General features: G+C 45.4%; 1 protein-coding gene across 2 annotated transcripts; it reads left to right on the top strand.

The window, feature by feature from the left end:
- Positions 1-59,628: 59,628 nt before the first annotated feature.
- Positions 59,629-224,192, top strand: adamtsl5 (ADAMTS like 5). Of its 2 annotated transcripts, XR_004416204.1 has the most exons (14): positions 59,629-60,264; positions 60,585-60,657; positions 146,815-146,969; positions 153,609-153,669; positions 153,811-153,919; positions 158,782-158,909; positions 163,485-163,608; positions 169,749-169,832; positions 186,848-187,011; positions 190,921-191,146; positions 193,025-193,123; positions 200,491-200,562; positions 207,619-208,325; positions 224,182-224,192. XR_004416204.1 is itself a non-coding variant. In XM_033046489.1 (13 exons), exons 1-13 carry the CDS (start codon positions 60,242-60,244, stop codon positions 207,924-207,926), a joined length of 1,626 nt encoding a protein of 541 aa, XP_032902380.1. In that variant the 5' UTR covers positions 59,629-60,241; the 3' UTR covers positions 207,927-208,957. The 2 variants fall into 2 exon arrangements, 1 of the variants encoding a protein (XP_032902380.1); XM_033046489.1 differs by lacking the exon at positions 224,182-224,192 and having other exon boundaries at positions 207,619-208,957.
- The last annotated feature ends 64,166 nt before the right edge of the window (positions 224,193-288,358 follow it).

Here is a 288,358-nt window from a genome sequence, read left to right as displayed (position 1 = left end):
TTCTAGCGAGTACAAACCGAGTCTATCCAGTCTTTCTTCATATGAAATTCCTGACATCCCAGGAAATTCAATAAAGGAATTCAATGGACTTGGGACAGGACAGGACAATAGTGTCTTTGACCACCAGAGCTGCTAAACAGTGCAGCAGGCTTGTAAAGAAAAATGGTCGCTTCCTACACTAATTTCTAATGTTCTTATGTTACCCAGTAAACCGGGGGACAATTTGAAAATGTTGCTCTCAAAATGGACATAAGAAGACCAGTGGCTTTTTTAATCTCCTGCGAACCGAAATCTATTTTGTACAAGCAATAACAAGGAACTGCAGATGCTGGTTTATACCATAGAAGGACACAAAGTGCTGGATTAATTTAGCAGGGGTCAGGCAACATCTCTGGACAACATGGATAGGTGACTTTTCTATGGTCCTTCCTCTTCATTATCCAAATGAAATTTGTCTGAATTAGAAATAAATTACTAAAGAATTAGTTAAACAAAATTACCATATTCGCATCTATAAACCTCATTGGAAATAATTCCTGTCAGACAGTCACCTAAATAAATTCACATATGATTTACTTAATGGGCTAATGGGAATAAGGAAGAAGGGTTTCGTTTATTTTAGGTTAGAGACACAGCGCGGAAACAGGTCCTTCGGCCCACCGAGTCTGCAATGACAAGCGACCCCCGCACACTAACATTATCCTACACACTGGGGACAATTTACAATTTTTACCAAAGCCAATTAACCTACAAACCTCTACATCTTTGGAGTGTGGGAGGAAGCCGGAGTGCCTGGGGATAACCCACGCTGTCACAGGGAGAACGTACTATCTCCATACAAACAATACCCGTAGTCAGGATCAAACCAGGGTCTCTGGTGCTGTGGCAGCAACTCTACCGCTGTGCCATTAACATAAATACATAGAAACATAGAAAATAGGTGCAGGAGTAGGCCATTCGGCCCTTCGAACCTGCACCGCCATTCAATATGATCATGGCTGAACATCCAACTCAGTATCCTGTACCTGCTTTCTCTCCATACCCCCTGATCCCTTTAGCCACAAGGGCCACATCTAACTCCCTCTTAAATATAGCCAATGAACTGGCCTCAACTACATTCTGTGGCAGAGAATTCCTGAGATTCACCACTCTCTGTGTGAAAAATGATTTTCTCATCTCGGTCCTAAAAGATTTCCCCTTTATCCTTAAACTGTGACCCCTTGTTCTGGACTTCCCCAACATCAGGAACAATCTTCCTGCATCTAGCCTGTCCAACCCTTTAAGAATTTTGTAAGTTTCTATAAGATCCCCCCTCAATCTTCTAAATTCTGGCGAGTACAAGCCGAGTCTATCCAGTCTTTCTTCATATGAAAGTCCTGACATCCCAGGAATCAGTCCGGTGAACCTTCTCTGTACTCCCTCTATGGCAAGAATGTCCTTCCTCAGATTAGGAGACCAAAACTGTACGCGATACTCCAGGTACTGCCCAACCTGAAAAATCGCCTATCCATGTTCTCCAGTAATGCTGCCTGACCCGCAGAGTTACTCCAGCACTTTGTATCTCCCTAATTTGTCCTTGTTTGAAAGTTCTACTTGCATTCATGAATTGAAATGGGATGAGAAAGACTCAATGTAGAGCAACACATGGATTCATCATCAGCGTGGTTCACTTTTCCACATGGAGTCCTCACTCGCCTTTCCCAATTCCCTCCAGTATGCACCTGACTTTCCGTGTGTCCAGATGTACAGGGATGGATAACTCAATCATGGAATGAGCAATTGCTGGGGAATTTTTTGTGACAGGATATAAATAGAAAAATTCAGAATGACACGATCTCCGACCAGCTGCCCGCATCCGATTCTCTACACCTGTCCCTGGTTTGTTCTGTACATCCCTCGAGTGGAATTTGAGCTGGAAATGCTGCAGAATTGTTTGTAAATGATTGTCCCACTGGCTACAATTTAGTTATAATTTAACCATATGTGAATCTGCTAAGATGATTGTCTCACGGGAATTATTTCCAAAGAGGTGTATGGATGTGATTCTATGGTATTTCTGTTAAACTTCAAATTCTTTGGTAATTTCTTACTTGTTCTAGCCAATTTTCATTGGGATAATAAGGAAATATAGTCGGTTTAAATATTGGAACAAAATAACTGCTACAGTGAATTAGGCAGTATTAAGAAAACTGCTAGTGACTAGTAACCTTTAAATAACTAGATAATTATAAATAATTATATATAACTATAGATAATGGGAGAGTGGCGGCGCAGTGGTAGAGTTGCTGCCTTACAGCGCCAGAGACCCTGGTTCGATCCTGACTATGGGTGCTGTCTGTACGGAGATTGTACGCTCTCCCCGTGACTGCGTGGGCTTTCTCCGGGTGCTCCGGTTTCCTTCTATACTCCGGACGACACAACGCTGATTGGACTGATCCAGGATTGGGAGGAATCGGCCTACAGACAGGAAGTGTCACAGCTGGCGTCCTGGTACCGTAGCAACAACCTGGAGCTCAATGCTCTTAAGACAGTGGAATTGATTGTAGACTTCAGGAGAGCTCCCCCTCCCCTCACCCCACTCACCATCAACAACACCACAGTCACATCTGTGGAGTCTTTTAAGTTCCTGGGAACTATCATCTCTAAGGACCTTAAGTGGGGGGCTACCATCGACTCCACAGTCAAAAAGGCACAACGGAGGATGTACTTCCTATGGCAGCTGACGAAGCACAATCTGCCACAGGCAATGATGGTCCAATTCTACACGGCCATCGTAGAGTCTGTCCTCACCTTCTCCATCATGGTCTGGTTTGGCTCAGCCACCAAGCACAACACCTGGAGGCTGCAGCGAATCGTCCGATCAGCAGAGAAGGTTATTGGCTGCAACCTTCCCTCCATTGACGAACTGTACACTGCAAGGGCCAGGAAGCGAGCGGGCAAGATCATCTCTGACTCCTCTCACCCTGGCCACAAACTCTTTGTATCACTTCCCTCTGGCAGGCGACTCCGGACTGTCAAAGCTGCCACACCCAGACATAAAAACAGTTTTTATCCACGAGTATTTGCTCTACTCAACAGCCAAAAATCTGTAGCCTCCCTTTGACCCGTTATTTTGTTGGTTCACATGTTTGATCAATGGTGTTTTATCATTAATGCTTTATTATTTTTAATGTTTGGTGTTTTCTGAGTCATTCATAACTGTCACTGTATATCATGTTGTTACTTGTGGGCGGAGCACCAAGGCAAATTCCTTGTATGTGAATACTTGGCCAATAAACTTACTTACTTACTTACTTACTAAGACTTACAGGTTAGTAGGGTTAATTGGCTTTGGTAAAAATTGTAAATTGTCCCTAGTGTGTAGGATAGTGTTAATGTACGGGGATCGCTGGTCGGCACGGACTCTGTGGGCCGAAGGGTCTTTCTGCGCTATATCTCTAAACTAAACCAAATTGTGGGAAGTAGGAGAAGATGCAATGATATTTGATTGATTGTCTGGATGGAAACAGGTTCTTTGGTTCACCGAATCCACGCTGATCATCGATCACCCGCTCACGCTAGTTCTATGCTATCCCACATTCGCATCCCCTCCTTTCACACGAGGAACAATTCACGGAGGCCAATTAACCTCCAAACCCGCAGGTCTTTGTGATGTGGGAGGAAACCAGGTCCTCTGGATGACACCCACGTGGTCACAGGGAGAACGTTCAAACCCCACGTAGACAGCACCCGAGGTCAGGATCGAACCCGGGTCTCCAGCGTTGTAAGGCAGCAGCTCTTCCAGCTGTGCCACTCTGCTGGTAGCAAACTGATATGAGGTCAACTAGAGTGGATCTGAGACCAGCGCGGCCTGTCGACTTCGGAAGCCGCGGCCTCTGGTAAGGAAGCGGCCGTTCCAGGCATCCCAAGCCGCTGAAAGGGTTCTACCGACGCCGGAGCACCATCACCCGGCGAGAAGGGCCTGACACATCGGGCCCCGTAGCGGCGACTGCGGAGGCCTCAATAGGCCCGACTATGGGTGGACAATGGGATGGGGACTGGACTTTGTGCCTTCCCTCACAGTGGGAACCATTGTGGGGGGATGTTTTTTTGTTTTATGTTAAACAAAATTATAATGTTATGATGTATTCTTATTAATGTGCTGCAATGGCAACTCGAATATCACTACAACAGTTGGTGTTTGTGACAATAAATGAACCTTTGAACCTTTGAAATAGAAAGATCAAATTCGGGATAAACATTTACTACAGGTGCATAAATGCTCGATCAATGTACGACATACGCTTATCCAATTCAAAACATTACATAGACTATACTATTCAAAAACTAAATTAAATAAAATCTTTCCTAATGTTTCACCAATCTGTGATAAATGTCTGTGTCAAGAAGCTACCATAGCGCACTCTTTTGTTTTTTGTACAAAAATCCAAAAATTCTGGCATTGAATATTTGATATTTTTTCAAAATTAATTAAAATAAAACTGGTACCAAAACCAGAATGGATCATTTTTGGGATATCGGAAGGTATCCCTGAATTAAACGTGTATCAGAAGAATTTACTCAATTACGGGCTAATAATGGGAAAAAAGCTCATACTTAAATTCTGGAAAAATGCGCCCACACCAACAATAAAAATGTGGATATCAAATATGTTTGAAACATTACATCTGGAAGAGATGAGATTCCTCTTAGCAGATAAAGCAAACCAATTCCAAAAGACGTGGTCTACGTTTATGGACCTATTACAAGCATGAGGTGCAATAGTAATTTAAAAAATAAATAAATAAATAAATGGTATCAGGACCTGGCATTGGGAGATAAAACAACAAAAACAGACTTGGTTGGTAGTCTTTCTGCGGAGTTTAATGTTATAATAGAGCGATTGTCCTTACTTTCTTTTTCTTTCTTTTCTAGGGTCTACTTTCTTACTTTACTTCCTTCTCTAACTTCTTTTCTAAGGGGCTTTCTTTTCCCAACACTCTCCTGCACTTCACAACTCTTGCGCACCTTCTTTACTTTCCTTACTTCTATCTTTTTCTTAAAGCTTTAAAAAAAAAATAAAAAATGAAGCGGTACAAAAAATGTATTAAGATATATGTGTTGTGTGTTATTGTAATTTACCGTACTTCTAATAAAAAAAAAAAAAAAAATTAAAAAAAAAAGAAAGATCAAATTCTGTGCTGTAAAATTCTACTGCTCTCTCTCTGCTTTGGAAACAAAAGTACCAAATGGCTGGATTACACTCTTTTGCTCTCCTTCCAATTTCACATTTAAAAAAAACATTAAATATGCTCCCCGTCCAAGATTCTGAACTAGGCCGGCACATTAAATAGTAACCAGATTACAATGTGACAAAAGATAAAGTACTGTGCGGAACAGTTCAAAAATGCCAGACTACAGAACAGCAAAGTGTCATCAGTATCTACATTAGGTTCTAGTATCCAAGATAAACAGCTGCAGTAAATTCCAATGTCTGCCTGTTCAGACATCCAGCATCTGGTTCACAAGGTGATGGTTCTGCACTCCCTTTGCACTCACCAGTGCCGAGATTTCCCAACTCACTCTCCGCTCTCGCTGGGGCCCCGGCTGCGTTGCTCCTACTCCACTCACAGAGACCCATTTTTCCCTGCTCCCTTTCTCTTCACTAATGCCTCAGTCCCCATGTTCATTTTCCACTCCCCAGGGCCCTGGTTCACAAGTTGACAAGGTAATTGGAGCAGAGTTAGTCCATGCGGCCCATCGAGTCTACTCCAATAAACCTGCCCTGTCCATCTCACGATAAACCTTGCTCCTCTCAATTTAAAGTTATGCCCTCTTGTCTTTGACATTCCCACCCTGGGGAAAAACCTTCTGACTGTATCTCTAAAGTAAAGTGTAAACCCTATCTAAGCCTATCATCATTTTTATCATACTCCTATTGGGAAGCTCATAAGTCATAGGATCAGGTAGCCCATTCAGCCCATCAAGTCTACTCCGTCATTATATTAGTCTACTTCAATAAAACCTGTCCCATCCACCTCCCATTTAACTTTAACCCTCTCAACTTAAAGCTGTGCCCTCTAGTTCTTGAAGCCTCTAGTCCTCTAGTCCTAGTCCATCGACTCTGTCATTCAATCATGGCTGATCTATCTTTCCCTCTCAACCCCATTCTTCTGCCTTATCCCCATAACCCTTGACACCCGTACTAATCAAGGAACGACAGACACAGAGACTGCAGATGCAGGAAAACAAGCTGCTGCCTCAGTGGGCCAGGCAGCATCCGTGAAGGGAAATGGACAGATGATGTTTCGGTGCGGGACCCTTCTTGAGACTGAAGGTCCCGACCTGAACCATTGTCTGCTCATCTCCCTCCACAGATGCCGTCTGGCCCATTGCGTTCCTCCAGCAAGGCGTTATGACGGATGCCTAACATTTGCACAAGTGTTACTGAACACACATATTCGGACTTACTAAAACTGCTTAAGAGAATCAAAGGTACACAAAATTGCTGGGGAAACTCAGCGGGTGCAGCAGCATCTATGGAGCGAAGGAAATAGGCGACGTTTCGGGCCCGAAACCCTTCTTCAGAGAATCAATACTGGCCGTCACCACAGAAGAACTCCACTGCTCTTCTGCCACTATATTGTTTGCATGATCTCAGAATTTAAACCTGGCTTTAATTTCATCTTTAATCAAAGATGAATTGCCTTTTGCAAAGCTGCACTCTCTCAGCACTGCACAAAATGACAAGCTAGTTGTTTTTCGAAGGAGGAAGGGGCTTAAAGGAAGGGAGATACAAAATGCTGGAGTAACTTAGCAGTTGAGGAGAAAGAGCTCTACATCGTGGTGGACCCGGACGGAACACCTTGAAGAAGACAGCAATGGCAACACGGCCGATGCTGACACTGTTTAGCCTGGAGGCACAGCATGGAAACATGCCATCAATCATCCATTCACACTAGGTACACAAAAATGCTGGAGAAACTCAGCGGGTGCAGCAGCATCTATGGAGCGAAGGAAATAGGCAACGTTTCGGGCCGATTTTCCAGCATCTGCAGTTCCTTCTTAAACACATCCATTCACACTAGTTCTATATTATACCACTTTCTCATCCACTCCCTACGTACTAGGAGAAATTTACAAGAGGCCAATTAACCTGCGTCCTGCAATGAAGCCTGTGTACAACCTCGAACTTGTTGAGAATTATGTATAGTCTTTCCACTGACTGGATAGCAGGCAACAAAAAAGCTTTTCACTACATTTTACACGTGACATTAACAAACTAAACTAAACTAAAGATGACTACAACCCCGCATGAAACCGAAGCAACCGGAGGAAACCCACGCAGTCACAGGGAGGTTGTGCAAACTCCACACGGACAGCACCTGGGGTCAGGATTCATAGAAACATAGATATAGAAAATAGGTGCAGGAGCAGGCCATTCGGCCCTTCAAGCCTGCACCGCCATTCAATATGATCATGGCTGATCATCCAACTCAGTATCCCATACCTGCCTTCTCTCCATACCCCCCTGATCCCTTTAGCCACAAGGGCCACATCTAACTCCCTCTTAAATATAGCAAATGAACTGGCCTCAACTACCTTCTGTGGCAGAGAATTCCAGAGATTCACCACTCTCTGTGTAAAAAATGATTTTCTCATCTCGGTCCTAAAAGACTTCCCTCTTATCCTTAAACTGTGACCCCTTGTTCTGGACTTCCCCAACATCAGGAATAATCTTCCTGCATCTAGCCTGTCCAACCCCTTAAGAATTTTGTACGTTTCTATAAGATTCCCCCTCAATCTTCTAAATTCTAGCGAGTACAAGCCCATTCTTTCTTCATATGAAAGTCCTGCCATCCCAGGAATCAGTCTGGTGAACCTTCTCTGTACTCCCTCTATGGCAAGAATGTCTTTCCTCAGATTAGGAGACCAAAACTTTACGCAATACTCCAGGTGTGGTCTCACCAAGACCCTGTACAACTGCAGTAGAACCTCCCTGCTCTTATAGGCATGCAAGATTCAACTGGGGTCTCCAATGCTGTGAGGCAGTGTCTCTACCAGCTGTACAACCCTCTCTGCCACCCCAGGCATAGGTACCCACTCAAGTTTAAACCATGGGTCTGCAATGGAGCTGGATCAAATAAAAAGAGTCAGTGACCTCTCTTGCCTTTAATATCACTGGCAAATTGAACATTGTTGTGATATATTGAAGGGCTTCTAACCATATTTAATCATAGTGATATCATGGATTACTGGGAGACTCAGGGAAGTGCTAAAACATATGTAATTCTTTTTTATTTCACTTCACCATGCACATATTTCACTCATGTACAAAAATTACACACATTACAAGAATTATTGTTCACTATCTGCTGTCAGAATATATTATTAACATGTTTTTAATGCAATCATTTCAAGTCATAAATAAACAGCAAGTTGCCTCGACATGACTTGAAACCTTGTTGCATGTAAGTAGTGATTTTCTTTCTTTAAAATTCAACGAATCTTATTATAATCTAATGGATTATTTGGCCCAGCTGTCCATAGAAATCTTTCTTTTTCTAACAAGTTCAAAGACTTCCCTGTGAAAGGATTTTAATTAAAGGGTCCATTTCACAGCTGAGTACACCTTTTTTCATTTTATGACAGTACAGTAAACAGACTCTTTATTTTCTGAAGTCAAACAACTGAGGTCCATTGTAGCAATTGATCAAGGTGCCAGGACCATGTGCGGACGTGGTGCCGACGGGCGAGAAGCCGAAGCAAAGAAGTGGAAGCCAAATAACCGAATGGAAACAAAGCCGAAACGCCAACTTACCGAAAGGATGGGACGCCTAAATGAAAACTAACCGAAAGGGCAGGGCGCCTAAAAGCCAACTAACCGAAAGGCTGTGTTGCCTAAAAGCAAACTCACCGAATGGCCGTTCTGCCGAAACGCCATCTACCCGAAAGCCGGCGTTGCCTGCAAGCCGAGTACCGCTCAACAGAAAAGTCAAATAACGGATATGACGTTGCCGGGGGGCGGGACTTGGCAGCAATTGGTCCAGAACCCCGCGGCCATCACATCACTGTGGAGGGATGTACATTGTCCCACACGTCCGCTCCACCCAACCCACAGCCCGCGGAGGGTGGCCTTGGAAGTGTTGGGGCTGTCTCGAGGGATGCGCATCTTCGGCCGCTTACAACTTGGTGCTTGGGTTCAGATTGCCAAGTAACCTATGGCTTGGGTGGGAAAATGAACCCCACGCTCCCGCCTCCCCCTTCTCTCTTCACTCTTCTCTCTCTCTCCCAAGGGGGAGAGCAGAGAGCTCAAAGAGAGAGAGAAAAGAGAGAAAGAGAGAAAGGGGAGAGGGTGAGCTCCCGGAGAGAGAGAAAAAAGCGAGAGAGAAAAAGAGAGAGAGAGGAGAAAGGAGAGAAAAGGGGAGAGAGAAAAAGGAGAGAGAAAAGAAGAGAAAGAGGAGAGAGAAAGAAAAAGGAGAGAAAAAAGAGAGAGAAAAGGAGAGGGGAGAGAAAGGGGAGAGAGAGAAAAGAGAGCAGAAAAGAGAGAGATAAAAGAAGAGAGAACTCGAGAGGGAAGAGAGAAAAGGGGAAGGAACGTTAGAGAAGACATCAGAACGCGCTGGAACCAGAGCTGAGGGGCAATTTGGGTAAATCGAACACTAAAACCACAGGATCTCTAACGTCTCTCGAGATTCTCTTTCTCTCCCCTCTTCACCCTCTCCCCCTCTCTCCCCTCTCTCCTCTTTCTCCCCTTCTCTCTTTCTCTCCCTGCTTCTCTCTCTCCCTTCTCTGTCTCACCCCCCCTCCCCCCTCTCTCTCTCTCTCCCCCCTCTCTCTCCCTTCTCTCTTTCTCTCCCCCCTCTCTCTCTCCCTTCGGCCCACCAGGGAATGTGTTCCCCCCCATGTTTTAAAAGCAATTTACTAAGCCCCGAGCCATCTGTCCCCGCGGCCGGGGTGGGGGTGAATCACCCGGTTTGGGTGTCAGGGTCCGGGGGTCGGAGGAGGGGGAGGGATTACCCTGGTGTGGGGGTTGGGGTCCGATGGCGGTGCATCGCGGTCAGTGACTCTGGGTGGGCAGAGGGACCAGCCTGTCCCACACCTCCGCTCCACCCGACCCACAGCCCATCACATTGTGGCCACACAAGGGAGACAAGGCGGAGGGTGGCCGTGGGAGAGTGGGGGCTGTCCCGAGGGATGCGCACATTTGGCCGCTTACAACTTCATGCTTGGGTCCAGATTGCCCAGTCACCTATGGCTTGTATGGGGAAATGAACCCCACCCTCCTGCCGGTGGTGACGGAGGAGAGAGAGAAGCGGGAGAGAAAGAGAGAAGGGAGAGAGTGGGGGGAGAGAGGGGAGGGGGAGAGAGAGAGGAGGAGGAGTGGGAGAGAGAGGGGCGGGGGAGAGAGAGGGGAGGAGAGAGAGAAGGAGAGAGAGAGAGAAAGAAGAGAGAGGGGGCAGAGAGAGGAGGAGAGAGGGGGGAGAGAGAGAAGAGGGGAGAGAAAGAGAGAAGGGGGAGAGAGAAGGAAGAGAGATGGGGGAGAGAGAGAGGAGGAGGAGAGAGAGAAGAGGGAAGAGAAAGAGAGAAGGGGAGAGAGAGAAGGGAGAGAGAGGGGTGAGAGAGGGGAGGGGGAGAGAGAGGAGGAGGAGAGAGAGAGAGGAGAGAGAGAGGAGAGAGGGGGGGAGAGAGAAGAGGGAAGAGAAAGAGAGAAGGGGAGAGAGAGAAGGGAGAGAGAGGGGTGAGAGAGGGGAGGGGGAGAGAGAGCGGGGTGAGAGAGGGGAGGGGGAGAGAGAGGAGGAGGAGAGAGAGAGAGGGGAGAGAGAGAAGAGGGAAGAGAAAGAGAGAAGGGGCGAGAGAGAAGGGAGAGAGAGGGGTGAGAGAGGGGAGGGGGAGAGCGAGAAGGGGAGGGAGAGAGAGAAGGGAGAGAGGGGGAGAGAGAGAGAAGAGGGAAGAGAGAAGGGGGAGACGAGAGCATGGGGGTAATTTTTCCACACAAGCCATTGGTGACTGGGCAATCTGAACCCAAGCACCAAGTTGTAAGCGGCCGAAGATGCGCATCCCTCGGGACAGCCCACACCCTCCCACGGCCACCCTCCGCGGGCTGTGGGTCGGGTGGAGCGAAGGTACGGGACAATGTTCATCCCTCCACAGTGATGAGATGGACGCGGGGGTCTGGACCAATCGTTGACAAGTCCCGCCCCCCGGCAATGTCATGTCCATTATTTGACTTTTCTGTTGAGCGGCAGTCGTCCCGTTGGCCTGTAGGTGACGCCGCCTTTCGGATAGGTGACGTTTCGGCAGAGCGGCCATTCGGTTAGTTGGCTTTTAGGCTTCGTTTCCATTCGGTTATTTGGCTTCCACTTCTTTGCTTCGGCTTCTCGCACGTCGGCGCCACGTCCGGGTACCGTGTCGAGAATGGCCACTTACTCCTCCCATCTGCTAATCTAACCCGCCCTCAACTGTATCCACCTATCACTCGCCAGGCTTTGTCCTGCAACTCCCCCTCTCCCCCTTCCCCCCCATTCTTTTATCTCCTCCGGGGATAATGTGGAAATATGAGGAAAAATAGGATTAGTGGTGGCCGTTTGATGATCAGACTCAATGAGTCAAAGGGCTTCTGTGTATCTCTACAATGACCAAAAATGTATCAGGAGCCATCTGGAAAGGAGTGATGCTGGTATTGTCTCTTGCTGGCTATCATCATTGCCTGGCACTTGTGTGACACTAATCTTACTTAATTTACTTTTAAATTCAAGAGAACACAGGCCAAATCTACTCAATCTCACCTCATCTTGTAAACTCTCCATCCCTTGAAACAACCAGGTCACCCTGACCCATGCACTCCTCTTTGGCATATATCCTTTTTTTTTAAAGTAAATCATTTTTAGTTGGAAGACCAAACCTGTACACAGTACTCCAGGTATGGCATCACCAAGGCCCCACATCACTGCATCTACAGATCGGTTTTTGATATTTAGCAGGAATTTCTTCATGGCGTGTGGGTGAAATTGGGAAGTCCAGCATTTATTTCCCTTTCCTAATCATTCAAGGGAAGCTGGTGATGACCTGTCTTTTTGAGTCTCTGCAGTTCTTCCACTGATAGTACACTCACTGTTTAGTTTAGTTCATCCTAGTTTAGAGATATTGCATGAAGACAGTCCCTTCAGCCTACCTTGTCCATTGAGCATACTGGACTAGTCCTATTTGCCTCCATTTGGCCCAGAGCCCTTTAAACCCTCCTATCCCTATATTCGTCTTTCAATTTTATCCAGCTATATTTTCCACTGACATCTCATTTCAGATATGGATTACCCTCTGAGTGAAAAGGTTGCCCCCCGAGGTCCAACTTAATCTCTCCTCTGTCACCTTCCTCGTCGCCGTGGCTATCCCTCGAGGTCGAGGATGATGGTCTACGTTCCGTTGATGCTCACAGAACGAAGACGCCTGTGCGTGTGTTTGTTTAACGTATGCTTGATGTTGCACTCCAAGAAGCGCGCGGTCCTTCACAAAACAATCAACTAATTCCAATGGCAAGGGAACCAAGATGATTGGAGCTGACAGATCTGTTGCAACCTTCACAGCCGTTGAGTTCAGGATGACTTTGTCCGCCCTGTCTGCCGTTGAGGTCTCGTAGGTTGGATCATTCTTAGTCTGGACCCTCATCCTCGACCTTACCGCCATGGGTGGCCCTACCAGAAGCTGGTGCTTCCGACAGCATCGCTCTCTGAATCATGGGGTCACGCAAGCCCCTTCACCACGACAAGGTCAACGATCTAAAGAGGTCTCTCACCTTAAGCCTATGTCCTCTAGTTTTAGATTCCTGTACCCTTGGAGATAGACCAGGAGCCTTTATCCATTCAAGACCTTGTACACATCAATAAGGTCCACTTTTAGCCTCCTTTGCTCTGAAGAAAAAAGTGCCTATCCAACCTCTGCCTATCCAACCTCTCTCCATAACTCAAGCCCAGGCAACAATATGGTCAATCTCTTCAGCACCTTTCCAGCTTAATGAAATCCTTCCTATACCTGACTGACCAGAACTGCACATAGTGGCATTGAGTCATAGAGAAATACAGCATGGAAACAGGCCCTTCGGCCCAACTTGCCCATGTCAATCAACATGCCCCATGCACACTAGTCACATCTGCACACATTTGGCCCATTTGAAACCTATCCTACCCCATGTACCTGCCCAAATGTCTCTTAAACATTACGATCGAACCTGCCCCAACCATATCTTCCGGCATCTCGTTCCATGTACCAATCACCCTTTGTGTAAAAAGTCACCCAGAGCTCCAAGTGTAATCTGTACAACTGCATCATGGTATCCCAAATTTATTACTCAATATCCTTCCCACTAAAGGCAATTATGCCAAATGCCTTCATCGGGAAAGGTGAATTCTAATTCAGGACAACGTGAGGCTTGAAGGACAGCTTACAGAGAGTTGTGGTCTGGGCTGTAAGTTTGATAGATATGAGGAAAGAACATTAGTGCTGTTTCCTCTTCTCACAGATACTGCTTTACCTGCTGAGTGTTTCAAACATTTCCACTTTGTATCACCATAAAGATGACAGATTTGTGAGATTTCCCATGATGACAGATTTATGCATTAACCACACTCTAACTAAATAAATATCAAGTTCCCACTGGACACACTTACATCTCCTCAGTCAATCTTCACACAACTTATAGCAACATGTGAGAATGTTATTTGCCCTGTTGCTTTAGACTTACTGCGCAGAAACAGGCCATTCAGCCCACCGAGTCCACGCTGACCAGCGATCTGACTGTCGAGTCCACGCTGAGCAGCGATTTGAACCCTATGACTGTCCTATACACACTAGGGACAATTTACTATTTTACCGAAGCCAATTAACCAACAAACCTGTATGTCTTTGGAGTGTAGGAGGAAACCGGAACGCCCGGAGAAAACCGACACAGTCACAGGGAGAACGTACAAACTCTGTACAGTCTGCAATCGTACTCAGTATCGAACCGGGGTCTCTGGCACTGTCAGGTGAAATACTCAGCAGGTAAAACAGTATCTGTGAGAAGAGGAAACAGCACTAACGTTCTTTCCTCATATCTATCAAACTTACAGCCCAGACCACAACTCTCTGTAAGCTGTCCTTCAAGCCTCACGTTGTCCTGAATTAGAATTCATCTTTGTTTTGTGAAAGAAGGATAAAGGTATAATTTTCCTATACATAACTACTATATCTTTCAACTGGTTAAATTCAAGCAGCAAGTTGTTGTGGTGAATTTATACTTACCCTTAAAGCTTAATGGAGGCCCTGCAGCAGCATTGAGGCTCGAATGGATCGGGCGCTGCTCCAAGAGATCGCTGCATCTACCACCAGCGCTACATGGGGCGGCACAGTGGTGTAATGGTAGAGTTGCTGCCTTACAGCGCCAGACACCCGGGTTCGATCCTGACTACGGGTGCTGTCTGTACGGAGTTTGTGTGTTCTCCCTGAGACCGCGTGGTTTTTATTCCGAGTTCTCCGGTTTCCTCCCGCTCTCCAAAGATGTATAGGTTTGTAGGTTAATTGGCTTTGGTAAAATTGTAAATTGTCTCGTATGTGTAGGACAGTGTTAGTGTATGGGGTGATCACTGGTCGGCCCGGACTCGGTGGGCCGAAGGGCCTGTTTCCGTACTGATCTCTAAAGTCGCCCCAGCAGCTATGATTGTTTCTGACGTTATTTAGAAATCTTCCAGTTAGTAGGAGCACTATATATCTCCTTACAACTGAGCTTGAATTCAATGTTTCCCTCACATGAGTGATCCTATTCAAACCAGTTTAATATTAAACTTTGCATTAATCTTTGTTATTTACGCACCCAACTCCTCATGTTACACACAGCCACTGGAACACAAGGAAAGCCTAACTTGGGGGGCAAATTATTGTAATTGATAGCACTGGAGTGTGCAACCATTGTCCCTCCAGGTGAATCTCCCACCAGTATGAGATAAATCCTGCTATTGGTAAAGATGCATGAGGCTCCATGTTCTTGTAAATGTTGTATTCTCTCGATCATGAGAAAGATTTACAGCTTACCAATTATATAGTTAGGCTAATATATTTTAAAGTGACTGTTGGCCATTAATTCAATTTCCTTTAGTAAAAGTAATTTTCAAAGTCTAACTTGGCAGCACACACACAGAAGGTCACTGGTTCTGGCCAATCTCTGTTCACATGACGTTGGCAGCTGTACAAATCGCTTCATTACCCCCGAACTGGAAGGCAAAGTACTCACCGCAGTGACTTGTGATGGAATCTACATCAGACCTGAGTTGAAGTCGGGGTTACGTTCAACTATGTTGCCTTCCATGTTCATCCCAGCTGAGGAAATCGTTGTCGAGCTTCAAGCATTGGAATAATCACTTGTTTGGGGTGATAAAGGCGGGTTAGCACTCACTGACGCATATCCTAATGCCAGGCAGTATCTTTGCCAGCAATAACATCAACGAGTGTTTCTATCGTGCTTTGAAACTGTATTCTATTGCCCTACAAGAGTAGTATCAAACGATAGACATTTGGATGGGTACGTGGATAGGAAAGGTTGAGAGGGATATAGGTTAAACGCTGGCAAGTGGGACCAGTGTAGATGGGGCATCTTGGTTAACATAGACAAGTCTTTCTCCTAGGGTAGGTGAATCAAGAACTAGAGGGCATAGGTTTAGGTTGAGAGGGGAAAGATTTAATACAAACCTGAGGGGCAACTGTTTCCACACAGAGGGTGGTGGGTATGTGGAACAAGCTGCCAGGTAGTTGAAGAAGGTACTATAATAACATTTAAAAGTCATTTGGTCAGATACATGGATGGGGAAGGTTTCGAGGGATGTGGGCCAAACGCGGGTAAGTGGGACCAGCATAGATGAGGCATCTTGGTTGCCATGCATGTCCCTCTTCTTGGGTAGATGAATCAAGAACTAGAGGGCATAGGTTTAGGGTGAGAGGGGAAAGATTTAAATAGAACCTGAGGAGCAACGTTTTCCACATCGTGGAACAAGCTGCCGGAGGAGGTAGATGAGACAGATACTAAAACAACACTTAGAAGGTATTTGGACAGATACATGGATCGGAAAGGTTTAAAAGGATATAGGCCAAACTGAGAGCAGGTGGGAATAGTGTAGATGAGGCATTTTGGTCGGCACGGACAAGTTGAGCTGAAGGGCCTGGTTCTGTGTTGTATGACTGTGACTATGACTAACTCCAAGAGAAATAGTATGATGATGAAAAGCTTTGTCTTAGATCCAAGCAAAATCATATTGGAGAAACGAGAGGCAGGTGAAAATGAAAAGAAGAAATAGAATAAACATTGTCACTCACTCACTATCAAAGACAACCTTCCTTCATTAATTCATTAAATGGAATGAATACTTCAAATTATTAATATTAGTATCATGAAGTTCTTCACATCAGTGTTGGTTGACACAGAGAGCGGATGAAAAAGAAGGGGAAAGACTTTAAATAATGTACAAAACAAGTGATCGAAATAATTTATGGTGAATGACCCTGTGGAGAGGCCTGCCTTTGCAAATAATTATCCTTGATCTGGTGATTTAACACAAATCCCTAATGTCCTGTTTAACTTAACGGGACCAAAACAGTTATCCAGTTAAAAAATTCCACCCTCCTTCCAAGTATTTTCATTTATCATTGTGCCTTGTCAGATCAGTCACTTCATTTCTTTCTTTCCTCGTAATCTCCCACACACTTGCTTCTCTCCCTCTTAAATAGTTCCCATACTAGGAATTGCTGAAAGCTCATTCCCCTTGTTACTGCTGCCTCCTCCGTTCATATATTACTCTCACCTCTCATTCTAGGAAATAGGGAGACAACATTGGCAGTGAAAAAAGAACTTATTTCATTATCTATATTTCCACTTTTGTAAAACCAAGAGAAGAATATTAAATTCGAGCCACAGAGACGGTCCATTTAGTTTCAGAGTTAAACCCCTGTCCCACGGTACGAGATCTTTCCAAGAGTTCTCCCGAGTTTGCCCTGATTCGAACTCGGAGATTTACGGTAATGGCCACTCGTCGGTACTCGGGGCTCTCGTGGACATTTTTCATCATGTTGAAAAATCTTCACGAGTCTTCCCGTGCTTACCTGCTGTTAGCGAGTCTTCCCAAGTACCTGCTGTTAGCGCTAAGAGACGTCCCCGAGCTCCGACGTACCCGCTATGTTCATTCTCTGTGCTTACCACGAGTTTGATTTTTTTTAAACTCAGGAGAGCTCTTGGAATGAACTCGTACCGTGGGACAGGGCTAATACTGCATGGAGACATGCCCCACGACCAGCCGCACATGAGTTCCATCCTACACACTAGGGACAATTTGCAGAAGCCAATTAACCTACAAACCTGCATATCTTTGGAATGTAGGAGGAAACCAGAGCACCAGGAGAAAATCATACAGTCACAGGGCGAACATGCAAACTCCGCACAGACAGCACCCGTGGTCAGGATCGAACCCAGATCCCTGACACTATAATGCAGCAGCTCTACCACTGCGCCACTAATTTGGGGGAGCTAATGTGTGTGTTCCCCATGTTCTTCCTCCCATCCCATTTCATTTAACTCTATCTGTTTAACTTTTTGTTCTTTGCTCATTCATGGACTTATCCTTATGTCCTCCAGCAGATTCTACATCTATATTATTCACTGGATAAAGAGGTTGTTCCTGAATTCCCCCTTGTGTTTATTTGCTACTCTGCAATGTTTATGTCCCATAGTTTAATCTTCCGTTCAAGAGGAAACATCTCCTCTCAATCTATCTTAACAGCAATGTTAAGAATCTCCCCCCACCACCACCAAACGTTATCCCATCTTGTAGGAGGGTGTGGGGAGAATGGGGAAGAGCTATAGGTCATAGACCTATAGAGTCATACAGCATGGAAACAGGCCCTTCAGCTCAACCTGCCATGCTGACCAAAATGCCCCATCTATACTAGTTCCGCCTGCCCATGTTTGTTGGTGTTGTGTGCGTAGATAGCAGAGATTAATCTAAAAACATTTCCTATCCATGTAACTGCCCAAATAGCTTCTAAGACAAGAAGTCGAAAGACATAGAAATGAAGGATAAATAAGGTTTAGAGACACAAACAACTGCAATACTGGAATTTTGAGTAAAATAAAACTCAGCAGGTCAGGCAGCATCAGTGGTGGGATATGCAACATTTTGGATTGGGATTCTTCTTCAGACTCCAGATAAGTAATTTGAATAAGTGAACCTTGATAGTTAATATACCAACCATGACAATTTCATAACCAATTTCTCCCAATATTTGTTTACAAGTTGGCATTAATTTTCAGTGAAGCATTTCCCACATATAACAAATGCTCTTATTAACCTTATATTGCCTGGAATTGGGTTTTACAAGCAAGTCCTCAATTTCATGGTAGAAATCCCACTTCTGAATCAGAGGATTTCAGTATCCAAGTAAGTGAATCAAGGCTTTTCAGATCAATTTCCCTCCTGGGATAAATAAAGTTCTATCGTATCATACCGTCAATCTGACACTGAGTTTTGAGTTGATCACCACAATATAACTAGATCTAATGAATAAATCTAACTTAGTACCAGACAATGACCTGTAAAGTCCAATTAAAACAATGTGGATGGCTCAATTGCAATCATATGTAGTCTTTCCACGCAACAAAAGCTTTTCACTGTACCTCGGTACACGTGACAATAAACTACACTATCCATGCTGACTCATCTCATGAGTCAACACAAATCATTGAGCCAGTCCATTTAGTAATTGTCATCCACTTAATTGATACAAGAAGTGAAACAAGACTGAAAGGACCATAAGTTCGTAAGTTTGTAGAAGCAGAATTAGGCCATTTGGCCCATCAAGTCTACTCCGCCATTCAATCATGGCTGATCTGTCATTCCCTCTCAACCCCATTCTCCTGCAGTCCCCCCATAATCCTTGAGACCCGTACTAATCAAGAATCTGTCAATCTCCTCCTTAAAAATATCCATTGACGGCCTCCACAGCCTTCTGTGGCAATGAATGTGGCTGTAGGTTCTCCAAGTCTCAGAAGCATACAAAATATGTCATCACTGCTCCCGGTAGACTATGAGCTTTGTGCCGGTCTGAAGAAGGGTCTCAATCAGAAACGTCACCTATCCGTGTTCTCCAGAGATGCTGCCTGACCCGCTGAGTTACGCCAGTCCTTTTTGTCCTTTTGTGCTGGCTTTGAGATTATCTTTCAACTTTCTTGTCCCTAGACAGATGAAAACTATATTGAAAGTGATGTTGAATTTCCACATGGATATCTACCATTGCTGAGAGATGGTTTCAGAGATAGGGGAGGTGGTCCATGTTTTCCAGCACCTTGTTGTGGACCTCCATGGTTGTTCAGCAGGGACATACTGGTAAAGACCAAGCGTAGGCTTGGCGATCGCTGCGCCCAACACCTCCGCTCGGTTCACAATAACCAACCTGATCTCCCGGTGGCTCAGCACTTCATAGAAACATAGAAACATAGAAAATAGGTGCAGGAGTAGGCCATTCGGCCCTTCGATCCTGCACCGCCATTCAATATGATCATGGCTGATTATCCAACTCAGTATCCTGTACCTGCCCTCTCTCCATACCCCCTGATCCCTTTAGCCACAAGGACCACAATTAACTCCCTCTTAAATATAGCCAATGAACTGGCCTCAACTACCTTCTGTGGCAGAGAATTCCAGAGATGCACCACTCTCTGTGTGAAAAATGTTTTCCTCATCTCGGTCCTAAAAGATTTCCCCCTTACCCTTAAACTGTGACCCCCTTGTTCTGGACTTCAACTCCCCCTCCCATTCCGAATCCGACCTTTCTGTCCTGGGCCTCCTCCATGGCCAGTGTGAGGCCCACCATAAATTGGAGAAGCAGCACCTCTTATTTTGCTTGGGCAGTTTACACCCCAGCGGTATGAACATTGACTTCTCCAATTTCAGGTAGTCCCTGCTTTCTCCTCCCCTTCCCAGCTCTCCCTCAGCCCACTGTCTCCACCTCATCCTTTCTTCTTCTTCCCCCCCCCCCCTCACATCAGTCTGAAGAAGGGTCTCGACCCAAAACGTCGCCTATTTCCTTCGCTCCATAGATGCTGCCTCACCCGCTGAGTTTATCCAGCTTTTTTGTCTACCTTTTATTTTCTTGATGTTCGTGTGAAACCCATTGTCTTGCATGTTTCACTGGGTGAGTCTGTGATAACTTGGATCTCAACCTCTGAACTTGTGCATAAATTATCATTGTCTGCAGGCTGCATCTGAATGCCGAAGGTTAATGTAACTTAGCTTTCATAGTGGGGCTAACGTACCTTATTTCCCACTTGTCCAGTGGATTAGCTCGTCTCTAGCAGGAAGCCTTTTGGAGGGGAGGTGCGGTGAACCTGCAATGACATTGTTAGTGTTACAACGTCTCAAAGGCACAGAGACAATCGTAAAGCACATTTGGCAAAACACAAAGTGCTGGAGGAACTGAGCAGATCAGGCAGCATCTGTGGGAGGAATGGACGGGTGAAATCTCGGATTGAGGCCCTTCTTCAGAGTCTGTCCGAAACGTTGTCTGTCCATTCGCACAACAGATGCAGCCTGACCTGTTGCGTTCCTCCTGCACTTTGTCTTTCGCTCAAGCTTCCAACAACTGCAGTCTCTTGCGTCTCCATTAAAGCCCATAACACTTATTCACCTTCATCAAAAATCAGGTTTTGTTGTGGCACAGTGGCACAGAGGTAGAGATGCTGCCTTACAGTGCCAGAGATCTGATTATGGGTGCAGTCTGTACGGAGTTTGCACGTTCTCCCTGTGATTGCGTGGGTTTTCTTCGGGTGCTCCGGTTTCCTCCCACACTACAAAGATGTGCAGGTTTGTAGGTTAATTGGCTTTGGTAAAAATTGTAAATTGTCTCTAGTGTGTGTAGGATAGTGCTAGTGTATGGGGATCACTGGTCGGCATGGACTCGGTGGGCCAAAGGGCCTGTTTCCACGCTGTATATCTAGTCTAGTGTACGGGTGGTCATTCGTCAGCGTGGAATCGGTGGACTGAAGGGTCTGCATCTTTCTCCTTTCTCTCTCCTCTCTACTGTGATTCCCTTCTTGCAACTTACCCCTTTATTGACCTCTCTTCAGAACCTTCTCCTTCTCCTAATCACTTGCCCCTTTCTACTCCCATGCCTTCTTGTCCTTCCACAGTTGGAGTTACCACAATGGGCCAAATGACCTAGTTCTGCTCCTCTGTCCGATGGTGTTATGGTGCATCTTCCCTCACTGTTCCCTCAGCCAATCTCTTCATTAAATCCTATCCTCTGCTTATTGCCCTGAATGCCACATTCTGTTTTGCCTCTGCGTGCAATCCACTGAGGGAGTTAATATTAAACAAATCAATATTAAATTTAATTTAGCAACAAGGAACCATAGATGATGGTTTACAAAAGAAGACAAAGAGAGTTGGAGTAGCTCAATAGGTGATGCAGCACCACAGGAGAACATGGAAAGGTGATGTTTTGGGTTGGGACCCTCCTTTAATGCAATGAAATTAAGTTGATTGATTAAGTGAAAGGTATAGCATGGAAATGGGTCCTTTGGCCCACTGAGTCCATATTGACCATTGATAACCTGTTCACACTAGTTCTCTGTATTCCCACTTTCACATTTACTCCACGCACATTAGGGGCAGATTACAGCAGCCAATTAACCTACAAACCCACGCATCTTTGGGATGTGGTAGGAAACGGTGCTGGTTCGAAGGGCCGAATGGCCTACTCCTGTACCTATTGTCTAATGTCTATTGTCTATTGAAACCGGAGCACCCATAGGAAACCCACGTGCTCACAAGGAGAACGTGCAAACTCCACACAGACAGCACCCGAGGACAGGATCAAACCCGAGGTCTCGGGCATTTTGGTTGTACATTGCTTTGTCTGTGCTGAATTATTTCTCTGTATTAGAAAACAAATTTACATCTTATCTCAGTAACATTGTTATAATATAAACTTGAATCATATATACACCAAGCACTGACCTTTATTTAATATTTCTTCCAATCTGCCTTCAATTAAATAATAGTTGGAACCATTTTCAAAATGTACTGTAGAATGTGTCAGGTATAAATAGCTGACCTAGTTAACTAGACTGATTTTACAATAGGGTAAAATCAGTGATAGAATCCAATTCTAATCATATATATATATATATATATATATATATATATATATATATATATATATTCAATTTGTCTTTTTAATTGAAGATTTTTCAAAATACATATGCAATATGTTGTGTGCTGCAATATAAATTTAAGGCTCAATCCTTGCCAAGTATGTTCAATTTAACAAGATGATGCATATCTCTTTGATGGACACAGGGCCCCAATCACAAGTACAGTCCTGTTCAGTATCACATTCTAGTGATTCAGAAATGAATCAGACATTCCTCAGGCAAAGGTACAGGGCAGCATTTCTGTAGGTTTTTGTCAGCATTCCCTTGGCAGCATGTCAGATGTTCACTGCTGCCATGATAACGCTTTTGAGTGTCTGACAAGTTAACATGTTTGGGTTTTTTTCCTTCTGTCAAACCTTGGGTAAAAGCCGCAGATCAGAAGGGTGGCACGGTGGCGCAGCGGTAGAGTTGCTGCCTCACAGCGCCAGAGACTCGGGTTCAATCCTGACTACAGGTGCTGTCTGTATGGAGTTTGTACATTCTCCCTGTGACCGCGTGGGTTTTCTCCGGGTGCTCCGGTTTCCTCCCACATTCCAAAGACGTGCAGAACTTGTAGGTTATCTGACTTCTGTAAATTGCTGCTTGTGTACATGATAGAAATTGAATACCGTTTATCATGGGTTGGCTCGGACACAGTGTGCTGAAAGGCCCGTTTACAGACTGTAACTCTAAACTAAGGACTGTAGAACACTAGCCTCCTCTCCCCTCTCCCATCGGGTAAACAGTAAAGAAGTGTGAAAACGCACACCTCCAGATTCAGGGACTGTTTCTTCCCAGCAGTTATCAGGCAACTGAATCATTCTACCACAACCCGAGAGCAATCCTGAACTACTATCTACATCATTGGTGACCCTCGGACTACCTTTGACTGGTTTTACCCTGCACTAAACATTATTCCCTTATCATGTATCTGTACACTGTAAATGAATTGATTGCAATCATGTATTGCCTTTCCGCTGACAACAAAAGCTTTTCACTGTACCTCGGTACACGTGACAATAAACTAAAGTGAAACTGAGATTGGGTGTTAGCGAACAGGGCGGTTGCTGGTCGGCGTGGACTCAGTGAGCTGAAGGGCCTGTTTCCATGCTGTATCTCTAAAGTAAAGATTGTAAAACACACGTGGCAGCAAGGAAAGGAGGGAGATTCGCCACCAACAAGGCCCATCACCAATACCGCTCATCCATGCCCACAAAGAATCTAACTGTACTGGGTACCTGTATAATAAAGACACATTGAAATTTAAGTCTACTGTATGATGTTAGCCGATTTAGGACAGCACAGTGGCGCAAAGGTAGATTTGTTGCCTTACAGTGCCAGTGACCCAGGTTAAATCCTGACTGTGGGTCTGTAAGTAGGTTTTCTCCAGGTACTCCGGTTTTCTCCCACACTCAAAAGATGTGCAGGTCTGCAGGTTAATTGGCTTCGATAAAAAATTGTAAATTGTTCCTAGTGTGTAGGATAGAGCTAATGTACGGTGTGACCGTTGGTTGGCATGGACTCATTGGGTCAAAGGGTCTGTTTCCTCATTGTACTATATCTCTAAGATCTAACAATAATGTTTGTTGCTCCAGAATCGGCCTCTTCAGCTATCTCAAGACCCACGGACCCACCAACAGGACAATTATATCACCTCTGGATGATTGCTGATAATTTTCAAAAACCCACTGCAGTTACCTGCCTAGGGTCTCCCAAACCCATGTCTTCTACCACCAAGAAGGTCAAGGGAGCGGGTACATAGGAATATCTGGAGATCCTCCTCAAAGTCACACATTGTTGCTGGGCTTAAAGCCTTGAACTTCTTAGCAGCACAGTGGGAGTGAGTGCGTTCATCACAGGGAACTGCAGCGATTCAGGACTGCCATCTTCTCAAGAGCAAACATGGACGGGTAATAAATATTGGCCTTGATCCCAGATTTGTAAAAAAATAGCAAAAACTGATCTGGGAGAGATGAAAATCAAACTTCGGCTTGGTGGAAAATACTGGGAAACTTATTTCCACCTCTTGTAAGTCACTTTTGCTTGGATTTTCCTACGTGCCTATATATCATGTTCATAAGTTCATAAGTTATTGCAGCAGAATTAAGCCATTCGGCCCATCCAATCTACTCCGCCATTCAATCATGGCTGATCCATCTTTCCCTCTCAACCCCATTCTCCTGCCTTCTCCACATAACCCCTGACACCCTTTATGCCCCTGTCCTACTTATCCGACCATCCGTTGCAGGTGGTTGCCGGAGGTTGCAGGTAGTGGAAGCAGGTAGGGAGACTGACAAAAACCTCCGGGAACCTCTGGGAACCGCATGGAAACCTTGGGTGGGGCGCAAAGTCGCCAGAGGTTTCCGTTCAGGTTTCCTAAGTAGGACAGGGGCATTACTAATCAAGAATCTGTCAATCTCCGCCTTATCAGGTCAGGTCAGAGTTCCCCCCGCCACGGGTACCATGTAACCCCATGCTACCTGTTCCATGGTCGGATAGCCAACGACTAAACCGTCTCCCCTACCTGGTTAGCCAGGTGAGGAGGGGGCTGTGGACCCCCAGCAGGACCAAAAACAAGACCTGTCAAAGGGCGGATGAGCTTCTAGCGAGCCAACGGCCATTAGTGGAAGTTGCGATCACTGTCGTTCCTAGCATTGTAAGGAATGATGATAAAGCACACACACCAGAATCCTATACTTCCAGCAGCAGAAGTCCGCAGGATTTGGAAGACAGAGATGTGTGGTGCATCCGTCACCGTTCCCGTTGGAAACCAGCCCCACAGCGTCGCTAATGTTTTCAACGATGATGAAAAATCATCGCCTTAAAAATATCCATTGACTTGGCTTCCACAGTTAACTGTGTTCAGTGGTTCAATGGTTCTTTATAATCACATGTACCGAGGCATAAAATGCTAGATTAACTCAGCAGGTCAGGCATCTTGCCTGGAGAACATGGATAGGTGATGTTTCAGGTCTGGATCCTTCTTCAGACTGATTGTGGTGGGGGAAGAGAGCTCCAAGAGTGAAGGGGCAGGACAAAGCACGGCAGGTAATAGGTAATGCCTGACCCACTGAGTTAGTCCAGCACTTTGTGTCTTCTGTCAGAGATGGTCTATGGACATGCACTCTGCATCTACAGAAAATGACTGGGTCCAGTTTAGGCCAACATCAATAAAGGAACATTATATTGTCTCAGCCGTCTTCATCTTTCAGAAGGCCTTTGGAACCGTAAAAGGGCACATTCAGAAAGATGTCACATAATTATAACCTGCTGTGCTCTTGTCAACATATTTTGTTTTTATTTTGCCTAGTTCTCCACGAATAACTGGGCATGTGAAAAGAAAATCTTTTTCAAAATCAAAAAACTCCAAGTCGATGCCAACCTAATCTAGTTTGAGCTGTATTGTTCCCCTGGGTGTCTGAGCTTGCTGTTTAGTCCCAGCCCGAGCCTCCCACATGTCATCAGCATTCTCTGTAAATTTAGACTTTAAACTTCAGACTTTAGAGATACAGCGCGGAACCAGGCCCTTCGGCCCTGCCGACCAGTGATCGTCCTGTACACTAATACTGTCCTATACTCTGGGGACAATTTACAGTTTTACTGAAGCCAATTAACCTACAAAACCCTGCACGTCTTTGGAGTGTGAGAGCAAACGGAGAAACCCCACACAGTCACGGGGAGAACGTGCAAACTCCGTACAGACAGCACCCGTAGTCAGGATCGAACCAGAGTCTCTGGTACTAAGGAAGCAACTCTACCACTGTACTACTATGCCTCCCTATGTGCCGTCATATGCACAAGGACAGAGCAGTCCGGGTGCAATAAGAATCCCGCTTGCAGCAGCATCACAGGCCAACTGGGGAAACTCCATGAAGCAGCAAATCCACAGGTGGGCCACTGGGCCACTGGGCCACTGGGCCGCCCTGGGACTTAATTGTTGCAAAATAAAGTTGTACATTCTGGAAAATTCTTGAACTTCTGGAGGAAGGTCAGTGCTCGGAAGTTATCCCGGCTTCCACAAACAGGCCCGTCAAAGAGTCTTGGTGCAGATGGGAGGGCAAGGTCGTGAGAAAATGTCTATTCTCCAGCAAGGTCAAAGGACTGCGATCGCCCGCCCCCACTCCTTCCTCAGTCCATTTGTTCCAGGGAGGAAGTCACAGCTGGCTAGGTCTCAGGGCAGATAGAGACAAAATGCCGGAGTCAACTCAGCGGGTCAGTAACTCTGGAGAGAAGGAGTGGGTGACGTTTTGGGTCGAAAACCTTCTCCTGACTGGGAGTCATGGAAAAGGGAAACTAGGGATGCGGAAAGGTACAAAGAGCATGGAGGTGTGTAAAGGACATATCAAAGCAGATGATGATCAAGAAAATGTGCAATGGCTCATTGTTGGCTAAGGAGAAAGTGACAATGAAGCAGCTGTGGGAAAGGTGATAACGAGGCAAACCATCTCCTTGTGCGTGCATCGCTGTGACGCTTTGAAGGAAATGCAATGGGTTGTGGTCGTGAGGGATGAAGGGAGCAGGGTCCTGTGCGAGCTGGTATCCTGACACAAAAAATGACTAAAGTTGATTATATATTAGGTAGTCAAGCCCTTAAACAGTTAATGAGTTTATAGGATAGCGAGACCCACAGCAAGGAATGATATGTGTACCAGACAGACACAAAGTGGTGCAGCGGTAGAGTTCGATCTACCAGAGACCCGGGTTCAATCCTGACTACGGGTGCTGTCTGTATGGAGTTGATACATTCTACCTGTGACCACGTGGGTTTTCTCAGAGTGCTCCCCTTTCCTCTCACATTCCATAGATGTGCAGGTTTGTAGGTTGATTGGGGTTTTTTTTAACTGTAAATTGTCCCAAGTGTGTAGGATGGTGCTAATGTATGGGATGATCACAGGTCGGCACGGACACGGTGGGCCGAAGGGCCTGTTTCCACCCTTGAACTCTAAAGCTAAAGTATCTCTGGAGAACGTGGGTAGATTACGTTTCAGGTCAGGATCCTTCTCTATCTTTTTGTCCACAAAAAGAGCATCGGTTCTAACAAAAGGCCCCCAAATCTGAAACGTTAACTCTTTGGTGTTCCACAGATGCTGCTTGACCTGCTGAATATTTCCAGCATTGTTTTGTGTTTATTTCAGATAACCAGGAGTAGTCTCGATAATGTTATAGCGATGACTAAATAAACTCAAATAACTCTTGTAAAAGAAAAATACCCCAACAAACTATGTCATGCAATCTATGGTGGGAGAATGGAGAGTGTAGTCTGTTGCTGCTGAACAGTGTTTGCGATCATGTAAACACAATTCTTGTTTGTTTATACAGTTGATAATGATCGAGATCTGATGTTAAACTAATTGGCAGCCTTGTTTGTGGATGCCAAGATGATTTCTGACTCTGTGCTCTCTCCAGACGCTCCACAATATTCCAGAGGATGTCTATATGCTGCAGTCTTTTTGTTTGTCAAAACACTGGACACTGATGAACCTTTTAGTAAATAAATCTCTCTTCAAGCTCTTTTGGTCCACATAGTCTATTAAAACTGGGGAGGAATTACTATTACAGCATGGTTTGGGAACAGCTCCATCCAAGACCGCAAGAAATCGCAGAGAATTGTGGACGCAGCCCAGACCATCGAACAAACCGACCTCCCTTCCATTGACCCCATCTACACTTCACGCTGCCTCGGCAAGGCCATCAACATAATCAAGAACCGGTCTCACCCCGGTCACTCCCTCTTCTCCATCTCCCATCAGGCAAGAGGTACAGATGTGTGAGAACACATACCTCCAGATTCAGAGACAGTTTCTTCCCAGCTGTTTTCAAGCAACAAAGCCATCAGATCAACAACTAGAGAGCAGTCCTGAGCTGCCATCTACGTCAATGAAGATCCTCAGACTATCTTTAATCGGACTTTACTGGATGTTATCTTGCACTAAACGTTATTCCCTTTATCATGTTTCTGTACACTGTAGATGGCTCGATTGTAATTATGTATCGTCTATCTGCCGACTGGTTAGCACACAACAGAAGCTTTTCACTGTACCTCGGTACACGTGACAATAAACTAAAACTAAACTAAACTAAACTATGAGGGATATATTAAACTCGCCAGGCCTGCCATTTCAATCCACTGTTTTACATAGAAGCAGAGAATATTTGATTTCCAATGCTGAGCATTTGCAAATGTGAGTCACGTAACCAATCCAACTCTTTGTTCGTTATTATCTAGAGGGACAGAGCATTCCACCAGCTATGAGCAATTATCTCCTGAATTTGGGCAACTTTCCAGGTACATTTACAAAGCATCTTGCCCGTGGGTGTTGAATGAAAGATGAATGTTACTTAGTCCATCCACAAGATAAGACACGGAATGTTCTTATGCTGACCTTTCTGTCCTGGGCCTCCTCCATTGCCAGATGCAAACTGGAGGAACAGCACCTCATATTCTGCTTGGGTAAATTACAACGCAACAGTATGAACATTGAGTTCTCCAACTTTCAAGAGTCAAGTCAAGAGTCAAGAGAGTTTATTGTCATGTGTCCCAGATAGGACAATGAAATTCTTGCTTGCTGCAGCACAACAGAATATTGTAGGCATAAATACAGATCAGATCAGTGTGTCTATATACCACAGAATGTATATGTACACACATAAATAAACAGATAAAGGGCAATAGGCTGTTATAATTCAGAGTTTGTTTGAAGTTGTGTTTAATAGTCTGGTGGTTGTGGGGAAGAAGCTGTTCCTGAACCTGGATGTTGCAGATTTCAGGCTCCTGTACCTGATGGCAGCGGAGAGATGAGTGTGTGGCCAGGATGGTGTGGGTCCTTGATAATGCTGGCAGCCTTTTTGAGGCAGAGACTGCGATAGATCCCCTCGATGGTAGGGAGGTCAGAGCCGATGATGGACTGGGCAGTGTTTACAACTTTTTGCAGCCTTTTTCGTTCCTGGATGCTCAGGTTGCCGTACCAAGCCACGATGCAACCGGTCAGCATGCTCTCTACTGTGCACCTGCAGAAGTTCGAGAGAGTCCTCCTTGACATACCGACTCTCCGTAATCTTCTCAGGAAGTAGAGGTGCTGATGTGCTTCTTTTATGATTGCATCAGTGTTCTGGGATCAGGAGAGATCTTTGGAAATATGCACACCCAGGAATTTGAAGTTCTTGACCCTTTCCACCATTGGCCCATTGATATAAACGGGACTGTGGATCCCCATCCTACCCCTTCCAAAGTCCACAATCAGTTCACAATTGGTTTTGCTGGTGTTGAGGGCCAGGTTATTGTGCTGGCACCATTTGGTCAATCGGTCGATCTCACTTCTATACTCTAACTCGTCCCCATCAGTGATACGTCCCACAACAGTGGTGTCGTCAGCGAACTTGATGATGGAGTTCGCACTATGTCGGCTACGCAATCATGAGTATAGAGTGAGTATAGCAGGGGGCTGTGCACGCAGCCTTGAGGTGCTCCTGTGCTGATTGTTATCGAGAATGACACATTTCCACCAATACTATGGTCTGTGAATGAGGAAGTCGAGAATCCAATTGCAGAGGGATGCGCAGAGACCCAGATCTGAGAGCTTGGTAACCAGCTTGGAGGGGATGATGGTATTAAATGTCGAGCTGTAGTCAATGAACAACTGCATGACATATGAGTTTTTGTTGTCCAAGTGGTCCAGAGCGGAGTGAAGAGCTAGTGAGATCGCATCCACCGTTGATCTGTTGTGGCGGTAAGCGAACTGCAGTGGGTCCAGGTTTTTGTCGAGGTATGAGTTGATTTGTGCCATGATCAGCCTCTCAAAGCACTTCATCACCACAGACGTTAGTGCCACTGGTCGATAGTCATTGAGGCACGTCACCTTACTCTTCTTGGGCCCCCCTCCCCTTTCCTTAATCCCTTTCCTTAATTACACCCCCCCCCCCCCCTTTCCTTAATCCATAAAGGGATACGAGCCAAATACAGGCAGGTGGGACTAGAGCAGATAGGGTATGGTGGTCGGCATGGGCATGTTGAGCCAAAGAGCTTGTTTTCTTGGCCATTGCCAAGATGTGCTGTGTGTTAGTTCATTTCAGTTGCAAATGGTAAACCGTGTTTAGTTTAATTTAGAAATACAACGCGAAAGCAGGCCCACCGAGTCCACCCGACCAGCGATCCCCACATATTAACACTATCCTACACGCACTAGAGACGATTTACATTTATACCAAGTAAATTAACCTACAAACCTGTACGTCTTTGGAGTGTGGGAAGAAGCCAAAGATCTCGGAGAAAACCCACGCGGTCACGTGGAGAACGTACAAACTCCGTACAGACAGCACCCTTGGTCGGGATCGAACCAGGGTGTTTACCGTTTCATCACCGTGCCACCCCTCAATTCATTGACCTGACTGGGTCAGACTTGACTCCATGTTCTTTCTTAATTAAACATCTGGCCAGCTGTGCAGGCTCTTCGGGAAGATGGGCTCTTGGACAAGCAACAGGAAGATATTGGCAGAGCTTCAACACATCAAAACTTAAGTGCCTCCCAGAGGAAAATAGAGAAGATTGAAAGAAAATAGGGATTGCGTCATTCCCACAGTGGAATGAAACTCCCACATTTAGTGAAAACAATATCAAATCATATGGACAAGTCACGTTATCTGCAAAAACATGATTAGCGCGGCAATTATCTGACCCTTTCAATTCACTGACAGATTCATTAAAATTTTAAATAAACAATGTAAAAGAGTATTATTTTTAGGATCCCTGTATTTGCCATTAGATATAAAAATAATGCTGTGGCTTATGATATTAATATAAAATGTAAGGGTCTCATAAGTAGGCATAATTTAACAGCATGCTTTTTTGTTGATGTTCTTTATATTTCATTACCAGAATTACGTAGGGAGCCGTGGGTGTGGAAGAAGAATGAAAATCAGTCTTCCTACAAGTGGGATGAGGAGCCAGGTTGAACAATGGCCTTGATAAGGTAGACAGTCAGAACCTTTGTCCCAGGGTGGGAATATCCAACACTGGAGGGCATGGCTATAAAGTGAGAGAGGGGAAATTTATACGAGACTAGACCAAGTGCAGACCCATTGGGTCTGTTTCCCCAACGCGTGTTTGCGGGGGGGGTGGGGGTGTGCGGCGTCACACTAACCACCTGGGTCTATTGGGTCTGTTCCTCCAAAGCACGGTTGCGGGGTGGGAATCTGGCTGGGGCTGGTGCAAAGGCATATGTAAATGGATCCATCCCGATTGGACATATGTGAGCATTGGGCATTGTGACATCACACGATGGAAACGAATCAAAAGGCAGACAGGCAGCTGGACGGACGGACGGCGGACGCCGGACGCCGGCAGGCACACAGTTTTAATATATAATAGATAGATAGATGTGCGGGGCAATTTTTATTTTACATAGAGAGTGGTGAGGTGCCTGGAACGCATTGCCAGGGATGGTGGTGGAGGCAGATGCGATAGGGGCATTTCAGAGGCTTTTAGATAGGTACAAGAATGTGCAGGGTGTTGCGAGATATGGATCACATGCAGGCAGAGGAGATCAGTTTAGCTTGGCATGATGTTCAACACAGACATAGTGGGCCGAAGGTCCCGTTCCTCGACTGTTCCCTGTTCCATGTTCTAATGATGGTATAAGACGTGAGCTATAGGGAGAGGTTGTGTAGGCTAGCACTTTATTCGGAGTGCTGGAGGATGACTTTATAATCTTGTAGAGGTTTTTCAAGTGATGAAAGGAATAGATAAGATGAATACACAGAGTCTTCTTCCCAGGGTACACGAGTCAACAACTAGGTTTGAGGTTAGAGGGGAGAGATTTGATAGAAACCAGAAGGGCGACTTTTTCCGCACAGAGGGTGACGGGTATATGGGTAGAACTGCCAGAGGAACACGGCGGCAGGGCGGCGCAATGGCAGAGTTGCTTAAGGGCTGTCCCACTTGGGCGTCATTACGCAACATCATTTACACGTGGCGCGCACGTGATGCGTGCATGGTGCGTGGTGACATAGCCAGGATTTTGGGATGTACAAAATCTTCGCACGCCACCTGCGTGACGCGCAAATGACGCCCAAGTGGGACAAGCCATTTACTTACAGGGTCAGAGACCCGAGGTAGATCCTGACGATGGGTGCTGCCTGTACGGATGTTGGACGTTCTCCCCGTGACCGCATGGGTTTTCTCCAAGATCTACCACACTCCAAAATCGTACAGGTTTGTAGGTTACTGTAATTGGCTTGGTCTACATGTAAATTGCCCCTAGGGTGTGTATGATAGTGTTAGTGTATGGGGGTCGCTGGTCGGCGCAGACTCGGTGGACGGAAGGGCCTGTTTCCATGCTGTATCTCTAAATTAAACTAAACTAAACTAAAATAGCTATGACAAGTGCAGTAACATAATTTAGAAGTAATTTGGATAGGTACGTGGATGAGAAAGGTTGAGAGGGATATGGACAAAACACAGGCAAATAGGACAGGCTTAGATGGGGCGACACAAAATGCTGGAGTAACTCAGCGGGTGAGGCAGCATTGAACCCGGCTCTCTGGCGCTGAGAGGTAGCAGCTCTACCAGCTGCGCCACTGTGCCGCTCTGCGCCACTGGTATGGACATCATCTTTTGCCTCTTCAAAAGGGGACAGTTTTTAATTACTGTTCCTCGTTGTTGGAACAGGCTGAGGTTTAACGTAAGGTTATTTGATTGTCATCATGTGTACCCTTTAGGCTGACGGGATAGCACACAACAAAAAAGCTTTTCACTGTACCTCGGTACACATGACAATAATAAACTAAACTAAATAAATTAAATAAACAAGGGCGGCTTTGTGGTGCAGTGGTAGAGTAGCTGCTTTACAGCGCCAGAGATCTTGGTTTGATCCTGACTACGGGTCCTGTCTGCACGGAGTTCGTATGTTCTCCCTATGATCGCGTGGGATTTTTTCTGGGTGCTCTGGTTGCACGCCACCCCCTCCCCCTCAACAATTTGTAGGTTAATTGGCTTTGGTAAGTTGTAAAATTGCCCCTAGTATGTAGGGTAGTGTTAGTGTATGGGGTGATCGCTGATCGGCGAGGACTCTGTAGGCAAAGGGCCACTTTCCTCGCTGTATTCCTAACGTCTAAAGTAAAGACTGAAGTCTAAACTATAAGGTTACTTTTAGTGAAACCTCATTGTGACATCAAATATCTTCCAGGTAGGTAAGGCGTTGAGATTGTTCTAAGTCTCAGTGATAGATGGGTTCAGTATAGTAGTGAGACCTTATTGACCTTGGTTTTCACTCTGAAAGCCTATAAACACTGATTTGTTGGGTTCGATGACATGAAGATGGATAGTTCTCTTTTATTTTTTGCCCAAATGAATGATCATACCAAGACTTAGCACATGAGCAGTAAAAATGCCAAGTGAGATATGCCAGACAAAACCTATTAATCCTTCCGCCTGGTTATAAAATACTACTCACTTGTGATTATGTATTTCAAAAAAATTATTTTAACTATGCTGTCTGGAGTATGAGGAAAAATAAACTTTTTTATGTTTATTAACATAATGGTGCCACACCATGGGGGAGGCATGGTGGCGCAGCGGTAGTGTTGCTGTCTTACAGCGCTTGCAGCAACAGAGACCCAGGTTCAATCCCGACTACGGGCGCTGTACGGAGTTTGTGCGTTCGCCCCGTGACCATGTGAGTTTTCTCAGAGATCTTCGGTTTCCTCCCACATTCTAAATACGTACAGGTTTGTAGATTAATTGGCTTGGTATAAATGTGAATTGTCTCTAGTGTGTGTGTAAGTAGTGTTAATGTGAGGGAATTGCTGGCCGGTGCGGACTCGGTGTTTCTGCACTGTATCTCGAAACTAAACTAAATCTATTTTAATAAAAAAATTAATCTTCTGCCTCAAACATTCTATTGAAAAGGGGATGAAGATTCAGTGTTAAAGGGCGTGCAAAATTAAAATCGGAGCACAGTCACAATTAAGAGCTGGGAAAATGTCTATCCTGTGGCACAGTAGTGCTGGTCTTTAAATACTAAATAATTGACCCTCAGAGATGCACAGTGTGGGTTTTACTTTGGTTCAAGTTTTGTACATTGGTTTGGCACTGTTCATAAGTTCATCATAGGAGCAGAATTGGGTCATTCGGCCCATTGAATCTACTCCACCTGTCGATTATAGCTGATCTAATGTTCCTTCCAAACCCCATTCTCCTGCCTTCTCCCCATCACCCCTGACAACCTTCCTAATCAAGAATCTGTCAAACACCGCCTTAAAAGTACCCACTGGCTTGTCCTCCACAGCCGTCTGTGGCAATGAATTCCACAGATTCACCACCCTCTGGCTAAAGTGATTCCTCCTCATTTCCTTTCTAAAGATACGTCCTTTTATTCTGAGGCTGTGCCCTCTGGTCCTAGATTCTCCCACCAGTGGAAACATCCTCTCCACGTCCATGACATCCAGGCCTGTGGCACAAGTACGGCGTTAAGTTTGGAGCATTCTTTTCTACAAGGGTGATTGATAATATTACAAGTTCTAAAGCATGTTCTATATTGCTAAAGTAATTGGGGGTTTTTGGTGCCTGAATTCATTTGCATCGTCATGTCTGAGATATGGAGTTGGAGGTTCAAGCCTCATGTCAGGAGCTGAGCACAAGGTCCAGGCTGGCAATTCAGTGCAGCATTCAATGAGGTGCAGCAGAGGGCCGTTTGGTAGGGTGTTTATCTGAGGCTCTGTCTGATGGCTCAGGTCACAATCAAAAGTGCTAAAGGTTATGGAGAAGATAGACACGAAATGTTGGAGTAACTCAGCAGGACAGGCAACATCTCTGTAGGGAAAGAATGGGTGACGTTTCGGGTCGAGACCCTTCTTCAGACTGGTTAGGGATAAGGGAATTGGCGAACTGAGCGAAGGTGTTCAGCGAAACGATCGCCCAGTCTACATTTGTGTATGAGAGTCCACATCTTGCACAACAGATACAGTAGATGAGGTTGGAGGAGGTGCAAGTGAACCTCTGCCTAACCTAAAAGGACTGTCGGGGTCCGTGGACAAAGTTGAGGGAGGAGGTATAGGGACAGGTGTTGCATATAGGAGGGGGCAGGAGAATGGTGTTGAGATGGAAAAATAGATCAGCCATGATTGAATGGTGGCACAGACGCGATTAGCCAAAATAGCCTAATTCTGATCCTATATCTGATGATCTTATAAGCTTATGATTTCACCACCTTGTATCATTCCTGTACCATCTCACAGGAAGATCAGCTTTACCTTTAGACCTCAAGTAGTCAACAATACAAGATCCTTATTCAGAACAATCTGCAGACTGAACAAAGGTACACAAAATTGCTGGGGAAACTCAGCGGGTGCAGCAGCATCTATGGAGCGAAGGAAATAGGCGACGTTTCGGGCCGAAACCCTTCTTCAGACTGAACAAGTTTAGTTTAGTTTAGTTTAGAGATACAGCACAGAAACAGGCCCTTCGGCCTACCGTGTCCGCACCGACCAGCGATCCCCGCACATTAACATTATCCTACACACACTAGAGACAATGTACATTTATACCAAGCCAATTAACCTACAAACCTACACGTCTTTGGAGCGTGGGAGGAAACCGAAGATCTCGGAGAAAATCTACACAGGTCACGGGGAGAACGTACAAACTTTGTACAGACAAGCACCAAGTCGGGATCGAACCTGAGTCTCTGGCACTGTAAGATCTGTAAGGGATGTAAGGCAGCAACTCTACCGCTGCTCCACCGTGCCGCCCGCCAGTTCTTTGTCATGATTCAATTTGTGTTGAATAAATCGATGGGTTCTTCACGGGCTATGCGTTCTCACTACATTGAGGATATGAGTGCACGGAAATCGTTCCAGAGAGTCAGGCTGAAAGTGAGAGCACACCAGCGCTTTTATGAGACGTAGCAAGTGCCATTTTCAATCACATACATATGGCCTTCATCAAAGCGCCTTCACCCCAGAGTCTTGAACACGATAATTACATGACTGTCGATGTACTCTTGATTTCCCCAAAGATTGCTCTGCACCATTGCACAAAGGAAATTAAAAGATAAACTCGGATAGCACAAACTTCCTCTGGTTTATATTGGAAGGGAAGACTTACAGTAAGAAAGTATAAAATATGAAACCAAAGCGTGCAGCTCTCATACATAATCCCCAAATGTAATTGAAGGTTAATATTGAGATAAATATCAGGCATTGGATGCTAAGTATGTACCTCTGCCATCAAAGAGCCTCGGAACTGTGCGGCCCTGACCGTCTTTGGAGCGTATTTAGTGCTAGACAGGTGTAGGTCAACCTATTTGATGTTTGTGATCGGGTTGATTGCAGGAGGCGGGACATGAAGGTTGCAATACACAGATCAACGGGGCTGAGAACACACCGAAGATCATCAGATTGTACTGAACAGCAGTCTCGACACCTATCTCTAAGATCTGGCATTCTGTTTGTCTCCCGTAATGTGTGCCACTCACACCTGACAGAGTGTTGACTCCGATGAGTCCTTTATGAGCATTGGGGCCGGTTTTTGATGCTTGAGCCGTTTGGAGTTGATAGTGCTAGGAGCCTGTGTTGGAGAAATAAATCTGGATTCACAAGCTCTACAGCAGGTAACAATCAGCGACAAACTACAGTGTGCATGGGGTGCATATTGCCCACGGGCCTAATGGATCCTAGCAAGTATCGAAGTCATGGACAAAGACAGAAGGACAATTAGGCTGCAAACACTGTTTCCAGCACGGAGATCACCCGAAACCCTTCTTCAGACTGAACAAGTTTAGTTTAGTTTAGTTTAGAGATACAGCACAGAAACAGGCCCTTCGGCCTACCGTGTCCGCACCGACCAGCGATCCCCGCACATTAACATTATCCTACACACACTAGAGACAATGTACATTTATACCAAGCCAATTAACCTACAAACCTACACGTCTTTGGAGCGTGGGAGGAAACCGAAGATCTCGGAGAAAATCTACACAGGTCACGGGGAGAACGTACAAACTTTGTACAGACAAGCACCAAGTCGGGATCGAACCTGAGTCTCTGGCACTGTAAGATCTGTAAGGGATGTAAGGCAGCAACTCTACCGCTGCTCCACCGTGCCGCCCGCCAGTTCTTTGTCATGATTCAATTTGTGTTGAATAAATCGATGGGTTCTTCACGGGCTATGCGTTCTCACTACATTGAGGATATGAGTGCACGGAAATCGTTCCAGAGAGTCAGGCTGAAAGTGAGAGCACACCAGCGCTTTTATGAGACGTAGCAAGTGCCATTTTCAATCACATACATATGGCCTTCATCAAAAGCGCCTTCACCCCAGAGTCTTGAACACATAATTACATGACTGTCGATGTACTCTTGATTTCCCCAAAGATTGCTCTGCACCATTGCACAAAGGAAATTAAAAGATAAACTCGGATAGCACAAACTTCCTCTGGTTTATATTGGAAGGGAAGAAAAGTATAAAAATATGAAACCAAAGCGTGCAGCTCTCATACATAATCCCCAAATGTAATTGAAGGTTAATATTGAGATAATAGTTCAAGTTCAAGTTCAAGTGAGTTTATTGTCATGTGTCCCTGTATAGGACAATGAAATTCTTGCTTTGCTTAAGCACACAGAAAATAGTAGGCATTTACTACAAAACAGATAAATGTGTCCATATACCATGATATAAATATATACACACATGAATAAATAAACTGATAGTGCAAATAACAGAAAGTGGTTGGTAATAGTCAGAGTTTTGTCCGAGCCAGGTTTAATAGCCTGATGGCTGAGGGGAAGTAACTATTCCTGAACCTGGTTGTTGCAGTCTTCAGGCTCCTGTACCTTCTACCTGAAGGTAGCAGGGAGATGAGTGTGTGGCCAGGATGGTGTGGGTCTTTGATGATACTGCCAGCCTTTTTGAGGCAGCGACTGCGATAAATCCCCTCGATGGAAGGAAGGTCAGTGCCGATGATGGACTGGGCAGTGTTTACTACTTTTTGTAGTCTTTTCCTTTCCAGGGCGCTCAAGTTGCCGAACCAAGCCACGATGCAACCGGTCAGCATGCTCTCGACTGTGCACCTGTAGAAGTTAGAGAGAGTCTTCCTTGACAATCCGACTCTCCGTAATCTTCTCAGGAAGTAGAGGCGCTGATGTGCTTTTTTGATGATTGCATTAGTGTTCTCGGACCAGGAAAGTATAATCAGGGCATTTGGAATGTAATGCTAAATTCTGCCACTATAAATATACTATACACTATAACTATACACTATATTATACACTATATATTATACACTATATATAACTATACACTATAACAATACACTATAAGAGTTTCACCCTGAGAAATAGGTTCTGAATGTCTACCTTATCTATGCATCACATAATACTATCAGGACTCCTTTCCAGCATTCCAGAAAAAAACATCTGTCCAACCTCTATTTTTCGCTAATACCCTCAAATCCTCATCATCCTGGTAAAATCTTTCCTACACCCCTCTCCAGAGCCTCCACATCCTTTCTGTAATGCAACAAACAGAACTGCATGCTATACGCCAAATGCTGCCTGACCACACTGTAGGTGCCAAAGCTGCAAAGGAGATGCAGAGAAATGGAGGGATTGCTATCCATCTACTACCTACCTACAACATACCTCCTACCTACCTATTTTTTCATATGTAGGCATATATTATAAATCTTCTTCTTCGTGCTCATGGCGTGCACAGCCTAAAGTTGTAGGTCAACTTGTTCTATTTGATCTATTTGTTTGTGCACGTCGGGTTGATTGCATTAGTCGAAACAGTGCAGACCACGTGAAGGTTGCAATCTCCCACCCCTATGTTATAAATGACGTGGGTCACCTCTAATTACCCCTTAATAGAAGAGTCAACCACATCACCATAGGTCCATAATCTCCTACCGGCTGAACCAGAAAGGAGAGCAGATTTGTTCACCTGAAGATCATCAGATTTATTTTACCGGAAATCCTGCAATTTTATGCTCATCGTTTAGATTTTGGCTTCAGAGATTCAGCAATTTTAGAGAAACACTGAGTTCACACTAGACATCGATCACCCATTCACCCTAGTTCTATGTTTTCACACTTTTGCATTCACTCCCTGCACACTAAAGCCAATTAATTTACAATCCTGAATGTCTTTGGGATGTGGGAAGAAATTCGAGAACTCAGGAAAAACACGTAAACTCCACACAGACAGCACCCAAGGTCTGGATCGAACTGAATCTCTGTAGCTGTGAGGCAGCAGCTCGACCAGATCCACCATTGTGCTACCTTTTAATTTTCTTTTAATTCCTTGTTGTTGATTGAATTTGAACCATACAACAGTTGGATGTGAATTCCAAGTCTTTCAAGTTTTTGGCCCAACCCACTCATTTAATCACAATATTGTTATCTGTTATTCAGACTGAAGAATGTTTCCACAAAACAAATCAAACAGATAACAGTTATCTGGGACTAGAGCAGTTTATTGCTCTTCATAAGTTTACGCACTGAATTTTTGGATGAGATCAAGAGAAATTATATGTGAAAATTCCTGTCAACAAATTGTCGATGTCGGTAGGAGATAGGTACGCAGGTAGGAAGGTAGAAACAAAGAACTGCAGATGCTGGTTTATACCAAAGATAGACACAAAGTGCTGGAGTAACTCAGCGGGTCAGACAGCATCTCTGGAGAAAAAGGATGGGTGACGTTTTGTCTTGGGACAGGTAGGTAGGTAGGGAGGTAGGGAGGGAGGGAGGGAGGGAGGGAGGGAGGGAGGGAGGGAGGGAGGGAGGTAAGTGATGACCTGTAGGAACAAAGAACTACAGATGCTGGTTTATACCTAAGATAGACAAAAAGTGGGGAGTAACTCAGCGGGTCAGGCGGAATCTCTGGAAAAATAGGATAGGTCACATTTTGGGTTGGGACACTTTTCCAAGCTAGGTAGCTCGGTATAATTTAAAAAATATTTTTTTAAATATTTTTTACCTTTCTTTCATGAGGACGTTTTATTTCAGAAGCTGACAGGAAATAAATCAGAAGGGTGATGAAAAGATAATAGTCTAACATGGAATTTAATAACAAAAAAACACGTCGAGTCTCCCCCTCGTATTTGAAGCCACACTAGTTTACTGACTCTGGGGAAGGCTCGGAAGAGACCAGAGGTTACAAGTCTTCAGTGTCGTCCTGCTGGGTGTGTTCTGATACAGCTGCCGTATGGCTGGGAATCTAGAAACGGATGAGGGTGGGAATGGGAATAAATCTGCAATCTAGGAATTTGATTGCGTTGTGGCTGTTTACAAGGCACCCAAGCACATATGATGGACCCGCTACCTTGCTAAAGCTTCTTGGACCCTTGCCCGAAGCAAGCATTAAATCCCATCCCGACTCAAGAGAAGATAGACACAAAATGCTGGAGTAACTCAGTGGGTCAGCAAGCATTTCTGGAAAAAAGGAACAGGTTACGGTTTGGGTTGAGACCTATGTTCGAACTTTGATTGAAGAAGGGTCTCGACCCGAAACGTTACCTATTCCTTTTCTCCAGAATGCTGCCTGACCTGCTGAGTTACTCCAGTATCTGCAGTTCCTTCCTACCCATCTCAAAAACATTTCTATTTAGAATTGCCGCACGGGGTTTGAGCAAGGCGAATGGCATAAGTCTATTTTATCGTTCGGGATGTCAGAACAAGAACTACTTTAGTTTAAAATTGAAATTGAATGAAGAGTTGCTAGTTTGTAGTATCAAAACTATATTCTATTCATGCAGGCAGGGGAGATCAGTTTAACATAGCATCTGGTTCAGCATGAACATTGAGGGCCGAAGGGCCTGTTCCTATGCCGAAACAGATGCCATAGAAGCTGGGGATGATCATGCCATCCATCAGGAGAAGGATTCCCAGTGAAATAGAGGAACACAGAAATAAATGTCAAGTCCTCACATGATTTGTCGTGGTGGTTTAAAGAACACAGGAAAAACTGATATAGGAAACACAAACAGTTGGAGCATCTCAGCTGGTCAAGCAGCATCTGTGGAGGAAGAGGGATGGTCAAGGTGTCAGGATGAGACCCTGTATCAGGAGAAAAACTGATCTCTCGTCCTCTCTCCCTTGCTCCCACTCTCCATCTCTCCTCTCTCTCTCTCTTTCTGTCACTCACGGACTGACCCACTCACTCACTGACACCCACCCACTCCTCTGTCTCTCGCTCACACTCACACTAACACTCACTCACACTCACAATTACATACACACAATTTCTCTCAACACACGCAATTACTCCACCATCATCAACCCTCTCCTACCCATCTATCGCCCTCACTCCACAACCTACTTGTTTCAATAACTCACCAACCCGCACACTGATGTTAAAAGACCAATTGCAGACAAATGCCAATTTTGGGGAAGAAAGGGCAATCTGATGGCCTGGCAATTGCTGCCTTGTGATGCCTCACCCAATGTTTGCTAATGTCATGTATTTCAAGTCCACCTTTAACCCTCTGAGCTTGTGAAAGATGCTTTTCAAAGGAAAAGGATTGCGTCATTAGATTCAAACTTAGGAGTGGCACAGTGGTGCAGTGGTAGAGTTGCTGCCTCGCAACGCCAGAGACCCTGGTTCCATCCTGCCTACAGGTGCTGTCTGTACAGAGTTTGTACGCTCTCCCAGTGACCTTGTGGGTTTTCTCCGGGTGCTCCGGTTTCCCCCCACACTCCAAAGACGTGCAGCTTTGTAAGTTAATTGGCCCCAGTAAAATTGTAAATTGTCCCGAATTTGTTGGATAGTATTATCCTGCAGGGCAGGTTCGATGGGCCAAATGGCCTCCTCCAGCACCTATTTTCTATGTTTCTAGTGTATGGGGTGATTGCTGGTCGGCACAGATTCGATGGGCCAAAGGCCCTTGTTTCCGCACTGTATTTCTTAAGTCTAACGTCTATATGGTTGTGAAATCATTTGATAAATGCCATAAATGCCACATTATTGACTGAGAAAGACTCCAAAGCGCCGTTAATTATCAACTTGGGGATTTTATCCCCTGTTTTGTTTATTATTCTTACAATATTTATAATGGTGACCTCCAAGGAAGAGACTCCAATGAGAGGCTTGTGGCTATTACAAGATGGCGGCGCACACAGTCGCAGCGGCTCGAAGCTCTCCCTTTCGGTGCTTTTTTTGTGTGTTTTTGTTTGTATGTCTGTTTGACAATGTTACGTTTTGTCGTGCGAATCTCACCTTCAGCCGACAGGATCTGATTATCGGATTACAGTGTAAACAGGCAGTTAAGTGTGTTTTTCTGCATTCACGCAACATACCGGAGAAGATAGCCAGGACACCGGGCTCTCCGTGGATTGTTGTCGGCCCCAGCAAACGCCGGAGACGGAGGAGGCACAGGAAGCAAAAGCGTGGTCGCCGGTCCGGGCTACTAGCTAGGCTAAGGCAACAACCACATAAACCACCGCTACCCAGCATCATTCTCACCAACGCCAGATCTATCACCAACAAAATGGACGAACTAAGGCTACAGGTCGCCGCAAACAAATTCATTGCGGACAGTTGCATTCTGCTAATAACAGAGACGTGGCTACACGCACTTGTACCAGACGGAGCCATTGAGCTAGCAGGCCGCACAGCATTTCGCTGGGATAGAAACAAAGACTCCGGTAAGAGCAAAGGAGGGGGGTTATGCATCTACCTTCACAACAACTGGTGCACAAATACCACAATCATAGACAGACACTGTTCTGCTGATTTGGAATACCTGATAGTTAGATGCAGGCCTTTCTACCTTCCACGTGAGTTTACCGTGGTCATAGTTACAGCTGTGTATATCCCACCGGATGCTAATGCTAGCATAGCCCTAGGCTACCTCCATAGCGCTATCAGCAAACAAGAGAACACCTACCCCAAAGCAGCCCATATCATAGCTGGTGATTTCAATCACGCAGACTTAAAATCAGTTCTCCCCAAGTTTGAACAACACATCAAATGTGCAACCAGGGGAAAAAATACATTAGACAAGACCTACTCAAACATCAAGAAGGGGTTTAGAGCCACACCACTACCACACTTACGCCAGTCGGATCACCTATCCATTCACTTAGCACCAGCATACACCTCCCTCAGGAGAAAAGCTCAACCCACCACCAGGGCTGTTAAAACTTGGCCTGAAGGAGCTTCCTCACAGCTACAGGACTGCTTTGAAAGGACAAACTGGGACATTTTTGGAAATCAGGACTTGGAGGAGTACACATCCACGATACTCTTTTACATCCAGAACTGTGTTGACAATGTCACCGTCGACAAACTCATCCGGGTGTACCCCAACCAGAAGCCGTGGATGACAAAAGAGGTCCAAACTCTCCTCAAGGACCTCAACACCGCCTTCAGGTCTGGCGACAGAGCCCTGTACAGCGCTGCTAGAGCCAACCTGAAGAAAGGCATCAGGGATGCCAAAGCGGCCCACAAGAGGAAGATAGAGGACCACTTTAACAACAACAATCCACGGCGGGTGTGGCAGGGCATCCAGCACATCACCAACTACAAGCCCAGCAACAGCACGACGGCCGATGGCCTCACTGGCAGAGGAGCTGAACTGCTTCTTTGCTCGCTTCGAGGCAGAACCAGAAGAGCTCGTCACCATTCTCCCACCAGCCCCTAACAACAACAACTACACCCTCACTGTGCAGGAGCATGAAGTGAGGCGGGTGCTCAGGGCGGTGAACCCGAGGAAGGCTGCCGGCCCAGATGGCGTGACAGGAAGGGTTCTGAAGGAATGTGCAGACCAGCTCTCCGAGGTCGTCACGAAAATCTTCAACCTGTCCCTGTCCAAATCCATCATCCCACCGTGCCTGAAGTCTGCCACAATCATCCCACTACCAAAAAAGCCTGTTATCAGCGGCCGTAACGACTACCGAACGGTCGCTCTCACACCAGTCATCATGAAGTGTTTCGAGAGGCTGGACCAGCAGCACATCAAAGCCAGCCTCCCGCCCACCTTCGATCCACACCAGTTTGCCTACAGAGCAAATAGGTCCACTGAGGATGCCATCGCCACTGCTCTTCACACTGCACTGACCCACCTCGAACACCAGGGGAGCTATGTGAGGATGCTTTTCATTGACTTTAGCTCCGCCTTCAATACCATCATCCCCAGCAGACTGGTCACCAAACTCATGGATTTAGGACTCTCCCAACCCATCTGCCTCTGGATCAAGGGCTTTCTGCCTAACCGCCCCCAGACCGTCAGACTGGGCCATCACCTCTCCACCCCATCACACTCAGCACCGGCTCCCCACAGGGCTGTGTGTTGAGCCCCCTCCTCTACGCCCTCTACACCCACGATTGTTCCCCCGCCCACTCCACCAACACCATCGTCAAGTTTGCGGACGACACGACTGTGGTTGGACGTATCTCAGGAGGAGATGAGACAGCCTACAGGGAGGAAGTCCAAAGACTGGCAGCGTGGTGTTCAGACAACAACCTCATCCTAAACACCACAAAAACAAAGGAAATTATCATAGACTTCCGTAAGAACAGTGCAGCCCCCAAACCCCTATTCATCAATGGGGACTGTGTGGAAAGGGTCTCAGACTTCAGATTCCTGGGCACACAAATTATGGAGGATCTCTCCTGGACTACAAACACCACCACAGCAGTCAAGGAGGCCCAGCAGCGACTCTACTTTCTGAGGATCCTCAGGAAAAACAACCTGGAGGAGAAGCTGCTGGTGTCCTTCTACCGCTGCTCCATCGAGAGTGTGCTGGCGTACTGTATAACCACATGGTATGCCAGCTGCTCTGCAGCGGACAGGAGAGCCCTTCAAAGGGTCATCAACACCGCACAAAAAATCACTGGCTGCCCACTGCCTTCCCTGAAGGACATCTTCAGCTCTCGCTGCCTTGGCAGGGCAGCCAACATCCTGAAGGACCCTTCCCACCCTGGACACAACCTGTTCCACCTGCTGCCCTCTGGCAGACGGTACAGGTCTTTCAAAACTCACACAAACAGACTAAGAGACAGCTTCTACCCCATAGCCATACGTGAACTTAACAATGCAAAATAAGAAATAACACTCACATTCAACTGAATGGTTCTACCTCAGCTGCTATTGTTATTTATCTGTAATTTTTTTTTATATGTATATATTTTTACCTTTTCTTATATATTTAAAATTGCTCTTGTGAATCGCACCGTGGGATTGCCTTTCAAATTTCGTTATACCATGTGCAATGACAATAAAGAGATTCATTCATTCATTCATTCATTCGATGAATCCCTCCTATTTTAGCTGAGATATTGAGACATAAAGAGACCCCCTTTATGTACAAGATTGTACGCAGGAAGAGATGAGGGACCATTAATCAAAAGTGATAGCTTGTGTCGGGAAGCATGGCATGACATTGATCACATCCACTTGTTGAAAATACATAATAATTCTGCAGCTGTAACCTCTTCAGTTCTTCCCCACTGTGTATTTTTAAATGTTTAAGAAGGAACTGCAGATGCTGGAAAAATCAAAGGTAGACTATCTGAAGGAGGGTCTCGACCCGAAATGTCAGCTATTCCTTCACTCCATAGATGCCGCCTCACCCTCTGAGTTTCTCCAGCATATTTATCTACCTTTGTGTATTTTTTAAATAGTCATTTGGTCAATTTGTGCAAAGGCTTTATATGAACCTCGTTTATATTTCAATGAAGGACTTCTTTTCATTGAACATGACAGGAGACAATTGGTTTGGGGTGTTTGGTATAGTCCTATCCATTGCATGCCATTCTGGTCAACAGCGTTATGATCTACAGCGCCTTGATCTAACTCAGTGACCCGGGTTTGATCCTGACTATGGGGGCTGTGTGTACGGAGTTTGTATGTTCTCCCTGTGACCGCGTGGGATTTCCTGGATTCAATCCAGGATGCAGGAGCTATGGCAAGAGTGTTTATTGAAATCCTTAACAACAGCAATGTAATCACCACATATGGCACCGACATATATTCACTTATTTATGTATCTATATACAAATATACACTCTGTTTTGCTTCTGAGAAAAACATGAGTGACCACTTTTCACAAATGTACACAATCTTCCACAGGTTTAGTCTGTTGACTCACTTCCACGGTGGGTTGGAGCTCCTCAAATGTATACTTGTCTTACATGTTATAAGAAGATAGACACAAAATGCTGGAGTGACTGAGCGGGTTGTAATGTTCCCAGCAATGAGGAATCCACAGCCTCTTGCTTTGACTCACTACTTCTCCCTGTTTCTTGGACAGTAACTGACTGTGTTTTAAGGTCAGGAATAGGTTCACCATCATACATTACTTCAATGTTTACAGATATGTCCTTGATACAATGAATTGATTTATAGGGACATTTCTGACGTGATTTCTGAAGCAAGTTAAGTACCGTGTCGGACGACAGGCATGGATTGCTTCACTGCGTCTCGTGGCCAAGTCTCGGACTTGCCGAGTGGCCTGATGGCTCGAACTCTCTCCGAAAATTAAAATTGTTTTCTCTTCCGCAAAGCATCCCCTACTCCCTCAAATCCTACTTCTGCTCTCCCCACTAAAGCAGGTGTACCAGGTTTACATGAACACTCTCCTGGGCTTAACTCCACTGGGTCCTAGTGCCAGTCTGCCCAGCCTTGCTAACCTCAGTGGCTGTTCCACTGACTCTCCCCCATCCCCCTCCAACTATGTCACCCCCGCTCTTCCCCACTCTCTCCGCCGACAATGTTACCTTCACAGTTTTAGTAAAATACTAGACTAAGTGGGACCCTTTGGGTCCCAGCATCACACGGGAGGACTGGTCCCTCATTGCAATATTCCACCTCTCCACCAATTCCAATATTGGTGGCCAGCAGGGGGGTGGGGGGGCTTTCTGGAGCTCTAGTATGGGTGTTGTGGGATGAAGGGACTGGTTTCCAGAGGGCTAGTATGGACCGAATGGTTAGTATGTGGGCCGAATGGATTATTGGGTTGGCAGCTCACTCACTCACGGCTGGTGGGCTGGCTCACGGCTATTCCTTGAAATTCGATTTCAAGCATGGTGCAAGGCCACCAAATTCAAATGCAGTTTCTTACCACTTCAAGCAGGGTGCAAGGCCACTAAAGACAGCAAGACGTGACCTCCCTCCTCCATCTTTCAGAGACCGAGTCATGCCCACACTTCTGGGTTTTATAGTCCCTCCCCCCTCAAGGGGCGTGGCCTTCATGGTGTGATTGACAGTAGAGAGAATCTCAACATTTTTTAAACACTAATAACTCTTTTATTTTTCATCGATGGGAAAAATCCTCAGCACCTGATGAGCGGAGGGGGACTCTGAGTAAGATGGCCAAAAATCAGAGCCATAAGTGGCAGCGTTTTTCTAAAATCAATATACAGAACAACAGGAAGTGGTCAAGATCAGACTTTTAGTAATATAGATGCAATAACCTGTATTAAAACATGGGGTCAATGGTTACTTACACTGGTTCGATATTAACCAATAGGTAATTCATTGTGAAGTTGGAAACTTGCTTCTTCAAGGCTTCTTCTTAAGCTGTACATCTTTACTGGCCTTTTAAATAATACGGATCGATAGATTCTCAAACCTATTACATTGCATAAAATTCTCAAGTAAATGCATTGACCGAGATTCGATGCTGGTCTATAGACACACTGAACTTTATGTCCCGTTCTGTATTATGTTTACATATTCTGTTGTGCTGCAGCAAGTAAGAATTTCATTGTCCTATCTGGGACACATGACAATAAAACTCTCTTGACTTGACTCTTTACCCTTGACGGTAGACAAAAGTGGTGGAGAAACTCAGCAAGTGCAGCAGCATCTATGGAGCGAAGGAAATAGGCAACGTTTCGGGCCGAAACCCGAAAAGAGTTTCGGCCCGAAACGTTGCCTATTTCCTTCGCTCCATAGATGCTGCTGCACCCGCTGAGTTTCTCCACCACTTTTGTCTACCTTCGATTTTCCAGCATCTGCAGTTCCTTCTTAAACATCTTTACTCTTGACCACGGGAGCTGTCTGTACGGAATTTGTACGTTCTCCCCGTGACCGCACGGGTTTTTTCCGGGTGCTCTGGTTTCCTCCCACACTCCAAAGACATACAGGTTTGTAGGTTAATTGTTTTTTGTTAAAGATTGTAAATTGTCCCTAGTGTGTAGGATAGTGTTAGTGTACGGGGATCGCTTGGCAGCGTGGATATGGTGGGCCGAAGGGCCTGTTTCCAAACTGTATCTCTCTACTAAAGTAAACTAAACTGGACTATATATATCTAACACTATATGCTGATTTAGAGATACAGCACATAAATTCACACTGACCATGGATCACCCATTGATGCTATGTCCATTTCATCCCACTTTCTCATCCGCTCCCTACAAATGAAGGGGAAATTTACCAGAGGCAAAAACACGAACATCCTTGGGATGTGGGAGCGAACTAGAGCATCCAGTGTAAGCAGGGAGAATTGTGCGAACAGCAGACAGACCCAAGGTCGGGATTGAACCCGCGTTTCTGGTGCCTCGACCGGATGCACCACTGTGCCGCCCTTACACGGTGCACTCTGCTTATTTTTCCCCTTGCATGACCGTTTGTGCGTGCACGGTTTGATTGCGCTGATGTATGGTACGGTTTTGTTCAGCAAGCACTGTTGCCACATACAGGTGACAACAACAAACCAATACCAATACTAGTCTCACCTCAGTACAATCTGAGAGCAGGTTAATAAGTTCAAGAAAATGATTTTTTTTCCCCCTTCCATCAGGACTTTTGTAATGGCTTTGTATTGTGGTTACAATTCTTCAGATGCAAGCAACTTGTATACACTGACACAGTTTCCTCCAGCTCTTTATTAATGTTCAGCCCATACAAAAAGCTCCGGGCAATGGCCTTCACACTGTGTTCAGCATTTAGTTGGGTTGCAGTCTTTTTTTTCCGTGAGAACACTTGGAATGACTACTTGGCATCGCTATTTTAAACATCCTTGGGTGGTTGATAATTCAAACCTGCAGTTGTAGCATGGCTATAAACCTTTATCGCTGCCCTTGTCCATCCTCTCAAGAACTGTTTTAGTTTGCGTCCTGCTGAGTTGCTTCAGCAATCCCAGTGCTAGTTGCTAGGAAATAATCAGCAATCCATGGTATGAAAATCAAACAATCATTGCAGGCGAAGAAGTAGAAGCAAGGAACTGCAGATGCTGGTTTACAAAAAGAGGGGCACAAAAGTGCCGGAGTAACTCAGCAGGTCAGGCAGCATCTCTGGCGAACATGGTTTTGAGTTTAGTTTATTGAGTTTAGTTCATTGTCACGTGTACCGAGGCATGGTGACGAACTTGTGCTGCATGCTAACCAGTCCGTGGAAAGACAATACATGATTACAATTGAGGCATCCACATGGTACAGATGCTGTACATGATAAGGGGAATAACGTTGAGCGCAAGGTAAAACTAGTAAAGTCCAATCAAAAGATAGACCAAGGGTCTTCAATGAGGGTGATAGTATTTCAGGACTTCTCTCTAGTTGTTGGGGGACAGGTGACGTTTGGGGTCAGGACCCTTCTTCAGACCATTATTGTGGCAACCCAGACACAGTATCAGCTTAAGCATCAACGCTTTTACCCAATCACTTTCCAAACTTGTTAAACAATCTTTTTGTCACTGGTTTCTTAGCTTTATCCGTTGAAGCTACAGGTGGGCGGCACAGTAGAGCAGCTGGTAGAACTGCTGCATCACAGCGCCAGAGACATGGGTTCAATCCCAACCTCGGGTGCTGTCCGCGTGGAGTTTGCACGTTCTTCCTGTGACCACGTGGGTTTCCTCCATTTAGGTAACTCAAGGTACTGGGCCTCATGGCAAGCCATACCTTGTGTAATTCCAGAATGTCGAAAACTGTCTTGAAAATGCCTGTGGGTGATTTTGTTCCTTCCTAAAGTTAGAGAGCAATTTTCCGCCATGCTGATCAATATCTCTATTGGCTTTCCATCATTCAGAAATGTAACTGTTTCCCTCGGTTATTTCCCAGCACTGTCTTCACTGACTATTACGCTGAAGCAAGAGACTGAGCCTTACACTTGACATCAACAAAATCAGGGTCTTCTGAACCCCCCCCCCCCCCCCCCCCCCCCCCACCACCATGTGTGGAAATGAATGGAAAGTGTAGACCACTTCCTGCAACTTGAGAGCCTGCTCGCCACAAAATATTAAACCAATGGGGCGGCACGGTGGTGCAGCAGTATAATTGCTGCCTGACAGCGCCAGAGATCTTGGTTCAATCCTGACTACGGGTGCTGTCTGTGCGGAGTTTGCACGTTCCCACACTGACCGCGTGGGCTTTCTCCGGGTGCTCCAGTTTTTATCCACAGTCCAAAGACGTGCAGGTTTGTAGGCTAATTGGCTTGGTTCATTTGTAAATTGTCCCTCTTGTGCAGGATGGGGTTAGTGTACGGGGCGATCGCTGATCGGTCTGAGCCCGGTGGGTGAAGGGCCCGTTTCTGCACTGTGTATCTAAAGTCTGCGGTGGAATTCGCCATTCGCCAAAGCGTACCAGCACAGTCTTTGGCCAACTGAAGTTTAGAGTGTTTGAGGAACAAGAAGACAAAGGCCATGGTCTACTGAGCAACAGTGTTCTCTGCTCTCTTGTACATGTCATAGAGTCATACAGCAGGGAAACAGGCTCTTCAGCCCCACTTGCCCTCACCGACCAACATGTCCCATCTACACTAGTCCCACCTGCCTGCGTTTGGCACATATACCTCTAAACTTGTCCTATCCATGTACCGGTCAAAATGTTTCTTAAATATTGCAACAGTACCTGCCTCAACTTCCTCGTTCCATACACTCACCACCCTTTGTGTGAAAAAGTTACCCCTCACGTTACCAATAAATCTTTCCCACCTCACCTTAAACTGATATCCTCTGGTTTTTGATACCCCTACTCTGTGCAAGACACAGAGTATTTGCACAGAGTAGGGGTATCAAAAACCAATCTACTTCTCTCATGTTTTTGTACACCTCTAGAAGATCACCCCTCATCCTCCTGCACTGCAGGAATAGAGTCCTGGTCTAGTCAACCTCGCCTTATAGCTCTGTCCCTCGAGTCCTGGCAACATCCTGGTAAATCTTCTCTGAACCCTTTCCAGCTTGACAACATCTTTCCTGTAACATGGTGACCGCATCTGAACACAATATTCTAAATGTGGCCTCACCAACCTCTTATATAACTGCAACATGACCTCCCAAATTCCATTCCAAAGTGGACCAATTTTGAGTAGACCTTCCCCTTACCGAGACTGTCCAGGTCTAATCTAATCGCCGCCACTCTCTGTCAAGACCAGGTTTCAGAATCTGGATCACAACTGTTATTGTGGGGCTAAATCGATGCTGGATTCACTCCAAAGTTGTTAGTGTGCTGGTTTCCTGAATGAGAATTTCCCAGAACAGGATTCTTAGTTGCCAGAAGAGACCTAATTGGGAAAAAATTCTATTGTCATTATTGTTACATTATTTTAGATGAACAAATAAATTCCAAAATAGAACCAATTTCACAATAATATCACTTTCAACATGTTTCGCAAACGGCATGGAATTATTTATTTTTATGTTTATTCAGATGAAATTGTGAGGATGGAATTCACTGCTTCCGTGAATTTTCTCCTTGTCTCACTTGTTTTTTTTTACTTCAGCTTTCTCCCTTTCCTCTTTTGAAACACCAGCTTTGAGATTCCGAACACATATCACATGCCCTAACATAACAGCGGCACAGTGGCGCAGCGGTAGATTTGCTGCCTCATTGCGCCAGAGTCCCAGGTTTCCCAGCTTGGACTAGAACTAGTGTGAAAGGGTGATAAGATGGCCAGTTTGGACTCGGTGAGCCGAAGGGCCGGTTTCCATGCTGTTCTTTCAATCAAACACTCCGCATTGATTCTTCTACCAAGCACCTACAGCAGGTAATTCACAGTAACTGATTACCCTGTCTGTAGAAGGGTCTTGAACTGAAACGTCACCTATTCCTTCGTTACATAGATGCTGCCTCACCCGCTGAGTTTCTCCAGCATTTTTGTCTACCTTCGATTTTTCCAGCATCTGCAGTTCTTTCTTAAACATTCTGCCAATCAGCATGTGTTTTGGGACATGGGAGTAAAACAGTGCACTCCCGAAATCCACGCCAGAAATCAGAGGGGGAACTTATACACAGCATCAGAGGTTCAGGATGAAAACCAGATGACTGGAGTAATGAGGCAGCAGTGATTATTGTTGGTCATGGAAAGACGCAGAGTGCTGGAGTAACTCAGTGAGTCTGGCAACATCCTTGGAGAACATGGATAGGTGACGGTTTGGGTTGGGACCCTTCTTCAGACTGATTTCAAGGGTGAGAGGATGAGTGGAGGATCAGAGCAAAGCCTGACAGGTCAAAACTGAACACAGGCCAGGGGGCAGGGGGAGGGGTTAATAGGCAGATGGTTGGACAAAGGCCAGAGATGAACACACACAAGGTGTGAGATAAAAGGGATTAGAGAGTGGCGAATGTGAAGCTGGAGGATTGATGAGGTGTAACGGTGGAGGGGATGGGATAGGTGCAAGGTCTGCTAGGGCTCCAGGGAGGTGCTAGGGGGAGAAATGATGGGCTAGGGAGGAACAAGGGAAGGGGGGGGGGGTGATTTCCAGAGGCTAAAGTGGGATAATTCAATATTCATACCGTTGGGTTGTTAGCTACCCAAGCGGAATACGAGATGCTGTTTCTCCATTTTGCGTGTGGCATCACTCTGACAATAGAGGAGGCCCAGGACAGAAAGGTTATTATGGAAATGGGAACGGGGAGTTAAATTTTAAAGTTATGGTTTAATAGGTTAAACTATTTAAACTCCCCTTCCTGAAATGTCATCTATCCATGTTCTCCAGGGATGCTGCCTGACCCGCCGAGTTATTCCAGCACTTTGTGTCTTTCCTTGGAAAACCTGCCTCCATAGCTCCTCACAGAAACAAGGAACAGGAGATGCTGGTTATTGCACAAAAGGACGCAAAGTGCTGGAGTATTTCACCAGGGCAAGCAGCATCTCTGGAGAACATGAATAGGAATGAGACCCTTCTTCAGACTGGGTGTTTCTTTCTTGAAACAGTTCCTTGTTTCCACTTATTTGCTCATGTTTAGACTGTGTGCAATTTGGGAAACAAAGAGTATAAGATGCATAACCAGACGAGAATGAGTTCACCGGCCAGCTATCTGTAGCTGGAAAAGATTTGTTTAACTATGAAAAATGCAGTTAAAAATAGAAAATGATCTAGAGAGTCTCTGGCGCACAAAAACAATGAAGAAGCTAAAATTGGTCCTGGACTGGTGCAGAGATAATTATCTCAGTCGGGTTCAGTAAAGAGAGGTGTTTCAAGTAGCTATGTAGTTGGGGCGAGGAACAAAAATGGCCCCTGATTAGCTCTATACTGTCCCCTGCTGGAAAGGCATGTAGGTGCTCATTGCCCAAGCAGATAAACAGGCTCAGATATATCTTCCCCAACCTCCACGGGCCCTGTATGCACTCAATGCATAGGCTCACCCGTAAAGAACCGCACAGTCAAATCAATGCAATACAGCAGCCAGCTGTGGGAACATATTCAACAGAAAGATAAATATTTGTAATACAAACAACTTAAGTAGTTTGAAGAAGGTAGAAACAAGGACTCCAGATGCTGGTTTCCAAAAAACGACACCAAGTGCTAGAGTAACTCTGCGGGTCAGGCAGCATATCTCGAGAACATGGACAGGTGATGTTTCGGTCAGCTTCTTTCTTCAGCCTCTGAGTCTAAAGAAGACTGGAGAATTCTGAAGAAAGGTCTCGACCCAAAACGTCACCGATCCATGTCAGAGATGCTGCCTGACCCACTGAGTTACTCCAGCTCTTAGTGTCCTAGTTTGAAGAAAGGTCTCGACCCTAAACGTTGCCTTTCCATTCCCTCTACAGATTCTGCCTGAACCACTGAGTTACTCGAGCACTTTGTGTTTTGCTCAAATAGTTTTAGATCAGGGGAGTCAGTGTTTGGGCATTTGTCCAATTAGTAGTCATAGGGTCATACAGCGTGGAAACAGGTCCTTTGGCCCAACTTGCCCATGCCGGCCAGCATGCCCCATATACACCAATCCCATCTGCCTGCGTTTGGCCCATATCTCTCCAAATCAATCCTTTATATGTACCTGTCCAAATTGTTTTTAAACGTTCTTGGTTCCTGGTTCCTGGTCCTCCAAAATATTCCAAATGGAATTTAAACTGGAGGTGACGGAGAGTGGACTTAGGCAAAGAAAGGATTATTGGAGAAGAAGAGCTACCTTAAATTTAGTTGTGTTTGGTTGAGTAACTATGGTAGGGTGAAGACTATGCCATGCTTTAATTGTGCAGGAAAAGAATGAATGTGCGGGGGAAGTTGTGATACTAACTAGCTCAACCACTTCCTCTAGCAGCAGCTCGTTCCATATACCTACCACCCTGTGTGTAAAAAACCTGCTCCTTAGGTTCCTATTAAATCTTCCCCCCTTCACCTTAAATCTATGTCCTCTGGTTCTTCAGTCCCCTACTAATGGTAATAGACGGTGCATTTACCCTATCTAATCCTTTCATGATCTTGTACACCTCACCCCTCATCCTCCTGTTCTTCAAGAAATAGAGTCCGAGCCTGCCCAACCTCTCCCTATATCTCAGGCCCACGATTCTTCACAACATCCCCGTAAATCTCCGCACCCTTTCCAGCTTAATAATATCATTCCTATAACACGGTGATGAAAACCGAACACCATACTCCAAACGTGGCCTTACCAACTTGTGAGTATAATCAGGGTTAAAACAAAAATCTAATTTAGGATCGCCTAATTCTGATCATAAATGTTGTGCGGAAGCAAACAAAAAATGATGACGAAGAAGATTAATTTTTTCCTGAGTGAACAAGGGGAATGGAGACACAAGGAAATCACAGAGTGCTGGAGTAACTCAGCAGGTCAAACAGCATCTGTGGAGGGAATGGACAGACGATGTTTCGGGTCACCCTTCTTCAGTTTACTTTAATTTAGAGATAGTTTGGAGATACAGCACAGAAACTGGCCCTTCGACCCACCGAGTCCGCGCTGACCAGCGATCCCCATACACTAGCACTATCCTACACAATTTCCAATTTTTCCTAAACCCAATTTACCTACAAACGTGTATGTCTATGGAGGACACCGTAGCATCCGGGGAAAACCCATGCGGTCACGGAGAGAATGTACAAACTCCGTACAGACCGTTGTCAGGATCGAACCTCTGGCGCTGTAATGCCCCTGTCCCACTTAGGAAACCTGAACGGAAACCTCTGGAGACTTTGCGCCCCACCCAAGGTTTCCGTGCGGTTCCCGGAGGTTGCAGGTCGTTGCCGGAGGTTGCAGGTAGTGGAAGCAGGTAGGGAGATTGACAAAAACCTCCGGGGACCTCCGGGAACCGCACGGAAACCTTGGGTGGGGCGCAAAGTCTCCAGAGGTTTCCGTTCAGGTTTCCTATGTGGGACAGGGGCATTAGGCAGCAACTCAACTGCTGTGCCATCGTGCCACAAAATTCAGACTGATTGTAGTGGGAGAAAACTGGAAAAGAGAGGTTGGGGAGAGACAAAGCCTGGTAAGTGATAGGTGGATACAAGAGGCAGATGGGTGGAGTAATTGACAAAAGCTAGAGGAGATAAAGAGACAAAAGGGGTGTGACAATGGCTCACTCTGCCCCAGCACATTGTGCTGTAGATACACAGCCTCTGATCTCCCTGAATGTCACGATTATATGGTCAATTAATGCAGTGTCTTCCCCGTCCTTTCCTTTCTCCCACCACCAGTAAACGTGTGTCTGTCCCATTCTCATCATCCTACCCTCCTGTCTCCCAGGCTTCTGAACCACATTGCCCCAGAAATAAATATCTCGGTTACAAATGTCACCTGGACCACCAGGAAGGTTGGACACAGACCCTCATGTCCATCGCATCAATCAAACACGTAATGTGGTCTAGACTCCAGACATAATCAAATGGACACTCTGCATAAACATTAACAGCAGTTACCAGAATGAGCGTAGCGTTCACATAGAAAGTGTAATGTAGGTTGTGTGCTTCATAGAAACATGTCATTAAGTATCGGGGGGGCATTGTATAAAGTTTAAATCCCAGCTTCCATTAATTTGTATACAAATCCCTCGATATACTAATAACAAATAGATCATGGAGCCCTGAGTTAGGATTCACTCATTCACAAAGCTGCAGTTCTAAACACAGGGTTTTTTTTTCCATTGTGTGAGTATCTTTCAAAGCAACCAGTGAAGAAATAATGTAAATGCAAATATCAGGACATTGCCTGGGCCTCAGGCTAACTGGGATTTAATGAGTCAACACTGACCATTTTTGTTTGCAATATACTCCTTATCTAGGTTTAACTCAGCTGTGACAATTATGCAACCTGCCATCACACAGGGCATTTCCCCATCAAAATATACTCCTGGCCTAGTACAGAGAAACATCTGAAGAAAGGTGGCACAGTGGCGTTGCGGTAGAGTTGCTGCCTTACAGCGCCAGAGACCCCTGGTTTGACCCTGATTAGGGGCGCTGTCTATACAGTGTTTGTGCCCTCTCCCCGTGACCACGTGGCTTTTCTCTGAGATCTTCGGTTTCCTCCCACACTCCAAAGGTGTACAGATTTGTAGGTTAACTGGCTTTGTATTAAAAAAATGCAAGTGTCCCTCGTGTGTGTGTGTGTGTGTGTGTATATATTAGGATAGAGTTAATGTGCGGGGATCGCTGGATTCAGTGGGGCGAACGGCCTGTTTCCGCGCTGTATCTCTAAATGAAACTAAATTAAAAATGTCTCAATCTGAACCGTTACCTTTTAGCGGTCTGAGAAACGACTACTGAAGTTTTCAACAAAACTTTATTCGTAAGCTCAAGTTGCAGCATACAGGTTTATCAGACACGTCTGCCCACATCGGTGGTCAGCGCTGAACTTACGCGCACAAGGGAAAAAACGCGCGAAAACACCAGCCCCTCCCGAGTCACGTGACCGCGGCTTCCGAACGCCGGGTCCGATATCTGCGTGTGCTAGCAGGCGCAGCTACAACCTATTCCTTTTCTCCAGAGATGCTGCCTGATAGAGTCTTTACAGGAAACAGGTTGGGAAGAAGTGTAGTCTATAGCAGGGTCTTCCCTATTCATACTGATTGAATTGGCTGCTTGAAAGACACAGCGTGGAAGCAGGTCCTTCAGCCCACCGAGTCCACACCGACCATCGATCATCCATTCACATTAGTTTTATGCTATTCTATTTTTGCATTAATTCCCTACTCACTAGTGGTCATTTACAGAGACCAATTAACTGACAAACCTGGACGTATATTTGGGATGCGAGAGGAAACTAGATCGCCCGGGGGAAACAGACACTGTCACAGGGAGAACACAGACAGCATCTGACTTCATGATCGAGAGATGTAGGGAGGAACTGCAGATGCTGGTTTAAACCAAAGTTAGACACAAAAAGCTGGAGTAACTCAGCGGGACAGGCAGCATCTCTGGAGGGAAGGAATGGGTGATGTTTCGGGTCGACTGTGAGGCAGTGAATCTATCAGCTGTGTCATTGTTCTACCAGAGCTTTAGATGTATGATCATATATCCCTGTTATATAGTAATACCCAAACATATCTTTAAAATCTCTTATTTTTCCAACAGGTCCTCTTGATCCTCAGAGATCCTCTATTTAGCATGGTCAGATCCCCTTACTGATATACAGAGACTCGACACCCATGCCTATAGATTCTCATTGTGATGCACAACGAACTTTGGGGCAGCTAGGAGTTGCTACCTTATAGCACCAGAGACCCGGGTTCGATCGTGACTACAGGTGCAGTCTGTATACAGTTTGTACGTTCTCTCCGTGACCATGTGGGTTTTCTCCAGGTGCTCCAGTTTCCCCCCACACTCCAAAGACATAGAGGTGTGTGGGTTTAATGGTTTTGGAAAAAAATTATAATTTGCCCCTTGTGCCTAGGATAGGGCCCGTGTACCAGGATCGCTGGTCGGCGTGGACAAGATGGGCCGAAGGGCCTGTTTCCATGTTGTATCTGTAAATTAAACTAAACTCCTCCCTCTGTCTCACACACAGATCTCTGTATTTATGTATCAGTCTGAGGAAAGTGGCCATTCCGTATCGTCACCTGTCCATTACCTCCACAGATGCTGCCTGACCCACTAAGTTCCTCCAGCATTTTGTGTTTTGCTCACGATTCCAGCATCTGCAGTTTCTTGTGTCTCCGTAGTTGTACCTGGGAACCCCCAAGCATACGGTTGCAGTTTCACAGACTTGCAAACCCCCAGGTATATGCCAACTGCATCCCTGCACCACCACCTGCACTCTGAGTGAATTTAACATCCATACGTTCATAAGTTATAAGAGCAAAATTAGGCCATTTGGCCCATCAAGTCTACTCTGCCATTCAATCATGACTGATCTATATTTCCCTCTCAACCCCTTTCTCCTGCCTTCTCCCCATAACCCCTGACACCCTTACGAATCAGGAAACTGGCAATCTCTGCCTGAAAAATATCTGTTCACTTGGCCTCCGCTGTCTGTGGCAATGAATTCCACAGATTCACCTGCCTCTGACTAAAGAAATTCCTCCTCAGCTCTTTCCTAAAGTTATGTCCTTTTATTCTGAGGTTATGACCTCTGGTGGTAGACTCTCCCACTAGTGGAAACATCCTCTCCACATCCACTCTATCCAGGCCAATATTGTTCTGACGTTCCACACAATAAAAGCAGGGATTTGCTGGTCTTTGCTTTAATTCACCTTGTCAAGTTTAACATTTTCACTCTTCAGGTTATCTGTCCTACTATCTCAATAAGTATTACACAGTTTAGTTTAGTTTAGAAATACAGCAAGGAAACAGGTTCTTTGGCTCACCTATTCAGTGCCGACCAGCGATACCCGCACATTAATCCTATTCCTATACATGGGGCAATTTACAGAAGCCAATTAACCTACAAGCCTACACATCTTTGGGATGTGGGGGGGAAACCCGAGCACCCAGAGGAAACCCATGCAGTCACAGGGAGAACGTGCAAACTCCACTCAGACAGCAACCGAGGTCAGAATCGAACAAGGCCTCTGGCGCTGTAAGGCAGCAGCTCTACCAACTGTGTCACTCACAACTGGCAATTGAGGCAGGTACCATAACAGCATTTCAAAGAGATTTGGACAGCTTATAAGGACAGGAAAGGTTTAGAGGGATATGGGCCAAACGTGGGTAGAATAGCTTAGATTGGGGGATGTTGGTTGGCAAGATCGAGTTGGGCCCAAGGGGTCTGTTTCTATGCTGTTTGACTCTAAAACAATGCATTTCACATTGGTGATCCCAACGCGATCCTGTCCCTTTAAACAGAAACACGCCCCGCTCATGAATATGTATCTCCGTGCTCCGAGCCTGCCTTTGCTATTTTACAAGCACAGATGAACACATGAGACACCCGGGAAAAAAAAGCTTCTCACTCCTTGGGGTTTCTAGCGGCTGGAAACTTTAAAACTTTGCACCATTCCTGAAGATCTGAGCACAGAGATCTGTTGGAATTCCCCAGTTAGTGGACCGAGTCAGGGCCACTTACCTAAGTTAGTTAGAGGGATCTAGTCCAAGTGACTTGTAAAACACGTGTTTGCATTTCAAAGGACAGGAAGATTTATGAGAAGGTTGGAGCTTGAAGGATTTTTGATGATTGTGAAACTGCGGTGATTTTTTTTTTAGAAGAAGTTGTTGGAGAGAGACGTATAATCGCAGGGAGGTGGGAGTGAGTGCATTGAAGAAGCGCGTTGAATTACGCAAAAGCATTCAAACCAGAAAGACAAGACTGAGACCTGGCTGTGCGGAGCGCAAGTGAATATTGCAAAATCCTTTGCTGGGTCCTCATTGCTCGGGGCAGCTGGCTTTTGGAAAAGACTCCGACACCTTTGCAAGTTTGGGAGCTGTCAGTGTTGCAGCCTGCTGGCACTGGAGGTTGAAATGGAAATGAAACGACGAGATGACAGTCCAAGATAAGTCCTCAATCTGACTTCATCAGCGATGGGATCAAGTCTGTATTCCTGGTATGTTCACTTTGTTTGAACTGTTCTGCTTTACGCCAAGTTAGAAACGGGTCTAGCGTTTCAAAGTTTTTTAAAGTCTCTCTCTTTTTTTTAATGCACGTGATCTTTCGTGTTATTATTTACTACAACATAACACAATCGGTGTTAACATGATTAATCCCCATTATTTAATTGGTTGCAATCAAATAATTAACACGATTTATTTTTGGTCTGTGGTGTCTTGGGGGAAAGCTGTTAATTATGCAGTAATTTCCCTTCTAAATGTGTTTCTTCCTCTCTCTCTCTCCCCCTTATCGCCTCCAACAATTGAACCCCCTCAGGAGAAGGCGCTGTTGGAAGTTGTGGCTGCTAGTTAGCTTGTTCTTGGGATGTGGCGCGCTGTGCGGGGCTCAGGTGAGTAAAACCAAGAACATTACGACTAATCTTTGGACAGAATGTTTTAAGGACCGACTCTTCACGGATGGTTTTACTTTAAAAGTGGGTTGCATTTTGTTTTTACTCCCGCTCCATGAAGTGAATGAGATTAAGTGGCATCTGTCAAATGTTTTGTTGGCTGCCCCTCGCAAGGATGGCTATTGGTCCCTAAGTTTCTCTGTGCTATATAATTTGTTGCTGAGAAGTTTCTGAAGAGAAAAAAAGCGATCTGCTGTCACTGGGTTGGACTTGTTAGACACCAGCCCCCCATGTGCTTGTACTGTGTTGGGACCACCCTCTGCATTGGGACCACCATCTTCTCAGGTCCCTTGGAAATAGGGAGTGACTTGCTTCCACCCTGGATGTGTGGGTTCTGAGGCCGGTGTGGGAAATGCGTAGGAAGGAACTACAGATGTTGGTTTACATCAAAGATCAACACAAAATGCTGGAATAACACAGCGGGCCAGGCAGCATCTCTGGGGAGAAGGAATGGGTGACGTTTCGGGTCGAGACCCTTCTTTAGACGATGTATGATCTTCCACAAGAGGTAGGGAGAGGTGGGCATCTGGATGTGATACTCAGAAAACCCAGAACTGAGGTTGTGAAGTATTCTGTCACTTCTGTCACTAGGGCTTCTCTGTGTTCCCAAGGGCCTCAATGCCATCCTTTATGCACTTCTGGTGGTGAATTTGTGGAATTCATCGCCACAGGTGGCAGTGGAGGCCATGTCATCGGGTTTTCTGAATATTTGCAGACGTCTTATAAGCTAAGGGATCGAAGTAGCTCCAATCTTCCAGCCTGCCCCATTGCGACCCATGGACTTTTTGAAACTGCACTCTCTCTGGGGCTGTAACTGTAGCTCTATGTTATCCATTCTGATCATTTTTCTCTTTGCATTACTGGTTGTACTTGTGTATGGTTTATTTGTACTGGTGCACAGTATGATTTGACTGGATAGCTCGTGAAACAGAGTCCTTCATTTCATTACATAACAATATTAAACTAAAAGGAATACCAAAGAAGGTAAAGTGGCATTTCAGAGAGTGGAAGGAGAGGGTGGAGGCACAGTCACTGGATATTTATTTGGAATGAATGATTTTTCCATTGGTTTACAAAGGGCTCCTTAGGAATATTCTAACCTGCCAACCTAGGATGGCAAACAAGCTTGGCGCCACAGCCGTTGGCGTACAAACACCAAACCCTCTCCAAATTCCTAGGAAGCTGATCCTTCTTGCACCTTCTAAGATTCTTTTAATTTGAATCATAAAATTTCAAGTCAGATGAACAATTGCTGCCAAATGCTTAAGTTAGAAGAGGTTTCGCTGTGCAATCATGCAGCTACATTTGTAAGAAGGAACTGCAGATGCTGGTTTAAACAGAAGAAAGACACAAAAAGCTGGAGTAACTCAGCGGGACAGGCAGCATCCCTGGAGAGAAGGAATGGGTGACGTTTCGGGGTCGAGAAGAAGGGTCTTGACCCTAAACATCACCTATTCCTTCTCTTCAGAGATGCTGCTTTCTTCAGCTACATTTGTAATGTTATTTCAGAGAACGTCCTTTAAGACGCCACTTGCAACACACGAGTGTAGAGGGTGGGGCAGAAAGCATGGGCCTTGAAATCATCATTCATGAAGAATGGATCAACTGGGCTTGTATTCAGTGGAATTTTGAAGGATGAGAGGGTATGTTATAGAAACGTATAAATTTCTTAAAGGGTTGAACAGGCTAGATGCAGGAAAAAAGTTGCCCATGTTGGGGGGAGTCCAGAACCATGGGGGGGGGGGGGGGGGATCACAGTTTAAGAATAAGGGGTAGGCCATTTAGGACTGAGATGAGGAAAAACTTTTTCAGCCAGAGAGTTGTGAATCTGTGGAATTCTCTGCCATAGAAGGCAGTGGAGGCCAATTCACGGGATGTTTTCAAGAGAGAGTTAGAAAAAGCTCTTAGGGCTAACGGAATCAAGGGATATGAGGAGAAAGCAGGATTGGGGTACTAATTCTGGAAGATCAGCCAAGGTCATCTTGAATGGTGGGGCTGGCTCGAAGGGCCAAAGGGCCTCCTCCTGCACCTATTTTCTATGTTTCATCCTACCACAACCAGAGAGCAGTCCTGAGGGCAGCGCAGTGGTGCAGTGGGTAGAGTTGCTGCCATACAGCACTTGCAGCGCCGGAGACCCGGGTTCAATCCCGATTATGTACGGACTATGTACTATGTCTGTAGGGAGTATGTACGTTCCCCCGTGACCGCGTGGGTTTTCTCCGAAATCTTCGTTTTTCGCCCTTCATAGATGTACAGGTTTTGAAGGTTAATTGACTTGGTGTAAGTGTAAACTGTCTCTAGAGTGTGTAGGATAGTGTTAATGTGCAGGGATCGCTGGTCGGTGTGGACTCGGTGGGCCAATGTGCTTGTTTCCGTGCTGTATCTCTAAACTAAACTTAATTACTTTCTAAGGTACACAAAAATGCTGGAGAAACTCAGCGGGTGCAGCAGCATCTATGGAGCGAAAGAAATAGGCAACGTTTCGGCCCGAAACGTTGCCTATTTCCTTCGCTCCATAGATGCTGCTGCACCTGCTGAGTTTCTCCAGCATTTTTGTGTACCTTCGATTTTCCAGCATCTGCAGTTCCGTCTTAAATAAATTACTATCTATCTCATTGGTGACCCTCAGAATCTTCTTGATCAGACTTTGCTGTTTATAACTTGCACAAAACATCATTCCCTTATCATGTATCGGTACACTGTAAATGGCCTGATTGTAATCATGTGTTGTCTTTCTGCTGACTGGATAGCACGCAACAAAAGCTTTTCACTGTACCTCGATACACGTGACAATAAACTAAACTAACTAAGAATACAGTGGGATTTAGATTAGTTACTGACATGACTGGAGATATGACAGATGAGACGGCCTATCTCAATCTCATTGGGACTTCCACACCGATCAGGGGTAGAATTTGCCCCCTGCGGCCGGAGCCCTGGAACTCTGGCTGGAGCCGGCTGATCCGTTCCCATGGCCGACTTACCACGGCCGACTTTGCAGGTCGATATCACGGCTCCACAGCTGCCTAGGTGGACCGTCCCGTTACCATTGGACCGCCATTTTTATAACCACTCTTATATTAAAGGGAGATCTGGAGGAGGAATGTAGAAACAAGGAACTGCAGATTCTGGTTTACACAAAAGGACATGGAGTTGGAATAAGGCAACAGCACGGGCAGCACCTCCAGAGAACATGGATAAATAACATTTTGAGTCGGGACTTCTTCAGTCTGAAGAAGGGTCCCAACCCAAAGTGTCATCTGTCCACATTGTCCAGAGATGCTGCCTGACCCACTGAGTTACTCCAGCACTCTGTGTTGGAAACATTGAGGTCTCCCAACATTTTGGCCCCCCAAGGGTTAAAGAACATTCTCCTAAACCCTTTCTATCACTGTCCCTTGCAGATGTCTTTACACAATCCAACTATTGGACATCCTGATGACAGATATAATGCCAACATAACCCCAAAATTAGATTTGGACCCCCCCCCCTCATCTTAGTTTATTCTTTCATTGTTGGTACAAACGACTCTTGACTCTATGATCTGCTGGTCCCATACCTTTGTTATATCTAGACCCCTTTATTCCAATGGTCTCCTGACCAGTTTTCATATGATGTATGATGGAACTGCAGATGCTGGTTTAAACCGAAGATAGACACAAAATGCTGGAGTAACTCAGCAGGACAGGCTGCATCTCAAGGAATGGGAGACATTTCGGGTTGAGACCTTTCATCAGAGTCTGAAGATGGGTCTCGACCCGAAACATCACCCATTCCTTCTATCCAGAGATGCTGCCTGTCCTGCTGAGTTACTCCAGCATTTTGTGTCTCTCTTCAGTTTTCATGTGATCTCTATATGAATATGAGATGTCCATCGTGTGAGCTCTCCATAAGGTACATGGAGAGGTTAAGTTTAGAGGTATATGGGCCAAACACAGGCAGGTGGGACTAGTATCAAAGGGACATGTTGGGCTGAAGGGCCTGTTTCCACGCTATATCACTCAAATATGAGATCATGGAGATATGATCTGATATTCTCCTTGAATATGAGATTATCCAAAACTCTGCCACTCATATTGTCGTGCTAGGTTTCATGCACAAATCAACTCCTTTGTTGGCAACCTTCAATAGACCATCAATAAACAAAAATGAATATTCTTTTCTCTATTTTCAAATCTCTCCATGATTTCCTACTTTCCGTCTCTGCATTCTTCCTTGACTTTGTAAACGAAACTTCAAACTGTCTTAATTGCAGTAATGATTTCAGGCTTCTGTTTTGTTTTGCACCACTGTGGGAGAGTCTAGAATCAGAGGGCATAGCCTCAGAATAAAAGGACATACCTTTAGTTTAGTTTAGAGATACAGCGCAGAAACAGGCCCCTCGGCCCACCGAGTCCGCACCGACCATCGATCACCGCACACTAACACTATCGTACACACACTAGGGACAATTTACACTTATACCAAGCCAATTAATCTACAAACCTGTACGTCGTTGGAGTGTGTGAGGAAACCGAAGATCTCGGGGAGAACGTACAAACTCCGTACAGACAGCATCCGTTATCGGGATCGAACGCAAGCGTTGTAAGGCAGCAACTCTACCACTGCGCCACCGTGCCACACAAGATAGATGTAGATATAATTGCTCCTCCATTGCGGGTAGGCCTTCAGTTGCTTAGCTCGAAACTCTGTGAATACATACCTAAACCTTTCTATCTTTCCTTCTCTGTGTGCCTTTTTTAAAGTACAACTCTTTTTACTAAGCATTTGACTGGTGTGTTCAGTGTTTGTCGGTATGTAGCTCGCCATCAAGTTTTGATCAAAAGTGTTGCGTATATTTAAAAAAATTGAGTTGTTTTGGATAATTCAGAACAGCTGAGTTCCATTCATCAGGGCCTGTGACAATTTAATCCCCAGTGCATGCAGAGATAAGCAGGCACTAAAAAGATAGCAGTCAGCTACGGGAGTGTTAATTGGATTGTAGAGAGTTTTTGCAATTGGATTGTGTCCAATAAATTAGTGGATGGAAAATCTTCCCTTTCTAGCTACTCTTACTGGAAATGTACTGGCATCAATATCAAATTAGGATCAGACCTTGGGCTTGTTGGGCTCTCATTTAAATTGACTTTCGACAGCCATGGTCACAGGCTCACAGTGAATCATGTCACCTTTGTGGGAGTCTCCGTCACTCTGAATTAAAATACACTCCCACGTTCTGCTCTTTGCTCAATCCCTGCCTGCAATTAGTGGTTTCTTGGCTGCCCTGTGCTCGTCCATCATTTGAAGTGTTGCTTTAACCTGCTTGGAAAAGGGTGAGGAGAACACAGTGGTGCAGGTGGTAGAGCTACTGCCTCACAGCGCCAGAGACCTAGGTTCGATCCTGACCTCGGGTGCTGTCCTTGTGGAGATTTTGCATGCTCCCTGTGACCACGTGGGTTCGCTCCGGGTGCTCCGGTTTCCTCCCGCATCCCAAAGACGTGCGGGATTGTAGATGAATTGTCCTCTGTAAAATGGCCCCAAGTGTGTAGGGAGTGGATGGGAAAGTGTGCGCACATTAGAACTGGTGTTAACGGGTGATCGATGGTCGGTGTGGACTGAAGGTTTCTAATCTTTCAATCAATACGGGGTCCTGTAGGGGGCAATTATTGCAGCCTCTCTGTGAAACTGACATTTTCAAAGCAAGGAATGATTTTTCACAACGAACCAATTTAGATCAGACACTGCACAGAAAGTCTGGAGACACAAAGAACAACAGATGCTGGAATCTTGCATAGAACGTAAAGAGCTAGAGTAACTCAGCAGGTCTTGAAGCAGGGTCCCAAACCAAAATGTTGCCTATCCGTGTTCTCCAGGCACCTGGAGTGTTAATTGGATACTGCCTGAGCTGCTGAGTTACTCTAGCACATTGTGTTCTATGTAACACACTGATTATAGTGTAAACATACATTGCAACATCATCTAGGAGAATGGTCCAGTAAATGTCAGTGCTTGCAGTATTTCATAAATGTTTTATGAACTGATTCATAGGCCATGAAACTAGTTAAATAATAACACTCACATTCACTTTTGCCTGCCTTTACTTCAATGCATAAAACCCATATAGCATCATCTTAATTCACCAACCCACACGGTCATGGGGAGAACGTACAAGCTCCGTACAGACAGCACCCGGAGTCAGGATCGAACCCGTGTCTCTTGATGCTGTACTGCAGCAAATCTACCGGTATGCCGCTGTGCTGCCCCTTTAAAAATGTAATAGGAAGCTGAGGGGCAACTTTTTCACACAGTGGGCGTATGGACCGAGCTGACAGAGGAGGTAGTTGGGGCAGGTTAACAACGTTAAAAAGACGTTTGAACATGTTTGTGGATAGGTAAGGTTGAGAGGGATATGGGCCAAACACGGGCATGTGGGACGAGTGTACATGGGGCTCCTTGGTTAGGATGGGCAAGTTGGGCCAAAGGACCTGTTTCCATGCTGTATGTCTCTATAACTCCGTAAATTGCCCTTTGTGTGTTGATAATGCGTGCAAAAGTGGAAACATAGGAATAGTGTGAACAGTTGATAGATCACGTAAAGCAGGTGATCAATGGATCACGGTGACGCAGCGGTAGAGTTGCTGCCTTACAGCAAATACAGCGCCAGAGACCCGGGTTCGATCCTGACTACGGGTGCTGTCTGTACGGAGTTTGTACGTTCTCCCCGTGATCCGCATGGGTTTTCTCCAAGATCTTCGGTTTCCTCCCACACTCCAAAGACGTACAGGTTTGTAGGTTAATTGGCTTGGTAAATGTAAAAAAACATTGTCCCTAGTGGGTGTAGGCTGGTGTTAATGTGCGGGGATCACAGGTCGGCGCGGACCCGTTTCGCCTGTTTCCACGCTGTATCTCTAAACTAAAGAGTCGGCCGAAGGGCCTGTTTCCATGCAGTATCTAAACTAAACCGAGGGATGTGAGGAGTTTGTTCAGTGACTGGAGTTATTCCACCATTCAATAAGATCACAGCAGATCTCTGCGCCAACTCCACACATTGTCCTTATCTCTCCCTAACCATTAATATCTTTGAGTAATATAAAGCTCTCAGCCATTTGTCATTTATTGAAAAAAGTTCTAAATTTTAATCGCATCAACTTATAGAAGTATTTTTAAAACCTCGCCTGTTCCAACCCCTGGCTCGGAAGTTGGGATTGCTCCTTAGACCTCAATTTTCCCAGGGTGGAAGTATCAAGGATCAGAGAGCAAGCTTTAAGGTGAGAGCGGCAAAGTTTAAAGGAGACGTGCGGGGACATTTTCTTAAGCAGAGGGTGTGGATGCCTGAAACGTGCTGCCAATGGTGGTGGAGGCGGCGGCAGACACTATAGTGGCTTTTAAGCAGAATTTAGATTGGCACGAGGCATTGCAGTGGATGGAGGGATATGGACCAGGCAGATGAGAATAATTTATCTTGACATTATGTTTGGGAGCGTGTACGTTCTAACCGTGACCGCGTGGGTTTCCCCATCTGCTCCGGTTTCCTCCCACATTCCAAAGACGTACAGGTTTGTAGGTGAATTGGCTTTGGTAAAGATTATAGATTGTCCCTAGTGTGGGATAGTGCAAGTGTATGGGGATCGCTGGTCAGCGTGGACTTGACGAGCCAGCGGACCTGTCTCCGCACTGTATCTCTAAACTAAACAGACTATGTGGGCCACAGGGCCTATTTCTATGCTGTACTTGTCTAGACTCCTGAACCAGTGAAACTGTCATAGTTATTCTCAATCTATCATGACCACATCTCCTTAATAGTTTGAAACTTCAATCAAATCGCCCCATAAATTCTCAGAAATAGATGCCTATTTTTAAATTCTGGTGTGCGTTCTTTTCGTGAATTTCTTTGCGGCTGTTTTAGAACAAGGAAAAGTTCTTTCTTTTGACAAGTTTCAGGCCACATTCATCGTTGTTAAAAATAAAGTCAAGCCCCCTTGTGCTCTGATCAAACTGTTGGTCACAACCCCCAATCTGTAGTGCAACATGGAATACCGGCATAATGTGTCTATTTTTCTTTTTTGTTCATTTTGTAGACCTGTGACCTACACGTGAGATGTGTCAATTTCTAACGATTAATGCCAATTTAAGTCTTGGGCTTGTCACTGATCGTAGTTTAGTTTATTGTCATGTCCTGAGGTACAGACAGTGAAACACTTTTTGTTGTGTGCTAACCAGCCATAAGACATAGGAGCAGCATTAGGCCCATTGAGTCTGCTCTGCTATTCGATCATGGCTGATCTATTTCTCCCTGGTTTTGTTTATTATTGCCACATATACCCAGGTACAGTGAATAACTTTTGTTGCGTGCTAACCAGTCAACGGAAAGGCAATACATGATTACAATCAAGCCATCCACAGTACAGATACATGATAAAGGGAATAACATGAATCACGTTTAGTGCAAGATAAAGTCAGTAAAGTCCGATTAAAGATAGAAATTGTCCGATGCTCTCCAATGAGGTAGATAGTAGTTCAGAACTGCTCTCTAGTTGTTGGTAGGATGGTTCAGTTGCCTGATAACAGCTGGAAAGAAACTGTCCCTGAATCTGGAGGTGTGCGTTTTCACACTTCTATACCTTTTGCCCAATGGGAGAGTGGAGAAGAGGGAGTGACCAGGGTGAGATTTGTCATGGATCATGCTGGAGGCCTTGCCAAGGTAGCGTGAGGAGAATGGAAGTGAGGTTAGTTTGTGTGACGGTCTGGGCTGCACCAACAATTCTGTGCAATTTTTTGCGGTCTTGGATGAAGCTGTTCAAAAACCATGCTGTGATGCATCCCGATAAAATGTTTTCTAAGGTGCATCTGTAGAAGTTGGTGAGAATTGTTGGGGACATGCAAATCTCCTAAGCCTTCTAAGGAAGTGGAGTCATTGGGGTGCTCAACCCCATTCTCCTTACTTCTCCCCATAACCTTTCATGCCCTGACTAATCAAGTGCCTGTCAATGTCCACTTTAAAAATACCCAATGACTTGGCCTCCTCAGCCGTCTGTAGCAATGAATTCCACAGATTCACCAACGATCATGTCTACCACCTGGTGGCGCCGTAATGGCTGCCTCGCCAGCAGTCTGTCTTGTCCCTTCTCTGTGTTTATTATTTTTAGCATGTCTTGAATGTTTGTTTTAATGTCTCTTGGTATATTTTATGTAGGGGGGGGGGGGGGATCGGGGGAAACCTTTTTCAGTCACTTATCTCAACGGAGATGCGATTTTACTCCGTGTCGCATCTCCCCGCTCCTTTGCGGCTTACAACGTGGAGTGGTGCGGCCTTTCCTGGAGACCGGCCGGGAGCTTCAAGCCCCGGGTGCGGCGCAGACTTACCATCGCTGAGCCTGGGATCTTTAGCCGAGGATCGCCAGTGTTGGAGCTCCGACCGCGGGGCCTGTGGACTTTAACACCGTGAAGCCGCGGTCTCCGGTAAGAAGCGGCCGACTCGGGAACTCCATGCCGCGGAGTGTTCCGATCCATCCCAATGCCAGAGTTTCCATCATCCCGACGAGAGGGCTTGAACAGCGGACCATCGGCAATGGTCCCGTTCAAAAGCCCCGTCCACGGGTGAACAAAGGAGGAAGATGACTGAACTTTATTGCTTTCCATCACAGTGGGGAATGTTGATTCCACTGTGGTGGATGTTTATGTTAAATTTTATTTTATGTGCTGTGTGTATTTTTGCTTTTTACTTAGTGTGGCTGTATGGTAACTCAAATTTCACTGTACTTTTATTGGTACATGTGACAATTAAATTGAATCTTGAATCTTGTTAATCCACCAAAGTTTTACTCTACACAACAATATTAATTTTTCAGAAACGAGGAACTACAGATGCTGGTTTACACAAAAAGACACAAAGTGCCGGAATAACCCGGCAGGTTAGGCAGTGTCTCTGGAGAACACGGATAGGTAACGTTTTGAGTCCAGATTCCTCTTCAGTCTGAGGAAGACTCCCAGCCCAAAAACATCACCCATCCACGTACTCCAGAGATGCTGCTTGACCCATTGAGTTATTCCAGCACTTTTCGTCCTTGTGTGGTAGGATTGCTTCTGGGATTGAGCGTTGAGTGGCTGACACAAACGTCCGATCTGACTCTTCTTCAGAATTTTAAATATGTATAAATCCCATTAAGAAAGCAAGGGCATCACCTCAGTGTTAATGTGCCAAATGTCTTATGTGAGTAGATGAGAGTGCCTCTTTACATTTTATTAGGCCGTTTGGCTGAACATACATAATGACTTCATATTCTTATGTGACAAGCGGCAAGGAAAGTGCTGTCGAGGGTAATAAATTAAAACATCTCGAGATTCTCTGCAGGAATAACCCTTCGTTTAGATAAACACTCAGGTGCATGTTGGCTCGGGTAGAAGAGAATTTTTCCAAGGGAACTCCCCCTTTCTGCTGTTAATTGTTGCCGTGGAGCACTTGATGTCGGAGATTTGCCATTTGCCCATTGAAAGAAATTAATCCTTTGACTCATTTCCTTAGGTTATTTACTGTAACAAGTTCAGTGCTTGGTGAACTGTTTTGTTTGCATTGCTTCGGGCTTCCAGATAGCTGTTTGAAGTGGAATAAACTCACAATTACTCTGGAGGGGGGGGAAGAAAAGAAATGTGAGTGATCGGTCTTTGGAGCAGGTTTCTGGGGGACAGTTAACATTGATTCCTTCAACAGCAAATTAAGAGGGATTTAATTCTGGAAAGGGTATTTTGGGAAGTACAATGAGCTGGATTCTGTACTTCAGAACCGCCATCCTCTCATCGTTTCCAGGCGCACATTCACCAGTTAGACATGTGGGACTCTCATTGGGATTGAGTGTGACTAACCCGTCAATAATCGGGCTCTGTGAGTAATGTCTCAGTACTCAGACCAGATCTGAGCCACAGATCAAGCAACAGGAGGCCCAGCTAATGGGGCCGCACAGTGGCGCAGCGGTAAAGTTGCCACCTTACAGCGCTAGAGACCCGGGTTCAATCCTGACCACGGGCGGTGTGTGTACAGAGTTTGTACATTCTCCCCGTGACCATGTGGGTTTTCTTCGGATGCTCCGGTTTCCTCAAACACTCCAAAGATGTACAGGTTTGTAGTTTATATGGCTTCGGTAAAAATTGTAAATTGTCCCTAGTGTGGGATAGCGCTAGTGTACAGGGATCGCTGGTCGGCGCGAACTCAGTGGGCCTATAAATCTGTTTCCACGCTGTATCTCTAAACTAAACTACGCTAGGCCACACTGAGGAACCCTTCCCTCTGTTAGGAGAGAAAAACTCGGCTTGAGCATTGCCTGATCTCAAAGCCGACATCCGGTGACATTGTCACATATGCAACCACACCGTGAAATTCATTTGGCATATATTATACATGTGGGCGCTGCCATATCTGGCACCACTATTCAAAGTCCAAAGTCCAGTTGGCCCGTTCGATGTACTGGAACAGTTACTTTAGTTCCTTTGGGCCTGAGCAATCAGTCAGAGATCACGTTAGCAAAGGTTGGGAAACATCAGCTACTGGTGACATGAGAGGTAATCATAAGGTCATAAGGAATAGTAGTATTAGGCCATTCAGCCCATCAAGTCCACTCCGCCATTCAATCATGGCTGATCTATCTCTCCCTCCTAACCCTATTCTCCTGCCTTCTCCCCATAACCGCTGAGACCTCTACTAATCAAGAATTTATCTATCTCTGCCTTAAAAATATCCACTAACTTGGCCTCCACAGCCTTCTGTGGCAAAGAATTCCACAGATTCACCACCCTCTGACTAAAGAAATTCCTCCTCATCTCCTTCCTAAAAGAACATCCTTTAATTCTGATGCTATGACCTCTAGTCCTAGACTCTCCCACTAGTGGAAACAGTCTCTCCACATCCACTCTATCCAAGCCTTTCACTATTCTGTATGTTTCAATGAGGTCCCCCCACATTCTTCTAAACTCCAGCGAGTACAGGCCCAGTGCTGACAAATGCTCATCATACGTTAACCTGCTCTACAGCACAGGTAGCAATCTTCCTGTCTCTTTCCCTCACCCACCCTTTCTGACATCTTTGCAATTGGCAGCATTTTCTTTTCTGGTGATCCACTCGGGTAGGTCGTGGTCAAAGTTCACCAACCCTGGACTGAGCAGATAACTTTATAAGACCGAAGAAGGGTCCCTAACCGAAAAGTCACCTGTCCCTTTTCTCCAGAGATGTTGCCTGACCTGCTGAGTTCCTCCTCATTTTGTGTCTATCTTCAGAATAAACCAGCATTTGCAGTTCCTTCCCATACAGAAATCATGGATGTAGCTTGGTCCATCACATGGACCAGACTTCCCATCATTCACTCCATCTACACTTCACACTCCCTCAGGAAAGCAACCAACGTAACCAAAGACCTTTCTCATCCCGGTCATTCCTTCTTAATGTTTCAGTTCGGAACCTTTCTTCAGACGCTCCAGCATTTGTGCCTACTTCCACAATGTATGCTCTTAAGTTGTCCCATCACAGCATTCTCAAGCTGCTAAGGGATCATGTTTGTTCATAGGCGATAGGAGCAGAATTAGGCCATTTGGCCCATCAAGTCTACTTCACCATTCAATCATGGCTGATCTATCTCTCCCTCCTAACCCCATTCTCCTGCCTTCTCCCCATAACCCCTGACACCCGTACTAATCAAGTTCTCCCCAATACAATTTATATTTTGTCTTCCTCTTTCTCCATCCACTTTCCTGAGTGTAATTATGATCATATTAAATGGAAAGGCAGGCTTGATGGTCCAGGTGACACTGTCTTGCTCCTACAGTGTGTACTCTTGTGAGTTAGATCTTAAGGGGCCAAACAGGCTTTATTTTCAAAGAATAAAAGGCTAGATAGAGTGGACATGGAAAGGATGTTTTCAGTAATGGGAGAGTCTATGACCTGAGGGCAGAGCCTCAGAATAAAAGGATGTTCCTTTAGAATGGAGATGAGGAGGAATTTATTTGGCCAGAGGGTGGTGAATCTGTGGAATTTGTTGCAACAGACGGCTGTGGAGGACAACTTTGGGTATTTTAAAGGTGGAGATTGATAAGATCTTTATCAGTAACGCCATCAAAGGTTACAGGTGGCAGGCAGGAGAATGGGGTTGAGAGGGAAAAATAGATCAGCCATGACTGAATGGCAGAGTTGATGGGCGAATGGCCTAATTCTGCTCCTTTGTCTTATTTGGTCAAAGATTGAATGAACGGGAGCCCTTGCTGTTCATGGGGCTTCAACAATATTTTCTAAAACCTCATGAGAAATAAATGATAATCTAGGCTCCACCGGGGCTGAAACTGCTGTTTGGCATATTGAGATGACATTACTAAGCACCCAGGGTTTTGAAGATTACTGCTCAAACATTTACTATATTAAGGTGCTGCACTCTCAAGCTGGCTATAATCTAATAATTAATTTAAATATACAAGCTTACTGAGGCTTAAGCAGCAGAGGGCTAAAGATATTATTCAGATTCATTGTGCAAACACAAAAGTGATTAATAAAAAGAAGGTTTCATTACCTTTGCCATACCTTTTAAATCCCCATATTTAAAGGGACTGCGTTCTATTAACTCTGTAAAAATGTATTTGCTTTCTGTATAGCTAATTATTATGATGTAGATTTTAACTGGCTAAAAGAATGGTGGAAGTGAATTCAATACCAACTTTCAGTAGGAAATTGGATGAAGGAGAAATTGTGAGGGTTTTGAGGAAAGAAGTGGGATTGGGTTCAATTGAATGGCTCTTTTCGGTCACAGGTTTGATAAGACGATGCACACATGGGCGGTGTATTGATGCAGAGGTAAAGCTGCTGCCTTACAGCTCCAGGGACACAGGTTCGATCCTAACTACGGGTGCTGACTGTACGGAGTTTGCATGTTCTCCCTTGGAACGCTTGGGTTTTCTCCGGTTACCTTCCACCCTCCAAAGATGTACAGGTTTGTAGGTTAATTGGCTTTGGTAAAATTGCAAATTGTCCCTAGTCTGTAGGATAATGTTAGCGTACGGGATAATCGCAGATCAGCGCGGACATGGTGGGCCAAAGGGCCGGTTTCCACGCTGCATCTCTAAAGACAAGGTGAATATCCTTAGTATACTATAATAGTGACTCAACGATTTACATACATGCCTCTGAATGAAAAAAAAATTGTGGGTTCAAATGTCCCCTGCAGTTTATGCACCAAGATTTCAGCAGATAATCCATGGCTGAAATGGAGAGGGTGAAAAGTAAAAAAAACTCAGCCGGTCAGGCAGCATTTGTGGAATAAGAAACGTCAATGTTCCAGGTCCCTTTTGCAAGTTTTGAGAGGTTTTTTCAAGTAAACCAAAGACGATGGTGATAATTTTAACGCTGAGTAGTTCTGCGGAACTCTTTGTTGAGATGGTGGGAAACTCAACGCAGAGTTTACAGGGCCAGATCGTGCAAGTGAGATTAACAATGTGTTCAATGGAGATGGCATTGTCATTGAAACATGTTGGTTTTATCATTGTCTCTCCATGGACATGCAGCTAGAACAGTCTTTCAATGAAAATATTTTTAGTGATAAAATAACTTATTATAAAATTCATACCCGGGTGAAAAGAAAATACTGATATTAATCCTAATTCCATCAAATTAACCACAATTTTTTAAATTCTAAATGGTAAAGCACCCTCTTTAATATCTTTGATATTGTTAAGGCTTAGTGGTTAGAAGTTTTATGAGCTCATTTTTTAAGCCACTTGGGAGTACATCCATCCATGAGCTCACAAATGTTGGAAGCATTGACCAACGCTTCTCTGCACGCCCTCTCAGATGATTCCATCATTATGTTCATAAATTGTAGGAGAAGAATGAGGCCATTCGGCCCATCAACTCTACTCCGCCGTTAAATCGTGGCTGATCTATCTTTCCCCCTCAACCCCCATTTTCTCGCCTTCTTCTCCGCATAACCTTTGACACCCTTGCTAATTAAGAACCTATCAATCTCCACCATGAAAATGTCCATTGACTTGGCCTCCACAGTCGGCTGAATGAATTCCACTGATTCACCACCCTCTGACGAAAGAAGTTCCTCCTCATCTCCTGGGGTAACACCAATGGGTGTTCTGATCACCCCTTCTCCTTCTTGCCCAGGCTTGGCACTCGCCTCCACCTCTAGCTCAAATTTTTTTTCCAAGTTAAAATGTGGATCTTCGGACCCCCCTACAGTTAGTCATCACCAGCCTTGCAGCAATCTGATGTGTAGAATTGAAGTTTATTGTTATTTAGTCACAAACTTAATAGTTTCCAGTGTTCATTTGTCCTCTTCTTTCCAACAGTCTGAGATTCTCTGAGGTTTCCCAATTTTAAATGTAATACAATTGACAGTTCAATAACTATGGTGTTGGAATGTTAGTTTTAAATTTGTTTATTTTATTAGAAGTTAATACAATACAAAACAATACAGTGGCACCTAATTTTAGGTGCCAACTATGTCATACCGTAATCCATTCTATGTACAACCTCTAGTTTTATGTTATGAGAAGGAAGTAAGCAAGACAAGAAAAAGAAAACAATAGAAAGGGGAAAGAGTGGAAAAATAGATGGTAGAGAGTAGAAAAATGTGAAGTTAATGTGAATTATGGGTTAATAATTGGAAAGAAATTGATACTTACATTTTGGAAAAATACAGCCATACCAACTGTTAAAATGTGGATTAGGAATATGATGGACATAGCACGCCTTGAAGAAATGAGACTCCGACTAATAGATAAATATGACCAATTCTTAAGGAGTTGGTCTCCTTTCATCGACTTTTTGGAATCATGTGATGCAGCGGTACCATAAGGATTGCTGATTTCAGTTCATGACGTAGATAGATCTACATCTCCGAATATAGATTTGAAAAATTCTCTTTTAAGGGGCCTTCTCTTCTATTTCTACTTTCCACCTTTTCTTTTTTCTTTTTTCTTTTATTTTTTTCTATTTCTTTTTTTATATGTTAGTTAAGGGCCTGTCCCACTGTGGCGACCTTTTCGGCAACTGCTGGCACCTGTGATAGGTCGCCGAAATTTTCAACATGTTGAAAATTCAGCGGCGACCAGAAAGACGCTACGACCCTTTGGAGACCTCTCACGCCATAGGAGACCTCTCACGACCATGGTCGTGAGAGGTCTCCTATGGTGGTGAGAGGTCTCCAAAGAGTCGTAGCGCCTTTCTGGTCGCCGGGTGCCGGCAGTCGCCTGTAAAGGTCGCGTAAGTGGGACAGGCCCTTTACATTACAATTGCACAAGAAGTTGGTGAGGTTGAACTTGGAGTAATGTGTTTAGTTTTGGTCACCCTGCTGTGGGAAAGATGCTTTTAAGCTGGAAAGAGTGCAGAGAAGGTTTACGAAGATGTCGCTAAGCCGTGAGGGTCTAAGCTATAGGGGGAGGTTTTGGCTGGGACTTTATTCCTTGAAGAGCAGGAGTATGAAGGGTGATGAAATAGAGGTGTTTTAAATCATAATGGGCATAGATGGGGTGAACGCAGAGTATTTTTCTGAGGTAGGTGAATCAAGAACTAGAGGGATAGGATCAAGGTGAGAGGGGGAAGATTTAATAAGAAACTGAAGGGCGACATTTTCCACACAGAGAGTGGTGGGGATATAGTATGAGCAGTCAGTGGAAGTAGTTGAAGCAGATACAAAAAACAACAACGGCGGCACAGATTAGATTAGATTAGATTAGATTTCCTTTATTGTCCATTCAGACTTTCGGTCTGAACAAATGTCGTTGCCTGCAGCCATACATGTAATAATAACAACACACAATAAACACAAATTAACATCCACCACAGTGAGTTCACCAAACACCTCCTCACTGGATGGAGGCAAAAGTCTTAGAGTTACTGTCTCTTCCCTCCTCTTCTCCCTCTGCGCCGAAGCGAACCCCACAGGGCGATTGGTATCAGTCCCGCGGTTCAAGCTCCGCGGCCGGGGGGGTAGGTCGAAGCTGCCGCCCCTCCAGTCCAGCGGACGCAGCTGTTGCAACGGGAGCTCCGGAAACAGGAACCAGCCGTGACCTGCGAGCTCCGCGCATTGTCATCCACTGGCCCGCGCCGAGCCCCGGATTCCAGGTCGCCGCCGCCAGAAACGCCGCCTCAAGCCGCCGGAGCACCGTCTTCGCCCCGCACCGGGCCGCCCACACGGCAGCGTCTCAGCCCTTCACCGGGCTGCCCCCGCGGGGGAGCGCCTTCCAGCCGGGAGCCGGTACGCCCTCACCGGAGCGCCTTCCCAGCCGGTAGCCAGGCCACCCACAACGGCACGTCTCAGCCCCGCACCGGGCGCCCCCCAGGGAGCGCCTTCCAGCCGGGACCCAGGCAGCTCACACGGGAGCGCCTTCCAGTCCGTGCCGCCAGCAAGGGAGTGTCCTCAGCCCGCGCCGTCCGCCCTCACCGGAGCGCCGAGTCGTGCCGCTGCCCGGACGTCGCCACAGCTCGAAGACGGCCAGCCTCGCGTTGGTGCCAGTCCCTTGGCTGGATCTACCTCCGGAAACCCATACGAGGGTCGGTCGGCAGGTTGGAGGCCGCCAGCTCCGCCATTAGGCCCTCAGCGTGAGGACGGGGAAGAGAAGTGGATACGACAAATTCGGCATTCCACCCCTAGGGAGAGAGACAGAAAGCCCTTGTTTCACCCCCCCCCACACACCATAACACCACCTAATAACCAAAAAATTTTACTAAACTAGACAAAAAAAACAACACAAAAAGTAAAAACAGACAGAACTGCAGGCGAGCCCAGCCGTATCACAGTGCCGCCACTTCCGCAGTGCCACAGTGGCACAGCAGTAGAGTTACTGCCTTACAGCGCCAGAGACCAGAGTTCGATCCCGACTACAGGTGCTGTATGTACGGAGTTTGTACGTTCTCCCTGTGACCTTGTTGGTTTTCTCCGGGTGCTCCGATTTCCTCCCACACTCCAAAGACGTGCAGGTTGATTGGCTTCAGTAAAAATTGTAAATTGTCCCGAGTGTGTAGGATAGTGTTAGGGTATGGGGTGATCGCTGGTCGAGGCGAACTCGGTGGGCCGAAGCGCCTGTTTCTGCACTGTATCTCTAACATCTAAAGTCTGAGGTAAACATTTATAAGACTTGTGGACAAGTGCGTGGAGAACCAAGGTTTAGAGGGGTGCGGGCCAGGTGGGCAAATGGGCCTAGCTTGAAATGAGTCATCTTTGGACAAAGTGGATGAATTGAGCTGAAGAACCTGTTTCTGTGCTGTACGACTACAACTTTCAAAGTAACACTTCAGATGACCATCTACAGAACTTTGACATTTGCTTTAAATCATGCCTCATATAAAATACAATTTACGATTCAAACATCAGTGGTGAATTATGTTCTCAGTACCTGAAAACCTTTTACCATTAGTTGGAATTGTCTGAGAGCACCACCCTATTTTCGTTCAATTTAATGTCCTTTCTGGTGCTGGAGCAACGAGTTCACATTGTTAATGGCAGTGGGTGGCGCTTTAAGGAGTTTCTTGATAAGCAGAAAGAGAGAGAGAGAGAGCCCTTGGTGTGGGACAGGTGCCAGTAATGAAATGGGAAAAATATGTTTGCCTCAAAGGCTGACAGCAAAATGCAGATGGGCGTTTTCACTTTTGCATATTTATTTTAATCAGGATCATAGCAGCTCACTAACCAAAAATTGATTTGAGGCAGCCTGACTTCAGTGAAGCTAATTCTTTTTTGTTGTTGTTTTTTTTTTTAAACTCCTACCGTGAAGTGGAAGCTTGACAAAAATAATTTATACCAACCAATTCTGCCAGACTAAATCAGTTGATAAATTCGCAATGACGGTCTGTTGATAGTGGAAACTCTGGTTTAATTTACCGTGATGTTCTAATTTGGTGAGGTAAATTAGAGCTAAATAAGGAAGAGAATTATGGAATTGAATTCCCGCTGAATAGGAAGGAAAAACTGTTCTGGCAGATGAAACCCCCAACACCCCTCCCTGATCATGGTTCCTGATTTGGGATCATATACAATCTCTATAGTTCTCTTTAATTCTCCTTCCCATTCCAACACGGACCTTTCTGTCCTCCGTCTCCTCCATTGTTAGGATGAGGCTAAACGCTAATTGGAGGCACAGAATCTCATATTTTGCTTGGTATCTTACAGCCCAGTGGTATGAATATTGATTTCTCTCACTTCAGGTAGCCCACCGGCATTCTCTCTCTCTCTCTCTCTCTCTATCCCACCCCCACCCAAGTCGCACCAGCTTCTCATTTTCACCCTACAAACAACTAACAATGTCCTGTTTCCTTTATCATTGTTACTTTTTTGCATATCTCTCATTCATTGTTCTTTATCTCTCCACATCACCGTCCATATCTCTCATTTCCCTTATCCCTAACCAGTCTGAAGAAGGGTCTCGACACGAAACGTCACCCAACCCTTCTCTCCAGAGATGCTGCCTGTCCCGCTGAGTTACTCCAGCTTTTGGTGTCTATCGTCTAGAAGCTCTGTCGCATCCTTTGCTTTTATGCTGAGGAAGATAAGATGGAGGACTAAGTCAGATGAGCCCTCGAGTCTGCTCCATCAGTCATGGAGAATGACTGTTCTTTCAGCACTATCTCCACATCGCTTGGTATTCAGATTCCCATCGAGCTCTGTTCCGGATTCATTTGATGACTGAACCTCCAACTACATCGGGGGTAGAGAATCTCAAAAATTCACCCCCCTCTGAGTGAATAGATTTGTTCTAAAACTGAGCCTTTTCCTTGGTTCCTCAGCTGCGAGAAACATCCTATTCAGCCCTTCAAACCTTGAACTAATTTTGTAAATTTCAATAAGGAAGAACATTAAGCCACTCTCTGTACTTCTAAGTAATAAGTAACACAGCAACATCTTGCAGCGCGAGTCTACTGTGCCATCTTCATCTCCAGAGCGTATATGTGACCTCCTTCCATTACGACAACCAACTGTCTTACTCCTTGTGACAGGACGGGTCTCACCCCGGTCACTCCCTCTTCTCCCCTCTCCCATCAGGCACAAGGTACAGAAGTGTGAAAACGCACACCTCCAGATTCAGGGACAGTTTCTGCCCAGCTGTTATCAGGCAAGTGAATCATCTTGTCAACAACTAGCGAGCAGTCCTTAGCTACTATCCTCCTCATTGGAGACCCTCAGGCTATCTTTAATTGAACTTTACTGGACTATATCTTGCACTAAACGTCATTCCCTTCATCATGTATCTGTACATTGTGGACAACTCGATTGTATCGTCTTTCTGCTGGCTGGTTAGCACGCAACAAAAGCTTTTCTCTGTACTACTGTACACAATACAAACTAAGCTAAACTAAGAAGAAATAGTTTCATTGAATTTGGAGAAGTTCCACTGTTGCTTCTTCACATTTTAGAGATTAAGTGATTCAACTTGTCTAGAAATTGATGTTGAGGGCAGTACAGGGAAAGGAAGCAAGCGATTTAATGTACACTATGAAGAAACAAGGGCTTGCAGATGCTGATTAACATAAAAAAGGAGACAAGCAGTGCGGTGGCACAGTTGCTGCCTTACAACACTTGCAGCGCTAGAGACCCGGGTTCGATCCCGACTACGGGTGCTGTCTGTACGGAGTTTGTACGTTCCCCCCGTGACCACATGGGTTTTTTCCGAGATCTTCGGTTTCCTCCCATATTCCGAAGACATGCAGGTTTGTGGGTTAATTGGCTTGGGTTTGTATACTTGGTATAAGTGTAAATTGTCCCTAGTGTAGGTAGGCTTGTGTTAATGTGCAGGGATCGCTAGTCGCCGTGGACTCGGTGAGCCAAAGGGGCTTGTTTCCACGCTGTATCTCTAAACTAAGCTAAAAAAAGTGTTGGAGTAACTCAGCGGATAAGACAGCATCCCGGGAGAATATAGATAAGTGATATTTTCAATCCAGACCCAAAGCTTCACCTATCCATGTTCTCCAGGGATGCTGCCTGACCCACTGAGTTACTCCAGCACTTTGTGCGTGTGTTTTTTTATTAAACACACATTAGGGTCAGATTGCCACTTGTTGATATGAAACACCTCCCTATCACAGATTGTTCGTGTTGTTATCTTGTACGTAGTCATGGTTTTGGCAGAGCAGGGTCAGACTTGGTTTGGGAATCGGAAAACTCCAGATGCGGGGAATGTGAAATATAAATAGAAAATGCTGGAAACATTTAGGCAGCGAGTGTGGAAAGGGTAACAATTAATGTTTCATGCCCACAGCCTTCATTAGCACCAGGAATTATCCATATGTGCGTGTGTGTACGCAAACTTTCTTTTTGTTATTATATTGTTTACAGAGTACTGTGTTGATATATTCTGTTGTGCTGCTGGCAAGTAAGAATGTCATTGTTCTGTTTGGGATATATGGCAATAAAACACTCTTGACTCTCTCTTGAAAGAGAGAAAACAAATTAGTTTTTGTTCGCAGTTAAGCTTATAGGACTTGATATTACAATCCCTACTATAATTGCCACCCTCTTACTATCTTGAGTGGGGGTCGGGGTAAAGACTTCATTGGGGTCATCAGGTGGGCACCCTCCAGGTGTTTCTTTGATAGGCCCACCACACCTCCAGAGGACTCAGCAGCAACACCTGGCGTCCCCTCCGTTTTACCCCTCTTGCTGGTCATTTTGCAGCCCAGTTGGAGTGAGCAAGAAGATGGGAGAGGGATGGCCAGAACAAAGGGAGCATCTCTGATAGACTGAAGTCAGGTGGCTTAATGCTACAGTTTTTTAAAATCAGATTTAAACTCTTTGTCTTTGTGGAAGTGAAATAAACTGCAGATGACAGAATTTCGGGTAAACTACGAAGTGCTGGAGGAACTCAGTGGGCTGACAGCGTCTGTGGAGGGAATGGACAGACAGCATTTTGGGTCGGGACCCTTCAGACTTCAGTCTGAAGAAGGGTCCAGACCCAAAATATCACCTGTCCATTCTGTCCATAAAGGCTACCTGACCTGTTGATTTCCACCAGCGCTTTGTGGCTCTTTGTCTCAAATGTATTGCTAATAGTTCCTTTTCGGACACATATGATTTCATTTATTTATAGATATTGTTTATGACACTTTATAAATATTCTTTGTTTTTTGTTTTTTATTCTGTTCGAAATAAAGAATAAAATAAAATTAAAATAAAATAAAATAGTAAGGTTGTGGGATTTGCCAGACTATAAGACGTGTGATTAAATCTGGCTACATTTGTGAGAAGCATACTTCCACGTGAACATGGTACACGGCATTAGGTATATACAGGGAGCAAATTTGCACCTATTCAACTTCCTGTCTACAATATATTTGGGAACGATTTTGCAGGAGAAAAACAGATAATCCTAGAAGTTAGACACAAAATGCTGGAGTAACTTAGTGGATGAGGCAGCATCTCTGGACAGAAGGAATGGGCGATGTTTCGGATCGAGACCCTTCCACAGTACTCAGCAAATCAGATTTGAATACATCCTTGATTTTCTACAGTATAGATTTCCAGCATCTAGCAATACATAATTTTGTAGGAATTTAGTTTTAACATGTTTCTTTGGACTAGACTATAAGATTTGTTGCCAGGACCTGGGGGCTTGAGCTATGGGGAGAGGTTGGGCAGGCTAGAACTTTATTCTTTGGAGTGCAGGAGAATGAGGGGTGGCCTTCTAGAGGTGCATAAGATCACGAGGGGAATAGACAGCATCTTTTAGTCAGAGTACGGGATTCAAGAACCAGAGAACATAGATTTAAGGTGAAAGGGGAAAAACCGGACTTTGCTGGACTTTATTTTGCACTAAACGTTAAGCCTTTTATCCCCTACCTGTACACTGTGGATGGCGAGATTGTAATCATGCATAGTCTTTCTGCTGACTGGTGAGCACGCAACAAAAAAGCTTTTCACTGTACCTCAGTGCTCTTGACAATAAAGAACCTGAGGGGCAATTTCTTCACGCAGAGGGTAGTGGGTAAACGGAACAAGCATCCAGAGGGGGTCATTGAGGCCAGTACTATCACAACATATCTAATAAATCTGGATAGGTACATGGATAAGAAAGATTTAGAGGGATATGGGCCAAACGCATGCAGGTGGCACTAGTGAAGATGCAGCATCTTGGTCAGCCTGGGCAAGTTGGGCCGAAGGGCCTGTTTCTGTGCCGTTTGACTCTATTTACAACTTCAAACTGAGGAGATTGCACAGTAGGGCTAATTTTTAGAAATACAGACCCAATTAGCAAATGCCAAAGTCAAGTGGCCCTTTTGTTCTTGCCTCCTTGCATTCACATACAATGATAACAATCACGTGGTATTATGGTTCTTTAAAGTGTTCAGCACATTGGGATTATATCACTGATGTTCATTTGTTTAAATATTATTTGTGTTGCATTTTGTACAATTGTACAAAGCAAGAATTTCATTGTCCTATACAGGGACACATGACAATAAACTCACTTGAACTTGAACTTGAACTTTTCACAGGTTATTTGTAGAAGTGAGAAATAATGTTGTTGCCTTTATTTGCAGCCTATGCATCTTATAGTCTCAAATGAGTGGTGGAAATCATGCCTTCCCTGACCTTCCTTACATGCACTTCATGTGCAGAGAAGATTTACAGGGATGTTGCCAGGATTCGAAGACCTGAGCTACAGGAAGAAGTTGAGCAGGCTGGGATTCAACCCTTTGCCCAGAGTTGGGGAATCAAGAACCAGAGGGAATAGGTTTAAGGTGAGGGAGGGAGAGATTTAATAGGAACTTGAGGGGTAACCTTTTTACACAAAGGGCGGTGTGTATTTGGAATGAGTTGCCAGAAGAAGTAGTTGAGGCAGGTACTATCATGGTATTTAAGAGACATTTGGATGGGTACATAAGTGGATAGGCTAGGTTTAGAGGGTTATGGGCCAAACACAGGAAAGTGGGAGTAGTGTAGATGCAGCATATTGGTCAATGTAGGCAAGTTGGGCCAACGAGCCTGTTTCTATGCTATATGACTATGACTGACTTTTACTGGTCAGCATTACCTTGCATCATACTCACCATGAGTTTAGGTGTAAGTTTATTTTTGTCATGGGTACCGAGGTACAGTGAAAAGCTTGGTTTTGCATGCTATCCAATCAAATCAGATAATACTATATATATATAGTATTATAGTATATAGTATATAGTATATATATATATATATATGCAATCAAGCTGAAGTACAATGTAGAACAAAGGAAAAGATTCAGAGTGCAGAAAATAGTTTCTCAGCATCGTAGAGTAATAAATCTGGAGACTAATTCCAAAGCCCACAGTGGAATAGGTTGTAGAATCGGACTGTACCCAAGCCAATGGCACATAGGTTGTAAAATTGGGCTTTGCTCTACTGATGTGTGATATACTGTGATAACGATACAATGAATGGTTAAAATCTATAAATTGAGCTCATTATTTGTGGGGGATGAGAGTAATTTCAAGTACAGTAAACCCTCGTTAAGAAGGACCTCTGTATAATGGGTTTTGGTTATAGCGGATGGCCCTGCCGGCCTTCACCGCCAGGCTGGGCTGTAGACACCATTTCCGGTCGCACCTCGCATCCCAGCTGCTTCCAGGCTGGCCCCACTGCCACCACCGCCGGCCCACAGGGCTTCCTTGGCCACTTCCAAGCCCAGCCTGCCGCCATCTCCGCCACCGCTCACCGTTCCCTGCACTCCAGCCGTGATCAATGACTCTGCCGATCCGCCTCTCTCCCCCGGCAACCTGCAGGCCGTGGCCCTCGACTCACCTGGATTCCAGGCCCACTTCCAGACTGAGAGTCTAAAGAATTGTCATGGTTTTTGTGTGAGATGTTGAACCTATTGGGGTTGAAGGAGTGGCGGGATGCTGTAAGAAACAGTAAGGCCCATTGTTCAGATAAGTGTAGTGCGGTTAAACATGGGAATCGGGAAGCTGCTCTGCTCCTGCACAAGTGCTGTTGTCACCACATTACCCAAAATACTGCATTTGCACTCATCCAAAGCTGTGAATATAAGGGACTCGTGTGATAAACACGAGCCGGGACATTTCAGGGCTTGTCCATGCAGGTGAAACTGAATTTTTTGAACAGTGATAAATCTTAATTGCTATCAAACAATTTCTTGGAAAATTAATTCAACAGATTCTGGATGGCAATATGTTTTTTACATTTTTTCTTTTTTGCCTTTTTCTCGCTAATTCCATTATTTTTTTGCTCCCTCTCTCCATCCGTGTCACTTTTTGTACACGATTCAAGACTGAATTCAATACCTGGGTCTAGGAATTTATGGTGTAGGAAGGAACTGCAGTTGCTGGTGTGAATGCGATCAAGCCCTCCACCAGTACCAGTAAAGGGTGCAACATTTTAGTGCAAAGATGTAACATCGAAGACTGATGTTAAAACAAGAAGTAACTGATGGAGCAGCACGAACGCCCAAGCCACAAACTAGATAAGACTGGACTCCATTATGTAACACAGAAACACGCTTCTACTCTCTAGGATGCTCGGTGGCTAAGGAAACACAAATGAATTTAGCAAATGTGATACTGAAATAAATGCTGGACGCCATTTGAAGTGGCCATGTGTGAGAGGAAGCCTGTGTGTGCAAGAGGATTACACACCCACAGGACCACAAGAAACAGCACAATCCTCGTGAAGAGTGCATTGAGTTTTACACCCAGTTCATTCACACAATGTACACACATGTTAATCCAAACAACAGAATCTCTCACCCTTTAACTTTTTTTTTAAAACCTTGTCTTTGTTTAATAGGGCTGAACATGTGTAGTGAGGTTAGGAACTTATTGTATTCACCTCCTAATTTTAATGTCCATGGATCAGAATAGGCGTGACATGCATTGGCAGCAATGTCCATTCCATAAGCTAGGATATTGTCCCATTCACCTCTACCCTATTGCCGACATTGGACTTTGTCTATGGAACTGGTGCTCTATAATGCTGAGAACTACTGTATATGGTCCAGTGGGTGGACTGCCAAGGGGGAGGGGGAGAGGGGGAGAACAAAGGGACAATAAAGTATTCATTCATTCATTCAGTTTCCAAGCTGTATCTCTATATTAGGGTGGCACGGTGGCACAGCAGTAGAGTTGCTGCCTTGCAGTGCTTTCAGTGCCAGAGATCCGGGTTCGATCCAGACTATGGGTGCTTGTCTGTACGGAGTTTGTACGTTCTCCCCGTGACCTGCATGGGTTTTCTTCGAGATCTTTGGTTTCCTCCCATACTCCAAAGACGCACAGGTGAGAGATTCTGTTGTAACCTATATCTCACCCTTCACGTCTCATGAGGAGAGTTACAAAGACCTCCCCGGACCTTGTGTCAACCATGCTGCGGGTATGAGTCGAGGGCAAACTCTTCCGAATTAGGTCGATTAGGTCGCCGCAGTGGGACAGCCCCTTTACCTGTGTTCACCTATTCCTTGTCACATTTTGACCTGCCCCTCCTTTCCTTCCGCCTTCTTTTCCCTTCTACAATCGGTCTGACCATGGGTGGAAATCGCATTTAAAACATGGGGGGGGACACAATGAGGCCTAACATCTAGGACAAGGGTCAGCAGCCTACGGATCCTGCCCATAACCCAAAATCATCCGGCCCGCGGGAGTATTTTTTTCAATTAGTTTTCGCGACCTGCGCACTACAGTCCCGGGGCGTGCAGGCGACCTGGGCGCTACGGCCAGACCGGGGCATGCAGGCAATCTGGGACTGGCTGTAGAGCCCAGGTCACAAAACATGGGGGGGGGGGGATTGTCCCCCACCTCTCAAAACATGGGGGGGGGGGGGGACATGTTCTCCCCCTCCCCCCGTCCCATCCCATCCCCAGGATTTCTGCCCAGTGGTCTGAGTAAGGATCCCGACCCAAAACATCACCTATCTATGTTCTCCAGGGATACTGCCTAACCCACTGAGTTACTCCAGCATTTGTGTGTGTTTTTTAATGAGGACTGTTTTGCCCAATCAACCTGCCTCAGTGTTTAATCTTCACCTGAGTAAATAACATTCCTCCACCTCCATTCTCTTTATCCCCATCTGAACTGCTTGCTTAATCTGATCTAACCTAATCTTGTATATTGACATTGTTCTGCCTTTGCCATTGGTCTCGAGGTGATTTTCGTGGCTTGACTTCCCTCTGTTTGAAGAAGACTTTCCTGTAATTCCAGATTTCTTGCATTTAACCCCATTAATGTCCCTTTGCTGTAGACTCCATAATTAGTGGAAATAGTCTTTGATATTCTATAATTTCAGGATTTATTGTATTTCTCTTTATATTAATGCATAGTCCTAGCCTAAAAAGTCCCTTTTTTTGGTCTGTCTTTACAATGACAGTGTCGAAAGTATTCAAATTAAAATAGTTTACCTTCTCTAAAATCCCAATTTTGTCCTGTCGTGTGGAGTCCAAAAGCCCTGAAAGTCCACGTGCAAATGCTGGTTTTCAAAAAAAGGACATAATGCTCTGGGGTAAGTCAATGGACCAGGCAGCAACTCTGAAAAACATGGATATCTCTAGAGAACATGGATATATAGGTTTAAGAAAGAACTGCAGATGCTGGTAAAATCAAAGGTAAACACAAAATGCTGGAGAAACTCAGCGGGTGAGGCAGCATCTATGGAGAGAAGGAATTGGCGACATTTCGGGTCGAGACCCTTCTTCAGACTGATGTCAGAGGAGGGGGTTGGACAAAGAAAGAATGTAGGCGGAGACAGTGGGAGAATGAAGAGAGAGAGCAAGAACTACCTGAAGTTAGAGAAGTCAATGTTCATACCGCTGGGGTGTGAACTACCCAAGTGAAATATGAGGTGCTGTTCCTCCAATTTGTGCTGGGCCACACTCTGACAATGGAGGAGCCCCAGGACAGAAAGTGCAGATTGGGAATTGGAGGGGGAGTTGATATATATATAGGTTTGCTGTTGTCTCTCAATATTCTATACCACTTGGGGTTATATGGTGAAATGTACTGGTTCCTTATCAATGGACATACTGAGGTGCCACCTATAACATCATGTGAACCCATCAATATCTGCATCTATTCAACTATGAGTGTGCTCTTGGACAGAAAATGTATTGCGAGAGAGTGTTAAGTGCCACATAAAATGAGGAGGAAGCATTTATTAATACAGTGTAGAAACAACATGTATTGAATGAGCACATGACAAAGCATGGTTTTTCTCTCAATGTGTTGATGTTCAAGGAACTAATGGCATATATAGAACTGTTCTTAGTAGTAGTTTTTGATTGAAAGTTACAGCATAGAAAGAGGCCCTTCGGCCCACCAAGTCCATGCCAACCACCTGTTCACACTAGTTCGATGCCATCCCACTTTCCCATCCACTCTCTACACACTCAAGCCAATTTTACAGGAGCCAAAGTCTACAAACCCACACGCCTTTGGGATGTGGGAGGAAACAAGAGCACCTGGTGAAATCCATGTGATCACAGGGAGAACGTGCAAACTCCACACAGACAGCACCCGAGATCAGGATCAAACCTTGGCTTCTGGTGCTGTGAGGCAGCCGCAGTACCTGCTGCCCTTGTTAACAATTAGATACATGATTGGAAAATCAAAAAATATTGGCATACAAGACAAAAACACTTTAATTATTTAATTTAAAACCAGTAGATGCAACTTTTAACATGCATTCCCTCCCACATTATGTTCTCACATCACTGGAGTCTGTAATAAATGTATTGCACTGGAATGCCTCCCATTTTAGAAACCAGCAGACATATCTAACATGAGATCAGTTCTAGTTTTCGGACTGGTATGTTCCAGAAACTTGTTTCCAAATCTTTCAGCAATAAACATGTTTTCTCAAAAGACAATGCTCCTGCTGTTCCATCTAAATGAGATGACCTGGGCTCAAATTGAGCCTGATACAACAGTCTAAATAACGCAAAGTGCTTGCATGGCTGTTAATTCCCATCTGCAGCTGCAGTTAAACGAGAGTGATCCCAGCCAAAATTATGACCAATGTGTTGTACTACATGGAAATATCATTGTAACATCACTGTAACCTAGCTACACAACCGCTGTGCTGGAGTGAAAAACAAAACTACTGGAAGAACTCAGCGGGTCAGTGGAGGAAAATGGTCAGACTGAAGTAAGGCCCCGACCTGTCTTTTCCGTCCATTTCCTCAACAGATGCTGCCTGATTCGCAGAGTTTAGTTTCGTGGAGAGATTCAGTGCAGAGACAGGCCCTTCGGCCCACCAAGTCCGCACACTATCCTACACACACACACACACACACACACACACACACACACACACACACACACCCACACACCACACACCACACACCACACACCACACACACACACCACACACACACACACACCACACACACACACACACACACACACACACACACACACACACTAAGGACAATTTGCAATTTTACCAGGCTGATTAGCCTACCAACCTGTGCATCTTTGGAGTGTGAGAGGAAACGGGAGCACCCGGAGAAACCCCAAGCAGGTCACGCGCAAACTCCGTACAGACAGCAAATGTGGTCAGGATGAAACCCGGGTCTCTTGCGCTGTAAGGCAGCAACTCTACCGCTGCACCACCATTTCTCCAGCACTTGGATTTTCACTCAAGCCTCCAGCATCTGCAGACCCCAGAGTCAATGCGTTATAGTGCCCCCAGTGGCAATGAGAAGAGGTGTAGAATGGATGTGGGTGTTGGATAGGAACATGGGTGCCAGGGAGCACACTTATTCCATTGTGCCTGTCCCATCATCCAATTCACCCACAGCTGACGTAGCTTAATTCTGTGAATCCCTGCCAGCAGCTCGTCAGTCCTTTCGCCTTTTTTGTTATTTTTAGTGCATCTAAATGTATGTTTTAATGTTTCCCAGTATGTCTTGTGTGGGGATTGGTGGGAGGGGGTGAATAGGGAGACACCGTTTTTCAGTCACTTACCTGGAAGGAGATGTGTCTTTTCTACGTGTCACATCTTCGCCCCCCTACCAACTGGATTAGCGCGGCCTTTCCGACCGGAGACCGGCCCAGAGCTTCAGCAGCAGGCGCAGCGCGGATTTACCATCGCGGAGCCTGGGATCCTTGTCGAGGATCGTCAGTGTTGGATCTCTGACCGCGGGGCCTGCCGACTTAAACACCGTGGAGGCCTGGGGTCTTTTGCCGAGGATCGCCAGTGTTGGAGCTCCGCCCAGCTTGACCTGTGGACTTCGGAAGCCGTGGTAAGAAGCAGCCGATTCGGAAGCCGCAGAGTGTGTTCTGATCCATCCCGGCGCCGGAGTTACGATCATCCTGGCGAGAGGGCCTGTACATTGTGCCGTCCATAACAGCGACTGCGGAGGGTTCTAGGCCCCGAACAAAGAGGAAGAGTGACTGAAATTTATTGCCTTCCATCACAGTGAGAAACATTCATTCTGCTGTGGTGGATGTTTATGTTAAATTCAATTGTGTGTTGTGTTCTTTTTATTCGTATGGCTGTATGGGAACTCAAATTTCACTGTACCAATTGGTGCCTGTGACGATAAATGTGAACTTGAGCTTAAACTTGCACCTTAACACCTCCAAGAAGTGTAGTCCAGCCACTCTGTCACCAGCCTGACATCTACTTGTGTCGTCTCAAAGTATCCATTATTGATCATTCAACTTGTTAGGAATAAATATCAGCAGTAATTAGTCCTGGACCAACCACACCGAAGCTATGTTCAAGGAAGCACACCAACCCCTCTACTTATTTAGGAAGTTCGGCATGTGCCAAACAACCTTCCGCAACTTCTACAGATGCGCCATAGAAAGCACCGAAGCATGGTTTGGGAACAGCCACTGCCAGGGTTGCAAGAAATTGCAGAGGATTGTGGACGAAGCCCAGACCATCACACAAACCAACCTCCCTTCCGTTGACTCCAGCTACACTTCACGCTGCATGGGCTAGGCTGGCAGCACAATCAAGGCCCAGCCTCACCCCAGTCGCTCTTCTCTCCTCTCCTGTCAGGCAAGAGGTGCTAACGTTTGAAAACGCACACCACCAGATTCAGGGACAGTTTCTTCCCATCTGTTATATCAGGCAACTCTCACAAGCTAGAGAGTGGTCCAGACCTCCCATCTACCTCAATGGAGACATTTGAACTATCTTTAATAAGATGTTATTGGACTTGGACTTTATCCTGCATCAGTACTCTGTGGAAGGCTTAATTGTAATCACGTATAGGCTTTTTGCTAACTTGGTAGCACGCAACAAGAAGCTTTTCACGGTACCTCGATCCATGTGACAATAACAAACTAAACCAGACAATAATAAACTGAACTAGAATTGCTTAGACGCAAAAAGCTGGAGTAACTCAGCGGGACAGGCAGCATCTCTGGAGGGAAGGAATGGGTGACGTTTTGAGTCCCTTCTTCAGACCAGAAACACTCGACCTGAAACGCCACCCATTGCTTCTTCATCTTGCATATGGCGTGCACAGCCTAAAGTTGTAGGACAACTTGTTCTATTTGATCTGATTTGATTTTCATTGCATTCGTCGAAACAGGGCGGACCACGTGAAGGTTGCAATCTCCCACCCCACCCATTGCTTCTCTCCAGAGATGCTGCCTGTCCCGCTGAGTTACTCCTGCATTTTGTATCTATCTTCAGTGTAAACCAGCATCTGCAGTTCCTTCCTATACATAGGTATACATATACATGTATACATATACTGTATACATATATACAGTCCTTCAGTCTGAAGAAGGGTTTCGGCCCGAAACGTTGCCTATTTCCTTCGCTGGATGCTGCTGCACCCGCTGAGTTTCTCCAGCACTTTTGTCTACCTTCCTATACATAAATTGTTGCGTGCATATTGTCTGTCGCATCCCTAACAAACTGGGCTGGCTTCAATTACATTTATTGTTAGATTTTTTTTACAGTGGTAACAGGAGATTTGTTTTCCTTCTCCTCTTTAGCTCGATGGGTGTTTGGAGCCTAAACTCACTTGAGCTTCGACCTCAACCCTCCACCTGCATTGAGGCCGAGACTAAACCCAATCTCCAACTGCTCACCCCTGCTGAGTACACATGTTACTGTTGGTTCTGGCTATCATCATTCTGTTAGCAAAAGATTAATACTGTACTCTGTCCATACCACCTGGCTCGGAGATAAGAGACTTTGTTTATTATTTAAAACATTTTTATTTGATACATATGTCTGGCAGATTAAATTTGATTGAACTGCACAGCTTGCTCAAGAAGAGACAAATTTACACAACAAAAATACACCATCCCTTACAGGGGACTGCAAAGTTTGTGCCACCTCCAACATCTTGGGTCATCCGAGTTGCAGGATCTGCGGAGATTTGGCCATCGTGACCACTATGGTGACTTGTTTGCGAGAGGGGCAGACCTGGCAGAGTTTCAGAGATGGTAGAGAGGGAGGTAAAGGAAATGGAGGAGATGTATTACTAATCGGGGAGAATGTCAAAGTGGCACTTAGGGAGGGCATACTGAAAGATTTCTTCATTGGGGCCATTGGACTCGGAATCATCCAGCGTGGAAACAGGCCCTTCAGCCCAACTTGCCCACACCGATCAACATGTCCACCTACACTGGTCCCACCTGCCTGTGTTTGGCCCATATCATATCTATGTACCTGTCCAAATGTTTTTTAGAATGTTATGATAGTACCTGCCTCAGCTACCTCCTCTGGCAGCTCATTCCATATATTTACCATCCATTGTATAAAAAAGTGTTGCCACTCAGGTTTCCATTAAATTTACCCCCCTCCCCACCAAACCATAAATCTCTGTCCACTGTTTTTTGATTCCTCCACTCTGGGTCGAGCTCAACAATAAGAAAGATACAATCACTCTGAAGGGATTCTACTCCTAGTAGCCAGCGGGAGAGAGGAACAGATATGGACCCAAAAAGCTGGAGTAACTCAGCGGGTCAGGCAGCATGTCCGGAGAGAAGGAATGGGGGTGTTTTGGGTCGAGACCCTTCTTCCTCCAAGGATAGGTAGGAAGAGGTGTCCGAGAGTTGGCGCCTGGCCTCAGTGCGGTAGAGGTCAGCGTGCCAGACTACCACGACACCTCCCTTGTCGGTGTGTTTGATTACAATGTCAGGGTTGCTGCAGAGTGAGCTCAGGATTGTACGTTCAGAGGGGGTGAGGTTAGAGTAGGGAAGGTGAGTGGAAAAGTTGAGACTGTTTATGTCACGCCAGCAATTAGAAATAAAGAGGTCCAGCGAGGGTAGAAGGCCGTTAGAGGGGGTCCAAGAGGAGGGGGACCGGTGGAGACATGAGAAAGGGCCATCACTGAGTGGTGAGAACTCCTTCCCATAGAAAAAGGCACAGAGGCGAAAAGCTCTACGTCGTGGTGTGGCCGGAACTCGTTGAGGTGCGGGTGGAGGGGAACGAAGGTGAGGCCTCTGTTGATGACAGAAGTGGAGGCCAGGTGAGTGGAGAGTAAACAGATATGCAGTCAGAGTATGGAAAGATAAATCAACTGGGTTGGCTTAGTGGGTGACTTAGACTTCCCCAATATTGACAGGAACTGACAGTTCAAGAGCTCTTCGGGCTAGTGCAATCAAGGGATATGGGGAGAAGGCAGGAACGGGGTACTGATCGTGGATGATCAGCCATGGTCACATTGAATGACGGTGCTGGCTCGAAGGGCCAAATAGCCTACTCATGCACCTATTGTCTATGTATCTGTTAGGAACATTGAACTCAACCAGCAAAGTGGCACAGAGGTAGAGTTTAGTTTAGTTTAGAGATACAGCGCGGAAACAGACCCTTCGGCCCTCTGAGTCCGCACCGACCAGCGATCCCCGCACATTAACACTATCCTACACACACTCGGGACAATTTACATTTATACCAAAGCCAATTGACCTGTAAACCTGTACGTGGAAGTGCGAGGAGAAACCAAAGATCTCGGAGAAAACCCACACTGGTCTCGGGGAGAACGTACAAACTCCATACGGACAGCACCCATAGTCAGTATCGAACCCGGGTCTCTGGCACTGTAAGGCAGCAACTTCACCGCTACCCCACCGTGCCGCCAGCTGCTGCCTTACAGTGCCAGAGTCCCATGTTCGATCCTGACTGTGAGCGCTGTCTATATGAAGTTGATATGACCTCCCGGTGACCTCATGGGTTTCCTCCAGGTGCTCCGTTTTCCTCCCACATTCCATGGTCTAACGTCTCATCTGAAAGCAGGACTGCAAGGAAAGGAATTACTAAATGAAAATTGTCCATAGTGGTTGCAAACTGAATTTCAGTGCAATCGATTATATGTAATATCTAATCCAGCAGCCACTTTTTTACTTGACATTTACAGTGGAACACTAGTATTGATTCCTATTCCTTTGGCTTCCTAGGCTTTCATTCTTATAATTGTATGTAAAATGAGGTTTATTTACTAATTCAATTTGTAGGGGTTTATTTAAGATGCATGCTATTAACTGCCTATTAGCCTCTTGTTAACAAAGCTTTTTCTGTTCTTTGAAACACGTACTTTTAAACTTGGGTACCTCAATCCAAACTGAAAGATTTAAATCTTTAGTCATCAGTCAATTTTTTCATTTAGTTTAGTTTAGAGACATGGCATGGATACAGGACCTTCGGCCACCGAGTCTGTGCCAATCAGTGATCATCGTAATGCTAACATTATCCTACACACTAGCGATAATTTTCAAAACCAAATTAGCCTACAAACCTGTACATCCTTGTAGTGTGGAGGAAACTGAAGTACCCGGGGAAAACTCGCGCGGTTACTGGGGGAACGTACAAACTCCGTACGGCCAGCACCCGTAGTCGGGATCGAACTGGGTCTCTGATGCTGTAAGGCAGCAACTCTACCCCTGTGCCAATGTACCGTCCTGTGTTATACAGTTATCACACAGAGTTTTATGGAAGGGCAACAATTTCTTACCGGAGCACCCGGAGATAACCCACGCTGTCACAGGGAGAACGTGCAAACTCTGTACAGACAGCACCCGTAGTCAGGATCAAATCTGGCACTAGAAGGCATCAACTCTACCACAGCACCACTGTGCCGCCGTTAAATGATTGAGATTTTTGAGAAAGTAATGAACTTGATTGATGAGGATAGGGCAGTGGATGTTGTCTACAAGGACTTTAGTGAGGCATTGATAGCTCAGATGGTTGTAAGATTAGATGGGATCACAGAGAATGGGCAGGATGAGAATCTGGAGGCATTTAAAAACATTGTCAGGAATTTGGAAATCAAATACTGGGAATTCCAGGGAGTTAGAACATGCGCCTCACATCAATGGCAGGGAAACTATTGGAGATGATTTTTCGGGATAGGATTTACGAGTGTTTGGATGAGGGACTAATTGGGGGCAGTCAGCGTAGCTTAGTGTTTGGGAATGATGTCAAGTTTAGGGAGAACAGAAATGCAGTCAATGGATGACAAATAGATCCCGGAAAAGTATATCTGAGCAAGCTGTTAATCCTGTACGGAGAAAAAGAAATGGGAAATGAATGACAAAGAAATAGGAGGCACAGTGGCCCAATGGTAGAGTTGCTGCCTTACAGCGCCAGGGACCCGGGTTCGATCCTGACGACGGGCGCTTGTCTGTACGGAGTTTGTACATTCTCCCAGTGACCTGCGTGGGCTTTCTTCGTGAGTGTTCAGGTTTCCTTACACACTCCAAAGATTAACCTACTTAATCGGCTTGGTATAATTGTAAATTGTCCCTAGTGTGTGTAGATTAGCGTTAGTGTGCGGGTTTCTCTGGTCAACACGGTCTCGGTAGGCCGAAGGGCTGTATCTCTAAAAACTAAACTAAACTAAAAAGAGAAGGCTCTGCTGAATTTTGGCTCAAGGTTGAAGGATTCTTGCTAAATTGCTTCATTTGGCAGAATCCACAAACAAACATTGTTTCTGTCAACTACCAACAATAGTCATACTGTACTGACATTCAGTAAGATGAAATGCTCAGTTTGTATTTGTGTAATTGTAGCCACATGTGAGGTAATTTCTGCTCCTAGGTGTGTGATACGAAAGGATAACTTTTCATACGACATATTTGTTTCCACGATGGAAAGATTTGAAAGCCTGTCTTTATGCAGTGTGTCAGTTTTTTTATAACAATCAATTAGAAAGAAGAGCATCTTGGTTTGCTGGTTCCAATCACTTCAGCTTTACTTTTAGACGCTAAAATGTTACTTTTAACTTTGATGGGGCTGTCCCACTTGGGCGACCTAATCCGCGAGTCCTGGCGAGTTCGCCCTCGACTCATACTCGCAGCATGGTCGACACGAGGTCGTAGGAGGTCTTTGTAACTCTCCTTCATGCTCGAGAGTACTCGAGGCCTCAGCTAGGTCGCGGCATACTTTTCAACATGTTGAAAAATGCCCTCGAGTAAAAAAAGGTTGCCATGGAAAAAATCGATACTTTTTTTACTCGTAGGTTTAGTCGTAATAGGTCATAGAAGGTCGGCATGTTAGTCGTAGGTAATCGAGGGTAGTCGAAGGTAGTCGAGGGTAGACATAGATAGTCTTCATCATAGTCGAAGGGAGATCGAAGGAGATCGTCTTCACTCTCCACTAATCGGTGTCTAATTTTCCCGAAGTTAGTCATTGCTAGTCGATATTAGTCTTCAACATAGTCGAAGGAGGTCTTCAACATGACATTTTTTCAAACTATCCTAAACTCTTCTAAACTCGCCAATTAGGTTGCCCAAGTGGGACAGCCCCTTTAGTGTGTTAAAACTCATAGTTTAACTACCTTTAGTTAGCAAGGTCAACACCCAGTCAGTGCAAGATCAAAAAAAATCCAGGCAGCAATATATGACCATGTTTTATGTACCATGTTTTCCTATTTGTGAGTTGGTCATAGCAAGTCCATTACAGTTATTAAAACACTATGTGTAAAGATAAGATTCTAGATATTACATTAAAATTGGTTGTTGCATTTATTTCCCTCCTGTTAATTAGTTCCCATGACAGTAGTGAAACTGTAGTGTGGGAGGAGACAACAAAGAATGGTTATTGTTTTTAGCCTTCATCGCATTATCACTCTATTTGTGATTGTTTACAATTCTCTTTGCTGTTAAAGTTGACTTTATTCGCTTCCTGACCATCTAGATATGTTTAGATTTTAGAGATACAGGGTGAAAAGCAGGCCATTCGGCCCACCGAGTCCGCACCGATCACCCCATTCACTAACGCTGTCCTACGCATTAGGGACAATTAACAATTTACAGAAGTCAATTAACCTATAAACCTGGGCATCTTTGGTATGTGGGATGAAACTGGAGCACCTGGACAAAACCCACGTGGTCAAAGGGACAACATACAAACTCCGCACCGACAGCACCCGTAGTCAGGATTGAAACGTTTCTTTCTCCTTGTGTCACTGTTCTCTATACTGTCTATCTCTCCTTCCACGTGTCTTTTTGCTCTCTACGTCATGGCTGCCTAAACCGCCTGCGTCAAAGTATTTCATTCCAATGCAAACTCTCCCTGTCTGCACGTGGATCCCTTTCATAGTTCTGTTCCACACAGTCTCCTCCTAAACTGTTGTCAAAACTGCATGGCAACACAGTGGCACAGCAGTTGAATTGCTGCCTTGCAGCGCCAGAGACCCGGGTTCAATCCTGACTAGGGGTGCTGTGTTTGGAGTTTGTACGTTCTCCCTGTGACCCTGTAGGTTTTATCCAGGTGCTCCAGGTTTCTTCCCATACTCCAAAGACATGCCGGTTTGTAGGTTAATTGGCTGTAAATTGTCCCTAGTGTGTAGGATAGTGATAGTGTACAGGGTCTATTTCCAAGCAGTATCTCTAAAGTCTACAGCCCTCTTAGCCTTGACTCTCTCTTATTCTCTCTCTCTCAATAAAAGTTAACATTGGTGTCTTGGTAAAAATAATTTCCTAGCCAAGGACTATTGCTATTAAAGGGTTATAAAATCCACTTTGGTACATACTTGCTATTTCTGATGAAATTACTTTGGTGATCAATTAAAATGGAAGAGATTCTGATGAAAGGTGAAACTGAATGGTTATGACAAGTTCCTTCAAGCTCTGTTGAAAAGTTGGGATCGTCACCAAACATGGTGAGGGGAGAAAGATTTAATAGAAATCTGTGGGATGTTATTTTACCCAATGGGTGGTAGGTGTATGGAATGAGCTGCCAGAGGAGGTAATTGAAACAGGTACTATCGATGCATTTAAGAAATATTAAGAGAGGTACATGGATAGGACAGGTTTAGAAGGATATTGGTCAAATGCAGGCAAGTGGGACTAGTATAGATGGGACATGTTGGCCGATGTGGGCAAGTTGGGCTGAAGGGCCTGTTTCCACACTGTAACCCTGTCCCACTTAGGACACCTAAACAGCAACCTATGGTGACCTTGCCCGCCACCCAAAACAAAATCAAGGTCGAGGTGACCTGCAACCTCCTACCATCTCCCATGCATATGTTGAAAACCTTCCTCGACTATGAAGAAAACCGGCTTCGACTAGACCTGCGACTAAAACATTTTTTTAAACGGCAACCTATTTTTACTCGAGGCCGGTTTTAAACATGATGAAAAAATAGCAGCAACCTGAAGCCTCGACCACACAGAAACCACTTTCGACCATTAGGGAGAGTGACCAAAACCTCCGGTGACCTCATGGAAACCTTGGGTGGCAGGCAAGGTCACCAGAGGTTGCTGTTTAGGTCTCCTAAGTGGGACAGGGTCTTTAGACTCTATGATTCTAGAACACGATGTGCTGGAGTAACTCAGCGGGTCAGGCTGCATCTCTGGAGGGAATGAAAAGGCAACGTTTCGGGTCGGGACCCTTATTCAGAATGGGGGGGGAGCGGGGGGAGTCAAGTGAAGAGGGTCTTCAATGGCTAATGGTGGACAAAGGCTAGCAATGAAAAGGCAACAAGAGTGATCTTTTACATGGACCATTGAGTTTTTTTTAATATGAACTGCAGTAAAACTGTGAAAATCCAGTATCCTATATAATTAGATGATGCCTTGCTGGCAAATTTCCCAAACAATTGGATAATATTCTATTAATACTACAATGCACTTTTAAGTCACAGTTTTATGCGATTACACAGCAGTATAATAAACCATTTAGCGAGACCATTGGTTTTAAAAGGAACATAGAGAATGAGATACCAATGAGTTTAAAGAGACCGCAGGAAATAATAATAATAATAATACATTTTATTTTCGGGCGCCTTTCAAATCTCAAGGACACCTTACAAAGATTAACAGAAGAGAAAAAAACATATAGTCGGAGAAAAATAAATAATAAGGACATCATCAATACACAAATTAAAGATAGAAATCGCTCCAAAGACACAAAATCAAAAAATCAAAAAAACACAATGTGAAGAGAGAGCAGCGGCAGCTAAAGCGCTCCAGCGTCCACTCTCCCTTCCGACAGCCATCTTGGATACAGACTAACAAAGTAACTTACACACAAACATCATCCCCCCACAGTGGTTACCACTGTGGGGGAAGTCACAATGTCCAGTCCCCAACCCCAGTTCTCCCAGAAGTCAGGCCTATTGAGGCCACCGCTGTTGCCTCTACGGAGGCCCGATGTTCCTGGCCGTTCTGGCCAGGTGCTGTTGCCCCGGCGTCGGGAGAGTCCTCACTGCGGCTGGGCCACCTGGAACGGCCACTTCCTAGCAAGGGATTGTCGGCTTCCGAAGCCGACAAGGACGCACCGGGTTGGAGCTCCCAGGCTCCCGATGTTAATGTCGGCACTGCCCGCTCCGCTCCGCTCCGCAGACCCGCAGCCCGGAGGTGATGATCACGGCGGTCCAGCTCACCAGAGCTCCAGCGCATCGATCCAGCGCGGCGACCCAGGTAAGGCATCGCCCGCTCCGCGATAGCGCTCCAGCGCTGTGCCGCCACCGAAGCCGAGGTGCTGGGCGGTCCCTGCCAGGAAACGGCGCTCCACGCCCGCTGGTAGGCCACGAGGACGGGTCAACGGGCAGCCCGGAGAAAAAGCTGCCTCACCGACCAGGTAGGGACCTAGAAGTAAGATTACCTCCTTCCCCCCACATTAAGAAGTCCATTTCTCCGAACAAACGAAGAACAAGACTAACTAAAAATTGAAAAAAAAATGAATTAAACGGACGGCTGCTGGTTAGCAGCCGTTCCCCAAGATGGCTCCTCCTCGAGAGAATTTGGGACTCTAGTGAATTTAAAAGGAACACATTGTTATGAGTTAAAAATGAGTGTGGGAAATTGGGCTGGGTGTGGTTAAAGGGAGCATGGGAATTGAAGCACTAGTGAATTTAAACAAATCCTCAGAGAGTTACAAGGGAACCTTGGAGAGAGGATCCCAATGAGTTTGAAGGGAGTATGGAAACAAGGACAGCGAGTTTCAAAGGAGTGAAACCGAGCTCTGGCAGTTTAAAGGGAAACTGGGAAACAGCGCTCTGGTGAGCCAGATGTTGAACCAACAGGTTCATATACAATTCAATTGAGGCTTTTTGGAATTTTTTCTATTTGTCGTAGGAATTTTCAAGTAGCAGATTTTTTTTTGTGCAATCAAGAAGTCAAATTCTGGTAGGACATGTGGAGTAAATGGCCAGAACTTGTTGGACATTAATGATCAAAGAGATCCTGGGGTGCAGGTCCTTTGCTTAGATACAAAGTGCTGGAGTAACTCAGCGGGTCAGGCAGCATCTCTAGAAAAAAGGGATGGGTGATATTTCGGGTCGGGACCCTTCTCCAGACTCCTTTGCTTTGCTTGTTGAAAGTGATGGTATGGGTGGATGGGGTTCCGTAGGAACAGAATTAGGCCATTCAGTCCATTAAGTCTACTCTGCCATTCACCATGGCTAATCTCTCTTCCCCTCTTACCCCCATTCTCCTGCCTTCTCCCCATAACCCCTTACACCCGTACTCATAAGGTCATAAGGAGTAGTGTGTGAAGTTTTGGTCTCCTAATTTGAGGAAGGGCATTATTGCTATTGAGGGAGTGCAGTGTAGGATCACCAGAACCAGGGGTCACAGTTTAAGAATAAGCGGTAGGCCATTTAGGTCTGAGATGAGGAAAAACTTTTTCACCCAGAGAGTTGTGAATCTGTGGAATTCTCTGCCCCAGAAGGCAGTGGAGGCCAATTCACTGGATGTTTTCAAGAGAGTTACATTTAGTTCTTAGGGCTAAAGAAATCAAGGGATATGGGGAAAAAGCAGGAACGGGGTACTGATTTTGGATGATTAGCCATGATCATATTGAATGGCGGTGCTGGCTCGAAGGACCAAATGGCCTACTCCTGTACCATTTTTGTATGTGAGAGTAGTAGAATTAGGCCATTTGGCCCATCAAGTCTACTCCGCCATTCAATCATGGCTGATCTATCTCTCCCACCTAACCCCATTCTCCTGCCTTCTCCCCATAACCTCTGACACCTGTACTAATCAAGAATTTATCATGCCTTAAAAATATCCATTGACTTGGCCTCCACAACCTTCTGTGGCAATGAATGACACTGATATACCACCCTCTGACTAAGGATATTCCTCCTCATCTCCTTTCAAAAGGAGCACCCTCTGGTCCTGGACTCTCCCACTAGTGGAAACATCCTCCCTGCATCCACTTTATCCAGGCCTTGCACTGTCCTCATTCGGTCCATCAAGTTTACCCCGCCATTCAATCATGGCTGATCTATCTCTCCTTCCCAACCCAATTTCCGTGCCTTCTCCCCAGAACCTCTGACTCCTGTACTAATCAAGAACCTATCGACCTCTGCCATAAATATACCCACTGACTTGGCCTCCACAGTCTTCTGTGGCAAAGAATTCCACCGATTCACCACCCTCTGACTAAATAAATGTCTTCTTATCTCCTTCCTAAAAGAACTTCCTTTAATTCTGAGGCTATGACCTCTAGTTCTAGACTCTCCCACTAATGGAAACATCTCCACATCCACTCTTTGCAAGTCTTTCACTATTCTGCATGTTTCAATGAGGTCCCCCCTCAAATTTTCTAAACTCCAGCGAGTACAGGCCCAGTGCCGACAAACGCTCATCACAGATTAACCTACTCATTCCTGGGATCATTCTTGCAAACCTCCTCTGGACCCTCTCCAGAGCCAGTACATCCTTCCTCAGATATGGTGCCCAAAATTGCTCACAATATGCCAAATGCGGCCTTGCCAGCACCTTATGGAGCCTCAAAATTACATCCCAGTCAGCAATTCAAACAAATATTCACACTCAGCTTAGTGCTCCTTCCTCCCAATTGATTTATGATTCATATTTCTGCCTGAACTTATTTGCACAATCAACAAAGCAAAAAATATTTCATGAATCAGTGCAATTAGGCATAAGGGATCATTTACTTTGCAATCAAGATTATTCTTGATTTTATTTAATGTAGTGAAGCTTTATTACTGCCTTATTACTATTGACAGTATTTTAGCTTTTTAGTTTAGTTTGGAGATACAGTGCAGAAACAGGCCCTTCGGCCCACCGAGTTTGTGCCGACCAGTGATTCCCGTATACTAGCTCTATCCTACACACTAAGGACACGCAGCCTTTAGACTGTAGAATTTAGACGTTGGAGATACAGCGTGCAACAGGCACTTCAGCCCATTGAGTCCACACCGACCAGGGATCTCCCGATATACTAACACAATCTTACACACTAGTAACAATGTACAAGTTACAGAAGTCAGTTAACCTACAAACCCGCATGTCTTTGGAATGTGGGAGGAAACTGGAGCACCCAGGGAAAACCCACGCGGTCACGGGGAGAACGTGCAAACTCCGTACGGACAGCACCCGTGGTTGGGATCGAACCCGGGTCTCTGGCGCTGTAAGGCAGCAACTCTACCGCTGCGTCACCGTGCCAGCAGTAGTTGATCCAAAAAAAATTAAAATTACCAATCAGTTGTCTAATAACTGAGAAAAATATGACTCTAATTAACTAAGAGTGACTCAAACAAAACTATGCACAATAGTGTACGGACTACATTTTGGCAATATTTCATGAATTATTTAATCAAATAAAATTGAACAATGTGGAACTCCTTTGACCTTTGTTCCAGTTACACATTCAAATTGGAGAAACTGCAGTATTTATTTGCCTCTGGTTATTTTTTGCAAAGTCGAATCTATTGCATTGCAACTAACCCAATCCTGAATAAAACAAAGCTTTTCAAATAGCTCCATATGTCAGCACCCAGGCTGGTGACCGGGGCAGACCCAACATCGCAGGCGATTATCCTTCTGCGAGCCTAATTATGTTGTCAGAGCTGGAGATGAGAGGGGCAGTCCATTGTATGGGCTGCACTGCGGTGGGCTAAATAAAGAGTGCTCAGACTTAAGGGCCTGTCCCACTTTCACGGCCTAATTCACGACCTCTGCCGAGTTTGCCCTTGACTCATACTCGCAGCATGGTCGTCACGAGGTCGTAGGTAGGTCCTAGCAGGTCGTGATGCTAGTCGTGGGTACTCGTGGCATCAAGTAGGTCAGGGCGTTTTTTCAACATGATGAAAAATGTCCACGAGTTAAAAAGGTCATGAATTAGGTCATGAAAGTGGGACAGGTCCTTTACTAGGTGGCAAATTGTGCTGTGATCCAGTCAGGTTTTCACATAACAAGATGGAATCACGTTTAATTCATCACAGTCCGAAGTATGGGTTCCACTGACAGATTTGAGCGCGTCAGAAATTCACCTTGATGACTTGGCTCTTCTGATGTAAACTCAACTCATTCTGAAATGTTATTCTCTCCTGAATAGCGTTCTATATCCCGGGTACTTGAACCTGTCTTAGCGGTTTTGTATTTTGTTTAGAAGTGCTTCCAATGTGTCAGTCGGGCTTCAGATTACTTCCTTCCTTAGTTTCTAATGGTTATGTGATGACAGTGGACCTCTTTTCACACAACAATGAAAAGGAAACAGGTTTTAGTGAGGATGTGAGTCAGAGTTCAGTTCCTGTACCACTGACTGATTAATACAGATTGCGTGTACATTTGCATCAAACATCAACATTGTGTTTTGATCTAATCCTTACATAAGGAATATACTCGTGTGGAAACAGGTGTCGCAGTAAAGTTTAGTTTAGAGATACGGCACGGACACAGGCTCTTTGTCCCACCGAGTATCCATCGACCAGCGATCTCCGCACACTCGCGCTATCTTGCACACACCAGGGACAATTTACGATTATACCAAGCCAATTAACCTACAAACCTGTATGTCTTTGGAGTGTGGGAGAAAAGCGGAGATCCCGGGGATAACCCATGCAGATCACGGGGAGAATATACAAACTCTGCACAGACAGTGCCCATAGTCAGGATCAAACCCGGGGCTCTGGCGCTGTAAGGCAGCAACTCTAACACAGTGCCACTGTGCTGCCCTGTTGCAAAGAGAAATTTGTTCCGAAGTCTCTCTGAGGGGATATTTCAGCCGTTGGAGATTATCCTATTCTTTCACTTGTGTAATTTAATTGTTTCCAACCGACTGTGACCACATCCTCCACAGATGCTGGGAGCTGAACGCACACTTGCCCAATTAGTCAACATTGTCAGCAATCCATGTTCTCATTTGAGTTTCCGACTTCTAAATTGCCTTATCCCTTGTTGAAGGGAACAGTCAAGGGAGAGCGTGCTTAGTTGTAGTTTGAGCTGTCAGAAGAATGTGACTCTCAGCGGCGCAGCTGATAAAGCTGCTGCCTCTCGGCGCCAGAGTCCTGGGTTCGATCCTGACATCAGGTGCTGTTTGTGTGAAGTCTGCATATTCGCCTTGTGATTGTGTGGGTTTCCTCCCACATCCCAAAGATATTCATTGGTGTGTAGAAAGGAACTGATTTGTACCAAACATAGACACAAAATACTGGAGTAACTCATTGGGTCAGACAACATCTCTAGAGAAGAAGGATGTGTGAAGTTTCGGGTCAGGTTCCCTTCTTCAGACTGAAAGTAGAGGGAGGGAACTGGAGGCAAGGAAAGGCCAGAACAAAGCAGGGCCGGCAACAGATGACCAAGGAACGGAGGAGTTCACATTGGTCCATTGTTGGCTGGGGAAGAGGTGAGAACAAAGGGATACAAGGGCGCGAACAGTGGAACTAGTCGGCCAACTGGGATGAGGGATGGGGAGAGAGAGGGAATACAAGGAATATTTGAAATTAGGGAGATCGACGTTCGTACCGCTGGGTTGTAAACGGCCCAAGCAAAACATGAGGCGCTGTTCCTCCAATTTGCGTGTGACCTCATTCTGACAGTGGAAGAGGCCCAGGACAGAAAGGTCAGGATGGGAAGGGGAGTTAAATGTTTTGTAAATTGCCCCTAGTGTGCAGGAAGTGGATGAGGAAGTGGGATAACATTGAACTTGTATGAACAGGTGATCAATGGTCAGCATGGACTCGGTGGGCACAAAGGCCTGTTTACATGCTGTATCAATCAAGAGCCTTCTGGAAGATCTCACTGCGCTAACTTCCTGATTAGGATGACTTTGTCATCAGACCTCTTGTCTATTTGTGCTGCACCCCAGTAAACATCATGTTTAAGCATCAAGCCCATCTTCCTACAAGAGAGGACGTGGTTTTAAGTAAATGGCCAACATAAGAGGCCGGCATGGTGGCGTGGCAGTAGAGCTACTGCCTTACAGTGCCAAAGGCCTGGGTTCGATCCTGACTACGGGTGCTGTCCGTACGGAGTTTGTACGTTCTCCCCGTGACCTACGTGGGTTTTCTCCGAGATTTTCGGTTTCCTCTCACACTCCAAAGACGTACAGGTTTGTAGGTTAAATGGCTTGGTATAAATGTAAAAATATTATCCCTAGTGTGCGTAAGATGTTGTTAGTGTGCAGGGATCGCTGGTCGGCACGGACTCGGTAGGCCGAAGAGCTTGTTTCCACGCTGTATCTCTAAACTAAACTAAAAACCCATTCATGCTGAACCCTGCACCTTGCTACAATTTTCCCTTGTGTTTTTAGGAATGTAACACTTTGGTTACTCCAGTGAAAAAATGCACAAGGGAAATGAGATCATTTGTGTTCCTGAAAAACATAATTTGAATACTTTTGCTTGCTAGTTCAAAAATGTTATAGAGTCACAAGGGACTGTATTTGCTGGAACCTTAAGCACAAAACAATCTGCTGGTGGAACGCAGCGGGTCAGGCAGCAGCTGTGGAGAGAAAGGAGTTGTCACACTTCAGGTCAAAACCGTGATTCAGAAAAAATATTAGAAATAGGTTAAAATGCTGTTTTACTCATTGTCAAAATCTTTCAGTTATAACATTTTTACAGCAGTGAAGAAGGACATGCAAGTCATTTAAAAAAGGGACAAAGTGCTGGAGTAACTCAGCAGGTCAGGCAGCATCTCTGGAGAATATGGATAGGTGATGTTTTGGATAGGGTCCTTTCTTCAGACAATCTGTAGACCGCTAAGGAACTCAAATCATCGCCTACCCAAGTTTCCAGAGATGCTGCCTGATCCGCTGAGTTACTCCAAGACATTATGTATCTTTTTTTTGCAAACCAGCATCTGCAGTTCTTTGTTTCTACATGTAACTCACTGACAGGATTCCACAGTGGTGCTGCGGTAGAGTTGCTGCCTTACAGTGCAGGGACCTGGGTTCAATCCTGACTACGGGTGCTGTCTGTACAGAGTTTGGACAATCTTTCTGTGACGGCGTGGGTTTTCTCCGGGTGATCCGGTTTCCTCCCACATCCCAAAGACATGCGGGTTTGTGGGTTAATTGGCCTCTGTAAATTGCACCAAGTGTGTAAGATGCACAACTTGGATAACGTACAACTAGTGTGAACGGGTAAATGGGTCGGCGTGGACTCGATGGGAGTCCAGAACCAGGGGTCACAGTTTAAGAATAAGGGGTAGGTCATTTAGGACTGAGATGAGCAAAAGCTTTTTCCCTCAGAGAGTTGTGAATCTGTGGAATTCTCTACCACAGAAGGCAGTAGAGGCCAATTCACTGGATATTTTCAAGAGAGCGTTAGATTTAGCTCTTGTGGCTAAAGGAATTCAGGAATATGGGAAAAAAGCAGAAATTGGGTACTGATTTTAGATGATCAACCATGATCATATCGAATGGCGGTGCTGGCTCGAAGGGCCGAATGGCCTACTCCTGCACCTATTTAATCTAGATACTAATGGAGTTGATTCACATTAATTTTAGTTTTGTGTTTGTTTACTGATGCTAAAATGTGAGCTTAGCAGCATTTGTTCCACCAGTTGTGTGTGTGCACAGAAGTGAATTTAAACCACAGCTGATTATCATATGCATTTAATGCCGTCGACCAAAGAAGCTACTTTCCAAATCCCGTCGTTCTCTGTGCATCTGGCTCCAGATGGCTTTGAATTGGCTGCTGCAGTTCAGTACAGAGGAGATGCTGTTTTATTATTTGTGCTGCTTTTCCCATCAAAATATCCCACAGCTCAAGCTAAGGACTCATGGTTCTCTCCCAGGTCAACATCACCCAAGAAACACTGGAGGGCACAGTGGTAGAGTCACTGCCTTACAGCGCCGGAGACCCAGGTTCGATCCTGACTATGGGTGCTGTCTGTACGCAGTTTGTATGTTCGCCCTGTGACCATGTGGGTTTCTCCGGGTGCTCCGATTTCCTCCCACATCCCAAAGACGTGCAGGTTTGCAGGTTAATTGGCACTGTAAATTGTCCCGAGTGTGTCAGATAGAAGAACTAGTGTATGGGTGGTCATTGGTCAGCTGGACTCCATGGGCCAAAAGGGCTTGTTTCCAATGGAAACTTTCCATGCTGTATCTCTGAACTAAACTATCTCTGAACAGTTACCTGGGAGAACAACATCTCCAAACTAAATCATCCAAGAGACTATCATTGGTACACTATTGAGCACTGTTCTGCTGTAAAACATAGAAAATAGGTGCACGAGGAGGCCATTCAGCCCCTTAAGCCAGCACCGCCATTCAATATGATCATGGCTGATCATCCAAAATCAGTACCCCGTTCCGGCTTTCTCCCCATATCCCTTGATTCCGTTAGCCCTAAGAGCAAAATCTAACTCTGGTGCGGGTTGGTAGGGAACCTCTGCCCTGCAAGTGCTGAATGCAAGGCCCGTCCTCTCATTTACATCAGTGAATGGACCAGTTTAACGAAAACCACTTGAGCCCGTGACTCGCATCCTCAAGAATTCTAGTTGAGTCTCCACTGCCAGAAAGCGACTCAACTCGAGGGCAATAAAGGCTGACTTTAATGAGTAACGTTTCCAACCTGTGAATGACTAAATTACCATGAAAGAACAACATACTTTATGGAAACAAGGAACTGCAGATGCGGATTTACAAAAGAAGACACCAGGTGCTGGGGTAAATCAGTGGGCCAGGCAGCATCTCTGGAGATGTCGCCTGGATAATTTTTGTACTGTAATTTCAATCTGACTTCTGATGAGTTTGGTGGGCGTAAAAATGTGGATTGTTACTTTTTATCTGGCACTCCTACTAAGAAAAAAAACTATTCTAATCAAAGATTGCCACAATATGCTGGAGTAACTCAGCGGGACAGACAGCATCTCTGGGGAGAAGGAAAGGGTGACATTTCGGGTCAAGGCCCTTCTTCAGACCGAGAGTCAGGGGAGAGGGAAACTAGAGATGTGGATGGGTACACAGACAATGTAAGATGTGAAAAGGACAGATCAAAGCAGCCGATGATCAAGGGAATGTGGAAAGGTTCGTTCCAGTTCAGTTTTGTTTATTGTCACCTGAACCGAGGTACTGTGAAAAGCTTTTGTAGCGTGCTATCCAGTCAGCGGAAAGACAATACTCGATTACAATCAAGCCGTCCACAGTGTACAGATACATGATAAGGGAATAACATTTAATGCAAGGTAAGGCCAGTAAAGCCTGATCAAAGATAACCCTAATGGACAAAGATTGTCCATTTCTCTTGTTGAACTACTCAAACTGTTATGGTTCCAACTAGAATGGTTGATGGAATTTAATAGAGAGTCTTAATATGTCTAACAAAGAGTGGTGGATGTATGGAACAAGCTGCCAGAGGAGGTAGTTGAAGCACGGACTCTCAACGTTTATGAAACAGTTAGACAGGTACATGCATAGGACAGGTTTGGAGGGACATGGGCCAAGCGCGGGCAGGTGGAACTAGTGCAGCTGGGACATGTTGGCCAGTGTGGGCAAGTAGGGCCGAAGGGCCTGTTTCCACTGTCACTTTATGACTATGTGTTGTTTATCGGAATCCCACAGTGGTGACAATACCCTGCATGTTTGAGATGGCAGTCACTTTCCCACCTTCTATGTTATATTTGTGTATGAATTTGGTCACTGTGTTGGAATAATTTAGACTGAAAAAATACACCTCTCTTTCCATTGTAACAATCTATCGTAAAGAAACTGAATTTAACAGCAACTGCACGTCTCTGGAGTGCCACAAACTATTTATATTATAGTCCATTCCAAGAATATTATCATTCAATAAATAGTGCTCCATTTTGGACGAGTACAGTCTATTTATTATATATTAACAAATCTTTCAATATTCATGAACTTGACTTTTTATTAAAAGAGGCCCTAACGCAAATAACAGAATATCCCTTTAATTACCAATAGATTATAACATTTGCCTTATTTACCAACCAATCATTTTCTGCCTCGGCTCCAAAATAAGTATCCAGCATTCAACTTTTAACAATATCCAGTTGTGGTATTTTTGACATATGTTTTGTTTTAAGGTTAACATGCTGATAGGGGAAGAATTCTGGACTGAACTACAACTTATTCTAAGAATTGTAAAAAGCAGATAGGCCATTCATTTGTTGGAATATCTCGGGTCTCCTTTTGAGAGTTTAGAGATACGGCGTGGAAGCAGGATATTCGGCCCACCGAGTCCACGCCGACCAACAATTACCAGTTCTACCCTAGACATTAGGGACAATTTACAGAAGCCAATTAACCTACAAACCTGCACGTCTTTGGAATGTGGGAAGAAACCAGAGAACCAAGTACCGGAGAAAACCCACGCAGTCACAGGGAGAAATTGCAACCTCTGAACAGACAGCACCCATAGTCAGGTTCGAACCCAAGTCTTGGCATTGTAAGTTCATAAGTAATAGGAGCATCATTCGGACCATCAAGTCTACTCCATCATTCAATGATGGCTGATCTATCTCTCCCTCCTAACCCCATTCTCCTGCCTTCTCACCATAACCTCTGACACCCATACTAATCAAGAATCTATCTATCTCTGCCTTAAAAAATATCCATTGACTTAAAATTTTACAGATTCGCCACCCTCTGACTAAAATTCCTCCTTACTGCTTTCCTAAAGGAGCATCCTTTAATTCTGAGGCTACGGCCTCTGTTCCTAGCCTCTCACATTAGTGGAAACATCCGCTCCACATCCACTCTATCCAGGCCTTTCGGTAAGTTTCAATGACGTCGCCCCTCTAAGCACCAGCAATCAGAGGCTCAGTGCCGTCAAACGCTCGTCATATGTTAACCCACTCATTCTTGGGATCATTTTCATAAACCTCCTCTGGACCCTCTCTAGAGCCGACACATCCTTCCTCAGATATGGGGCCCGAAATTGCTCACAATTCTCCAAACGCGGCCTGACCAGCGCCTTATAGACCCTCAGCATTGCATTCTTGTCTTTGTATTCTAGTCCTCTCGAAATAGTTTTCTTTCCTTACTACCGATTCGACTTGCAAATTAAATTTTTGGGTACAATATTCAGCAATCTGAGCAATCTTGTTAAAGGAATATGGCATTTAGAGTCACAGAGCTATACAGTAAAGCACCAGGCCCTATGATCTACTTTACCTATGCCAATTGACACACTTAGTCAATACCATTTGGCTACAATTGACCCATAGCTCTCGAAACTCCTTCCCATCCATATATCTATCTGGTAGCAACAAAGACCTGTAGATGCTGATTAATACACAAAGGGGCACAAAGTGCAGAAGTAACTCAGTAGATCAGGTAGCATCTCTGAAGAACATGGATAGGTGACGTTTCAGCTCGAGACCCTCTTCGGAGCAAATTTCTGACCAAATATCCATCCAAACCAAACCTTCTTCAGGCCAAATATGAATGAATGAATGAATGAATGAATGAATGAATGAATGAATGAATGAATGATACTTTATTTGACAAGTGACAAGTTACGGTGATATTTTTGGTTTTGCATCACCACATAAAGGGCACCAAAAAAGTTTCAAATATTCTATTTTAACATCTATCCAAATGTCTTTGTTATATAATTGAGTTATTATTTTCTCTGTCCCAGTCTCACCCTGAGTTGTCTTTGCTCAATCACTTACACTCTACCAGTGGAGCTGGAGATAGGGCCATTTTATCTTTTAATTAGCACAATACAATCTTTAAGGCTCAACCTTGAGTTCAACAGTTTCAGGCAATCAGAATTCCTTGCCATTCTATTTGGGATTTCCACTGTTTACAATACTTTTGTTTGTTGATTTCGCATGATGAGTTTGCTCCTCCCATTCACACCTCCACCACCTCAACCCCATGGCACCCATTACATGATTACTATCGTCAAACTTTGTTCATTTTCTTACTTCTCTCTTAGAACAAGGAGTAAGCCATTTAGAACGGAGACGAGGAAACACTTTTTCTCACAGAGAGTGGTGAGTGTGGAATTCTCTGCCTCAGAGGGCGGTGGAGGCAGATTCTTTGGATGCTTTCAAGAGAGAGCTAGATAGGGCTCTTAAAAATAGCAGAGTCAGGGGATATGGGGAGAAGGCAGGAACGGGGTATGCCTTGACCTTTACAATAGTAAACTTCATCCTCTCCATTGTTAAACACAAGGTGTTGGAATAACTCAGCGGGTCAGGAAGCATCTGTGAAGGGAAAGAGCAGATGATGTTTCGGGTCAGGACCCTTATTCAGACTCCACAGATCCAATCCCTGCACAGATATTGCCTGCCCTGCTGAATTACTCCAGCGCTTGCACAAGTTTTACTCTAGATTCCAGCATCTGCAGTTCCTTGTGCCTCCATTTTAATACTCTCCATTGTACCGTTCTCAAGTGCAGTCACTATTAAGCAGAATTATTTGTTCACCCTCACGTTGCACTTACCCTTTGAGCACAATTCGTCCATTACAATATCTCTCCGAAAGTTCCTAATTTGTCCTTGGGGCATCTTGAGGCTATAATAGGCACAATTTAAACATACTTCTGGGGTAGGAGTATACAAGTGACAACCCAAACAGCCTTTGGAAATCAGTCAGATCCTAAAGAGCCTGTCCCACTTACGCGACTTTTTCGGCGACTGCCGGCACCTGTCATAGGTCGTTGCAGGTCGCCGAAAATTTAGTAGACGTATAGAGTCTCTTGCCCAGAGTACCCGAATCGAGAACCTGAGGACATAGGTTTAGGTGAAGGGGAAAGGATTTATTAGGAATCTGAGGGGTAACTTTTTCACACAAAGGGTGGTGGATGTATGAACAAGCTGCCAGAGGAGGTAGTTGAAGCAGGAACTATCCCAACATTTAAGAAACAGTTCGACAGGTACATGGAGAGGACAGGTTTGGAGGGATATGGACCAAATGCAGGCAAGTGGGACTAGTGTAGCTGGGACATGTTGGGCAGTGTGGGCAAGTTGGGCCAAAGGGCCTGTTTCCACACTGTGTCACTCTGACTCTATGAGGAGGAATTTCTTTAGTCAGAGGGTGGTCAATCTGTGGAATTCATTTGCCACAGACGGCTGTGGAGGCTAAGTAAATGGATATTTTTAAGGTGGAGATTGATAGATTCTTGATTAGTACAAGTGTCAGGGGTTATGGGAAGATGATATGGGAATGGATTGAAAGGGAAAGGTATGTCAGCCTTGTTTGAATGACGGAAAAGACTTGATTGCCGAATGGCCTGATTCTGATCCTACTCCTTATCAACATGAACTAACTCTGTCTGACTGCTCATTTCAACCATTAAATGTAACCTACCAGCTATGAGGGATATTTAATGAGCAGGCTTCAGGAATGAATTGGGCCACAGTTATCAGGCGTTCAAGAATCTAGCATTGCAAGAGAAATAATGTCAGAGATTAGAACTTGTGAAGACTAGAGACATAGGGAGGGAGTATTCACGAAGGAATTTGGAAACAAGTGTGGGATGTTTAAAACAGGAACAATGTAAGATCAGTAGTCATGGGAGTGAGAGCACCAGAGTGTTAGGAGATAAGGAAGAGAGACTTTTATCAGCTCATGACTAAGGAGGACAGTGATGGGAGGGTGTTGAGAAGTACATTGAAATGGTCGAGACCAGATGAAAGTGTAGCAGGAAATTATCCTCACAAACATTGACAAGGGTGGTGGGTGTATGGAACAAGCCGCCAGAGGAGATAGTTGAAGCAGGTACTATTGCAACGTTTAAGAAACATTTTGACAGGTAGGTCTAGAGGGGTATGGGCCAAAAGCAGGCAGGTGAGACTGGTGTTGATGGGGCATGTTGGTCGGTGTGGGCAAGTTGTGCCGAAGGGTCTGTTTCCTCGCTGTGACTATCTACATCATTGTCTGATTAAATTGAATGCCATGCAAACAAAAGCTTTTCACTGCAACTTGATACACATGACAATAATAAACCTGAACCAAAATACAGGGAAAACTTTTGTATGCGGGCTACCACAAATCAAAACATAATATTCAATCTAATCAAATCATGCTATACATGAGTACTCTCAAGCCACACACAAGTACATCAGGTAATGCACAGAGAGAGAAAAAACTGAGTTCAGACTATAGTGTTACAGCATTATTGTGTTACAGTTACAAAGAAAAGTGTAAGGTCTCTAATGAGGTAGATTGGAAGATCGAGTTTACACCTTAACATTAATCGGACTTTACTGGACTTTATCTTGCGCTAAACGTTATTCCCTTTATCCTGTATCTGTACACTGTGAGATGGTTTGATTGTAATCATGTACAGCTTTTCTGGTTACTGAATAGCACACAACAAAAAAGCTCTTCAATGTACCTCAGTACACATGACCAAAAGGTTAAGCTAGACCTAACTAGTTTATGGAAGACCATTCAGTAGTCTGATAACAGGGGGGATGAAGCTCTTCCCGAACCTATTTGTACCTGCTTTCAAGCATTAGATTTCAACATTGGTTTATAATGTCTTATTGAAGTCCAATTACACCAAATGGGTTTTTCTTTAGTTTAATTTAGTTTTGTTTTGAGATACAATGCAGAAACAAGCCCTTCAGCCCAACGGGTCCACGCCGACTAGCCATTCCCACACACTAACACTATCCCACAGTGGGGACAAATTATAATTTTCACTGAAGCCAAATCACCCACAAATCTGCACGTTTTTAGAGTGTGGGTGGAAGCCCGAGCACCCGGGAAAACCCCACGCGGTCACTGGGAGAACTTACAAACTCCACACAGACAGCACCCGTAATCAAGATTGAACCCAGGTATCTGGCCCTGTAAGGCAGCAACTCTACCGCTGCACCACCGTGCTGGTTCTATTTACACACAGTCTCTCAACAATTATTCAGAAGCACAAAACTGAGGAAACGGACAAGGACGTGTGTGATTGTCTCTAATTCTTCTTAACAATGGGTTTCTGCTCTTGGCTCAGATTTGTTGCCTTGTGTATTTTTAAAAGGGCAATCGCTATAAGATATTAACTGGATCAATTGTTGAATGTAACATACTTGAGGAATAATGCTTCATTCTAAGCATTACATTTTTTTTTTAGTTTAGTTTGGAGATGCAGCGTGGAAATAGGCCCATTGGCCTATCGTGTTGGAGCCGACCAGTGATCCCTACGTTAACGTTCTATCCCTTCACACTAGGAACAATTTACAGACACCAATTAACCAACAAACCTGCACATCTTTGGGATGTGGGAGGAAACTGGAGCACCAGGAGAAAACCCATGCGGTCACAGGCAGAGAACGTGTAAACTGCACCGACAGTACCCGAGGTCAGGATCGAACCTGGGTCTCTGGCGCTGTGACGAAGCAGCTCCACCACTGCGCCACTGTATAACCACCCCTTAGTAAAGCAATTGCATCAAATGTTCTCTTTACCCACTTTTCTGCAGAAAAACATAATTTTAATATGGTAAACACAAAATTCTGGAGTAACTAGGCAGGTCAGGCAGCATCTCTAGAGAGAAGGAAAAGGTGACGTTTCAGGTTGGGACCCTTCTTCAGACTGAGAGGGGTTAGGAAAAGGTACAGAACATATCAGAGCCGGCACAGATGGCAATAAAGGCCAACAAAGATGTGGATTGAGTGTAGTGGTTCGGACACAGTTGCACAGCCTCTGATAATCTGTGTGGGGGATGTCAGGGTAAACTGCAGCTTCCTGCATCAGAACAGGTGGATCGATCCCCCTGCCATTTCCCGCTGCCAGGGCACCCATTGTCCAGTTGTACCTGTGGTTTCACACACCTATTGTGCAGAGCAACAATCAGCCTCTTCATCTTCCCGCTCCACTAGCCCTTGGCACAATGCGGCCATTGCTCATGAATGCAAACAATGAAGAAAATAGAACCTCAATTCATCATGTGGGATGGTTGAATACAGTACAAATTGATGTTCTTCTTGGTTGTGGGGGGGGACGCTATTTGCATTCATGCCTTTACTATTCATCTGCTTCCTGGCCCACAGACAACCATGAACGTACGCATGTATACAAATTTGTTTCTGGCTCTCTACAAATTGGACATGTTATTTCACTCTCTCCATCCCTCTCCCACCACAGTCACTATCAATGTCTGAAGAAGGATCTCGACCCGAAACGTCACCTATTCCTTCGCTCCATAGATGCTGCCTCACCCGCTGAGTTTCTCCAGCATTTTCATCTACCTTCGATTTTTCCAGCATCTGCAGTTCCTTCTTAAACATCAATGTCATCCTGGTCAGTTCCATTGTCTGGAACTCATTTTCACCTAGCCCACAGTGAACAATGGCCAGTTTCCTTTATCGTAGTCACTTTCTTGCATGTCTTTCATTCATTTGTTCCATATCTCTCTCCATCACCGCATATATATCTCTCGTTTCCCTTTCCCCTGACTCTCAGTCTGAGGAAGGGTCTCAACCCGAAACACCACCCATTCCTTTTCTCCAGAGATGCCGCCTGACCCGCTGGGTTACTCCAGCATTTTGTGTCTATCTTCACATTGCTTCTGTCTCTATCTGCACAGGCTAAGACTGTAGTACTGAACACCTTGCGAGGCAATTTGTATTTAGTGACTGGATTCATGCTCCAAATCCAGGTCCAGATCTCATGCTGCTGAGAATACATTCCTCCAAAACAGTGATGAGTTCTGTTCCCATGGCACTTATTATCAACACTGCAAGGCTGTTTATAAAACTTTTATCCTGGAATTAAAAACCACGGGAATCATTTACATTCTTATTGAAAGTGCTCTCGTTAGACTGACTTCCATCAAAAAAAAAAGGGAGTTTCTTGTTCCTTCAGGCTATCATTGAATTCACTACTAACCACAACTTTGAAAGTAAAAATATTAAGCCACGATTCACTGTTGATCTATCATGGTCGTTTGTTGCCATTTGTTATGCTCTCTATGATCACATTTCCTGTTTGCCACAGCCTCCGTGACTGCTTTTCTCACAATTTAGTTGAGTTTAGTTTATTGTCACGTGTACCGAGGTACAGTGAAGAACTTTTGTTGCGTGCTATCCAGTCAGCAGAAAGACAGCACGTGATTACAATCGATCCATTTACAGTGTATAGATGGAAACATGATAAGGGAATAGCGTTTGGTGCAAGGTAAAGTCAGCAAAGTCTGATCAGGGATAGTCCAAGGGTGACCAATGAGGCAGATAGTAGCTCTCTGGTTGTGCTAGGATGATTCAGTTGCCTGATAACATCTCTGTTATAATTACCGTCAGATAAATTATTCAGTCTAATCACTCCTTTCTGCAACTTTTCCCGTTGAATGTCACCCAATGATCTTCAATTCAATGAATCAATTGTCACGTGTACCTAGGTACAGGAAAAGTCTTTATTTTTGCATGCAATCCTGTAAAATCATACAGCAGACTGCACATAGGCTGCCACAAAACGTTGCCATGATCCCTGTAGGTCCCCCCTTTATTCCCGACGGCCCTCCTCGATCTCGGAGGTTCGGGCACCAGTACTCTCTCGACGGCCCCCCCTCACTCTCGGCAGCCCGGGCCCCCCTACTCTCTCAGTCGGCTCCAGGAGCTTTCTGCCGCATCACTCCCCGCATGTTAACTCTCTCTAAGAAGGTCTAAAGGGGCGGCAAGGTGGCGCAGAGGTAGAGTTTCTGCCTTACAGTACCAGAGACCCTGGTTTGTTGTATCTGCTGTGTAGGACATAGAACTCGTGTGGATTCGTGATTGATGGTCGGCATGGACTCGGAGGGCCGAAGGGCCTGTTTCCACACGGTATCGCTAAATAAGTAAGTGTCTGAACATACAGAATAGTGAAAGGCTTGGATAGAGTGGATGTGGTGAGGATGCTTTCACTAGTGGGAGAGTCCAGGACCAGAGGTCATAGCCTCAGATTTAAAGGATGTTCTTTTAGAAAGGAGATGAGGAGAAATATCTTTACTCCGAGGGTGGAGAATCTGGGGAATTCTTAGCACTCGAAGGCTGTGGAGGCCAAGTCAGTGGATTTTTTAAGAAGATAGATAGATTCTTGATTAGTACAGGTGTCAGAGATTATGGGGAGAAGGTAGGAGAATGGGATTAGGAGGGAGAGATAGATCAGCCATGATTGAATGGCGGAGTAGACTTGATGGGCTGAATGGCCTAATTCTACTCCTATCACTTCTGACCTTATGACATCAGCCACTCACTGTGCAATTCCTGTATCTCCTCTGTCAGTCCATATGCAATCACTCCACGATATCCATCGAGTTTCTGAATTGAATTGAATTCTTTATTGTCACATGCGATAAGTCACAGTGAAATTCTTCGCTTGCTTACCAAAGGTATGCAAATAGTCACCACATAAATGGCGCTGTCACAAAGTACAACCCGCGCCAGGTCCCCCTTTCTTCTCTCCCCGCCCGCACATGGGTCCCCTTTGTTCTTCCCCCTCCCCGTCACGGCGGTCCCCCCACGTTGGGACCTCCTTTATTCCTTCCCTCGGCAGCGGCGTCCTCACTTCCACGTGGTCCGTCCTCGCCGTCGGTCAGCGCCCTCATCGACGACCACACCACTATAGCTGCCGGGTCCTCTCCAGACGCCTCTGTGGCGCTGACCCAGCCCCAGATGCGGGCACCGCAGACCCAGGCGCAGGCTCCACTAACTGCGGGCTACGACCCGCGAGGCTCCGGCCTCGACTTCTCTGCGGCCCGCCAGGAGGCGTCTGCATTACCTCTCATGGTTTCTCCTTCCTGGTATTCACTCCCTGATCAGTTTCTCTTACTCATCCTACACTCTGTGGTCAGTTTCTCTCATCATCCATCATTCTCCATCAGTGTCTGCTTCCTCGCTATCATTCCCTGATTAGCATCTCTCATGTCTTTCCTTTCTTCTGCACTCACTATCTTGTCCATTGCTCCCTGTACAATTTCTACATGTTGTAAGCTGCTCTCTGGTTGACCTCTCTGCCATGTCTGTCCATTTTGCCTCTCATTCTTTGAGCAGTAGCTCCATTTCTGTGGGATTACATAGGTCTAGTGTAAACGAGTAGTCGATGGTTGATGTGCACTAAGTGGGCCAAAGGGTTTGTTTGCATGTTTTATCTCTATACTGAAGCATATACAGTGGCTTGCAAAAGTTTTCATACCCCTTGAACTTTTCCACATTTTGTCACGTTACAACCACAAATGTAAATGTATTTTATTGGGATTTTATGTGATAGACCAACACAAAGCGGTGCATAATTGTGAAGTGGAAGGAAAATGACACATGGTTTTCAAATTTTTTTACAAATAAAAAACTGAAAAGTGTGGCGTGCAAAAGTATTCAGCCCCCCTGAGTCAATACTTTGTAGAACCACCTTTCGCTGCAATTACAGCTGCAAGTCTTTTGGGGTATGTCTCTACCAGCTTTGCACATCTAGAGACTGACATTTTTGCCCATTCTTCTTTGCAAAATAGCTCAAGCTCAGTCCAGATTGGATGGAGAGCGTCTGTGAACAGCAATTTTCAAGTCTTGCCAGAGATTCTCAATTGGATTTAGGTCTGGACTTTGACTGGGCCATTCTAACACATGAATATGCTTTGATCTAAACCATTCCATTGTAGCTCTGGCTGTATGTTTAGGGTCGTTGTCCTGCTGGAAGGTGAACCTCCGCCCCAGTCTCAAGTCTTTTGCAGACTCTAACAGGTTTTCTTCCAAGATTGCCCTGTATTTGGCTCCATCCATCTTCCCATCAACTCTGACCAGCTTCCCTGTCCCTGCTGAAGAAAAGCATCCCCACAGCATGATGCTGCCACCACCATGTTTCACAGTGGGGATGGTGTGTTCAGGGTGATGTGCAGTGTTAGTTTTCCGCCACACATAGCGATTTGCATTTAGGCCAAAAACTTGTGACCAGAGTACCTTCCTCCACATGTTTGCTGTGTCCCCCACATGGCTTGTGGCAAACTGCAAACGGAACTTTTTATGGCTTTTTTTCAACAATGGCTTTCTTCTTGCCACTCTTCCATAAAGGCCCGATTTGTGGAGTGCACGACTAATAGTTGTCCTGTGGACAGATTCTCCCGCCTGAGCTGTGGATCTCTGCAGCTCCTCCAGAGTTACCATGGGCCTCTTGGCTGCTTTTCTGATCAATGCTCTCCTTGCCCGGCCTGTCAGTTTAGGTGGACGGCCATGTCTTGGTAGGTTTACAGTTGTGCCATACTCTTTCCATTTTCGGATGATGGATTGAACAGTGCTCCGTGAGATGTTCAAAGCTTGGGATATTTTTATATAACCTAACCCTGCTTTAAACTTCTCCACAACTTTATCCCTGACCTGTACGGTGTGTTCCTTGGGCTTCATGATGCTGTTTGTTCACTAATGTTCTCTAACAAACCTCTGAGGCCTTCACAGAACAGCTGTATTTATTCTGAGATTAGATTACACACAAGTGGACTCTATTTACTAATTAGGTGACTTCTGAAGGCAATTGGTTGCACTGGATTTTATTTAGGGGTATCAGAGTAAAGGGGGCTGAATACTTTTGCACGCCACACTTTTCAGTTTTTTATTTGTAAAAAAATTTGAAAACCATGTATCATTTTACTTCGGAGTCACGTGAGTGACTACGTGAAGAACCCCGCCAGGACGCATGCGTGTCATATCGCTACACGCATTGCAACGAGTCACAGCAGGGGGAACGATGTTCCCCTAGCGGCAAAATTTGAAAGCCGGGAACAGCAGGTAAGAAGTCTCTGCGTTCCAGAATTTGAAAGTCGGGAACAGCAGGTAAGAGACTCTGCGTTCCTTCCACTTACCTTTTAGGTGGAGACATGGACCGGATCCACGAAGGCTGCGGGAAAGCTGGCGGGGGAGAACCGCGGAGTTGCGGGCAGCCGGCAGCAGCAGCAAACGGCACGCTAATCTCCCGTAATGGGAACAGCTGTGCCCGACTTTCGCTCCCGACTTCGCTCCCGCGCCGGCCCCGGCCGGTCGGGAGAGGTAAGCATAAACAGAGTCGTTGACTCCGAGGAGTCCGACTCTGAATAGCCGCGAGCGGCCAGTGCCCGTGCGCACTGGGGGCCGGTTGGAGCGGCTTTAGGAGCAGCCGCGAGCGGCCAGTGCCCGTGCGCACGGGAGCCGGTTGGAGCGGCTGGGAGCGGGGAACAAAGCAGCCGCGAGCGACCAGTGCCCGTGTGCATGGGGGTCGGTTGGAGCGGCTGCAGGAGAAACAAAGCAGCCGCGAGCGGCCAGTGCCCGAGAGCACGGGAGCAGGTTGAGGCGGCTGCAGGATGGGTCAACAGCAGCCGGGAGTGGCCTATGCCCGAGAGCATAAGAGCCAGTTGGAACGGCTGCTGGAGGAAATACCCCAAAGTGGCAGGAGATGGAGGCTAGCCACAGTGGGCAGGTAGTAAGCCCCACAGCAGTACCTCGTGTAGGGCTGCACAGAGTTTCTCACTCATCAGAGGGGAACACCGAGGGTCAATCCTGGGCTGACTGCAGGAGCTGGAGCAGGAGCGGCTTCAGGAGCAGCCGTGACGGCCAGTGCCCGTGAGCATTGGAGCCGGATGGAGTGGCTGCAGGAACTGGAGCAGGAGTAGCGGCTTCAGGAGCAGCCGCGATGGCCAGTGACCATGTGCATTGGAGCCGGTTGGGCGCCCGAGAGCATCGGGGCCAGCTGGAGCGGCTGTTGGAGCAGGTAAGTGGCAGGCTCCATGAGATGGAGACTAGTCACAGAGGGGCAGCTAGTAAGTCCTACAGCAGTACCTCTTGTAGGGCTGCACAGTGTCCTCCCTCATCAGAGGGGAGTATAGGGGGTCAATTCTGGGTTACACTTGAACAGGGGAGCAGAACATACCCCTAGTACACATAGGGTGCAGAAAACCTATTGGAAGACACTTACCATCAGGGAATTGCAAACCCTGAATGTTCCCAGTATCAACCAGTGTAATTGAAAACATGGTAAGACAGGAAATTGAAACGAAAGAAAGTTCTAAGCCCTAACAGCGGGATGGGATCGGCCGCACTATAAACAAAAAGACACTAGATCACCAGGATGCACTGGCCTTATATGCAAACCTGGAACCTCCCAACCTCCAATATTAAAATTTGGAGGCATCTTATCTTAACAGGTAAAGAACTTCACATAGAGGGAAACTCTGGGGCACATTAAGGAACGTCTTAAAAACTACTTCCTGGGAAATGCGCTAACCCTCATCACAGACACCGGCACCTCAACGACCACGGAGGATGCCGAAATAGTAACAAACCTACTAATAGTAACCATGGAGGAAGGTGGGTTTGGCTCCATACGAGGTTGGTGGGAGATAACAGATCTATCTGGATGCATAGAATTATTACTACCGACACTTAAATTTCAGAAGTATAGGGGTATACCTTAGAATTATTCATTACATTATCCTCCAGTTCAGCATGTACCGAACTGAATGTTCATCCTTACAGGAAAAGAAACAAACTAAGCGCATACTGAACTACAGTGCCCAAATAAAATAGGAGTGATGGAGGACATCCAACACGAATCACAGGAATTCGTGTCCAAAAAATCCTTATCATAATATAGATGGTGGTTGCCACATCATCATAGATTTGACTAATTTGTATACTTTCGTACTTTATATTCATTACTAGATGGGAACCTTTGTTGCAACTAAGGTATTGATCCAAGGGTACTACATGGCAAGCATCGTATTAATATATGCTTGCTATATAGTACTCATTGGAGGTGCCCACAGATGTATTTAACACAACAGATCATCTGCGGTTCACCGTTAACACAGTTCACATGGCAGTACTTTGCCGTAAGAAAGGGTACAGCCTTAATGGAGGCTTGCAGGGAACAAAACCATCCATCAGACTGGTAGTAGAATAATTGGCATTAGGGGCTGTGTGCCAGCCACATAAATCGGACCTTTACATAATCAAATTACTGAGCGCAAACATGCGTCACTCATAAATTTATGGGGGGGGTCAGTCTGACAGACCAATGAAGCAACCAATAGAGGCCACTATGGTACAAAAATGGTGGAAACATAACATTAGGCATTGTTCCAAACCAAACATTAACAGTTACCCGTCTATGGAACCACTTACTGATGGGCCTTAGATTGGGATGCTACTAATTCCATCTCCAGCTGTGGGGGAGATGGTATGCACAGGAGGCATCATTACTAACGTTGGGCATAAATACCTGGGGAAGTGAGCGCATGCCATGGCTTTAAGTCATATTGTTCTGGGTTATATCACCAGTATGTTAGACTACAAATTGACTACACCACCAGGGTAGCATATGTCAACCATATCGGTAGAAACATATCGACATCATGTGACTATCTGGCCAACACTATTTGGGAATAGCGTATCCAGATAGATATTTGGATATCAGCTACCAACTTACCAGGGAAACTGAATTTAGTGGCAGACAACAGGTCACGGTAAGTCTAGAAACACTGTATGGATGTTGGATAAAATATGTATTGCTGGAACAGCACGGTATGGAACACCAGATAACGACCTATTCACATCCATGCTCTTACCAGTTATCAAATTATGTTCTTGGGAGCCACAACCTGGGGCAGAGGTTCAGATGTATCTTCGCTGCTTGGGGGATCCTTTATGCATCCCTCCCTCTGCCTCATCAGTCGGGTATTTAGGAAGAAACTATAGACTCCACGTCTCGTATTTTGATAATACCTGATTGCCCTACTCAACCATGGGTCCTGGTGATATCAACATGGGTTAGAACCATACATCACCATCTATCATAGATCTAACTTACTGGTTCTTCCCGCAACAAGGGGAGTTACCCATGTCACTATTATATATAAACCTATGTATTTTTAGAGTTGAAAGCACCTCTTCTACACCTGGGACTGACGGACCGTATGCGGAATTATTTCAGCGGGTCACAGACAGCCCATCTAAACGTCAGTACTTGGTATCATCAAGAAATGGGAAGTACTGTCACAACAATAATCATCACCCACAGATCTATGAACATCCCGTCTGTTCTGGAATTCCTGGCAAGCCTCCATTACGATGAGAGGCTCAGTCAAAGTGCCATCAACTGCGCCAGAAGTGCTCTGGCAACATACCTGTCGTAGGTACAGAGCGGCATTCTGTTGGGACACACCCTGGTAACCAAACTCATGAGGGGCATTTTAAAATTAATCCCCAAGAACCAGGTACTCCCAAATTTGGGATGTGAGCATTGTACTGACCATGTTAAGAAACTGGTCTCCAGCTATAGCTCTGTCCCTACGGGAACTGACTATGAAAAACAGTCATGCTGATGGCCCTGGTCACGGCACAAAGGGTCCAGTCACTACAGAAAATAAGGTTGGACAACATGATTAATTCATCTGTAATTTAATTTTCACATCAATGCAATAGTCATACAGAACAGACAGGGGTCAGCAGGCCTAAAAAACAGAATTCAGGGCCTACCCTACAGATGGTCGTTTCTGTATTATAACACACTTACTATCATACATGAAGTATACTAAGATCATCAGAGGGAAGAAATGTCACTTTAATCAGCTACTAACAGCCACTCAAAACAGTGACAGTCCAGACCATCTCTAGATGGCTAAAACAAGTCCTAAATAAGGCTGGAGTGGACTAGCGTTTTAAATCTCACTCCACCAGGGCTGCAGCTACATTGGCAGCTATGAAGTTGGACGTACCAATGGACCAAATCCTCAAGACAGCAGGATGGTCAACGGAAGAAACTTTCCAACGACTTTATAACAAACCAGTCATTGAACCTGGAACATTTGCAGAAACAACTTTAAGTTCTGTATATAATTTACCCCATAAATAGGGGCAATAATTGGTGTTAATATTTTTACCGTTGAGTTTCAATATTGTATTGATGTCTAATGATGTTAACTCTATTCTCCCCAAAATCAAAGCAGATGTGATGCATGGACTCGTTCCACGGCATGAAATCATAGAGCTTTAAAATCTTCACGTAGTCACTCACGTGACTCCGAAGTAAAATAGTAAGATTAAACGAGAACTTACCAGTTTGAAGTTTGATCTTTATTTTATGAGGAGTAACGTTGAGGGAATACGTGCCCTCCGCTCCCACCCTTGATCATATCTTGAACTGGTATCTCTTCTCTAATCTTACTATGTTTAGTCATTACAGTTATCTGTGATTTCACACCGCTGCTTTGAAGAATGACACGCATGCGTCCTGGCAGGGTTCTTCACATATTCCCTCTATGTTACTCCTCATAAAATAAAGATCAAACTTCAAACTGGTAAGTTCTCGTTTAATCTTACTATTTTCCTTCCACTTCACAATTATGCGCCACTTTGTGTTGGTCTATCACATAAAATCCCAATAAAATACATTTACGTTTGTGGTTGTAACGTGACAAAATGTGGAAAAGTTCAAGGGGTATGAATACTTTTGCAAGCCACTGTATATAAAGTTGCTAGTCACAAAGTCTAGGACCTACAGAGGTGGTTAAATGTTATAGGAGTAAAGTCAAGAAACACATCAGAAATAAAAGTGTAAATTTGGATTATCCTTGCATACACGTAAATATCAGTCTCAGAGGGGAGTCAGTCTCAGACTACCTCGTGACAGAAGGGGGAGGAGTTGTACAGTTTGATAGCCACAGGGAAGAAGGATCTCCTGTGGCTTTCTGTCCTGCATCTTGATGGAACCAGTCTGTTGCTGAAGGTACTTCTGAGATTGACCAGTGAGTCATGGAGGGGGTTAAGCTGTATTGTCCAGGATGCTCATATAAAACAAATGAATGAAAGATATGCAAAAAAGTAATGATGATAAAGGAAACGGGCCATTGTTGGCTGTAGGTAGACAAAAATGCTGGAGAAACTCAGCAGGTGAGGCAGCATCTATGGAGCGAAGGAAATAGGCAACGTTTCGGTTTGAGACCCTTCTGTAGGCTATGTGTTAATGAGTTATACAGACAATGACATTCGCCAGATTGATTGATTGAAAGATAAAGTGTGGAAACAGGCCCAGGTGACAGAGCAGTCTGGAAGCGTGAAATAGTGTTTTCCTAGTCCCTCTACGCAAGAGACAGCAACCTCACAACATAGGACTGGGATACAATACAATACAATACAATTCAATTTATTTGTCATTTGGACCCCTTGTGGTCCAAACGAAATGTCGTTTCTGCAGCCATACATTACAAAACAAAAAGACCCGAGACACAACGCAGTTTACACAAACATCCATCACATCGCTGTGATGGAAGGCAAAAAAACTTATCTCTCCACTGCACTCTCCCCCCCGATGTCAGAGTCAGAGTCAAAGTCAAAGCCCCCGGCTGGCGATGGCGATTGTCCCGTGGCCATTAAAGCCACGCCGGGTGATGCAAGGTCGCGCACCGGGTCTTGGTGTTAGAGCCTCGGCGGGCGCTCGCAAAGTCCCGCGGCCATTCCAAGCCGCGCGGGGCGATGATGTAAGGCCCCGCTCAGGTGCTCTTCAACCCCGCAACTCGGGCGGGAGAAGTCGCCGTTGCGGAAGCCCCGAAAAGCGGTCTCCCAGCAGGGACCCGCGGGCTCCCGGTGCCGCCGTCCGCCAAACCCGCAGTTGCAGCCTCCGAATCTCCGGAGGTTAGGGTGGCAGCAGCGTCCACCACAGCTCCACCCGCTCCGGACTCGGCCAGCCCCGTGACGGTGAGTAGTCGGCAGCTCCGCAGCTGGAACCCCAGGTCGTTCCTGTTGGAGGCCGCTCCACGTTGCAGCCCCAACGACAACGGAGACCCGACAAAGAAAAGGTCGGGTCTCCCGTGCAAGGGAAAGATTTTAAAGTTACCCCCCTCCCCCCCACCCCCCCCCACCCCCCCCCCCCCCCCCACACACATACCCCGACAAAAATAATAATAAAAACTACATAGAAACAAGACAAAAATAATAAAAACACAGACGGACTGCAGAGGCCGCTGCTGACGAGAGTCGCGCCGCCCACCGAAAGGTCAGACATTTGCCAGATTGTGAATAGGATTTATTTCCCCGAGGAAAAAAAAAGTTGGATTTTTCTTTGACATTCTTCCGGAATATGTTTCCTGGTCATGGAGGCCAGTTTTATTTTTAAAGTGGGTGATTAATTAACGTCCATAAACTAATTTCAAACTAGGTCACAATTGGTAGCATTGCAACTTCTGAATTAGTTTTGGGGTCAAATTCCACTCCAGAAACTGGAGCACAAATGTTTTGGCTGATACTTCCGTGCAGTTCTGAGCAGCCACACTGTGGGACAGGGATCATGGAAGTTAGTCAATTATTGCAAACTGCCCCGTCTTAAAAGTGAACCGTAATGCCCCATCCCTTTAAAGGGATTACGCTTTCTATGTAAGAAAAATGTGTATGCGGGCAATGGGAAATATCAGGGGGAAATGCAGGAAGTACTTAAAATAAGAAAGAGACAGAGTTAACATTTTGTCAACGGCCACGATGTTGCCTTTTAAGTGTTTCTAATGATTAATTCTGATTTCACACAGACCAGACTCCATCTACTCTCCACGCTGCTATGGGAAAGAAGCTGACATAATCAAGGAGCGTTCTCACCCCGATCATTCCCTCTTCTCCCCTCTCCCGTCAAACAGAAAACACAAATGCTAGAAAGCAAACACCAGTGGACTCACGAACAGCTCCTTTCCCTCTGTTGTCAGACTTCTGAACAGTCTAGTTTAGTTTAGTTTAATTAGGTTTAGTTTAGTTCAGAGATACAGCGCCGAAACAGGCCCTTCGACCCACCGAGTCCACACCCGCCAAAGATCACTCATGCCCTTGTCCCACTTAGGAAACCTGAACGGAAACCTTTGCAGACTTTGCGCCCCACCCAAGGTTTCCGTGCGGTTCCCGGAGGTTTTTGTCAGTCTCCCTACCTGCTTCCACTACCTGCAACCTCCGGCAAACACCTGCAACATGATCTTCCAACCCACCTTATTCCAGCAATGGACTTTATCTCAGGAACTGCAAAGCTATAGCAATGGTAAACTGTGTTCTGCGCTGGTATGTTTCTCTTTGCACTACCTGTTGTACTTATCTTTGACTTGATTGTATCCATGTACAGTATTATTTCAGTATTTTATTGGACAGCATGCACACAAAAGATATTTGCTGTACCTTGGTACGTGTGACAGTAAACCAATATTACACCATACCATAATATTTTTTTTCGCTCAGAGACTGGTTGCTTACGTGTAGAGAAGTGAGGGAGGGAACTCGAGGTATCCATGGATGTTCCTGCACCCCTCAAAGCCCTTGAGGACTGAAGGAGAGACAAGAGGAGAGGGCCCTGACCATTTCTACTGCTGTAAATTTAACACAGAGTGAGACTGGAAGAGAATGAATGTAAAACCGATAGCATGACTCAGATCAAGTCAATTTAATGACAGTAAATAACAGACCACTACATAGTGCTGCCATACCTCATGTGGCAGGAGCTTCAGGTTGCAGGGATGGAGAGAGCGAGCAGCACGAAGGCAGTGTGTGTACCGGGCCAGTCCCCTGCTCAACGCGGGTGGGACCAGGTGATCAGCCCCCCCCCCCCCCCCCACCGGCCTGTGAATTCCCGCTTGTTTAACCCCGCCAGCTCTACAACGCTGCGTTTCTTCCCTCCCTGCCTCGGGTTCAACTTTACCCCTCCTCACTCAGTTATAGCGGACAGTCGGCAATAACAGACACCAGCTGGAGTTTCGAAGAATGAGGGGGGACCTCATTGAAATGTACAGAATAGTGAAAGCCTTGGATAGAGTGGTTGTGGAGAGGATGTTTCCACTGGTGGGAGAGTCTAGGACTAGAGGTCATAGCCTCAGAATTAAAGGACGTTCTTTTAGGAAGGAGATGAGGAGGAATTTCATTAGTCAGAGGGTGGTGAATCTGAGGAATTTGTTGCCACAGAAGGCTGTGGAGGCTAAGTCAGTGGATATTTTTAAGGCAGAGATAGATAGATTTCTGATTAGTACAGGTGTCAGAGGTTATGGGGAGAAGGCAGGAGAATGTGGGTTAGGAGGGAGAGATAGATCAGCCATGATTGAATGACGGAGTATAATTGATGGGCCAAATGGCCTAATTCTACTATCCCTTTTGACCAGTCCCCCCTCCATGGTCCGTTCATGCGAGGTTTTACAGTACAGTGCTTTTGTTTCAGATGTAGGAGTTTAGTTTGGTTTATTGTCAGGTGTACCGATGTACAGTGAAAAGCTTTTGTTGCGTGCTAACCAGTCAGTGGAAAGACAATACATGATTACAATCCACAGTGTACAGACACATGATAAAGGGAATAACGTCAATAACATGCAGTGCAAGATAAAGCCAGTAAAATCCGATCAAAGATGAATAGAATAGAATAGAATAGAATAGAATAGAATAGCCTTTTATTGTCATCCAGACCGAAGTCTGAACGAAATTTAAGCAGTCATACATATAATATAATACAATACAATAAAAAACAACAATAAACACATATTAACATCCACCACAGTGAGTCCACCCAACATCTCCTCACTGTGATGGAGGCAAAAGTCTTAGGGCTGCAGTCTCTTCCCTCCTCTTCTCCTTCTGCGCTGAGGCGATGCCCCCCGGGCGATGTTAAAACCTGTCCTCGCGGCTCAAACACCGCGGCCCGGGGTAGTCGAAGCTGCCGCTCACCAGACCTGCTGACGCAGCCGCTGGCCCGCGGCCGAACCCCCGGTCTCAGGCCACCGCCACCAGAACTGCCGTCCCAGCCCCCGGAGCATCGTTCCAGCCCCGAGCCGGATCGCCCTCACGTGAGTACTGCCACCGTCTCAGCCTCGCGTCAGGCCGCCGCTCCTCCCTCGCGCCAGGCCGCCCCGACCGGGCACCGCTCCTCCCTCAGGCTGGGCCGCCCCGACCGGGCACCGCTCCTCCCTCAGGCTGGGCCGCCCCGACCGGGCGCCGCTCCTCCCTCAGGCTGGGCCGCCCCGACCGGGCACCGCTCCTCCCTCAGGCTGGGCCGCCCCGACCGGGCACCGCTCCTCCCTCAGGCTGGGCCGCCCCGACCGGGCGCCGCTCCCCCCTCAGGCTGGGAACGCCGTACCTCCCCGAGCTCGGCTACTCCGACAGGAGCACCGTTCCTTCCTCGGGCCGGCCGTCACAGCCCCTCACGAAAGCCCTGTTCCAGCCCCGAGCCGGGCCGTCCTCACGGGAGCGAGCTCAGTGCGAGTCCTGGCGGGCTCTGCCTCCTGAGCCTCGAGGTCGCCAGCTCCGCCATTAGGCCTCAGCGCAGACGGAGGCAGAGAAGGGGAATACGACATAAAAGTCGCATTCCCCCGCAGGGAGAGACAGCAAGCCCCGTTTCAACCCCCCCCCCCCAAAACACAAACTAAAAACCAAAAACTAGACTAACCAAAACAAAAATAAACAACCAAAAAACACAAAACAAACAGGACTGCCGGAGAGCCGCTGCAGCCAGAGCCGCGCCGCCACTAGGAGATGTGCAAAGGTCTCCAATGAGGTCGATAGTAGTTCAGGACTGCTCCCAAGTTGTTGGTAGGGCTGATAACAGCTGGGAAGAAACATTTTATTTTCGATAAGTACATTCTCTTTTCCAGCACAGCTAATAGTAATGACCATTTCTATGTTGTTTTGTGTCACTCTGGAATATCTGACTTGGCATTTACTGTTGTGTGTCACTTTTGCATCCCTGAGGCAGATTCTATAACAAGAACATGAACTGGTGTCCTTAACCCCAATAACATTCCTTCTGATGCACTGCAGGTGACCTTGGGCCCGTTATTGACGGTATTTAAGACATAAGATGGCAGACGTTTACAGTACAGGAGTCTGGAGAGTGTGTCTGGAGAGAGCAGATAGATGAGAACTTAATCTACAGCGGTAATGTTGCTGCCTTACAGAGTCAGAGACCCGGGTTCGATCCTGACTACGGGTGCTGTCTGTGCGGTGTTTGTACGTTCTCTCCATGACTTGCGTGAGTTTTGTCTGGGATCTCCGGTTTCCTCCCACACTCCACAGACCTACAGGTGTGTAGGTTAATTAACTTCAGTTAAATTGTAAATTGTCCCTGGCGTGTGTAGGACAGTGCTGGTGTATGGGGATCGGTGGTCGGCGCAGACTCAGTGGGCCGAAGGGCCTGTTGCCCTGCTGTATCTCTAAAACTAAAACCAAATAAAACTAAATCCTGAATCACCTGATTAACAGACTCCCTCACTTAGAGTCATAGAGTGATACAGTGTGGAAACAGGCCCACACCGGCCAACATGTCCCAGCTACACTAGTCCCACCTGCCTGCGCTTGGTCCATATCCCTCCAAGCTTGTCCTATTCATGTACCCATCTAACTGTTTCTTAAACATGGGGATAGTCCCAGCCTCAACTACCTCCTCTGGCAGCTTGTTCCATACACCCACCACCCTTTGTGTGAAAAAGCTACCCCTCAGATTCCTATTAAATCTTTATCCCTTCACACATGTTCAGGAGCCCACAACTCTGCCCCAATCAATCTCTTGATATATCTGTCCACCAAGCCCTGCCGAAGGCACTGAAGCCATCCATTTTAACTCCCCTCCCCATTCCCATACCAGCCTTGCTATCCTTGACCTTCTTCATTACCAGAATTGAGGCCGCAAGCAAACCGAAGAACAGCACCTCATATTCCGTTTTGGAAGCTTGCAGCTCAATGGTATAAACATTGAATTCCCTTCATATAATAAAACCCTGCCTCCATCTCTTTATCCCCTCCCTTCCCACCCCCTCACCTTCACGTGTACTCCCTCCATCCCACCACCCCTGTCTAGATTATAGTTTAGAGATACAGTGTGGAAACAGGTCCACTGGGTCCGCGCCGACCAGCGATCCCCGTACACTAACACTATCCTACACACTAGGGACAATTTTACAATTTTACCAGAACCAATTAACCTACAAACCTGTATGTTGTTGGTATGTGTGAGTAAACTGGAGCACCCGGGGGAAATCCACGCAGGTCACGGGGAGAACGTATAAACTCCATACTGATAGCACACGTAGTTAGGACCAAACCTGGGTCTCTGGCGCTGTAAAGCAGCAACTATACTGCTGTGCCACCGTGCCACCTAACTGTCACTCTGCTCCTTTCCCCTCCGCAATTCACATCTCCCATCCTCGTTCCACATTTCCCTTTTTTCTTCGCTCCCACCAAAGTACCGGGTTCGATCCTGACAGCGGGTACTTTCTGTACGGAGTTTGTACGGTCTCCCTGTGACCACGTGCTCCGGTTTCCTCCCACACTCCAAAGACGTACAGGTTTGTAGGTTAATTGGCTTCGGTAAAATTGTAAATTGTCCCGAGTGTGTCGGAAGTGCTAGTGATTCAGATTCAGATTCAAACTTTATTGTCATTGTGCAGTGTACAGTACAGAGACAACGAAATGCAGTTAGCATCTCATCAGAAGAGCAAACACAGAATAATGAGCAGTAAATATATATATACGTACATACAGTCGTAGTAGCGATCACGGGGTGATCAGTGGTCAGCGCGGACTCTGTGGGCCAAAGAGCCTGTTTCCGCGCTGTATCTTGAAAGTCTGAAGCCTAAAGTTTTGATTGTTACTCCACCCACCGCGCCAACCCTTCCCTATAGTTAAAACACTCAGCCATTTTGCCTTACTGTCTTCAATCCAAAATACAAGAGCCCTTTCCTGTCCAGAAGTCCAAGTTAATTGTGCAACTAGAATTTATGGATACATTTATTTTAAAGAGGGTCAGAGGGAAAGATAAGCGGAAGCAATGTTCTCCACTTAAAATACATCTGGGAACAATGTTATGATTAAGATGCTGGATAAACAGCGTGACATTTTTTGTTGAAGTCTCACCATGGCCAAATCGGAGCGCCAGATCTGAAGTCATCTGATTAATTTTACGCGCAAGCAAGATTACAATGCATGCAACTGTCCTAACCAGCCTCGATAACTAGCAAGCAACCAGCTCAAGGAGCTTTGGCTGTGGCTCGGTACACTTTAGCCTCTGATACATAAGTCAGTGGGCTTGGTCATGTCCGATGCTATGTGATCTCTGCTCTGTAGAACCCGACACCTTCCATAGAACAGACATCGCAACAACCCAAGGTACTATTCTCGATAAAAATGGAAAAGGTCACTCAGTATCCTGTTTATCCTTTAACTAATATTGCCTAATCTCCCGGTTGCTAAACATTTTAACTCCCCCTCACACTACTACACTGACCTTTGTCCTGGGCCTCCTCCGTCCTGGGCCTCCTCCTCTGTCCTGGGCCTCCTCTGTCCTGGGCCTCCTCTGTCCTGGGCGTCCTCTGTCCTGGGCCTCCTCCTCTGTCCTGGGCCTCCTCCTCTGTCCTGGGCCTCCTCTGTCCTGGGCCTCCTCTGTCCTGGGCCTCCTCCTCTGTCCTGGGCCTCCTCTGTCCTGGGCCTCCTCTGTCCTGGACCTCCTCTGTCCTGGGCCTCCTCCTCTGTCCTGGGCCTCCTCTGTCCTGGGCCTCCTCTGTCCTGGGCCTCCTCCTCTGTCCTGGGCCTTCTCTGTCCTGGACCTCCTCTGTCCTGGGCCTCCTCTGTCCTGGGCCTCCTCTGTCCTGGGCCTCCTCCTCTGTCCTGGGCCTCCTCTGTCCTGGGCCTCCTCCTCTGTCCTGGGCCTCCTCTGCCCTCCTCTGTCCTGGGCCTCCTCCATTGTCAGAGTGAGGCCCAGCGCAAATTGGAGGAACAGCACCTCGTATTTGACAGGCAGCTTACACCCCAGCAGTATGAATATTTACCTCTAACTTCAAGTAACCCTTGTTTTCCCTCTCACTCCATCCCTCCCCTTCCCAGTTCACCGACCTGTCGGACTGTCCCCTTCATTACATTGTATCTGTGTTTGCCTCGTTGTCACCTTCTCCTAGCTAACAATGGTCTGTTCTACATTCTCCTTGATCTTCATCTCTTTTGATCTCTTACACTTCCTTAAATCTGTAACTCCCTCTACCCTGACGCTCAGTCTGAAGAAGGGTCTCGACCCGATATGTCACCCATTCATTCTCTCCAGATTCTCTCGCAATTTGTGTCTATCTTCTTTGTTCATTTAAAATTGGATAGATAGAAAATTGGCTTCATGGAAGGAAGCTGATGGTGATGGTGGAAGGTTGCTTTTTGGACTGGGGAGGCCTGCGACCAGTGGTGTGCCTCAGGGTTCGGTGCTGGGCCCATTGCTGTTTGTCATCTATATCAATGATTTGGATTAGAACATACATGACGAAGATTAGCAAGTCTGCAGATGATACAAAAGTGGGTGATTTTGCAGATAGTGAGGATGGTTGTCAAAAATTGCAGCAGGATCTTGATCGATTGGGCTGGTGGGCTGAGGAATAGGTGATGGAGTTTAATACATAGGAATGTGAAGAGTTGTATTTTGGTAAAATTAACATGGGCTGGATTTGTATAGTCAATGGTCGGGCTCTGGGGAGTGTAATAGAGCTAGGGATCTGTGCAGGTACATAGTTTGTTAAAATTGGCACCACAGGTAGATAAGGTAGTCAACATTTTATGCACATTGGCTTTCATCAGTGAGAGTATTGAGTATGGAAGTTGGGAGGTCATGTTGCAGTTGTATAAGATGTCGGTGAGGCCACATTTAGAGTATTGTGTTCAGTTCTGGGCATCATGTTGTGGGCTACATGTTGTCAAGCTGAAAAGGGTGCAGAGAAGATTTTCAAGAATGTTGCCAGGACTCGAGGGCTTGAGCTATAGGGAGAGGTTAATTAGGCTAGAACTCTATTCCTTGGAGAGCAGATGAGGGGTGATCTTATAGAGGTGTACAAAATTTATGAGAGGAATAGATTGGGTAGAGGCACTGTGTCTCGTGCCCAGTGTAGGGAAATCGAGAACCAGAGGACATAGGTTTAAGGTGGAGGGGGGCAGATTTATTAGGAATCTGAGGGGCAACTTTTTCACATGAAGGGTGGTGGGTGTGTGGAACGAGCTGCCGGAGGAGTTAGTTGAGGCAGGTACTATCGCAATATTCGAGAAACATTTGGGCAGGTACATGGATGGGAAAGGTTTAGAGAGATATGGGTCAAACGCAGGCAGGTAGGACTCATGTTGGTCGGTGTAGGCAAGTTGGGCTGAAGGGCCTATTTCCATGCTATATCGCTCTATGGCTCTGTGAAATCTCTCCCTGTAGCTGAAAGATTCTATTTCAAGCAGCATTCTGGTAAACCTTCTCTGCGCTCTCTCCAAAGCTTCCACATTTCCCCTGTAAAATAAAGAAGCCAAGATTAAGACAAAAGAACGATGTCACCTATATAGACACAAAAAGCTGGAGCAACTCAGCGGGACAGGCAGCATCCCTGGCGAGAAGGAATGGGCGACGTTTCGGGTCGAGACCCTTCTTCAGACTGAGAGTTGAGAGCTTTTTCCCTGACTCTGAAGCAAGCATTCAATCCCATCTCAACTCAAAAGATGATAAACACAAAATGCTGGAGTAACTCAGAAGGTCAGGCAGCATCTCTGGAGAAAAGGAATTGGTTACGTTTCGGGTTGAGAGCCTTCTTCAAACTGACGAACGGTCTCGACCTGAAACGTCAATCAATCCTTCTCTCCAGAGATGCTGCCTGTCCCGGCTGAGTTTCTCCAGCATTTTGTGTCTATCTTCAACTTCTCAGGATGTGGGAAACTTTGGAGATGCTGCATACAATTCCCACCTGGTGCTGAGAAGATGGCGTGTGGGCCTTTAAACTGTATACAGTTGAACATTAAGGGTTAATTTGAATCTCACAATCTGCCAGTTCCAATAGCGGTGGCCCAAATATAAAGGTAACTTTGTATAGGAAGGAACTGCAGATGCTGGTTTAAACCGAACATAGATGGAGTAACTCAGCGGGAGAGGCAGTATCCCTTGAGAAAAGGAATGGGTGACGTTTTAGGTCGAGAGCCTCTTCAGACTGATCTATAAGTTGGAATGGTTTGAATTAGTCATGCTGTAATCCCCCAATTTACCTGCCCTACTGATACCAGAATGCTACCCAAATTAGTGGGCATTAGCTACGAGGAGAAGCTGGGATTGTTTTCTATGACGTTCGGAGATTGAGGAGGAGACCTGATATGTAAGTATGTAAAATTATGCGAGGTACTGATAGGGTGGACAGTCAGAACCTTTTTCCCCAGGGCTGAAAAGTCAAAGATTAGAGGGCTCAGCTTTAAGGTGAGAGGGGCAATGTTTAAAGGAGGTGAGTGGGGCATGTTTTTTTTTACACTGGCAGGGATGGGGGTAGAAGCAAATACAATAGTGACAGTTTAAGTGGCTTTTATATAAGCTCACAGATATGTAGGGAATAGAAGATATAAATTATAAGCAGGTTGATGAGATTTGTTTGTCTTAGCATCAAGTTCGACTCAGACATCGTGGGCCAAAGGGTCTGTTCCTATGCTGTACATTTGTACGTTCTATGTACTGCTTCCGTACCAAATAATTGGGTTTCTTATGTCTTTATCACAGTTCAGGATTCCCTTTGTTTAATTTCGTTTATTGTCATGTGTACCGAGGTACAATGAAAAACATTTTTGGTACATACTATCCAGTCAGCAGAAAGACATTATATATTTACAATCAAGCAGTCCACCGTGTAAAGGTACAGGATAAAGAGAATAACGTTTACTGCAAGTCCAGTCCAGTCCGATTAAAGATTGTCACAGGGTCTCCAATGAGTTAGATGCTAAGTCAGGACCGCTCTCCAGTTTGTGATAGATTGGTTCAATAGCCTGACAACAGCTGGGAAGAAACCAAAGATCCTATAGACCACTTCTGCTAAATGCAATGGGCTGACGTGTAGTACGCAACGGAGCGGAACGTGGGCCTTTTTTACATCCATTTCAGTAACCCGACCCGACCCGACCCGACTAGCAGTGTAATCAACGTTGCGGGGGAACAGTTTGTGTTAATAAATGATCATTCTGAAAATGAGGAGAAGATTTTTCACAAATAACCTTTATTTTTACGAGGATGTTTCTGTAACCAGCTTCCGTCTCCGCATTAATATCCTATGGGATCTTTGGTGCGGAGACGGAAGCCGGTTATGGAAATGGGGCCGAAAATTACCCATGAATCTGCCCATGACCGTACTACGTCTTTTTTGTCGAGTGATCTATCTTGCTTCCTATAGGATCTTTGGGAGAAACTGTCCCTGAATCTGGAGGTGTGCGTTTTCACACTTCTGCACCTCTTGCCTGGTGGGAGAGGGGAAGAGGGAGTGTCCGGGGTGAGACTGATCCTTGATTATGCTGATGGCCTTGCTGAGGCAGCGTGAAGGTTGCCTGACCTTGTGCCTGACGTTGAAGTACGGCTCGTCCTGCCTGCTTGTATTTTCCCAGTAAAAAGCAAAGATACCAGAGGAGTAGTATCTTTGGTAAAAAACAGCTTTACTCTGAAGTCAGCAGCTGACCACAAGTTCTGATGCAGAATATAAACAAGCGGCCCCATGGGGATAGTGGTGGAACAGTCAAAAACCTACAAAGCAAAGGCTGTCAGAGAAAAGAGGAATTTGCTTCAGGCCAAACACTGTAGGTTTCTTTGATGGAAAGTAAAAAGTTACAATCCTTCTGCCTTGGCACTTAGAAGTGGAAACCAGGGCTTGTTCCGGCATAGGTACTGTCATTGGCGGACCGGGTCTAAAAATATTGGTTGCCAGGATACAAAGGGGGCCCACTTCATCAGGGGCCCACTTGATACAGGGGGCCCACTTCACCAGGGGCCCACTTGCCATCGGGCAAGTTGACACCCTGGCAAGTCCGCCACTGGGTATTGCCCCCCAGTTCATCAGTGAATGATAGACACAAAATGCTGGAAAAACTCTGCGGGTCAGGCAGCATCTCTGGAGAAAAGGAATAGGTGGCGTTTTGGGTCGAGAGCCTTCTTCAGACTACGAGTGAGAGGGGGGGGGGAGGGGAACTAGAGGTATGATAAGGTACAGAACAAATCAGAGCCGGCACAATTCATCATTGGATGAATTGCCCGCGGATGCTTGACTGAGTGAGGTGGCTACGAAGAGACAGGAGAATAATGGATCTGGACGTACTATTCATGCCAACTAGGCCAGTTCATCAAATGTCAAGTGAAACGTGTTCTGAACTCTTCCCCCACATGTACTTCACTGTGCTTCTTGCAGTAGATAACCACCTCCTTCATCTTGCTGACATTTATGGAGAGGTTATTGTCCTTACTCCATATCACATAGTTCTCTATCTCCTTCCTGTACTCCACCTTGTCATTGGTCCTGATTTGGCCCATACAGTTGTGTGTATGGGGGATATAGTAGGGGATTGAGCACGCACCCTTGCGGGGCACTGATGTTGAGAATTATTGTGGTGTTGTCACCTATCTTACTGATTGTGGTTGGTGGGTTAGAAAGTCAGTAGAGTGACAGAGAGGAGGAGTTGATTCCTTGGACCAGCAGTACGGATACAAGTTTGGATGGAATTATGGTGTTGAAGGCAGAGCTATAGTCAGTAAATAGGAGTCTCATGTAGGAGTCCTTGTTGTCTAGGTGTTCCAGAGATGAGTCTAGGGCCAAGGAGATGGCATTTGCTGTGGACCTGTTGCCATGGTAAGCAAACCGCTGTGGCTGAGAGGCTGGTGCTAATGTGTGCCTTCACTTGAAGCACTCACTTAGAATTGGATCGGAAGCAGAACCTTCCATGGTAGAGGTGTGTTCAAACCAAGGGACATGGGGGAAGATAGACACAAAATGCTGGAGTAACTCAGCGGGACAGGCAGCATCTCTGAATAGAAGGAATGGGTGACGTTTCAGGTCGAGACCCTTCAAGGTCAGTTTATTGTCACGTGTAACAATTAAGGTACAGTGAAATTCGAATTACCATACAGCCATACTAAAAAAAGCAACAAGACACACAGCTACATAAAAGTTAATGTAAACATCCACCACAGTGGATTCCCCACATTCTTCACTGTGATGGAAGGCAATAAACCCCAATCTTCTTCCTCTTTATTCTCCCACGGTCGGGGCAGTCGAACCATCCGCAGTCGGGGCGATCGCAGCTCCGGCGGTCGAAGCCCCCACGTCAAATGTAGAGCCTGAAGAAGGGTCTCAACCCAAAACATCGCCCATTCCTTCTCTCCAGAGATGCTGCCTGTCCCACTGAGTTACTCCAGCATTTTGCATCTATCTGCGGGCGGTGTAAACCAGTATCTGCAGTTCTTTCCTAGACATGGAGGAAGATTCACGCGAAAATGGCTTTGTGCATCTGTAAGGATTTGGAATAGCGTTGATGTTGGGTGAGGGTGTGGGAGGGAATGCAAGGATCTGGATGGAGGGACCTTTGAGTCTGTGGTTATTTATTCAAATGGATAGAGTGCCAGAACTTGCGGATGTAGGTGGCTCTTAATGAATAAGAGAAGAGGTAATAATATCCATTAAAAGCATTCTATTACTTGTCCAACAAAATATCGTTATTACTTAATAAAGTGAGATATAGTAACATAGCACTTATGTTACCCGAAGGATAATTCCACACTATGGATTGATCCAGAGACATGTTCAAACCTCATCACAACAGCTGCTACATTGAGATTCAATTCTGTAGATAAATCTGGAATAAAGACTTAATCACTAAATTATGACTGGATTGTTGTGACTGGGAAGCCAATCTGGGGAAGGTAATCTAGATACAATCAGTTCAAGAGGTACAGAAGTTTGTAAACACATACCTCCAGGTTCAGGGACAGTTACTTCCCAGCTGTTATCAGGCAACTGAAGTTAAAGAGCGGTCCTGTCCTCCCATCTACCTCATTGGAGACCTTCGAACAATCTTTAATCAGACTTTACTGGACTTTATCTTGCACTAAACGTTATTCCCGCTATCCTGTATCTGTACTGTGAACAGCTCGATTTTAATCATGTGTAGTCTTTTCGTTGAGTGGATAGTGTGCAACATAAAGTTGTTCACAGTACACAACATAGTAATAAAATGCACTAATCCGGTCTGAAGAAGGGTCTCGATCGGAAACGACACCTATTTATTTTCTCCATGAATGCTGCCTGTCCCGCTGAGTTAACGGCATGTCCCACTTGGCGATTTTTTGGGGACTATTTACAGAGGGCAATTAACCTAAAAACCTACACGGCTTTAGAACGCGGGAGGAAACAGGAAATTCACAAAAATCAACATGCAAACTCCACACAGGCAGCAGCTGAAGAAGGGTCTCGACCCGAAATGTCACCCATTTCTTCTCTCCAGAGATGCTGCCTGTCCCGCTGAGTTAGGGGCCTGTCCCACTTGGCGATTTTTTCGCCGACTGCGGCATCATTGACTGACATCATGTCAGCGAAAAATACGCGACGTGACGACGAATGATGCGGCGGTGAAACGGCGTGATGACAGGTGACGACGTGTGATGACGTATGACGCGGTGTTTTTTCAAGTGTCGCAACCACTTTTTTGCCGTTGCTGGATTTTGGAATGTTCAAAATCTTTGGCACGCTGGCATAATTGGGTTTCTGGTGCTGTGAGGGGGCAGCAGCTCTACCAGCTGTGCCACCATGACACCCTATTTTGACGTTAAAGGTTTGTTCTTTTTGCGACCTAGTTTTCTTGGAGGTCAGGTTAAAACTAAACCGGAGTTTAAAGCAGCACCATGTTCCTACTGGAGATGGACAGTCTGTCTCTTGGGAATCATTCTACAAATTTAGCACATCTGTTTGTGTGCCTGCAGGGCTGGTTCACTTTAAACCCAGAGCTCGCAACATTGGGAAGAACTTGGTGAGAGATTTACAGCCACTGACCTGATAATTGAGATCACTCATGCCAAAAAATCATAAACAGACCCAAAGCCATCCAATAGCTTCTGGCCTTTCACTATGCCCTACTTCTGCCCCATTCCCAATGCCCCTCCCCCTACCCCACAACTCCCTGCCCCACCCCTCCCCCCCGCTCCCCAAAAATACAAAAGCATCCCATTTTCATCTTTTCGTCCACTTAGCAGAAGTCCTTCACTCCAACAATTGTTCTGGGAAGTCTCCAAGGCATTCCCATCACTCCTAAGGGAAGATGCCCAGAACTGGACACAATACTCCAGTTCTGGCCAAACAGATGTTTTATAGTTTGTTCATCGTCACTTCCTTACTCTTGTATTCTCTGCATTGAATTATAAAACACATTATACTGTTTTAACTTTCTCAAAGTATACCGTGTCACGTGCAGTGATTTATGCATCTGCACCCTCTCGATATCTTATTCCTTTACCACCTTGAAATTGTGGACTCTTGTTTATATCATCTGGCCTCATTCTTCCTCCACTTCATATTTTTCTATGTTAAGTTTTGCCAATAGGCCTAGCCTGGCTGTATTTTTGAGGCCAATAAGATTAGTTTAGAGATACTGTATGGAAACAATTCTTTGGCCCACCAAGCCCACGCCGACCGTCAATCACCAGTTAACACTGGTTCTATGTGACACTACTTTCTCATCCACTCCCTACACACTAGGAGCAATTTTATAAGAGGCAGATTATAGAGGATGTTTTATAGAGGATATTTTTAAGGCAGAGATTGACAAATTCTTGATTAATAAGGGTTGCAGAGATTATGGGGAGAAGGCAGGAGAACGGGGAAGAGAGGGAATGATAGATCAGCCATGATTAAATGGCATAGAAGGGCCGAATGGACTAATTCTGCTCCTAAAACTTGTGAACAAATTAGTCTACAAGCCTGCATGCTTTTGAGATGTGGGAGGAAGCCGGAGCACCCAGAAGAAACCCACACGGTCACAGGGAGAACGTGCAAACTCCACAGCGAGGGGATGGAGTTTGCCGTGGAATTATTCTTGATGGCCTTTATTATGCGGAACGTTGTTAAATGACTTACGGAGGTCGAAATACTTTGCATCAACTACATTACCCCCATCGATGCACTCTATTAGAAACACAGCGTGGAAACAGGCCCGTCAGCCCACGGAGTCCACACTGACCAGCTGACCATACACTAGTTCTATCCTACACACTAGGGACAATTTACAGAGGCCAATTAACCAACAGACCTGCACGTCTTTGGAGGGTGGTAGGAAACCAGAGCTCCTGGAGAAAACCCACGCAGTCACAGGGAGAACGTACAAATTTCATATAGACAGCATCTGTAGTCAGCATCGAACATGGGTCTCTGGCATCGTGAGGCAGCAACTTTACCGCACTGCCCGGTGCCATAAAAACTATCGAACTATGTTTAGATTTCGTATATTTTTTGTTTAGTTAGCTTATTGCAACATGTACTGAGGTACAGTGAAAAGCGTTTGTTGCGTGCTAACCAGTCAGCGGAAAGACAATACATGATTACTATTAAGCCATCTGCAGTGTACAGATACGTGGTAAAGGGAATAATGTGTGCAAAGGTTAGCACAAGGTAAAGTCCAGTCATAGATAGTCTCAGGGTCTCCAATGAGGTAGATAGTAGCTCAGGACTGCTCTCTAGTTATTGGTAGGATGGTTCAGTTACCTGACAACAGCTGGGCAGAAACTGTCCCTGAATCTGGAGGAGTGCATTTTCACACACGGATATAGTGTATCTATATCATTTAGTTTAGTTTAGTTTAGAGATAGAGTGCGGAAACAGGCCCTTCAGCCCAATCCTACTTTGCTGGCCATTGATCCCTGCACACTTACACTATCCTACATACACTAGGGACGATTTACAATGACACCAAGCCAATTAGCCTACAAACCTGTTTGTCTTTGGAGTGTGGGACGCAAATGGAGCACCCAGAGAAAATCCACGCAGTCACGGGGAGAACAAACAAACTCTGTACAGACAACACCTGTAGTCCAGGTCGAACCCTGGTCTCTGGCGCTATCAGGCAGCCACTATGCCGCCTCGGATGGGAGAGTGGAGAAGAGGGAGTATCTGACTTAACTCACACTTAATGGAATTTCAATGAGGGCGTTAGAACCGCGGTGGGTGTTGGGAGAAGCATGCCTCCTAAATTATCCGTGCATTCCGTACATGTAGGAAACTGTGAAGCTCGGGGTGTGGTTCTGACCTGCCGCAGAGGTGTAGTAACTAGACTGAGTCAATTTTATCTCCAGCTGTTTGACACGCTTGACTCTGTTCCCAGCCAGAAACATCCTGAATGTGCATCTTAAATTTGGAATGAGTTATAGTCATCGAGTCTATAACAGGAATAGGCCCTTCAGCCCAACTTGCCCTCACCAACCAAAATGTCCCATCTACACGAGTCCCACTTGCCTGCGTTTGGCCCATATCCCCCTGTCCTAACTATGTACCTGTCTAACTGCTTAAATGTTGGGATAGACCCAGCCTCAACTATCTCCTCTGGCAGCTTGTTCCATACACCCACCACCCTTTGTGTGAAAAGGTTACCCCTCAGATTCCTATTTGAAATAATTTGAAATAATTTAATTGCCACACAACCAAGGTCGGTGGTATTTGGGTAAATTTTTTATTGTGGTTGTGTTCTTTATTATTGTACCGCTGCTGGCAACCCAAATACCACCGACCTTGGTTGTGTGGCAATTAAATTATTTCAAATTTCAAATTATTTCAAATTAAAACTTTTCCCCTTCACCTAAAACTTATGTCCTCTGGTCCTCGATTCCCCCACTCTGGGCAAGAGACTGTGCATCTACCCGATCTATTCCTCTCACGATTTTATACACCTCTATAAGACCAACCCTCTCCCTGTCGCTCAGACCCTCGAGTCCTGGCAACATTCTTGTAAATGTTCTCTGCACCTCTTCCAGCTTGACAACATCTTTCCAATAACGTGCCCAAAACTGAACACAATACTCTAAATGCGGAGGTAGACAAAAATGCTGGAGAAACTCAGCGGGTGCAGCAGCATCTATGGAGCGAAGGAAATAGGCAATGTTTAGGGCCGAAACCCTTCTTCAGATGCGGTCTCAGCTGTGTTTTATATATCTGCAACAGGACCTCCTAACTTCTATACTCAAGTTGGGTCAATAAAAGTGTGCGAAAAAAGTTGGGACCCTTCTTCAGGCAGATTGTATTGGGGGGGGGAGAAAGCTAGGATGGATGGGAGGCAGGTTTCATCAACGTCTTATACAGCTGTAACAAGACTTCCCAACACCTCCACCTCAGTGCCCTGACTGCGCCGAAAGCCAAATTTGGACACAAAGTGCCTGAGTAACTCAGTGGGTCAGGCAGCATCTCTGGAGAACATGGATGGGTGACGTTTCAGGTCAAGACCTTCTTCAGACTTCCCTGCCCTGTCTGCCTGTGTCACTACTTTCAGGGACTCCCAGAGAGGTAGGGTGGTACAGTGGCGCAGCAGTAGAGTTGCTGCCTTACAAGGCCAGAGACCTGGGTTCGATCCTGACCTCGGGTGCTGTCTGTACAAAGTTTGGACGTTCTCCCCGTAATCGTGTGGGTTTTCTTCGGGTGCTCCGGGTTCCTCCCACATTCCAAAAACTTACAGGTTCGAAGGTTGATTGGCCTCTGTAAAATTGTTCCTAATGTGTAGGATCGAACTAATGAGAATGGGTGATTGCCAGACAACGTAGACCTGGCGGGCCGAAGGGCCTGTTTCCTCATTGTATCTCTCAACAAAACTAAACTAAGTTGCTCCTGAGACCTGGATCCAATGGTGAAAATCAGTGCTGTTCGTGTGGATATTCCAGTTGCGAGGGAAACATACACTGGTTTCCCCCAGGTGCTCTGGTTCCACTCATATCTCAAAGGTGTTAGTTGGTTGGTTACTTGGCCACTGAAAAGAGGCATAGACATTCAGAACCTTTTTCCCAGGGTTGAAATGTCAAAGGGCAATATCTTTGAGGCAAGGGGTGCAAAGTTTAAAGGAGGTGCGCGGGGCAAGTTTTTTTACACAGAGGGTGGCAGGTGCCTGGAATTGACTGCCAGGGGTGGGTGGTGGAGGCAGACGCGATACTGGTGTTTAAGAGCCGTTTATATGGGCACATAGATATGCTGGGACTGGAGGGATATGTATCATGTGAAAGCTGATGCGATTTGTTTATCTTGGCATTATGTTCAGCACAGACATTGTCGGCCGAATGGCCTGTTCCTGTGCTGTACTGTGTTCTGTGAGTTGTAAGACCTGGGAGGAGTTAATGAAATTATTGGGAGAATAAAATGGATTAGCATGGGACTGATGGTTGGTATAGACCTGTTGGAATGAGGGGCCTGATCTATGCTGTATGATGCCTATGTTGGATGAAACTCGCATAGTTCTGAGCTCTGGGGGTGCATATTGAACACTTGCTGACACATTTTACAAAGAATGCATTTGAGAAGATAATTGCAACTGGTGTGAATCTGATACAGGACACAAAGCACTGGAGTAACTCAGCGGGTCACGTAACCTCTGTGGAGAACATGAACAGGTGAAGTTTTGTGTCAGTCTGAAGAAGGTCTTGACCCAAAACAGCATCTATCCACATTCTCCAGAGATGTTGTCTGACCCATTGGGTTACTCCAGCACTTTGTGTTCTTTTTTTTGCAGTTCCTTGTTTCTGTGTGAATCTGACATACTTCGATTTCCTCCCGTTCTCTTTGTATGCAGTCGGCACTTGTGTCATATTTTATTGATGACTGGTGTTAAAACCTTGTTATCAGTACATTACATCTTAAACTGCAATGTGGCATGTTAAAGATCTATTTCATATGACTTAATGGTAAAGTATATCTTAAGGGAATGCCATGATGTTCGGATAGCTCATTTCAATGTAAATTCAAATTGAACGTGTAAGATGCTGGTTCCATTATCCTGGGTCAGCCTAGAAATCTCTTAAAGGCGTATAGTTACAGCATCACAACATGAGGTCTCAGGAAAGGGAAAAGGTAAAACAGGTATCTGTAGGAATGAACTGCAGATGCTATTTTACACTGACGATAGGCACAAAAAGCTGGAGTAACTCAGCAGCATCTTTTGTTTAGTTTAGTTTAGAGATACAGTGCACAAACAGGCCCTTCGGCCCAGCGATCCCCACCACCAGCGATCCCCGCACACTTACACTATCCTACACGCACGAGGGCCAATTTACATTGATACCAAGCTAATTAACCCGCAAACCTGTACGTCTTTGGATTGTGGGAGGAAACCGGAGCACCAGGAGAAAACCCGCCCAGGTCACAGGGAGAACATGCAAACTCTGTACAGATAATCACCCGTAGTCAGGATCGAACCTGGGTCTCTGGTGCTGTAAGGCAGCAACTCTACCGCTGCACCACCTTGCCATCCCAGCATCTCTGGAGAAAAAGGATAGGTGACGTTTTGGGCCGTGACCCTTCGAACAGCTATCCTAGTTTATCTAAGCTGTTACAATGAGTCCAACTCCAATACTACTGACACAAGAGATAATATTTCCATGATATAGAAACAAGAAAGAGCAGATACTGGTTTATACCAACTATAGACACAAAATGCTGGAGTAACTTAGCCTTTCAGACAGCATCTCTGGAGGAAAAGGACAGGTCCTTTCAGGGCTTGAGGAAAGGTTCTGATCTGAAACGTCACCTATTCATTTCCTCCACATATGCTGCCTGCCCTGCTGAGTTACTCCAGCACTTTGTGCTCTACTCAAGATTTGCAGCATCTGCAGTTCCTGGGATGCATTGCTCAGCTCAGGAGTTTTAATTCATGCTTCTTTCTACAAGTAGGCTGGCAATCCGAAGCTAAGGAGGTCTCAGTGGTTAAGCAGACCGCGACAGCGGCGGCAGGCGTGGATCGGTGAATGGTCGGCATGGGGGAGTTGGAGTGTCTGTTCCGGCTCGTGTGGAGGCGGAGCTTCCTTCCGGATGAGACGATGCCTCAGGTAGGTGGCTGGCCAGGACCTTCACCTGCATTGTCCACAGATCTTGCCTCAGCATCAGAACTCAACAACACTGGCGTCTCACACATTGCGAAAGATGCACAAACGCCCCACTGGACAACGAACTAACTACTGGAGCATTCACAGAGGAGCAGCTCACTTTATTGACCTCTGGTGGTTAACATCACCTACTGCAACCATGGAAACGTGGGCACGGACAATTTTAATCGATGCATTGGAGTATTTTTACAAGGAGGTATCATTTCAGTGAAGGTCTCAATTAAATAGGCACATTTTTACTAAAGCAAAGCAGCTCACAAATAAGTTTTTAAAAAAATATATATTTTTAAACTCATGCTTTTCAATTGAGTGCATCTAAGAGAAGTTAGAGATGGACACATTTGCATCTCCTCAGCCTGTCTTCACACAACTTGCATTCTTCTAGCAACAGAATGGTATTTGCTCTGTTGCTTTAGACTTTAGAGATACAGTGCGGAAACGGGCCCTTCGGCCCACCGAGTCCGATTTACAATTCTGTTTTAACGAAACCAATTAACCTTCAAACCTGCATGTCTTTGGAGTGTGGGTGGAAACCGGAGCACCCGGAGAAGACCCATGCGGTCACGGGGAGAACGTACAAATTCCATACGGACAGCGCCCGTAGTCAGGATTGAACCCAGGTCTCTGGTGCTGAGAGGCAGCAACTCTCATTCTGCACCATCATGCCGGCCTAAACAGAAACGGTGTTCTTTTGTATCTAATTTTGATAAAAGTCGAAGGATATTTGTTATCTTAGGAAGAGAGGACTAAAATAAAACCTCACAAAATGATACAACTGTGGAGTCAGACAATTCTGAATGTTACACATTTGTGGGAACAGTGTGCCCTAATTTCACTTCTGCATGACCCAGGTTCATGTTCTGAGATTCTGTGCTTCATTCCGCTTGTCTTTGACACAGGAAAAGGATTCACCAAATTAATTCATGGTTCACAGGTTATAGGAGCAGAATTAGGCCATTCGGCCCATCAGGTCTACTCCGCCATTCAATCATGTCTGATCAATCCTTTCGTCTCAACCCCATTCTCCTGGCTTCTACCCATAACCCCAGACAACCGTACTAAACAAGAATTTGCCAATCTCTGCCTTAAATATATCCATTGACTTGGCCTCCAGAGCCGTCTGCGGCAATTCATTCCACAGATTCACCCCCCTGTGACTAAATAGGGCGGCACGGTGGCGCAGCGACAGAGTTGCTCAATTGCAGCACCGAGTTCGATCCCGACTATAGGTGCTGTCTGGACTGAGTTTGTACATTCTCCCTGTGACCATGTGTTTTTTTCTGGGTGCTCTGGTTTCCTCCCACAATCCAAAGACATACTGGTTTCTATGTCAATTGGCTTGGTATAAATATAAAATTGTCCCTGGTGTGAGTTGGATAGTGTTAATGTGCGGGGATTGCTGGTGGGTGTGGATTCGGTGGGCCGAAGGGCCTGTTTCCACGCTGTATCACTAGACTAAATTGAACTAAACTAAATAAATTCCTCCTCATCTCCTTTCTAAAGGTAGGTCCTTTTATTCTGAGGCTGTGGCCTCTGGTCCTAGACTCTCCCACTAGTGGAAACATCCTCTCCACATCCTCTCTATCCAGGCCTTTCACTTTCCGGTAAGTTTCAATGAGGTCCCCTCTGCCAAAATTCTGTCAAAAACTCCTCTATTATTTTCAATCACCCAGGATAAGACTCTCCATTAGAAGACTATGTGCTACCATAGACACCAGAGCCATCTTCTCCAACATAAACTCGAGGTTATTTTCTCCGTATCTTCAAATATTTACCTCCTTAACCTTCTAAATAAAATGAGCCTCAAATCTGAACTACATTGAGTATTAGAAAATTGCTTTCCTCTTCTTCTGCCACTAGTCCTATATTTATGACTTCCAATATATAACCCATTCACAGACCAGTGAAAATAACCTTGCATTATTTGTTGATCTGGGTATTATTAAGAGTTTTTTTTAATTACATGAGCAATTTAGATTTTTGGAAACATTGATAGGGTTGTTGTAGGAGAAATGGATGAACTATGAAGATTGACTATTTTCATCATGCCTTTATGGCTTTATGAAAGTATTTGTTGGGATGTTATTATGATAGAATCGTACCACACAGAAGCAGGTCCTTCAATTAAGCTCGCCATGCTGACCAAGATGTTCCATCTGAGCTAGTCCCATCTGCTCACTTTTGTCCCACATTCCGCTAAGCTTTTCCTATGCATGTACCGGTCCAAATATCTTTTAAACATTATTATCGTAATTGCATTAGCACTTTCTCCAGCAGCTCGTTCCCTGAACGCATCACCCTCTCTGTGAAGAATTGCCCTTCAAGCCTCTTTTTAAATCTTTCCCCGTTCAGTTTAAACCTATCTCCTCCTGCAAAAAATACTGCATTCATCTTTATCTCCACTCTTTTGTGTCCTTCGCTCCAAGGAATAAAGTCTTAGCCTGATGCTCAACCTTTCCCTATAGCTCAGGTCCTTGGCCTTTAGTAACATTCTCGTAAATCTTCTTTGGATTCTTTCCAGTTTAATGGTATCTGTCCTATAGCAAGGTGACCAAAACTGGACACAATGTTGCAGGTGTAGTCTCACCAACATCTTGTACAACTGCAAGATAAAATCCCAATGACTCTATGCATTGATTGATGAAGGCTAGCATGCCAAACACCTTATTCATCACCCTGTCTCCCTGTGATGGCACTTTTAGAGTACAATGTACCTACTTCTAGGTCCATGTGTTCTACAATACTCACCTGTGCCTGACCGTTCTATGTGAAAGTCTTTATTGACCTGGCCGTTGTCTTTGGGAAGGTTGTGATGATACTTTATGAATTACTGTACACTGTGTGGGATACTGATAGTCCCTCAGTGCTGTTGGGTTGGGAGTTGCAGGATTTGGATCCAAGTCTGGATGGCATGGGATTTGGAAGGGATACCACAGTTAGTGGTGCTCCCATCTGCCTGAAGCTTTGGTCCTACTATGTGGCAGAGGTTGTGGGTTGAGTGAATGAAGTTGAAACTAGCCTGGGTGCACTTCAGTGTGCTGGTGGTGGAGAGAAGGCGGCACAGTTGCGCAGCGGTAGAGGTGCTGCCTTAGAGCACCAGAGACCCGGGTTCGATCCTGAACACGGGTGCTGTCTGTACAGAGTTTGTACGTTCTCCCTGTGACCGCGCGGATTTTCTCCGGATGCTACGGTTTCCTCCCACACTCCAAAGATGTACAGGTTTGTAGGTTAATTGGCTTCAGTAACATTGTAAATTGTCCCTAGTGTGTAGGATAGTGTCGCTGGGCTGAAGGGCCTGTTTCCACACCGTATCTCTAAAGTCTGAAGAATGGGAGGTAATTGACTACTTGTGATCAAGTAAGCTGTAACAGATCATCAGCCTTGGTCCATGTCCCAACCAGAAACGCCATCTGTCTATTCCCTCCACAGATGTTCCTCCAGTACTTTGTTTCTTGATCAAGCTTCCAGCATCTTCAGTCTCTTGTGGCTGCATATTGATCAGCCTGTTCTCAGGCAGGGCAATGGTTAAGGTGCAATTGTAGGTCTCAGTGAGGAGAAGAATTGCCAGGATTACCAAGTGCCCCAACTCCAAATTGTTATCAAGGATGCAAAAAGATTGGTGTCCATGTAACTGGATGCAAGATAGACACAAAGTGCTGGAGTGACTCAGCGGGTCAGGTAGCATCTCTGGAGAAAATGGTACGGGTAACCTTTCGGGTCGGGACCCTTCTTCAGACTTAAATTAAATGCAAGTCAGGCTTCTGGGGTGGATAAAGTTAAATGTGAGAAAACAAATCCTCAACATTTTAATGCATCAGCCCAGACATAACTCAACTGTTTCCCAGTCTCCAGTGTTTCTGTATAATAAAGCCAGGATCAAACTGCAACTTTTGAGTTAAATTGGGCTTTAAATGTTTTATAGCACGGATGTACTGTATAAGCCGAGGAATCAATCTAAACTACCTACTTTGTGGCTCCCTGGAGTAAGTCCCAATGGCAATTTTCATGATTAGTGACTAGTTTCTGGAAACCACTTTGAAAGTTTAAACTGTATTTCATTTCCTTTCAATAACATCTGCAAAAAAACTTCCCCGTGACCTTTTATGAATGCGTGGAGAGAAATGCCTAACCAGAAGGCGAAGTCTCAATTGATCTGTTCCTGGAATTAGTAAAACATTCTTAAAAGGATAATGACAGGTAGATTGAGTTTAGCTCAGTTCAGTTTGGTTTAGTTTAGAGATACAGCACGGAAACAAGCCCTTCGGCCCAAAGATTCCACGCGGACCAACGATTGCCCCGTACACTAGCACTATCCTACACACAGGGGACAATTTACAACTTTTACCAAAGCCAATTAACCTATAAACCTGTACATCTTTGGAGTGTGGGAGGAAACCGGAGCACCCGGGGAAAACCCACGTGGTCACGGGGAGAATGTACAAACTCCGTACAGACAGCACCCGTAGTCAGGATCGAACCCGGGTCTCTAGTGCCAGAAGACGGCAACTCTACCACTGTGCCGCCCCATATAGGTTTCCAGAACAGGAGCAAACCATCAAATTTGACATTTTGCTTAGGTTGTCTGGCACTGCTTGATGCCAAAGCATATGTTTTGGGGCAAATTTTCCAGGAATTACATTTATAAAGTTAGGATTCTAAAACACTACTAGTTGAAAATGAGGTGACTCATGAGTCATACTCACACTGTGAGTTTTGTGTGTTTACTTTCTCTGTAATCTTCCCAGTTCTGCAACCTTCCAAACTCTCTGTGTTCTTTCAATTCTGGCTTGCTCTGCATTCTTGGCTTTCATTATTCCTTCACCGTTAGCCCTATGTGTAGGTAGGAACTGCAGATGCTGGTTTAAACCGAAGATAGACACAAAAAGCTGGAGTAACTCAGCGGGACAGGCAGTATCTTTGGAGAGAAGGAATGGGTGACGGATCGAGTCCCTTCTGAAGAAGTGTCTTGACCTAAAGCGTTACCTATTCCTACTCTCCAGAGATGCTGCCTGTCCAGCTGAGTTACTGATAGCCCTGTCTTCAGCTGTAAAGACACTACCTCTGCCATTCCCTCTGCAAAGCTGAACACTTCCCTATCTTAGTTCAAATTAGTTTAGAGATACAGCGTGGAAAAAGGCCCTTCAGCCCACCGAGTCCACGCCGACCCAGATTTTACCAGAAGTCAATTAACCACCAAACCCGCATGTCTTTGGAAAGTGAGAGAAAACCGGAGCGCCCAGAGAAAACCCACGTGGCCACAAAGAGAGCTCCGCAAAAAATAGCACCTGTAGTCAGGATTGAACCCAGATCCCTGGCGCTGTAAGGCAGCAACTCTAGTGTTGTGCCACTGTGCTGCCTAAGCAGATACAATTATCTCAGCTCCTTCAGGGCACTCATTAAAATCCAATTCATTAGCCAACAGATGCAATGAATCGCCTTAAAATGCAATCCATTGGGCAAAATATTGTTCTTCTCTTCTAACAACTTACATATTTCAGTGTCAAATTTAGTTTGATGACACTCCAGCACCATCAACTACTTAGGGCGGTGCAGTGGTAGAGTTGCTGCCTCACAGCACCAGAGTCCTGGGTTCGATCCTGGCCACGGGTGCTGTCTGTATCGAGTTTATACGCTCTTTCTGTGACCACATGGGTTTTCTCCGGGTGCTCCGGTTTCCTCCCACACTCCAAAGATGCGCAGGTTTGTAGGTTAATCTGCTCCGTAAATTATCCTTAGTAGGTAGGATGGAATTAGTGTACGGGCGATCTCTGGTCGACACTGACTCGGTGGGACAAAGGACCTGTTTCCACACCACAACTCTCAACTATAACACAGAGCAACTCCAGTTACATCAACGCCACGTTACATCAACCTACTGTTTGAATAGATTTCATGATAGAATTTGACACATAACAACCTGATAATAAAAACCAAAGTTTAACTTTATTACTGGAGTATGGAATGGATGAATGACAGTCGTTTTTCCCAGTGTGATTCTTAAACTAGAGGGCATAGGCTTAAAAGGAGAGGGAAGAGATTTAAAAGGGACAGGCAACTTGGTGGCACAGAGGGTAGTCTGTATCAGGAATGAGCTGCCAAAGGACTCTGGTGAACCAGATACAATAATGACTTTTAAACAACATCTGGGATAGATATGGTGGGTGTATGGAACAATGTGCCAGAGGAGGTAGTTGAGGCTGGTACTATCCCAGTGTTTAAGAAACAGTTGGATAGGTACATGGATAGGACAGGTTTGGAGGGATATGGACCAAACGCAGGCAGGTGGGACTAGTGTAGCTGGGACATGTTGGCCGTGTGGGCAAGTTGGGCCGAAGGGCCTGTTTCCATACTGTGTCACTCTATGACTCGCTATGACTTTATATGGATAGGATGGGCTTACATGGATATGAGCCAAACGCAGGGAAATGCAGGCCTATGGGACTAGCCCAATATTCCAACTTGGTTGTCATGGACAGGGTGGGCTGAATGGACTGTTTATGTGCAATTCAACTCGATGACTGTATGACTTGCTTCTTTCCAAGAATGAACAAAAGCCACAGTGCACTTGCTTTCCATTTTCAGATATGCCAACGCAGAGGACTGTCGTGGTGATCAGAGACAGTACAGAGTATGTAACGTTCAGGTGAATATATTTCTCACAGAAAATAATTGTTGATAAGTTGATACGTTTTATATATTTTTTACGATATGATCTTGTGATCAGCACTAGTTTGTTTTTTTTTCTCCTGGTGACTTATATGTTGACATGTTACATTTTTCACAGGAGTGTCCTCCGGGATCTATTGATTTCCGAAAGTTCCAGTGTTCACTTTACAACAACAAGCCGATTAAGGGAAACATGATGGTTCACCAGTGGCTTCCGTTTTACGGGGGTAAGTGCGACCACATTGGCCTCCGTTTTGAAACAAGGAGATCCACATGTCCTGAGTTCATAAGTTTGTAAGTTATAGGAGCAGAATTAGGCCGTTCGGCCCATCAAGTCTACAAGGCCATTTAATCATGGCTGATCTATTTTTCCCCCTCTCAACCCCATTCCACTGCCTTCTCCCCATAGCCCCTGACACTGGAAGTGACACTTCCTTTGGCATTAACCCAGCATGTCCCATGCCTAGTTTGGAAGGTCAGGAAATTGAGCATTTGTGAAATAATTTGAAGTGCCCATGCACTAGAGACCTGGGCCTCTTTACGATGGATTTCAGTTCTAGCGGACGGACGCACCGATGGCTGCCGGTGCTGCTGCCTCGGCTCACACTGCCTTTCCCAGCCGCTTGAGGGTTTACTGTATTGTTATCAATGGGAGCATGAAAACCTGCAAGCAGGGCTTGGTTTGATGATACAGTTATCTTTAGATGTGCGATATTGGTTTTGCAAGCCATGCTGTGGGGATTATCCGGCATTTACCAGATTTCATTCACCCAGATCTGGAATGATCTAGCAGAGGAAGCTGTGGAAGTGGATACAATTACAGGGCGGCACTGAGATAGAGTTGCTGCCTTACAGCGCTTACAGAGCCGGAGACCCAGGTTCGATCCTGGTTGTAGGTGCTTGTCTGTACAGAGTTTGTACCTCCTCCCCGTGACCTGCGTGGGTTTTCTCCGCGAACTTTGGTTTCCTCCCACGCATTTGTAGATTAATTGGCTTGGTATAAATGTAAAAATTGTCCCTAGTGTAGGATGCTGTTAATGCACGGGGTTCGCTGGTCGGTGCGAGTTCAGCGGGCCAAAGGGCCTGTTTCTGCGCAGTATCTCTAAACTAAACTAAACTAAACTAAACTCTTACCTGCACTCCGGCCACCTGCAGGCTGCTGACCATTGACTCCGCCGATCCTCGTCTCTCCCCTGACCACCAGCAGGCGGGGGCAGTCAACTCACCCGGATTCCAGGCCCAGTTCCAGACCGAGAGTCTGAAGAAGGGTCTCAACCCGAAACGTCACCTGTCCATGTTCTCTAGCGATGTTGCCTGACCTGCTGAGTTACTCCAGCATTTTGTCTCCTTTAGCGTATTGAACAGCAACTTGTTTCTACTAATACAATGTAAATACTTTACTCGGTTATAGTGGACACTCAGCAATAACCAACACCATTTCCCCCCCCCACCCTCATGGTCCGTTATAACGAGGGATTATTATAATGTTATCAATGGAAGCAGGAAACCTGGATGCAGGACTTGGTTTGATGCTCCTGTTATCTTTAGATGTTTAAGAAGGAACTGCAGATGTTAGGTAGACAAAAATAGAAGGCAGACAAAAATGCTGGAGAAACTCAGCGGGTGAGACAGCATCTTTGGAGCAAAGGAAATAGGCAACGTTTCGGGCCGAAACGTTGCCTATTTCCTTCGCTCCATAGATGCCGCCTCACCCGCTGAGTTTCTCCAGCATTTTTGTCTACCTGTTATCTTTAGATGTGAGATATTGCGTTTGGAAGCCGTGCTGTTGGGATTATCCGGCATTTACCAGATTTCATTCACTCAGAAGATAGTCAGTATCTGGAATGATCTAGCAGAAGGAGCTATAGAAGTGGATACAATCACATGGCGCCTCAGAGGCAGAGTTACTTACAGCGCAGGAGACCAGGGTTCGATCCCAACCACGGATGCTGTTTGTTTATACGGAGTTTGTACGTTCTCCCCGCGACTGCGTGGGTTTTCTCGGAGATCTTTGGTTTCCTCCCTCACTCCAAAGACGTACATGTTTGCAGGTTGCAGGCTTGGTATAAATGTCAATTGTCCCTTGTGTGTGTAGGATAGCGTTAGTGTGCGGGGATTGCTGGTCGACGTGGACTCGGTGGACTGAAATGCCTGTTTCTGCGCTGGATCTCTGAACTAAATTAAATTATGACTTTTCAAAGACATCTAGCCAGATATATAGATAGGAAGAGTTTAGTGGGATATGGGCCAACTGCAGGCAAATGGGACAAGCTCAGTATGTCAATTTAATCAACATGGAGAAGGTGGGCCGAAGGTCCTGATTTTGTGCTGTACAGGTCAATAACTAGGGCTCTAAGCGACAGATTAGGAGGAAACATTATAAATTAGACGTACATTTTGGAATATATCATAATTTAAGGTTTATTGGCTTTTGAATGGAATTGATGGGGGAACTGGAGATTATTTTGGTCAGTTAGGCTGAGTCTAGAATTAGGAGATGTAACTCTAAAATACATTTAAAAGAACATTCTAAACAAGAAATTGTGAAATGCAAGCTCACACAATGGGTGTTCGAGATGGGGACAATTGTTGACCATTTAATTAATTAACTTAATTTGTTTAGTTTAGAGATACAACGCGGAAACAGGCCCTTCGGCCCTCCGAGTCCACACCGACCAGCGATATCCACACATTAACGCTATCCTACACACTAGGCACAATTTACATTTATACCAAGCCAATTAACCTACAAACCTGTACGCCTTTGGAGTGTAGGGGGGAAACTGAAAATCTGTGGGAGAAAACCAAAGATTTATGGGCGGCACGGATGCACAGCGATGGAGTTGATGTCTTACAGCGCTTGCAGCGCCGGAGACCCGGGTTCGATCCCGATTATGGGTGCTGTCTGTATGGAGTTTGTACGTTCTCTCCATGACCTGCATGGGTTTTCACTGGGATCTTCGATTTCCTCCCACACTCCAAAGACGTACAGGTTTGTAGGTTAATGTGGCTTGGTGTATGTGTAAAATTGTCCCTAGTGTGTGTGTAGGATAGTGTTAGTGTGTCGCTGGTCAGTGCAGAGTCGGTGGGCCAAAGGCCTGTTTCCATGCTGCAACTCCTAAACGAAAAATAACTAAAACAGAAAAAACCTCTGAATAAACCCACGCAGGTCACGAGGAGAACTTACAAACTCCGTACAGACAGGCACCCGTAGTTGTGATGAAACCCAGGTCTCTGGCGCTGTAAGGCAGCAACTCTACCGCTGCGCCGCCGTGTCGCCCTGAAGTTAACAGAATTTTGCTTGGCAAGCCGCTGGCATGGATGTTGGAATTAACTTGTAGATCAGCTCGAAAACGTGCAGGTTGGTTTCTGTAAATTGTCCCTGGCGTGTAGGATAGAACTAGTGTACGGGTGACTATTGGTTGGCATGACCTGGTATCTCTCAACTAAACTAAAATATCACCCATAATCACACGCAGATTCATGGGCCTGTACTAGTCTACTCCTCTCTCTGCATCTATGCCCTTTCAACCTAACCAAGTGAACACCAGCAATGAAATTACTCCTCCTTGTGTATAAGTGCTAATAATATAATTCCTGGCTAAAATAACCACTCACCAAATCTGGGTTCAATTACCGAATGGAAATCAGCCCAGAGTATTCAAAGGAAAAATGACCAGATGTACTGTCCCTGATGGCTTGTCCAAGCCACAGCTGTGCTATTCAAGGTAATAAACATTCTCCAATGAGACTGTAATGCTGTCTGTCCATTCCATCCATCTCCATTGTAAACCCGTTATTTAAATATGTTACAGTTTTGCAAAATTGACAGACCAAAGGGAGTTGTTACAAATATATTTAACAAAGTTGCCTCGTACAACGACCTCATGAGAGGAGCAGAAGCATCGGCGAAGACGGCTCATCTCTCCAGCAGCCAAATTCAACAGGATTTTCAATCTAGCAAGCGAATGGATCTCAAATCAATGTGATGCCTGATCGTGCATTCCCACCACGAATGCTGCCTGACCCGTTGAGTTACTCCAGCACTTTGTGTCTTTCTTTGTAAACTAACATCGGCAGTTCTTTGGAGAACCATTGAGAGAATGAAGAAGGGTCTTGATCCGAAACGTCACCTGTTCCCTTGCTCCAGAGATGTTGCCTGTCCCGCTGAGTTACTCCAGCATTTTTGGGTCGACCTTTGGTGTAAACCAGCATCTGCATTTCCTTCCTACATTTTGCATTCTAATGGATAGGATTGTAAAGCTGCAATAATCAGTGATCAAATTTTGGTTGGTTGAAAAACACAGCATTGAAACAGACCCTTTGACCCACCAAGTCCACGGCAACCGTTGATCACCCGTTCACACTAGTTCTATGTTTTCCCACGTTCGCATCTACTCTCTAAACATTTGGGTAACTTTACAGAGGCCAAATTACCCTTCAATTCTGTACGTCTTTGGGATGTGGTGGAAACTGGAGCAACCTGAGGAAATCCACGTGGTCACAGGAAGAAGCTGCAAACTCCACGCAGGCAGCACCCGAGGTCAGGATCAAACTCGGGTCTCCGGCGCTGTGAGACAGCGACCCTACCGGCTATAGCACTGTGCCGCCCAATTTGTTTCACCTCTTTGAATATCACATGACATGAAATGTTCTCCTCAAAACCCTCACTGACCTATTTGGTGAGGTTGGTCTACTTGTCCAGTGTAGTACTCTCACTTCTATGGGAGTTTAGTTACAGAACAGAATCAGGTCCTTCGGCCCACCCAGTCTGCGCCGACCAGCGACCATCCCGTACACTAACACTGTTCCACACATTAGGAACTATTTACAATCTTTACCGAGGCCAATTAACCTGCAAACCTGTACGACTTTGGAGTGTGGAAGGAAATCGGAGCACCTGGAGAAAACCCACACAATCACGGGGAGAGTGTACAAACTCCATACAGACAGCACCGGTAGTCAGGATGGAACCCGGGTCTCTGGTGCTGTAAGGCAGCAACTCCACCGCTGCGCCAACATTAATGTTTAAATGTTGAAGTTTAAAAGTTTAAATGTTGAATCGTGTTTCCTCCTCTTCTTCAAACAGCACCCAACCAGTGTGACCTCAACTGCCTGGCCACAGGGAAGAATTTTTACTACAGATTTGGTCACGTTCTTGACGGGACAAAGTGCAGCCCTAACTCATCAGATATGTGCATCAGTGGACGGTGTCTGGTGAGCCATTCCTCAGAGAATTATATGGGCCAAAACCATACTTTAGTACATATTGTATAAAAACCTAACTGTCTTGGCTAAGTATATTGAGGACAGGGATCGATAGATTTGTATATATCACAGATGTCAAGGGTTACTAGAATGTTGCCTAGGTTTCAGCAACTAAGTTACAGAGAAAGGTTGAACAAGTTAGGGCTTTATTCTTTGGAACGCAGAAGGTTAAGGGGGAACTTGATAGAGGTCTTTAAAAAATGATGAGAGGGATAAGCAGAGTTGACGTGGATAAGCTTTTCCCACTGAGTAGGGAAGATTCAAACAAGGGAACATGACTTGAGAATTAAGGGACTGAAGTTTAGGGGTAACATGAGGGGGAACTTCTTTACTCAGAGAGTGGTGGCTGTGTGGAATGAGCTTCCAGTGAAGGTGGTGGAGGCAGGTTCGTTTTTATCATTTAAAAATAAATTGGATAGTTATATGGACGGGAAAGGAATGGAGGGTTATGGTCTGAGCGCAGGTATATGGGACTGGGGGAGAATACGTGTTCGGCACGGACTAGAAGGGTCGAGATGGCCTGTTTCCGTGCTTTAATTGTTATATGGTTATATGGTTATATGTGCTTAGTGCAGAAACATGTCACTGAGCTACCAGCTCTTAGTTTAGTTTAGAGGTACAGTGCGGAAATAGGCCCTTTGCCCCACCGAGTCCACACCGACCAGCGATCCCCGTTACACCAGCACACACTACACACTAGGGACAATTGACAATTTCTACCGCAGCCAATAAATCTACAAACCCGCATGTCTTTGGAGTGTGCGAGGAAACTGGAGCACCCGGGGAAATCCCACGCAGCCACAGCACGCAGTCCAAACTCCGCATAGACAGCACTCGTAGTCAGGATCGAACCCAGGTTTCTGGCACTGTGAGGCAGCAACTCTACCACTGTGCTGCCCTCATTGGATGGTGGAGCAGACACGGGGGGGGGGGAGATACTTGACCAGTCCTGCTCTGGTTTTTTATTTCCTCCTCTGGTCTGACTGTGGACAACCAAGTCCTGCATTCATCAACAAGATATCACTGGCGATTGTTCATTTAGAATGCAGGGGCTGAATCTTGCCTTCCTTAAGCTCCATTACAAACCCAGTTTAATGCAGTGGCCAGGGCCAAAGTGGGAGCATTATTTCAGTTTTTCTGCCATTCCTGCTAAACAATTTTATCCTGTGTTTACAGAACTGGTTCAAAACTCCAGAACATAATATCATCTCAAAACACTCAATGGTATCAGACCTCCCGTAGTCCATCTAGTTCCATAAATAATGTCCATTGCCTGCAATGGGGTAGAGGTGAATCGGACAGTGCCCTGGCTAATGGAAGGATCATTTAGAAGCCTGATGACAGAGGGGATAAAGCTATTCCTGAATCTGATGGTGCACACTTTGAAACTTCTGCACCTTCTGCTTGAAGGGGAGCAGGGAGAAGAAGGAATGGCCAGGATGAGACCAGGATGTTGGCAACATTTCCAAGGAACCGTTAAGTGTAGATGGTTTGGATGGTGAAGTGCAGATGGGGAGCCCACTCTTGACTTCCAATGATCATCCAACGTCAATTCATTCACCAGTTGGAACATCTCTCCTGATTTTCATTGCACTTGACTTAATTGTGACACATTCCATGTCGCTGAATTGATGCCACTTGCTCTGCACCATCATTCATTGGATGTTGCCTGTACTGTGTACAAGAACCTCACAAAGGACACCAAGGGGCTCAGTTATAATGTCCCTTCATAGTCAACTAACTTCACAGCTATCTCTTGTGTCAGGTGATGTGCTCTTGTTTGCATTTGCCGAAATAAAAATAAAATAAATAGAAATAGGAAAGATATATAACTACTTAATTCTCAGTTCATTAATACACAAGGGACTGCAGATGTTGGAATCTTCAGCAAAACACAAAGCACGAGTGGAATTCAATGGATGAGGCAGTGTCTGTTTCGGCTCGGTCCAGACAGATTAATCTGAAGAAGGGTCTTGACTCAAACGTCATTTACCCCTTTTCCTACAGATACCGCCTCATCCACTAAGTTCCTCCAGCACTTTGTGTTATGTAACTGTTCATGTTCACTGATATAACAAAAATGACCTGATAAGTGTAGGAATTAATATCTGTTTAAACGGTGCTTTGTTTGGTAACGGAAGATTATGATATAGATATATTTGTTTAGTTTAGATTATTATTATTGTCACATGAACCGAGGTACAGTGAAAAAAATGTTTGTTGTGTGCTATCCAGTCAGCAGAAAGACATGATTACAATTAAACCATCCACAGCGTAGATACGGGATAAAGGGAATAATGCTTTATGCAAAATAAAGTCCAGTAAAGTCTGAGATAGTCTGAGGGTCCAAAGATAGTCTGAGGGTCTCGAATGAGGTAGATGGTGGATCAGGACCACTCTCTAGTCGGTGATGTTATGGTTCAGTTGCCTGATAACAGCTGGGAGGAAACTGTCCTGTTTGACTTTAGTGCAGGCTGAACAACTGTACTTTTAACAAAGGATACCCCAAAGAGGATTGAATCTAGACCAGTAGTCCATCTCATGAATAGACAGTGAGCTGGTTTTGGTGAGGTTTAGGTTTATTATAATCACGTGTACTGGGGTACAGTGAAAAGCTTTGTTTTGCATGCTATCCAAACAGATCAGATATACCAAACATAAGTACAATCTAGTCAAACTCAAGTGCAATGGATAGAGCAAAGGGAACGACTCAGAGTGTAAAATATAGTTCTCGGCGTTATAGCACATCAGTTCCATAGATAATGTCCATTGCCTGCGATGGGGTAGAGGTGAATCAGACAGTACCTAGCTTATGGAAGGACCATTTAGAAGCTTGATAGCAGAAGGGATAAAGCTATCCCTGAGTCCGATGGTGCACACTTTCGGTTGCCTGATAACAGCTGGGAAGAAACTGTTCTGTTTGACTTTAGTGCAGCAGAACAACTGTACTTTCAACTTAGCCACAAGGGAGAACCTAAAGAGGATTGAATCTGGACCCCTTCCAGCTCCTCCCATCTGTTGAGTTAATCCTAAAACCATATAATTCTAGTATCCAGAGCACTCAGAGAGAGCAGAGACCTGGTATATCGTATGGCTGTCAGAGGAAGATGCTTGTATTCACAAATGGGATAGGGAGGCACGGTTGTGTCTTGTGCTGTTGAAACAGTGTAGCCCTGAGGGAAAGATAAATAAGAGCCTTTGCAATGGAGTACAGGGGGATGAGGGGTAATCTTATACGGTAGATGTGTATGATCATTAGAGGAATAGATAGGATAAATGCACAGAATGGTTTATCCAGAGTAGGGGAATCAAGAACCAGAGGACATAGGTATAAGGTGAGTGGAGGAAGATTGAATAAGAACCCAAGGGTGGTATCTATGGAACAAGCCACCGGAGGAGGTAATTGAGCAGGTACCATCACAATGCTTAAATAACATTTGGACAGGTACATGGATAGGATAGGTTTAGAGGGATGTGGGCCAAATGCAGGCAGGTGGGTATGGTGTAGATGTGGTATGTTGGTCGGCACGGGCAAGTTGAGCCCAATGGCCTGTTTCCACTCTGTGTGTCTCTATCCACAATTTCCTGAGACACTGCCTGACCCAGTGAGTTACTCAAGCATTTTATGTCCTTTTTATAAACCAGCATCTGCAGTTCCTTGTTTCTACAAGCCTATAAAAAACTTAGTCTGACCTGTAGAGTACTTGTAGATTCCACACTACAGGACACAATTGGGATTGCCTCAGAAAGTAAAATACAGTTATTTTGCTCTCAGCTCTGCCTCAGATCTTAATCACAATGAATGGCGGTGCTGGCTCGAAGGGCCGAATGGCCTCCTCCTGCACCTATTTTCTATGTTTCTATATTTTCTATGCCATGGTAAAGAAAGAAAAAAAACGTTTTATTTAAGTTAGGTCTAGAGGGATAGCAGGCAGGTGGGACTAGTGTAAATGGCGCACCTTGGTCAGCATGTGCAGGTTAGGCTGATGGGCCTGTATCCACGCTCTATGACTATGACTTGAATTAAAATGTATTTCCTGCAAGGGAACCTTCTGCACAGAATGTGGACCACGCTGCCTGAGATGTGCGTGTACGATTCTCTCTGCGCCTTTTTGAATGAAGTTTATTCACAGTGACTGCATCATACAACGTGTCCGGGGTGAATCATCACAAACATTTCCTTGTATTTAATCTAGTTTAGTTTTGTTTAGAGAAACGGACCAGAAACAGGCGCTTCGGCTCAGAGAGTCCGCACCGACCAGCGATCCCTGCACACTAACACTACCCTGCACACACTAGGGACAATTTACATTTACACCAAGCCAATTTACCTACAAACCTGTACGTACTTGGAGTGTGGGAGGAAACCAAAGATCTCGGAGAAAACCCACGCAGGTCACGGGGAGAACGTATGAGCGTGGTTGGGATCGAATCCGGGACTCCGACGCTGCGAGAGCTGTAAGGCAGCAACTCTACCGCTGCGCCACCGTGCCGTGTTCTTCACCCCTTTCTTGTTCATTTCAGACGGTGGGCTGCGACAACATCCTGGGCTCGAAGGCCAGCATGGATGTGTGCAGAGTGTGCGGTGGACAGAACAGCTCGTGCGTCCAGGTCCGGAGAGTCTACCAATCAGCACCACTCGCCTCCGGTGATTGCCCTGACTTTGCCGATGGGTGAATGCCTTGTGCCTTGGCTAAAACATGAATCTGAATCGCCGTCCGCGCCGATCGCCACCAATAACACCAGTAGCGCGCTGTAACTCAAGGGGGCGGCACAGGTCCTTCCCAGCTGCATGCTGGCAAAAACTGAAAGAAAGTCTCCTGGAAATACAAAGGGTGGTGGGTGTTTGTAACAAGCTGCCAGAGACGGCAGTTGAGGCTGGGACTATCCCAACGTTTAAGAAACAGTTAGACAGGTGCATGGATAGGACAGAGTTGGAGGGATATGGACCAAATGCAGGCAGGTGGGTCTAGTGCAGCTGGGACATGTTGGCTGGGTGTGGGAAAGTTGGGCCGAAGGGCCTGTTTCCACTCTGTATCACTCTCTGACTATACACATCTGTAAAGAGAGTACAGAGGTAGACAGTTTAGTTTAGTTTAGAGATACAGCACAGAAACAGGTCTTTCGGCCCACCGAGTCCACACCGACCAGTGATCCCTGCACACCAACATTATCCTACACACACTAGGGACAATTTACATGTACGCCAAGCCAATTAACCTACAAACCTGTACGTCTTGGAGTGTGGGAGGAAATTAAAGGTCTCGGAGGAAACACACGCGCTCGTGGGGAGAACGTACAAACTCCGTACAGACAGCGCCCAGAGTCAGAATCGAGCCCGGGTCTCCGGCGCTGCAAGCGATGTAAGACAACAATTCTACCACTGCGCCACCGTGCCGCCCAGTTGGGAAAAAAGGCAACTGTCTTTGATGAGCGTTTGACGGCACTGGGTCTGTACTCGCTGGAGTTCAGAAGGATGAGGGGTAAACCACATTGAAACTTACCAAATAGTGAATAACCTGGATAGTGTGGATGTGGAGAGGATGTTTCCACCAGTGGGAGAATCTAGGACCAGAGGCCATATCCTCAGAATAAAAGGACATTCCTTTAGGTAGGAGATAAGGAGGAATTTCTTTAGTCAGAGGATGGTGAATCTGTGGAATTCATTACCACAGATGTCTGTGAAGGCAAAGTCAGTGGATATTTTTAAGGCGGAGATTGACAGATATTTGATTAGTACAGATGTCAGGAGTTACGAGAGCAAGGCAGGAAAATGGGGTTCAGAGGGAAAGATAAATCAGCCATGATTGAATGGCGGAGTAGACTTGATGGGCCGAATGGCCTAATTCTGCTCCTATAATTTATGAACTTATCATACAGAAAGTGCTGGAGTGACTCAGTGGGTCAGGCAGCATCTCTGGAGAACATGGATAGGTGACGTTTTGGGTCTGGAACCCTCCTCAGTCTGATTGTAGTAGGGGGGAGGAAGCTGAAGGTGGGGATGGAACAAAGACAAACAAGTGATAGGTGGATACTGTTGATCGGGGGGTGGGGGTGGGGGGGGGGGGGAATGATTGATTGGCTGATGGGTGGGCAAAGACCAGAAATAAAAACGAGACAAAAGGCTGTGAGATAAGTAGAGCAGAGAAGTGAAGTGTGACGCCAGGGGAAAAGGTGGCACATTGGCACAGCTGGTAGAACTGCTGCCTCAACGCCAGAGACCCACGTTCTGACCTGACCTCGGGTGCTGTCTGTGTGGAGTTTGCACATTCCCCCCGCACGAGTGTCCCCCGTGTGCTCCGGTTTCTTCCTGATTTCAAAGGCGTGCGGGTTTGTAGGCTAACTGGCCTCTGTACATTGCCCCTAGTGTGTCGGAAGTGGATGAGAAAGTGGGATACCATAGAACGAGTGTGAACGGGTGATCAATTGGACTCGATGGGCTGAAGGTTCAGTTTCCATGATGTATCTCTGAAGGGAAAATGGATCTGGGTGGAAGGGGATGGGGAAAGGTAAAGAGGGGTTGGTGTTGGCTAGTTACCTAAAACTGGAGATGTCAGACAGATACAACATACTGGGAATGCAGCCAAACGTCCCAGTCTGTACTGTTTGCTGATGTCTACCATGCCATCCAACATTGCCAGTTTTACACTTTGCACAGTAATGCAATAGGTTTTCATTGATTATCAAAACTTGGCACGTTACTGATTATTCATATTACCCCAACTTCTTGTCTCACTTTTCCAAAGCAAATGGCATTTGGAAAATCAAAGAGTCATAGTGTGATACAGTGTGGAAACATGCCCTTCGACCCAACTTGTCCACACCGGCCAACATATCCCAGCTACACTAGACCCACATGCCCGCGTTTTGGTCCATATTCCTCCAAACCTGTCCTATCCATGTACCTATCTAACTGTTTCTTAAAAGTTGGGATAGTCCCTGCCTCAACTATCCCCTCTGGCAGCTTGTTCCATACACCCAACACCCACCATCCAATTCCTCTCATGATTTTGTACACCTCTATAAGTTTTCCCCTCATCCCCCTACGCTCCATGGAATGGAGACCCAGCCTACTCAACCTCTCCCTATAGCTCACATCATCTAGTCCTGGCAACATCCTCGTTAATCTTTTCTGAACCCTTTCAAGTTTGACTATATCTTTCCTATAACATGGTGTGCAGAACTGAACACAATATTCTAAATGCCGTCTCACCAACGTCTCATACAAATGCAACATGACCTCCAAACTTCTACAATGTTTCTTAAAAGTTGGAATGGCCCCAGCCTCATCTACCTCCTCTGGCAGCTTGTTCCACACACCGACCACCCTTTGTGTGAAAATGTTACCCCTCAGATTCCTATTAAATCTTTGCCCTTAAATCTATGTCCTGTGGTCCTCAACTCACCTCCTCTGGGCAAGAGACTCTGTGCATCTGCCCGATCTATGCCTCTCATAACTTTATCGTGATTCCTGCTTTATAAATAACAGTGGCGGCACAGTGGCACAGCTGGTAGTGCGACTGCCTCACTGCACCAGAAACCCTGGTTCGATCTCGACGTTGGTTGCTGTTTGTAGCAGAGTTTGCACGTTCTTCCTGTGACTGCTCCGGTTTTCTCCGGGTGCTCCGGTTTCCTCTCACATTGCAAAGAGATGTGAGTTTGTAGGTTAATCGGCCTCTGTAAAATTACTCCAAATGTGTAGGGAAGGTTGAGTAACATAGAGCTAGTGTGAACGGTTGATCGATGGTCGGTGTGGATGGACTCAGTGGGCCAAAGGGCCTGCTTCCATGCTGTATCTCCAGACTAAACTAAATATATTTTAGGCGCTCTTCATAACCTCATCTCTCCACTGATCGTTCAAGTGTTACACCCAGCAGGTGAAGCTCTGATTCACTATAGGCCATACACTTTAACTGTCTCGTGATGGCAGGAATCTATCCTTGACACCCTGCACCAAACACAAGTGTATCGGCCACTGGTTTATTTACTTCTTGATATCAATCGCTGGATCCATGTAGCACCAAGCACAGAGGTCAAACTTCTGCACCACCGATTCGATCTACAAATAATTGCTAGCATTGAATTAAAGAATGTAACACCCTAGTGGCGCGGTGACGCCTTACAGCGCCAGGGACCCGGGTTGGATCCTGACTACGGGTGCTGTCTGTACAGAGTTTGTACGTTCTCCCTGTGACTTTTCTCCAAGATCTTCGGTTTCCTCCCACATTCCCAAGATGTACAGGTTTGAGGGTTAATTGGCTTGGTATCATTGTAAATTGTCCCTAGTGTGTGTGGGATAGTGTTAACGTGTGGGGATCGCTGGTCGACGGACTCGGTGGGCCGAAGGGCCTGTTTCCGCGCTGTATCTCTAAATTAAGCTAAACTAAACTAAAATATTTATGACAGGTGCAGTAACATCATTTAAAAGTAATTTGGATAGGCACATGGACAAGAAAGGTTGAGAGGGGTATAGACAAAACACAGGCAAATAGGACAGACTTAGATGGAGCGACACACAATGCTGGAGTAACTCAGCGAGTGAGGCAGCATCTATGGGGCAAGTTGGGCCCAAACGAAACTAGTAGGAGGCTATTTGGCCCATCGTGTCTTTGCCAGCCACACTTGAGCTTCAGATTAATCCCATTTCCCATCTTTTGGTCTCCAGATCTTTCAAAGCTCACGAGTATTTATTAAACGTGGAGACAACTTCTGCCTCCATCACACCTTCAGTCAGTGGGTACCAGTGCACCATCACATGTGGACTGACATATATTAATTTCCAATTCCCCACTCATCTACCTGCCAAGTAATTTAAATCTGTGGCCCCAAGGTACTGACTTTTAGTTTAGTTTCGAGATACAGCGCGAAAACAGTCCCTTCGGCCCACCGAATACACGCCGACCAACCATCACCCATTCACATACTAGTTCTATCCCACACACTAGTGTCAATTTTACAGAAGCCAATTAACCTACAAACCTGCACGCCTTTGGAGTGTGGGAGGAAATGGGAGCACCTGGAGAAAACCCACGTGTTCGCAGGAAGAACGTACAAATTCCGTACAGACAGCACTAGGATCGAACCCGGGTCCCTGGTGCTGTGAGGCAGCAACTCTGCTTCTGTGCCACTGAGTGCTAAAGGAAATATGAAAATGGAAAACCTCATCAACATGCTTAACAGATACTGCATCATACCCAAATAATAGATTATATTGGGATATTCTCACTGAGAAACCACTTTGATGGATTCGTCCTTTTAAAGATGCTTGAAGCTGGCAAGTGCTTTAGCTGCCAACACCACCAAGGAAGTTAGTGCTGTCAAACTGAACACTCCCGGTAGTTACACACAACCTCCATGCAGGCAATGAAAAGGGGGGAAAGAGGGAGCAAAATGGAGAGGGAAGGAAAGGGAAGGGGAACAGAAGGGAAAGATGAAAGGAAAAGATGGAGCAGCCAAATCAGGTGTTTACTAATTTGTAATTCAGTGGGCAGCTATTTGCCTCTGGATCAAAAGGTGACGAGTTCAAATTCAACTTCAGAAGCCTGAGTATTAAACTCTAGCCCGACACTCCATTGTATGGGATCAGATGTTACAAAGAAGTCCTCTCTTCCCTCTCAGATGTGTATCAAAGATTTCTACGCTGCTTGTTGGAATAGCTGCAGGGAATTATCTTTGATCAATATATCCACTTCCTAATAGCATAGCAATAATTGATGATATGGGCCCTTGTCACATTGCTATTTGTGGGACTTTGCACTGTGTTTCTTGCATTAAAACAGTGACAACACTTCGAAAATTATTTCATTGCCCTCAAAAGGTACGTTAAGATATCCTTGGGTCATGACTGGTGCTATACAAGTGCAAATGGTGGAATAGACTAGATGGGCCAAATGACCTAATTCTCCTTTAACTGCTTCTTCTTCTTCTTCTTGCGTATGGCGTGCACAGCCTAAAGTTGTAGGACAACTTGTTCTATTTGATCTTACTTGATTGTGCACGCCAGGTTGATTGCATTCGTCGAAACAGGGCGGACCACGTGAAGGTTGCAATCTCCCATCCCCTCCTATAACTGATGAAAGCTTTTCATTTTAGGCTTATAATCTATGGATCTTTGATTGTCGCCTTTGGGTTTAAAACCGACTGAATTCTTTGATCCCATATGAAGAAGCTCCAACAAGAATTTTATTATTTAGATGTTAAAATTAAAATGTGTGAATAATCCATTTCCATTGACTGGATAAACCAAAACTTCAAATCTCCAAAATAATGCCCAATCTAACTTCGGAAATTTTAGACAATAGACAATAGGTGCAGGAGTAGGCCATTCGGCCCTTCAAGCCAGCACTGCCATTCAATGTGATCATGGCTGATCATCCACAATCAGTACCTAATTTCTACCTTCTCCCCATATCCCCTGACTCCGCTATCTTTAAGAGCTCTATCTAACTCTCTCTTGAAAGCATCCAGAGAATTGGCCTCCACTGCCTTCTGAGGTAGAGAATTCCACAGATTCACAACCCTCTGTGTGAAAAAGTTTTTCCTCATCTCCGTTCTAAATGGCTTACCCCTTATTCTTAAACTGTGGCCCCTGGTTCTGGACTCCCCAACATCGGGAACATGTTTCCTGCCTCTAGCGTGTCCAAACCCTTAATAGTCTTATATGTTCCAATAAGATCTCCTCTCATCCTTCTAAATTCCAGAGTATACAAGCCCAGCCGCTCCATTCTATCAATTGTTGTGGTAATTAGTATTATGGTATTAATGTGCATTTTGTCTAATTAATCCTAGGTTACTTTGGTTATAACAATGTGACAGTGATCCCTGCCGGAGCCACAAACATCAAAGTTACAGACAACAGCAAGAATTACCTTGGTAAGTCAGTTTCTGAAGTTATAAGTGTTGAAAGGTTTTGCAGTCGTTCCATCCAAGTTCGGTCACAACTCCCTTGTTAACTGATTTCATAAGTTCCATCAATAGGATCAATAATTGGCTGAGCTAACTCTCCCTCTCGACCCGATTCTCCTGCCTTCTTCCCATAACCCCTGACATCTGTACTAATCAAGAATCTATCTATCTCTGCCTTAGCAATATCCAATGACGTCCTCCACAGCCTTCTGAGGCATTCAAATTTCAGCCAACGTTTAATTCCAATGTTGCAATTAGCTCAGGTCATCGTGGGTTCAATGGGAAAGACTAGCTAATGGGGCCACTAGATAACCCGACAGAGACAAACCTGTGTTTGTTATAGAACTTAGCTTTGTATTCCCCATCCGCGCCAACCAGCAATCACAAGTACACTAGTTCTATCCTACGTACGAGGGACCTTACAGCGCCAGAGACCCAGGTTCGATCTTGACTACAGGTGCTATCTGTACAGAGTTTGTAAGTTCTCCCCGTGACCTGCGTGGGTTTTTGCAGAGATCTTCGGTTTCCTCCCACACTCCAAAGATGTACATGTTTGTAGGCTAATTGGCTTGGTAAAATTGTAAATTGTCCCTTTTGTCTCTTGTACAGATGTCAGGGGTTATGGGAAGAAGGCAGGAGAATCGGGTCGAGAGGGAGAGTTAGCTCAGCCAATAGCGTTAGTGTACGGGGATCACTGGTCGGCGCGGACTTGGTGGGCCGAAGGGCCAGTTTCTGTGCTGTTTCTCTAAACTAAACTAAACCAATTCTCCGAACAGTCTGACTATCCCTGATTACATTTGATCTCTGTTTGCTTTGGTTTTACCTTTTCCTACCTAACAATGATCTATTATACATTGTCCTTGATCTCAAGTTCAAGTTCAAGTGAGTTTATTGTCATGTGTCCCTGATAGGACAATGAAATTCTTGCTTTGCTTCAGCACACAGAACATAGTAGGCATTTACTACAAAACAGATCAGTGTGTCCCTATACCATAATATAAATATATACACACATGAATAAATAGCCACCCCTTTGATGGCTCGTTCTCACACCTTATACTTCCTTATCTCTGTATCTCCCCCTCCCCTGACTCTCAGTCTGAAGAAGGGCCTCAGCCCGAAACATCACCCATTCCTTCTCTCCAGAGATGCTGCCCGTCCCGCTGAGATACTCCAGCATTTTGTGTCTATCTTCGGTTTAAACTGCGGGCTTAACCTCCATTTAACACCAAAGACTAAAGATGAATTTCTTCCCAAATATATCTTCAACATTCCCAACTCCATTAATTTCTCTCTGGAAGCCACCCTCACTTGACTCCCTTGTACCAGCCTACCCTGGAGCAGAATCCAGTGCATGATTGCAACATCCGCCAGTTCGTTCCCAAATTTCCCACCGCATTTTCAATCCTCTCAACTCTGCGACTGGATCCAGCTGGATTTTATCGCTCTCTGATTACTGGGCCTCACTTTTCAAACTGTTGGTGGTGGAGTTGTCTGTTGCCCACACTTGTATTTCCCTTCTTTAACCCTTCCCCTCTGCAATATCCGTCCCTGTTTTCAGATATCCTTGAGTTCATGTTCTGTAATTCCGTTTATAAAGCTCTTTGGGGTTGTACATAGAGTGGTCCAGCACAAAATCAAGCTCTTTGGTCACCATGTCCATGCTGACCATCGTACTTGTCTACACTAGCCCCCCTATACACACACATACAGTCCAGAGCCTTCCACGCCTCGGTGATAAATGCATGTCATCATCAGGAACATCGAGGAAGATGACTGACTTTTGTGCCTTCCCTCACATTGGGAAACTTTCTGGTTCTGCTGTGTGTTGATGTTTTATGTTGGACTCTATTGTGTGTTGTGTTCTTTATTTTATTGTATGGCTGTATGCAAAAACAAATTTCAGACCTCGGTCTGACAATAAAGTGCCATCATATCGTATTGTATGTACACGTGCTTTTAAATGCTCTGGAGGTACCTGCTTAGACCTGGGACGACAGATGACGCAATGGGCTAAGTGTTCGGCTGGCAACCGGAAGGTAGCCGGTTCGAATCCCGCTTGGAGTGCATACTGTCGTTGTGTCCTTGGGCAAGACACTTCACCCACCTTTGCCTGTGTGTGAATGTGTGTGAATGTGTGTGAGTGATTGGTGGTGGTCGGAGAATGGCAGCCACGCTTCCGTCAGTCTGCCCCAGGGCAGCTGTGGCTACAGAAGTAGCTTACCACCACCGAGTGTGACTGAGGAGTGAATGAATAATGCGATGTAAAGTGCCTTGAGTATTAGAAAGGCGCTATATAAATCCCATCCATTATTATTATTATTATTATTAGACAACCTCCAGGCAACACATTCCATATTCCAACCACTCTCTGTGTGGCAAAAAAACCTCCCCCAGACCCCTTCTAAACATTGTCACTGACATTATACCTGTTTTAAACACCTTCCAGCAAGGGGGAAAAGCAAGATTCTTACCATCTACCCTCCTTCTTATAATTATTTATGACTCCAGCAGATCACTCTTCAGTCTCCTTCATGCCATTGAAAACAAACCCAACCTACCTAAAGACAGACAAGTTTCTGCACAGTAAGGTCCCACAATGTGATGTAGTTTTAGTTTTATAGATACAGCATGGAAACAGGCCCTTCAGCCCATCGATTCAGCGCCATCCAACGATTATCCATACCATATCCTACACACTGGGGATAATTTGCAAAAGCCAATTAACCTACAAACTCGCAAGTCTTTGAAATGTGGGAGGAAACTGGAGAAACCCAGTGGCACTATCCTACACACTAGGGACAATTTACAATATTTGTTAACGTAGCCAAATAACCTACAAACCTGCAGGTCTTTGGAGTGCGGGAGGGAACCGGAGCACCCGGAGAAAACACACGCGGTTACAGGGAGAACATCCTAAACTCCATACAGACAACACCCATAGTCAGGATCGAACCTGGGTCTCTGGCGCTGTAAGGCAGTAACTGGGTGATAAGATTATCTGTTCTAGTGATGATGTTGACTGATCAATATTGACCCTCAGGGAGAACCATCCTCTCTTCTTCGAGGTGGTTTCCTGGGATAATTTACACCGCTGGGTTCCTCTCCAATGGAGGTCTCAGTTCACTTGGAGTAACTCAGCGGGTCAGGCAGCATCTCTGGAGAAAAAGAATAGGTTACTTTTCATGTCGGGACCCTGCTTTAGACTATAAACGTCCTGCCCTGAAACATTGTTATATTTAAGAGGGAGTTAGATGTGGCCCTTGTGGCTAAAGGGGGTACGGAGAGAAGGCAGGTACAGGATACTGAGTTGGATGATCAGCCATGATCATATTGAATGGCGGTGCAGGCTCGAACGGCCGAATGGCCTACTCCTGCACATATTTTCTATGTTTCTATGTTTCTATTACCTGTTAATTTTCTCCAGAGTTGCCGCCTGACCCGCTGAGCTACTCCAGCATATTCAAGTCAAGAGGGTTTTATTGTCATATGTCCCATATAGAACAATGATATTCTTACTTGCAGCAGCACAACAGAATATGTAAACATACTACACGGTAATCAATATAATAAACGAGAGAGAAAAATAGTTCAGTGTGTGTATATATAAGCATACAAATAGTTCAGTGTGTGTATATATACACATACACATACATATATGTATATATATATACATATATGTGTGTGTGTGTATATATATGTACACGCACACATATACGTTCACACAAAGAAAACCAATAATAGTGCAATAATAACAATAATAGTCTATGAACTTCAGAGCTTATTTCAGGTTGTAGTGTTTAATAGTAAGATTAAACGAGAACTTACCAGTTTGAAGTTTGATCGTTATTTTATGAGGAGTAACGTTGAGGGAATACGTGAAGAACCCCGCCAGGACGCATGCGTGTCATTCTTCAAAGCAGCGGTGTGAAATCACAGATAACTGTAATGACTAAACATAGTAAGATTAGAGAAGAGATACCAGTTGAGTATATGATCAAGGGTGGGAGCGGAAGTCACGTATTCCCTCAACGTTACTCCTCATAAAATAACGATCAAACTTCAAACTGGTAAGTTCTCGTTTAATCTTACTATTTTACTTCGGAGTCACGTGAGTGACTACGTGAAGATTTTAAAGCTCTGTGATTCCATGCCGTGGAAACGAGTCCATGCATCACATCTGCCTTGATTATGGGGAGAATAGTGTTAACATCATTAGACATCAATACGATATTGAAAAAACAACGATAAATTTATTAACACCAAATTATAGCCCCTATTTATGGGGTAAAATTATATTACAGAACTTAAAATTGTTTCTGCAAATGTTCCAGGTTCAATTACTGGTTTGTTATAAAATCGTTGGAAAGTTTTCTCCGTTGACCATCCTGCTGTCTTGAGGATTTGGTCCATAGGAACATCCAACTTCATAGCTGCCGATGTAGCTGCCGCCCTGGTGGAGTGAGATTTAAAAATGTTAGTGTCTACTCCAGCCTTTATTAGGACCTGTTTTAACCATCTCGAGATGGTCTGGACTGTCACTTTTTGTGTGGCTGTTTGTAGCTGATTAAAAGTGCCATTTCTTTGTCTCTGATGATCTTAGTATACTCCATATATAATAGCAAGTGTGTTACAATACAGAGACGATCATCTGTCGGGTAGGCCCTGAATTCTATTTTTAGGCCTGCTGACCCCTGTCTGTTCTGTTTGACTAATTCATTGATGTGAAAAGTTAAATTTCCAGATGAAGTAGTCATGTTGTCCAGCCTTAGTTTCTGTAGCGACTGGACCCTTTGTGCCGTGACCAAGGCCATCAGCATGACTGTTTTCATAGTCAGTTTCTGTAGGGCCAGAGCTATAGCTGGAGACCAGTTTCTTAACATGGTCAGTACAATGCTCACATCCCATATTTGGGAGTACCTGGTTCTTGGGGGATTAACATTAAAAATGCCCCTCATGAGTTTAGTTACCAGGGGGTGTGTCCCAACAGAATGCCGCTCTGTTCCTTGCCACAGGTATGTTGATAGAGCACTTCTGGCGCAGTTGATGGCACTATAACTGAGCGCCTCATCGTAATGGAGGCTTGCCAGGAATTCCAGAACAGACGGGATGTTCATAGATCTGTGGGTGATGTTATTGTTATGACAGTACATTTCCCATTTCTTGATGTACACTAAGTACTGTTTTTTGGTGGACTGTCTGTGGGCCGTTGAAATAATATCCACTGTTCGGTCCGTCAGTCCCAGGTGTAGTAGAGGTGCTTTCAAATTCTACAAATTAATAGGTTTATATAATCATGACATGGGTGACTTTCACTTGTTACGGGATGAACCAGTAAATTAGGTCTATGATGGATGATGATGCATGGTTCTAATACCATGTCGAGTATCACCGGGAACCATGGTTGAGTAGGCCAATCGGGTACTATCAAAATACCAGACGCAGAGTCTTGCTGTATTTTCCTTGATACCCGACTGATGAGGCAGAAAGGAGGGAATGCATAAATAAACAATTTCCCCCAATGCAGCGAAAATGCATCTGTTGCCGCTGCCCCAGGGTCTGCTGATAATGATTGGATTGGAACAATGCCTAATGTTATCTTTCCACCATTTAGTTCCATTATGGCCTCTGTTGGTAGCTTCATTGGTCTGTCAAAATGACCGCCATTAATTTTGAGTGCTCGTATTTTAGCCCTCTGTAAATTTCGATAATGTAAAGGTCCGAATTATGTGGCTGGAAAGGCAGCCACTATTTTGCCAATTATTCTTGCTACCAGTCTGATGGATGGTTTAGTGATGTCAATGATTTTGCTGCAAGCCTCTATTAAGGCTGTAACCTTTTCTTTCGGCAAAGTCACTGACATGTGAACTGAGTTAATGGTGAATCCCAGATAATCCATTGTGGTTGAAGGCGTTAATTTAGATTTAACTGGATGGATGATAAACCCCAGTTTTTCAAATAATTGTTTTGTGGCTGTTACCGTTTGTGTAGCCAATTCCAAAGTTTTGCCCACAATAAGTATGTCATCTAGATATGCCATTACCATGTGTTTTTGTTTCCGCAGAAACGCTAGGGCTGGTTTCAAAATTTTAGTGAACAGCCTGGGGGCTGATGTTAGGCCATTAGGTAGTGCCCTGTACTGCCAGTGCTGACCCATCCAGTTGAATTTTAAATAACATCTGTGGTCACCTCTGATGGGTACTGTATAGTAAGCATCTTTTAAATCGATGCTTGCCATGTAGTAACCTTAGGAAATCAATTGCTTAGTAGTAACAAAGGTTTCCATCTTGAAATGAATATTGGACACGAATTCCTGTGATTCGTGTTGGGTTTTCTCAATTACTCCTTTTTTATAAAGCTGCTGTAGTTCAGCGTGTGCTTTTGATTTTTCTTTGCCTGTAAGCACGAACATTCGGTTCGGTACATGCTGAACTGGAGGGTTATGTTTTTGTATAAATTCCATGGTATAACCCTGGATACTGCTTAAAATATAAGTGTCGGTAGTTAACTTATTCCATGCATCCAGATAGATGTGTAATCTCCCACCAACCTCCATGCTCCCTTCAATTCGTAAGGAACCAGACCCACCTACCTCCATGGTTACCAGTGGTAGGTTTATTACTTTTTTGGTATCCTCCGTGGACGTTGAGGCGCCGGTGTCTGGGTCTGTAGTTGGGTCGGTGTTGAGGGTTTGCGCATTTTCCAGGAAGGCCGGTCTGGGCCATGGCCTAAAAAAGACCGATGTTGAGTGTACCTGGCCTTCGAGCTTTCACCAGTTTGTCTTGTCCGACTGGTGGATGCGTAGGGGTGCTGTTTCTGGCCGAAGTATTTTTTAGACGTTGCTTTAATGAGCCCCAGGGTTTTAGCCTCTTCGTTAAGTTCTTTTACCTGTTTGGATAACTCACCTCCAAATAGTAATATTGGTGGTTTGGAGGTTCCAGGTTTGCACAGGCCTGCAAATTTGGGGTCTAAAGCCGGTTGGATGGCACTCTTCCTAATACTATTTAACTCGTATTGGGAGTTGCAAAATAAAGCCAGTGCATCCTGGTGATCTTGTGTCATGTCTTTTTCGTTGATTGTGCGGGCGAAAGCCGTAATCCCCGCTGTTAGGACTTTCAGAACTTTTTGTAGTTTCAAGTCCCTGGCTCTGATTGATGCTCCGACATGTTTCCAAATACACTGGTTGACACTGGGAACATTCAGTGATTTGCAGTTCCCTGGTGGTAAGTGTCTTGCTGTGGTGTCCAGTAATGCCTGTCCTTGTAGCTGATTGAATGACATGTAGTCGATACTTGCAGCTATTTTAGGTTCCAGGTTTTGGCCAGTTTGGTCGGGTTGAATGAACTGGGACACCATATCCAATAGGTTTTCTTGCACCCCATGCACACTAGGAGTATGTTCTGCACACCCCTCTTCAGGGTCAGCCCAGAATTGACCCCCCGTACTCCCCTCTGATGAGGGAGAAACACTGTGCAGCCCTACAAGAGGTACTGCTGTAGGACTTACTAGCTGCCCACTGTGACTAGTCTCCATCTCCCGGAGCCTGCCACTTTGGAGTATTTGCTCCAACAGCCGCTCCAACTGGCTCTTATGCTATCGGGCACTGGCCACTAGCGGCTGCTCCTGTTCCTCAAGCCGCTCCAACCGGCTCCAATTCTCTCGGGCAGTGGCTGCTCGCGGCTGCTCCTGAAGCCGCTCCAACCGGCCCCAATGCTCACGGGCTCTGGCCGCTCGCGGCTGTTCAAAGTCGGACTCATCGGAGTCAACGACTCTGTCAGTTTTTTGCTTCGCTTTACCGCCCGGCCGTGGTGCTGATTTGGCCGGTGCGGGAGCGAAGTCGGGTACAGCTGTTCCCATTACGGGAGATTGGTGTGCCGTTGGCTGCTGCTGGCTGCCCGCAACTCCGCGGTTCTCCCTCGCCAGCTTTTTCGCAGCCTTCTTGTTTCTCTTGGATCTGTCCATACCTCCACCTGTGATAAAGTAAGTGGAAAGAACGCAGAGTCTCCTTACCTGCTGTTCCCGGCTTTGAAATTCTGCCGCTAAGGGGAACGTCGTTCCCCCTGCTGTGACTCGTTGCAATGCGTGTAGCGATATGACACGCATGCGTCCTGGCGGGGTTCCTCACGTAGTCACTCACGTGACTCCGAAGTAAAATAGCCTGATGGCTGCAGGGAAGAAGCTGTTCCTGAACCTGGACGTTACAGTTTTTTTGACTCCTATATCTTCTTCCCGATGTCAGGGGTGAAATGAGTGTGCGGCCAGGGTGGTGTGGGTCCATCTATGGTATAATTCAGCATCTGCCGTTCCTTTTTATTACATTTCAAGATCCAGGTGCAGCAGAAATACGTCCTTGCTATAGCACGCAAACAGACCGAGTAATTAAAGTAATCTCCCGAATGTAGATCGGCCGTCCGGAGAACTACAGAGATCGTAGAACTACATCCGGAGAACTACAGAGATCGTGTGGTCACGTATAGTTATTATTGCTAAAATCAAAATGCAAGCAAGGGCGATGTGACAATTTGAACCATACACCACGGGAGCAGTGTCACATCGGCCACAGGAAATGAAGCTTCCTCCCCGAGGACAGAATACTTGGCGTCCCTGCACTAAATATTAATGACACGAGTGTAAACAAGCTTGGGAATCAGGCAACCCTGGGAGTTGAACTTGTGACCTTCGGGCTAGGAGAGCAACGCTGAGCCTCATCAGACCACCAGCAAGAGATCAGGAAGCACTAATTAATGGTTTTTAGACGCCTATGATTAATATGTCAAGATTCTTACTGCGAGGGTAACGAGGCCACTGTGCGTCTGTTCCTGAGACGTCGGTGACATGAGTTACCGTGCGGTGGATTCCAGAGTCCAGCTCGGTTCAGTTCCGCAGAGGTTCAGCGAACTCTTCTTTTAAAGCGAAAACAGGACTCAGAATTAAAAATGTGTAGGAAGGAACTGCAGGCGCTGGTTTCTGAAAGACACAAAAAGTGGGGGTAACTCAGCGGGTCAGGCGGCATCTCTGGGGAAAAGGAATGGGTGACATCTCGGGTCGAGACCCTTCTTCAGACTGAGAGTCTCGACCCGACACGTCACCTATTCCTTTTCTCTGGAGATGCTTCCTGTCCTTTGGAATTAAAAAATTGTTTAGAGTCTGGAAAAGCCAGATTGATGTGAGGGTTTATACTTGTAGAGAATTATGGTGCTCTACAAGTCACCATCTGGACGCCAGGGCAAATGAACTTTCGTTTAAACCTTTGGACTTCAAACCTAAGACTTTAGAGATGCAGCGTGGAAACAAGCCCTTCGGCCCATCAAATCCACGCCGACCAGCAATCCTGGTATACGAGCACTATCCTACAGACTAGGGACAATTTACAATTTTTACCAAAGCCAATTAACCTACAAATCTCTAACTCTTTGGAGTGTGGGAGGAAGTCAGGTGGCCCAAGCAGGTCACGGGGAGGACGTACAAACTCCGTACGGACAGCACCCGTAGTCAAGATCGAACCCGGGTCTCTGGTGCTGTAAGGCAGCAACCCTCCCGCTGCGCAAATGCTCTCGGGCACTGGCCGCTCGGGTTCGATCCTGACTGCGGGTGCTGTCTGTACGGAATGTGTATGTTCTCCCTGTGACCGCGTGGGTTTTCTCTGCGTGCTCCGGTTACCTCCTACACCACAAAGACGTGCAGATTTGTAGGTTAATTGGCTAATGTAAATTGTCCCAGATGTCTAGGATAGAAGTAGTGTTCGGGTGGTCTTTGGTCGGCATGGATTCGGTGGGCCGAAGGGCCTGTTTCTACGCTGTATCTCTAAACTAGACTAAACAAGATTGAGAAATTCAAACACTGAGGTCATGGGATAAAGTAAGTGTTGATGAATATTGCTGGAAGTTTGCTGGAGTGTTTGGTCATAAAGTCATAAGGAATAGGAGTAGAATTAGGCCCACCGAGTCTACTCCTCCATTCAATCATGGCTGATCTATCTCTCCCTCCTAACTCCATTCTCCTGCCTTCTCCCCTAAAATTCCAACATCTGCACTAATTAAGAATCTATCTATCTCAGCCTTAAAAATATCCACTGACTTGGCCTCCATAGCCTTATGTGGCAAAGAATTCCACAGATTCACCACCCAATGACTGAAGAAATTTCTCTTCATCCCCTTCCGAAAAGAACGTCCTTTAATTCAGAGGCTATGACCTCTAGTTCTATACTCTCCCACTAGTGGAAACATCCTCTCCACATCCACTCTATCCAAGCCTTTCACTATTAAAGAGCAAAGCACTTTCTATGGCAAGCACATGCCTGCTTCAGTTATTTTTTTCCCACTCGTCACCCTATCCTGTCAGTTCAAAGAAAATATACCAGGCTTTCCAATATTCCCTGCACGTAATGTTAAATGAACCGAAAGAGCAGCACAGTGGCACAGCTGGTAGAGCTGCTGCCACACAGCGCCAAAGACCCGGGTTCGGTCCTGACCTCGGGCACTGTCTGTGTGGAGTTTGCATGTTCTCAGGGCAGTGTTACTACTAGTAGTCTCTCCACTGCAAGTCGCACCACCTCCATTTGAAAGGGAACTCTCAGCAAGTGTGAAAGGTTCCAATCCATTTCAGCTCCCGTGACATCCATATGAGCGTGATTGGAATTGTAAGTGTAAGTAGGATGAGCTTGGATGCACACTCCCATGTCTGGCAAGTTCTAGGTTTCAGAACCAAAAAGTGGTCAATTAAATTATTAAATGAATGGAGACACAGGAAACTGCAGATGCTGGAGTCTTGAGCAAAATGCAAAGTGCTGGAGGAACTCAGCTGAAGAAATTTCATCAGCCTGAGGAAAAGACTTGACCTGGAACATTATCTGTCGATCTCCCTCCACGGATGCAGCCTGACCTGCCGAGATCATCCAGGTCTTTGTGTTTGGCATTAAATGTTTCTGCTGCATTCACAATATTGATCACCCTACTGTCATTGTCAGCAAATATGTCCTTTTTGATTCAGAAATAATGAAATTTGAGTTTGAAGCAGTTTTGGGCTTCTGAGACTATTGCACTGTGTCTTGAGTTTTGCCACAAAATTTGCCCTCAACAGTCATGGTGCTCACCAGCCTTCTTGCAAAAAGTGATCCTTCCGTTGAAGCCTCTCCATGCTCTCAGATATCAGTTCAAAATCCCTGACAACTTTTAATTAACATGTGTTGGCAGGAACTACTGATGCTGGTTTACACAGAAGATGGACACAATATGCCCAGCGGGTAACTCAACGGGTCAGGCAGCATCTCCGGAGAAAAAGAATAGGTGACATGTCGGATCAGAACCCTTCTTCAGACTTTAGGTGACACTCCGACACAAAACGTCACCTTTACTTTTTCTCCAGAGATGCTGCCTGACCCGCTGAGTTACGCCAGCATTTTGCATCTATCTTCAACATTTAGTTAACAGGTTAAGTGCTGTAGAAAATGCTAAAAATGTTTGGACCATAGAACCTGAACTATCATAAGCTTCTTAAAAATAATTTTTTTTAATCTTTACATTTTGAAATATTTAGAAGCAGAAGGAATTCTGATCCTCATCTATAAAAGCCATTTTTTGAGCGTTACGTTATTTGCCAAACAGAAATCATAGTTTAGTGCGATTAAAAATGTGCTCAGATTTCATAGAACTAAGCTGTGGATTTGAGAGTGTTTTATATTCTGGGATTTGTGGGATTACTTCACAAATACCTTAAAGCAATTTCGTTCAAATACAATATGATTTTGATTTTTTAAAGTGTATACGCTTACGACTTTTAAAAGATATTTGGCTAGAAAAGGTTTAAAGGGCTGTGAGCCAAATACAGGCAAATAGGACTATTCCAATATGGCAACTTGGTCAGCTTGGACAAGATGGGCCGAACAAGCCTGTTTCCGTACTGCAGAGCTTTAAAGAATAGCTACTTCTCACCCAGCAATCATCAGGTACTGAAGAGGGGCATCGACCTGAAACGTCACCCATTCCATCTCTCCAAAGATGCTGCCTGTCCTGCTGAGTTACTCCAGCTTTCTGTGTCTGTCAGGTACCTGAACACCACCAAACACGAACTAAACTTTGAAATATCGACAGTCTTTGGTTGCACAAAGTCCGTAGGGCTTTTTTGCACAAGTATTAGAGTTATTCATTTATCATTTTTTTGTTTATTATATTATATATTATCTGTGAGTATTGCGTTCACAGGCCTGTTAAACGTTTGCAAGTAGGACTTTCATTGTTCTGTTGACAATTAAACACTCTCTATTTTCTTGACATGATTCTGTGACTTTAGACTTTAGATTTTAGAGATGCAGCACAGAAACAGGCCATTTGGCCCACTGTCTGTAGAGACCAGAGATCACCTCAGCTAACACTATCTTACATACTAGGGACAGCGTATCATTTTTTTTGACAATTGACTTGCAAACCTGTACATCATTGAAATGTGGGAGGACAATGAAAACCCACACGGTCACAGGGGGAACGTACCAACAATCCAGCACCCACGGTCAGGATCGAACCCAGGTCTCTGGCGCCGTAAGGCAGCAACTCTACTGCTGCGTCACAGTACTGCCATATGACCTTTCCTTGACTCCGCTGGGGAAAGACAACCTCTGGAGAAACACTCACACCACTTTCCACATTTGCACATTAAACCCCAAATTATTCGCAGGATTACAAAGTAATAATAATAATAACTTTATTTATAAAGCACTTTAAACAACTGCAGTTGCCACAAAGTGCTGTACATGAGAACTCATGAACAAAAAGCTATTACAAACAATTAAAAACCATTAAAAACCGTAAAACGAAGGACTATAAAAAACACACTAAAAATTAAAAGACATTAAAAGCACTAAAAACAGGAGCAATGCCTCAGCCAGTGTCGAAAGCCAAAGAATAAAAATGTGTTTTTAGGGAGGATTTGAAGATGGACAGTGAGGGGGCCTGTCTGATGTGCAGCGGCAAGGTGTTCCAGAGTGCCGGAGCAGCAACAGAAAAGGCTCTATCCCCTCTGAGCTTCCGCTTAGACCTTGGTACCTCAAGGAGCAGCTGATCAGCTGACCTGAGGCACCGGGCAGGAGCATATAGGTGGAGCAGCTCAGAGAGGTAAGGCGGGGCGAGCCCAAGTAGTGACAGTGAACGCTCACAAGTTCACAGAATATAGAACAATACAGCACAAGAACAGGCCCTTCGGCCCATAATGCATACACGACCATCTCTTATCAGTCTGAAGAAGGGTCTCGACCCAAAAAGTCACCCATTCCTTCTCTCCAGAGATGCTGCTTGTCCCGCTGATTTACTGCAGAATTTTGTGTCAATCTCTTATCTGGTCAAGTCAAGTTTATTTGTCACATACACATACAAGATGTGCAGTGAAATTAAAGTGGCAATGCCTGCGGATTGTGCAAAAACAACAAAACAACAGAACAGAACAGAATCAGTATTTACATTTTAGGAAAGAAAAAATGAAATTTAAAAAAAATGTTGCTGAACAAGATGCTTTCTACAGCCCCAGACTAGAAGCACTGAAGGATCCTCAGAGAGACTCTGAATTTCCTCATCTGCCTGAGGTGGTAAAGGCACTGCCTTGCCTTACTAATGTGCAGCAGCGTGTGTTGTCCATGTCAGATCCTCTGTGATGTGGACTCCCAGGTATTTAAAGCTGCTCACCCTACCCACAGTAGTCCCATTTATCTCCAGTGGCGTGTAAGTCCTCGGATGTTGAGCCCTTCTAAAGTCCACAATCAACTCCTTCGTTTTTGTGACATTCAAGAGGAGGCTGTTGTCCTGACACCAGAGTGCCAGGTCAGCCACCTCTTCCTGGTAGGCCTTCTCATCGTTATCGGAGATCAGGCCCACCACCACAGTGTCATCAGAAAACTTGATGATGGAGTTGGAGCTGAACCTGGCCGCACAGTCATGTGTGTACAGGGAGTACAGTAGGGGGCTGAAGACGCAACCCTGGGGGGATCCTGTGTTTGGGGTGAGGGGGTTGGAGGTATGTCTCCCCATCTTGACCACCTGGGGCCTGGCGGTGAGAAAGTCCAGGACACAGGCACACAGGGAAGTGTTAAGCCCCAGTTCCAGCAGCTTCTCAGCAAGTCTGGTGGGGACTACCTGCACCTAATACATATCCCTCCATTCCCTGCATATCCATATGCCTATCCAAAGGCCTTTTCAATGCGACTATGGTACCTGCCTCAACCATCAACTCTGGCAGCACGTTCCAGGCACTCACCACCCTTTGTGTAAAAATAAAATGCCCGACACATCTCCTTTAAACTTTGCCCCTCTCACCTTAAAGCTATTAATTCACATCTTTATTGCTTCAAATTTCAAACTAACTTTACCTGATGGACAAGTCTAACATTCTGATTCCCCTACGTAGACTGAGAAAATTCTGGCAATTCCAAAACATTTTCCCTCAAGGTTACCTAATGAACCTGACAGGTGTCACAGATGGTTTTGTTCAATTAATGATTCTTAATTCCTCAGTTCCACATTACCATCAGTGCCTTCTCTGAATCATTCTCTGGTACAAGTTCTAACTTGGTAGGCCGAGTAAGTGGAACAATCAGGTGACTGCAGATGGGAAAGGCATTTGGTCGGAGCCTGTTACTGGAATTTGGGTTCTTAATGGCTTTCATGCTTGTATCGTGCATTTTCTATTGTTTTAAGTACATTTGGGAAAGTTGAACAGGATTGCAAACTGCAAGTTGCAGATAAAGTGGAGGGAACAAAGTGAAGACCTTTAGCCATGAAGACACAAGTAATTGCAGATGCTGGAATCTTGAGCAAAACACTAAGTACTAGAGGAATTGGGGCAGCACAGTGGCGCAGTGGTAGAGTTGCTGCCTTACAGCGCCAGAGTCCTGGGCTCGATCCAGACTACAGGTGCTGTCTGTATGAAGTTTGTACGTTCTCCCTGTGACCCTAGGGTTTTCTCTGGTGCTGGAGTATCTCAGTGTTGTCAGGCAGCATTCCTGGAGAGTCTGGATTGGTGATGATTCGGGTCCAGACCCTTGCTCAGACTGACTGAAGTGCGAGGCCCCACCAAGTTAAGTCTCAGATAACCATTTCACCACTCCTTCCCACATCTCCCTCCAATCTGTTCCTCACCACCTCACCAGCCCCCACATCTCCACACAATCCTGGCCATGGCTGCCAACCCCCACTCACGAACTCCCCCCCCCCCCCCCCCAACCTTCCAATTGCCCAAAAGAACCTCTGACTGGACCAGCGACCGCCCGTTCTCCCCAATCGAAGCCCTGATCACCATCTCCCCAACATATTACCTCTTACACCCACTCCCACCGCCCCCTGACCATTGGCTGGGACCCATTCCTGACCCTTAAATGGAGGTCAATGGACCTCAAACTGCTTTGGATGATTAGCGCCAGTTATGTTTGTTCACACAAAGTGAGTAGCATTAAGTGTGTTGATTACAGTACCCCAAACCAATATTAAGCCGAGATCATAGTTTAGTGTGATTAGAAATGTGCGTGGACTTCATCAAAATAAGTGTGGGGTTTTCAGAACATTTTATATTTTATGATATGTGGGGTTAGTTCACTAATACCTAAAAGCAATTTAGATCAAATACGATACGATTTTGATTTCTAAAGTGTATACACTCACGACTTTTAAAAGACGTTGGATAGAAAGAGTTTAAAAGACTATGAGCCAAATGCAGGCAAATATGATAGCTATTAGTCCTATTTGCCTTATTGGGTTAGTCCTAGATATCTCTATCTCATGTTAATGGAGAGCATGCAAGCAATCCATGTTCATCATTAATGATGGACACAAAATGCTGGAGTAACACAGCTAGTCAGGCAGCATCTCTGGAGAAAATCAATGGGTGACGTTTGGGGTCAAGACCCTTCTTCGGAGTCCTGTGGATATATCCTTGCCAAAACTGGCCAACACTCACCTCTTGCTTGGGAGGCCTTAAAGAAAGATTAGGCCCCATGCAACATGGATGTCCTTTCCAAGGGCTTCTCAATGTAACACAGTGAAGACAGCTGACAATACCTGTGGTTATGGCACCGACTAATACTCTGGAGACCTGGGCTCTGGAGACACTAGTTCAAATCCTTCGAGGCCAATGCGTTTATATATTTAATCATTCAATCCATATATAATAAAAAACAACACATCAATAAATAGTGTCCTTTTAAATAAACCCATCATTACTTGGCCTACACAAGAATCGAGATGTAACAATGTTTAACACTCTATGACCATCCTTAGTTTTAGTTTAGGTTTCATTTATTATTGTCATGTGGATTGGGGTACAGTGAAAAGCTTTTGTTTGTGTGCTATCCAGTCACATAAAGCAATATGCATGAATACAAGCAAGCCATGCGCAGTGCATTAGGGTTAGTTCAAATCAATAGGCCACAGAGCTATTGGGGAGCGGAGTCAATTGGGCCTTGAAACCAAAGGCTCCTCTTGACATTTTTTGCTTCACATTTTATTGAATTCAATTCAAGTAATCGAATATTATTTATTGAGTCATGGAGCCATACAGCTGAAAACAGGCCCTTTGGCCCAATTAGCCCATGCCAACTAACGTCCCATCTACACTAGTCCCACCCACCTGCCTGCATTTTGACCATATCCCTGTAAACCTGTCCTATCCATGTACCTGTCTAAATGTTTCTTTAACGTTGTGATAGGAGCTACCTCAACTACCTCCTCTGGCAGCTCATTCCGTACCCCTACCACTCTTTGTCTAAAAACGTTGCCCCTTAGGTCCCTATTAAATCTTTCCCCCCTTGCCTTAAACCCATGTCCTCTAGTTCTTGATTCCCCCTACCCTGGGTAAATGACTGTGCATTTATCTATCCATGTACCCATCTAAATGTTTCTAGGCTATATCATATGTCGGAATATAATAATTCTGTATTGATGGGATGGTGTGGTTTTGATTAACTGATGATGGACAATGTCATTCCTGATTATATTTTCTGTCTGCAGCGTTAATAAATGGCAAGAATCATTACGTGATTAATGGGAACTGGGTCATAGACTGGCCTGGTGAATATGACATTGCCGGCACTAAGATACAGTACAAACGTTCAGCCGGAAACCAGGAATCCATTGAGGCTGCCGGACCCACAGCAGAAGATCTCCATGTGATGGTACAAATCTTCATGTAAAAATTACACTGTTGTTTGCATGTCCGAGTCACTCTTTGTGCAACTTTCATGATTTGCTCGGCTCCTGTTAGTACCCATTAAGTTCACTGTAGTTCTTTAAGAAAATAAATGGTATTTCCTTTCCTTATGAGCCTTTATGTGATTTAGTTTAGCTTAGTTTAGTTTAGTTTAGTTTAGAGATACAGCTTGGAAACAGGCCCTTCGGCCCACCAAGTTTCACGCCAACCAGCAATCACCTGTACACTAGTTCTTTCTTACGCGAGGGACAATTTACAGAAGCCAATTAACCTACAAACCAGCACGTCTTTGGAATGTGGGAGGAAACTGTGGCACCCGGAGAAAATCCACACGGTCACAGAGAGAATGTGCAAACTCCGTACAGACAGCACCTATAGTCAGGATCGAACCTGGCGATGTAAGGTAGCAACTCTACTGCTGCACCACTTCAGAGCCGCTCTTAGCTGCCACCTCAGGTGGTGGGAGTTAGGTCTGGACAATAAATGCAGGCTTAAAGCCCTGTCCCACGGTACAAGTTCATTCCAAGAGCTCTCCCGAGTTTGCCCTGATTCGAACTCGGAGATTTATGGTAATGGCCACTCTTCGGTACTCGGGGCTCTCTTGGACATTTTTCAACATGTTGAAAAATCTTCACGGGACTTCCTGTGCTTACCTGCCGTTAGCGAGTCTTCCCGAGTACGTGCCGTTAGCATTACGAGTTGCTAAGAGACGTCCCCGAGCTCCGACGTACCCGCTACGTTCATTCTCCGTGCTTACCACAAGTTTAATTTTTTTTAAACTCGGGAGAGCTCTTGGAATGAACTCGTACCGTGGGACAGGGCTTTTAGTTAGTGAGGTCTGTAACATAATGAAAACACTTGCTCTCAATGGTGAAGTAAGTTCACTTGCTCTCAATTATGTGATTGGTGCAGGTAGAATTGCAGTAAATTCTTTATCATTCTGAGGTAGTTCGCTGCATGGGGCCAATCTATTTTTAATTCCACCAACAAATGCTCCTCAACTCGGCCTAAGTTCTAAAATTACTCTTTTGCTGTCGTCACAAACTTACAATCAAAAATGAATTGTGAGTCTGACATGTTTACTCAAAGTTGATGTTCTCTAAAGTAGAAGATTTGGCACTAAACCAATTCCACTTCAGTAGGTAAAAAGCAGAAAGTTTCTCAGACAGACATTATCTATTAAACCACATTTAGTCAGTAGTTTCACAATCTTTCCAGGAGCACGGACCCATTCTGTTCATTATAACAAAATCACAAGCACCTGTATAAAGAATGTGTATGTGATCTTTTTACTAAAAATGGACAACTTAAATCGATCAGAGCTTCTCCCGCATTGTCCCTGCCCTATTTCAATCAGTCTGAAGAAGGCTCCCGACTAAAACAATGTCCCCTGCAATGAACAGTGGGTCAGGCAGCATCTCTGGAGAAAATGAACAGGTGACGTTTTGTGTCAGAACCCTTCTTCAGACTGATTCCAACCCAAAACATCACGTTCCTTTTCTCCAGAGGTGTTGCCTGACCCGCTGAGTTGCTCCAGCACTTTGTGTCTGTCATCGGTATAAACCAGCATTTGCAGTTCCTACCTACACGATTATTGTTGATGTCAATGGTCCTAATGTTATTGATACTGGGATTGTGGTGCCAAAATAGCACAGTTGGGTTATCTAAGATCTAAAGACTGAAGATGTAAAGGTCCCTGGTTCGATCCTGGATTTCAGCAAATCCTTTAAGCATGGCACAGCGACAGAATTGCTGCCTTATAGCACCAGAGCTCCCTGCTCGATGCTGACTACAGGTGCTATCTGAATGGAGTTTGTACGTTCTCCCTGTGTCCACATTGGTTTTCTCCTGGTGCTCTGGTTTCCTCCCACATTCCAAAGACATACAGGTTTGTAGGTTAATTGGCTTTGGTAAATTGTAAATTGTCTCTAGTGTGTAGGACAGTGCAGGTATATGGGGTGATCACTAGTCAGCGTGGACTCGGTGGGCCGAAGGGCTTGTTTCCGTACTGCATCTCTAATGTTTAAAGTTTAATATACTCACAGCTGTCGATATAACAGTTCACACAGCACTATTGGCTTTTCATAGAGTCATACAGAGTGGAAACAGGCCTTTCGGCCCAACTTGCCCACACCGACCAACATGTCCCATTTACACTAGTCCCGCCTGCCTGTATTTGGCCCATATCCCTCTAAACCTGTCCTAGCCATGTAACTGTCTAAATGTTTCTTTAACGTTGTGATAGTACCTACCTCTACTACCTCCTCTGGCAGCTCGTTCCATACACCCACCACCTTTGTGAAAATGTTACCCCTCAGATTCCTAATAAATCTTTCCCCCTTAACAAAAAACCTATGTCCTCTGGTTCTAGCTACCCCTATTCTGGTCAAGAGACTTTGTGCATTTACCCAATCTATTCCTTTCATGATTTTGTACAACTTCATAAGATCACTCCTCATCCTTCTGCGCTCCAAGGAATGGAGTCCCAGCCTGCTCAACCTCTCCCTGTAGCTCAGACCCTCGATCTCTGGCAACATCCTTGTATCTGTACACATATTATATCCCAGCTGCTGCTATATCCATCTATAAACTGCTTAATGTAGACACACTGGTTTAAAAAGATGCAAGGTGCTGCAGTAACTCAGCAGGTCAGGCAGCATCTCTGGAGGAGAGTAATAGGTGACATCTCAGGTCCAAAACATCACCTAACCGTGTCCTCCAGAGATGCTGCCTGACCCGCTGAGTTACTCCAGCACATTGAATAAGCTGCTTAAGATGTTTAAGGGCCTGACCACCTAACTTAAGATACATTTTAATTTTTAATCTTTGGCAATCTTTTTGTAATAAAACTGATAATTTAAAATTGAAGAGCATAAAAATTAAAATTATAAAATATCGAAAACTAGTTTTTCACTTTGTTGAGGTGCAGTTACAGTTAAAAAAAAAAAGCTCTGGTTATTAATAGGTGCTCTATAAATGTCAAGGTTTGTATCTTCTTACTGCTTTACATAATGTGTCTTTAGCTGGTATTTTAAGTTGTCCTTGAATTGTTCAAGAGACATTGATGAAATTACAGGTGAATAAAATGAAAAATAATTCCACCCAATACAAATTTTTTAATTTTTTTTAAAATTTCAAAATAAACTTTATTCAGGCAATAAATATGTACAATACCTGAACCATGCAAAAAATTCATCCGACATTTTCGGAGGCTATACAAATTGTTCAATATAGTCTACATACATTGCTCAAGTTTCACAAATTTGTCCCCCACCTTTGCCACTCATGTGGCCCACTGGCATGGAATCCCTTCCCTTATTTTGAGGGGCGTCTTAAACCACACCCTGCCCCCCATGTCCAGCAGCGGAAGGACCCAATACAAAAAGATACACAAACCAAACCAACACAACCCATCACACAAACCAACCTCCCTTCCGTTGGCTCCATTTATACCTCACGCTGCCTCGGCACAGCCAGTAGCATAATCATGGACATGTCACACCCTGGCCACTCCCTCTTCTCCCCTCTCCCATCAGGCAAATGGTATAGAAGTGGGAAAACGCACACCTCCAGATTCAGGGACAGTTTCATCCCAGCTGTTATCAGACAACTAACACAACCAGTGAGCTGCCTTGAACCTTTTTGATGACCCTCGGACTATCCTTGATCGGACTTTGCTGGCTTTATCTTGCACTAAACGTTATTCCCTTATCGTGTATCTATACACTGTAAATGGCTCGATTGTAATCATGTATTGTCTTTTCGCTAACACGCAACAAAAGCTTTTCACTGTACCTCGGTGCGTGTGACAAATAAACTAAACTAAACTAAAGATGGGAGGTATTAGGACGTCAAAAGGTCACTTGTGTTGCAGGTTCTCCTTCGAGAGGCAACCTCGGGAATTGAGTACGAGTTCTGGCTTCCTAATGAGAGCTACGGTCATTACCAAGATGGTCACAGTCCGCTGAGACAACCTGAGTCCGCTGTGATAGAAGCTGGTCTTCCTCTGAGTTACCTGCCCTGGGCACAAACCACCACAGCCGTCACCACCACCACCACCACCACCACCACCACCACCAGAAGACCAGCCTTTTACCCTGGTAGGTAGCCAGCCTTTGCTGAAATCAGCGCTGTTGCTCAGTTGTAGCTTTCCTGTTTCAGGTGCAGGTGGAGATGACCAGGTTCTTGATTAATAAGGGTATGAATGAGTATGGGGAGAAGGTAGGAGGATAGGGTTGAGAGGGAGAAATAGATCAGCCATGGTCGAATGGCAGACCAGAGTCTTTAGACGTTAGAGATGCAGCGTGGAAATAAGAATCTTTAACCTGTAACATTAATTGTTTTGCATTCTACAAATGTTGCCTGACCTGCTGAATGTTTCCAGCGTTTTGGGGTTTTTGTTTCTGAATGGCGGAGCAGGACAGGAGCAGCTGGCACCACTGGCACGAGAGAACACGGCACGGCCCAGGTTCGATGCTGACTACGGACGCTGTCTGTGCGGAGTTTGTGTGTTCTCCCCGTGACCACGTGGGTTTTCTCCGGGAGCTCCGCTTTCCTCTGGAGGAAAGACGTACAGGTTTGTGGGTTAATTGGCTTGGTAAAATGGTAAATTGTCCCGAGTGTGTGTAGGATAGTATCAGTGTGTGGTGATCATTGGTCAGCGCAGACTCGTGGGCCGAAGGGCCAGTTTCCACGCTGTATCTCCAAACTAAACTAAAGTAAATTAAACTTGTTTAAGTTCCCCACAAAATGGCACAGCAGCCTGATTTGGAAAGATATCACTTCATGGTCTTATGTTTAGTTTAGAGAAGCATGGTGGAAACAGGCCCTTCAGCCCAGCAGGTCCATGCCGACCATGGATAATGAGTCCACGGTTCTACTGTAAGTTATCCCATTTTATCATCTGCTCCCTGCAGACTCGGGGAAATTTACAGAGGCCAATTAACTGACAAACCCGCATGTCTATGGGATGTGGAAGGAAACCATCGAACCCGAAGGAAACCCACGTGGTCATTGGGAAAACATGTTTGGCACAGATATTGAGGGCCAAAGGCCCTGTTCCTGTGCTGTACTGTTCTAAGTTCCATTTGAAGGGCTGTTTGACTCAGGCAACTGAATCATCCCACCACAACCAGAGAGCAGTGCTGAACTACTATCTACTTCTGATGTCCCTCGGACTATTCTTGATCGGACTTTGCAGGATTTACCTTGCAACTTATTGTGTATCTATACACTGTAAATGGATTGATTGTAATCATGTATTGTCCTTCTGCTGACTGGTTAGCACGCAACAAAAAGCTTTTCTCTGTACCTCGGTACACGTGCCAATAAACTAAACTGAAGCTGAAAGCCCTGACCCTATTGATGCAGTTATTCTTTACGGATTCATTTAATTGAGACAAAGCATTACAGTTCAGTTCAGTTTAGTTCATTATTGTCATGTGTACCGAGGTACAGTGAAAACCTTTGGTTTGCGTGCCATCCAGTCAGAGAAAAGACTATATATGATTACAATCAAGCCGTCCACAGTACACAGATAAAAGATAAAGGGGTCAATATTCAGTGCAAGATATAACATTGGAGTCTGATAAAGTCCGATTAAAGATAGTTCAGAGGTCTCCAATGAGGTAGATGGGGAGGTCAGGACCACACTCTAGCTGACGAGGGGACCGTTCTGTTGCCTGATAACAGCTGGGAAAAAACTGCTCCTGACAGGAGGGGGGGGGAGAAGGGGGAGTTACTGGGGTGAGACAGGTCCTCGATTATGCTGGTGGCCTTGCCAAGGCAGCGTGAAGCTGGGAAGAAACTGTTCCTGCATTGGGAGGTGTGAGTTTTCTAACATCTGTACCTCTTGCCTGACGGGGTAGAGGTGAAGTGACCATGTTGCTGACCAAAACACGTGAATTTATGTGTTTTTTCTCTTTCCCACCCTACCTTCCCCCCCCCCTCCCTTCTCCCACCACTCCACTTCCATTCAGGCTCCATACACCCTACACAACGATCACAAGCTCGGCCTCACCAAGATGCTCGTTTTCAAAATGTGTTGCCAAGACAAGACACATCGCCCGACCTGCCCAGTAAGTACAGACGGCAGGAACGCTGAATGAGGCAGGCCAGAGGGGGAGGCCTTGTGTATTGTACTCAACATGTCCCACTGTTAGATGAGGATGGATATCTCAGCTCTCTGAGATAGAACCACCAGGCTAGGCTTATTTTTTTTTTCTTTATTTATATAGCACATTTTTAGTCAACTTGCATTGACCCCAAAGTGCTTCACATAATTACATTCACACACACAGGCAAAGGTGGGTGAAGTGTCTTGCCCAAGGACACACACAGGCAAAGGTGGGTGAAGTGTCTTGCCCAAGGACACAACGACAGTATGCACTCCAAGCGGGATTCGAACCAGCTACCTTCCGGTTGCCAGCCGAACACTTAGCCCATTGTGCCATCTGTCGCTTAGAGTTATAAGGTCACCCAGCACGGAAACAGGCCCTTTGGCCCAGCTTTCCCATTCCGACCAAGGTGCCCCATCTAGTTTAGTTTAGTTTAGTTTAATTTATTGTCATTTTTCCCGAAAATCTTTTTGTTGCGTGCTATCCATTCAGCAGAAAGACAGTACATGATTACAGTCGAGCCATCTACAGTGTATAGATACATAAAAAAGGGAATGATGTTTGGTGCGAAGTAAAGCCAATAAAGTCCGATCAAGGATAGTCCGAGGTTCACCAATGAAGTGTAGAGTGGTTCATGACTGTTCTCTGGTTGTGGTAGAATGATTCAGTTGCCTGATAACAGCTGGGAAGAAACTGTCCCTGAATCTGGAGGTGTGCGTTTTCACACTTTCATATAATGGGAGAGGGGAGAAGAGGGAGTGGCCGGGGTGCGACTCGTCCTTGATTATGCTGCTGGCCTTGCCGAGGCATCATGAGGTATAAATGGAGTCAATGGAAGGGAGGTTGGTTTGTGTGATGGTCTGGGCTGCGTCCACAATTCGCTGAAATTTCTTGTGGTTTTGGATGGAGCTGTTCCCAAACCAAGATGTGATGCATCCCGATAAAATGCTTTCTGTGGTGAATCTGTAGAAGATGAGAAAGAACCACCAGGCTATGCTGTCAGTACTTAAAGACATAGAGTCATACAGCACAGAAACAGGCCCTTTGGCCTAGCTTGCCCTAGGTGCCCCATCTACACTAGTCCACCTGGCCGCATTTAGCCCATATCCCTCTCAAGCTTGCCTATAGTATATTTGTTATAGTTTCTCCCTCTACCTTCTCTGGCAAATTATTTCATATACCCACCACCCTATGTGTGAAAAGGTTGCACCTCAGATCGCAGTTAAATCTTTCTTCTCTCACCTTAATCCTAGTTTCTCTGGCTCTTGATTCCCCTACTCTGGGGAAAAGACTGTTCATCTAACCTGCTGATTCTCCTCATAAACATACACCTTTATAAGATCACCTCTCATCCTCCTACACTCTAGAATACAGTCCTAGCATGCCGACCTCTCCTTATATCTCAGGCCCTCAAGTCCTGGCAACATGCTCAAAAAGGGATACTTATACCTTGGATGTAATACAGCTCTATAGAACTTTGGTGCTGATGTTGGTGCCAAGAATGCTGATGGAGACAGATATGATAGTGGCATTAGGATAGGAACGTGGACATGCAGGGATCGGGGTCATGTGCAGACAGATAAGAGTTGGTTTTGGCATCATGTTCAGCATAGACATTGCGGGATGAAGGGACTGTTCCTGTGCTGTACTATTCTGTGTTCTAATGTATACCTAATATCCTGATAGATAAATGGGACCATAGATAATAACTCACAAGGTCAGTGATAGTTTTGTTGGTTCCAACAGATGCAAATGTCTTCTCGTAATGTATTCCCTGGGGGATTACTAAAGTACCTCACAGGCACCAGTCTAACCAAATACTTTAACATCTGCAGTCGTGAAACAGATTTAAAAGCTTCCCTATATTTGGTTTCACTGTAAACCAGACTTTTTAGTGGTGACACAAGGAATCATGGATGTTCGATTCTTCAGCAAAGCACGAAATGCCGGAGGAACTCAGCGGGTCAGGCAGCATCTGTGGAGGACATGGACGGGCAACATTTCAGCTTGGGACCCTTCGTCAGACTGATTACAGCCTTGGGGAGAAAGCTGGAAAAGAGTGGCAGGGATGGGACATAGCCTGACTCGTGATAGTGTTGGAAGGAACTGCAGATGCTGGTTTAAACCGAAGGGAGACACAAAATGCTGGAGTAACTCAGCGGGACAGGCAGCATCTCCGGAGAGAAGGAATAGGTGACGCTTCGGGTCGAGACCCTTCGTCAGACTGATCATCAGTCAGAAGAAGGGTGCCAGATGTGGGGGATTCCTATAGGAGAACCACACTCATCTCCAGAGATGCTGCCTGTTCCACTGAGTTACGCCAGCATTTTGTATCTATCCTGGCAAGTGATAGGTGGATACAGGTGAGGGGGTGGGGGCGGGGGGGGGGGGGGGGTGGGGGGGTTAGAATATAGAACAGTACAGCACAGTAACGGCCTCTTCGGCCCACAATGTTTGATTAGATTAGATTATTCCTTTAATAATCCTTTTCAGGAAATTACAGTGCCACGACAGCTTCAAGACAAACATAACACCACGCTTTCATACATAACAAGTTAAAATACGTTAAAATACAAGTTAAAATACAATTAATTTAAAAAAAGTGCAGTTATTTATGCTCATTAAAAAGTCTTATAGCAGCTGGTAAACAGGACTTCCTGTATCTCTCCGTTTTGCACATTGGTGCAATCAGCCTCTGGCTGAAGATGCTGCTCTTGATCACCTTCAGGGCATGGAGTGGGTGAGTGGGGTTTGTCATTATGGAACCTAGTTTATTTAGAGTTCTGGCCTCTGCCACCTGCTGGACCGTTCGTTGCTCAGCCCCGACCACTGAGCCGGCCTTCCTGATTAGTTTGTCCAATCTGTTTTTATCCGCTATACGGGCGCCATCTCCCCAATAGGCCACAGCAAAGAACAGAGCACTGGCCACCACTGAATGGTAGACACTGCACAGTAGGGGTTGGCAGATATTAAAAGACCTCAGCCTCCTTAAAAAATACAGTCGGCTTTGTCCCCTCCTGTACACCGCCTCCATATGACACTTCCAGTTCAGCTCACTGTCAAGCTGCACCCCAAGGTACCTGTGATTAGCAACCACCTCCACCTCAGTGCCCTTAATGGTGATCGGCGTTGCTTGAGTCCTCCTCCTCCTGTGCTGAACGCATTGCCCAGCTGAACTGATCACAGCCGCGCGCACATGATCCATATCCCTCTGTTCCCTGCATTTTCATGTGCCTATCCAAAAGCCCCTTATATAACTCCACCATTGTATCTGGCTCCACCATAACCCCAGGCTATGCGTTCCTGGCCCCCACCACTCTGTGTTATAAAACTTGCCCCGTACCTCTCCAATAAACGTTCTCCTTCTCGCCTTATAGCAATGCCCTCTAGTGTTGGACTTCCACCCTGGGGAATAAAGGTTCTAACTGTCTCTGCTATCTACGCCTCTCATTATTTTATACACTTCTATCAAGTCTCCCCTCGACCTCCGACGTTCCAGAGAAAACAATCCAAGCCTAACAGAACCTCCCCCTGTAGCTGAAACCTTCTAACCCAGCCAGCGTTCTGGTAAACCTCCTCTTATTGGCGGGTGGGTGGGTGGCCAACAAAGGCTAGAGATGAAATGGACACAAAGGTTTCTCGAATAAGGAGAGCAGAAGAGAGAAGTGTAATGCAGGAGAGATGGGGATATGTGGAAAAGGGCAAGAGTGGGGGAGGGAGTGGGGGGGTGAGGTTTGGAGGCAAAGAGGGGTATAATAAGTGGGAGAGATGGTTGTCCACTAGGGTCTGGCAGGGCAAAATGGAGAGGGTTTGTGGGGAGGATCACTACTTAAGATTAGAGAATTCAATGGTCAAATCATTGTGTGTGAGCTACCCGTGAAATATGAAGTGTTTCTGCTCCAGTTTGCAAGTGGCAATGGAGGAGGCCAAGGGGAGAAAGGTCCGTGTGGGAATGGGCAGAGGAGTTAAAATGGTTAATAGTTTATACTGTTTGAGATGTTTTTACCAGGATCTGCAGTTTCTCGTGTCTCAACAAATATTTCTCTGTTGCTTTCTTTAAGAACCAGCGGGCATTGGTTTAAGGTGAGGGGAAAAGATTTAATAGGAAGCTAAGGAGTAAACTTTTCATGCAAAGGGTGGTAGATGTATGGATCGAGCTGCCAGAGGAGGTAGTTGAGGCAGGGGCTATGGCAATATTTGAGGAGCAAGTGAACAGGTACATGGATAGGACAGGTTTAGAGGGGTCTGGGCCAAATGCAGGCAGGTGGGACTAGTGTAGATGGGACATGTTGGCCATTGTGGGCAAGTTGGGCTGAAGGGCCTGTTTCCACACTGTACCACTCTATGTTTGAGACGTAACATTGTGGAGAGAAATGTGCTGTTTGACTCACATGTTCATAAGTGATAGGAGCAGAATTAGGCTATTCGGCCCATCAAATCTATTCCACCATTCAATCATAAACTGTGCTGTGCTGCTGTTGGGGTGGTCTCTGTGCTGGTGATGATTCCCTCCTTGAACATTTAGATAGACATACCAATGATGAGACAGGATGGGGAAATAAACTCTGTGTGACTGAAGCTCCCCTCTAGCTGATCCAGGAATAGCGTGGAAGGTGGTGAGGTGATGGTGAGATTCACCTCAATGAAATTAGGAGGCCAATTTCCCCCCCGACAACTAATTTTTTGGACAGGAAAATGAAGCATTTGTGGGGTGTGCAAAAGAATGTCACTGTGCTGTCCAGACTTGACAATAAAGAACCATTGAACTTGCAAACCCCACATAGGCAGCACCCGAGGTCAGGATCGAACCTGGGTGTGTGTGTGAAAAATCTCACATTGTGTCCTTAATTTGATGGGACGAACATGTGTGTATGTATATATAATCTCACATTGAATGTACATTTTAAGAATCGTGACTAATCTCATGTTCCTGTATGCTGCTGTCCACCTTGCCCCTGCCTTTAATTGTGCAGTGGTTTGCCCTCACAAGTGTTGCTTTATCCACGGTCCTGATGGATCCATTGTGGTGAGAACTAGTGAGCCGTGGAGCTGTTTATGTTGCTGTGTGGAGTTATATCACTACAGGGCTGTCGTGGGAGCTAGAGCAGCCATTTTGTTTCAAGCCAAACACACATATTCCCTATTACCCCTGTTGTAGGGAGGAACTGCAGATGCTGGTTTAAACCGAAGATAGACACAAAATGCTGGAGTAATTCAGCGGGACAGGCAGCATCTCTGGATAGAAGGATTTGGGTGACGTTTTGGGTCGAGACCTTCAGACTGGGTTTACCCACCGTACCCCTACTCTCCAATTGTCCAGAAAGAGGAGACTAAATTACTCTTCCAGCTTTCTTTCCCCCCCCCCCCCAGCCCTGCAATCAGTCTGAAGAAGGGTCCCATCCTGAATCACCACCTGTCCATGTTTTCCAGGGATGCTGCCTGTCCTGCTGAGTTACACCAGCACTTTGTGTTATTCCAGGCTAGAGATGCAGTGCGGAAACAGGCCCTTTGACCCATCGAGTCCGCCCCAACCAGCAATCCCCGCACATTAAAACTATCCGACACACATTAGGGACAATTTTTATATTAATACCAATCCAATTAACCTACAAACCTGTACATCTTCGGAGAGTGGGAGAAAACCGAAGTTCTCGGAGAAAACCCACGTAGCTCACGGGGAGAACGTACAAAATCCGTACAGACCAGCACCCGTAGCCAGGATCGAACCCATGTCTCTAGCGCTATAAGCACTTTAAGGCAGCAACTCTACCGATGCGCCGTCGTGCCGCGAGTGAAAAGACCGCTGACGTAATTTAGCACAAGCTCCATACTTTGTGGTTATGAAGAGATGCATAACCAATGTAAACGAAACACTGTTTAATCAGGCAGATACTGTTCCTAATCTGAAACCAAATCAATCTGTCTGCTTTAGAACTGTGTGGCTTGGGTAGAGTGTAACCTGATAAAATCTCACCAGCAGTAACACGCTCAAATCTTTTCCCAACAGTCAAAACACATTCCTCAGTCTGTCGCCTTTGAAAGCTTCCTGTCAGCCACTGAACTGTTAACATCTAGAAAGAGATAACATGAAGATTAAAACTCCTGTTGTTTCCCTGCTCTGCCTCTCTGTCTCCCATACCCAGCGCCCCACAATGGGTCCAGGACTGGATGGGGAAAGAGACTGGATGCTGGAATTTTGATCAAAGTACTGGAGGAATTTAGTAGATTAGGCACCGTCTGTGTTTAGTTTAGTTTAATTTGGAGATACAGCACGGAAGCAGGTCCTTCGACCCACCGAGTCCGTGCCGACCAGCGATCACCGTGCCCACTAGTACTGTCCTGCACACTCGGGACAATTTACAATCTTCACCGAAGCCAATTAACCCACAAACTTGTCTGTCTTTGGAGGAAACTGGAGCACCAGGGCAAAACCCATGCAGGTCATGGGGAGAACGTGCAAACTCCATACAGACAGCACCCGTAGTCAGGATCGAACCCGGGTCTTTGGCGCTGTAAGGCAGCAACTCTACCGCTGTCCAGATTATTTTATCGCGGCATCATATTTGACGCAAACATTGTGAGCCGAAGGGCCTGTTCCTTAAGGCAGAGATAGATAGATTCAAGTTCAAGTTCAAGTGAGTTTATTGTCATGTGTCCCTGATAGGACAATGAAATTCTTGCTTTGCTTCAGCACACAGAACATAGTAGGCATTTACTACAAAACAGATCAGTGTGTCCATATACCATAATATAAATATATACACACATGAATAAATAAACTGATAAAGTGCAAATAACAGATAAAATGGGTTATTAATAATCAGAGTTTTGTCCGAGCCAGGTTTAATAGCCTGATGGCTATTAGTACAGGTGTCAGGGAATATGGGGAGAAGGCAGGAAAATGGGGGTAAAAGGGAGAGATAGATCAGCCATGATTGAATGGCGGAGTAGACTTGATGGGCCGAATGGCCTAATTCTACTCCTATCTTTTACAGAATTTATGAACTTCTTTCCCAATTAATATGTTCCTCTGCAAAGCCTCATCAGAGCTGACCAAACACAGAGTGCATTTCTATTCTGTTTGATATGTCCCCCCCCTTCTGCTATCGGGAATGAAAGAAATCAGAACTTGTGCAAACAAGGTTGATTTTCTGGCAGTCGATAACGATCCCACCCTCCCCCTTTCAGCAACAAGAAGAAAGATTTAATGATTTAATGTCTGAGCTGAAGCTCCCTCTGATAGCTGGAAGCATCAAGCAACGTGTCGGGCAAGACTAAGACAAACAGGTCTGACTCACTGAAATAATTGCTGTCTGCCTTTGATCTAGGTTACTGTCGAAGGTGTAAGAAGTCAAAAGGAAAATCTCAAAGGATTCAACAGTACTGCCAGAAAGATTTTGGTAAGACTTCAATAAGGCCGTGACTTTAAAAGTAACAGGACCCAATTATAAATGATATACATTATTTTCTGGACCTTTACTGAGAAATGGGTTTTGATTTGGGATGGAATCAAAGAATTGCAAGTTGGTTTTTTTCTTTAAAGCAAAGGTCATCATTATTGAGTGAAGTTACTGATCTCAGAAAGTGTTCTTGCTCAAAGGATGCAGGAATTACAGAGTTTCACTGCTGTATACTTGTCTTGAATGTGCTCTTTCCTCCCTTGCTTACTGTTGTAACACACGGTCTTGAACCAACTTTCTATTTTTCCACTTAAATAGTTGGACACAGAGTATAGGTTCCTAGTTTAGTTTAGTCCAGTTTGGTTAGTTTAGTGTTTTTATTATCACGTGTATGGAGTTACAGTTCTGCATGCTGACAAAGCAGGAACGGGGTACTGATTTTGGATGATCAGCCATGATCATATGGAATGGCGGTGCTGGCTCGAAGGGCCGAAGAGCCAAATGGCTTACTCCTGCACCTATTTCCTATGTTTTCCATGAGCACATACAGTAGATCCTCTTCTGGAACACCATGCAGAGAGTTGCCAGAGAGTTTAGTTTTGTTTAGTGATACAGTGCGGAAACAGGCCCTTTGGCCCTCCGAGTCCGCGCCGACCAGCGATCACCCTGTACGCTGACACTATCCTGCACACCAGGAACAATTTACTAATTTTACCTCAACCAATTAACTTTTGCATCACCCGCTGAGTTTCTGCAGCATTTTTGTCCACCTTAGATTTTCCAGCATCTGCAGTTCCTTCCTAAACCTACAACCCTGTACGCCTTTGGAGTGTGGGAGGAAACCGGAGGACCCAAGGAAATCCCACGTGGTCACGGGGAGAACGTACAAACTCCATACAGACAGCACCCGTAGTCAGGATCAAACCCAGGTCTCTGGCGCTGCAAGGCAGCAATTCTACCACTGCGCCACTTTCTGACACCATTTTGCAACAAAGGGTGGCACAGTGGCGCAACTTAGTGAAGCTGCTGCCTCACAGCGCCCGGGACCCAGGTTCGATCCTGACCTCGGGTGATATCTATGTGGAGTTTGCATATTCTCCTCATGACTGCGTGGGTTTGCTCCAGCTGCTCTGATTTCCTCCCACATCCCAAAGGTTTTGTAGGTTAATTAACTTCTGTAAATTGCCCCTAGTGTGTAGGGAATGGATGTGAAAGTGGGATAGTATAGAATTATTGCGGAAGGGTGATTGATGTTCAGTGTGGACTCAATGGGCCGAAGGGCCTGTTTCTGCACCGTATCTCTAAACCAAACTAAAACTGGAATTGACCAACAAAGTTCAGTGTAAATCATTGACTGGCAGATTGCCAGGTTTGGATTTGATGTTTTCAGCAGCTGACTCCCAGTTAACTCGTTATATGTGGATTTTCTCCCTTTCCCCACCTTCACCCAGTGTCATCTGTTTAATTTAACACAGTGGAAACATTTAACAGCTTATTAATATAACCACGGCCATTGATTCTGTTCTTAACCCTTGGCATCCGGCCATTTAGAAAGGGCTGGTGCAAATGACGGAACATAAAGGAATTAACAGCATGAGTGGTGGGGAAAACATGTTTTTATACCCAGGATGGTTTTGTACTTTCCAAAACATGAGGCAAATGGCACATGTACTGAACAAAGAGTGGACAGGAACTTCTGGAATAGATATGATATCTGTTCACCCAAAGCTGAGCTGCTGATATCAGTTATTGATCTGCCCACTACAACAGAGAGTCATAGAGTGATACAAGCCCTTCAGCCCAACTTGCCCACACCTATCCAAGCTACACTAGTCCCACCTGCCCACGTACCGCCAATATTTCTCCAAACCGGTCCTATCCATTTACTTGTCTAACTGTTTCTTAAATGTTGGGATAGTTCCAGCCTCAACTACCTCATCTGGCAGCTTGCTCCATACAACCACCACCCTTTGTGTGAAAAAGTTACCCCTCAGATTCCTATTAAATTGTTTCCCCCTTCACCTTAAACCTATGTCCTCTGGTCCTCGATTCACATACTCTGGGCAAGAGATTGTGCATCTACCTGATCTATTCCTCTCATGATTGTATACAACTTAAGGTCATCCCTCATCCTCCTGTGTTCCAGGGAATAGAGCCCCAGTCTACTCAACCTCTCCCTATAGCTCAGACCCTCTAGTCCTGGCAACATCCTCGTAAATCTTCTCTGTACCCTTTCCAGTTTGACAACATCTTTCCTATAACACGGTGCCCAGAACTGAACACAATATTCTAAATGCAGTCTCACCAACGTCTTATACAACTACAACATGACCTCCCAACATCTATACTCAATACTCTGACTGATGAAGACCAATGTGCCAAAAGCCTTTTTGACCACCTTATCTACCTGCGACTCGATCTTTAAGGAACCATGCACCTGCACTCCTAGATCCCTCTGCTCTACAACACTCCCTAGAGCCCAGCCATTCACTGTGTAGGTGCTGCCCATGTTAGACGTCCCAAAATGCAACACTACACATATCCCTGTATTAAGTTCCATCAACCATTCCTCAGCCCACCTGGCCAATCGATCAGGATCTTGTTGTAATTTTTCACAACCACTATCTGCAAAACCACCCACTTTTGTATCATCAGCAAACTTGCTAACCTTGCCATGTATGTTCTCATCCAAATCATTGATGCAAATGACAAACAGTAACGGGCCCAGTAATCACAGGCCTCCAGTCCGAGAAGCAACCTTCCACCATCACCCTCTACTTCCATCCATGAAGCCAATTTTCTATCCATTCAGCTATCTCTCCTTGGATCCCATGTGATCTAACCTTCCAAAGATCAGTCTCTTGTCCCTTAATGTCCCCCCCCCCCCCCCCCGGGTCTCAGGAAAGAACAGCAGTACAGTTCGGGCAGCACAGTGGCGCAGCAGTAGAGCTACTGCCTTACAGCGCCAGAGACCCAGGTTCAATACTAACTATGGGTGCGTGTCCGTATGTGGTTTGTACATTCTCCCTGTGACCAGTGTGGGCTTTCTCTGAGATCTTTGGTTACCTCCTATACTCCAAAGACGTACAGGTTTGTAAGTTAATTGGCTTTGTATAAATGTAAAATTGTCCATAGTGTGTGTAGAATAATGTTAATCTGGGGGAATCGCTGGTTGGTGCAGATCCATTGGGCCGAAGGGGCTGTTTCCGCTCTGTATCTCTTAAATTGTATCTCTTATCTCTGTCTCTGTCTCTCTGTCTCTCTGTCTGTCTGTCTCTCTGTCTCTCTCTCTGCGTCTCTCTCTGTCTCTTTCTGTCTCTATCTCTATCTCTCTCTCTCTCTCCCTGTCTCTGTCTCTCTCTGTCTCCGTGTCTCTCTCTCTGTCTCTCTCTCTCTCTCTCTCTGTCTCTGTCTGTGTGTGCATGTGTGTGTTTCTCTTTCACTCTCTCTGTTTGTCTCTCTCTCTGGCTCACTCTCTTTCTGACAGAGAGAGACAGAGAGAGAGAGACAGAGATTTACAGAGGATAGTTGTCTCTCTCTGTCTCTGCCTCTCTCTCTCTCTCTCTCTGCCTCTCTCTCTCTCTCTGCCTCTCTCTCTCTCTCTGCCTCTCTCTCTCTCAATTTCAATTTTCAATTTCAATTTAAAAACTTTATTGGCATGATAAAAATACATTGTTATATTGCCAAAGTATAAAACATGGCATACATATTTAAAATGCATAAGTATAAATACAAGTGTACAGTGCATGGATAGATATGTCCCTGTACACAAACTCGCAATAGGCCTATAGCCCTTTATTGATTGCTACACGTTCTTGCAGCTGTAAGCAGTACAACACAATAGCAAGTTTAGCAATTCAATATTAATTTCTTAGTGTCAGTTAATGTCAATTAGTGTGTGCGTACTCTCTCTCTCTCTGCCTCTCTTTCTCTCTCTGACTCTCTCGGACTCCCTCTCTGACACTCTCTATCTCTCTCTCTCTGACTCTCTCTCTCTCAATTCAATTTTTCAATTCAATTTAAAAACTTTATTGGCATGATAAAAACATTGTTATATTGCCAATGGACAATGCAGTTGTTCATTTTTCATTCTTTATACGAGGTACAGCTCTCTGCCTCTCTCTATCTCTCTCTCTCTGTCTCTCTCTCTCTGACTCACTCTCTTTCTGTCTGTCTCTCTGTCTCTCTCTCTCCTTTCTTTCTCCCTCCCACTTTTTGCAGATACAACAGAGGACAAATGTATACCCCATTGTATTTGGATAGGCAAGGATAGAAATCAATACTGGTACTCCCTCATACATATGGGTTACGTTCCATAAAGGCTTGCATAAGTCAGATTTTTCGAAAGGCAGAATTGCCTGGAGTACACATGCAAATGTATATATACACGTACTATACTGTACGCTGTATAAAGAATGTAAAATGAACAACTGCATTGTCCAGCATTTGCTGTGACCTTTAATAGGAATAAATAATTTTAAATGATTTAATGAATTTTAATGGCAAATACAGTACATTCTTTAGAAATAAGGAATTTAAAATTATTCCAAAAATTGTACAGTAAGGGCAACGACCGTAATAACATCATCCAAGCTTGCTGAAAGCGGTGTTTTAAATTGTGGTGGATAATGAACATTAGTTGCTAGGTGAGGAAAGAGACCAGCTTCAGTTTAGTTTATTGTCACGTGTACCGAGGTACAGTGAAAAGCTTTTGTTGCGCGCTAACCAGTCAGCAGAAAGACAATACATGATTACAATCGAGTGCATAGATATCTGATAAGGGAATAACTTATAATGCAAGGTAAAGCCAGTAAAATCCGATCAAGGATAGACCGGGGGTCACCAATGAGGTCGACAGTAGTTCAGGTCTGCTCTGGTTGTAGTAGGATGATTCAGTTGCCTGGTAACAGCTGGGAAGTAACAGTCCCTGAATCTGGAAGAGTGCGTTTTCAAACTTCTATACCTTTTGCCTGATGGGAGAGGGGAGAAAAGGGAGTGGCCGGGGTGAGACTTGCAGCAGACAAAAAAAATCAATAGGACAAGAAAATGTTTACAGAAAAACTATGAGCGACGCACGAGATGGGAATAGCATAGACGCCGATGAGAAGATGTGTGAAAGAGAGAGGGAGACCACGGGAGAGTATCCATGAGAACAGCTGATTCGCTTGTACAAACGGCTGTATGCTTCGGCAGTAGCGCACTGCTACTGTAACGTACATTTTCGCACAGCTTGGAAATTCAGCAGTGGGCTTAGAGAATTGCTTACATAAGTGCGAGTTCACTCAAGTAAGTCGCACGTGGCTTAAGGTGGGGAGTGTCTGTAGTCAAGAAAGGTGTAACAAATATAAACTAATGAATAATGAGCCAACCTGTTTTGAAGATAGACACAAAATGCTGGAGTAACACAGCGGGACAGGCAGCGTCTCTGGAGAGAAGGAATGGGTGACGTTTCGGGGCGAGACCTTTCCTCAGACTGGGTGTCAAGGGTTATGGGGAGAAGGCAGGAAAATGGGATTAGGAGGCAGAGATCGGCCATGATTGAATGGCGGTGTAGACTCGATGGGCCAAATGTCGTAATTCTACTCCTAGAACATGTGAACTGGTTTCGTGAAGGGGGATACGTTGACTAAGACATTTGGAAAGTACTAATTTTGAATAAGCTTGTGGGTGTTTGAGGGCTCCATTAGCTGCTATGTTGGGTATCAGATTGATGTCACATTCTGCTACTAAACGAATACTGCCGGACGAGTCAGGTCTGTTTTCCTGGCAAAACAAGATGTTAACCTGGGAGGTTACGAAAGGGAATATGAGAATAATTTAAAAATGCTTAAAAAAACATTGACTACTCCACGAAAGTGCTGGGGCATGTTGAGAGAGTGGTTAGTCAAGCTTGTTGGGTCTTAGGCTTTGGGAATAGAGACGTTCTACTGAAGATAGACACAAAGGCTGGAGAAACTCAGCGGATAGGGCAGCATCTCTGGAGAAAAGGATTAGGTGATGTTTCGGGTCAAGACCCTTCTTCAGACTGAGAGTCAGGGGCGAGGGAAACGAGGAATATGAAAAGGTACATAGAACAAATTAATGAAGTAATGCAAAAAGACAGATCAGAGCCGGGAAAGATGATCAAGGAAAGGTGGAGCCCGCTATGGTCCACAGTAATACAATCTTAAACAGCGGGACAACAGTGAAACTAGCCGAACCTGTGTAAAATATTAGTTAGTCACAGATAGATTATTCTACCCAACTCTGATCACCATTGGCAGGGATACTGGAAACATTCACCAGAATGGTTGCTGTGACAACATTTTCAGCTGAAATATAAGACTAGAGAAGCTGAGGATGTTCTCTATGGAGCAGAGAAGATTTTGAGAGGAGTGGTAAAGGATCATGACATGGTGAGAAGAGATAAATAAAAAAAGCTTTGAAGGTAGACAAAAATGCCAGAGAAACTCAGCGGGTGAGGCAGCATCAATGGAGCGAAGGAATAGGGGACGTTTCGGGTCTAGATCCTTGTTCAGACTGAGATTTAAAAAGCTTCAATCAGCTGAGGTATCAATGACCAGGGCATGCATGCATATATCTATATATATATCTATCTATCTATCTATCTATCTATCTATCTATCTATCTATCTATCTATCTATCTATCTATCTATCTATCTGTCTGTCTGTCTGTCTGTCTGTCTGTCTGTCTGTCTGTCTGTCTGTCTGTCTGTCTGTCTGTCTATCTATCTATCTATCTATCTATCTATCTATCTATCTACTGCTGATGCTTGTTAAAACTGAAAATAGACACAAAATGCTGGAGTAACTCAGCGGGACAGGCAGCATCTCTGGAAATAAGGAAAGGGTGACGTTAAAATGAGTGACATTTCGGGTCGAGACTCTTCTTCGGTCTAAGTCAAGAGTCCCCCGACTCTCGGTCTGAAGAAGGGTCTCGACCTGAAGCGTCACCCATTCCTTCTCTCCAGAGATGCTGCCTGTCCCGCTGAGTTATTCAAGCATTTTGCACACATATACAACGTTGTGTATACTCTGATTTCCTTTTCTCACCAGTTTTCCGTGGAAGGATCCTCGGGAAGAGAGTGGTGGGGTCGGAGACTCGATACGACGTACAAGTCAAGGAAACGTACAAGAACCTGTACCCGATAGTCCACCGGGAGTATGTGTGGGTGCCAAACGCCTGCGACTGCCCCTACATCCTGGTGAAACGAGAGTACATCATCATGGCAAGGAGGCACGTGAACTTTGAGCAGACTCGGAACCGAATCCTCCTGGAACACAATAGCTTTGTGAGGCTCTGGCAACCCAGGGAAGACTTGATGATGCGAGACCTGGACAAATATTGCCAGCGGTACTCGTAGGGGGGACATTCCTCACGCACGTGGGATTACAACCCAATGCTTTACCTGCTCGTACATCGAAAGAGCTCTCGACACTATGTAAGGAAACTATATCAATTTATCAATCACACTTAACCAGCCACTCGAAGCCTATGTCACGTATTTCTTTCTCAGCCGCCAACTGCGGTCGCTGGAAGATGTTATTCAATGATGGGCCGAGGCCAAAATGTGTCGCACTGATTATTGGACGTGAGTTCGACTTCCTGCGTTACTCTGTCCCAAATGAAATGAAACAAAGTAAGTCTTCAGGTTGGAAGGAGCGGTCTGAAGATGTCTGAACTTTATATGTGGTCAGTTTTGAACAAGAGTACTGGGTTGATGCAAGGAATGTTCTCTATGATGAACCATTAAATATGCACTGTTAGTGATAGCGGCAGAAGCTGTATGGTTAAGGAAGCAGCCAACCCAATATAACGCTGGTGACTGGAGCACAATAGTAGTAATACTGCTGAAACTCAAAGTAATGCACTTAATTATTTAACCCGAGGTACTGTATTTGACACATCCATTCTCTGAAGGATGTTGCCATCTTTGGACGGTTTTGCATTTAGCGATCACTGATCTACAGTGCCTGACCTGTTCTGAATTTTGGGTGTTGTGTTGGGACATTCCCCCTATTTCAATTATTTAAGTACACGTATCATCTATCTCACTAGTATAAAGAGGCTAATCACTTTGCATGGTACGTGACGTATCTAAGCATCAAAGACTTTAAAGAAAATATTTTATTGTACGCCCTGGCATTAAAATTGTCAAGTATTAATGACCTTAAAACATTTCACCTCTGACTTTCACGTATATTCAGCACTGAAACATATTTAATATCATCTACAAGCAAGGACTATAAAATGCCAAAAGGTTCCTATTATCTTATATAACATATCTTTCACAACAAGCTCAAAGACGTGCATCTACACATGTCTCTAATGGAAGTTTAACAAGAGGAATCAAAAGTTGTGAATTAAAATAACCATTAAAGAAATAATTTGTGATGGCTGTGCAAATGATTTATTTTACAATTATTTGAGTTTCTTCATAAACCCTTTTACTTTTCTGTATTCTTAACCAGAAATGGATGCCGCCCAGTCTAGAAACAAAAGCAGGTAGGTCATTTTGTGGAGTGATGGCGTCAAATGCTTTTTTTCCGTGGATTGTCACCTTTTCGTGGTGGAGACGTTGTGTGGTCCTGAGATCCTGAGAGCGATGCCGTCTGGAGCTGTGCTCCTGGCAGGGTCACCCATGGCAGCAGGGGCGGAAAACCCGGGGGGGGGCCAGAGGGGACACGTCCCCCCCATGTTTTGAGAGGTGGGCGACATCCCCGCCAGGTTAACCTGCCTGGGCTTGCGGGAAATATGGCCAGCGAGGAGAAGCAGCGCTGGTATCCCGTCAGTCCAGACAGGGCTGTAGTTAACCCGGTGAGACAGGCACAGTCGTGCTGCATTTAGCGCTGGATTGAGCCTCCGAAGCCTCGCGCGCGTGTGTGTGAGTGTGCGCACTCGCGCGCGCGGCCGCCCAAAAATTGTGTCCCCCGTCCCCTCCATGTTTTGATAGTAAGTTCCGCTCTTGCATGGCAGTATGGTCGAGTGGGAGGTCTCTGACAAAGCAATCCAACCAAGACCTCAACGGTGGAACAGGGGAGGATGATGGCTGACTTTAGTGGAGAAGGCGAATGAAGGCTGCAGCAGAAAAGGGTCCCTGGTAGTCTTGCATTCCATGCTATTGGATTCTGACCCAGATCTGTCAAGGACCGTGTGGTGGCTGCCTGAGCACCAGTCTCCCCACGTTAAACAAAGTCACGCACAGGCTTCCACCATGCGAGGACAGTCATACTCGTTTCGATTGACCGCCGATGATGAACATGGTAATGCATTGCCCTTTAACACGTACGCTCAAAACCAAAATAATTGTCTACAATAATTGTAATAAACAACCTTTCGTGTTTATTACAATGCACCAGTGAATGCACCACAAATTAATGATGAGTTTGTACAGGAAGGAACTGCAGATGCTGATTTACACCGAAGATAGACACAAAAGCTGGAGTAACTCAGCAGGACAGGCAGCATCTCTGGAGAGAAGGAATGGGTGACGTTTCGGATTGAGACCTTTCTTCAGATTGAGAGTTAGGGGAAAGGGAAAAGAGAGATATAGATGGCGATATAGAGAGGGATATAGAACAAAGAAATACAAGGTATGCAAAAAAGTAAATATGATCAAGGAAATGTTCCATTGTTAGCTGTGGGCTGGGTAAAAACGAGTTACACAGACAATGAAACTCACCAGGACACCGGTGAAACTAGTGCAATGACTAGGGCGGCGGGAGGGACGGAGAGAGAGGGGATGCAAGGGTTACTTGCAGTTAGAGAAATCACTATTCATACCAAAGATAGACCCAAAATGCTGGAGAAACTTAGCGGAACAGGCAGCACCTCTGGAGAGAAGGAATGGGTGCCGTTCCGGGTCGAGACCCTTCTTCATATTCAATATTCATACCACTGGGTTGCAAGCTGCCCGAGCGAAATATGAGGTGCTGTCTTTAATGATGAAGTACATCGGGATGTGAAATGCGTTTTTTCACGGGCAATGAGGAACCATGACTATTAGAGGAACAGAGAGGATATTGAAGAGATTTAGAGCAAAGTGTATGAAAGAGGAAAGACAAGATTGGGTGGCAAAGGACAGAAAATTGATATTAATAGTTCAGTGACTGAAAGGAAGCGTTAACATGAAAAAGGGTCTGTAAATCACGTGATGGCTGGCAAGGAATGATTGAAGAAATGACAGGATGTCAAGTTTATTGGTGCACCTGGAGGATATCCAAAGTGACCTTTGACATTGCTTGACACACCTGATTAGCCCCAGGTAATGGGTAAGGCCCTCCCTTTAAACTGAGGACTGACTGTCATCTTGAATAAGCTTCAATGAATCAAACTTATTCCTATCTTCCTTCACTCAGGAAAAAGGTTTCCAATGGTCACAAACCAGTAAGATGTATTTATGAAAGGTAGACAAAATTGCTGGGGAAACTCAGCGGGTGCAGCAGCATCTATGGAGCGAAGGAAATAGGCGACGTTTCGGGCCGAAACCCTTCTTCAGACAGACTTTGAAGATGTATTTATGATTTTGCTATAAATAATAGAAAAGCAATTTTGTCTAAAGATAGACACAAAATGCTGGAGTAACTCAGCGGGACAGGCAGCATCTCTGGAGAGAAGGAATGGGTGATGTTTCGGGTCGAGGCCCTTCTGCCTGCTGTCTAGTTTCAGCCACAGCAGCTGCCTTTACACCGCTTACAGCGCCAGAGACCCAAGTTCGATACCGACTGCGGGTGCTCTCTGTACAGAGTTTGTATGTTATCCCCGTGACCGCCACTGCCTGCGTGGGTTTTCTCCCAGATCTTCGGTTTCCTCCCACACTCCAAAGATGTACAGGTTTGTAGGTTAATTGGCTTGGTGTAAATGTAGAAAAATGGTCCCTAGTGTGCGTAGGATAGTGTTACTGTGTTATCAGTGTGGGCTCTGTGGGCCGAAGGGCCTATTTCTGTACTGTATCTCTAAACTAAACTGATGCTCAATTGCATCATTGCTTTCGAAAAGTAGTTCCATCAGGTACGCACGGTGGCACAAGTAGAGCTTCTGCCTCACAGCACCAGAGACCCAGGTTCGATCCTGACCTCTGTGTGGAGTTTGCACGTTCTCCCTCTGACTGCATGGTTTTACTCCGGGTGCTCCGGTTACCGCCTATATCCGAAAGACGTGCAGGTTTGTAGGTTAATTGACCTCTGTAAATTGTCCCTTGAGTGTAGAGAGTGGATGCGAAAGTGGAATAAAGTAGAACTTGCATGAACAGGTAAGCGTTGGTCGGCGTGGACTTGATGGGCCGAAGGAGTTTCTCAGAGTTCTTCAGTTTCCTCCCACAGATTCACCACCCTCTGACTAAAGAAATTCCTCCTCATCTCCTTCCTAAAAGAACTTCCTTTAATTCTGAGGCTATGACCTCTAGTCCCAGACACTCCCACTAGTGGAAGCATCCTCTCCACATCCACTCTCTCCAAGCCTTTCACTATTCTGTGTGTTTCAATGAGGTCGCCCCGCATGATGTGGGGGTGGTGGGGGGGGCAGGAAGAAGAAAGGAAGAGGCGGAGAGTGGGCTATGGGAGAGCTGGGAAGAGGAGGGGAAAGAGGGAAATGGCAAGGACCAAAGATCCTATGGCGGAGCAAGATAGACCACCCCTGCTTAATGCAATGGGCTGACATGTAGTATGCAACGGAGCGGAACGTGGGCCTTTTTTTCATCCATTTCTGTAACCGGACCCGACCTGACCTGATAAACTCACGGTGTAATCAACTTTACGGGGGAACAGTTTGTGTTAATAAATTTAAATTCTGAAAATGAGGAGAAGATTTTTCCCAAATAACTTTCATTTTTACGAGGATGTTTTACGAGCACTATTATCCTATGGGATCTTTGGTGCGGAGACGGAACCCGGTTACGGAAATGGAGCCTTAAATTACCCATGAATCTGTCCATGACCGTACTACGTCTTTTTCGTCGAGTGGACTATCTTGCTCGCTGTAGCATCGTTGGCAAGGACTACCTGAAATTGGAGGTCAATGTTCATACTGCTGGAGTGTAAACTACCCAAGTGGCAAATGAAATTCCTCGTATGTTGGAAAACATATTAGGCTAATAAAGTGTTATTGTGATTGTGTGATCTGCATTAAGACATCGCACCTTGTGCAGTCAGTGAGCTAAACTGAGGCCTGTGGATGAAAGGGTTCAGTGCAGCAAGGATGTTCTCAAGGATGGAAAGCATGAAGAAAAAATATAAACCATGATACGCTGGTGGACAGAGACACGAGGAACTGCAGATGCTGGAATCTTGAACAAAAAAATCAAAGTGCTGGGGGAACTCAGTAGGTCAGAGCTTGTGTGTTGTAAATGGACAGACAATATTTCAGGTTGGGATCCTTCTTCTCTTAGTTTAGTTTAGCCTTGATATACATTTTCTAGAGACATTGGGGCGGCAGGGTGGCGCAGTGGTAGAGTTGCTGCCTTAAGCCCCTGTCCCACTTGGGCGACCTCCACAGCGACCTCTGCCGTGTTTGCCCGCGACCCATAGTCGCAGCAAGGTCGCCACGAGGTCGTAGGAGGTCTTCATCACACTCCTTCATGGTTGAGAGTGGTTTCCGCGTAGTTGAGGCTTCTGCTAGGTCGTGGCGTATTTTTCAAGATGTTAAAAATTGACTGCGACTAAAAATAGGTCGCTGGGGGGGAAAATCAATGTTTTTTTAGTCTAGTCTAGGTCTAGTCGAAGCCGGTCGTAGTAGGTTGTGATGCTAGTCGTAGGTAGTCGAAGGTAATAGCTCTGGGGTGAAAAAAAAGGCCAGTAGAAAAAAAAAGGTGATTTAAACAGCAGAACATCACCTCGTTTACTCCTGGGCATGTTCATTCATTCATAGTTTTTTGGAGAGGAGACCTGTGTTTTAGAGATGGCATCAAAAAGGCAGCAGCGCAGGGGGAGGGCACAACCCTCATAAAAAGCTGCCATGCAGGTGTTGCCCACCCAGGAGGAGGTTTGGCAGGAGGTGATGCCACAGGAGGTGATAGTGCAGGAGGAGGTAGCCCTGCATGAGCGACCCCTGGAGGAGGAGACCAGGGTGGTAGTATATGTTCCCACCACCACCCCATCCTTCACTGCCTCATTTGAAGGCAGCAAAGCACCACTTTCTCTTGTGTCTGACACAGCATCAGAGGCAGATGCCCCATTGGTGGTGAGGGAGTGCTGGAGGAAGGTTATGCCCTACACCTTCACCAGGCAGCAGGAGGGGGACCTTGAGGAATGGTTCCAACAGAATGCCATCCTGTACGAAAAGGAAAATGATGGGTACAGGGACAGGGACAGGGACAAGAATGGCATGCTTGCCATCCACTGCCCCACATGTGTGCTTAAAGTTCCATCTTTTGTCAAAGCCCAGCGCCACTCTCTTCCAGTCATCTGGTGCACTGGGACAGTCCATCACATCATCTCCATTCACCCATTGAGACCTCTTCTTATGCTTCCTCTTCACCCTTGCTCTTCCCCTTCTGCCTTTCTTAAAAGGCAGCTGAAGCAAAAGTGTTACTGCAAACAGCAGTAGTTGTATTTTTACTAACATCCTCCAAACTAGTTCCTTCCTTGCTTGCATGGTTCAGAACTATTAAAAAAAAAACCTGGGAGACATTTTTTAGTGAGAAAAAAAATGCAGACATGACATCATTTTATCAGGTGATCATTTGAGCTGTAGACACTCATCAATGGTCATTGTTGGTTTTCGGTGTGGTCCTCTGAGGTGGAAGGGGGTCGTTCCAGAGACCATCCTCGAGTAAAACGTACATGGTCGAAGCCAGTCTTCAACATAGTCGAAAGAGGTCGAGGGAGGTCTTCTTCATAGTCGAGGGAGGTCTTCAACATAGTCGTAGGAGATTGTACACATAGTCGAGGAAGGTCGTTGGAGGTCGTAGGTCACCGCGACCTTGATTTTTTTTAGTCGCTTAAGGTTGCCAGAGGTCGCGGTTTAGGTCTCCCAAGTGGGACAGGCCCTTTACAGCGCTTGCGGCGCCAGAGACCCGGGTTCAATTCTGGCTACGGGTGCTGTCTGTACGGAGTTTGTACGTTCTCCACGTGACCGCCTGGGTTTTCTCCGAGAACTTCGGTTTCCTCCCACTCTCCAAAGACATACAGGGTTGTAGGTTAATTGGCTTGGTATAAATGTAAATTGTCCCTAGTGTAGGATAGCCCGGTGGGCCGAAGGGCCTGTTTCTGCATTGTATTTATAAACTAAACTAAGCTGGTTGGACAGTTACATGGTTAGGAAAGTCATTAAGGGATACAAGCAGACAAATGGGATTAGCCTAGACAGATCACAATTAGCATGCCTGAGGTGGTCCAAAAGAGCCCATTTCACTACTGTACTTTTAGACTTTATGTTAGAGATAGAACATGGAAACAGTCCCTTTGGCCCACCAAGTCTATGCTGAACAGGGACCACTCCTGTCATGGATAGAATTGGAGGGATATGGGCCAAACACGGGCAGGTGGGACTAGTGTATCTTGGATAGGTTGGCCGGTGTGGGCAATTTGGGCCGAAGGACCTGTTTCAACATTGTATCACTCAATGCCTCTGTGACCCCATACACTAGCACTATCCTCCACACTGGGAACAATTTACTATTTATTTTACCAAACCCAATTAACCTACAAATCTGTACGTCTTTTGGAGTGTGGGAGGAAACCGGAGCACCCGGAGTAAACCCACGCAGGTCACGGGGAAAACGTGCAAACTCCGTACAGACAGTACCCGTAGTTAGGATCGAACCCGGGTCTCTGGCACTGTAAGGCAGCAACTCTACCTCTGCGCCACTGTGCCGTCCTCAAGACTCCATTTATCTACTATACACCTCTATGATTCAATGCATTCTGAAGATACCGACTGTACTTGGCCTAGAAATGTCAAGATAATGTATGAAATTCTTTCAAACTAGGTTTCAGGCTGCAGTGAAGAATCTAACGACAGTCTGAGCTGCTGAACATTGGTGTATGTATTTTTTATCGATGTACTTAAAGCTTATTATCCTTCAGACTGTCGTAAATATAACTGAGAAAGGAAGTAATCAAAACGTTTTATTCCACCAACTGTCAGAAGCAGCTATTAAATCAGACCTGAAATTAAACAGGTATCATTAACATCGAGGCAAATCTTAGCATGAGACAAATTCCTATACCTCAGGTCTTATTAATTTCCCTTTTCTCTGCTTGTACAGTCCCTGCTGTGACCCTGAATGATTCGATGATACTTTGTTGTCACATGTTCCTAGGCACAGTGAAATGTTTTGATTTGCATACAACCCAGAAAATCATACAGCAGACCATGGGATGGCACGGTGGCGCAGCGGTAGAGTTGCTGCCTTACAGCGCCGGAGACCCGGGTTCGATCACACTACGGGTTCTGTCTGTACAGAGTTTTGTACGTTCTCCCCGTGTCTGCGTGGGTTTTCTCCGGGTGCTCCGGTTTCCTCCCACACTCCAAAGACGTACAGGTTTGTAGGTAAAGTGCCTTCGGTAAAATTGTAAATTGTCCCTGGTGTGGGTAAAAACTGCCGATGATAAAGGAGACAGGCCATTGTTAGCGGGTGGGCTAGGTGAAAACGTGTTACAGACAATGAGACTCAACACGACGACTTTGAAGCTAGTACTACGACTTGGGTGGGGAAAGGAACGGAGGGAGAGTAACAAAAACTAGATTTGAGTTCATTTATTTCCCATCATTATGCATGTCCGCCAACTCAGCACTAAATAAATGGTTAGGTCGCATTCGGAGACTTGCGTGCAATTCTGGTCGCCCCCACTACAACAACAATGTGGTGGCTTCAGAGGATACAGAAGAGGGCAGTCACAGTGGCACAGCGGCAGAGTTGCTGCCTTACAGCAATATGCAGCGCCAGAGACCCGGGTTCGATCCCGACAATGGGTGCTGTCTGTATGGAGTTTGTACGTTCTCCCCGTGATCTGCGTGGGTTTTCTCCGAGATCTTTGGTTTCCTCCCACAATCCAAAGACGCACAGGTTTGTAGGTTCATCGGCTTGATTAATTGGCTTGATAAAAATGTAAAATTGTCCAAGTTGGCAATATGCAGAGTACTGCCCTGCCGACTACAAAATTCAGAAGGTTCAGAAGGAGGTTTACATGAACGCTGCCGGGATTAGAAGGATATTAGCCACAAGGAGATGTTGGGGAAAACTTGGATTATTTTCTCCGAAACGTCGCAGGTTGTGGGAAGACCTGATAGACGTATATACTATATGAGAGGGATGAGTATTAGTAGACAGTCAGAACCTCAGTCTGAAGAAGGGTCTTCAGAAACGTTACCCATTCCTTCTTTCCAGAGATGCTGCCTATCCCGCTGAGTAACTCCAGCATTTTGTGTGGGAATGTCATGGGCTAGAGGATATTTCTTTATGATGAGAGGGGCAAAGATTAAAGGTGATGTGCGGTGGCAAGCTCTTTACACAGAGAGTGGTGGATGCCTGGAACACGCTACCAGGGGTGACAGTGGAGGCAGATACAATAGTGGCTTTTAAGAGGCGTTTGGATATGGACATGGACATGGACGTGCAAGGAATGGAAATATATGGATGGTGTGAAGCCAGATGAGATTTGATAAACTTGGCACCATGTTCATGACAGACATAGTGGGCCGAATGATCTGATCCTGTGCTGTATGGTGCTATGTTTGGTGTTCCAAATAGTGTATAAGAAACATTCAAAATTATGATGGTTTTTGGTCAGTAAAATTGTGAGTTTTATGTTCACTAGTGGCCAGTAAACCAATAATGAGATTAAAACATGAGCAGGGATAGGAATGTCACTTTGAGTTTATATACTAATCATTCTGAATTTCTACTCCTATTGGGTGACCAGATGTTGACGTAGGTCTAGATGTTTTTAGATTATTCACATCACCTCCAACATAGTATATAATGACGAACTAGATCAAGTTTGCCTGTCTTTAGGCATGGAGCGTGTAAACAGGCCCTTCGGCCCACCGAGTCGGTGCCGACCAGCGATCCCTGTACACTAGCACTACCCCGCACACCAGGGACAATTGGGTAATTTATTACTGAAGCCAGTTCATCTTCAAACCTGCACGTCTTTGGAACGCGGAAGGAAACCAGAGCACCCGGATTGGACCTGGACCTCCGGAGCCGTAAGGCAGCAACTACCGCTACGCCATGTTTGAAGGGAGATTAAAGTAATATCGGTAGTGTTGTATCTGTCATGGTTCCGTCTCAGTGCCTTTCCGATGTTCACAGATTCTATGCCAAGCACAGCATGCTGCTGTCAAATTCAATCCCCATTCCCCCCGGCCTGGTTTGGATAATCTCATTTGGGTATGAACATGATGTCTCAAAATGACTGAGAGAGTAAAAAAGGGGAAAAGATTTAATAGGAATCTGAGGGGTAACATTTTCACACAAAGGGTGGTGGGTGTATGGAGCAAGCTGCCAGACGAGGTAGTTGAGGCTGGGACTATCCCAACATTTAACAAGCAGTTAGACAGGCACATGGGTAGGACAGGCTTTGAGGTATATGGACCAAATGCCGGCAGGTGGAACTAGTGTAGCTGGGACATGTTGGCCGGTGTGGGCAAGTTGGGCCGAAGGGTCTGTTTCGACAATGTATCACTCTATGACTCTGTGACTAAAAGGCAAACAGTAATCCCACAGTACAATTAATGTTTAGTTCAGTTTAGAGATACAACACGGAAACCCTTCGGCCCACTGGTCCACGCCGGCAATCGATCGTTTTATTTTTTAATATTTTTATTAGAAGTGATGTACAATAATATAAGACATAAATAACATATTAGATTTCATGTCCAACTTCTTATTTTTAATTTAATAGTAGAAAAAAAAGTAAGAAAAGCAAGAAATATAGAGATAGAGAATATTATATAGCTCGAAAAAGGAAAGAAGAAGGTGATGTGAAATAAGCAAAAAGAAAAAGAATAGAGGGGAGAGAAAGAGAAAGAGAAAAGGAAAAAAAGAGAGAGAAATTGAAAGAGATATGCCTCCTTCGTATCTTTACCCACCCTTCACCCGGCTATGACACAGTTAATTTCTAAGGTGTTGCACCACATGCTTGTAATAAGTCGATAAATTATCCCACTTCCTCATCCACTCCTTACACATTAAGGACCAATTTTTACAAAGACATACAAAACTACAAACCCGCACGTCTTTGGATTGTGGTTTGAAACCGGAGCACCCGGAGGAAACCTGAGCGGTCGCAGGAAGAAAGTGCAAACTCCACACGGAGAGCAACCACTGGCAGCATTGAATCCGGGTCTGTGGTGCTCTAAGGCAGAAGATGCACCAGTCAATGAGAGGTGCTGATCACAACTGGATGAGAATGGGATGGGAGCCTTGCGCAGTTTAAATATATTAGGAATCAAAAAGTGAGTTTCAGCAAGTAAGGGGAGATGAGGTAACTGAAGGCACATCTTTCCTCCATTCTTGAATGGATGCTTAGATGTTTTATTGTCACAATGACAAACCACGGTGAAATTATTTGCTTGCATTTTTCCGAGGTATGCAAATAGTCGCCCATAAAGGGCGCTTATAAAGTACTCCCCGCGCCAGGTTCCCCTTTGTTCTGCACCCCCCCCCCCCTCACAGAGGCCTCCCCACGCCGGGTCCTCTTTATTCCTTCCCCCAGCAGCAGCGTCCTCACTCCCACGTAGTCCATCCTCGTCCATCGGTCAGCGCCATTATTGACCGCCGCACCGACCTCTCCACTATCACCGTCGGGTCCTCACCAGGCGCCGACCCAGGCCCCAGCCATGGGCTTCATCGACTCGCGAGGCTCCACCTCCAACCGGCGACGCACTGGCACGAGGGGCTCCGGCCTTGCCGTCTCATGGTGGAGCCGCTTGGTTCCTCTCATAATCAACAATAAATACAGTTTGAATTTTTACTTTTTTCTTTTTAGTTCAGGATGGAGGTATTTGGTTGCTTTTCAGTTATGGGCATTTTTCAATTATTGAAAAAAATAAACTTTTAACCTCCACAAAAGTACAACTGAGTGAAACAACATGGTTATTTGGACAAAACCTCTTCCCACCCTGCCTCTTGCAAAGATGCTATTCCCGAGTCTCAATTCCCCCATCTCCATCACAAAAGGATTGGTCCTGTCTTTTCTTGCCCCCCACTGCCCCTCCACTCCCCCCCCCCCCCCCCCCCCCCCCCCCCCCCCCCCCCCCCACAACATGCTTCCAGTCTGAAGAAGGGTCTCGACCCAAAGTATCACCCATCCTTTTTCACCAGAGATTCAGCCTGACTCGCTGAGTTCCTCCAGCATTTTGTCACTCTCTTTGGTATAAAACAGCATCTGCAGTTCCTTGATTTCTACAACAATTATATATTAGTTCGGGCTTCATTTTAATTAATCTCAGCAGCATCATCTCTTTTGTTCATATGTCCTAGAGTCATAGAATCTTACAGTGTGGAAACTGGCCATTCGGCCCAACTTGCCCACATCGGCCAATATGGTGGTGTTGGCTGTAAGCGAAGTTTGGACAGCTGGCCGGGCTGCCGACCGACGGGGCCACGGGTGAGACACCGCTGCTGCTGCACTCTATGGGCTGCACTATGTCGGGACGGGTGAGGTAGGGCCGGACGCGGCACTCTGACCCAACAGTCCCCTCGACCCGAGTAGTAGCAGTCAAATACGGGACAAGGGCGGTCCCGTATGGAACAAACCAATTTAGCCAAAAATACGAGATGTCCCGGCTAATATGGGACAGTTGGCAACCCTAACGATAGCACCTGCCTCAACTACCTCCTCTAGCAGCTTGTTCCATACACCCACTGTGTGAAAATGTTACTCCTCAGATTCCTATTAAATCGCCCCCCCCCCCCCTCAGCTTAAACCTATGTCCTCTGTTTCTTGATTCCTCTACTGTAGGCAAGAGACTCTGTGCGTCTACCCGATCTATTCCTCTCGTGATTTTATACACCTCTGTAAGATCGCCCCTCATCCTCCTGTGCTCGATATTGAATGAAAGCTGCCCAGTGGTGTCCCCAGTGGCACAGCTGGTAGGCTTGCTGTCAAGCAGCACCATAAACCCAAGTTCATTCCTAACCTCGGTTGCTGTCCTTGTGGAGTTTGCATGTTCCCATGTGACCACTGGTGCTGCAATTTCCTCCCACATCCTAAACTGATGTTGGTTGTACTTTAATTGGCCACTGTAAATTACCCCCAGTGTGTCAAGGGACAGTGGACCCATTTTAGATTTAGTTTAGTTCAGAAGCAGCATGGAAATAGGTCTTTCTACCCACCAAATCCACGCCGACCATCCATCACCCATTCACACTAGTTCAATGTTGTCCCACTTTTGCATCCATTCCCTATACATTATGGCCACTTTGACCTAATTAACCTCCAAACCTGCACGTCTTTGAGATGTGGGAGGAAACCGGAGCACCCAGAGGATGCCCATGCGTTTACAAGGAGGACGTGCAAACTCCACACAGACAGCATTCGGGGTCAGGATCGATTCTAGGCCTATTGCTGTTTGCAGTTTGTATCAATGATTTGAATGAGGGTATGCAAGACATGATTAGTAAGTTGCAGATGACACTAATGTGGGTGGTATCGTTGATGGCAAAAATGGTTATCAAAAATCACTGCAGGATCTTGATCAGTTGAGCAAGTGGGCTGAACAATGGTTAATGTTAGACAATAGGTGCAGGAGTAGGCCATTCGGCCCTTCGAGCCAGCACCGCCATTCACTGCGATCATGGCTGATCATCCACATTCAGTACCCCATTCCTGCCTTCCCACCATAGCCCCTGACTCCGCTATCTTTAAGAGCTCTATCTCACTCTCTCTTGAAAGCATCCAGGGAATTCACCCCCACTGCTTTCTGAGGCAGAGAATTCCACAGATTCACAACTGGGTGAATGCGCGGGGTGACGCCTGTTTGGTGGTGGGTAGTCCCCCAAAAGAGTCGTACCTTTTGTCTGGTCGCTGCTGGATTGTCAACATGTTGAAAATTTTCGGCAACCTGCTGTGACTATGACGGGCACCGGCAAGTCACCGAAAAAAATCGCGTAAGTGGGACAGGCCCTTAACTTGCTTTAATCAAATGCAGAAACCATAATCCAATCAATCTTGGCACAAGGAGCACTGCATCTGCTCCCCTCAGCGAGATTTCAGCCTTATAGCATTCAGACAGAGCAAATAAAAAAATAAGAAATTAGAATTATTGTTGCTATGGCTTTCTACGTATTCTCTTGCTTCCTTTTCTATCAGTGCAGAAACATAATAACACATTTTTGCAAGCAGTGGGTTTTTAAATTATTTGTTTATTTAAAAAATAAACTTGGAACTTGCAGAATAAAAATATATATTCAAAACAAAAAACGTCCAAAAACTTCATACATTTTCAGTGTCTACACACTCCATTGTGTCGTGGTCAGTAGTGTTTGCACCTATCTCAAACGAAAATGTCCTCGGCACTCATGGGGCCCCCTGGGGTGATTCCCCTTCACTTGTGCGAGGGGTGTCCCCACCGGACCCTGCCTCTCAAAGTCCAGCAGTGGAAGGAAACTAAACTGTGGTCCCCACCCCCAGAGCCTTCTCGAGGGCTGCACCCCTTAACATTGAAACAATTCTCTACGTTCATGACGTTTTTGTTTAGTTTAGTTTTAGTTTAGAGATACAGAGTGGAAACTGGCCATTCGGCCCACTGAGTCCACACTGTCCAGCGATCCCCGTACACTAGCGCTATCCTACACACTGTAGCAGCACCTACTGGTGGCCCGGGTAATGTTGAACCCTTGCTATTGACTGGCGCGGTCACGTGAGCGCAGGAGCGTTTTCGCGGGTTTCTGGCAAACCATTCATTCGAGCTCCACGCGGTTCGAGTGAACATTGTTAATTTTGGCTGTTAATATCGCCTCGGGTAATCACTTTATATTCGTTTAAAAAATAAATAACTTTGTTATACCCAACCGTCTCAACTCGCCAAAACACCAGGGACAATTTACAATTTTCACCAAAGCCAATTTACCTACAAACCTTCACGTCTTTGAAGTGTCGGAGGAAACCGAAGCACCCGGAGAAAACCCACGTGGTCACAGGGAGAACGTGCAAACCCCGTACAGACAGCACTCTCAGTCTGGCTGGAAGCCGGTGCTTTTAGGCAGCAACTCTACCGCTGCACCACCGTGCCGCCCCAAAAGGTTATTCTGCGATGTGTCATATCGCTTCCACTCTACTTTCTGAAATCCAACACAGCCAGAGTTCAACAAATGTCTTTATTCTAAACAGATTTTGGCGAGGAAAATATCCTCCAGTTTTGAAAGCTTGAACTCACACTGAGCCCTCAAAGGTTGGCACTGCCTTATTCATATTCAAATTATCCTCTTTACGTTACTTAGCAATTCCATGGTGATATGCAAATGCTTCACAGATGAAAGCATTGACATTAGTCACAAATTTACACCCAAATTTGCAGTGCCATGGAAGATTGAGTTAGCTGGTGGAAAACCGAAACCAATCGATATAAAATGTCCAAACTTTAGAATTGGATTAATGGCTGTCTCGTCGGAGTTTATTAATTTTCTCATAACATTCCCTGCAAGAAAAGCAAAGCTCGGCCACCAGACAACTATAAATTAATTGAAGGGGGAAACAAAAAGTATTTTAAAACAAATGAACCTTGTCTCAGTTATTTCTCAGCAATTCGGACTATGTTCCCATTAAACGGGTAGGATGTTTTGCCAATTAACATTATTGCCTTCAGGATCCTATTTGTAGGTGCACTGAGCAAGTGTGCCAGGTGTATCTACCTGCAGAGAGGAGATGGAAGGACTCTGAACAGAAATAGAATCAAAGCCCAAACATCAAGGGGAAAGGAAGAAGGTATGTCTTTGTTTCCTCCTCGTTTAATTCCTGCTTTTAAATGATTTAGGGCCAATTTGTTCTATTGTGCTTCAAAGCCAAAGATAGTTAATTAAAAAAATACAAGATCTAATTGTGAGCTCCGAGCAGTTAAATGTGGCATTCCAGCTTCTTTCCCTTTCTTATTGCCTGTGCAGTCGGGATATCTTTCTGTGAATGCTTAATGCCATGAAGGCTAAGAAGAAAATGTGTAAAATAATAGCATGTGCTTTGCATTTATTGTTAATATGAGCAGCAGTTCTGATCCTCGAGTAATTGTATTTAGTGATGCTGTCTCTCAGTATCCCATAAACTACAGATTATGATTTCTGGCAAAGCTGTGGGTGATCCAGACCTAAATATACGTGTGCATCTCAGCTTTGAATCAGCTTTGCTCAATAGCTTTGCTCTATTTCAATTATACTTCCAAGATCTCTTTTTAAGTTAACTTCACGTACGGTTGGTTGTCAATGTCTAAACCAGATTCAGCCACAGCTAAAATTGTGGAAGGAAGTGCTTTAAGATAATTCATCGATGTGGTTGTTATTGGTGTCACAGAGAATGAGGTACACAGATGCACTGTTCATATCTCTGTATTGTAGGGTCATTTATTTTTTTACTAATTGGGTGCTAAACTACCTGAGCAGAACACATGACCATTATAGACCCCCAAAGTATTTTCAGCTTCGTTGATCACAGCCCCCTTCCGTCGCAGTGGGCTTTGAGAAGGGACCATCACAAAGGCGTAATGCAGTAGAAAGTCATCCTTCTTTGCAACCGTTCAACATGCAAAAAAACATGCGACTGCATGAAGGACATCTCCTGTGAAAATCGGGTCCGGGTGAATTTGGTTTCGAAGCAGAGTGCAGAGATGACCCATTGGATATCGTGTGTTTAGTAGAAGTGACTGAAGGTGATTTTCAGATGTGTTCATTGATGCTCTGCCAGAGTTCCAATCCTTCATCAGTCACTGCAGAACTAGGGCGGCATGGTGGAGTGGTGGTAGAGTTGCTGCCTTGCAGTGCCTGACACCCCAGGTTCAATCCTGACTCTGGGTGCTGTCTGCACGGAGTTTGTACGTTCTCCCCGTGACCTGTCTCAGTTTTCTCCGGGACCTCCAGTTTCCTCCCACACTCCAAAGATGTGCAATTTTGTGGGTTAATTGGCTTTGGTAAAATTGTAAATTGGCCCCTGTGTGTAGGTAGGAAAGTGCTAGTGTACTGGGATCAGATGGTGGGCTGAAGGGTCTGTTTCCATGCTGTATCTCTAAAGTCTAAAGTAATTAAATAAATCTGGAAGTTAAAAACAAACTATTTGTAAATACCCATTTATAAGAATGATCCCAGGAATGATTGGGTAAACTTATGAAGAGCGTTTGATGGCACTGGGCCTGTACTCGCTGGAGTTTAGAAGGATGAGGGGACACCTCATTGAAACGTACGGAGTAGTGAAAGGCTTGGATAGAGTGGATGTGCAGAGGATATTTCCACTAGTGGGAGAGTCTAGCACAAGAGGACATAGCCTCAGAATTAAAGGACGATCCTTTAGGAAGGAGATGAGAAGGAATTCCTTTAGTCAGAGGGTGGTGAATCTGTGCAATCTGTGCAACAGAAGTCTGTGGAGACCAAGTCAATTGATATTTTTAAAGCAGAGATAGATAGATTCTTCATTATTATAGGTGTCAAGGGTTACGGGGAGAAGGTAGGAGAATGAGGTTAGGAGGGAGAGTTAGATCAGCCATGATTGAATGGCGGAGTAGACTTGATGGGCCGAATTGCCTAATTCTGTTCCTATTGCTTATGTCCTTATGATATAATGCTATTGTCATAAGCAATAGGAGCAGAATGTACAAATAACTTGTTCTATCCATTGAGTGTTTGACTGAGGTACATCTTTGCAGACTTGTTAGGCATTGCCTGTGGCCTTTATCTCATGAATATCTTAGAAAGCACATAGGTGGAGTTTCCGCACTGTAGTAAATTAGAATGTGAGTATTATCTTTTGTGTTCATTTAATTATATCAGTATATCCCAAGGTTATATTCACATGATTGTCAAGGTTAATTGACAATCTTGAGAAATCCCCAAGCGATTCTCTGTGTTAGAGCTGCTGCCTCACCACACCAGAGGCCCGGGTTCAATCCTGACTACAGGTGCTGTCTGCGTGAAGTTTGCACGTTCTCCCCGTGACCATGTGGATTTCCTCCAGGTGCTCCAGCTTCCTCCCACATCCCAAAGAGATGTGGGTTTGTTGGTTAATTGGCCTCTGTAAATTGTCCCCTAATGTGTAGAGTGTGATGCGCAGGTGAGATAACTTAGAACTAGCGTGAACGGGCGATCGATGGTCTGCATGGACTCAGTGGGCCGAGGGGCCTGTTTCCTTGCTGAAACTCAATCAGTTATTGAGCTGTATATTCTCATTGATGTATCTTGTAGCATCACTATAGTCCCACATTGATTAGTTAACATATTAATTAAGTCCAGTTTAGTTTAGAGATACAGTGTGCAAACTAGCCCTTCGGTCCACCGAGTCCGCACCGACCAGCGATCCCTGCACACCAACACTATCCTACACACATTAGGGACAATTTACAACTATACCAAGCCAATGAACCTACAAACCAGTACGTCTTTGGAGTGTGGGAGGAAACCGGAGATCCCGGAGAAAACCCACGCAGGTCACGGGGAAAGCGCCCAAGCTCCGTACAGACAAGCACCGGTAGTCAGGATCGAACCTGGGGTTCTTGCTCTTTAAGGCAGAACTGATTTCTGATCCTGACTCAAATTGTCGAGGCGTCACAAAATGTTTGGTTCTACTTGTATCCTTCTGCAGAGTAATGACCTTGAAGCTATCTTTGTTTCATAATCAGAACTAGTGAGGGCAAGAGCAATTCTTGCCTGAATTTCATCCGTGCTGGAATGTAGGTCACCAAAATAGTTCTCTTTGCCTGTTACCGTGATCCAATAAAAAGGAGGTCAACATTTGTAACTGTCTTTGACTAACTCTGGAGGTTAAAAGATTGCATTAAATGCAAAAGAACAAGCTCGTAATGCTGCCAGGAAAACTAATCACGAGGATTTGGAGATTTCACAGAAAAAATATGATGCGTGACCTAAAAACTGACACAAGAGGGGAAAAGATGAATTTATAGAATACATTTTGTTTTTAAAAATGACAGCAATGTAAAAAGGAAAAGAAAAGTGAGAATAGATATGGTTTCAATGACAAGAAAAAATGTAAGGATTTTGTGAAGCAATAAGCAGTTTGTTTAGCTTCACTGCAGGAGAATCAATAAGTAGCAGGAATCGCAAGGAAACTAGGGTCGGCACAGTGGCAGTGTGGAATGAACTAATTAAAACAATAAACAAAAAGAGCAAGAGGAACTAAAGGATATGAACATTAGATAAATCCCCTGTGTCTGATAACTTCTATACCAGATTTCTACAAGAGGGTGGTACAGTGGCACAGCGGTAGTGTTGTCGCCTTACATCGCCAGAGACCCTGGTTCCATCCTGACCACGGGTGCTGTCTGTACGGAATTTGTGCGTTCTCCCCGTGGCCGCGTGGGTTTACCCCGGGTGCTCTGCTTTCCCCCGACAGTCCAAAGACGTGCAGGTTTGTCGGTTAGTTGGGCTTCGGTACAAATTGTACATTGTCCCTAGAGTGTGTAGGATAGTGCTAGTGTACGGGGATCACTGGTGAAAGTGGACATGGTGGGCCGCAGGGACTATTTTCCGCGCTGTATCTCTAAACTAATTTTTTTTTTTTAAATACCGTATTCTCATTCATTCACCATACCCCGTGAGCTGTGAAGGGAGGTGAACTTATAAGGTGTCTTTGCAAACACTTTTGATTCAGAAGCCCAGCTTTTTCTATGGTTTCAATGTGCTGCTTGGAATGAAGCCTAACAATTTCTTTAAATAGAATTTGCTCATTATGTGCATAGCTCATGTCTCCATATACATTAACTTTGCATTTCCTTGTAATATAACTCTCCTGACAATTCTTCAACATGGGGCGCTATCAATTTTACAATGAATGGTTGCTAATATACATGAGTTGGTGTTATTATGAGCTCATATCATAAAGGACATTTTTCACTTATAAACAGCAAGAACTGCTGCACAAAAGAAACGCAGGGAACGGCAGATGGTGGAATCTGGCGTAAAACTCAAGATCTTGCGCAGTAGGACAGCACAGTGGCACAGTGCTGCCTCTCAGCACCAGGGGCCCGGGTTCGATCCTGACTACGGGTGCTGGCTGTTAGGAGTTTGTACATTATCCCTGTGACCGCGTTGTTTTTCTTTGGGTGCTCTGGTTTCAATAGACAATAGGTACAGGAGGAGGCCATTCGGCCCTTCGAGCCAGCATCGTCATTCAATGTGATCATGGCTGATCATCCACAATCAGTACCCTGTTCCTGCCTTTTCCCCATATCCCTTGACTCCGCTATCTTTAAGAGCTCTATCTAACTCTCTCTTGAAAGCATCCAGAGAATTGGCCTCCACTGCCTTCTGAGGCAGAGAATTCCACAGATTCACAATTCTCTGGGTGAAAAAGTTTTTCCTCATAGAAACATAGAAACATAGAAAGTAGGTGCGAGAGTAGACCACCAGGTCCGTCGAGCCCGCACTGCCATTCGCTCATGGCTGAACACTAAACAGACACACTTACCCACAAACAGTAGACACAAGACACAGAACACAAGACACTACCCTCCCCTTTATACCGCTATCACCCCTCTCCACCCCAAGAACCGCGTGATCTCCTGGGGGAGGCAAAAAACCGGATAAAAACCCAGGTCCAATTCGGGAAAAAAATCCGGGAAATTCCTCTCCGACCCCAATCCAGGCGATCGACACTTGTCCAGGAGATCACTCAGGTCTTACTATACTACCCATACCTAGGTCCATATCCCTGCCCTCTCCCCGTAGCCCCTTATCCCCTTGGCAGCTAAAAAACCATCTATTTTAGACTTAAATATATTTAACGTTTCTGCTTCCACTGCTCCCTGGGGCAGTGAATTCCACAAACTAACCACCCTCTGGGTGAAGAAGTTCTTCCTCATCTCAGTTTTAAAAGAGCCCCCCCTCACTCTGCAACTATGTCCCCTAGTTCTAGCCTCCCCGATCATTGGGAACATCCTCGGTGCATCCACCCGATCAAGGCCCCTCACGATCTTATATGTTTCAATGAGATCGCCTCTCATTCTTCTAAACTCCAAAGAGTAGAGTCCCAGCTTACTTAACCTTTCCTCATATGTCAATCCCCTCATTGCAGGAATTAATCTTGTAAACCTTCGCTGCACTGCCTCCAGGGCTAGTACATCCTTTCTTAAGTATGGACCCCAGAACTGTACACAGTATTCCAAATGTGGTCTCACTAATACCGTGTACAGCTGCAGCAAGACCTCCGTGTTTTTATACTCAATCCCCCTAGCAATAAAGGCCAAAACTCCATTGGCCTTCCTGATTGCTTGCTGCACCTGCATACTGACTTTTAGTGATTCATGTACTAATACCCCTAGATCCCTTTGCGTTGCATTACAACGCAGCTCCTCCTCATTTAGAAAATAACTTGCCCTATCATTTTTTTCCCCAAAGTGAATGACTTCACATTTATTAGTATTAAATTTCATCTGCCAAGTTGTTGCCCACTCACCTAGCTTATCTATATCCTTTTGCAGACTCTTCCTATCCTCCTCATCCCCTACTTTCCCTCCCATTTTTGTATCGTCCGCAAATTTTGATATATTACACTTGGTTCCCTCCTCCAAATCATTTATATAAATTGTGAACAACTGGGGTCCCAGCACCGACCCTTGCGGAACCCCGCTAGTTACCGGTTGCCATCCCGAGTATGAACCATTTATCCCCACTCTCTGCTTCCTATTTGTTAGCCAATCCTCTACCCATGCTAATATATTACCCCCAATCCCATAATTTTTTATTTTTAGCAATAGTCTCTTATGTGGCACCTTGTCAAAAGCCTTTTGGAAGTCCAAGTATACCACATCCACCGGTTCCCCTTTATCCACCCGGGTTGTTACTTCCTCAAAGAATTCGAGCAGATTCGTTAAACACGATTTCCCCTTCACAAAACCATGCTGGTTCTGTCTGATGAAGTCATGTTTATCCAAGTGCCCCGTTAGTGTTTCTTTAATAATTGTCTCTAACATTTTACCCACCACCGATGTTAGACTAACCGGTCTATAGTTACCCGCCTTCTGTTTACTTCCTTTTTTAAATATAGGTGTTACATTGGCCATTTTCCAATCCACTGGGACCGTTCCTGCCTCCAGGGAGTTTTGGAAAATTATCACCAATGCATCCACAATCCCCACTGCTATCTCCCTCAAGACCCTTGGATGTAATCCATCAGGCCCAGGGGATTTATCCTCCTTCAGTCTCATTAATTTCCCTAATACCACCTCCTTGGTGATCTTAATAGTATTTAGCTCCTCCATTCCTACCGCCTCCTGTTTATCCAGCGTTGGAATATTTTTTGTGTCTTCTATGGTGAAGACTGATACAAAATACTCGTTTAATGCCTTTGCCATTTCCATGTTCCCCACCAACAACTCTCCAGTCTCACCCTCCAATGGACCAACGTTCACCTTAGCCACCCTTTTTCTTTTTATATAGCTATAAAAACTCTTACTATTAGTTTTTATGTTGTTCGCTAAATTCCTTTCATAGTCTATTTTCCCAGTCTTAATTAATCTCTTAGTTATTTTTTGCTGACCTTTAAATGCTTCCCAATCCTCTACCCTCCCACTAACTCTGGCTACCTTATATGCCCTCATCTCCGTTCCCAATGGCCTACCCCTTATTCTTAAACTGTGGCCCCTGGTTCTGGACTCCCCCAACATCTGGAACATGTTTCCTGCCTCTAGCATGCCCAATCTCTTAATAATCTTATATGTTTCAATAAGATCCTCTCTCATCCTTCTAAATCCTATACAAGCCCACAATCCTCCCCACATTCCAAAGACATGCGGGTTTGTAGGTTAATCGGCTTCTGTAAATTGTCCCCAGTGTGGAGGGCAGAACTAATGTACGGGGATCGCTGGTCGCCGAGGACTCGGTGGGCTGAAGGGCCTGATTCCATACTGTATCTCTAAACTAAACTAAACACAAACACAATGTTTAAGAAGGAACTGCAGATGCTGGAACAATCGAAGGTAGACAAAGATGCTGGAGAAACTCAGCGGGTGAGGCAGCATCTCTGGAGCGAAGGAAATAGGTGACGTTTCGGGTCGAGACCCTTCTTCAGACTCAAGTCTCAAGACTCAGACTCAAGTCTCAAATCTCAGACTGAAGAAGGGTCTCCACCCAAAACGTCACCCATTCCTTCGCTCCATTGATGCTCCCTCACCCACTGAGATTCTCCAGCATTTTTGTCCACCTTAAACTATACACAAAGTGCTGGGACAAGCCAGCGAGTTACTCCAGCACTTTGTGTTAGAATCTGAATTGAGTGGACAATAAGATATCAGGTGGAGTAAGTCTGAAGAAGGTTCTAACTGAAACGTCATCTATCCATGTTCCCCAGAGATGCTGCCTGACCCGCTGAGTTACTCCAACATTTTGTGTTCTATGCACGAAACACTGAATATATTGTTGGAACATCCTGTTAGTATCTGCCAACCGCCAGCTCCAACTGCTCTATTCTAACACATCGTCTTTCCTGCTTATCATCCTTCCTCATGCTGTGACTTCGCTCTCTGTATCAATCATCCATCTGTGGCAGTCGCTCAGCTTGATAGTTCTTTTCCCTATGATTTTTTTTTCCTCTGCCAGTGGAGAACATGCTCCATCTCATCCAAGATTTTCAAAAGTGTTTTATTGTCATATATCCCAGATAGAACAATGAAATTCTTATTTGGGCAAGAAAATTTACTGGGCATGTCTCCCAGTTCTGCAAGTTGTGACTTCTACCTTCTTTTGACGATGTATTTTTGTGTATGTTCTCACTTTTTATGTACTCCCCATGCACTCGTTCACCAGATAACCTTGTTTACAACTGATGGCCATGCTTTACCCTGCCGGAGATGAACCCACCTTCCTCCCTCCCGGTGGACCAGAAAACTTATTGTTCCACCTTCCCTGGTCTGCCCCAAAACATTGACCCTGTTTAGCTTAGTTTATTTTAGTTTAGTTCAGACTTAGTTTAGTTTAGACATCAGACTCACTTCGGTTTAGTTTAGTTTAGTTTAGTTTAGACTCGGGTTTAGTTTAGTTTAGTTACTTTAGTTTAGTTATACAGCATGGAAACAGGCCCTTCGGCCCACTGGGTTTACGCCGCCCATTGATCACCTGTTCACACTTATTCCATGTTTTCAGGGGTTACATGGAGAAGGCAGGAGAATGGGGTTAAGAGAGAAAGATAGATCAACCATGATTGAATGATGGAGTAGACTTGATGGGCCGAATGGCCTAATTCTGCTCCTGTCACTTATCCCATTATCTCATCCAATCCCAACACACTAGGGGTATTTTTTTTACACAGACCGATGATCCTATAAACCCACATGTCGTTAGGATGTGGGAGGAAATCGGAACACTCGGAGGAAACCCACGCGGTCACAGGGAGAACATGCAAACTCCAAACCCAGACAGCACCCGAGGTCAGGATCGAACCTGGGTCTTTGGCACTATAAGGCTCTACCAGCTAAGCCACTGTGCTATCCAGTCAAATCATATTATAATGCTCCACCAAATATGCTCAATATCTCCTCCCAGGGCATCGCAGTGGCACAATGGTGGAGTTGCTGCGTTACCGGGTGGCACCGTACGATGGCAGCCTCGCCGACAGTCTGTCTCGTCCTTTTCTTCTTTTGTTGTTTCTAATCTGTTGTTTTAGTTGTATCTCAAGTATGTTTTAGTGTATCCTTAGTTTAGTACTAGACTAAGTGGGACCCGTTGGGTGACCAGCCCTCCCGTGTGAAGCTGGGACCCAACGCAATATTCCACCTCTGCACCACTTCCAATATTGCTGACCAGTGGGGGGGGGGGGCTTTCTGGAGCGCTAGTATGAACCATTTTAGAACCAATAGACATTTTTTTGCAAGCTTTAGAACCAATAGACATTTTTTGCAAGCTTTAGAACCAATATTCTTTTTTTTGCAAGCTTTAGAACCAATAGTCATTTTTTTGCAAGCTATAGAACCAATAGACTTTTTTGCAAGTTCTAGAACCAATAGACATTTTTTGCAAGCTTTAGAACCAATAGACATTGTTTTGCAAGCATTTTAGAATCAATAGAGACACTTTTTGCAAGCTTTAGAACCAATAGTCTTTTTTTTGCAAGCTTTAGAACCAATAGTCATTTTTTTGCAAGCTTTAGAACCAATAGAGACACCTTTTGCAAGCTTTAGAACCAATAGACATTTTTTGCAAACTTTAATAATAATAATAATGGATGGGATTTATATAGCGCCTTTCTAATACTCAAGGCGCTTTACATCGTATTATTCATTCACTCTTCAGTCACACTCGGTGGTGGTAAGCTACTTCTGTAGCCACAGCTGCCCTGGGGCAGACTGACGGAAGCGTGGCTGCCATTCTGCGCCTACGGCCCCTCCGACCACCACCAATCACTCACACACATTCACACACATTCACACACAGGCAAAGGTGGGTGAAGTGTCTTGCCCAAGGACACAACGACAGTATGCACTCCAAGCGGGATTCGAACCGGCCACCTTCCGGTCGCCAGCCGAACACTTAGCCCATTGCGCCATCTGCCGTCCCGATTTTAGAACCTTTAGAACCAATAGACATTTTTTTGCAAGCTTTAGAATCAATAGACTTTTTTTTGCAAGCTTTAGAACCAATAGACATTTTTTTTGCAAGCTTTAGAACCAATAGAGACACTTTTTGCAAGCTTGAGAATCAATAGACATTATTTGCAAGCTTTAGAACCAATAGTCATTTTTTGCAAGCTTTAGAACCAATAGACATTTTTTGCAAGCTTTAGAACCAATAGACATTTTTTTTGCAAGCTTTAGAACCAATAGACATTTTTTTGCAAGCTTTAGAACCAATAGAGACACCTTTTGCAAGCTTTAGAACCAATAGACATTTTTTTGCAAGCTTTAGAACCAATAGACATTTTTTTGCAAGCTTTAGAACCAATAGAGACACCTTTTGCAAGCTTTGGAACCAATAGACATTTTTTGCAAGCTTTAGAACCAATAGACATTTTTTTTGCAAGATTTAGAACCAATAGACATTTTTGCAAGCTTTAGAACTAATAGAGACACTTTTTGCAAGCTTTAGAATCAATAGACATTATTTGCAAGCTTTAGAACCAATAGACATTTTTGCAAGCTTAAGAACCAATAGACATTTCTTTGCAAGCTTTAGAACCAATAGACAATATTTTGCAAGATTTGGAACCAATAGACATTTTTTGCAAGCTTTAGAACCAATAGACATTTTTTTGCAAGCTTTAGAACCAATAGACATTTTTTTGCAAACTTTAGAACCAATAGACATTTTTTGCAAGCTTTAGAACCAATATACATTTTTTTGCAAGCTTTAGAACCAATAGACATTTTTTGCAAGCTTTAGAACCAATAGACACTTTTTGCAAGCTTTAGAACCAATAGACACTTTTTGCAAGCTTTAGAACCAATAGACATTTTTTTGCAAGCTTTAGAACCAATAGACATTTTTTTGCAAGCTTTAAAACCAATAGACATTTTTATGCAAGCTTTAGAACCAATAGACATTTTTTGCCAGCTTTAGAACCAATAGTCCTTTTTTTTTGCAAGCTTTAGAACCAATAGTCATTATTTTTGCAAACTTTAGAACCAATAGACATTTTTTGCAAATTCTAGAACCAATAGACATTTTTTCCAAGCTTTAGAACCAACAGACATTTTTTTTGCAAGCATTTTAGAACCAATAGACATTTTTTGCAAGCTTTAGAACCAATAGAGACACTTTTTGCAAGCTTTAGAACCAATAGTCGTTTTTTTGCAAGCTTTAGAACCAATAGTCTTTTTTTTGCAAGCTTTAGAACCAATAGACACTTTTTGCAAGCTTTAGAACCAATAGAGATTTTTTGCAAGCTTTAGAACCAATAGACATTTTTTTGCAAGCTTTAGAACCAATAGAGACACTTTTTGCAAGCTTTAGAACTAATAGACATTTTTTGCAAGCTTTAGAACCAATAGACATTTTTTTGCAAGCTTTAGAACCAATAGACATTTTTTTGCAAGATTTAGAACCAATAGACATTTTTTTGCAAGCTTTAGAACCAATAGACATTTTTTGCAAGCTTTAGAACCAATAGACATGTTTTTGCAAGCTTTAGAACCAATAGACATTTTTTTGCAAGCTTTAGAACCAATAGACATTTTTTGCAAGCTTTAGAACCAATCATCCTTTTTTTTGCAAGCTTTAGAACCAATAGTCATTTTTTGCAAGTTCTAGAACCAATAGACATTTTTTTCCAAGCTTTAGAACCAATAGACATTTTTTTGCAAGCATTTTAGAACCAATAGACATTTTTTGCAAGCTTTAGAACCAATAGAGACACTTTTTGCAAGCTTTAGAACCAATAGTCATTTTTTTTGCAAGCTTTAGAATCAATAGTCATTTTTTTTGCAACCTTTAGAACCAATAAAGACACTTTTTGCAAGCTTTAGAACCAATAGACATTTCTTGCAAGCTTTAGAACCAATAGACATTTTTTTGCAAGCTTTAGAACCAATAGACATTTTTTCTGCAAGCTTTAGAACCAATAGACATTTTTTTGCAAGCTTTAGAACCAATAGAGACACCTTTTGCAAGCTTTAGAACCAATAGACATTTTTTTTCAAGCTTTAGAACCAATAGACATTTTTTGCAAGCTTTAGAACTAATAGAGACACTTTTTGAAAGCTTTAGAACCAATAGACATTTTTTTGCAAGCTTTAGAACCAATAGACATTTTTTTGCAAGCTTTAGAACCAATAGACATTTTTTTGCAAGCTTTAGAACCAATAGAGACACCTTTTGCAAGCTTTAGAACCAATAGACATTTTTTTGCAAGCTTTAGAACCAATAGACATTTTTTTGCAAGATTTAGAACCAATAGACATTTTTTTGCAAGCTTTAGAACCAATAGACATTTTTTGCAAGCTTTAGAACCAATAGACATGTTTTTGCAAGCTTTAGAACCAATAGACATGTTTTTGCAAGCTTTAGAACCAATAGACATTTTTTGCAAGCTTTTTTAGAACCAATAGACATTTTTTTGCAAGCTTTAGAACCAATAGACATTTTTTTGCAAGCTTTAGAACCAATAGACATTTTTTGCAAGCTTTAGAACCAATCATCCTTTTTTTTGCAAGCTTTAGAACCAATAGTCATTTTTTTGCAAACTTTAGAACCAATAGACATTTTTTGCAAGTTCTAGAACCAATAGACATTTCTTTCCAAGCTTTAGAACCAATAGACATTTTTTGCAAGCATTTTAGAACCAATAGACATTTTTTGCAAGCTTTAGAACCAATAGAGACACTTTTTGCAAGCTTTAGAACCAATAGTCATTTTTTTTGCAAGCTTTAGAATCAATAGTCATTTTTTTGCAACCTTTAGAACCAATAAAGACACTTTTTGCAAGCTTTAGAACCAATAGACATTTCTTGCAAGCTTTAGAACCAATAGACATTTTTTTGCAAGCTTTAGAACCAATAGACATTTTTTCTGCAAGCTTTAGAACCAATAGACATTTTTTTGCAAGCTTTAGAACCAATAGAGACACCTTTTGCAAGCTTTAGAACCAATAGACATTTTTTTTCAAGCTTTAGAACTAATAGAGACACTTTTTGCAAGCTTTAGAATCAATAGTCATATTTTTGCAACATTTAGAACCAATAGAGACACTTTTTGCAAGCTTTAGAACCAATAGACATTTCTTGCAAGCTTTAGAACCAATAGACATTTTTTTGCAAGCTTTAGAACCAATAGACATTTTTTTGCAAGCTTTAGAACCAATAGACACTTTTTGCAAGCTTTAGAACCAATAGACACTTTTTGCAAGCTTTAGAACCAATAGACATTTTTTTGCAAGCTTTAGAACTAATAGACATTTTTTGCAAGCTTTAGAACCAATAGACATTTTTTTGCAAGCTTTAGAACCAATAGACGTTTTTTGCAAGCTTTAGAACCAATAGACATTTTTTTGCAAGCTTTAGAACCAATAGACATTTTTTTGCAAGCTTTAGAACCAATAGACATTGTCTTGCAAGCTTTAGAACCAATAGACATTGTCCTGCAAGCTTTAGAACCAATAGACATTTTTTGCAAGCTTTAGAACCAATAGACATTTTTTGCAAGCTTTAGAACCAATAGACATTTTTTTGCAAGCTTTAGAACCAATAGACATTTTTTTTGCAAGCTTTAGAACCAATAGACACTTTTTGCAAGCTTTGGAACCAATAGACACTTTTTGCAAGCTTTAGAACCAATAGACATTTTTTGCAAGCTTTAGAACGAATAGACACATTCTGCAAGCATTTTAGAACCACTAAGGGCACTTACATTTGAGTAGACATGTGTTCAGTGTTATTCACAGCTCAGAGAAACGTGACCCTCTGCCTTCCTCCATCTTGAAGAGACTGTGAGGCACATCACTTCCTGGTTTTATAATCCCTCCCCCCTGCCGCCAGCGGGGGCAGCAGAGAGAATGGGGAATTTTGTAATTTTGTCATTTTTCATCGACGGGAAAAATCCTCGGCACACATGCAGCGGAGGGGGGCTCTGAGCAAGGTGGCCAAACATTTATCTCGGAAATCGCAGCACAGAAGGCCAAAACCGGTCAAGAACAGACTTTTAGTAATATAGATTATGTGGAGGGGGGGAACTTCTTTAAATCTCTTTCCTCGACGGAGATGCAACTTTTTCCGTATCGTATCTCCGTCCGCACTGCGGCCTAACATCGAGGTGCAGGCGGCCTCTTACTGGCGATCGACTTCGGGAGCTCCAACCACAGGAGCTGCGACCGCCCCGATCGTGGGAGCTTCGATCACCAGCTGCAGGAGCTTCGATCGCCCCGACTGAGGATGGTTCGACTGCCCCGTCCGCGGGAGAAAAGGAGGGAAGAAGATATTATGTTATTGCCTTCCATCACAGTGCGCTGTGGTGGATGTTTATGTTCATTTTTATGTAGTTGTGTGTCTTGTTGTTTTTTTGCTATGACTGTATGGCAAATCAAATTCCTTGGATGTTTGTATATACTTGGCTAATAAATTAATTACAATTGCAATTACCATTATAGAGCCAAAAACCCAGGTTCGATCCTAACTACAGGTGCTGTCTGTATGTAGTTTGTACCTTCTCCCTGTGATCATGTGGGGTTTTTCCCAGGAGCTCCAGCTTCCTCCACACTCCATAGACGTACAGGTTTGTTGATTAACTGGCTCAGAGTTTTTAAAAAAGTAAAATAGTTTCTAGTGTGTAGGATGGTGCTTGTGCTAGTGTACAGGGTGATCGCTGGTCAGCATAGTCTCAGTAGACTTGTTCAAAGGCTATATTTCTAAATGCTAAAATGTAAAGATCTGGCCTGACCGGCTGAGCATTCCCAGAATTTTCTGCTTCTAGTTTAGATTTTAAATGTTTTTGATTTTAGCTTTCAATCTTAGTGGATTATTTGCCTTAAGGATCCTGAGTCTTAATCTGTTTAAAGTTTTGCACATTAGATCTATCAATACAAGAACAACAATTGTCAAGCATCAAAAGTGACATCCACATCCTCTGAACAAGTCAGAATGCAAGGAATCATCTCCCACTATTTCAGTTTGTTTATGTTTGAATAAGCGAGTTCGGTATTCCGAAAAACACAAGGAATCATGGGATTTGTCATAGGTCACTCGCAATAAACATTCTCGGCAGCTGTGCTGCTGCATGAATACAGACCTGCGTTTCATCAGTAGTCAGGATCAAAATCGGGTCTCTGGCACCCTGGACTGATGGGATACTGGCCCGGAGCAGTGGCGGCCCCAGGCTTACAGCCAGCGTGGATAAGAAATGTTAACTCCACTGCTCAGGGCCGGTGTCCCATCAGTCCAGGGCTGTTTTTAATTTACTGGATATTTTCAAGAGAGAGTTAGATACAGCTCTTCGGGCTAACGGAATCAAGTGATATGGGGAGAAAGCAGGAATGGGGTACTGATTTTGGATGATCAGCCATGATCATATTGAATGGCAGTGCTGGCTCGAAAGACCAAATGGCCTACTCCTGCATCTATTTTCTATGTTTCTATGTTTCTAACTCCTAAACTTAAAAAGGGCGTCATGGTGGCGCAGCAGTAGAGATGCTACCTTACGGCGCTAGAGACCCGTGTTCGATCCTGACTACGGGTGCTTGTCTGTACGTTCTCCCCACGACCTGTGTGGGTTTTCTCCAGGTGCTCTGGTTTCCACCCACGCTCCAACTACATGCAGCTTTGTCGGCTAATTTGGATTCAGTAAAATTGTAAATTGTCTCTAGTGTGTGGAGGATAGCGTTAGTGTGTGTGGGTCGCTGGTCGGCACAGACTCGGTGGGCCGCAGAGGCGGTTTCCACGCTGTATCTCTAAACCAAACTAAACTCTTCTGATAAAAAGAGTCTGAAGAAGGGTTTCGGCCCGAAACGTTGCCTATTTTCTTCGCTCCATAGATGCTGCTGCACCCGCTGAGTTTCTCCAGCATTTTTGTGTATCTTCTGATAAAACCTTGGATTACATACAAGAGCAGATTCCTTCACAGATGTTAAACTAACAAGCTTGCAATTAATTCATCACATTACAAATACTGGGCAACATTTGCTCTCCTCTGGTGAAGTCACTTCTATTTATCATCTGTACCATCTGGTTCGATTTATTCTAAATTTAATCCATCAGCTTGTTTTCCTCTTGTCATATGTTTCTCTCAAAGGTTAAAAGACAATTTGCTGAAAAAGGAATTTCAAAGGATTGATTTGAAAATCTTATTATTGGTATTGGTTTATTATTGTCACCTCTTCTTCTTGCATATGGCGTGCACAGCCTAAAGTTGTAGATGAAGGGTAGACATCCAGGCCAGGACAGCATCAGTTACTGGGTGGATGGTTTTGATGCCCCCAGGGAAAGGCCTCAGTGGGCAGTCATTCATGATGTGTGGGATGGTCTGGTCTGGATGTCCGCAGTCTCAACCTTCACCTGCTCCACCCTGTTTCGACTAATGGATTCAACCCGACGTGCACAAACAAATTATTGTCACTTGCACCAAGATACAGTTTAACCTTTGTTTGTGTACTATCCAGTCAAATCAAATCACATGTCCACGATGAGGTAGGTTGGAAGATCAGGACTACACCCTTATCTTGTGCAAGGAACATTCAATGATCTGATAACAATGGGAGTAACTAAAAAGTGCAAGTCCGCAATGAAGTAGGTTGGAAGATTGGAATTACACCCTTAGCTTGAGCGAAGACCGTTCAATAGTCTGATAACAGTGGGGAAGAATCTGTTCCTGAATCTGGCGGTACATGCTTTCAACCCTTTGTATCTTCTGCCCGACAGGAGAGGGGAGAAGAGGGAATGAGCGGAATATACATGGTCCATCATTATATTGGCTGCTTTTTCCAAGGCAGCATGAAGTGTAGATGGAGTCGAGGGAGGTGGGGGTGGGGGAGAGGAGGGGGGGAGGGGAGAGGAGGTGGGGGGTGGGGGAGGGGGGGGGGGGGGGAGCTGCTCTGTGTGATGGACCAAACTCATTGAACAGGGCTATCATATCCTAAAGTTCCACATCATTATCCCACATTGCTCTAACTGATCTATCGTTAATGCTCCTACACTGTTTACATCTAGTTTCAAAAATATTATCTTGCTCCCCCATTGTAGTATTTTCAAGCCTTTCTGTAACCACTTAACATCTTCTATTACTCATTGGTGAGGACTTCCAGTTGGAGTGTTACAACAACCTGGTGACCTCATGGTCATCATTAATTAAACCAGCTTTATAGTCTAGATTTGTTTCATTAAATGAACTTGAATTTCACAACTGCTGTGTTGGCATTGGAATTTCCAGATCAATGGTCTACACAAGACCAAAAACATAACCATATGTTACTGGATTCCTATTTAAAATCTCACACAGAGTTTCAGATTCATAATACATCACAAAGCGCCTGGACCAGATGGTATACCCGGTCTAGTTCTCAAGACCAATTGGCGGGAGTTTTTGCGGACATTTTCAACCTCCCACTTCTGAGGTTCCCACCTGCTTTAAGAGGGCATCAATAATATTGGTGCCCAAGAAGAGTAAGGTGACGTGCCTCGATGACTATCGATCAGTGGCACTAACATCTGTGGTGATGAAGTGGTTTGAGAGGTTGGTTATGGTGCACATCAACTCCTACCTCAACAAGAACCTCTACCCACTACAGTTCGCATACTGCCACAACAGGTCAATGGAGGATGCAATTTCACTCTGCATTGGACCACTTGGACAATAAAAAGGTTGTCAGGCTGTTGTTTATAGACTACAGCTCGGCGTTTAATACTTCCAAGCTGGTTACCAAGCTCACGGAACTGGGCCTCTGCGCATCCCTCTGCAATTGGATCCTCGACTTATAACCATATAACCATATTGTGGCGGCTCCCAAGGGTCGTGCCACCTTAGTGTCGAACCCCTCGGCACAGGAGTGGTTCAGTCCGGAGGCGGCCCTTAGCCGGAGGCTTTAAAGGCTGGGGTTTGGGTGCCATCTTTCTCTCGTTTGGTCTTCCCTACAACCGGGAGGATCAGAATAAAAAGTGTCTCTCTCTAAACACGACTCCGTGCTTTATTCCAAGACACACGCTACAATATAACAATTACAGCACGGAAACAGGCCATCTCGGCCCTACAAGTCCGTGCCGAACAACTTTTTTCCCTTAGTCCCACCTGCCTGCACTCATACCATAACCCTCCATTCCCTTCTCATCCATATGCCTATCCAATTTATTTTTAAATGATACCAACGAACCTGCCGCCACCACTTCCACTGGAAGCTCATTCCACACCGCTACCACTCTCTGAGTAAAGAAGTTCCCCCTCATGTTACCCCTAAACTTCTGTCCCTTAATTCTGAAGTCATGTCCTCTTGTTTGAATCTTCCCTATTCTCAAAGGGAAAAGCTTGATCACATCAACTCTGTCTATCCCTCTCATCATTTTAAAGACCTCTATCAAGTCCCCCCTTAACCTTCTGCACTCCAGACTTCCTCATCCACAGACCACAGTCTGTTCGAATTGGTGGAAACACTTCATCCTCAGTAACAATCAGTATGGGAGCAACTCAAGGCTGCATGCTCAGCCCCCTGCTGTACTCACTCTATACACATGACTGTGCAACCGGACATAGTGCGAACTCCATCATCAAGTTCACCGACGACACCACTGTTGTTGGACGAATCACAGATGGGGACGAGTCAGAGTATAGAAGTGAGATCGACCGACTGACCAAATGCTGCCAGCACAATAACCTGGCTCTCAACATCAGTAAGACCAAGGAACTGATTGTGGACTTTGATAGGGGAAGAAAGAGGACCCACAATCCTATTCACATTAATGGGACGATGGTGGAGAGGGTCAATAACTTCAAATTTCTAGGCGTGCATATATCCGAAGATCTTTCGTGGACCCAGCACACCGATGCAATTATAAAGAAGGCACATCAGCGACTCTACTTCCTGAGAAGATTACGGAAATTCTCCTAAACTTCTGCAGGTGCACAGTAGCGAGCACTCTGACTGGTTGCATCATGGCCTGGTTCGGACGTCCTGGAGCGAAAAAGACTACAAAAGGTTGTGACCACTGCCCAGTCCCTCACCGGCATTGATCTTCCCACCGTCAAAGGGATCTATCGTAGTCGCTGCCTCAAAAAGGCTGCCAAAATCATCAAGGACCCACAGCATCCAGGCCACACACTCATTTCACCATTCTCATTGGGAAGAAGGTACAGGAGGAGCCTGAAAACTGTAACATCCAGGTTCAGGAACAGCTTCTTCCCTGCAGCCATCAAGCTATGAAACACAACAACAAATAAGCTCTGAGCTCTGTACTGCAAAAGACTATATTATTATTGCACTATATTGTTATTTATTGAACTTTTCCTTTTTTTTCTCTTCTCCCATTATGTACTACGTTTACACATATTCTGTTGTGCTGCAGCGAGTGAGGATTTCATTGTCCCATCCAGGACATATGACAATTAAACACTCTTGACTCTTCTACAGGACCAAATATGATTAATAAAAAAGAAAATCTTTAACCCTTATGCCCCTGTCCCACTTAGGAAACCTAAACAGAAACCTCTGGAGACTTTGCGCCCCACCTAAGGTTTCTGTGCAGTTACTGGAGGTTTTTGTCAGTCTCCCTACCTGCTTCCACTACCTGCAACCTCCGGCAACCACCTGCAACCTCCGGCAACCACCTGCAACCTCTGGGAACTGCACGGAAACCTTGGGTGGGGCGCAAAGTCTCCAGACGTTTCCGTTCAGTTTTCCTAAGTGGGACAGGGGCAACACTATGAAAGTTTAAAGCTTTGACAAGACAAATAATAGGAAATTAAGGCGTAGCGGTAGAGTTGCTGCCTTACAGCGCCAAAGACCTAGCGTTCGATCCTGACTTCAGGTGCTGTCTTTACGGAGTTGGTACGTTCTCCGCGTGACTAGAATCGGAAGTTTCAGGTTCAGAACTCCTGCCTCACAGCGCTGGAGACTGGGGTTCAATCCTGACCTCGGATCCTGCTAGTGTGGAGTTTGCACCTTCTCCCGGTCAGCTTTCCTCCGGGGGCTCCAGTTTTCTCCAGCGTCCCAAGGACATGCGGGTTTGTACGTTAATCGGCTTCCGTAAATTGCCCCTGCTGTGTTGGAAGTGGATGCGAAAGTAGGGATGACATAGAACTGGTGTGAATGGGTGATTGATGGCCAGTGTGGACTCTACGGGCCAAAGGGCTTGTTTCCATGTTGTATCTGTAAACTAAACAAAATTAAAACGAATGGTTTTGCAGTTACTGCCTTGTGAATTAATACAAAGTTTTCCAAATCACAATGAACACTGGGTTTGACAACTTTCTCACTCCCAAATAAGGGTCAAAAGGTCAAAATAATGGACAAAGGGACAACAGCAATTCGTTGACGAACTCGTCCGTGGCTGGGTGAATGATGAGTTGGCCCAGGTGCTGGACTACATACAAAGCCCAGCTGGAGAGGCCAGCTGAGGAGTTTTGGCTCGGGCTGTGCGATGTCGCACGCGCTGCACCCCATCCAACTCATGAACCAATGATCAGCCATGAGAAGAAGGGGTGGTGTTGTTGGCGGTAAGCGAAGGTCCGAAGGTCGGACAGCTGGCCGGGCTGCCGACCGACTGACGGGGCCACGGGCGAGACACTCCTGCTGCTGCTGCACTCCATGGGCTGCACTACGTCGGGATGGGCAAGCCGGGGCTGGATGCAGCGCTCCGACCCGACAGTCACTTCGACTCGAGTAGTAGCAGTCAAATGCGGGACAAGGGCGGTCCCGTATAGGACAAACCAATTTAGCCCACTATAAGGGATGTCTTGGCTAATACGGGATAGTTGGCTACTGAACACATTGGCGCATGAAGAACGGCGAGAGGTTGTTGAAGCCTGATAGCAACATGGGTATCCTTCCTCAGTGGAATCAGTGCTTCTGGCATGGGGTGGAAGAGGAGTCATAGAGTTATAGAGTGATACAGCGTGGAAACAGGACCTTTGGCCTAACTTACCCACACCTGCCAACATGTCCCAGCTACACTAGTCCCCCCTGCCCGCGTTTGGCCTATATCCCTCCAAACCCATCCTATCCATGTACCTTTCTAACTGTTTCTCAGCCTCAGCTACCTCCTCTGGCAGCTTGTTCCATACACCCACCATCCTTTGTGAGAAAAGGTTATCCCTCTGATTCCTATTAAATCTTTTTCCCTTCACCTTAAACACATGAATTGGCAACTTGGAACAATCCAGCCCCTAAGCACAACCCAACCCAGGTGTGTAGGTTAATTGGCCCCTGAAAAGTGCCCCTAGTGTGCAGGGAGTGGATGGGGAAATGGGATAAAGTAGAATAAGTGTGAACAGGTGATTGATGGTTGTCGTGGACTCAGTGGCCCAAAGGATATGTTTCTATTTGGTATCTGTAAAATAAATAAGCACCCTGGGATGGCATGGTGGCACAGCGGTAGAGTTGCTGCCTCTCAGCGCAAGAGACCTGGGTTCAATCCTGACCAAGGGTGCTACTTGTACGGAGTTTGTACGTTCTGCTTGTGACCGCGTGGGTTTTCTCCAGGAGCTTCGGTTTCCTCCCACACACCAAAAGCTTACAGGTTTGTAGGTTAACTGGCTTTGGTAAAATTGTAAATTATCCCTAGTGTGTGTAGGATAAGTGCTAGTGTACGGGGTGATTGATGGCCGGCGCAGACTCGGTGGGCCGAAGGGCCGGTTTCCGTGCTGCTTCACTAAACTAAGCGTTAAACTAATGTCACAAAGCAGCATCTGTGTGCTTCTTCTGGGCGCAATGTCAACGAGCAGGGATGAAGTCGGGGCCTAGTGGTGCAGGTGGCTGTCATGAACGATTTTCCACAGCCAAGTGCAGGGCAGCAGATCAACCGAGAGACTCCTCCCCCACCCCGCCCCAGACCTCAAGCTGCGAGCACGCTAACCTCAAGACATTCGACAGGAAGAGGCCACATCTGTAACAATGTCCGCCTAAACCGGTGCAGCAGTGTTTGGTTGGAATATCCGCGGCTTAAATCAAACTCCAAATTAATCCCAGCATGGCCCTTATTTATTTTAGGCGACCTGCACGTTTGGTGCTCGAGTGGTGAAAGCGGAAATGATCCCTGCTGGCTCTTCCTCATTCCCACATCCTCTCTCTTTCCCATGATCTCAAAACAGTGGAACTCTTCACCCCTCTCGGGCAAGCTGTGTCGAACACGACTGCGAACATAGCATTCTACCTTGGGGTCAGAAGGTCATTGATTTTAAAGTCCAGTCCAGAAATCAAAAGGCCAATATCTCAGGTGTCTCTCCTGTTTAATACAGACAAACCGCTGGCCTTCAGGTTTAGTTTAGTTCAGTTTAGTTTATTTCTCGATCTGGTTTGGCAACAGCTCTGCCCAGGACAGGAAGACTCTGCAGAGAGTAGTGCGTTCGGCCGAATGCAACACGGGAACTACACTCCCCCCCCCTACACGACCTATACACCAGGAGATGCAGATCCAGAGCAAACAAGATCATGAAGGACCCCCTACCACCCAGCAACGGACTGTTCCAGCTGCTACGGTCAGCCAAGCGCCCCCGCTGTCACGCTGCGAAAACAGAGAGGATAAGACGTAGTTTCTTCCCACAGGCCATCAGGACTGTAAACTCTGATCTCACCAGTTACTGTTGTGTCTTTTTTTTAATGTAAATACTGGTTCTGTTCTATTCTGGTGTTCTGTTGTTTTGCACAATCCCGCAGGCATTGCCACTTTCATTTCACTGTACATCTTGTGTATGTGACAAAGAAAGTTGACTTGACTTGACTGGACTTGTCACGTATACCAAGGTACAGTGAAAAGCTTTTGTTGATGATATAAAATATAACATATAACATTCTTAAGGGATTTGACAGGCTAGAAAGATGCAGGAAAAATGTTCCTGTATTGGGGGAGCCCAGAACCAGGAGTCACAGTTTAAGAATAAGAGGTAGGTGGGCCATTTAGGACTGAGATGAGGAAAAACATTTTCACCCAGAGAGTTGTGAATCTGTGGAATTCTCTGCCACAGAAGGCAGTGGAGGCCAATTCATTGAATGGTTTCAAGAGAAAATTAGTTTGATATAGCTCTTAGGGCTAACGGAATCAAGGGATATGGGGAGAAAGCAGGAACAGGGTACTGATTTTGGATGATCAGGTATGATCATGTTGAATGGCGGTGCTGGCTCGAAGGGCCGAGTGGCCTACTCCTGCACCTATTGTCTATGTTTCTATGTTTGTATGCTAATTAGTCAGCGGAAAGACAATACATGATTACTATAGAGCCATTCACAGTGTACAGATACATGATTAAGAGAATAAAGTAAATACCGCTTAGTGCAAGATAAGCCAGGAAAGTCCGATCAAAAATAGTCCGATGGTCTCCAATGAGGTAGATAATAGTTCAGGACCGCTCTCTAGTTGTTGGAAGGATGGTTCCGTTGCCTGATAACAGCTGGGAAGAAACTGTTCCTAAATCTGGAGGTGTGCGTTTTGACACTTCTATACCTTTTTGGCCAATGGGAGAGAGCAGAAGAAGGAGTCACCGAGGTGTGACAGACACATCCTTGATTATGCTGCTGGTCTTGCCTTGACAGCGTGAGCTATGAATGGAGTCAATGAAAGGGAGGTTGGTTTGTGTGATGGTCTGGGCTGCGTCCAGAATTCTCTGCAATTTCTTGCAGTCTTGGATGGAGCTGTTTCCCAGAACTGTTCTGGAGGTCACGCCTTTGGGGCAGATCATTAAGAATGAGGCCTCACCTGCGCCGGTAGTGGTTCCTAAAGACTCCACAGCTTTGCTTTAATGAGCTATGGAAAATTGCCCAGTTGGCTGGCCTATACAAATCCCAAAATCTATCACCAAGTCAGACCATCTGTTCATTATTACAATGCTATGTGAGGGAGTTTGCTTTGCATGGAAATTGTCTTTTATTTATTTATTCATCCATTCACAAGTCATGGCATTGCCAGTAATTATTCTCCATCTATAATCGGGCAGCACGGTGAAACAACGGTAGAAATGCTGCCTTACAGCGGCAGAGACCCGGGTTTTCATTGTCCTATCTGGGACACATGACAATAAACTCTCTTGACTTGACTTGATGCTGGCTATGGGTGCTGTCTGTACGGAGTTTGTACGTTCTCCCCGTGACCTGCGTGCAGTGGCGGACTGGGTCTAAAAATATTGGTTGCCAGGAGACAAAGGGGGCCCACTTCATCAGGGGCCCACTTGATATAGAGGGCCCACTTCATCAGGGGCCCACTTGATATAGGGGCCCGCTTCATCAGGGGCCCATTTGCCATCGGGCAAGCTGACACCCTGGCCAGTCCGCCACTGCCTGCGTGGGTTTTCTCCGGGAGCTCCGGTTTCCTCCCACACTCCAAAGACGTGCAGGTTTGTAGATTAATTGGCTTGGTAAAATGGTAAAATTGTCCCTAGTGTGTGCAGGATAGTGTGAGTGTGCTGGGACCACTGGTCGGTGCCGACTTGGTGGGCCGGAGGGCCTGTTTCTGCATTGTATCTGTAAACCAAAAAAAACAATATTTCAGTGGCTGTGAACTAGTTTGAGACGACCTGATATCATGAGGCACACGAGGTATAAACTGTGGAACTCCCCGCCCAGCAACAAAATGCAACCATTTCTTTTCCATAAATCAGCCCTTTCTCAAAGGCCGTTAGGGTGTGCCATGAAATGGGATCTTGTCAGCTTCATCTACAACTGGTTAATGAATAAAAACAATGTGAATGCAAGACTTTTTTTTTAAGCATAATCTTATCTGAAAGTTAAATTGCAAGGGGCTTCCTGGGCCTTTATCTGAGACTCTCAATAAAAAAAATCTGTGTGGTTAGCAAACCAAAAGAAGGGGAAATGAATATTGTAGCCTTGACTTGAAGCTGGGCGATGTTACTATACACATATTTAACACATTCAATACTAATTATTTTGATAGCCAGTCAAAACGGGGTACAGCACAGAAACAGGACCTTCAGCCCATCGAGTCCATTCTGACCATCAACCACAATTTGCAATAATCCTACTACTTTTACTTTGGTTTAAATGTGTACTTTTGTTAAAATAGTGATCAAAACATTTCTGTTCAAGCCTACCAAATATTTATAGAGCAGTAAGTGTGGTACACTGTCATTAAGAATAAGCTAAATGTGTGAAGGAATGGAGACCATGCATGGGATTGGGTGAGTGGGGCCGAGGAGAAGATATCTAGAAGGATCAATCAGTCGTTTTTAGTTTAGTTTATTATTGTCACGTGTACCAAGGTACAGTGATAAGCTTTCATTTGCATGCTATCCACACAAGAAAAGACTATACAGGAATCCAATCAAGCTGTCCACAGTATATAGATAAAGATATAACATTGCAAAGTTAAAGATATTTTAAGATAATTAAAGATAGTTTAAATATCTCCAGTGAGGTGGATGGTAGGTCAGGACTGCACTCTGGCTGCATGAGAGGACAGTTCAGTTGCCCGGTAACAGCTGGGAAGAAACTGTCCCAGAAAATGAACCTGGGGGTGTGCATTTTCAAACTTCCGTATATGCTGCCTTATGGGAGAGGGGAGAAGAGGGAGTGACCGGGGTGAGACAGGTGGTGGTGGCCTTGCTGAGGCAGCGTGAAGTGTAGATGGAGTCAATGGAAGGGAGGCCGGTTTGTGCGATAGTTTGGGCTGCGTCCGCAACTCTGCAATTTCTTGCGATCTGTTAATGCAGTTCTATTTCCCCGCTTTAAACCACGATCTAATGCAGTAAATCAAGAAATGCATTTTCCTTTTTTGTTTGAATCGACTTGACAGGAATTACGTTCAAGGAATTGTATAATATTTTATAAAATATATAATATTCAGAAATACCCATGAAGAGATTTGAAACCCCTCTGACATTACATTTCACTCATCTTCTCTCCTTATCTGACACCTTTTTCACCTCTAGTTTTTGTCCACCCATCAGTCAAACAAACCCCTCTCACCAGTATCCACAGCTTCAATATCAATACCAGTATCAAGTCAGAAGAAGGGTCCTGACTCGAAACATCACCTATTCCTTTTCTCCAAAGATGCTACCTAACCCGCTGAGTTATTCCAGCATCTTGTATCCACATATCATTTGCCAGGTTTGGTCCCAGGGTTTTCAGCTTTTCTAGCTTTCTTCCCCCAGTCTTAAGAAGGATCCCAAATAGAAACGTTACATTTCCATTTCATTCTGCAGATGCTGCCTGACCCACTGAGTTCCTTCTGCACTTTGCGTTTTGCCCAAGCTGAAAGTAATGTTGGCAGCAGATATGGAGGCTTTGGCAAGCACAAGGAACATTACAACCCAATTTGTTCCATGTTTTTCAAAAGATGGGCATCAAGGTGGCGTAGTGGTAGAGCCACTGCCTTACAGCGCCAGAGACCCGGGTTCGATCCTGACTACGGATGCTTGTCTGTACAGAATTTGTATGTTCTCCCCCTATACAGGAATCAGTACCCCGTTCCTGTCTTTTCCCCATATCCCCTGACTCCGCTATCTTTAAGAGCTCTATCTAGCTCTCTCTTGAAAGCATCCAAACTGCCTCCACCTGAGGTAGAGAATTTCACACACTCACAACTCTCTGTGAGAAAAAGTGTTTCCTCGTCTCCGTTCTAATTGGCTTACTCCTTATTCTTAAAGTTGGTGAATATTCATTCTCCAGGCTGATACCAAAAGATTTTGAACTTCAAGACCAATCAAGGTCTGCTGGGAAAGTAGAATTGAAGTCATATATGAACTATGATCTGGCTGAATGATGGAGTAAGTGCAAGGGACAGTGCCGTTTAGGCTTTGTGATGCTCTTACAGATATGAGAAATAGGAACAGGGATAAAAGTGAGTGGTTGTGAGAAATGCTGGCTGCATCAAAATCTACCATCTTGTCCTCTATGTGCAAAGTAAATCACCGTATGTTGCTGTTAGATCACGACATTTCTCTCCTCGTTGGCATTAAGATTGGATTCCAACCCATTTAAGTTGATGTTTATTATTGTTACATGTTCCTAGGTACAATGAAAAGCTTTGTCTTGCAAGCTATCCCATCGGATCAGACAATACTGTACATTAAAAAAATCAAGTCAAACTCAAGTTGAGTTTAGTTTAGAGATACAGGGTGGAAACAGGCCCTTCGGCCCATAGATTCCATGCTGACCAGCGATCACCCGTACTCTAGTTCTATCCTACACACTAGGGACAATTTACAGAAGCCAATTGACCTACAAACCTGCACGTCATTGGAACGTGGGAGGAAAATGTATAACGTTAGTACATAATAATAATAATAATAATAATAATAATAATAATAATAATAATAATAATAATAATAATAATAATAATAATAATAATAATAATGTATAACGTTAGTACCTCCACCAATGTAAAGCACTTTGGCCAATGAGAGTTGTTTTTTATATGTGCTATATAAATAAAAGTGACTTGACTTGACTTGACTTGAAACTGGAGAAAACCCACACAGCCACCATGAGAAGGTACAAACTCTGTGCAGCCAGCACCCGTTGTCAGGGTCGATAGAGCAAAGGAGGAGGTAGAGAGTGCAGAATTTAGTTCTCAATATTGTAGCCATCAGATCCACAGACAAAGTCCGATGTCCACGATGGAGTAGAGATGGATTGAGCAGAACACTAGTTGAGGTTAGAATCATTCAGACGCCTGATAACAGAAGGGAAGGAACTGTTCCTGTGTCTGGTGGTGCGTGCTTTCATGTTTCTGTAGTGACTATTGTTTACTCACATGAAACACAGTCTCCTGCCAGGAAACTAATCTCCCTTGCATCAGTATTTTGTGGTTGTCAGGTAGTCATAAAGTCTGTGCGCAGCTCGGAACCTTACCGGATTAATAAATTGCAAGCTCTTTTTATATTGGAATTTGAGGAAGTCTTAACAGTCCACCACACGGCTGATATTTCAGATGGAAATATGTTCATGAGAACAAGGAATGAGTGTAGAGCAAGGGTTTGAGGTTTAATGATGAGCAACAGGTTTTGTGGTGGGGTTTTTTTAAGGGTCAGAGGGAAAGTGATAATGTTGAACAATGCAAAGATCATCTTAGTTGAGTTTCAAAGTAATAAATGAATAGGACACAAAACAGATTAGCAAACCGGTCCAAAACTGGAATGTAATTCAGACAACGTGGTCGGATTTTGAAGCTTGAGACCAATTTATAGGTGGTTCCAAACCCATTTTGTTTTAACCCCTTAAGGGGATCTTATAGAAACATAAAATTCTTAAGCGATTGGGCAGGCTAGGTCCTGGAAAAATGTTCCCGATGTTGGGGGAGTCGAGAAACCAGAGGTCATAGTTTAAGAATAAGGGGTAGGCCATTTAGGACTGAGATGTGGAAAAAACATTTTCACCCAGAGTGTTTGTGGAATTCTCTGCCACAGAAGGCAGTGGAGGCCAATTCACTGGATGTTTTTAAGAGAGAGTTAGATTTAGCTCTTAGGACTAAGGGATTCAAGGGATATGGGGAAAAAGCAGGAACAGGATACTGATTTTACTTCGGAGTCACGTGAGTGACTACGTGAAGAACCCGCTCAGTGCGCAGGCGCGGCATTACGCCAGCAGTGCAACAGCGGCCGCAACGGGAGATAGGCTGTCCCGTTACAGGATGAACCAGACCATCAGGTGAGTACCCTGAGGTCGGGGTTTCTTTTACAGGTGAGCCTTTTTTCTGCTTGTGTTTTTTACAGGCAGAGAAAAAGGCTCTGGAACAAAACTGTCCCCCGTTCAAGGAGGAACGGTTTCCCGTCGGGGGGAAGGGGGGCAGCAACAGGCGGTAGGAGCGACCCGGTGTTCCGTAATTCCCCGACACCGTGCCGAGGCCAGCCCGCTAGTACCTGAGCAGCGGGCTGGACGCATAGCCACTCGAGAGGCATCCGGCAGGTGTTCCCGATTGGGACGGGACGTCTCTCCACCCGCACGGGGGGAGAGAGAGCCGCCTGAGCCGCTGGAGCGGCTCACGGAGCAAGTGCCTGCGAGACGCGCTGCTTGAGGGGCGCTCTCGCATCTACAAGGCAAAAGCTCCAGAAGAAGGCGGTAGGAACCGGGCGCTCCGCTATTCCCATCACCGCGCCGAGCCCAGTCCCGCTAGTACCTGAACTGCGGGCTGGATATCTAGCCATCCGAACAGGCATCCGGCCGGTGGCGTCCGATTCGTCGGACGGGGACATGTCTCTACCTAAAATGGAGGAGAGACAGCCGCCTGAGCTGCATCCAACAGCAATAGGGTGATTTCACGAAAGGTCACTGGAGCGTAAATCCCCACTCACGTGACCGAAAATTTTAACTGGGGGACAAGCGTCACTTCCGGTACATGTTAGTGGATGGGAAAACACGCACTTTCACACCCGTTAAAAACATCGAAAACGGCCAGGTTTTGAGCTGCAATTAACGGAGCCAGTCGGGGTGACCGTGAGGAACAGCTACCTAAATTTACAGTCCAAAAAAAAGATAGAAACTAAGGTAAATACAAGAGCGAGCTGAAGGTGTAAACAAGGCGGAAGTGCTAGCGGACTTTTTTCTTGGAGATTTAAAGATCCAAAATATCGGGAATTATCGCGTTTGCTCGCTGCATTTCATCAAAAGTGGCATCATTGACTTTTTATCTTTATTCATTTGTTATATGAAAAGTATTAAAAGTTAGAAACCCGTCAGTAAAATTGCAAAATCGCCCATGGTTCTCGGGTGGGTTTTAACATGCAAAATGAACACGCTTCTGAAGCTACATTTACCATTTAAATAATCGTAAACTCTCAATGCGTTTGGAAATCAATTTTACTCAGATGCAAGCTTACGATTATTTAAATGGTAAATGGAGCTTCAGAAGCGTTTTCATTTTGCATGTTAAAACCCACCCGAGAACCATGGGCGATTTTGCAATTTTACTGACGGGTTTCTAACTTTTAATACTTTTCATATAACAAATGAATAAAGATAAAAAGTCAATGATGCCACTTTTGATGAAATGCAGCGAGCAAACGCGATAATTCCCGATATTTTGGATCTTTAAATCTCCAAGAAAAAAGTCCGCTAGCACTTCCGCCTTGTTTACACCTTCAGCTCGCTCTTGTATTTACCTTAGTTTCTATCTTTTTTTTGGACTGTAAATTTAGGTAGCTGTTCCTCATGGTCACCCCGACTGGCTCCGTTAATTGCAGCTCAAAACCTGGCCGTTTTCGATGTTTTTAACGGGTGTGAAAGTGCGTGTTTTCCCATCCACTAACATGTACCGGAAGTGACGCTTGTCCCCCAGTTAAAATTTTCGGTCACGTGAGTGGGGATTTACGCTCCAGTGACCTTTCGTGAAATCACCCTATTGGAGCAGCTCCAGCGAGATGCGCAGAAAGAGCGCTCTCGCGAAAAGAAAAAACAAGACTTTCGAAATCTGCCCCCGTCCAACTCCGCAAGAGGAGAAGGGGGGGCAGCAACAGGCGGTAGGAGCGCTATCCAGGCGTTCCGCTATCCCCGACACCGAGCCGAGTCCAGCTCCGCTAATGTCTGAACAGCGGGCTGGAGGCAAAGCCAAACGGAAGAGCAACCGGCCGGTGGCATCCGACTCGTCGGACGGGGACGTCTCTCCACCCAGGAGGGGGAGGGACAGCCGCCTGAGCCGCATGGAGCGGCTCTTGGAGCAGGTGCTCCAGCAAGGTGCACCCCGGGAGGGGAGCTCTTGCAGAGGGAGGTCAGGCACTCCCTCTACAGTGCCTCCTGCACTGTCCATTGCATCCTCCTTTCCAGAGGATAGCTTTGGGGACCAGGACTGGGCTGGTCCAGAACAAGGGGTTATGGCTGAAGATTTCGGGAGTATGCAGGGGGTGCAGGAGCAGGAACAGCTGCTTGGTGTAGTGGGCCGCTACGTGTCAAAACCCCATGCAGGGGAACCGCTAGAGGCCAAACTAGCGGCAAGTATCAATCACCTTTCCAACAGAGCTCTGCAGGGGCAGGTGATTAATGAAGGCGCCGGAGAACTGTGAACCTCTAAAAAGTACCAGCGGTGAACAGCCAAATCTGGGGACACATTGGGGCAACCATCCGGCACCACGAGCTAAAGCTGCAGCGGATACTCCGACTATTGACAGCAGGCATCACTTCGTTTGCTCGTTCTATAAACAACACCGAGATGACCACCAATCAACAGGATACACTCGCGTTGTTGTGTAACACGCAGGTTGAAATTAATAATCTGCGGAAAGAAATCATCAAACCTGCCATCAGTCCTCGATTGCCGGGCTGTGTAAAACACCAGCTGATAAGCCAGACAGGCTGCTCTTCGGGAAGGCAGGGTATAAAACGAGCAAACTGAAAACACACACCACCAAGTGGCAGCACCCCGCCGCATCCACCAGTAAACACCCACCATTCAACACTGGTGAAAGCTCGGGGTCCGCTTACTTTCACCGTAAGTCTTTTTTAGACCAGGGCCCAGAGCGGACCCCATGGAAAATGCGCCAACCCCCAACAAACACGCCACATCAGACACCTCGCAAGCCGACCAAAGGGAATCAGAGGAAATACCCGTAACCATGGAGGTAGGTGGGTCTGGTTCCTATCACCTTTTGGGAGGTGGAGGCTTAATACTAACAGGAGGTAGATTGCACCGGTTTGAAGCATAGGGAATATATTCACTAAAACCAAAAAAGATGGTGGCTGTCGCATCATCATTGACTTAACATCACTAAACAAATTTGTTAAGTATATACATTTCAAAATGGAGACATATGTTACTGCCAAACAACTGAATTCCAAAGGATATTCGACAAGTAGCAAGAGTAATTGGGAAAATGGTAGCAGCATTTCCGGCTACTCAATTCGGACATTTGCACTATCAAAAAAAAAAAAAAAAAAAAAAAAAAAAGATTTTACAGAGAGCAAAGGTACAGGCAATAAAACGACATACAGGTCACTATGATCGTGTCATGAACTTACCCACTGAAGCAATATCAGAGCTACAGTGGTGGGCAGAAAACGTTTGGCATAGTTTCAGCCCTATCTTTATCACTAACCCTACTTTAGTTACTAAAACAGATGCCAGTGCTCAAGGCTGGGGAGCGACTAACTCCATATCCAGCACAGGTGGTAGATGGACTAACCTAGAGTCATCATTACTACTTACACTGGGCATTAACTATCTAGAGATGTTGGGCGCCTTTTATGGTTTAAAAGCATATGTATCCAATATGCAGCACTTGCATGTTCGGTTACAAATTGATAAATACTACGGTGATGGCTTATATTAACCATATGGGTGGCATAAAATCATTGTCATGCGACAAATTGGTCAACATGATTTGGCAATGGTGTGTCGAAAGACATATTTGGCTATCAGCTACTTACCTACCAGGTAAGCTAAACACCCATGCCATGAGAAAATTAAACGCCTGGGTTGCAAGTTTGAACAGACCTTACCTGGAACTGGGATTGTCCAAACAAACCATCACCATGTCGGCATCCCTTCGTACATCCACCAGAGGCAGTACTAAACCAGCATCAAAAAAGGGAGAAGTACTGCCAGGAAACAGGGACGACATACGCAACAGCTACAGCCACCAACATACTGGAGTTCCTGGCCTATCTACACCACGATGTAGGGATCAGCTACAGTGCCATCAACAACCAGCGCCAGGACAACAGGCGACGGGATCCCATCCACTGGTGGTAAAACTGATGAAGGGCATTTACAATATCAAGCCCTAAGCCCAGATATACCCATATTTGGTATATCAATGTGGTCCTGACATATCTCAGGGAATGGCCACCAGCCAGATCCCCCGGCCTCGAGCAAGCTACACTAAAGACGCTCATGTTGATGGCACTTGTATCCGCTCAGAGGGTCCAGTCACTACACCTATTGCGACTGGACAACATGATCACAGCTCCAGACCAGATCTGTCGTTATCCAGCGACTGATCAAACAGAGCAGACCAGGAACACCTAATCCAGTCGTGGCTTACCCACCAGAACCACGGTTATGTGCCATGACTCACCTACGATCCTACATAGACACAACCAAAATATACGAGGGAGATGAAAAGCCTTGTGGGTCAGTCACAAAAACCTTATGGTTGGGTGACGAGCCAAACCATTGCGAGATGGCTCAAGCAGGTGCTAGAAACTGCTGGGATAAACACTAACATGTACAAATTTTATTCCACCAGGACAGCATCCATGTCGACGGCTAAAGAATGGACATGCCTATAGACCACATCCTGGCTACAGCAGGATGGTGGGGGGGAAAAGACCGTTCAGAAATTTTATAATAAGCCGTTGGCAAAACCTGGTTTATTTGCAGTAAAGATTTACGAACTGCAAATATTTAATTTAAGCCCAGGGGAGCAACTTAATTCTTTGTTGTTATTGTTTAAAAAATACCATTGTGTTTTTCTACAAATAGACTCATTGGTTGATTACGATAACACTTCCTCCCTCAAGAACTTCGGCAGTGAGTGAAATGAAACTGTTACACGGTTTGAAATCACAGAGCTTTGAAATCTTCACGTAGTCACTCACGTGACTCCGAAGTAAAATAGTAAGATTAAACGAGAACTTACCAGTTTGAAGTTTGATCTGTATTTTATGAGGAGTTACGATGAGGGATTACGTGCCCTCCGCTCCCACCCTCATTATATGGATCAAACTAATAAATTGATGTCTCCTTATCTTTATTATGTTTACTTCAAAATAACTGTGTCTATCTGTGATTCCACACCGCTGCTTGGAAGTATGCCGCGCCTGCGCACTGAGCGGGTTCTTCACGTAATCCCTCATCGTAACTCCTCATAAAATACAGATCAAACTTCAAACTGGTAAGTTCTCGTTTAATCTTACTATTTTTGTTGATCAGCCATGATCTTATTGAATGGTGGTGCTGGCTCGAAGGGTTAAATGGCCTACTCCCGCACCTATTTTCTTTGTTTCTATGTCTATTTTTCTAATTATGCTGCAGAATCACAGCTCCTGGGGTCACCACCTATTTTAGTTTAAATTTTAGTTCAGAGATGCAGCGCAGAAACAGGCCCTTCAGCCCTCCGAGTCCACACTGACCAGCGATCCCCGCACATTAACATTATCCTACACACTAGGGACAATTTACAATTATACCAAGCCAATTAACCTACTAACCTGTACGTCTTTGGGGTGCGGGAGGAAACCAGAGATTCCGGGGAAAAACGACGCAGGTCACGGGGAGAAGGTACACACTCCATGCAGACAGCACCCATGGTCAGATCCAACCTGGGTCTCTGGCGCTGTAAGGCAGGAGCTCTACTACTGCGCCACCGTGCCGCCGATGTGGGAAATGCCTTTCTCTCACTTCCCATCTCTCACCCTCTTACCTGTCAATGCTTGGTGCCCCATCGCCTCCTACCTGAACATCAATGCAGTCATCAAATTAGGGGTGGCACAGGGCACAACTGGTGGAGCTGCTGCCTCACAGCGCCAGGGAAACTGGTTCAATCTTGACCTCTGATGCTGTCTGTGCGGAGTTTGCATTTTCTTGTTGGTTTCCCATGGTTGCTCTGGTTTATTCCCACGTCCCAAAGACATTTTGGTGCGTAGGATGGACACAAAGTGCTGGAGTAACTCAGCGGGTCAGGCAGCATCTCTGGATGAAAACGATGGGTGATGTCTCAGGTCTGTCTGAAGAATGAAGAACCCAACCCGAAACATCACCTATCCTTTCTTTCAGTGACGCTGCCTGACCCGCTGAGGTATTCCACTTTTTTTTGTCTATCTTTGGTATAAACTGGCATCTGCAGTTCCTTGTTTCTACATTCTTGGTTTGGAGGTTAACGGCCAGTTACATCGTCACTAGTGTGTAGGGAGTGGATGAGAAAGTGGGATAATGTAGAACGTGTGTGAACAGGTGATCGATAGTTGACATCGGCTTGGTGGGCTGAAGAGTCTATTTTTAGCTGTATATCTAAAATAAACTAAGTGAGTCTAGACCAGACTGCAGTTTCCATCAGTTATGTCAGTGCACATTCGATTTGATCGATTTATGATTTAAGTGCTCATCTACTTCCTGAATCTCTGCTATCACCAACTCTCTTCCAAGACAGTGCAAGGGTAGATATTCCCTCTATTCCGCCCTTCAGCATTCCAAATGGACCGTTCCCTTGTGCCACTTCTTGGTCCACTTTTCTGTCTCCACCACTTCCTCACGGAGTTTTCCTAAGTGATTATCTATTTATCCATTTATTGTTTCCCTTCTGCAGTGTTTTTGTTTTAGAATTAGTTTTAAAGAAACAGCGTAGAAACGGGGCCCTTCGGCCAACCGCGTCTCCGCCGACCAGCGATCCCCGCACGATAGTTTTACCCTACAGATTGGGGGACAATTTACAGAAGTCAATTGACCTAGAAACCTGCGCACCTTTGGAGTGTGGGAGGAAACCAGAGCACCTGGAGAAAACCCAGGCGGTCACAGAGAGAACGTACAAACGCCGTACAAACAGCACCTGTGGTCAGGATCGAACCTGGATATCAGGCGCTCTAAGGCAGCAACTCTACCACTGTTGCACTGTGCCGCCCTAAGTGAAGGACACAAATAGATCTTCCAGGTGAAACAGACCAGTGGTGGCTGTCGCATTAATGGGAGGATGGGGAGAGGTTGCAGGTATACACTTTTTCTGAGTTCTGCACACATAAGACACTGCAAATGTTGGAATCTCAAACACAAAACAAAGTGCTGGAGTAACTCAGCTCCTCCAGCAATGAGTTTTTCATCCAGCCAAGTTTGTACTACAGGTCTCCTATACATCGGCGAGACCATTCGTACAATAGGCGACCATTTCACCCAATACTCGCACTTTGTCTCCCAATGCCTTCCTAAACTCCCAGTTGCTACTCCCCTTCCTATTTCCCATGCTGACCTTTCTGTCCTTGGCCTCCTCCATTGCCCGAGAGAAGCCACACGCAGACTGAAGGAACTGCACCTCATATTCTGCTCGGGTCGCTGTGATGTAGATTGAATTCTCAAATCTCAAGTAAATCATCCTTCTTCCACCCCACATCCCACAATCTCCCACCGTCACAGTCCTTTCCCACCCTCCTTACACTTAGCTTCCATCCCAGATTCCCATATTGAGTCTGAAGAAGGGTCTCAACCCGAAACATCACCCATTCCTTCTCTTTAGAGATGCTGCCTGTCCCGCTGAGAGACTCCAGCATCATGTGTCCATCTTCCGGTTAAACCAGCATCTGCAGTTCCTTCCTACACACCAGATTCCCATATTCCCCATTAGCCTCTCTTTCCACTCCCCTCCATCCACTCAATATCTCCCCCACACACACACAGCTTAAAATCTCATTCCTCCCCTTCTCTCCTTAGCTGACAGCCTCTTATCTCCTTTTATCCAGCCTTCGTCACATACCCCAGCCATCTTCCAGTCACCCCTTCACCCGTATCCAGCTTTCACTTGCCAAGTTCTGCCTCACCCCTGCCTCTCTTTTCCAGCTCTCTCTCTGCTACTTCATCAGACTGAAGAAGGGTTCCGACCCAAAAGGTCATCTGCCCATTCCCTCAAATCGGTGGGCGGAGCGACTCTCGTCAGCAGCGGCCTCTGCAGTCCGTCTGTCTTTTTATTATTTTTGTCTCGTTTTATTAATTTTTTTGTCGGGGTATGTGTGTGGGGGGGTGGGGGTGGGAACTTTAAAATCTTTCCCCTGCACGGGAGACCCGACCTTTTCTTTGTCGGGTCTCCGTTGTCGTTGGGGCTGGGCAACGTGGAGCGGCCTCCAGCAGGAACGACCTGGGGCTCCCGTTGCGGAGCTGCGGACTACTCACCGTCACGGGGCTGGCCGAGTCTGGAGCGGGTGGAGCTGTGGTGGAGCGCTGCTGTGACCCGACCCCCGGAGATTCGGAGGCTGCAGCTGTGGGTCTGGCGGACGTGAACACCGGCAGCCCGCGGGTCCCTGGTGGGGAGACCGCTTTTCGGGGCTTCCGCAGCGGCGACTTCTCCCACCCGAGTTGCGGGGTTGAAGAGCACCTGGAGCGGGTACTTACCACCGCCCCGCGTGGCTTGGAATGGCTGCGGGACTTTGCGATCGCACGCCGGGGGCTCTAACACCAAGACCCGGTGCGCGACCTTGCATCACCCGGCGTGGCTTTAATGGCCGCGGGACAATCACCATCGCCCGGCGGGGGCTTTGACTTTGACTCTGACATCGGGGGGGAGTGCAGGGGAGAGATAAGTTGGTTTTTTTGCCTTCCATCACAGCGCTGTGATGGATGTATGTGTAAATTGTGTTGTGTCTCGGGTCTTTTTCGTTTTGTATGTATGGCTGCAGAAACGACATTTCGTTTGGACCTCAACGGGGTCCAAATTACAAATAAATTGTATTGTATTGTATTGTATTGTAGATGCTGCCTGACAGGCTGAGTCCGTCCAGCATTTTGAAGACAGGTTATCTAACTAACTGCCACACTTATTGCAGATGTTTGCACTTTTTTAGTTTGAGAGGCGACACAGCACGGAACCAGGCCCTTCGGCCCCCCGAGTCTGCGCCGACCAGCGATCCCCGCACATTAGCATTATCCTGGACACACTAGAGACCATTTACGATTTTACCATGCCAATTAATCTTCAAATCTGTACGTGTTTGGAGTGTGGGAGGAAACCGGAGCTCCTGGAGAAAACCCACACAGGTCACGAGGTGAACGTACAAACTCTGTACGGACAAGCGCCCGTAGTCAGGATCAAACCCAGTCTTGGGCGCAGTAAGGGAACACTCTGTAACTAACCTTCCCACCTTGAAAACTTCTTTAAAACTTTAAAGGAGAATTTGCCTAAAGTCTAATGTCCATGTCAGATTTTCTGTAACCAGGGGACACTCTGTGCAAAGGACCTATAAAGGACCATAAAAGGTGTATAACATCATTAGAGGAATAGATCGGGTAGATGCACAGAGTCTCTTGCCCAGAGTAGGTTTAAGGTGAAGGGGAAAAGATTTAATAGGAATCTGAGGGGTAATGTTTTCACACAATGGGTGGTGGGTGTATGGAACAAGCTGCCAGATGAGGTAGATGAAGCTGGGACTATCCCAACATTTAAGAAGCAGTTAACAGGTACGTGGATAGGATAGATTTAGAGAGTTATGGACCAAATGCTGGCAGGTGGGACTAGTGTAGCTGGGACATGTTGGCCGGTGTGGGCAGGTTGGGCCGGAGGGCCTGTTTCCGCACTGTATCACTCTATGACTCTCTGACCTCTGCTGCAGCAGAAACCAATCAGGGGTTCTGTGTGTAATGAGTTGGGTTTGATCCAAATCCAACTTTCAGCTCTTGCTGGCTGAGAGTTAACTAGGTGCAAGTCTAATGATGGAGGAATAGATAATATTTCAAATGGCTGGGGAAGAGAATGGGGGATAGAGAATGATGATGAGGGAAATTGTCCTCTTACTTTGGGCTTTTTTCACTTGTTTGGCCAGTGTAAGAATAATGTCTTCAGACCTGAAGAATTTTTTCAAAATCATTACGGCACGGTGGCGCAGAGGTAGAGTTGCTGCCTCACAATGCTTGCAAGGTTTCCTCTGGGTGCTCCGGTTTCCTCCTGCCTTACCAAAGACAATAGACAATAGACAACAGGTGCAGGAGTAGGCCATTCGGCCCTTTGAGCCAGCACCACCATTCAATGTAATCATGGCTGATCATCCCCAATCAGTACCCCGTTGCTGCCTTCTCCCCATGTCCCCTGACTCCGCTATCTTTAAGAGCCCTATCTAGCTCTAGCCCTATCTAGACTAGCGGGTTAATTAGCGGGGGGGGGGGGGGGGGGGGGGGGGCAAAGGGCCTTTTTTCATTCTGTATCTCTAAACATGGGTCAGAGGTTATGGGGAGAAGGCAGGAGAATGGGTTGCGAGGAAAAAATAGATCAGCCATGATTGAATGGCGGAGTAGACTTGTTGGGGCGAATGGCCAAATTTGGCTCCTATAAGTTATGAACTATGAACTAGAACTAAAGTTATTGCATCAAACATGCTGCCTGGGCTGCAATGCTAATATAATAGTGGTTGTGACTAAAATAGAACTCTAATATTTACAAATTGAATTGTATTTAGCATTAACACCTCATTCTGTGCCTCACATGAAATTGCAAGATTGGCCAAAGTCCAGTTTGAAACAGTGTTCGGATGGATTACACATGGAAACAAGCAGTAAAACGTGACCTGTGTGGGTCACATTGGTACTTGACCAATATTATGCATCTCCCAGCACTCAGTGCAGATGCATCAGCTCTTAAAATAATTGGCTCGAAAGGGGCCGGCACAGTGGCGCAGCGGTAGAATTGCTGCCTTCCAGCACTAGAGGTTCGATCCTGACTACGGGTGCTGTCTGTACAGAGTTTGTACGATCTCCTTGTCACCTCGTGGGTTTTCTCCGGGTGCTCTGGTTTCCTCCCAAATTCCAAAGACGTACAGGTTTGTAGGTTAATTGGCTTCAGTAAAAACTGTAAATTGTTCCTAGTGTGTAGGATAGGGCTAGTGTACGGGGTGATCGCTGGCCGGCACGGACTCGATCAACTGAAGGGTGTGTTTCCACGCTGAATCTCCAAAGTCTAAAAGTAAAGTCTAAAGCTGTATTGCATGTAGTTGCGACATAGGAATTGATTGATTGAAATGTACGGCATGGAAACAGGCCATTCGGCCCACCGTGTCCATGCCGACTATCAATCATCAACTCACAGTAGTTCTATGTTATCCCACTTTCTCATCCACTCCCTGCACACTAGGGGCAATTTACAGCGGCTAAATAACCTGCAAACTCGCACTTCTTCGGGATGTGGAGGAAAACACGTGGAGAACGTGTAAACTCCACACAGACAGCGCCCAAGATCAGGATCAAACCCTGGTCTCTACCGCTGTGAGGCAGCAGCTGTGCCAGCTGCGCCACTGAATCACAAATATCATAGTATCAACTAATGAATACAGCGTGGAGAAAAGAACCCTTCGGCCTGTTGAGTCCATACTAACTCAAAGTAAGAGCATTCCAATCAATTCCATTCACAAATCCTCTCCCACCATTCCTGCACATCTTTTCATTTCCACTATAACCAGTTCCCCTTTGAACAATGTTATTGAATTCCAGAAGTTAACAACATCAAGCCATCAGGTCTCCATTTCATTCACACTCTTCCATTCTTTTCAAGCTGCTACAGTTTCAGCTCAACGTAATTAAATAAAGATAAGTTCTTCATAACCCCTCACAACCTCGACAGTAACAAAACCCTCATAGAAAATTGCTTTGGCCCACAATAGTCTGTATTATGAGGTCAAAATTAGCAACCACTATATTCCAGTATTGTTCCACATACAATATTGAGATGATTGACTTTAAAAATATATATTTATATGGCATTTGTAAAATAATTCACAATTTCTATTGACCAGAGGACATAGGTTCAAGGTGAAGGAGAAAAGATTTAATAGGAATCTAAGGGGTGATTTTTTCACACAAAGGGTGGTGGATGTATGGAACAAGTTGCCAGAGGAGGTAGTTGAAGCTGGGACTATCCCAACATTTAAGAAAGGTTCATGGATAGGACAGGTTTGGAGGGATATGGATCAAGCGCAGGCAGCTGGGACATGTTGGCCGGTGTGGGCAAGTTGTCCCGAAGGGCCTGTTTCCGCACTGTATCATTCCATGACTCTATGAACACCAAAATAAATTGGAGTAGAAATGCACACTATAAGCCTAGTGGAAGAGTCTCAGTAAATCTAGGAGCATCTCACACTAGTTTGTTGTTCTCTTCATTATCTGCCCCTTTGACCAGGACTCGCACATCATTTTGGGTGAATGTGAAAGCTTCCTGTCTCTCCTGCATATCGGCCAATTCCTTCTCGACACCCAAAGTATGTCGTGCCATCCTGATGCCTTTACTGAATTGGTCTGGGCCAGCAATAGGCCGGCTGTGTAAGGTGAAGGAGAAAATGGAGGAAATTGGTTTTGGTGAATGACAGCAAATGTTTCAGTAGACTGACCAACGTTCCCATCTCTGCTGTTCCTCCTCACGCTACTAATGGAACCAAATACACAAAGGGGAGTAAGACACATGGATGGTCCCAGGGACTAGTGGTGAATTTCTCTCTAACATGGGCCCAATAGACTCCTTCAATGGAGATACGCACAGCACCTGAAGCCAGGATCGAACCTGGGTCTCTAGCACTGTGAGGCAGCAGCTCTACTAGTTGTGCCTCAGTGCCCAGCTCCTCTCTCAGATAGAATTGCTCAGGATGGATCTGAGACCACCCTGTTTTACTTTTTTATCAGACCTGTGGATTTACACCAGTTATATTAATTGAGTTTCATTTCTGTGGTGTGCATCTGTGGAAGTTGGTGAGATTTGTTGGGAAGATGCCGAACATCCAAAGATTGAAGCTTTCAACTATCTCCATCAATGTAGGAGTTATCAGTTACGCCCGTTATTTTAGTTTAGTCTAGTTCAGTTTAGTTTAGTTTAGTGATCCAGACCAGAACCAGGCCGATCACTAAAGAAACATAGAAAATAGGTGCAGGAGTAGGCCATTCGGCCCATCGAGCCTGCACCGCCATTCAATATGATCATGGCTGATCATCCAACTCAGTATCCCGTACCTGCCTTCTCTCCATACCCCCTGATACATTTAGCCACAAGGGCCACATCTAACTCCCTCTTAAATATAGCCAATGAACTGGCCTCAACTACCTTCTGTGGCAGAGAATTCCAGAGATTCACCACTCTCTGTGTGAAATTTTTTTTTCTCATCTCGGTCCTAAAAGATTTCCCCCTTATCCTTGAACTGTGACCCCTTGTCCTGGACTTCCCCAACATCGGGAACAATCTTCCTGCATCTAGCCTGTCCAACCCCTTAAGAATTTTGTAAGTTTCTATAAGGTCCCCCTCTATCTCCTTTGTCTTGCTGACATTGAGAGGAAGGTTGTTGTCTTGGCAACAGGTTACAAGGTTCTCAACCTCCGTCTCGTCATTATCCAGCCCACTCCGCTGGTGTCGTTTGCAAATTTGTAACTTGGGTTGGATTAGTGTTCAGCTGCACTTCTTTCTATCCAGTAAGAACTCGTGATACTATTTCTCTCTTTCACTGAAGCATGCGCAGGGCTAGCTTTGATTCTCCCAACAAATCTCCATTTGCAATCTCATCAAATCTGTCGCAATTAGGGACATGTACAGTAGCTTCATTTCACATCGTTCCTTTAGGGAATACTCCACTCTAATTTTCAATTAATTTTAAATTCTGAGGGACAACAAAGCCTGCAGTAATTTCATTCACAGACCATTCATAGTGTTAGGAGGCTCATTTATGCTCTGATCAAAGTAATGTTTAGTTTAGTTTTAGTTTGGTTTAGAGATACTGTGTGGAAACAGGGCCTTTGGCCCACCAAGTCCGCACCCACCGACGATCGCCTGTTATCCCAGTTTCGCATCCTGTACACTAGGGACAATTTACAGAAGCCAATTAACCTACAAACCTATACATCTTTGGAATGTGGGAGAAAACCGGAGCATCCATGCGGTCACAGGGAGCACGTACAAACTCCGTACAGGCAGCGCCCGTAGTCAGGATCGAACCCGGTTCTCCGGCGCTGTAAGGCAGCAACTCTACCGCTGCACCACTGTGCTGGTTTGTCTCTCAGAATAGCAGCAGCAGTCACAGGAGTTTCAGCACACTCTCAATCCACCGCCTACAATTCGGGTCACCCCCCCCCCCCCCCAGCACAGTCAAACGTTCTCTCAATGAATTTGATGTAATTCCAAAATATAAAGGCAAAGTCCTGAGGGGACAGAACCATTAAGTGGGGGATTTCCACCCTGGTTTTGCACAATATAACATTTACTCCTGGTTGCTATGGAGACATTGCAAGCATTTTGATGAGCATGTCCTCAGGTCTATATTTTTAATGATCTTATCCATGAATCATCATCAAAAGGCAAAAGAAAGGTTCTGTGTCTTTGTCTGCAGGGAATGCACTGCAGATCAGCGAAAAAGTGATATGTAAACTTCACAAAGATAATTGGTCAGGCACTGCGTTCAGAGCTGAGCCGCATACCTTGGGAGCAACACAGGAAATGAGTGCGTCTGATCATCAGAATTATATCAATTAAATTACTCTTTTGTAATTGCCTCAAGTATTATAAATAGGGAGATAATCTGTTGGTGCAGGTACAGTGTGAGGTAGAAATGTATCATCTGATCAATGTACAAGATGCGCAAAGTAGGAGAATCTGTAAATTGAACTTTGCTTCTGAATTTCGGCTTAGTTTAGTTTAGTTTGGAGATACCACGCGGAAACAGGCCGATTTGGTCCCCCAAGTCCACACGGACTGGTGATCCCTGCACACTTCAATTATACTACAAACCTGTATGTGTTTGGAGTGTGGGAGGATGCCGGAGATCCTGGAAAAAACCCACGCAGGTCACGGAAAGAACTTACGGACAAGCACCCAGTTTGGATTGAACCCGGGTCTCTGGCGCTGTAAGGCAGCAACTCTACCGCTGCGCCATGGTGCCACACAGTTTTGCATGCTACAAACTAGGGACAATTTGCAGAAGCCAATTAACCTACAAACCTGCTCTATTGGCTTAAATGGAATTGAAGTTTAGCCCTCTCCTCTATGCTCCTGTCAGGCAGGAATATAGAAGCCTGAAGTTCATTTATTGCATACAGGTCTGGTTGCCATCCATCCAGCTCTCATTTTACATGGAAGTTACGTTATTGAAAAGTAGCACTTATCTCAAAAACACGTAAATTAACCATTTACAATAGTTTACCAAGCATTGCGTGCGACTCTTCGCAGCCAGACGTAAATTTGAATGCACTATTTCAAAAATTTGAGCGTGTAATTTAGGCTTGTGCATTAATTAAACAAGTGTATTGTTCCAATAATGCGTAAATCAATTTTATCAACAGCACAGTGGCACAGAGCGTAGAGCTACAGCCTTACAACGCCTGAGGCCCGGGTTCGATCCTGACTACGGGTGCTTATCTGTACGGAGTTTGTACGTTCTCCCCGTGACCTGCGTGGGATTACTCCAAGATCTTAGGTTTCCTCCCACACTACAAAGACGTACAGGTTTGTAGGTTAATTGGCTTGGTATAAATGTATAAATGTAAAATTGACCCTAGTGTGTGTTGGATAGTGTAAGTGTGCGGGGATCGCTGGTCGGCGCGGACTCGGTGGGCCAAAGGGCCCCGTTTCCGCGCTGTGTCTCTAAACTAAACTAAACTAATTAATCATGCATAAAATGCAAGGTGGCTGTATTACAATTAGATTACCGAGGCATGAAAGAAGGCGCAGAGATGGTTTACACGCATTATACCAGAAATGCAAGGAAGAAAGGAATCAAATGGATCTTTTTACACTTGAGAAAGGTGGGCTGCGAGGTGAATCAACAGAGGTGTCGGCCGTCAGCTTCATGAACGTTTATGTCAGACTGGACGCACGTCCACCCGTGGGGAAAAGCATTAAGCGCAAGAGTCAAGTGTGTTTAATTGCCATATGCACCAGCAATGGAACAATTAATTCTTACTTGCTGCAGCTTAACAGCGCTATTAATACAATCACACAAATAAATATGCAATGATTTATAATGCAATGAATTATTCATCAGTAATACTGGGTAACTAGATTTTAAAAGTGCAGATCAAAAGTCTGTAGTGCAACCAAAACAAAGTCCATTGTAGTCAAACTAATGTCGGTTGAGACTTTACACTTTAGAGATTCAGTGTGGAAACAAGCCCTTCGGCCAACTGACTCCGCGCCAACCAGCGATCACCCCGTACATTAGCACGATCCCACACACTAGGGGCAATTTATCATTTAGAGAGGTCAATGAACAAACCTGTACATCTATGGAGTGTGGGAGGGGACCCGAGTGCCCGGAGTAACTCCACACGGTCACGGGGAGAACGTACAAACTCCGTACAGACAGCGCCCGTAGTCAGGATTGAACCCGGGTCTCTGGCGCTGTAAGACAGCAACTCTACCACTGTGCCACACTGCCGCCCTGTTGCAATGTTCTCTTGAGCTGATTCTTTACAAAAGTCCATTGAAGGGCAGCCATGTTTGCTGATGTGACAACCTTGCTTTGAAGCTTAATTTATAGCACAACAAATATTAAAAATGATAGACATATAGTGCTGGAGTAACTCAATGGGTCAGACAACATCTCTGGAGAAAAGAAATAGGTGACGTTTCGGGTTGAGACCTGTCTTCAGACACAAGAAGGGTCTCGACCCAAAACGTCACCTATACCTTTTCTCCTTAGATGCTGCCTGACACGCTGAGTTACTCCAGCATTTTGTGTCTATCTTCGGTGTAAACCAGCATCTGCAGTTCCATCCTGCACAAATATTAAAGATGTGTGTAGGAGGGAACTGCAGACGTTAGTTTTATATCGTGGATAGGCACAAAATGCTGGAGAAACTCAGCGGGACAGGCAGCACCTCTGGATAGAAGGAGTGGGTGACGTGTTTATTTCACCGTAGGGTGATGAATTATGGTGCCTTATTCAGTAACGACTAGAATAATGTTTCATCGCTAGTCTTTATATTATTGCCTCTGTTTTGGAAATAAAGTTATTTCTCTTAATTTCTACAGTTGCTGTTTCTCTAACACTGATGCCTTTCGTATTTTCGAAGGGTTAAACAGAAACAAGCCTTTAGTTTCCTGTCTTGTTGGCAGAAGACATTGCAATTTACCATAGGAAGACTGGGCTGGCGCCAGTGAGATTGGGCATTTTGAAAGAAGATACATAAAATATGTTGCTGGTATGTGAGGAATTTCTCAGGTGAACTCTGAAGGAACAAAGAACAATGGAAATATTATGATCTGCCAAGTGTGGTGAAGGAAGAATTCAGATATCTTTCACGAGCCAACCATAGCCCCAACCCATCAGCCATTCATCTTTATCTGGGTTTCTGAATAGTGTTGCAGTCCTAAAAAAAAGGCAGAGGACAACTAGAGTTAAAATAATGACCTTATTACAAGGATGCGGTTATTGAGATAGGCATTGAACTTGGAACATAGAACAGCACAGGAACGGGCCCTTCGGCCCACATTGTTTGTGTCGAACATGATGCCAAGTTAAACTGACCTCATCTGCCTGTACATGATCCATATCCCTCTATTCCCTGCACTTCCATGGTCATCAGTCAATGATAGTAAGCATGCAGGTACAGCAGGCAGTGAAGAAAGCGAATGGCATGTTGGCCTTTATAATAAGAGGAGTTGAGTATAGGAGCAAAGAGGTCCTTCTGCAGTTGTAAAGGGCCCTGGTGAGAACACACCTGGAGTAATGTGTGCAGTTTTGGTCCCCTAATTTGAGGAAGGACATTATTGCAATTGAGGGAGTGCAGCGTAGGTTTGCAAGGTTGATTCCCGGGATGGCGGGACTGTCATATGCTGAGAGAATGGAGCGGCTGGACTTGTATACTCTGGAGTTTAGCAGGATGAGAGGGGATCTTATTGAAACATATAATATAAGAAAGTCCGGGTGGGTGGCGCGACTCACGTCGCTTGTATGTAGTTTTTATTTTTTTTAAACTGGGTATGTGTGTTGGGGGCGGGGGGTGGGGTAGGGAAACTTTTAAAAACCTTTCCCCTGCACGGAGAACCCGACCTTTTCTCTGTTGGGACTCCGTTGTCGTTGGGGCCGAGCACCGTGGAGCGGCCTCCAACCGGAACGAGCTGGGGCTCCAGTCGTGGAGCTGCGGACTTACCCACCATCGTGGAGCTGGCCGAGTTCGGAGCGGGAGGAGCGGTGGTGGCACGGTGCTGCGACCCGACCCAGAAGATTCGGAGGCTCCAACAGCCGGCACAGTGGACGATGACACCGGGAGCCCGCGGGTCCCTGCTGGGAGACCGCCTTTCGGGGATTCCGCAACGGTGACTTCTCCCGCCCGAGTTGCGGGGTTGAGGATGACCTGGAGTGGGGCCTTACATCGCCCGGCGCGGCTTTATAATTGCCGTGGGACTTATCTACCATCGCCCGCCGGGGGCTTTGACTCTGACATCGGGAGGAGAACGAGGAGTGCAGGGGAGAGTTAAGACTTTGCCTTCCATCACAGTGAGGAGGAGATTCACTGTGATGGATGTTCGTGTAAATTGTGTTGTGTCTTGGTTCTTCTTCTTGTTTGTATGACTGCAGAATCCAAATTTCGTTTGAACCTCTGGGTTCAAATGACAACAAATAAATTGTATTGTATTGTAATTAAGGGTTTGGACACGGTAGAGACAGGAAGCATGTTCCCGATGTTGGGGGAGTCCAGAACCAGGGTCCACTGTTTAAGAATAAGGGGTAAGCCATTTAGAACGGAGATGAGGAAACACTTTTTCTCACAGAGAGTTGTGTGTTTGTGGAATTCTCTGCCTCAGAGGGCGGTGGAGGCCAGTTCTCTGGACACTTTCAAGGGAGAGCTAGATAGGGCACTTAAAGATAGCATAGTCAGGGGTACTGATTGGGGATGATCAGCCATGATCATATTGAATGGCGGTGCTGGCTCGAAGAGCCGAATGGCCTACTCCTGCACCTACTGTCTATTGTCTATTGCCTGTATAAAAGCCTCTTAAACACCACTATTGTATCTGCCTCCACCACCACCCCTGGCAATGTGTTCCAGGCCCCCACCACGCTGTGTAAAAAATATTATCCTCGCACATCTCCGTAAAATGTTCTCTCTCTCACATAGCTACGCCCTCTACTGTTGGGCGTTTGCAAGGTTCTGTCTGTCTCTCATAATTTTATATACTTCTAGCAAGTCTCCTCTCAACCTCCGACATTCCAGAGGAAACAGTGAAAGTCTATCCAACCTTCCCTGTAGCTGAAACCCTTTAATCCACGTGTAATTCCGGTAAACATCCTCTGTTCCCACCCAAAGTCTCCACATCTTTCCTATAATTGGGTGACTGCACGCAATACTCCAAACGTCCAAACTTAACCAAAGTGCGAAAGAGCAGCAAATACGGGCAGTATTTTGAATGGTATGTTCTCGCGCTTTATATTTTTTTTAGTTTAGAGATACAGCGTGGAAACAGGCCCTTCGGCCCACCAGGTCCACGCCAACCAGCGATCCCCGCATATTAACACTCTCCTGCACACTAGGGACAATTTACAATATTACCCAGCCAATTGACCTGCATGCCTATACGTCTTTGGAGTGTGAGAGGAAACCGAAGATCTCGGAGAAAACCCACGCAAGTCATGGGGCCAACATACAAACTCCTTCCAGCCAGCACCCGTAGTTGGGATCGAACCCAGATCTCCAGCGCTGCAATCGCTGTAAGGCAGCAACTCTATCGCTGCACCACCGTGCCGCCCTCTAAAGTAAACTGGAAAAAAGTGTGTTTATTTGATAAACAGTTCGCATGGCAGTCGCTGGTCTGCATTAAACCAGCATTTCCGATGCCATGCATGAAGTGGAGCACAAAGCTCCTGGAATAACGCCCTCACAGGTCAGAAGCAGCTGCTCACATCATTGTGTTTCCACTGGCAGAAGTGACTGTAAAGAGGCAACCGTATTAATTTACGACAACAACATAGAAAATAGAGAGCTTCAAGAAGATAGACACATAGTGCTCGACTACTTTGTTCCAACCCTAAGCTTCACCCACCTTTTATCTCTAGAGATGCTGCCTGACCCGCCGAGTTCTCCAGCACTTTGTGCCTATCTTCGGTATAAACCAGCAACTGCAGTTCCCTTCTGCAGACAGAGAGCTTTAATGCAAGAACAGGCCCTTCAGTCACAATGTCTGTGCTGAACATGAGGCCAAGTGGAACTAATCTCCTCTGTCTGCATGCGATCTATATCCCTCCATACCTTGCATATCTACAGTATGTATCTATTTGAAAACCTCGTAAACACCACAACTGTTTCAGCCTCCACCACCTCTCCTGGCAGCACATTCCAGGCACCCACCACTCACTGTGTGTAATGAAGAAATTTGCCGTGCACATCTCCTTTAAACTTTCACCCTCTAAACATATTTAAAGTGGCGCAGCGGTAAAGTTGCTGCCTTATAGCACCAGAGACCCGGGTTCGATCCTGACTACGGGTGCTGTCTGTATGGAGTTTGTACGTTCTCCCTGTGGACCCGACCCAGAAGATTCGGAGGCTGAAACAGCCTGCACAGTGGACGATGACACCGGGAGCCCGTGGGTCCCTGCTGGGAGACCGCTTTTCGGGGATTCCGCAACGGTGACTTCTCCCGCCCGAGTTGCGGGGTTGAGGATGACCTGGAGTGGGGCCTTACATCACCCGGCGCGGCTTTATAATTGCCGTGGGACTTATCTACCATCGCCCGCCGGGGGCTTTGACTCTGACATCGGGATGAGAACGAGGAGTGCAGGGGAGAGTTAAGACTTTGCCTTCCATCACAGTGAGGAGGAGATTCACTGTGATGGATGTTCGTGTTAATTGTGTTGTGTCTTGGTTCTTCTTCTTGTTTGTATGACTGCAGAATCCAAATTTCGTTTGAACCTCTGGGTTCAAATGACAACAAACAAATTGTATTGTATTGTAATTAAGGGTTTGGACACGGTAGAGACAGGAAACATGTTCCCGATGTTGGGGGAGTCCAGAACCAGGGGCCACTGTTTAAGAATAAGGGGTAAGCCATTTAGAACGGAGATGAGGAAACACTTTTTCTCACAGAGAGTTGTGTGTTTGTGGAACACCTATCTATAGTATGTGTCTATTTGAAAACCTCGTAAACACCACAACTGTTTCAGCCTCCACCACCTCTCCTGGCAGCACATTCCAGGCACCCACCACTCACTGTGTGTAATGAAGAAACTTGCCGTGCGCATCTCCTTTAAACTTTCACCCTCTAGCTTTAAACCTATGTGAAGGACGGCACGGTGGCGCAGCGGTAAAGTTGCTGCCTTATAGCACCGGGTTCGATCCTGACTACGGGTGCTGTCTGTATGGAGTTTGTACGTTCTCCCTGTGGAGTGAGATTCTTCTGGTTGCTCTGGTTTCTTCCCACACTCCAAAGACATACAGGTTTGTATTGGCTTTGGCTTTGGCAAAAATTGTAAATTGTCCCTAGTGTGCGTGTGTTGGATAGTGTTGGTGTACGGGGATTGCTGCTGGGCGCGGACTCAGTGGCCCAAAGGGCCTGTACCCCCGCTATAACTAAACTAAACTAAACTATGCTCTTTGGTCTTTGACATTTCTAATCGTGTGAAAAAGGTTCTAAATACCATGTCTCAGCTTCACATAGTTGCATAGAATTCTATCAGGCCTCCCTTTAGCCTCTGCCACTCCAGAGAAAAAATTGTTATTTGTCCAACCTCTCCCTGTACCTAATGCCCTCTAATCCAGGCAGCATTTGGTAAACTTCATCTCGCCAGCTGCAATCCCTCCACATTGTTCCTGTAATGGAGTAAATAGAATAGTAAGATTAAACGAGGACTTACCAGTTCGAAGTTTGATCTGTATTTTATGAGGAGTTATGATGAGGGATTACGTGAAGAACCCGTCCAGCACGCATGCGCGACATACTTCAAAGCAGCGGTGTGGAATCACAGAAAGACACAATAATTGAAATAAACATAGTAAAGAAAAGGAGAACTTAAATACCAGTTGATCTCTATAATTGAGGGTGGGAGTGGAGGGCACGTAATCCCTCATCGTAACTCCTCATAAAATACAGATCAAACTTCGAACTGGTAAGTTCTCGTTTAATCTTACTATTTTACTTCGGAGTCACGTGAGTGACTACGTGAAGATTTTAAAGCTCTGTGATTTCAAACCGTGTAACAGTTCATACTTCACTCACTGCCGAAGTCATTCGAGGGAGGAAGTATGTTATCATAATCAACCATGAATCTGTTTGTAAAAACAATAATGGTGTTTATTAAACAATAACAAAAAACAAATTGCTCCCCCGGGCTTAAATTATATATTTGCAGATTCTAATATTTTTTCTGCAAATGATGTAGGTTCTGCCAATGGCTTATTATAAAAAGTTTGAAACGTTTTTTCCCCAGACCACCCCGCTGTAGCCAGGATGTGGTCCATAGGTACGTCCATCCTCTTAGCCGCCGACGTGGATGCTGCCCTGGTGGAGTGAGATTTATACACGTTAGTATTTACACCAGCGGCTTTCAGCACCTGCTTGAGCCATCTTGAAATAGTTTGGCTCGTCACCCGACCATGAAGTTTCTTGTGGCTGACCCATAAGGCTTTTTCTCTCCCTCGTGGAATTCTTGTTGTGTCAATATAGTTCAATAAGTGGGTCATGACACATAACCGTGGTTCAGGTGGGTAAGCCCGGAATTCCATGACTGGGCTTGATGTTCCTGGCCTGCTCTGTTTGACCAGCCCCTGGATGGTAAATGAGACACGGTCTGGTGTTACAACCATGTTGTCCAATCGTAATAGATGAAGTGACTGGACTCTTTGTGCTGACACAAGTGCCATCAGCATGACCGTCTTCAGAGTTAATTGTTCCAGGGTGAGGGACCTGGCTGGTGACCATCCCCTAAGGTATGTCAGGACCACACTGACATCCCAGATTTGGGTGTACCTAGGTCTGGGGGGATTAGAGTTAAATATACCTCTCATGAGCTTGATCACCAGCGGGTGGGATCCCATGGCCTGTTGTCCTGGTGCCTGAATTAAATAGGTTGACAGAGCACTACTGGCTGTATTAATGGCGCTGTAGCTGAGTCCTTCATTGTGGTGAAGGCCTGCCAGGAACTCCAGTACATTGGTTACAGTTGTGGTTGAGTATGTGGTTCCTGTGTCCGAACAGTATCTTTCCCACTTCTTGATGCTTGACAAGTATTGTTTCCTTGTGGATACGCGGTGGGATGCTGTCATTGTGTTGATGGTGTTTTCTGACAATCCCAGGCCCAGCAGAGGCCTTTTCAAAATCTGCAACCCAGGAGTTTAATTTTATCGTGGCATGGGTGGCTTATGCCTGATACTGGGTGAGTTAACAAGTCTGGGCTACTGGGAAAAGTGATTGGGGTCTCGACGACCATGTCGAGGACCACTGGGAACCATGGCTGTGTAGGCCAGTCGGGTACTATCAAAATACCTGAAGCAGAGTCCATCTGTATTTTGCATAGTACTCGACTGATGAGGCAGAACGGAGGAAAAGCATAAAAGAAGAATTTTCCCCAGTCCAGCGCGAACGCATCTATCGCTGCTGCCTCAGGGTCTGGTTCCCAAGCGACATACATTGGAACCTGGTGATTTAGTCTGGATGCAAATAGATCGATATCTGGCGTGCTATATTGCTTTGTAATTTTAGCAAATGCTTTGGGATTTAACATCCATTCGGTGTTATCATTGAATTTGCGTGACCTGGTGTCTGCCACTGTATTTAGCTTACCTGGTAGGTAAGTTGCTGATAGCCAAATATGTCTGTTGACACACCATTGCCAGATTGTGTTGACCAAATTGTCACATGATATCGATTTTATACCGCCCATATGGTTAATATAGGCCACCAGCGTGGTATTATCTATTTGTAAACGAACATGCAAGTGATGCATATTTGTTGAATATGCTTTTAAGCCATAAAATGCACACAACATTTCCAGATAATTTATGCCCAGTGTCTGTAGTAAAGATGACTCTAGATTAGTCCATCTACCACCTGTGCTGAATATAGTATTAGTTGCTCCCCAGCCTTGAGCACTGGCATCTGTTTGAATAATTAATGTAGGGTAAATGATGATGATAGGGCTGGAACTATGCCAAATGTTCCCTACCCACCACTGTAACTCTGATATTGCTTCAGCGGGTAATTTCATGACTCGGTCAAAGTGACCTGCTTGTCGTTTTAACACCTGCACTTTTGCTCTTTGTAAGTTTTGATAGTGCAGAGGTCCAAATTGTGTAGCTGGAAATCCTGTTACCATTTTTCCAATTACTCTTGCCACTTGTCGAATGGTTGGTCGATCGTTGACCATCAAATTGTTACATGTTTGTGCCAATTCTGCTGCTTTGTCTTTTGGCAAGGTTACAGACATGTGGACTGAGTTAATTGTGAATCCCAGGTAGTCCATGGTTGTGGATGGCGTCAACTTAGATTTATCTGGATGTAAGACAAATCCCAAGATTTCAAACAATTGTTTGGTAGCTGACACAGCTGATATAGCCAATTCCATGGTTTTGCCTTCTATTAAGATATCATCAAGATATGCCATGACAATATGTTTCTGTTTTCTTAATATTGCCAAGGCTGGTTTTAATATCTTGGTGAATAATCTTGGGGCTGATGTTAACACATAAGGCAACGCTTTAAACTGCCATTGTTGCCCCATCCAGGTAAATTTCAGGTATCTGCGATGATCCTTTTGAATGGGTACTGAATAATAAGCATCTTTAAGGTCGATGCTTGCCATGAAGTATCCTTTGGAAATCAGTTGTTTGGCAGTTACAAACGTTTCTATTTTGAAATGTATATACTTAACAAATATATTTAGTGAAGTTAAGTCAATGATGATGCGACATCCACCATCTTTTTTAGTTTTAGTGAATATATTTGAGACAAAGTCCAAGTGTTCATGTTTGTTTTTTTCAATGATACCCTTTGTGAGTAGCCTCACCAGTTCTGCCTGGCCCTCTAGTTTTTCTTTAACTGAGAGGGAAAAGACCCTTTGGGGTGTATGCTGAACTGGTGGCATGTTTTCTTGAACAAATTCTATTTTGTATCCACGAATGCTATTGGGTATATATTTATCATTCGTGATAGATCTCCATGCTTCCACAAACAGGTGTAATCTCCCCCCTGTTATTATAGAACCCCCACTTTTTATATGCTGGTAGGAACCAGACCCACCTACCTCCATGGTTACGGGTGTTTCTTCTGTTTCTTCGTCGGACGATGTGTTGTCTGATGTGCTGCTGGTTGGGGGTGGCGCATTTTCCATGGGGTCCGCTCTGGGCCCAGGCCTAAAAAAGGCTTTCGGGGGTAATGTGCGGACCCCGAGCTTTCACCAGTCCCATGAGGTTGGCGTCGACTGGTGGACGCGGTGGGGTACTGCTGCTTGGGTTTTGTGGCTTTGCTCGTCCCGGGGCCTGCCCTCATGAGGCCAAATGTTTTTGACTCCTCTTCCAGTTCCTTCACATTTTTGGAGAGGCCCTTGCCGAAGAGCAGGATGTGTGGCTCTGAGGCCGGTGTTTTGCACAACCCTGCGAATTTCAGGTTGAGGGCAGGTCTTATTATCTCCTTACGGAGGTTGTTGATCTCGAATTGGGTGTTGCACAGCAGAGCTAATGTATCTTGCTGGTTTGTGATCATATCCACCCCATCCATGGAACGAGCATAGGAAGTGATGGCTGACGTCAGGAGCCTGAGAATCCGCTGTAATTTGAGTTCTTGGTTGCGGATGTTCTGCCCAACGTGCCCCCAGATTTGGCTGTTGACGGCCGGCACGTTGAGCGAGGTGCAATTTTCTGGGGCCGAATACAGCTCTAGTGCCTCATTGACTACCTGCTCTTGTAGGGGTTTGAAGGACAGGTAGTCTATGCTGGCCGCCAGTTTTGGCTCTAATGGCCGTCCTGCTCGTGGAGCTGCCACATAGTGGTTGACCACACCCAGCATCTCTTCCTGGTCCTGTACCCCAAGCGTACTCCCGACATCTTCGGGACCAGCCCAGCTCTGGTCGCCAACGCTGCCCTCGGCTGAGGGGGAAGCGATGGCCAGTGCCTTGTGAGGCACTGTGGCGGGAGTGCCTGAACTCCCTTGGCGAGACTGCTCCAGCTCCCGAAGCAAGTCTCGCTGGAGTATTTGCTCCATGAGCCGCTCCATGCGGCTCAGGCGGCTGTCTCTGCCGCGTTCGGGCGGTGAGACGTACCCGTCCGAAGAGTCAGATACCACCGGCCGGTTTGTCTTCCGCGTTGATTTACATCCAGCCCGCTGCTCAAACTGCACTAGCGGAACTGGGCTCAGCTCGGTGTCGGGAATAGCGGACCGCAGGGTGTGCGGTCCTACCGCCTCTTGCCCCCCACTGATGAAACGCTCCTCTGTTGGAGTCGAACGGGGGGCGGTCTTCTTTGCTTGCCTTGTTTTGCTCATGTTTCCAGTTGTCTCGACCTGGTGAGACAAAACAAAGCAACTCTTTTCGAAAAAATGACCTCAGAATAAACTTACCTGATGGTCCGTTTTTTTTAAGCTGTAGCAGGAGCGCCCTGTACTCCCGTGAACGCTCATGTCGCGCATGCGTGCTGGACGAGTTCTTCACGTAGTCACTCACGTGACTCCGAAGTAAAATTGCACATTATAAATTACATGAATTAAGCTTGTCTTTTTTGGAATGGAGAAAATAATGGGCAAATTTAATTGAGATGATTAGACGATCAGGTGGCACGGTGGCGCAACGGTAGAGTTTATGCCTTACAGCGCCATAGACCCGGGTTCAATCCCGACTACGGGTGCTGTCTGTATGGAGTTGGTACGTTCTCCCGTGGCCTTTGTGGGTTTTCTCCAGGATCTTCAGTTTCCTCCCACACTCCAAAGACGTACAGGTTTGTAGGTTAATTGGTATCAATGTGAAATTGTCCCTAGTGTGTGGCGGGTAGTGCTAATGTGCAAGTATCGTCGGCCGGTGCGGACTCAGTGGGCCGAAGGGCCTGTTACTACATTGTATCTCTAAACTAATAGTAAGATTAAACGAGAACTTACCAGTTTGAAGTTTGATCTTTATTTTATGAGGAGTAACGTTGAGGGAATACGTGAAGAACCCCGCTAGGACGCATGCGTGTCATTCTTCAAAGCAGCGGTGTGGAATCACAGATAACTATAATGACTAAACATAGTAAGATTAGAGAGAGATACCAGTTGAGTATATGATCAAGGGTGGGAGCGGAGGGCACGTATTCCCTCAACGTTACTCCTCATAAAATAAAGATCAAACTTCAAACTGGTAAGTTCTCGTTTAATCTTACTATTTTACTTCGGAGTCACGTGAGTGACTACGTGAAGATTTCAAAGCTCTGTGATTTCATGCCGTGGACGAGTCCATGACACACATCTGCCTTGGTATAGGGGAGAAATATTTTCGACATCCATACGGTATGTGGATGCAACAAACAATTTTATTAACAAAAGAAATCATAAAACCCCGAATATTGATGGGGACAAATTATATCACAGAACTTAATATAGGTTTTGAAAAAGTTCCAGTTTCCTCCACTGGTTTATTATAAAATTTACGGAAAGTTCCTTCTGATGACCATCCTGCCGTTTTGAGGATCTGATCCAATGGAACATCCAACTTGTATGCTGCCGACGTAGCTGCAGCCCTGGTGGAGTGAGATTTAAAACAATTAGTATCTATACCTGCTTTAGTAAGTACTTGTTTTATCCATTTGGAAATGGTCTGTTTTGTTATTCGTTTATGAGGCTGTCTGTGGCTAATGAGCAGTGCCTTTTCTGTGCCTCTGATGGTTTTGGTTTGTTTAATGTATTCTTTTAGATGTGTTACCACACACAGTCGCTCATCTGCAGGGTAGTTATTGAAAATCACTTTTAGGCCTGCCGACCCCTGTCTGTTCTGTTTTACCAGTTCCTGGATGTAAAAATGTAAATTTTCCTGCGAACTGGTCATGTTATCCAGCCTCAATTTGTGTAGGGACTGCGCCCTTTGTGCTGTGACCAATGCCATCAGCATGACAGTTTTTAAGGTCAAAGTCTGTAATGACAGGCTAGTGGCTGGAGTCCAGTTCCTTAGTAGATTCAGAACGATGCCAACATCCCATATATGGGAATATCTGGCCTTAGGAGGGTTAGCATTGAATATGCCCCTCGTGAGCTTGGTTACCAAAGGGTGTGACCGCACAGGCTGTCGTTCCGTTTCTCTCCAGAGGTAGGTAAACAGGGCACTTCTGGCACAGTTGATGGCGCTGTACGTAAGTCGCTCGTCATGGTGTAAATTTACCAGAAATTCCAATACCGGTTGAATGTTTGTAGGTCTGTGGATAATGTTGTTCTGGTTGCAATACCTGTGCCATTTTCTGATATATACTAGGTATTGATTTTTTGTTGACTCTCGCTGGGCTCCAGCAATCATGTTCATAGCTCTCGTTGTTAAGCCCAGGTGTAATAAAGGAGCTTTCAGACTCTACAAACCAAAACATTAATGTGACGGTGACAAGGATGACTTGTCCTAGTTGCTGGATTTACCAGTAGATCCGGTCTGTGTTGAATGGTGATGTGAGGTTCTAATATCATCTCCTGTACCAATGGGAACCATGGTTGGGTAGGCCAATCGGGTACTATTAAGATACCAGACGCAGAGTCTTGTCTTATCTTATTTAGTACCCGACTGATGAGGCAGAAGGGAGGGAATGCATAAAAGAACAATTTCCCCCAATGCAGCGAAAAAGCATCTGTAGCTGCTGCCCCAGGGTCTGGTTCCCATGATACATATTTTGGCACTTGGTGGTTAAGCCTGGATGCGAATAGGTCGACATCTGGTGTTCCGTATCGTGCTGTAATTTCAGCAAAAATTTTTTTGTCCAACATCCATTCGATGTTCCCATTGAATTTGCGTGACCTGGTGTCTGCCACTAAGTTTTGTCTACCTGGTAAGCAGGTAGCTGATATCCAAATTCCTCTGTGGATACACCATTGCCAGATCTTGTTTGCCAGATTGTCACATGATGTCGATTTGTTTCCACCCAAGTGGTTGATGTATGCTACCACAGTGGTGTTATCAATTTGTAATCTTATATGCTGGTGAGATAACCCTAAGCAATATGACTTAAGGCCGTGAAAAGCTCCCAACATTTCTAAGTAATTTATGCCCAAAGTGTGTAGTAATGATGACTCCTGTTCATTCCATCTCCCACCACAGCTGGTGATGGAATCCGTGGCACCCCATCCGAGAGCACTAGCATCCGTTTGTAGTGTGATAGACGGATTGCTGATAATGATTGGATTGGAACAATGCCTAATGTTTTCTTTCCACCATTGTAGTTCTAGTATGGCTTCTTTTGGTAGTTCCATAGGTCTATCAAAATGACCTCCATTGTATTTTAGAGCTCTTATTTTTGCCCTTTGTAAATTCTGATAATATAAGGGTCCGAATTGTGCAGCTGGAAAGGCTGCTATTATCTTGCCAATCATTCTCGCCACCTGTCTAATAGATGGTTTTCTTGTGTCAATGATTTTGCCGCAATCCTCCTCGAAGGCTATTGCTTTGTCTTGTGGCAAAGCCACTGACATAAGAACTGAGTTAATGGTAAATCCCAAGAAATCCATTGTTGTTGAAGGTTTCAATTTTGATTTAATTGGATGGATAATAATAATAATAATAATGGATGGGATTTATATAGCGCCTTTCTAATACTCAAGGCGCTTTACATCGCATTATTCATTCACTCCTCAGTCACACTCGGTGGTGGTAAGCTACTTCTGTAGCCACAGCTGCCCTGCGGCAGACTGACGGAAGCGTGGCTGCCATTCTGCGCCTACGGCCCCTCCGACCACCACCAATCACTCACACACATTCACACACATTCACACACAGGCAAAGGTGGGTGAAGTGTCTTGCCCAAGGACACAACGACAGTATGCACTCCAAGCGGGATTCGAACCAGCTACCTTCCGGTCGCCAGCCGAACACTTAGCCCATTGTGCCATCTGTCGTCCCATGATAATGAATCCTAGGCTTTCAAATAATTGTATAGTGGCTGTTATTGTTAATTCTGCTTGTTTTACCCTTTTGCCCAATATAAGTATATCATCCAAGTAAGCCATCACAATGTGTTTATGTTCACGTAGGAAAGCTAAGGCTGGTTTTAATATTTTGGTAAATAACCTAGGTGCAGAAGTAAGACCATTTGGTAGTGCTCTGTATTGCCAGTGTTGATCCATCCAATTAAATTTCAAATAACGTCTGTGGTCACCTGTTATGGGTACTGAATAGTAAGCATCTTTTAAATCAATGCTTGCCATATAGTAACCTTTGGAGATTAATAGTTTAGCAGTAGCAAAGGTTTCCATTTTGAAATGAATATATTTTACAAAAACATTCAAATTACTCAAATCTATGATGATGCGGCAACCACCATCTTTCTTATGTTTAATAAAAATGTTGGACACGAATTCTAAAGGTTCGTGTTGGGTTTGTTCAATTATCCCCAGTTTATGGAGTCTCTGCAGTTCAGCATGTGCTTTTGCTTTATCTTCGCCCTGAAGCCTGAACACTCTGTTCGGTACATGCTGGACTGGAGGATTACGCGGTTGTAAGAACTCTATCGTATATCCCTGGATACTGCTTAGGATATAAGTATCTGATGTCAACTTATACCATGCATCTTCCACGAGGGCCGGCCTGGGCCATGTCCTAAAAAAGACCGCTGTTGGATTGGTCGTGCCCTCGACTGTTCTCCGGAGTAGTCCTTGCGACCCATGAGTGCATAGGGGTGGTACTTCTGGGGGTAGCGTTTGGTAGCTTTTATAATTCCCAGGGCTTTGGATTCTTCGTCCAAATCTTTTACCTGTTTTGGTAGGTCCCCTCCAAACAGGTAAGTCTTTTCGGTGGTTGTTTCTGCTCTGCATAATCCCGCAAATTTTGGGTCTAGTACCGGCTGTATACTCTTCTTTCTGATATTATTCAGTTCATATTGGGTATTGCAGAAGAGGGCGAGGGCATCTTTGTGGTGTTGACTCATATCTTCCTCATCCAGGGTTCGTGTGAATGCCGTTATCCCTGCGGTGAGGGTTTTAAGTACTTTTTGTAGTAAGACATCCCTGGTCCTGATGCTTGCTCCTACATGCTTCCAAATACATGCGTTCACGGTTGGGACATTAAGGGATTTACAGTTTCCAGGTTGCAAGTGATGCCCCATGGTGTCAATTAGGGCTTGTCCCTGTAGCTGGTTCAGGGACATGTAATTAACACTTGCCGCTAACCTGGCTGGTAAATCATCCCCTGTGAGTTCTGGCTTCGCGAACTGAGCCACCATTTCAAGTAAGTTGCCACTTACCCCTTGCACTGAGTTGTCCATCAGTTCCTGTTCAGGGTCAGTCCAAATCTGCCCCGCTATGCTGTCCTGGGAGGCAATAGACGCTGAATACAGCCCTGAATAAGGTACTGCAGAGGGGCTGAAAGTCTGCCCAGTAGAGCCAGACCCCCTCTGGAGTATTGCCTCCATCAGCCGCTCCATTTTTGTCCAGTGCTCTTGGGCACCTGGCTCTTGCGGCTTGTCCTGAACCAGCTGCCGCTCCAACGCGGTACAGAGCTTTCGAGCGCTGCCCACTCGCGGTCGCTGGTCCCGCAGCTCAAACGCGTTCCAGTGATCTCGGTCACTGGTCGCTTGCTGCTCCTCCAATTCCTTCAGCCCCACAGGCCCCTGAGCGTGGGGCTGTTCGAAATCCGAGTCGTCCGAAAGAACGGCTCGGTCGGTTTTGCGTTTAGCCTTTCCACCCGCCGGTGGTGAGGCTAACTTCGGCACAGGTGCTCCCGACAATGGAGACAGCCCTGCCGTCTGCCGCCGCTGGCTGCCCGTTCCTGCACGGCTCTCCCCCGCCAGCTTTTTTGCAGCTTTGGTCCGTCTTCTGTGCATCCTAAAGGTTAGAAAACGTAGATCTCTTACCTTTCTTCGCTGGTTTTATACACCAGCCTTTTAGGAGGAACGTCCTTCCTCCATCGAAATGACTCGTGCAATGCGTGTAGCGTAATGACATGCATGCGTCCTAGCGGGGTTCTTCACGTAGTCACTCACGTGACTCCGAAGTAAAATCTAAACTAAACTGATGGGTGAGAGAGAGGGCAAATGGCGCTTCTGACTGTGGATCAACTGTGGATAATTCATGCTTAACGTTTGTGAGGCAGCTACAAATGATTTTATTCATACAGCCAGATCTTCTGTGGCATTTACACTGCCATCTCTGCCTCATGGCTGAATTAACATCTGGCTGGCAAATGTCTTATATAGCATTAAAAACAAAACCTTGTGTGAAATTGTAATCATTTTTCCGGAGGAATAGTTAACAAGGTTATTCGGATTTCAGGAAAATCACAGGCTGCACGGGAGGCGAAAAGCGAGCCTTATTTTTTCTTTACCACTTGCACGTGCCCCACTTACTGTGAAAATTGTTCCCACTCCGCTGGAGAGAAGGAAGTGAAAATGCAGATAGGACAACATCTGAAGTGAAAACTAGTTTATTTTCTCAGAGTATTGCAACAGCCACAAAGCCACAGGGATGTTTAGAGATACAGCGCGGAAACAGGCCCTTCAGCCCACCGGGTCCGCGCCGACCAACGATCCCCGCACATCAACACTATCCTATACCCACTAGAGATAATTTTTACATTTGCCAAGCCAATTAACCTACATACCTGTACGTCTTTGGAATGTGGGAGGAAACCGAAGATCTCGGAGAAACCGAAGATCTCGGAGAAAACTCACGGGGAGAACGTACAAACTCCGTACAGGCAGCATCTGTAGTCAGGATCGAACCCGGGTCTCCAGTACTGCATTCGCTGTATGGCAGCAACTCTACCACTGCGCCACATTGGCCATCTTCCCTGGGTAGTGTCCACGCGGGGGCGCTGTTTGACGGCAGCCTCTGCCTAGTCTGGCTTTTTTCATCTTTTTGTTATTTTTAGTTTGTTTAAAAGTATGTTTTGGAGGTTTTCTTAGTCTTTTTATGTGGGGGAGGGGGGCGGGGTAAAGGGGGAACCGTCTCCCAGTCTCTTCCTGGCGAGGATGCGACCATTCACCGAGTCGCGTCCTTGCCCCCCTCCTCGCGGCCTACCAACTGGATTGGCGCGGCCTTCCCTGCCGGAGCCCGGCCAGAGACCGACCAGAGCTTCAGCAGCGGCAGCACTGAATTAACATCGCGGAGCGGAGCGGGCGGTGCCTGACTGGGGATGGCTTGTTGAAGCTCCGGAGTGTTGGGCCTGCTGCTTCAACATCATGGAGCTGTGGTGCGGAGCTTCCGGCTGCGGGCGGCGCTGAACAACATCGCGGAGTCCTGGTGATCCCTTTGCCGAGGCCGCCAGTGTGAATCTCCGCCCAGCGCGGCCTGTGGACTTCGGGAGCCGCTGTAGGAAGTGGCCGATTCGGAACTCCAAACCACTGAGAATGGGCTCCATTCCGATATCGGAGTTTCGATCATCCCGGCGAGAGGGCCTGAACATTGGGCCCTCGACCACGGGTGAACAAGGAGGAAGATGGCTGAACTTTATTGCCTTCCCTCACAGTGAGAAACTTTGTTTCTGCTGTGTGGGGATGTCTATGTTAAATTCTATCGTGTGTTGTGCTCTTTTGTATTCGTATGGCTGTATGGCAACCCAAATTTCACTGTACCAATTGGTGCATGTGACAATAAATGTCAACTTGAACTTGAAAGAGTGATTGACTATTCTTCTCCCTATACCTTCCAAGAAGCAGATTACAACGTTTGGATGAGAATGTAATCCAAGGCAAATTTCTAACCAACACATTTTTCCGGAGTCATAGAGTCACAGAGTTATACAGCGTGGAAACAGGCCTTTCGGCCCAACTTGCCCATACTGGTCAACATGCCCCATCTACACTAGTCCCACCTGCCTGCATTTGACCCAGATCCCTCTAAACCTGTCCTATCCATGTACCTGTCTAAATGTTTCTTAAACGTTATGATAGTACCTGCCTCAACTACCTCCCCTGGCAGTTTGCTTCATACACTGACTACCCTTTGTGTGAAAAAGTTACCCCTCAGATCTTTCCCCCCTCACCTTAAACCTATGTCCTCTGGTTCTCAATTCCCCGACTCTGGACAAGAGACAAGAGATCTACTCTCCTCATGATTTTATACACCTCTATAAGATCACCATGGTAATGAATCCTAGCCTGCTCAACCTCTCCCAATTGCTTAGGCCCACGGGCCTGGCAACACCCTGGTAGATCTTCTCTGCGCCCTTTCCAGCATGATAATCCCCAAGAAGCAGATTACAACCACATGCAACCCAAGGTGAATTACTTTAGACATACAGCGTAGAAGCAGCCCGAGCCCAAGTCGACCGTTGATCACTCCACACACTAGAGTTATCCTACACCCAGGACAATTTACAATTTCACAGAAGCCAATTAACCTACAAACCTGCATGCCTTTGGAGTATGGGAGGAAACAGGAGCTCCTGGAGAAAACCCATGCAGTCACAAGGAGAACATACAAACTTCGTACAAATAGCACCCGTAGTCAGGATTGAACCTGGATCTCTGGCACTGCAAGGCAGCAACTACCGCTGCTCCACCCAGCCGCCCCTAACCAACATATTTTTCAAGAATCATGAGTGCTCAATACTGCAACCTATCAATTTTCTTTAAAAAAAATTATTATATTTTATAGTTATATCAGTTCCTTTTTGAAACTATTTCAAATCTTTGAATCTATCCTTACAAGGAGTGGAAACCAAATCATAACATCTTAGTGTTTTAAAACAAAAATCTTCTCACCTCTCCTTGGGTTTCGTGCTGAAATAAACATCTATCTATTTATCTATCTATATCTATATATTACTAAAAACTCTCATCTTAACCACTTCCTGTCCTGTCTGCGTTGTAATTAAATTAATGCAAAAACAATCCCCCATAGCGCTACGATTTTTCACCACCTTACTCACCATTCTCCTCTGCTGCAAGTCAAATAAGATTTGTTCCAATTGGATGAAATAGTACAAAAGTTATGATGGTTTTGAAGGTTCCCTCTTCCCCCACAGCCCCCCTTCCCCCACAGCCCCCCTCCCCCACACACCCCCTCCCACACACCTCCTCTCCCACAACCCCCCCTCCCGTACACCCCCCTCCCCCACAATACCCCTCCCCTACACACCCCCTCCCCCACAAACCCCCTCCCCACCCCCCCCCCCTCCCCCACACCACCCCACCCCCCCACACACACCCTCTCCCCCACACACACCACACACCCCCTACCCCACATCCCCCTCCCCCACAATCCCACACACCCCCTCCCCCAACTTGCAAGCAACTCAGGTCATTGATAATGGGCCCACCATTGGAATTAATAATTGCTATTAATTATATATGTAGATAATCTATGTATGTAGATGAGAGTTGTGTTCAGGTGAGACCATGAAGATTCTATTTCTTTAAGAATAGTATTAACAAAACAAGTCAGTATGTTCCTGGAGCCCATCGGCGTTAACAATCGCGATGATGCCATTCAATTTGAAAAATGTGCTGGTTAGAAATTCAACCTTGGTTAGATGTGGTTTAGTGAAGCCACACGTTGTAATCTGCTTCAGAAACTTGTTCCATTAAGTGGGTTCAAAGCCAACATACCAAATTATCAGGTAGAAACAAGGAACTGCAGATGATGGTTTACCAAAAAAAGACACAAAGTGCTGGAGTAACCCAGTGGGTCAGGCAGCATCTCTGGAGAACGGATATGTGATGTTTCAGGTCGGGACTCTTCTTCAGACTGAAGTAGGGTCCCGATCCAAAACGATACCGGCATTACTCCGGCAATTTGTGTCTTTTCATACTATAATATCGTGTCTTTAACCTATCCGATCTTGGTGAGGTTTCTGTTGCCTTTCTAGAGGAAAGAGAATGTTTCATTAAAAACACGGTGGCGCAGCAGTAGAGTTGTTGCCTCACAGCGCCGGAGACCCAGGTTCGATCCCGACTATGGGTGCAGTCTGTACGGAGTTTGTACATTTTCCCTGTGACTCTCTGGGTGCTCCCGTTTCCTCCCGCACTCCAAAGAAGTACAGGTTTGTAGGCTAATTGGCTTCGGTAAAAATTGTAAATTGTCCCTAGTGTGTAGGATAGTCCTAGTGCACGGGAATCGCTGGTGAACGTGGACTCGGCGGGCCGGGGGGTCTGTTTCCGCGCTGTATCTCTAAATTAAACTAATGGGCCTGTCCCACTTCCAAGACCTAATTTTTTACTCGTGGACATTTTTCATCAGGCTAGAAAAAAACGGCCCGACCTACTTGATACATTGTACACGAGTACCTACGACTAGCATCACAGCCTGCTACGACCTACCTACGACCTCGTGATGACCATGCTGCGAGTATGAGTCAAGGGCAAACACGGCAGAGGTCGTGAATTAGGTCGTGAAAGTGGGACAGGCCCTTTAAACAGTACAGGAGCAGGAGTCAGACACTGGGCTGTTTCTGGTCATGAACTACACACACT

Source organism: Amblyraja radiata, chromosome 29 (assembly GCF_010909765.2).
Source record: "Amblyraja radiata isolate CabotCenter1 chromosome 29, sAmbRad1.1.pri, whole genome shotgun sequence".
Taxonomy (NCBI): Eukaryota; Metazoa; Chordata; class Chondrichthyes; order Rajiformes; family Rajidae; genus Amblyraja; species Amblyraja radiata.
This window is presented reverse-complemented; position numbering and strand designations above follow the sequence as displayed.

Excerpts from the sequence above, each read along its gene's own strand:
- adamtsl5 (XM_033046489.1), top strand. The coding sequence starts at position 60,242 with ATGGGATCAAGTCTGTATTCCTG. Across the intron at positions 146,970-153,608 it reads CGGATGAGACGATGCCTCAG|ATATGCCAACGCAGAGGACT; the intron begins GTAGGTGGCTGG and ends TTCCATTTTCAG. Across the intron at positions 193,124-200,490 it reads CACATCGCCCGACCTGCCCA|GTTACTGTCGAAGGTGTAAG; the intron begins GTAAGTACAGAC and ends CCTTTGATCTAG.